Source organism: Cyprinus carpio, chromosome B18 (assembly GCF_018340385.1).
Source record: "Cyprinus carpio isolate SPL01 chromosome B18, ASM1834038v1, whole genome shotgun sequence".
Classification (NCBI taxonomy): domain Eukaryota; kingdom Metazoa; phylum Chordata; class Actinopteri; order Cypriniformes; family Cyprinidae; genus Cyprinus; species Cyprinus carpio.
The window spans coordinates 11,491,906-11,780,263 of record NC_056614.1 but is presented as its reverse complement, the minus strand read 5'-3'; the positions used below and the strand labels follow the sequence as shown (position 1 = coordinate 11,780,263).

General features: G+C 38.3%; 3 protein-coding genes and 1 long non-coding RNA gene across 10 annotated transcripts; all 4 read right to left on the bottom strand.

Moving 5' to 3' along the window:
- Positions 1-55,400: 55,400 nt before the first annotated feature.
- On the bottom strand, positions 55,401-58,886 carry LOC122140395. Of its 2 annotated transcripts, XR_006157047.1 has the most exons (4): positions 57,949-58,886; positions 56,617-57,867; positions 56,402-56,507; positions 55,401-56,293 (listed from the first exon to the last, which is right to left on the bottom strand). It is a non-coding gene; the product is annotated as an uncharacterized LOC122140395 (long non-coding RNA). The 2 variants fall into 2 exon arrangements; XR_006157046.1 differs by having other exon boundaries at positions 56,402-57,867.
- Positions 58,887-67,729: 8,843 nt separating this feature from the next.
- LOC109108687 (galaxin-like) lies at positions 67,730-76,661 on the bottom strand. 5 transcript variants are annotated; one of them, XM_042743823.1, is made up of 12 exons: positions 76,577-76,661; positions 76,439-76,483; positions 74,771-74,798; positions 74,498-74,592; positions 74,232-74,366; positions 73,887-74,060; positions 73,660-73,729; positions 71,951-71,970; positions 71,669-71,757; positions 71,272-71,492; positions 70,593-70,954; positions 67,730-70,495 (listed from the first exon to the last, which is right to left on the bottom strand). In XM_042743823.1, exons 1-12 carry the CDS (start codon positions 76,599-76,601, stop codon positions 70,218-70,220), a joined length of 1,542 nt encoding a protein of 513 aa, XP_042599757.1. In that variant the 5' UTR covers positions 76,602-76,661; the 3' UTR covers positions 67,730-70,217. The 5 variants fall into 5 exon arrangements, with proteins under 5 accessions (XP_042599757.1, XP_042599759.1, XP_042599760.1 ...); XM_042743825.1 differs by having other exon boundaries at positions 73,660-73,726; XM_042743826.1 differs by having other exon boundaries at positions 73,660-73,699; positions 76,577-76,660.
- Positions 76,662-147,422: 70,761 nt separating this feature from the next.
- On the bottom strand, positions 147,423-252,378 carry lekr1 (leucine, glutamate and lysine rich 1). 2 transcript variants are annotated; one of them, XM_042743821.1, is made up of 13 exons: positions 252,140-252,378; positions 248,689-248,771; positions 241,054-241,268; positions 221,702-221,821; positions 214,630-214,793; positions 208,061-208,246; positions 203,420-203,501; positions 179,697-179,762; positions 171,298-171,480; positions 163,142-163,235; positions 161,702-161,866; positions 160,034-160,300; positions 147,423-150,060 (listed from the first exon to the last, which is right to left on the bottom strand). In XM_042743821.1, the coding sequence occupies exons 2-13, from the start codon at positions 248,734-248,736 to the stop codon at positions 149,629-149,631; spliced, it is 2,022 nt and encodes a 673-aa protein (XP_042599755.1). In that variant the 5' UTR covers positions 248,737-248,771; positions 252,140-252,378; the 3' UTR covers positions 147,423-149,628. The 2 variants fall into 2 exon arrangements, with proteins under 2 accessions (XP_042599755.1, XP_042599754.1); XM_042743820.1 differs by lacking the exon at positions 252,140-252,378 and adding an exon at positions 249,420-249,691 and having other exon boundaries at positions 147,424-150,060.
- A 9,535-nt stretch (positions 252,379-261,913) lies between these two features.
- Positions 261,914-286,436, bottom strand: LOC109109143 (protein mono-ADP-ribosyltransferase TIPARP-like). Its single transcript, XM_019122258.2, has 6 exons — positions 286,280-286,436; positions 283,919-284,784; positions 269,046-269,232; positions 268,011-268,198; positions 266,154-266,429; positions 261,914-262,938 (listed from the first exon to the last, which is right to left on the bottom strand). Exons 2-6 carry the CDS (start codon positions 284,758-284,760, stop codon positions 262,491-262,493), a joined length of 1,941 nt encoding a protein of 646 aa, XP_018977803.1. The 5' UTR covers positions 284,761-284,784; positions 286,280-286,436; the 3' UTR covers positions 261,914-262,490.
- Between the last annotated feature and the right edge of the window lie 1,922 nt (positions 286,437-288,358).

Genomic DNA, 288,358 nt, shown 5'->3' with positions numbered 1-288,358 from the left:
TTCTGAATCGATTACTTTCTTCTGTGAAACTAATAAGAGTGATAAACCTCCCCATCCATATTGTGGGAAACTCTCAAAGCCTACATAAGGGGTAAAATTATCTCTTTCACGTCACATAGGAATAAACTGCGCAGAGCTCGGCAGAAGGAGCTGGAGGAAGCTATTGCAGATCTAGATAACCTGCTATCGTCCGCAAATTCACCGGATTTATATAAAGAAAGAAAAAGACTCCAAACTGAACTTGATCTCCTTCTCACTTCTGAAGCTGAACAGCTTCTCCTTCGCTCTCGGGGTTAGTGTACGAACATGGTGACAAAGCTGGATGCCTTTTAACTCATCAGCTGAAGTCAAAAGCAGCATCAAATCAAATTACTCAGATAATCGATGAGTCAGGCTCAATAACTGCTAACCCGGATAGAATAAATGACACTTTTAGATCATTTTTTCCCAACTATATGCATCAGAGTCCTTCACAGATGAAAACCAACTAAATAACTTTTTTGAAAAATTGGACTTAACCAAAGTGTCACCCGAGGACAATCTGAGACTAGACGCCGCTCTTACTATCTCAGAAATTAAAGAAGCAATACACTCAATGAACAGTGGCAAATCCCCAGGCCCCGACGGATACCCGGTCGAGTTCTATAAAAAATTATCTGATCAGTTAGCTCCACTATTACTTGAAATGTTTAACTACTTATTTATTCGAGGCACTCTGCCGCCCACTCTTATGCAAGCTTCCATCTCTCTTCCAAGAAGGGTAAGGACCCACTTAGCTGTGCTTCTTATCAACCAATATCACTCCTCCCGGTAGATATTAAAATACTCGCAAAAATCTTAGCTCGGAGATTGGAATCTGTCATGCCCAAAATCATTTCAGAGAACCAGACGGGATTTATAGGGGGAAGACATTCATACTCCAACATAAGAAGGCTTCTCGGCGTCATCCTCTCTCCATCTTCCTCTAACATCCCAGAGGTAATAATATCTCTTGACGCCGAGAGGGCCTTCGACAGGGTGGAGTGGGCCTACCTCCTCTTTTCCCTGAGACAGTTTGGTTTTAATACTAACTTAATATCATGGATCAGATTACTTTATTCGTCTCCCTACGCCTCAGTGTGCACAAATAACCAACGTTCTATTCCGTTTCCACTTTTTCAGGGAACACGACAGGGGTGCCCGTTATCTCCACTATTATTTGCGCTGGCGATTGAACCATTATCAGCTGCTCTAAAAATAGAGGAGGGACTTGGGGGGATTGAAAGATGGGGCATAGAGCATCGAGTTTTGTTACATGCAGATGATCTGCTTCTTTATGTAAGTAACCCTTTGGCAAGCATCCCACGTATCCTGACTTTATTGAATTTTTTTGGTCGTCTGTCGGGATATAAGCTAAATATCTCTAAAAGTGAATACTTCCCAATAAACCAATTAGCCGTAGCCATATCGCCATCAAATATACCCTTTAAAATTGCCAACACAGGATTTAAATACCTTGGTATTACAATTACACAATCCTTGCAAACAATGCGAGAGCAAAATCTTACTTCATTAACAACGACGGTCAAGTCCGATTTACAAAGATGGAATTACCTTCCGTTGTCCTTAGACGGTAGGATACAAATTATAAAAATGAATGTGTTACCAAGATACTTGTATGTTTTTCAATGTCTTCCCATCTTCCTCCCCAAGTCCTTTTTCACAGCTATAAATGATATTATCTCATCATTCATCTGGGCTGGTAAACGGCCAAGGGCAAGCCGTACACTGCTTTTGTAGGCATAGATCGGCTGGGGGACTGGGTCTACCCAATCTTATTGGCTACTACTGGGCAGCCAATGTGCATAAGATAATATCTTGGATTACTTCCCCTCAGTCTAGTTGGTACCAGAGTGAGTCAGCCTCCTGCTCCTCGTTGCTGCTAGCTTTAACATGTAACACCTTGCCCTTCTCCCCAACAAGCTTCACTTCTAATCCAGTTGTAATTGGAACTCTAAAAATTTGGACGCAAATAAGACACCACTTCGGATGGCTCACCCCCCCTCTAGCAACTCCTATTTGCAACAATCACCTGTTCATTCCAGCAAAGACGGACTCACGATTTTCAGTTTTAGAAAACAAAGGGTTGCGTAGCCTTGAGCTCTACCCCGGGCCCAGGAGTCTGGCCCTAACAGGTAAGTTGGGTATGTAGCCCAGTCCTTTGGCTTTAAGGGATAATGTCACGGACAGCCATCTAACATTCCAGGGGCAAATGGTAGAGTTGGTACTTAGTGTTCGCCATGGTTCTGGCCTGCACTCCCCTCAGCATGGCACTGTGGGTATACTGTTCCCCATAGCGATCCCTAGAGGGCGCAGTTCGAAGTTTGAACGTCTCAGGTTACTTATGTAACTATGGTTCCCTGAGTAGGGAACGAGACACTCTGTCCTCTAGCTTCCTGCCATGCTTTGGACGCAACCTTCAGACGAAGAAGTGGATGACGTGTTCTCCTGGTGCCTATTTAAACTATAGTCGCACCGGTAGTGACATCATGAGCTGTTGCCGACCAATGTGTTGTTGGTGTTTTTCAGACACAGTGCTTCAGACACAGGTCACGACCGTGACATCACCCATAGACTCCTCAAGAGCAGTTTTGAAGCTCAAAGTGTGCAGAGCGGGCCGTCGCCATCTTGGCAGCACGTCACCGCACGACTCTCCTGGATAATCGAAAATGGGCAAAAAGGCGGGAGCTGGTTGCTGAAGCCACACCCACCTAGCACGACGGCATTGTCAGCAGCGGCAATCCACCTGTCACTCACGTGGCCATGCTCTTAATTATGCAGAATTTTAAGGCTAAATATAATTTAAACGGATGAGTTATAAAAAAATTCACCCCCTCACAGTTGTCATGAAGAGCAAAATTAGCTATATAGACCAAAATAATTTTTTGCACCAGGCTGTAAACATGTTTTTTTCTGCTGTAAATTTGGGCATTTTAACATGGGGAGTCTATGGGACTGACTCCCTTTTGCCGTCTGCCTCAAGCAGCCAGTCGATGAATTACAGTTTTAGTCACTTCCTTGTTGGCTTCACGAGAGAGAGCGGGAGGTTGCCGCTCGGTCGCGACGAGGCGTTTCCCCATAGCGATCCTTAGAGGACGTAGTGTCTCGTTCCCTACTCAGGGAACCATGGTTACATAAGTAACCTGAGACGATTTAAGGCATGCTGCCAAAATGACACTTGAGGCTGTATCTCTACAAAACTTTGACATGATGACAACAAACTTTGTGTGTGTTAATGTCACATCACACTGACCACGCCACATGAATTTGGTAACAGTGCCACCTATTGGTCAAGAGTTATAAACCATTAATTAATTATTAATTATGAAATTTACAAAAAAAGCTAATAAAACAAAAATGCTTTTCATTACATTAACCTATTGTAATGAATCTGGACTCAAAATATTCATTGGGTCATGCCGACAACATACATATCAATTGTCATAGTAAGCCGAACTTCCTGTCAGCCATTTTTTGAAGTCCTTGTCAACTATTTGTCCGATTTTCACCAAAATTGAGTCAGATGATCTTCAGACTGTGCTCACAAAAAATTATGGATTTCTGGTCGATAAACGAAACTCTTTTCGTACAGCGCCGCTACAAATTTTAGGCATAGTGCCAAAATGCATCTGAGGCTGTATCTCTGCAAATATTTGACATATTTACACCAAACATTGTGTGTGCCATTGTCACCTCACACTGACCAATTTGGTAACAGCGCCACCTATTGGTCAAAAGTGATGAGCCAATAAATCATATTACTAGTGGTTTTATTTATGATCTTTCAGCCATTTTGACTAAAATCATCTTAAAATGGTTTTAATTACTCATTCCTGCAGTTGGTCTGAAGCTTGCTTTTGTAGTGCTTGGCCCCATAATTGCTGCTTACAGCTATATTTTATTTTTAGTTTTGTTCTGGTATTGGTATATTTTGCATGCTAATGATTGGAATCGATTCCTTGATGTGATTGGTTATTCGATTGTGACGTAGCAAACTGAGGGCTGTTTCAAACCGCATTTACAGCAGTTTCAACCGCAACTACAGTTATAAAGAGAAACTACTCCGCAATGGTGTTGATTCATGGATTGGCACATGGTTTGTCTAAAAGCATATTAAAAACCCATAGACAAATAAACAACATAAAAAACTTTAAATTTTTGAGTCAACATAAATTGACCTAATTTGTTCATCTTGATAGGTATACACCTGCACATCACTGGAAATACATTATAATAGAGCAGTTAAGTCAACTGCAATTACCATTTTATACCAATTTGAAAAATCCCTACATACATACATATAGAGTGCTCCTGTAGCTCAAGTGGTAGAGCATTGCATTAACAAGCGCAGGGTTGGGGGTTCAATTCCCCGGGAACACCTGATAGGTAAAAATTGATAGGCTGAATGCACTGTAAGTCGCTTTGGATAAAAGCGTCTGATAAATGCATAAATTTAATTTAATATATATATTCATATATATATGAAGGTATCAATAAAGTTATTAAATGGCAAAAGTTGCCTTGTAACATGTTATTAGCTGATAAACTGTCACATGACCTCAGGCAGGGAGGGAAACTCGGAGATAAAACAGGTAAGATTAATAGGTCATTAATTGAGATATGGCATACAGAGAGAGTACGGTCCCGCAGACCAGGGTTCACATGCAAAGACCGAGCTGAAAAACAGCAATTCCATAGTGACAGGGTGAAAACTGAACGTGTGTCAGTATTACATGCATGCCTTCCATCTTAAAGGGACAGCATTCCTAATTAAATACCTATCTGTCATTAATGTTAACCAACAAAAGATCTTAAATAAATGTATACATGTTAAGTAAACCTACTGTAATTCGTATCTCTATACTATTTGTCTTATTGTGCTTCTTTTTTAAATATTATATATAATAATAATAATAATAATATTTTTTATAAGTTGCTCCTTTTTCACTACTGTTAAAGGGTATAGTTCACAGAAAAATGAAAATTGTCATCATTTATTCAAGTTTTTCCAAATTCAATCCTTTATCATATTCAATTCAAATTTATCATAAGCTTAATTGATTTGGTCTAAATAGAGAAGAGTTAATGATTATTTTAGTTTGAAGACTACATATAAAATAGCTACCAAAATAAATTTTGGTAACTGCAGTTGGGCTAAAACTAATGACTAAATGTAATGACTAAAAGTTGACAAAAATGCAATGACTTTTCGTCGATTAAAACTAGAGTAAAACTATGAAAGGCTCAAATGACTAAAATACGACTAAGGCTGTTAAGCATTTTTCGTCTCAAGATAAAGACTAAGACTAAATCAAAAATTCCTGCCAAAATTAACACTGCTGAGCATTTGCTTAAGTGAAATTCAGATTTTATAATAAATATTAAAATATATAATTTTTTTATAAATAACGATGTGGCATAGGTAATCTGGTTATTTTCTTTCTTTTTTTTGTTTTCTTTTTTTTTCAGGCTAGTAGAAGTTCTGAATGGCCGGTAACTTAAAAAATTAGTAGCCAAACTGGCTAGTGAATGAAAAAGTTCATTTCGAACCCTGCTGTTGCTAGGGGCTGCGTTTCCCAAAAGCATCATTAGCTTAAGTTGATCATAGCTCCATTGGTTTAAATGGGTCTACGATGTATTTAAGCTTATGATGACTTTGGGAAATGCAGCCCAGAATGCTAAGCTAACTTAGTTGCTAATGTATCTTATAGTTGGCCTGATATCAGAAGATCTACATTAGAAAGAATTCCCAGTCACTAGAATGGTAACCAATTAGCAAGATAAGCTAACACAGCATAGGTTGTGTCATGTGGAATCTGGCCTGCATGGATTAGAGTTGTTGGTTCAACACACCTACAGTATAGATTCTCAATAGGTTGTTTGTCCAACACACCTATAGAATCTCAATAGGACTGTGGTTGTCCTTCTTTGCACCATATTTTGTAGGTAATAACCACTGCATACCAGGAATACCTCCTAAGACTTGCCATTTTGGAGATTATCTGATTTAGTTGTCTAACCTAGTAAAAAAAAAAAAAAAAGTTGTCTAACCTAGTGGTTTCCAGAATTTATGCACATTTTGGTGTTTCCATCCAGTGTTTTTTTTATGCGATAATCCAAAATGCGCATAAAAATAGGTGGATGAAAACATAGCTATAGATGGCCTGAAGGTTAGTAAATTAACAGCACTTTTAAATTTTATGGTGAACCATCACTTCATTCTCACTCTCGAGTAGATTGTGCCATATGCCAAGTTTACCAGCTAAAATGAAATCTGTGCAGATTTAAACTGATTTTATCTATGACATAGTGATTTCATAGTGTATTTACTTTAAATATTTATACTATACAGAAACACTTTATGCTGCTGTTTCAAAAACATGTGGGAAATTCAAGAAAACCCCCATTGATGTTACACAGAATGCTAGGCATGTGGTTGCCAACTTTATTTTCAAAACAAAATTCCCTGTGAGATCAGCTATGATGATCTGAGCAATAATATGAGAGTATTGTGAAAGGAGAAAAAAAGAATGGTCTCCTTCCCACAACTTCCGCCCTTTCTTTTGATATTTTGTTGTATAGAATTTAATTACAATGATCAACTTAGATGTAATGTTTAATGTAAAAAGTTATAAAAAAAGCTAAATAAAGAACACCTGTGCACAATTGTGGTGTGTCCCCAGGGAGGTGGAGGGGTTTAGGTGGGGTTGTGTTTTTCTGTATATAATATAGCGTGACAATATGTGCCACTTCCTGAGGACATCATATGACATCAAAGTATCACAAGAGCTATAGAGAGCAGAGCAGATGGCTCCAAGCTTTCGATTCACTCTCGTGATACTCTGATGTCATACAATGATCAATCGGCACAGTGCAAACAACCAACACCTGGTTATTTTAGGCAATTAAGAAATCCTCTGCAGAACGTGTCCCCGGGAAGTGGCACATCTGGTCACCTTAATATAACATCTCTCTACAGACCCTTGAAGGCTTGTACAGGATAAAATAAAAGGAATAAAACAGAGGAAAATCCTGGAAGAGGAGCCTGAAAGACACATGAGGCTTAACCTCTTAAAAGCATACATCAGGTCTTTAGTGACCCAGGACATCATTCACTACTCTCTCCCTCTTTCATTTTTTAAAGTTAGACGTAAACTTCCTTAATATTCCTCAATCTATTCATTATAAACAATATAACAAGAAAAAATAAATAATACAATGGGGTAAGTCTCTAGGTTACATATGGAACCATGGTTCCACGAAGTGAATGAGACGCTACGTCCAACTCTTTGGGAACGCCACCTGTGAGACCACATTCTAAAGCATGTGTGAAATCAGTCCAACAGAAAAATTAGATGTCATGATCGGGGTTACGTGAGTAATCAGGAAGCATAAAGGCGCATCCGGCAAGCTCACATGTTAGCTTCTGCAGAAGCGAGCACTTGCAGGGACTCGTTCCCTTCAGGGAACCATGGTTTTAGATGTAACCTAGAGACGTTCCCCTTCAAGAACTCAAATGCTTTGGAAACGAGAATACCCACTGTGCCATATGAGCAAGTCTCTGTCTGGTGTGTATCTGGCGAGCACATCAAGACGAGAGAACTTGGGACCCTGGGGTAGATGTCAGGTCCAGGCTCTAGAAATGGAAGAATGTGTGTGGAGAGGACCAGCCTGACTCAGCACAAACATCTTGAAGTGCCATGCCCACTGATGAGGCCTTGGAGGCCACCACACCCCTAGTCAAGTGCGCTGTGATCCCTATATGTGACTGGAGGCCAGAGGACTCATAGGCCAGTTTGATGGTCTCAACCACCCACCAACTCAGGGTTTGCTTGGTCGCTGGAACCCCTTTCTTAAGTGGACCAAAGCAAACTAATAACTGATCTGCCTTGCGCCACTGGGCAGCTCTGTGAACCTGGCATGTCACCTAAGATCCTCCACAACTTCTACAGTTGTGTAGTTGAGAGCGTCTTGACCAGCTGCATCACTGCGTGGTATGGCAGCACTACTGTAAGGGACCGCAAACGTCTGCAAAGAGTTGTGAAGACTGCTGAGAAGATCATCAGGACTCCACTGCCCTCTCTACAGGCCATTTACCACTGCAGAGTCCACAGAAGAGCTGCATCCATCATTAAAGACCCCATCCACCCCCAACACAGACTGTTCACACTCTTACCCTCAGGATGGAGGTATAGGAGTGTAAACTGCAGGACTTCCAGACTAAGAAACTCCTTCTTCCCCTCAGCTATTAGACTCTTAAACAGGTAGCTAGCTAGTGGACTTATCTATCTCAGAAAACAATTGGTTCAAATTATTTCATCTCATTCAACATTTGTAATGTTATTGCTGTTATTACTACCATTGTATATTTGTTAATATTACTTATGTAGCCTCATCTCAATTTGCACATTTGTTACTGTTACTGCTGCTATTGTTATCATGTAGTTGCACTCAATTTGCATATTACTGCACTATTGTTTTTTGCACATATGTTATTACTGTACATTCGCATATATAGATATCATATACATAGTCTATAATTCTATTTTTCACATTGTATATTCCTACTCTATCCTGCCATATATAGACAGAGCTGGGTAGATTACTTATTAATTGTAATCAGTTACTGATTACAGATTACATGACAAAATTTGTAGTCAGTAATATAATCCCTTAGATTACACATTTTTGGTAACGTAATCTGATTACTTTTGGATTACATTTAGATTACATTTGTGCTAACCCTTATTTGATATCACATATATTGAATTAGTCTAATCTTGTACTATTTTGACCTATACAAAGAAAAAATATATTCCACAAAATATATTTAATTCACCAACAAGAGCCACAATAACTTCTTTTTCAAGTGCAATGTATGGACAGTTAATACTTACAAAATACTAACACTAATGTACCTTGCTGTTAGTGTTTGCTCGTAACACTAAATAAAACAAAATCACATCTAATGATTTTAAAGGATATTTACTCATAATTAAGTAAATTTAGAAAACAGCTACATTACAAAAACCAATATTGAAAAACATAAAATTCACAGCATTATCACTGCCAGGTCAAATATTGAATATATTAAAGACTATAACTAAGTTAAATATTTCATCTCAAAACACTTGAAGTGCATAAGGTAGTAACAATGACGAAAAATCAACATTTCAAAAAATATATTAAAGAACATATTAAAGGCTATGTTCCCCTCCATTTTCCATTATCTTGTTGCTAATTTCTTCTGAGCACGATTCTGACACCCCTCCCCTTCTCCGCCGGAAAACCTCGAAGAATCACGAATGGATATATGTGGCAGGTTCAACAGGAAAAAATATACATGTTAAAAAAAAGGAAATTTAGGAGAATCAATGAATTGTGAACAACTTATTACCATTGTGTAAATAAAATGTAATCATGTAATCCATAAAAAGGTAACTGTAGTCTGATTACGAGTATTTTAAAAAGTAGTTTACTCTAATTACAAGTACTTGAGTTTTGGAATCTGATTACGTAATCCAGATTACATGTAATCCGTTACTACCCAGCTCTGTATATAGATATACATAGTCTTTATTATACATAGTCTACGATATACATAGTCTATACTTCTATTTTCATGGTCTACATTCCTACTACTGCAGCATAGTTTTTATTATTATGTTTCTTACATTGTATGTGTGTATAGTTTGTATAGTATACAGTTTGTGTATGTGTGTGTGTAGTTTAGTCTTGGCATTCATTGTGGACAGCAAAGTAAGAATTTTATTGCTCAGGGAATCTTGTTTTCCTCACTGAGTATATGACAATAAACGCTTTGAATCCGTAAGCGTCCAGTGTTCACACTGAACAGAGCAGATTGAATCTTTCCTGGCCTGCTTCCTGGAAGGGAGGAGGACAAAAGGCTTGGAGTATAATGGGACCCAGTGAGGAAGTGGGCACTTTAGGGACATACCCGTGTCTTGGGTAAAGAAATGCCCTAGTCATGCCCGGGGCGAACTGTAGACACGATACAGTGAGCGCCTGAAGGTCCCCTATCCTCTTCAGGTAGGATATAGCGAAGTGTGAGGAGCTTGTTAGAGATATCTTCAATGGGTTCAAAGGGAGCTTTGCACAGAGCCTCCAGAACCACTGCCAGGTCCCATGAGGGCACCTTGGTGCACTGTACTGGCCTCAGCCTCTGGGTGCCATGTAGGAAACGTGTAACTAACATTGGGGTGTTTCCCCAATGACTGATACCCTGAAAGTAAGTAGTAAAGTAGCAAAAGTGAAAGGTTTCCACTTCAAGGTGTTCAGTTTCCTCATGGCGAGAGCTCTGGACTGGAATATGGTCTCAACAACCATAGAGTCTCAGAGTTCATATCACCAAAGATGGCGGTAATGAACAAATTTAGTTTGTGATCTAGTCAGAAGAAGATCGTGACTCGTCAGCAGTGTTGGGCAAGTTACTCTGAAAATGTAATCAAATTACTGATCACTCCTTTTAAAAGTAATCACGTTACTGTTCTGATTACTTTATTTTAAAAAAATAACACAATCCTGATAAATATTTGTTATTAAAGCATCAACATTCACAGAACATTGTTATTTTTAACTAAAGCAAGCGGCTGCTGCGTGCATGGTTTGGGATGGCAGAATATCAGCAAAGAGCACTGCATTTATAATCTCTAAAATACATCTCAGTTCATTGCAATCTGACAACTCTCTGTTACAACTCAATAAATATATGCATAATGAATCTTTCATAATGTTTACAATTCGTGTGTTATAATGAGAGGATTCATGAGCACACAAATTTCAGCACTGAATTGCTCAATGCTGCAAACACGTTTCTAAATAGAAACTTGTACCTGCTATGCTTGTACCTGTTAATCATTTATATTTTATATTAGTTCATGTTCTTTTGTGCAATTGATGAATATCAATTTATTTGTTTTAGATATTTATGTTTAGATATTTCTATTTTGCGGGAGTCCCGTGAATCATTTTATTCACTCACATCCCGCACACACACAAGTGTCTACTCGCCCATCTTGTCCCGTGCCACACTCAACAGTGTGTGTGCAACATCCTTTTTACAATCTCTAGATTATAAAACACTGCATTCTGTCAGCAATGTAACGCAGCAGTAACATACAGAGACCTCGGCTTGTAATACTCTATTTACTATTTTGAAAATTATAACGCGTTAAATTTCTCCGTGTGACGAGTGGGGCGGGGCCGATAGCCATGGGAACGGAGCGAGGCCGGTGGAGTGATTGGGAAATGAGCGACACCTGCTCCACTCACCGGTCTCGAGTCCCACGGAGGAGATTGGGAGGATACAAAAGACGACAGTGAAGGACGAGAGAGGAAAAGGCCTGGGTTTTATTTTGTGGTTTGGTTTTTGTTTGTGCGCGGCAGTCGCCCGTGAGGGTCTGTCGCGCTGTTATGGGTTTATTTTGTCATTAAAGTTTTATTTGAATGTTCGCCAGTTCCCGCCTCCTTCTTCCCGTGATTGTGAAGTTTTTATATTATTACACTGGTGCCGAAACCCGGGATGAAGGAGGGAAAAGCTGCCGAAGATCCCTCGCCACTGGGGTGAATCCGTGGTGCCATGGAGCAGGGCGTAGCAGTCTGGCGCCGTGGACGCTCGAGGCGGTGGGCTGGAGTGAGTTTCCGGGGACGGACGAACTCGCTGCCGGCTGCCCGTGATGTGGAGGGGCGGCTGTCGTCGGTGAGGGAGCGGAGGAGTCGGCGCCGTTCGCCAAGGGGGCCGGAGCCTGCTGCCATCCCATGGTATGAGGAGGAGCAGGGAACGGGGGACTCCTGCTGGCTGCCCAAAACCGGAGGAGCCGCCGCCGTCCACCGGGCAGCGGAGGAGTGTCGTGCCATCCACCGAGGGCTGTCCAGTGCCACCGCCAGGCACCGCGGAGTTGTTCACACAGCTGGTGGAGGGCCGAGCGGCAGCGTGTCTGTGAACCGGAATTTTTTTTTTCTCCTCTCTCCCCTCTCTCGTCTCCCGTCGCTCCTCATCCTTCCATCTCCTTTTCTCTCGCCTCGTCCGTCTGACCCACACCCACCCTCACCCACCCACAACGATCCCCCCGGAGGGGGGGGGGGGGGGGGTGCGGGAGTAGAGCGCAGTCTCGTGGGTACCCCCCGGCCTGCGAGGGGCGATGGGGGTATGTGACGAGTGGGGCGGGGCCGAGAGCCGTGGGAACGGAGCGAGGCCGGTGGAGTGATTGGGAAATGAGCGACACCTGCTCGACTCACCGGTCTCAAGTCCCACGGAGGAGATTGGGAGGATACAAAAGAGGAGCGACGACAGTGAAGGACGAGAGAGGAAAAGGCCTGGGTTTTATTTTGTGGTTTGGTTTTTGTTTGTGCTGTCGCGCTGTTTTGGGTTTATTTTGTCATTAAAGTTTTATTTGAATGTTCGCCGGTTCCCGCCTCCTTCTTCCCGTGATTGTGAAGTTTTTATATTATTACACTCCATTACTAAAAAAGCAATCAAATTACAGTAACGCGTTACTAAGTTATGCATTACTGGCCAACATTGCTCGTCAGAACTAGAACCTTCAGTCTATGGTCAGAACCGGTCAGAACGCAAAATGAATGTAGCTTTTGGTCGCACTACATTGCTACTTGCTGGAAAAAGTAGTTAGCTACAGTAAAAGCTTCACTGGTTTAAAAGTAGCGTTGCTACTGTAAAGCTACTGAAAAATGTAGTTAAGCTAGTAACATTGCTACTTGTAGATACATTAGGTGGCCATCCAAAACGTTGGTTCTACCGCCGCTCGTACAGCCGCCGCGGCGTCTGCAAAGTGCATTTGCAGCTTTTGACCGCTGAGTGGCGCTTTAATCACAATTTTTTTAAACAAACACATCAAAGCACATTTTCGCAAATAGACGTCAGCTTTGCCTCACCGAAGTGTTATATTTGACTGCAGTCGGGGAAAATGAAAGAAAAAAATATTTAATATTCACAGATGAAAGTTTAGTCCTTATGAAGATATGTGCGTTTCTTAGAACGAATTCAAGCAGGATAAATCTCAAGCCTATGAGCCTGTGCTTATATTTTATCTACACCATATTTTAGATTAGACACATTTAAATAGTGTGCAGTATTATTTATATAATATGAATTATGTGTTATATTATTAAAAAGAAAATGTGGTTTACTTTGCATCGGAGCATTAAAAGTGGTAGCCTATTGTGAGCTAGGCTTGCGTGTTTTATAAATTATTTTTCTTTATTTTAGTAAAACGTGAGGCACTGTATAATTTCGCTCCCATTATTTAGGCCTAATTAAAACAAGAAACGAATAAATTAAACCTGCACGATTTAACTAAATCATTGAAACTCTAAAGAATGGATGGATTAATAAAACGTCCTCACTTATCAACAAAGTGCACACGATGTAAAAAAAGAGCTTCATTAATTGACAACTTCAGTGATATTAAATGGAGTCTTCTTTATTTGCGTTCATATAATTTAAGTAAAAATAAATAAATAAAATAAATAAATTGCAGCCACATTTAAATGCAGGTTTGTATAATATTCCGTAAAATATCAGTGCAAGATTTGCTCTGCGCGCATGATGCTGAGTGCACGTGCAGCATTTATTCTTATTTGTCTACATATTTTATCTTCATTACAAATCTTGTTTGGTTTTATTTTGGATAATTGCACATAAAAAAATTATTTACTTTGTAATGCCTATGCAAAATGTGAATTGTTATTAATATTCAAGTGTTTGTGCAAAAATTATTAATGCATGCAAGACAGGGAGGCGCCTTCTCGATCACGTGATTTTTTTCCTAATAATGAATTAACTGAAAATTGTGGCGTCTCACATACATGATAAATATATCTACGAGGAATTGCGCGTTAATGCATGTTGCACGTAGAGTGTGCTTTTAAGAGCTAAACAGATATTAGGCTTTCCGTGGTTAAATATTTTGAGATAAAATTTAAAAAAATTGACATTACGATTAAGCCTAATCTTAATTAAAAGTTTGATTTAAGAAAAATAACCATTTTATTTTAGTGTTTTGCAACTAGTAAGAATTTCACTATAGCCCTTTAAGTTTTACCATTACGTGGGAAAATATTTTAAAACATGTCTAAATACGCTCACTCCAGTGAACTGTAAATCAGAACATTCTTCATGGTCATGTCCGGTGTGGTGTGTTTTGTATAGTAATTCCGGCGCACAATCCCCAACCTTTTTTAGGAAAAGCATGTTCTTGAGCGTTTATGGAATATATTAAGGTTTCCTTGGAACTTTGAAATAGTTAGTGTTTTAATGATGTATGTCAATTGAAACTATATTTAAGGGGTTTTGGATCAACCACACCTTCTGGATGGATATTTTTTTGAATAACATCATAGTACAAATGAGCAGAACTATCTAAAACATCTAGTAACTGAAATATAAACATAAAATCTTGACAATTTTACTGTGTGGAATTTGCTTTGCAATCTATAATAATGACCCTCTAACGACATCTTTATTTAATATATATAGGATGATATATGAGTTAAATAGTTTTTTGTAAAAATTTTGACGTGGTCATTTCCGTATACGCATGTGATTGCATTTGCAGATAAATAAGGGTCAAACAGCCGAGTTCAGAACGAGTGGACCATTTGCCGTGACATTTAGCACGTAAATCTTCTGCGCATGCAGTCTCATGCAATACGCGCATTGAAGTTCAGTAGCCTACATTTTTGGGAAACTGCAGGATCATGGCGGACCGACTCATAACCTTTTAACGTAGAGACGCGCTTTTAGAGCCTAAGATAGGGCGTAGGCTAGCATAGAATCGTGGAAAACCGTGCTTCAGAAACAGATAGAGCCTAAGTGAATCGCAAACTTAATTGCATTTTTCGAAAATAGACAAGAAAATCTATTTCACGACCCAGTAAAAATATTGAGATAAAAAAAAAAACAAGTGGCTATTATCGTAGAGCCCTAATCCGAATAAAAAGTGTGAGTGTGGAAAAATAAACCATTTTTTTTAGCTGTTTCGCCAACTGTGTGGACCCACATTGTCTCCTAATATTTCACACACAAATGTCTGCGTATGACACATGTTGAAATAGAGCCTGCCTAAAAACGTGAACAGGACAGAACATAAGTCAGGAAAAGGCATTTTTGGTCATTCAGTAGTGTTAAATGTGTGTACATCTTGAGAGCGGCGCTACAATGAATTACAATACTTTTTTAGGAAAGCTACTTAAATAATTAACAAATTACGACGTGAACACGGGTAAAAAAAAACCCCTAGCTACATTTAAAGCTTGAAAAACCACGGCACAAAAAAAAAGCAGTTGATCCAGACAAATTGTTTTTTAATTATAGATATTTCTGACTGTGGGCAAGGAGTGGATTTTTTAAACTAGATAAAAATAGAAAAAACTGATTTTTTTAGTTTTTGATTTGCGTAGATGCAAATTTTGTAGAACGGGAGCGTCGTGATGATAAAATTCCCCCATCCTTTTATTTTGCTTTTATTTAAATGAGTTAAGCAAATGCCTGGGTGTGACAATACATTAATATTTTATAACTTTTTGTCCCAGCTAAAAGATGATTTTGGGGGGGGGTGGGGGGGGGGACATATATCTTTACAAAGACAACAAGTATAAACCCAAATGCAGTTAGAATCCATAACGATGTACAATTCACGCTAGCGGGCCAACGAGCCCATAACTGTGCTATAACCCTCTCCGGACATATTTGAGCAATTCTGCGAGATAATAGCAGCGCAGTGAAGTGGAGTTTGGTGCGTCTCATTAAGAATGGGGGGGGGCGTGTCGGAAATCAAATGTTTTAACAAAGTTTGATAGCGACACATAACTCGCTCCAGCCCAGGCTAGTTCTCAAGGAGTTTGTCTTCCAGTTCTAAAGGAGTTTATTTTCGGGTTAAAGCATGATTTAAACAGATACAGCACATTCACACGTAATCGCTGTTGCAATAATGCATTCAAACAAATGATTATTAAATGCTCGGAGCGCGGAGGGAAATTGTTGCTGCTCCACCCCGCTCACATAGGCCTACTGTACTGCCGAGTGAGAGAGATGTTTCGCCCTATATGAACAAGGCCGTCCGGTGTAGACACGGTTAGATAGTGTCTGCTATATTTATAAATAATAGCTCTTAACGCCGAGTGGATGGTTAGATGCATGATGGGCTAGTATTAAAAAAATAACATATTGTTATATTAAAACTTGGTTTGAACAATTTCTTTGTCATTTGAATATTGACAGTAGGGTGGCAAAAAAAAAAAATTGATTTAAATTGTAAATCGGATTTTTTTTTTTGTTGTTGTGAAAAAAATCTGGGATTTTTTTAGGCCATAGGCCTATCGCCCAGACCTAACGCAACATTTATTTATTTATTTATTTTTTAAGTTAAGGCAACTTCCTCTGAAAATAAGTTTTAATAACTAATAAACTTTATTGCGCTATACAGTAGTCAACATTTGAAGTGGATCAATCCTTTCTTTAAAGTTGTCCTAAAACCTGTTCTGCAAGTTTGAAACCCTCATCCATATGAAATAGCAAGAAATTCACACCTTTATCTCGACCCCCACAAGCTATACAGAACTACCCCAACCCCCTCCAGCTGAACTGAACTCGGTCTGTTTGTTGGCTGTGAGGAACGGTGTGTTGTCATGTTACTGGGTTGAAACATGCCTGCACTCACATCAGCCGTGCTCTTTTTATTCATTATTTTCTCGCAGCCCATATTATTATTTTCACTAGACCAAAATAATAACAAATTATCAATTGATAATTAATCATTATTTTTTGCCAAAATCATTGTTATTTGTGAACGTAGGCGTTTTTGGAAGGCTTTAAGACCAAGCGGAATCCTCTGCGGCTGCTCCAGCTTCACAGCGCGCGGGACTCGCACAAACTGACCCAACATTTGGCAAGGCAGGAAAACATTCAGTCTGCCTGAAGGAAGACTTACTTCATTGTAAGTTAATGCTGTTAAATAGAGAGTAAAAAAAAAAAAAAAAAAAACCCTAGGCTATTCTTAAACTTGGAGCTCATTATATTGAAGTACAAATCCAAACACCAGAAGCAACCTACACTCTCTAAGTGTTCTTTCATTGAAAAGTATGCATTTTATTTATTTATTCACAGGCTATATGGTTGAAATAGTAATATTTTAGTTGAAAACGTTAAGTCCCATTGTTTAAAAAACTGCATCAAATGTTTCATAGACCTTCAGTTTTTTCATGCTTTAAAATCCCATGCCATTTGTTATTTCACTGTATTTTCAACTCCTAAATTACTACCCCAATTCTATAATGGTAAAAATTATCCAGAACGATGGTATTTTGTATGACATTATTTATTTTTATTTTAAGAATAGGCTAATTGTAGTCTACATAAATGGATGAATCAAAACGAATATAACCTTTTAACTGCAGGCAGATATAGGCCTATATTATTGTATATTACAAATATTTGGATCGTCCCTTATTTTATTAAAGAATAAATACTTATTTTTCTTCAAGAATAAACATTATAAATAAATAATTAAAGAAAGAACCTCTATTAGCCCTTATTTGTCGGTTGTAGGAGATATGCGAGCGATTCATAGATTTAAAAAAGAAAAAAGTGGGTGCTTGGTTCCAGAAAACGAATACAGCTCGTAAAAAATGCTATGATGAAAAAGTCATGCTAACTTATTAATTCATAGAAATAATTTAAGCAATTAAAACATTTTTTATACTAGATTAGACTTGAATTTCGATACTAAAGTCCCTCAAATATTAAACTGACTTTAAAATCTCAAGGAGTTTATAAGTTGAAACGGTAAAATGTCACAGTGCATGTTAAATAGCCTAAATGAACTTGTATCTTGTATAGTATCCGATGACTTGATTGCATGTTAGCATAAAACTAACAATATAATTGGATTTTTTTTTTAAATGATCAATTCCGATATAAAATGTGACAGCAACCTTTATATCAAGCATTTTGAAATCGTCCACAGCTGAGCATCGCAGGAGGCAGATCTGAAGTTATATTTGTTTGTTCACGAAGTGAATGTGATGCACAAAGTCATTTTTAGATGCAATGGAAAAATAAAGCTGGATAAAAACATACACGAAAACACGCTAAAAAATAAAGTTTGTGAGAGTTGCATTTTATTACATTCAGAAATAATAACGGCAGGCCTAATAATGCTATAGACTAATGTACCAACAGGACATTTTTAGTTCCCTTCACTTTACAACAAATCCTTTAAATTAAAAAAAATGATCAGAACAGAACAAGAATTACAAATATATAATTCTAATGGATAAATATAATTGCAGCAGGCTATATAATAATATAGGCTTATAAACAACAACAAAAAATAATAATAATTAAAAATAATTTAAAGCGATACATAAGGTTGGGCTTATCTCTCTCAGTCGGGATAAATCCAAACATGTTGCCCATTTGAAGCTAAACTCTTATTCATTAGGTAAAATAGGCTTTGGATTTCACACGTGTTTCTGTATCGACTGGAAAAAAAATCATAATTAGCAAAATTATGCCAAAGTGGCCCGCTGCTCGCGCCGCATATGGCTCGGTGAACGACTGCTGTTTCCAATGAATATGTGCGCGCGAGGCACCAGCGCGATCAAAGTCACAATTCACAATTAGGCTATTGGTCACACAGTAAAGGCATAATTCAAAAATGCAAAGTGTTAGCAGGTTGAAAAATCAAGAATAAGAATTATTTGTAAATGCTGGACCGTTCTCATTTCACTCTGCAAATGGAACCTGAAGATTATTATTATTATTATTATTATTTAACCAAGAATTAACTGAAATGAAAACATTTTAATCCGTATATACAGTACAGGTCAAAAGTTTGGAAACATTACTATTTTTAATGTTTTTGAAAGAAGTCTCTTCTGCTTATCAAGCCTGCATTTATTTGATCAAAAATACAGAAAAAAAAAACAGTAATATTGTGAAATATTATTACAACTTAAAATAATAGTTTTCTATTTTAATATACTTAAAAAAATAAAATAATTTATTCCTGTGATGCAAAGCTGAATTTTCAGCATCATTACTCCAGCCTTCAGTGTCACATGTAACATCCAGTCTATCACATGATCATTTAGAAATCATTCTAATATTCTGATTTATTATGAGTGTTGGAAACAGTTCTGCTGTCTAATATATGTGCTGAATAAAAGGTTAAAAAGAACTGCATTTATCCAAAATAAAAATAAAAATTCTAATAATATATATTCTAATAATATATTTTCTTTACTAACAGTTTTTATCAATTTAACACATCCTTGCTGAATAAAAGTATTGATTTTATTCAAAAAAAGAAAAAAAAATTACTGACCCCAAATTACTGACCAGTAGTGTATATTGTTATTACAAAATATTTATATTTTAAAAACATTGCTTCTTTTTTTTTCTTTTTTTTCTTTTTATTCATCAAAGTATCCTAAAAAAGTATCACATGTTCTGAAAGAATATTAAGCCGCAGAACTGTTTCCAACTTTGATAATGAATCATCATATTAGAATGATTTCTAAAGGATCATGTGATAATGATCCTAAAAATTCAGCTTTGCATCACAGAAATAAATGATAATTTAAAGTATAATAAATTTAAAAACAATTATTTTAAATTGTAATAATATATCACAATATTACATTTTTTTTCTGTATTTTTGATCAAATAAATGCAGGCTTGATGAGCAGAAGAAACTTCTTTCAATAACATTAAAAATAGTAATGTTTCCAAACTTTTAACCTATATAGTTTCTTCTGCTCATCAAGCCTGCATTAATTTTTATTTTTTTTTTAGATATCAAATAGATTTTAATAACTTTTTACCACCATGGTCTGGCAAAATGTGTGAAATCATCTGACTGACGATGAAGCCACTTATCAAGTCCCACTTTGTAGAAATGTATTTTCACATGAAAAAATAAAAACAAAAAACAATGTTCTGTTCATCTAAGTAAAAAACTAAATTAACTGATTTGAATCAATAAAACAGGAAAACATTCAATGGAGTGATATCTTTATGAAAATTGTAAAATATGAACCTACTTTGCACATCATTTACTAGCAGACGCTAACATTTCACAATGACTCCACTTTGACAGAATGAAGTTTAGTGCTGTTTGGAATGAAAATCTGAACTGTTCTAAATATTTCTCATCTTAGACACAGTCTGAACAAATGAGACATATTGTAAATATCATGCTGGCTTCAGGTTTGCAACCAATTATCAGCTGCATTTCAGAAGGACCATTTTTATCTCCTGTTTTTCAGAGCTGGCCAGATTTGCAGACATTCCAAGCAATTTCAAGCAGTCTCCACCCAACAAAACCTTATAAACAAAATTCACCCAAATCCCCAGGTAGTACTGAAGATGAAAGAAAACCAGTAACAGATGTATAACACTCAGATGAATAAGATTTGGGAATCCTTTCAGGCTAGCATTTAACAAGAACTCAGTGGAAACTACGAAAGTCCATTAAAATAAGTGAGCTGATGTACATCAAAGTGCATCCTAAGCTTAGAGTTTTTACGGGGAACAAAACAAACAACAACAAAAAAAACCTTCCAATGTTCATGCCTCATGTATCTGACTTTATCAGGTGTCACCCAAATGGGAAACAATTAAAATTAAGCTGTCGCTAAATAACAGAACACAAGGTCTTCAAAGACACAAATTGGAACATTAAAACAAAAACTGCATTTTGCATGACTTACTTGGTGTCTTCTTAATAAAATCTCAGAAAAGCAGGTTCAAATTTTGAGATGACTGCCTTGAGGTATGCAGTTCTCCTCCTGCAGCAGTTATAGAATGGTAAATTTTGATGAAATAATCAAGAAAAATATCAAGAAAAACTGGGAGGAGAGAAGAGAGAATCCGCAGAAAGGGGCGTGAGAGAACTAAGGAGCTATATAGGCCCTGCCCTACATTTAGATGGTTGCTTATGCACTGTTTGTGAATCACATGAGAATCACAAACAAACAAGTAAATAAATAATCTGAACTAAACCAAAAAAAAGCTATTTCCACCAAAAGCTGGTCTGAACCCTTTCCTTGATATCCAAAAACATGCTAAGAATCCATATAAAAATATATATTCATTAAGACATATTTAATATCAAGTACTCTTAGTAATGACATACAATACACAGAAACACCTTTGATCATTGTAAGGTCTGTATCACTACACTGTAAACAATCCAACTTACATTTTGTATTACAAACTCAGTTTTTAAAGGGGTCATATGATGCAATTTCAAATTTTCCTTTCTCTTTGGAGTGTTACAAGCTCTTGGTGCATAAAAAAGATCTGTAAAGTTACAAAGACTAAAGTCTCAAATCCAAAGAGATATTCTTTGTAGAAGTTAAGACTCGACCACACCCTCCTAAAATAGCTCATTCTAACATGCCCCCACATCTCCACGTCACTATGTGGGAAGATTTGCATAACGCGGGCCCAGATGTTCACGCAAAGAAAGAAGGTGTACCTTTTATTCTCGTTGTAGTATTGTTATTGGTGCCGCTGCCATGTCGTATAGACGCTGTGTGTTTCATTGTGAAAGCAAATCTACTTTATTTGGGCTTCCAAAAGAGGACGATATCCGCTTCGTCATGCCTGGAGCTGATCCGTGCTGGTCGCTGAGGAAATACATCAACTTTGCACTGTGGATCACCGAATCGGCTTTCACCGTGGATGAAGCGGAGTCCAGCCCGGGGTTGTCACATGTGGTTGCCACAATGCCCAAGGTATACTCCTTCATAGAATCTGCCTGCCGCGCTGTTCTCAAGCCGCCCGCCTCTGCTCACTCAAGCTGGCCTCCACTCACTCTAGGCCTCCGGCCTCCGCTCACTCAAGGCCGCGGTAGCGTATCAGACCCGAACCAGACAAATTAAAGATTCGATCGTGAGCATGGTTGAAACATGAGGAGCCTAATTCCACAGAAAGGCAACAGGATGTTGTAAATCAACTCCTAGCACCACAGTCTGAAGCAAGATATCCAACCAACTCTTTCAGAGAACAGCTTTCAACATTAACACTATTAGAACAATAATTGACAATTTCAATTTTAAAAAGAGATTGTCAAATTTGGGGCAAGTAATCAAGATTGATGGTCAAAGAGATGCACAGCATGACCATCACATGTAAACCCATGAGAGTAAACAAGATCGTTGGATTGACTTCCCCCACCTAGCAGAACCAGACTGAAATTCCTAAGGGGACCTTTTAACCTCTGGTCTCCACACAAAAAAATCCTTATGTCATAGAATAGCACAGGAAGTGTCTTTCATAGATGTAATTGCACCAAGATGAACACAAAAAGACTTCTAAAGGAATATCAGTCCATTGTTTAACTGCATATCATTTATAAATGGAGTTAACATCACAACACCCCGAGCAAAGACAATATCTAATTGGTCAAGACAACATTTGAGGTGTGGCCAAAAGGCCAGTTTAAATACTTAGGACACCATCAAATTTGGCTTTTAGCCTGCTTTTAGCTTTTGCTTTTAGTCATGCTTTGTCATCACTTGTAGCATTCTTCGAGCACCGTTCCAGCGTGCTTCGGCCTGCATGCCTGCTGCTACTTAGCCACGATGAGAAGAAACACCACCTAGTCTCGTCAAACTTTACTTCTGTTCTTTTACTTTAGTTTCTTTTCTTTTCCGTTTGAGAGGTTCGTGTTCTGAGTTAAGTTTTGTAACGCCATGTCTCCGAGTCTGACCTCGAGTGCCCGTTCAACTTCAACCAGCCCACAACTCCGCAACGTCAGCCAACGCTCAACCACGGGCTTCCCAAGACGTCACTTCAACGACTACTGAACTTCCAGCCAATCAGCAACCTCGGGAAACCCCCTTTTCAACGACAACAAAGGGAACCCCGTTACACAGGCAACGCAAGTAACCTCCAGACTCACATCTGTACTGGTGTATCTAATATAATTTTAACTTCATTGAGGAACTCAATGCGAGGGTTAATTAAGTGACTGATGGTTGTTCATGTCTATGGAATATCACGTACTGCTGTAAACTTGGGATTTCACATTTTCATTCTCTTAAACTCATTCTTTCCTAACGTTCTATCTTCCTGCACATTGTGTGAATGTGTGAGTGCGTGTGCTTATGTGTTAGATTAGTTTATATGTCTTAGATTTATCTAATAAAGGCTCATTCATATTGAAAAGAGAAGTATCTTGTGTTTTGTGCTTACAAGTTAATGTCTTAAACTGCCAATCTTGTTACTGTGCTAATTAACAGTGTTTTCACTATACTTTGGATATTAATATCCAGTGCAGATTTGATGTTAAACGGCTCGTTCAGTGAATCGCTGGCCATCTCAGTGATCAGCCATGAAACAGTGATTCTGTTCAAATTCCCTTTAAAATCTTAAATGATTCCCTTTGAGCTAAATTGACCTGTTTCCCTTACAAGAACGCGAAACTAATTTGTTTGGCCTTCCAAAAGGAGACACGACTAGAAATCATGCTTATATCACGTTTATGATGGGTTTTATGTCTCATCGCTCCGGCCAGACAAGGCATCACAATATGTTATGGGACGTAACATTTCCGTCACACGCTTGAGGTATTTGGCTAATCACAATGGACTGAATGGCTGGCCAATCACAGCACACCTCGCTTTTCAGAGCGATGAGCCTTGTGACAATCGACGCGTTTCAGAAGGTGGGGCATAGAGGAGAAACAATAATGTACAGTATGTGGGAAATAATGTTTTTTAACCTTAAACCGCATAAACATTTCATTACACCAAATACACAAAATAATGTTCTTTTTAGCAACATCATATGACCCCTTTAAAGTTTATTCAACTATTTAACATTAAAGTTGAGATGACACAGAAAAGTAAGTAAAATAGAAATTTAGACCAATTTGTTTGACCAAATAAATATTTTAAGTTGGAACAACTAACAACTTTAGGTTTGTTATTAGTATTGTCCACAAAGGCTGATGAGCATGCGCAGTTCGATCCCTTTTTTGTGTATACAACGCCATTTTCATTTTTCCCACTTCATTTTCAAGTGGCGACCGTTTATTCCGTCATTGTGATCGCTCTGGTAAGTGTCATTCTATGTGTATCAATTCAAGATATGATTTAAATTAAATTTGTTTATATGCGATTCTGTACAACATAGGTGGCGGCAAGTTAGTCAGTTCAATTTTCCCGCTTGGTCTTATGAGTTGCCTCAGGTCAGACGACGCCTATTTTTTTTCTGACCGACAGTGTAATCGCTCCGGTAGGTGCTGTTCTACATATAATATTTACCATAAGACTTGAATTATGTTTGTTCAGAATATGTGCTTTTGTACACCATATTTCCTTTCGAGTTGCCTCAGGTGGCGCCCATTTAACGATAGTCGGTCATTGTTATCACTCCGGTAAGTGGTGGATCTTTGTGTATCAATTTAAGACGTGATTTGAATAAAATTTGTTCACAATATGCACTTATTTACAACGTAGGTGGCTTCAAGTGAGTTAAATTTTCCCCGAGTTGGTCAGACGGTGCCTTTTTTTGTTCCGACAGTGCAACTTAAAATTAGTAAGTTAATAAGGTCCTTTTTCTTACATTACACATTGTGCCACTACCAGAGAAGAAACCGCCTACTACCCTGCCTCTACACCGATTGCATCTGCTCCTTTAAAACCACTGGAGCGTTGAAGTCTCACCTTTCGAAATCATACCTGATTACTCCAAATGATGTTTTATTAACAAGTTTCAGGAGGAGCACGATCAGATAATCAACCAATTTGGCACAGGTGCAACTCGTTTAGCTAACCATCTTAACTAGCATAATATGTGTATATAAATGCAGTCTACTTACCTCTGTCCTGTGACAATTTTGCGGCATCCCTCCTCCACCCCAACTCCTGATCTATTTATATCCCACATTAGGGACAGGGAGTTCTTTGGGTTCAGACTATATTCCGTGCTCGGAGACCTCCCCCAGGACAGCACGCCAAAATATGCTTACTATTTGCTAACAGATTAGTTGTAAGGGTGAACTCGTGAAAACATATTAGGAGCCATTTAAAAAAAAAAAAATCATGAAACTGTAAAGTGCCCTTTTAGCCAGTGTGATTTTAAAACAAATCTGATTTCTTCATTAAGTGGTTACAGAAGTCGAAAACATTGCAGCTTTTCCATTACAGACTTTCGAGCAAATATTGTTATTCAAGATGTAGAACCAAAAGATTGTGAGCCACAAACTGCCCAGTTATCTCCTGGAGACAGCCATCCTCATGAAACTGACAGGTACCCTCTTGGAGGGGAAAGTAGTTCTATGCCTTATCTTGATGAGGCAAAAGAATCTGAGTTAGAATTGGTGGATTATCTAACACTTGAAAGGAAAATGGTCTCTTTGTTGCTATGCACACACTTTTATCGCCAATGCAATGAATTTTATATTGCTTGTGATAGATATGAAGGACAGATAGGAAAGACTTAGGCCAATAATTTTTTTGACTGCACCTGTTGTTATTGTTGCACATTAATTTGGACTTGAATTTTGTATTAATTTTTACTTGTTGTTGTTGTTGTTGTTGTTGTTGTTAATTTTTACCTGTTGTTATTGTTGCACATTAATTTGGACTTGAATTTTGTATTAATTTTTACTTGAAGCTTTCCTCATTTAATCAATTATATAGAAGTTTTAACTTTTGCAACTCAAAGCTGGCAAATAAGCTCTTAACTTGAACAGGCATTTTTTGTAATTGTATTTTATAATTTATTTATTTTCTAAATGAAATGAGTTGATTTGGTTTGATTTAAATTTTCTGTTCTACAAAGAAATAATTTTGATGCAATAAAAAGGTTGTGGTTCTGTCCGTTTAAAGATTGTTTTTTGAGGACCAATGCTGTTGTACTGAGTAGCATTTAATAAATGAATTCACTCATATTGGATTGACAGTTCTCTGCTGAACTTAAAACAGAGAATTTCTAAATTATAAAAACTCCATATTTCTAGTCAACTAAACACAAAATTGGAAGTTTAACTAAAAGTTCTCTTAACTTAATATATTATGTTGATTAAACATGCACAAGTTTGTACAACTAATTTAAGTTGAGTAAACTCAAAAATCTGCTGAAGCTGGTTGCCTAAAAATTTTAAGTTTGCTCAACTTTTGGATTTTTACAGTGTATGCTGGCACAATAAATGGTCCTTCGATGACCAACGCACATCATGGTCAACTTCAGGGGCGATTCTAGGATTTTCAGATTTTCATTTTAGGTGGGCTCAGCTAGGGCTGTGACAGTGGCAGATTTTTACCACTTTTTTTTTTTAATGGGACCAACTACCGCCGGTGATGCGGTGTTGCTGTTTGATAGCATAGTTTGTGTAGACCAACAAACAAAAAACAAATGTTTGCACTGAAATCATCTGAATAACAAAATGTGCAGTAAGTGTAGTGCTTTGATTAGATTGCGTGTCACACACTGTAGTCAAATGTTCATGGCTCACTTCAAATTCAAACAGCAACCCCAGGTCCTCCTTGAACAGAGCAGGAAAGAGCAGAATAACTGCTTCCAACTGTAACCTCATTATATAATATAACATGGTGGGTCCGTGTATCTTTTGGTCATTTGATTTTTAATTTAATATTAAGTGTAGAAAATGAGAAAACGGCTCCTTTTTCGTTTTTTCATTTTTTTGCGAAAAACAAGATTTCGGCTTAATTTTTCGTTTTTCGTTCGGGGGTAGAAAAATGAATTATCAGCTTGAATATTCGCTTTCTACATGTGGGCAGAAGTTAAACGCCCCTTTCTGGTCAGCCAAAGATCAAACTGTGCTGTCATCGGTTCTTCTGCAGTTCTGCGTGGCAGAATACTAGTCCTCTGCTGCTGCAGTTGTAGGGATTCTTAACCCGTTTTATTGCAACTACATTTCATCTTTTTTTCATCAAACAACCAGACTAATGAATGGCTAGACACAACCCGTACCGTGGCAGATCCTAGACAAGGCTTTCTTCTGTGTATATCAATTAATGCTCAATATTAATTAAATAAACTGCTTTGCACTGCTGCATATTTCCTGTGCACTTCAGTACTGTTCTGCACTTGACAGTAGTCGTGTAGTCACATATGGTGAATGAGGTAAATCACTTATCGTACTTTTGGTGTTTTCCAAAAAGTAACATATTCTCAGGGCCCTATTTTAACGATCTAAATGCAAAGTGTAAAGCGCATGGCGCAGGTGCACTGAGGGTGTGTCCAAATCCACGTTTGCTATTTTAATGACGGAAAAACGGTCCGTGCGCCAGGGTGCATTTTTGGAATGCGTAATGGGCGTAACGTTCAATAAACCAATCAGAGTGTCATCTCCCATTCCCTTTAAGAGCGAGATGCGCTTACGCCATGGCGGATCACTATTTACATGGGGGAATTTGCTGAACCTTTCTCAAGCAAAGAAACCGATCTGCTCGTGCGCGAAGTTAAAGCGCGCAAGCAGATCATCTACGGGACAAGCAGGAATCCACCAAAGCTTCCCGAGGTGAAGAAGGCGTGGGATGAAGTAGCAGTGATTGTGTCCTCGTCTTCTGGCATCAGAAGAACGGCTTTACAATTCCGAAAAAGGTACAATGATGTCAGGAGACGGGGAAAACAAAACCTTGCTGCTAATAAAAAACAGCAGGTGGCCATGGGAGGAGGGCCACCTACAGCCACCCCAGACCTAACGCCAGCGGAGGACCTCTCTGCCGCTGCCCTCAGTGCTGAAAGCATTGAGATGTTTGGGGGCTTTGAGGTGAATATAATAGGCTGAATTGCAAATAGGTAGCCTAATTCTTATACACGCAATGACTATCCATCATTACATTTTTATATTTATGTAGCCTACACAATAACATTCTTTTACACTGTAATCCTTTTGTTTTTAATATTTGGCATGTTTGTGTGATGCGCATCCCTGTGTAATAAGTGTAATATATATATATATATATATATGAATGTATGTACAAACCAGATTCCAAAAAAGTTGGGACACTGTACAAATTGTGAGTAAAAAAGAATGGAATAATTTACAAATCTCATTATCTTATATTTTGTTCACAATAGAATATAGATAAAATATCAAATGTTTTAAAATGTCATGCCAAATATTGGCTCATTTTGGATTTCATGAGAGCTACACATTCCAAAAAAGTTGGGACAGGTAGCAATAAGAGGCCAGAAAAGTTAAATGTACATATAATGAACAGCTGGAGGACCAATTTGCAACTTATTAGGTCAATTGGCAACATGATTGGGTATAAAAAGAGCCTCTTAGAGTGGCAGTGTCTCTCAGAAGTCAAGATGGGCAGAGGATCACCAATTCCCCCAATGCTGCGGCGAAAAATAGTGGAGTTTCTCAGAGAAAAATTGCAAAGAGTTTGAAGTTATCATCATCTACAGTGCATAAAATCTTCCAAAGATTCAGAGAATCTGGAACAATCTCTGTGCGTAAGGGTCAAGGCCGAAAAACCATACTGGATGCCCGTGATCTTCAGGCCCTTAGATGGCACTGCATCACATACAGGAATGCTACTGTAATGGAAATCACAACATGGGCTCAGGAATACTTCCAGAAAACATTGTCGGCGAACACAATCCACCGTGCCATTTGCCGTTGCCAGCTAAAACTCTATAGGTCAAAAAAGAAGCCATATCTAAACATGGTCCAGAAGCGCAGACATTTTCTCTGGGCCAAGGCTCATTTAAAATGGACTGTGGCAAAGTGGAAAACTGTTCTGTGGTCAGACAAATGAAAATTTAAAGTTCTTTTTGGAAAACTGGGACGCCATGTCATCCGGACTAAAGAGGACAAGGACAACCCAAGTTGTTATCAGCGCTCAGTTCAGAAACCTGCATCTCTGATGGTATTGGGGTTGCATGAGAGTGTGTGTGGCATGGGCAGCTTGCACATCTGGAAAGGCACCATCAATGCTGAAAGGTATATCCAAGTTCTAGAGCAACATATGCTCCCATCCAGACGTCGTCTCTTTCAGGGAAGACCTTGCATTTTCCAACATGACAATGCCAGACCACATACTGCATCAATTATAACATCATGGCTGCGTAGAAGAAGGATCCGGGTACTGAAATGGCCAGCCTGCAGTCCAGATATTTCACCCATAGAAAACATTTGACGCATCATAAAGAGGAAGATGCGACAAAGAAGACCTAAGACAGTTGAACAACTAGAAGCCTGTATTAGACAAGAATGGGACAACATTCCTATTCCTAAACTTGAGCAACTTGTCTCCTTAGTCCCCAGACGTTTGCAGACTGTTATAAAAAGAAGAGGGGATGCTACACAGTGGTAAACATGGCCTTGTCCCAACTCTTTTGAGATGTGTTGATGCCATGAAATTTAAAATCAACTAATTTTTCCCTTAAAATGATACATTTTCTCAGTTTAAACATTTGATATGACATCTATGTTGTATTCTGAATAAAATATTGAAATTTGAAACTTCCACATCATTGCATTCTGTTTTTATTCACAATTTGTACAGTGTCCCAACTTTTTTGGAATCGGGTTTGTATGTACAGGTCCTTCTCAAAAAATTAGCATATTGTGAAAAAGTTCATTATTTTCCATAATGAAATGATAAAAATTAAACTTTCATATATTTTAGATTCATTGCACACCAACTGAAATATTTCAGGTCTTTTATTGTTTTAATAATGATGATTTTTGGCATACAGCTCATGAAAACCCAAAATTCCTATCTCAAAAAATTTGCATATCATGAAAAGGTTCTCTAAACGAGCTATTAACCTAATCATCTGAATCAACTAATTAACTCTAAACACCTGCAAAAGATTCCTGAGGCTTTTAAAAACTCCCAGCCTGGTTCATTACTCAAAACCACAATCATGGGTAAGACTGCCGACCTGACTGCTGTCCAGAAGGCCATCATTGACACCCTCAAGCGAGAGGGTAAGACACAGAAAGAAATTTCTGAACGAATAGGCTGTTCCCAGAGTGCTGTATCAAGGCACCTCAGTGGGAAGTCTGTGGGAAGGAAAAAAGTGTGGCAAAAAACGCTGCACAACGAGAAGAGGTGACCGAACCCTGAGGAAGATTGTGGAGAAGGACCGATTCCAGACCTTGGGGGACCTGCGGAAGCAGTGGACTGAGTCTGGAGTAATTCAAATTCAAATTCAAATTTATTTATAAAGCACTGAATAAAACAACAAAGTTGACCATAGTGCTGTACGAGCAATAAAACAATGAACAAAGAAAAAAATCGACAAATAAAAGAAAATGCATACAAGTCTAAATAGGTACTGTAAACATCATAAAACAGTCAAAAAACATATATTATAAAAAAAAAAAAATAAATGACACTAGCACCCTTCACACTTATCTTGATTGAACGCTATCATAAATAAATATGTTTTCAGATGGCTTTTAAACTGACTTAGTGTAGGAAGGTCCCTCATATATAAAGGTAAGCTATTCCATAATTTAGGGGCGGCGACCGCAAATGCGCAATCCCCTCTAGACTTCATCTTAGACCGAGGAACAACAAGACGTTTCTGAGATTGTGATCGTAATGATCTCATTGACTTTTGTTCCTGGATTAGATCAGCAATATAAGATGGGGCTAAACCATGCAGAGATTTAAATACAAATAACAAGATTTTAAAATGAATCCTAAAAATGACAGGCAACCAATGTAATGATTTTAACACCGGAGTGATATGATCGAATTTGCGAGTGCTTGTAAGCAATCTTGCAGGCGCATTCTGGACCATCTGCAGTCTATCTAAAACTTTATTTTGGGCACCATAATATATCGAGTTGCAATAGTCTAACCTCGAAGTGATAAATGCATGAATTATTTTTTTCAAGATCTTTCTGGGATAAAAAAAGGCTTAATTTTGGAAATCATCCTCAATTTAAAAAAACTCGTTCTAACGATTTCATTTATCTGTTTATCAAATTTGAGTGCACTATCACAAATCATCCCCAGATTTAGAAACATCCCAGAGTAGAAACATCCAGAGCCACCGTGCACAGGCGTGTGCTTTTGAACCAGAAACAGCGGCAGAAGCGCCTGACCTGGGCTACAGAGAAGCAGCACTGGACTGTTGCTCAGTGGTCCAAAGTTCTTTTTTCGGATGAAAGCAAATTTTGCATGTCATTCGGAAATCAAGGTGCCAGAGTCTGGAGGAAGACTGGGGAGAAGGAAATGCCAAAATGCCTGAAGTCCAGTGTCAAGTATCCACAGTCAGTGATGGTCTGGGGTGCCATGTCAGCTGCTGGTGTTGGTCCACTGTGTTTTATCAAGGGCAGGGTCAATGCAGCTAGCTATCAGGAGATTTTGGAGCACTTCATGCTTCCATCTGCTGAAAAGCTTTATGGAGATGAAGATTTCGTTTTTCAGCACGACCTGGCACCTGCTCACAGTGCCCAAAACCACTGGTAAATGGTTTACTGACCATGGTATTACTGTTCTCAATTGGCCTGCCAACTCTCCTAACCTGAACCCAATAGAGAATCTTTGGGATATTGTGAAGAGAAAGTTTGAGAGACGCAAGACCCAACACTCTGGATGAGCTTAAGGCCGCTATCGAAGCATCCTGGGCCTCCATAACACCTCAGCAGTGCCACAGGCTGATTGCCTCCATGCCACGCTGCATTGAAGCAGTCATTTCTGCAAAAGGATTCCCGACCAAGTATTGAGTGCATAACTGAACATAATTATTTGAAGGTTGACTTATTTTTGTATTAAAAACACTTTTCTTTTTATTGTCGGAGGAAATATGCTAATTTTTTGAGATTTTGGGTTTTCATGAGCTGTATGCCAAAATCATCAGTATTAAAACAATAAAAGACCTGAAATATTTCAGTTGGTGTGCAATGAATCTAAAATATATGAAAGTTTAATTTTTATCATTACATTATGGAAAATAATGAACTTTTTCACAATATGCTAATTTTTGGAGAAGGACCTGTGTGTGTGTATATATATATGTGTGTATACAGGTGCTGGTCATATAATTAGAATATCATCAAAAAGTTGATTTATTTCACTAATTCCATTCAAAAAGTGAAACTTGTATATTATATTCATTCATTACACACAGACTGATATATTTCAAATGTTTATTTCTTTTAATTTTGATGATTATAACTGACGACTAAGAAAAATCCCAAATTCAGTATCTCAGAAAATAAGAATATTACTTTAGACCAATACAAAGAAAGGATTTTTAGAAATCTTGGCCAACTGAAAAGTATGAACATGAAAAGTATGAGCATGTATAGCACTCAATACTTAGTTGGGGCTAATTTTGTCTGAATTACTGCAGCAATGCGGCGTGGTATGAAGTCAATCAGTCTGTGGCACTGCTCAGGTGTTATGAGAGCCCAGGTTGCTCTGATAGTGGCCTTCAGCTCTTCTGCATTCTTGGGTCTGGGCATATCGCATCTTCCTCTTCACAATACCCCATAGATTTTCTATGGGGTTAAGGTCAGGCGAGTGTGCTGGCCAATTAAGAACAGGGATACCACGGTCCTTAAACCAGGTACTGGTAGTTTTGGCACTGTGTGCAGGTGCCAAGTCCTTTTGGAAAATGAAATCTGCATCTTCATAAAGTTGGTCAGAAGCAGGAAGCATGAAGTGCTCTAAAACTTTCTGGTATACGGCTGTGTTGACCTTTGACCTCAGAAAACACAGTGGACCAACACCAGCAGATGACATGGCACCCTAAACCATCACTGACTGTGGAAACTTTACACTGGGCCTCAAGCAACATGGATTGTGTGCCTCTCCTCTCTTCACAGATGCAGATATTATAACAATCTATATTATAACAAAATAGCCCCCCTAAAAATGGCCTAGCGACGCCCATGGTCAACTTTATGCAGCAATGAAAATGCATTACTGTTAATAATGATTCTTCTGAGGTCAGTTTAATTTGTTAAATCTCTGTTTGGTTTCCTTTCTATTTAATCAGTGCCACATAAAATAAACCACAAGAATTTTAAAAAGGCAAAAGAGCTTTCCGGAGTGCTTCTGGAAACATTTCACAGGATTTGTCTGTTCTCCATCCTCCTTATAATAACCATCTGTTGGCCTTCACAATACAGAGCCTAGCTTCAGTGGGAATGCTCACAATTAGATCTCAGCCAACCTCAACAGGATGAATACATTTCCAAAAAAAAGCAAGAACAGCAAACACCCAAATGAAAAGTGTATTATGGAAAATATTTAGACCTTGGCCAAATGGACTATATCATCTTTATTGTTTGTGCTCAAATGGGTGGAACAGCTTTCTTTATTAAGACAGATTTTAACATTCAGACACACTCTATACATGCGCCATGTCCATTGCTTGATCATCACATGGTCTCCTCTTTACTTTTTTTTACAATAAAACACAATCTTTACAATCTTTAGTTATTCACTAGCGGAGACAATTTCACTATAGTCTTCCAGCTAGTCAAGCAAAATCCTCATTAACTATGGTTACGCGATTGAGTCTGAGCAAATCAACTAAAACCAAAACAAACCACTGGCTTGTAAAAATCAAGAATACCAGGGATGGTAAAATGGTTAAAATGATTGAAAAACAGGCTCAGCTGTCACATTTATATTCATATGTTTCAGTAAAACTACCCCCCTGTCTTCACTGGATGTGAGTGGTCCGACGCAACACGACAAAAGACAACAAAACCCATTATAATCAAGTGATTCTGTCTATACTGAATATGATGTGGTACAATGTGATGCAACACGAAAATCCCCAAAAGTATACTGATGCTGCATTCTATTTCTGATGTACTCCAAGCACTTGTGCTGCTTCTGATTTAAAGGAGAAAATTATCACTTTGGCTGCATTTACACTGCAGGTATTGATGCCCAATTCTAATTTGTTGACTATATATATATATATATATATATATATATATATATATATATATATATATATATATATATATATATATATATATATGTAACAAATTAGCTCAAAGTTAGATAATAAAACGCAGATCATTTTGATACCAAGGACAACATATGTCGAAGATCTTAAAGAAGAGATTCAATCATATACCTGAGTATAAGCATTGAGAGGCTAACTAATATAAATAAAGAATGGTAACTAGGCTACTACCATAGTAAAACATACAAACAATACATGTATATACCAGATACATTTGTAACCGATTAATTATAGTCTAAATGAATAAAATGTGTGTGTGTGTGTGTGTGTGTGTGTGTGTGTGTGGTGAGAATGTGAGTTGGCTGCTCTGCCAGGCCCATTAGGTGTCTGGCATCGAGGGCTATCTAGTTATCTCGGAATGTGTTTGAAGTTGGATGGGGAGACCTTAAAGAAGGTCTGCTCAGTATCTTCCAGATAATGGGCGTAAACCTTGCCATTAAGCACTCATATAAATGTATACTATGGGGCCAGATTCTGTAATTTATGTGCAAATGTCAAAAGGCTAAAGGAATCCCTACAACATAAAGCCCAAATGATCGTACATGATCCTAAGCAGATGATACATATATACATATATATACATATATATATATATATATATATTATATATATATATATATGTATTATATATAATAATAATAATAATAATAATAATAATAATAATAATAATAATAATTAACAACTTTACATCTTCTTTTAAAAGTGACCCATATCTGATTATCAGCATTTACACTACACACAACCCAAGTCAGACGTACTGACCTGGAAAATCTCCATTGCTCCATTAAATAGAGTTATGTGATCGTGGTCTACCTGAGTTAACGTCATCCATCACCGCCGCTTGTTCAGTGATGTACGACTCACATTAACAGGGGTGTATTCGATCTGTCAACTTGCAGGGCAGATGCAAATGCACATATCTGATTCATGTTAGATTTATTTCCACATATGAATGAGACCTGAAAGCAATCTGAGAGTACTGTAATATAATGTAATTTATTTAAAAAAAAAATAAATATATATATATATATATATATAGTATATATATATATATTATATATATATATATATATAAATAAATAAATAAATAATCATATACTTTGTTTATAGGAGAAAGTGGTGTAAATACTTGACAATTGAAGGTAAAGGGTTATTATACCTGGTGGTGAGATGCAAAATAAGCGTGTCATTAAATGAACTGTTTGATGACATTCAGATTTTATTTATTTATTTTTCATTCATTCATTTATTTATTGGTTTTAACCAGTTAATTTTCAGGTTATTCATTTGTGCAATTGTTTTTTTTTGTTTTTGTTTTTTTGTCAACATGTATGACTAACAAATGTTGGATGGGTGAGCAATGGGGAGGGGGTTTGATAAAACATTAATATTTCTAAAATTGATTGTAGTGCTTTGTCAAATTAAGACAAAAAGAATAAAAAATGTCAATAAAACAGAAACTTGGATTTATTTATGTTTCTTCTTCTAACTGTTGCATTATGAATTGCGGTGTGTTATATGTGTCATTGTAAATGCCAATAAATGTGTCTTAAATGATCACGTAATACGTTGGTGTGTTATCCTTAACTGAAGGTAATTTCAGTTTTTCTAGTGATAGGGTATCTATATGAGCTGTTTAAGTCATAACATTGAAATAAAATAAAACTAATTAAATTTATAAAATAATCATATGATGGGAACCCATAAAAGGTTCTGTAAACAAAATCTCACACTAGCCACCCAACCAAAGTTGGCAGCTGTGGATATCACTTTAAGTGCCGTTGCCACTGCAAACATTTGAGTGTGCTGTCTGGTTGCTGCAAGAGTTTAAAATGTTAAACTTTGGGTAAAAAAACAGCACTTATGACTATCACTTTTTATCCAGCCATCCATGTGTTTGTACCTTTGAAGTGCATGTTTGTAGGGGAAGCACACAAAGGGTCCTTCTATGAAAAGTCATTCTAGTTTTGGGAGATTTTATTATTCATCTATGTTGCCCTATAGAAGTTCAATATATTGATTGACACTCTAACTTTTTTTTTTTTTTAGGTGAATTATCCCTTTAAATATATTTAAGCCCCACTGAACAGTTAAATGTTAACATTTACATGGTAACTTTACAAAGAACTATCCATTGAATTAACATTTGTGAAAATATGCTATTTCAAATACCAAATTAAATTAAATGTAGTCAAACCCTATAAGTGTGTGATTAAAATGTTTAAACTAGCTGAAAGTCTAAACTATGTTTAAAGATAGCCGTAAGTTATGGTAAGCTTGTATATCTCAATAAAAGATGAGTCACTCACATGCTAGACATGAGAGGGGTATACTTGTTTATGGGCATTAGGGAGGATGTTAAAAGTTGAAATTTACTCTAGTTTTCATAAGATAGGGGAAGGTCTGTACTTTTTTTTCTCCTTATAATGTGCATGAACCTTTGTGTAAGGCATACCAATTTCACATACAAAAGACACTGAAGCAATCAAAACATATTATGCTGGTTTCAGGTGTGATCTATGCTGTCTATGAACTATGAAGTCAGTGTGCACAGTTATAATGTTCCCATGTATTCTGCAACATTTTAAACCAACAAATTAGACTCCTTGTAAACCTAAGAATATATTCTGTATATATTATATATATATATATATATATATATATATATATATATATATATATATATATATATATATATATATATATATATATATATTTATATATATATATTTATATATATATATATATATTTATATTATATATATTACTTCACTTCTTATATATATATATATATATATATATATATATATATATATATATATATATATATATATATATATATATATATATATATATATATAGTTTGTTGTTAATTTTTGATGACATTTATCGAAGGGGGATTAATTAGGAATGTATACTGTGGTGTGTCAAAAATGTAGGCTGACTTGTTTGATCTTAAACTATCAGGAAACTGTATGATCTTCAACTATTGGGAATGTAAACAGTCACACAATAGTTTTAGGATGATATCATATCAAGAGGCAGATTTGGGCAGAAAAACATTTTCATTGCAATTATTTCCATTGCCGTGCTGGACATTTTAAGTAATAGATAAAACACCCACACACACTCGGAAGATGACTGAAATGTTTGGAATTTCTGAATGGACAACATGAAAATTTTAAAGGGCAACTACTGAATTGTGTATGCAGTGTACAGTATAATAACTGCATAAGATAACAGAACAATTGACATGGCAAAAAAAAAAAAAAAATATTGCCAATAGATATAGACAACAGGTATTTGAAAATTGGTAATGAGGCCACATTTCTAACAGAAGTTGGTAATTTGTTCCATAGGCTAGGACCAGCAACAGCGAAGGTTCGGTCAACTCTGGAATGGATCCTCAATCTAAGAAAAGAGAGGAGACCAAGATTACTGGATCTTAGTGACCTATTTGATTTGTGAATGGAGATTTCTTCAGAAAGATATGATGGTGCTTGATTACGAAGAGATTTAAAAACAAAAGTTAAAATTTTAAAAACAATTCTTAATTTGATTGGTAACCAGTTTAGGGAAATAAGAATGGGCGAAATGTGACCAAACTGCCTGCCTGTCAGCATCCTTGCAGAAGAATTTGAACAGAATTCCCCAAGAGCAGGTTAGATCTTAATTGAATGGTTTTCTCGTATATATATAAAAATAATAATAATAATAATAATTCACACAACGATACAGAAGCATCAGGAAAAATGTTGATAGAGGGACTAAGCAGAAACAGAGAAGAGGATCTTAGGTCTGTGTAAACTGTCACCAATAAATTCAGATAAATATTTTAACTTAATGGACTTAACAGCTCTCTGATAGACATTTAAGGAATCCCTCCACATTTCAGATGAGACCTGTAACTTATCCTTGCACCATTTTTGCTCTGCTCCTCTGCAAGCCTTTCTGGGTAAACAAGTTGAATCATTAAGCCATGGCTGCGGTTTAATAACGATACGTTTGGGTTTTAACAGCAATATGATTCAAAGTAGAAAACCATTTTTTGATTAAAACAATTAAAAAGACAATTCAGGCAATGGCGGGTCAGTTACAGCATAAGAGGCAGCAAATCACTTCACTGAGTGGAGAAATAACGATTCAAATGAGTCACTGAAGGTGTAGCAACTACTGGATTGAGGAAAAAAGTACCGATCTGTGGTCAGAAAAACAAATGTTTTCAATGTCTGAATTTTTAAATCCATGTTAAAAGAACCAAGTCCAACATGTTACCATGAGCATGAGTAGGCCCTTGCACCTACTGCAAAAAATAAATTAAAAATTAAAATGAATCAATGAGATTTTTAAATTCAGTTACTAGGGGTTGTAAGGATCCACCCGCCAGCCCAAAAAGCTGAATCCAGCTGCCTGGTCAAAGGTTTAATGCATATTCTGTCTTTTATTTGCGCTTCTGAATTTATCAGGATTTAGTTTGAATTTTAGTCTAGCTCCGTGTTTAATCTGACTCCAATTTCACGTGATAATTAAATTTGGGCAATATTTCTATCAAAAGCTGATCACAGATATCGATTGTTTATTAATTTAGATATTTGAGTATTCTGAAAATCCCATACTTTCAATTATTCGTTCACTGCAGACCCGGTATCGCTTTAGAAGTAACATTTCGCCCGATTGAATGCTCTTCCCGGACACAAACTCGTCAGTCTGATCTTAAACATTGGATGCAGGGTAAATATCTACCTTTAAGTCGGTCGTGCCCTGCTTACTCGTACAAAAAGCATAGTTTTTATATATTTACGAAAACTGCAACTTATTTAAGACAGTGATAGTCAGAAATCGAAATGGGCTCAATTGATGTGCCCCATGCTCCATCTATTAAACCTTTCGTATGAACAATCCTGAACACAGAATTGAGGTAATACCTTCGCTTTAATCTACTAGTAATACTGAATTAAGAATAATGCAGAATAAATCAAATAAAACAATTTATTATCAGTCAGGTAAAATTGTATCATGCCAATTACATAATGAAAATAATTAGAAGCCAATTTAGAAAGGATAGTGTAATTGTAAATCACATTGTAGTTGTGTTGCAACTTTGCTCCTGCACAAAGACACTGTAGCCATATTGGGAACGGCCAAGTGATTCATGCAGGAGGCACACAAATTTAACATAATCACACATGTAACAGTTATCCTAATTTAAGACACATGGTCTAAAATGCATAGCAAAGCACTCAGGTGTTTTAGAGAATAAACTTTACTAGCCAATGTGTACATGTAGTAGCACAAACAACTATACAATGTGCTCTGTAGGCACAATGTGTTTAACACAATTACATAATAGTATACCTGACTTCAGGAAGATACATAGTATGGAGCATATGAAATACACTCCACACTACGGGCTTTCTGGCTACAGAAATCGCGCAGTAGTGTTTTGTCACTTCCCTTAAATACTCAGGCCAGATAACAAAGAAATCTTCAAATCAGTTGTAAAAACATAAAAGACCTTTTGTTTTTTTAGGTTCCCGTGATCACATCAGGGTCACACCTGGCTTCTCAAAGACCCCTAAAGGGGGACACACCCCCTTCACAGCAGAACACAATTCTACAAAAGTTTTCAATATTTCTCATAATACAAGTGACTACTTTGAAATTGAGACCATTTTACCAATCGCACAAAGACCTTTAAAATGATACCAAACATGAAAAGTTTACAATCATGAATCCTGAAGATATAGTAAATGTTTTATGTGAGCGTAACAACTTTTAGTTGCCTGGACCATGTGCCCTGAGGGGAAGGATGGGTGAAGGTACCAAAAAACAAATGGTCTTTCTTCCAGATCTTCCTATCTGTTTGTTTGGCTCCACGAGGAGATCAAAGCCCATTGTTTTGGTGCATCTGCATTTGCATTGCGAGAGTTCCTGAAAGTCTGGCTTCACACAAAGAATTCATTTCATAAGGAAATAATTTCACTCCTTACAGGGTTTAGTACTATAACTGTAGATTTTTGAGCTTCTTTTTTTCAGTGAATATTTATTAATATTATTTTAAAGGAAACATCTGAGGGAGAGAAAATAAGATCAGAAAATGATGCTGACCTGGCCAGTCATTGACAGATCTGCTCATATTTGTACTGAACAATATTTAGAGACCTATATTTACTTTGTTTAATTGTATGCTCCACTGAATGACTGACTATAACATATTGATTAATTTTGGTCACATAACTTGTTTATTTACAGTTTATTTTTAATTGGCATCAAATCTTGTCCTAAAATGGTAATCAATCAATCAAACTCATGTAAATATGCCATGCTTGGCAACTAGAATGAGAGGATTTGTAAATCACATGTAAATCTCTCAATGATTTTACATTCCATATTTTGTTTTTCTTAATCTAATCACAAACAGTGTAAGTTTTAGAGAGTTCAGACTTGTGTAAAGTAATCACTGTGAAATATTAAAACATCATTAAACATATTGTAAATGCCATGACAGATGCAGATTATGTGCCACCATTGCAGCGTAAAAATCACTTTTGCTGAAGTTCATAAAATTTTGTTGGCAAAAGTCTGTTGTATGTTGATTGATTGATTGATTGATTGATTGATTTGTAGCAAATTAGCTCAAAAGGGAAATGTATATAAATACTTACAATTAATTATGATTAATTACAATTATTTATATCAGCTGCCAGTAGTAACTGTAGCAGAATTAAATTGCCATCAACTAATCTGTTCGCCCAGAGAACATTCAGTATAAGTTCATATCAACTCTACAGAAAATATCTTTCCTACAGTATTAAATGCATTGGGCATATAGCTAGATCAGAATTTTAAAGGGACATTATTCACAAGCAGTGACCGAATCATAAACTCATGTAATTTGTGCACAAAATTATCTGACTTTGCTGCAGCCTGGAATTGAACTGCTGGTTTCGTCTGGTCAGAGGAGAACTGGCCCCCCGACTTTTCCCAGGTTTTTTTCTCCATTCTGTCACAGATGGAGTTTTGGTTCCTTGCTGCTGTCGCTTCTGGCTTGCTTAGTTGGGGACACTTCATTTACAGCGATATCATTGACTTGATTGCAAATTATTGCACAGATACTATTTAAACTGAACTGAGCTGCATGATGACAACACTGAAAACAATGATGAACTGCCTTTAACTGTCATTTTGCGTTATTGACACACTGTTTTCCTAATTAATGTTGTTCAGTTGCTTTGACGCAATCTTTTTTGTTTAAAGCGCTATATAAATAAAGGTGACTTGACTTGACAAAAGTTTTATTAGCTATGCACTGACACACATACAGTGGGGCTCGAAAGTTTGGGCACCCCTTGCAGAATCTGTGGAAATGTGAATAATTTTTTAAAAAAATAAGAGAGATCATACTAAATGCATGTTATTTTTTATTTAGTACTGTCCTGAGTAAGACATTGTACATAAAAGATGTTTACATTTAGTCCACAAGACAAAAAAATTGCTGAAATTATTAAAATAACCCCATTCAAAAGTTTGGGAACCCTTGGTTCTTAATACTGTGTGTGGTTACCTGGATAATCCACGGCTGTCTTTCTGTTTTGTGTTGGTTGTGCATGGGTCCCTTGTTTGTTCTGAACAGTTAAATTGAGAACTGTTCTTCAGAAAAATCTTTAAGGTCCTGCAGATTCTTCAGTTTTCCAGCATCTTTGCACATTTGAACCCTTTCCATCAGTGACTGTATGATTTTGAGATACATCTTTTTACACTGAGGACAATTGAGGCACTCAAACACAACTATTAAAAAAGGTTTAAACTGGGGGGTGAAAACTTTTGGAATTTGAAGATCAAGGTAAATTGTACATAATTTGTGTTCCAGGAAACATACAAGTATCTTCTGTTGCTTACGAAGGGCAGAACTAAATGGAAAAAAATATATATATTTCAACAAAATAAGAAAAATTTGGACATCTTCATCGTGTTCAAAAGTTTTCACCCCCCAACTCTTAATGCATCTAGTTTCCTTCTGGAGCATCAGCGAATGTTTGAACGAATTGGGGGGGGGGGGGTGTAGGGGGTTATGACCCTTTGCCTAACAGCATGGTTCGAATGGCTGTGGCAGCTTATACTCTGATTAAATTACAAACACATATGGCTTTCTATGAGGAGGTGGTGTACACCAAAGTGTGCATCGTTAAATGAGCATTAATTTAGTAGGAGACACAATATAGGTGGGATTACATTAACTAGTAATTCACTCTTAAAGCATGCATAAAACTAAATACAGTGCAAGAGACACTATACAAGACTAGTTAAAATCATACACACAGTGTCCTGGGATATCTTTTTTTATCCGTAGAAAGGTTTGTTTATGTGTGAAAAGGAGGAAAGTTCTGACTGACTGACTGACTGATTGACTGATTGATTGATTGATTGGTTGATTGGTTGGTTGGTTGGATGGATGGATTCAATAAAAATTGGAAATATAAAAGACTACACTGATACGTTTGATTTACAACCTGATCTCATAAAAATACGTACCTCTGTGCACTTTTTGTGCAACACCGTTTTTACGTACCTTACTGCATGTTTTGCCGCAGTTTCAAAGAGAAATGTCCACTGAATGGCGCTAAAACACTGGTTCAATTCGTGAACCCTGGCACATTTTTATTATGTTGATATAGGTACTTATTGCTGTGTTTTTATTATGTTGCTTCTGGTACGTATTGTGGCGGTTCAGAATTCAAATATACAGGGACTGTTGCTAAAAATTTATGCTCTATCGTGTTGGAAATATGACCTACACCAAACCCAACCTTAAACCTACCGGATAGTATATATATAAAAAGCATTTGTTGATGCAACCACGTCATTTGAACTTCCTTATATGCAGATTTGAGCTGCTTTGTCAAACCATGGTTACACAGGATTTGAACTGGAGCTCCTCACCTATCAAGTATGTCTCCGTACTCCGTGAGCTACCGAACAAACCTACCGTCTATGAAAACCAATAGATATGAAGCTGGATATGTGCGATGCGAACGTTCAAAAGCATCAGTTTTGAAATCTCCCAGCATATTAATATTGTTTTGATGTCATAACATGGTATTCTTCAAGTAATTGTGCAAAATTACGCTTTATTAATCGAAACTTGTGTGAAAAGGAATAAAAGGTTTCAGAGTTTTACTGCCTCTAGTGTTCATTTATTTTGGAAACTACAGTGATTTGTATTTATTGGTACGTATTTAGTGTCTCGCTAAAAAGTGCACCCAGGTACATTTATGCTATGAGACCAGGTAGTTGATTTAAGTATAACTAGATAAATTCTTCCAACTATAGATATTTGTGCTTTACTGGATTAGTGGAACACACACACACACACCCTGTTCACTAAGTGGAATAATGTGCCTTTTTGCTTAAAATAATTTGCACCGGATTAAGTGTTTTGATACATGACATTTCATGAGGCATGGTGTCTCAAATCTATATATTTTTATCCCAAATGTCTGGATTCTCAGACTATAGCAGCTGCATCCTGTTAGTTCTGTCTGTACAGTAGATTAGTGGAACACACACACACCCTGTTCGCTAAGTGGAAAAAATTTTCTTTTTGCATCTGTTTGCTATTTGCTTAAATTTTTTTTGCACCAGATTAGGTGTTTTGATATTTCATGAGGCATGGCATCTCAAATCAATATATTTTTGTCCCAAATGTCTGGATTCTCAGACTATAGCAGCTGCCTCCTGTAAAGTCTGTCTGTACAGTAGACTAATGACTGTGTCTGCTTGTTAAAGCAACTTTTCCATCAGCAATTCGATTGCTGGAGCATGTTCAAAACGTCTCTGACATGTTTCCAGACTACGGATGGGAGACGACATACTTAAGTTGTTCGGGGTCAATGGAAGTTTAAGTACTAGGCACAAAGATCCATTATTGTTCTTGTATCCTCTTTCTCCAGTTTTTCCTGACTGCAGCTGTCTGCAATTCCTACTCTCCAGGCTCTTCCAGAATATGTTCCAACTGTATATTTGATCCAACTATAACATTTAATTTTACCTTTATATCAGCTGTGATATGCACCATTGTCTAATGTTAATGAGAAACCAAATATTATAATAATTCGCTATAAGGAACCACAAATGTCATTTTTTTTTTCAGTCAGTCATTTTAAATTGCATTTTCAGTCTCTCTGAAAAGCCTGTGTGGTTTGTTTAAAAATGAATCCACAGTAGAGTAAAGGAAACAAACAAACAGTATTTGTTAAGATCATTTTGGAAGTGAGTGAAAATATATATTCATCATTAATAAAGTAAGGAAAGATCTAGGGCGGCCTATCTGATAAAGTGAATTTAACCTTGAAATTAAAAAAAAAAAAAGAAAAGAAAAAAAAAAACATTGGTTGTGAACACAGAGGGCAACAAGGAAGCTGACTGGCCAATGCCATGTCATACTCATGTCTGATAGAGGCAAGTGTGTCTGATTATCAGCGTGCAGAGGTTCTTTGTTCGCGACATGCATACACGGCTCCTACCCAAGTTGGTGCTGCTTGTAAAACCACTGGAAAAAGATTGCTAAATGGATTCATTTGCACGCTTTCATTCATTCATTCAAATACACCTGGGAAAAGCCACAATGTGTTGTTCATCTTTGAAACATTACTGGTAGGACAAAGATTCTAGATTTCTCTAGTAACCACAGACTAGGGTGACCAAACGTGCCATTTTCCCAGGACACGTCATGGCCAGGATTTCTATATTGCCTAAAATATCCACGTTTTGGCTTTGTTTGCGCTGCTCAGACCAATTGTTTTGACCAATCGTTTTGACCGTTCTCTGTAGATCCCACCTTCTCACGCAGCACGATTGGCCAATTATGTACAATGTCTGCATGTTATTGGTCAAACAATCATTACCTTCATTAAGTATGAAATCAGGAAACCAAAGCCAAAACCTAGATATTTTAGGCAATATAGAAATCCTGGCCAGGATGTGTCATGGCACGTTTGGTCACCCTACCACAGACTGTTTATGAGAACGCTATGTTGACTTGCAAATTGTTTGTATTGTAAGCGGTTTAGCATTTAATGTGCTAATAAACCATGTGCAGTAACAGCATTTGATTTAGCATTGCTGTTGAATCGCTATATGTTCTTAGATAAGTGATTTGTGAGTATACTAGCAAGTTTGTAGTCAATATCCTTATAAGTACTTGATTATATATCACTTATGTGTGTTGCCTTTGCTCATTTAATTATACAGGAAACACAAACCATATATAAATATAAGTTATTAAGCTAAACAGATCTGATTGAAGCACTGAATTTATGCAAAGAAGATCAAGTTACTATTTGAAGGATCTTCAAATAAATTGCATCAGTATTCAAGAATCAGCTATATTGAGTTATTCAGTGCACCCTTTATTGTTGAATGAAGCCTGTCAAGTTTGGGCCGACATTAAAGGGGTCATATGACGTTGCTAAAAAGAACATTATTTTGTGTATTGGGTGTAATGCAATCTGTTTATGCAGTTTTAGGTTCAAAAAACGTTCAAAAAACACATTATTTTCCACATAATGTACATTATTGTTGCTCCTCTATGCCCCGCCTTCTTACAAAGCTCATCGTTCTGAAAAGTGAGGTGTACGCTAATTGACCAGCTATCCAGTGTGTTGTGATTGGCCAAATTCCTCAAGTATGTGACGGAAATGTTATGCCCCTTACCAAAAAGACAAAAAAAATAAAACCCATTATAAACGAGGCATTTGTTGCATCCAGTGGGGACATAATTACTGAGTATAAAGACTTATACTGTCTTTTTACGCGTTGCGTTGTGTATTGCACTGCGTAAACATTAAACCATGTCTGGAGAAACAACAAACAACAAGCACTACTCTACACTGCTCAAAACTCGTGTTTGAATCATCGCGTTTGAATCATCAGTGGCAAATCCTTGCAAAGTTGGAACTGCCCCACTTTATAGAAACAGACACCGGCATTGTAGGCTACTCTCACAGGAAACAGTCCTCCGCAAAATGCACTGCACAAATCTGAATGTTTGGGTTGAACTGTTTCGGAACAGTATTGTAAATACAACTTAACCACTGATTTCTAGTTGAGTCCTCTTTTGGAAGTCCAAACAAAGTAGTTTCGCTTTCACAACGAAACACACAGCGTCTCCACAACATGGTGGCAGTGGCAACAGCGAGAATAAAAGTTACGCCGCCTCTCTTTGCGTGAACATATGGGCGGCGTTATGCAAATCTTCCCACATCGTGATGTAGACTTGTGGGGGCATGTTAGAATGACCCATTTTAGGTAGGAGTGGTTGACTCTTAACTTTTATAAAGAATATCTCTTTGGATTTGAGACTTTAGTCTTTGAAACTTTACAGATCTTCTTTATGAACCAAGAGCTTGTAAAACTCCAAAGAGAAAGAAAAATTGAAATTGCATCATATGAACCCTTTAAGGCTGAGAATCCTGAAATAACTTGACAGTGTTCCACTGTCTGGAGCTCTTTTCTAATGTTACCCCATAACTACAACAGACATGAGCAGCACAACATAATTAAAGTCAACAGAACCCATAATAATCAGTGATTAGGTCTACACAGGATTTTAAAGATCATTATTGTAACAGAATATGTTGACATGCTTTAATGTAAAAAAAATACCGTATATTATTGTAGTTACTCTTTGCCCCGCCTCTCTCAAATAAGTTATTTTCTACAAAGCCCCTCCTTCCAACAAGCACAGTCTGCTCTAATTGGCCAGCTGACCCAGTGCATTGTGATTGGCCGAACACCACAAGCACACGTCAGAAATGTAACGTCCCTTTTCCATAATTGCAAGCTTCAGCTTTCAACATAAATGTAAAGACAGTAAATAATGTCCTTAGTTTTACCATCAGTTTAAACCCGAAAGGGGAACAGTCGCATGACAGACACAGTGATGATTCTTGTATGTATTTGCAGTACACAAGCCATGATTAAGAAAGCTTACTCCAGTGTAATGTGACCCTGTAATGTCACTGTACTGTACTGACTATACTGTAATGTGACGTCTCCCTGACATGGCTGCATCAACACTACTGTGGTTCCCGAAACCATGCCTACTTTCTTTGCATGAACATTTGGGCGGCATTACGCAAATATTTCCACATCGTGACATAGACATGTGGGGGCATGTTTGAATGAAGCCGGTCTGGATCAGCCTTCTCTTTTAGATAGAATAAATCCTTTTGTGGGAGACTTTGAGCTTTGTAACTCTGCAGATCTTATACAGTACATGCACAAATAGCTAAATAACACACTAAAGAAAAGGAAAAATAGAAATCGCATCATATGACCCCTTTAACATGATAATTAATAGATGGCTGACTTTTCCATTTGTTGACATGACATGATTAGATTCAGATGGTAAGTATCATACATTATGTTGGGTATCCATATCAGAGATAATCATCATGTTTAGAATGGAACCATCATATTTAAAAACATGATATTAGTCATATCATATAATGAAATATAATTTGTTTTTACTAGTGAAAATCTATATTCAATTATTATAGGATCTCCTTCAAAGCTTTCAGAATCTTTATTTTTTTAAATTTTTTCTGTATTTCAAAATACATATTTTTATATTAAATTTTTTTTCTGACAGTATATTTATTGAACAAAAATGTATTATTTTATATAAACAACAACAACAAAAAACATTATTTTAGCTGAAATATTTGTATCAATACTGTGTGCCTCTTGCCATCTCATATATTTATAAGATTTTTAAACAAAATAAATGACTTGTATGATTTTTTTTTCACACAAAATCTGTTGCTCTATTAATGTTCAATACAAACTGTAAGGAATTTGATTAAACTGATTCAAAATTGATAGTTTACACTTGATCAACTATTTGTCCAGGGAAACATTAAAATCAGCATATCTTAATTTTGATATTTATAATTTTCCCTTGGCCAAAGGTACGTGCTAATGATATTTTATTAATTTTGAGCTAGTTAACAAGATCTGGGCATGAGGTTTGCTTTATAAACGCATAACACAAGACATTGCTTCTTTAAAATTAAACAATAATTTATTATTTGCTAGGTTTCTGAAACATGAAACTCTGACTAAAATCACACACACACACACACACACACACACACATACAGTTGAGAGGATGAGAGTTACTGAGTTTGAATGAATTCCCAAAAGTCTAATAGTTGCTACTAGTTCTAAAATGGCACCCCAAGAAAATCACAAATTCAGAGATTTGGCTTATCTTTACCACTTAAGAAGATTTAGAACCAGTTTTCACGAGAGAAGAGACCTTGTTTACTTGTATTTTGGTGTCAGAAGTGTTCATGACTTTAGGTTTTAAGGAAGGCAATTAGGGACATCCCACAGAGCGGTGTTCCAATCAGATATTACTGCAGGTGGGGCCACAACTCATACCGTTCCTCTTTGTGCATAAATTAACCTAATGCTCTGTCTGTCACGTGGGGAACATCCTTGTGAGATTTTGTTAAAGCGGTCATATGATGCGATTTAAATTTTTCCTTTTACTTTGGAGTGTAACAAGCTCTTGGTGCATAAAGAAGAGTGTTTAAAGTTGCAAAGACTAAAGTCTCAAATCCAAAAAGATATTCTTTATCAAAGTTAAGACTCTGCCACGCCCCCCTAAAATGGCTCATTCAAACACGCCCCCACATATCTACGTCACTGTGGAAATATTTGCGTAATGCCGCCCAAATGTTCATGCAAAGAAAGAAGGTGTGGTTTCAGTAACCGCAGTTAGTGTTGAAGCAGCCATGTCAGGGAGATGCTGTATGTATCTAGGCGAAAGCAAAAGCACTTTATTTGGCCTTCCGAAAATAGATGCATTTAGGAAGCTTTAAGATTACTTACAACAGAACAGCAACAAATTTATAGACAACCGTTTCGTGAACCTAGGAGAGGAGGTAATTCTGACTTTGCTATGACAGTCTAGCACTTCTGAATCAGCTACTGTAAGTATTTGCTATTAACTGTTCAAATGCGGAGTTTTGTGCGTCTTGTGTTTGTATATGTGTTTGTGTGTGTGTGTGTGTGTGTGTGTGTGTGTGAGAGAGAGAGAGAGAGAGAGAGAGAGAGAGAGAGAGAGACAGGGTCACACAGTGGAGTCAGCTGTCTTAACCATCCGTGGCTTGTGTACTGCAAACACATAGCTTCATCACTATATCCGTCACGCGACTCTGTTCCCCTTTCGGCCTTGAACTTATGGTAAAACTAATGACATTATTAACTGTCTTTACATTTATTTTGAAAGATGAAGCTCGCGATTATGGAAAGGGGTGTTACATTTCCAAAGAGTTCTTGTGGTGTTCGGCCAATCACAATGCACTGGGTCAGTTGGTTAATCAGAGCAGACTGAGCTTGTCAGAAGGAGGGACTTTGTAGAAAATGACGCGTTTGAGAGAGGCAGGGCATAGAGGACTTACAATAATGTACAGTATTTGAAAAATAATGTCTTTTTTTGAACATTAAATCATGTCAACATATTCTGTTACACCAAATACACAAAAATATGATCATTAAAAAAGCATAATATGACCCCTTTAATAACTTCTATAAAGTGTTGTAATATGAATACTTTACAGAATACCAACGTTTCATTCAAACCAATGTTCTGCCAATAAAATAATCATTCATTTTGACACCAAACTCCTTATATCTAGCATACCAGTAGCATCAGTTATTATCTTTGTCTACAAAAGGGGTATAAAAACATACAGTATACTAAACCTCACTGGTTATGTAAAACACATTAAGCATATAAAAAGGCATATAACGCATTATTCTTGAATATGGTTGCCCTAATGGCAATACTCTAAATGATTGTCCTTCAAGAATCATCTATGCAAGTTTTTGTGTTTCTTTGTCTTCAAAGAAAGAGTGTGCATTTTGAAATGTGTAGAGGACATGTTCCAGAGGTTAAGAAAGTGAGCTGCATGAGTCCTGTGGGTCGTCAGGCTGATGAGCGTCTGTGTCTTTCCTGTTGCTTCTATTATCAATTTACAGTGCCTTGTAAAAGTATTCATACCCCTTCATTTTTTTACACATTTTATTATGTTGATGCTTTTTGATAAACTTCTTTAAATTACTTTTTTTCACATCAATTTACACTCCATATACCATACTGACAAAGCAAAAACAGAACTGCCACAACTTCGTAAATTAAAAATAAAAAAACTGAAATAAGTACATAGCATAAGTATTCATACCCCTAACTAAACATTTAGCTGAAGCACCTTTACAGTCTCAAGTCTTTTTTTATTTGATGCAACAAGCTTTGCTCATCAGCATTTGGCAATTATCTGCCATTCTCCTCCTCATCTCTTTACCTCTCAAGCTCTGTCAGGTTGGATGGGGGCAGATACATATTTTCAGGTTTCTCCAGAAATATTTGATTGGGTTCAAGCTCAGGCTGTGGCTGGGCCACTCAATGACATTTACAGAGTTATCTATAAGCCACTCTTGCTGTGTGCTTAGAGTCACTGTCCTGTTGGAAGATGAACCTTCTGCCCAGTCTGAGCTTTTGAATGCTCTGGACTGGGTTGTCATCAAAGCTATCTCTATATTTTGCTGTACTGAGCGTTCCTTCTACTCTGACGAGTCCCTCAGTCCCTCCCACTGAAAGACAGCCCCACAGCATGAGGCTGCTATCAGCACACTTTACTTTTGAGATGGTACTCTGCAGGTGATGAGCAGGGCTGGTTTCCTTCAAACATGGTGCTTAGAATTGAGGCTCATCAGACCAGATAATCTTGTTTGTCTGAGGGTCCTTTAGGTGCTTTTTTGTAAATTCCAAGCGTGTTTTCATGTGTCTTAACTGAAGAGAGGATTGAGTTTGGCCACACTGCCATAAAGACTGGATCGGAGACTGTGAGTGTTGGAGTGATGTTTGTCCTTCTGTAGATTTCTCCTATCTCCACATATGGTCATGGAGCTCAACTAGAGTGACCATCAGGTTCTTGGTCACCACAATAACCAAAGCCCTTCTCCATCAGTTGCTCAGTTTGGCCAGCTCTAGGAAGAGTCCTGGTTGCTTTAAACTTCTTCCATTAAGGGTAACAGAGACTACATGACCCTTCTGTGACCCTTCAATGAAGCAGAATTTTATTTTTTTCTGAACTCTTCCACAGATGTGTGGCTTGACGCTAACATGTTTCTGAGCTCTACAGGCAGTTATTTTGACCTCAGTGCTTGGTTTTTGTTCTGATGCATTATCAGCTGTTAGACCTTTTATTAAGATGTGTGTGCCGTCCCAATCATACCCATTCAATTGAATTTGCCACAGGTTAACTTTACTTGAAAGGTAGGAACATCTACAAGCAAAATGAATGCTTCTGAGCTAAATTTCAACTGTCCAAGATAAGGGTATGACTACTTATGCAATTGAATCATTTTAGTTTTTTTACATTAAATTTTCTTTTCAAATTTTTTTTATTTTTTTTTTGCTTTACAATTATGGTGTATGGAATGTAGATTGTTATGGGGGAAAAAACTAATTTAAAGCAGTTTAACATAAGGCAGCAACAAAACAAAGCATGAAAAAAAAGAAAGGGTATGAATACATTCGCAAGGCACTGTATGCGTAGCTGGTCACAGAGGTAACACTGACCATCTGTTGCTTGAATATTTCCAGACAAAAAATTCTAAGAACCCTCTCAAATAACTTATATTTAACTATAAACATCACCTCAAAGAAAACTTCCAGGGCCCGTATTCTTAAAGATTCTAAGAATCCGCTCAGAGAGCTCCTAATTTAGTTTAAACATTTCTACGTAGGAGTCTTAGTTTAAAAGCAATTCAGGACCAATCTGAGAGCAACTCTGAGTGAGGAAAAGGCAAAAACTTTCATCTTTGGTGAGGAGGCATGGCTGACCCCGTTGCTAAGTATGACACAGTCTTTGGAAGACTGTGATTGGCTGGTTGTCTCTCTCTCTCTCTCTCCTCTCTCTCTCTCTCTCTCTCTCTCTCTCTCTCTCTCTCTCACACACACACACACATTTCTATATATATATATATATATATATATATATATATATATATATATATATATATATATATATATATATATATATATATATATAGATAGATAGATAGATAGATAGATATAGGCTACTTTTTTTATTTACCATGCTGTTAATGTTGTACTTAAAGCTATTTGATAGGAAACAAACAGTGACACAATGAGGTTCTGAAAGTGCTGTGATTGTTTGTGTGATTACTTTGTTTGTAGAAAGTTATGACAGACCAAAATCATCACTGCTGCAAAGCATTTTTCCAGTTGCCAAATATGTTAATGTACAGCAGCCATTTTCACACAGCAGTAGAATACGCTTCTCAGTCCGGAGAGACCGGGGAGTGTTGTAACATGGGGTTAGTTGTAACACTGTCAGTTTGACCAATCAGAAACAACCTATGGTGATTTCATCCATATCATACACTCCCATCTCCATTTTGAGCTAACAGGAGAAGTGGCGTGTGTCTGTCACCAAAAAAGTGAATTTTATCAAAAAAAAAAATATTTTCAAATAAAAAATAACATTTTCCAACAATACAATTTTAATCCAGATTTCATACACTTAAATTTTTACAAAAAAATGACTTATCTTAATTAGCAATTTCTCTAGTTTAATTTGATGCTAGACATTAATGCTAACTTCAAACCCCCATGCTAAAAGAGTTAGCTGTGTAATGGTTGTTTGGGGTGGGGCTAGTTGTAACAGTTCATTAAAAATGTTAGGAACACCGGAAAAAGGGCAAAAAAGAGACTGGTGTCTGGGAAGGGACAAAAGAAGAAAAAGAAAACAAGCAAAAAGCCCAAGTCCAATGACCAAGAGTGTTCTGATTCATTTCATGATGAGAATTTCTGCATTATGTGCATGGAACACTTTAGAAATAGGTCAAAAGAAGTGTGGATCAAGTGTGCTTCTTGTCAGTTCTGGGCCCACGAAGCCTGCACCCCAAGAACAGCCAGCTACATCTGACACAACTGAGTGACAGACTCAACCCTTATGAGACACTATACACATACTCACACTGACACACAAAGCAATTTGTTATAGCGTTAAGTTTAAAGTCCCATAAGAAATGCACTAGGGTTGGGTACCGAAAACCTATGTAACCGGTATGAACTGAACCAAATCAGAACGCAGATTTCGGTGCCTCATTTCGGTGCCTCTTAAATGCTTGAGCGATCGATTGAAATATTTGTCCTGGTTCTCCGAAATGTATGCAAGAAGCATGGGTGTCACTAGGCTTTTTAGCGGGGCTATAGCTCCATAAACTGCACACAAATTCGCGATTGCCTCAGAGTCAGTCCGCTTAAATTTCATATGAAAACGGCGGTAGACCTGTCTCCCCCCCCGTCTTCAAAATGAATATTTGGAAATGTAAACTTAGATTTCCTACTGACACACTACAGCAAAATATATAAATAACTGGCTTAAAACACTTTTTTGGGGGGGTGAAAATACTAATGACTTTTGCACAGTACTGTTCTTTACAAATGACATTGTTGCTACTTTATAAAAAATGACATACATTCTCCTTTCACACACATACAGTATATTTTTGCTTTCACACACTTACATTCTCCTTTCACATACATACATTTCTTCTTTCACACACATACATTCTGCTTTCACATACATATATTTCTACCTTTTTTTCTTTCTTTGGTATCCGTTCCTGTTTTAGTAGAAAGTCACTCTCAGACCAGGAAATACATGTGCAAGACTTGCTCTTGCTCTTCCTCACAATTTTACAATGATGCTATTCAAAGTCACCTTGTTTTCTTTTCAAGTACATATTTTAAGTTTTTAACTTTAACATATCATTATGTGACCCACGTGTTCTACAGATCTGTTTACAAGTGTCATGATACTGATTTTGATCATATTGACAGGGCTCAACACTAAGGACATTTTCTACAGGCCCGGTTTGGCCAATGGTTTAAATTTCTTACTTGCCCTGTGTGCCTTCCCACAATCAATCAGTAAATCAATAAATAAGACTTATAGTTTTCATTGTTGATTGTAACATTGTATTGTAATAAATGATAATCATTTTGCACAAATAGGTACAATAGTTCAAAGATAAAACTGAAATGAACCATGCTTTTTCAGGTCTTTCAGGTACGTCTAACTCTGTTCCAGTTAAGGATGCACTGATCAGGATTTTTTGTGACCGATTCAAATTGCCGATTTTATTTATTTCTTTCTGATTCTGATGAAAATGCAAATTCAATCTCTGACAGCAGGTGGCACTTATAGAACACTAGCAGCGTTTCTGGGTTATCAAGAGGGTCTGGCTGCTGACATAGGCCCTGTCCCAAATGGGGCACTTCATGTGGACTTTCGGTCTTGTGGACTTAAATTGCGCATGCTCGCCGAGTCTACGAGTCCGTAGGCCGTCCCATTCAGCATTTTAATGCTCTGAAGTGTGCTCAGCAGCGCCCCTTTGTACCCTTGAAGCGGTCTTCTGCGAAGCCCGCATAGATGCAGGCTCCGCACACTTTAACTACCCAGGAATCCTTGTGAAATGCCAATCAGACAACGGATGGGAGGAGATTTCGCCAAAGAGCAATTGATGACATGGCTGAGAAGAAAATATTTAAGTGTAGGTATCATTACGGTTTTTATGACCTGGGTGTACATTTTACCAGTTGTTCCTTACCCACAGTTTATACAAACATTATGGTCATCGACCAGTGGTTGATATCTCAAACATAATGTGATCGTATTATTCAACTCGCTATTATGATTCATTAAAGAAATAGAACCGAATGTCAGGGGTTTACTGAGTCATATGTAAACCTAGTATTTATATTTAAACCTGTAAATTCATCTGAAACTCACGCACATGTTTATTATGTGTTAAAATTGTAATCTTAGTTCAAATGGAACATTATGTATTATTACAACTGTATACATTATTTAAATAAGCATGTATATATTGTCTAACGCACAGGTGGCATAAGCAAAAGCAGGCTGTGTAGTTGACATGGAGATAATATTTGGCAAAAGAAAAGAAACCTGTTCTCGTTGCTAAATATTATAATATTTGTATAAGATATTTGTGATATTTATCTAATAAAGGGGCTGGTGAGATGACCTTTCAGTTTATTCGGCTCTGTATATGATTTCTCTGCACAGCAAGCCATCTCGAAAAACACAAGGGTAAAAACAACAACAACAATAGGCAGCATATTCCCCAAACCTGCAGCTCCTGTCAATAAACAACCAGACCGTTATTTCCGGCGTGACGATCGAGTCTGTCCCAAAAATACCTCTCAATGCGCCCTCGTGGACTCGCGCCAAGGGCCCTATAGGTCTGCACTACATGACGTCACCGAAGTATGGACTCTGAGGAAGTCTGCAAGTCCGGAGTGTGCCATTTGGGACAGGCCATTGGGTGAGTGGAGCTCCACTCAAGAGCGGAAATACATCACCTCCACTAGCGACGCGTCCACCATGTTGGTCTGGGCAAACTTTTAAAACAGCTATTCTTTTTCATTTATTTTGTTAAAGCTTGTGATTTGTATTATTTATTAATTGTTATATACACATGTATAAACTGTGCTTTGCATATAATGTCTCCCTTTTTGTACGTAATGCTTATAATTTCTGCATTTTTATCTTTGGTACTTTTACCTTGGCATTAATAATAATAATAATAAACTAAGCTGGCTGCACTGTAGGTGACTGCACCTAGAGAGTTTGGCTTTCTGTACATTTGATAGTGTCTCTTTGAATATCTTTTACAATTCACTACACCTGTTTAGTATCAAAACACAATTATGACAGCACATTAAGTCACACAATTCAGACAATAAATGAACATCTTTAACTGTCAAAAGTTTCATGTTAGGAAAGAGAGTGAGATTACCCACAAAAAACAAGAGGGGGCAATTATTGAACTCACTATCAAGCCAGCTGAAGTGTGCCTCCTGTTGAAAATGCTCTTGGCTGACAATGCTGTTAAATCTCTGGCATGTCAGAGCCAGCCTGAGGATTGCAGAGCAGCCATCTTCTAGAACTACGAAGACAAGGATACTCTGGAGAATGTCATCTGCCAACTGTATATGAAACATGATTTACAAGTAATATACAGTCAAGTCAAGCCATTTTCATCAACATTAAAGTGATTATTAACACATGCCTGCAAAATGTCAGTGGTCACTGCACCATCCTGTGAAACCCTTGCGATCTTTGCTGGGAGTGTAGTTACCTTCAAAAAGTCAAACATAAACAAACAGATTGTTTAGGAAACAGCTGCATATTTATTATGCTACTTAAGAAAGCATGCTACTTTCACTACTTTTAACCAAAATATTACCAAAGTGTTGTGTCTCCTTTTCCTAGGGACATGAAAGACAGGTGGCAGACTTCCTTCCCCCATCTTCCTGCCTTCCTGTGTAAAATGTGCAAATCTTCGACCATGTCTGTAATTGACATTGACCAAATATGTTCATCATGCTTTCCCACTTCTACTTCCACTACTACTACAGTAGTATCTATTAAGTGTACTACTTTTCATTTCACAAACCGTACCCCTCAATCTCAAGGTTCTCCAGCAAAACCTTGCACCACCAGCTCCTCAAATATGGCATGTCATACTGAACATAAGAACAGTTATAAGGTAAATCAAAACAATTAACAAACTTTTTTTTTTTTTTTTAACACCAAGACTGTACAGTACTTATAATGGTGAAATCAAATGCTGCCTCCATAGTTATGTACCAGGCATACTGTAAAAGCAGAAAGTCTGTTATTTTGCCATGTCTGTGTATGAGCAAAAGTTCACAAAGATGAATTAAAATGAGGTGCTCCTGGGCATAATGGACATGGTGTGGACACAATGGATGTTGTGTAGACATCAGTAAACATCCTGAAAATGAGCTTGGCAACTCACCATAACCATGAATACTCCACAGTCAATCCCAAAATGTTGTAGGGGTAGTCCCTATTTGAAGAAAGAACACCCATTATGAAGAATTTACAATGACTGTCAACCTTATACATGTATTTCTTGTATATTTTCATTGTACTGTAAATGATCATTACTTCAACACCGAGGCCTGACTGTTCTTCCCATGGCCTAGGAATGAGCTTTTGTGCAACAGCCCTGATAAAAATCAAGACAGTGTTACGAGGAATATTTACAATTTAAATACACAGTATAATTCAGCTGTGGAACACAAACAATGCAGAACAATCAGTGTGTGGATGAACATGAAATTCCAACAATGCTTACATCCTCAGAACGTGAGGAGGTACTATAACTATGCAGAGTTTTCCTAAGCAGCCTTGACAAGTCAGGGGAAAGTGACTGCCAAAAGAAGGTGCAATAATGTGGGCAAGTCAGGGGAACATGACTGCCAAAATAGATCATCCTGTTGTAACCTCAAGATGTCTCGGTAGGGCTTGTGGCCAAAGCCTTGTTCCCGCTGTGCATACAGTGAATGCCCTTGTGTCCACAGGGGGAATATAAGTGCATCTTTCTCTGTGGAGTTGACCTTAAAGAAAGGATGTTATGTTGTCAATTCAAATCAGTTTATTTATTGCTGTACAAATGGGTAGGTACTTACAGGAAGACTGCCTAAAGGGTCACAATTCAAGGGTGGGAGCCATGTTGGGGGGGATGTAGAGGCCCATATTAAACATATTTTTCCCCTACACAAAGACAGCTGACTTACTTTCTTCATTGAACTACACAGAAAATATAGTCCCACTAAAATATAGACGTATACATACCTGTAGCTTGACTACCTCCTTCACAAGCCTCAGACAGATATTTCCTACCTGTGCATATGATTGAATTCATTTTTTTACTGTATTTACAAACAAAACATATTGAATGCTTTCACAAAATCTTTCACCTACCATTGAGTCCATTTGCCTGTTTAGACCTAAAGATAACAGGTTCTCCCTGGTCAAACATGTAGGACCATCCTTAATAATAATTTCATGGGAAGGCCTACCCTTGTCCAGAACATAGCTGACCTACAAGCAACACAAAGCCAAAAAGAAATGTAGCATTAAAAAAAAAAAAAAAAAAAAAAAAAAAACTTGCAATCCACAGGCAAAATAAGCAAAATCCTTTAATTACTTCAACGGCAGAAATGGGTGTCTTTCAAATAAGCTTTGCATTCATGTACCAATTGTTCCTGGAGGGGATGATCTCCTCCAGCTGCCCACAATGTTCTGCAGGGCCTGAGGTTGCTGATGACAGTAAGTGCCATCAGCACTTACTGTCATCAGCACAATGCTGCCCACAATGGTGTTTTAAACTCATATGCATAATGCTCACCATGTGTTAGTGCTATATCAGTGGGTGGTCGTGCAGCTGTGCTTTCAGTTGACCTTTTGTCACGTCCGGGATACAAGGAGACACAGTGAGAGATCCAAATGCGAGTACGTCTTTATTTAGGGGCAATCCAAAGAATAAACAGTCCAGGCAGGGGTCAAAACCAAAAATATCCAAAACAAACAAGAACACCAGGCTAGACACGACTCGAGACGGACGAGAATAAACAAGGACTCCGTGACACATACTAAGACAGACCGGTATAAAATACACAGGGACATGACAAACGCTAAGGAGGAATTGACTGTGTGCAATGATTACTAATCAGTGACAGCTGAGTGCACTGAGACAGGGATCGTGGGTAATGTAGTTCATCAAGTGACAGACACCGTGGGGAAGGAGGACATCTAGTGGTTACCCAGGGAACACAACCCAGACACTGTGACATAACCCCCCCCTCTACGGAGTGGCTACCAGACACTCCAAGACATCAGGGACAGGAAGTGGAGAAACAAAAAAACAAAAAAACAAAAAAAAAAAACAACAACAACCAACCAGAGACCAGGAGGGAGGTGGACTGGTGGAGGTAGAACAGGGGGAGGGATGGAGGGTCAGGCCCATGTAGGGGAACAGGGACAGGAAGCGATGGCTCCACCGGTAGCCAAGGTGGATCAGTCAGTTTAGGGGACCAGGGTGGACCCGAAAGTTCAGGTTGTGTAGACGGCCAGGGAAGAACCCGCCATTTGAGTGGCCAGGACGGATCCTGCCACTCCGGGGCCCCTGTGGAGACGTGAAGGTGCTCTGGATGGCCTGTGGAGACGTGAAGATGCTCTGGACAGCCTGTGGAGACGTGAAGGTGCTCTGGACGGCCTGTGGAGATGTGAAGGTGCTCTGGACGGCCTGTGGGGACGTGAAGTGCCTCGGCTTCGAGCACCATCTCGGGCACCGCATCGGACACCGCCTCGGCCTTGGGCACCGCATCGGACACCGCCTCAGCCTCCAGCACAGCATCGGACACCGCCTCGGCATCGGGCACCGCCTCGGCCTCCGGAACCGCATCGGGCACCGCCTCGGCATCGGGCACCGCCTCGGCCTCCGGACCCGCCTCGGGCACCACCTCGGCCTCCGGAACAGCATCGGGCACCGCCTCGGCATCGGGCACCGCCTCGGCATCGGGCACCGCCTCGGCATCGGGCACCGCCTCGGCCTCGGGCAGCGCCTCGGCCTCGGGCAGCGCCTCGGCCTCCGGAACCATCTCGGGCACCGCCTCGGCCTCCGGAACAGCATCGGCCACCGCCTCGGCATCGGGCACCACCTCAGCATCCGGAACAGCATCGGGCACCGCCTCGGCCTCCGGAACAGCATCGGGCACCGCCTCGGCCTCCGGAACCGCATCGGGCACCACCTCGGCATCCGGAACGGCATCTGGCACCGCCTCGACCTCCGGGCCCGCATCGGGCACTGCCTCGGGAACGGCCTCAGGAACGGCCTCGGCTTCAAGAACCGCCTCGGGCACCGTATCGGCCTCTGCCTCAGGCGCCGCCTCCGGGACGGCAGCGGGCTGCTCGGGAACCTCCTCCGGGCCGGCAGCGGGCTGCTCGGGAACGGCCTCCGGGACGGCAGTGGACTGCTCGGAAACGGCCTCCGGGACGGCAGCGGGCTGCTCGGGATCGTCCGCCGGGCTTTGAGGAATGGTAGACGCCTGTCCCCTCCTCCTCCACCCTCTATGATGGCGAGTCGGTGGCACCTTGTCTGGAGACTCAGGCGTTGAGTCGGCCATCTTGTCTGGCGACACAGGTGCAGATTTGGCCATCTTGTGCTGTGGCGCTGGGCTGGCGGCCATCTTGTGCTGTGGCGCTGGGCTTGTGGCCATCTTGTGCTGTGGCGCTGGGCTGGCGGCCATCTTGTGCTGTGGCGCTGGGCTGGCGGCCATCTTGTGCTGTGGCGCTGGGCTGGCGGCCCTCTTGTGCTGTGGCGCTGGCTCCGCAGCCGGGACGTGAACACTCCTGGGAATCTCTAAGATCTGGTTCAACATGGAAAAGTAATCCAACAATGTCTCCGCGGCCCTCTTGGGCATTGGCGCTGGGCTGGCGACCGTCTGGCCTCGTGGCGCTGAGCTGGTGACCACCCTGTGCTGTGGCGCTGGGCTGGCGTCCATCTTGCCTCGTGGTGCTGGCCCTGCGGCCATCATGGGCAGTGGCGCCACCATGGCGGACGGAGAGGGCAAAAGAAGCGCAGGTGGCTCTGATCTGTCACACACGAGCCCAGGGTCGAAGGGGGGCCATGGTTGAGAGCGATGTTGAACCTCCTCTCGACCACTCCCTCCTCGGCGACCTCCCCTGGTTCCCCGGAAGACCACCAGGCGAGTTCCCTCAAAACGGCTCCTCTCCCGCTCTGTGGCTGGGGAGGAGACGTGAGCAGACATACCGCTGGATTTCAAGTAGACGGAGTCCTTCTGTCACGTCCGGGATACAAGGAGACACAGTGAGAGATCCAAATGCGAGTACGTCTTTATTTAGGGGCAATCCAAAGAATAAACAGTCCAGGCAGGGGTCAAAACCAAACATATCCAAAACAAACAAACAAGAACACCAGGCTAGACACGACTCGAGACGGACGAGAATAAACAAGGACTCCGTGACACATACTAAGACAGACCGGTATAAATACACAGGGACATGACAAACGCTAATGAGGAATTGACTGTGTGCAATGATTACTAATCAGTGACAGCTGAGTTGCAATGAGGAGACAGGGATCGTGGGTAATGTGGTTCATTAAGTGACAGACACCGTGGGGAAGGAGGACATCTAGTGGTTACCCAGGGAACACAACCCAGACACTGTGACACCTTTGCTCAGCTGGATTGAGTTCAGGTCCTTAAGTTTTTGAGAACGACAGCATGATTTTATGAATTAAACTACTAGAATATGCATTACAGTTAAGTTTTTAAACTTTTGACAGAACATGAATAATTACGTCACATGGGTCAAGTTTAATTACATGATACTAATACTTTGTTTTATCATTAATGTTAAAGCAATTTACTTGTAGCTAAAGGTGTCTGGGCTATCACAGTTGTGCTTTGTTGTTTTGATAGATCTGATTGCTGGGCTGGGGACACGAAGATATGAACATAGCAAAACTAGAACAAAACTATGTCTGTGTACTGACGTTATGTAAATTCAACACAGAAAAGTACTGCATCATTCACCCAAGACAGCTTGTCCCGAAGCAGACAAGGTGATGGTGCTCAGAAGTTCCAATCGGCGTCCAGAGTTTAACTGCCTCTCCAGAAGTGCTCTATTTGTGGAGGTGTTATGACGATGGATAACACTTCTCATAAGAAATACATGGGTTGATGGAACCATGTTGTTGAAGAAGTATAGTTACTTTTAAGGATTTTGGCAAAGAACTGCTCGGCAACTTGGATATTTAACCACCCTTTTAGCTCAGGGACAAGTTCATGTAAGACATATTGCTCAGAAGATCCAGTGACCGGATGAGCATTTTCCTCCCCACAGTGCACCCTTTCATGTAGCCATGGCAGTGACCCCTGCAATTTTCCATCCCTGGCTGCCTTCACAGTCTCTTCTGTGGGTTCAGGCAGTCTGCCCTTGTAAGGCTGGAAAGGCAGTGAATAATGAACCCGCAAATTGGTGTGTGTCACCAGACCTATTGCAAAATCATAAACACAGACATTTGGGAACTGCTTCCAGGAGAGTATAAGGTCTGCAAAGTCCCTGGGACTTTCAGCACGTAGATTAAATTTGATGCTGTATACAATGCCATGTGGACAAAGTATTACAGACCATCCACCTGAGATTAAAGATTCAATAGATTGTCAAGTGTGTAACATACAAAAACTTAATACCATGGTTTACAGAACAACACTTCAACTTACCAGATGCACCCCATATGCTTTGGAAGAACTTGTCATATATTTGTCTGCTCTTCATGTTCTCCTTCAGTCTTGTTATGAGTTCAAGGTGGGAGCCCTTAGTGTCGATACTGCAGGCTCTGCACAATTTTCTCACAACTCCAACCTGATAACATTTATAACAAACAGTAAACGGACCATTTACTGGACACTTTCTTACCCCTCAAACCTAGAGAGCTTCATCGACTTCAACACCAGAGAACTTCACCTTTTTCTGGCCAGCTCATCAATCAGATGGTCCTCAGTAACACTGCTCAGCTGTGCTTAAGCTGAAAAGGGGCATGTTCTCACTTTTTTGAACTCTGTGTTAAGAACAGTGCCACTTTGACGCGTTTCACCCCCAATCCAGGGTGCCCATTGTTCATAGCTTGGACTGACAGTGAAGGGGTTGTCTGCACTGCCTACAAAAAGTGATGCAATATTTGCAATCCAAATTGTTTACAAAATGTAGAATATGATGAAATATAGTGTTCACCATAACTTACTTTGAAAAAAACTACTGTAAACACAGTAAAAAATAAAAAATAATAGTAATCACAATGTCACTTACCTGCCAGTTTGAAACTCCCTTTCCTGTGTAGATCCATGACTACCACAGGTGGGTAAAATCCACAATTGACACAAGAGTAAGTGTACTCTGTGTCAGTCAAAGCCTCAAAGTGGCAATAGGCATGAAATACGACATCCATGGATGGGAACTTCTCTCCTCTTAACCCCTCCAATGAATCCACAACTCTTGATACAGACACATGGTTCTAAAGTGTGAAGCAAACACAAATACGCCTGACAATAGACATTGACAGATCATGTTCTTGTTGCTTAATGATGAAAACTTCAAAATAACAAAAACAAACAAACGAATAAAAACTAAATGTAATGTTCATGTACATATAGCCCATAGTTAAGTAATCTTAAAGATTAGAAAAGATTAATACTCACGGTAACATTTTCTCTGAGAAACACAAAGTTCAAGGGTAAGAAAAATGTGGTAATCAAAGTTGTGAAGGCCATCTTTCTGCTCCTGGTACCTATACACCATGTTGCACTGTGGACATATCCTATGGTATGTAGAAATGTCTGTAAAACACAAATCACATTGATGTCAACCCATCACAATACTAGCCATCACTGATCATGACTGCTTATTACATTAGTCATATTTCTATGACTTACTGTCTATCAAGCCCATCATGCTGAGAATCCTTGCTTTCTTTGTAACTAGTACAGCCTCTGCAAGTGCAGGATGTCCAGTGCATAACTGGCATGTTGTCTCAAGAGGAAAGAATTTCTTTGGGTATTCCATCTTCATTCTCGATGTTGTAACTTCTTTATGTAGCGCTTCTGGAATTTTCTTCTCTTTGAAAATGTACTGCACACTTCTCTTCATACCAGTGGTGTTCAGAAGACTACAAGCATATCAGATCTTTGTTTTGTGCACACCTCACACTAAAAGGTCTCTCTTTGTTTTTAAAAAAAACCACATTGACACATTTATATGTGTACAAAAGGACAAAATGTCTGTGGCTTTGTGCAGGGACAATGCCAGGTGTTCCTTTGGGTGTTATAGGTGACGATTATCCTCCCAAGTTGGCAAAAAATATGAATGTCAGACTTGTGGATCGACAAGCATATATGTGATGGAGACCCACCAAAGTCCACAGGCACACAAAGAGGAACATGCACTGCACAAGTAGCCTTTTGCCTCTTCACACAATTAGCTGTCTTTGCCTCTCCAAAAAAATTGAATGCCATCATATCCCTCAGAGTATCTTCTCTGAGAAATGCCTCTGCAGCAGTCTCCTTACAGTAGTTTACAGATCGAATGTGAGAGCACAAACTGTAGCTTAATCCACTCCACTGAGCCAACAACTGATACTGCACACATTCCTCTAGCTCACATCTGATTTGGTGTATTTTTCCCCATGTTTTTCTCTGGACATGGACTGGCACAGAAAACCCATGTCCAGATTTTTGCAAAGCAAATATGCCATTTCTCTCATCGACAGTAACACTCTGCACATGACAGGCCTGAGTGATGTCATGAGACAAATCTGAATGTTTCCTCAAGAGGTGTGTGTTATAATTCTTCTTGAAGAGACTAAGATGGCAATGGGGACACCTGACAGATTTCCCATTAACCTCTGCTGCACCCTGCGCTGGTTGCCGTGCATACAAGTGGTCTTGCTCCACTGATGGAGTGGCACGAGGCAAGACAGGCTCCACTGATGGGATGGCACAAGGCAGGACAGGCTCCACTGATGGGGTGGCACCAGGCAGGACAGGCTCCACTGATGGGGTGGCACGAGGCAAGACAGGCTCCACTGATGGGGTGGCACCAGGCAGGACAGGCTCCACTGATGGGGTGGCACGAGGCAAGACAGGCTCCACTGATGGGGTGGCACCAGGCAGGACAGGCTCCACTGATGGGGTGGCACAAGGCAAGACAGGCTCCACTGATGGGATGGCACGAGGCAAGACAGGCTCCACTGATAGGGTGGCACGAGGTAAGACATGCTCCACTGATGGGGTGGCACGAGGAAAGACAGGTTCCACTGATGAGGTGGCACGAGGCAGGATAGGCTCCACTGATGGGATGGCACAAGGCGAGACAGGCTCCATTGATGGGGTAGCACGAAGCAAGACAGGCTCCACTGATGGGGTGGCTCAAGGCAAGACAGGATCCACTGATGGGATGGCTCGATGCAAGACAGGCTCCGTAAACTGTGAAGTCAGTTGTTTATAGCATAAGACCAAATGCTTTTCCATGTCCACTCTCCTTATAACGGTTTGTGAACAATAGGGGCAGTGGTAATGCCCCGCAGCATGGCATGGTAATCTGTCAATGTAAAATGATTTTGTTTTTTAGGGTAGCAACATACATTTAAAATGTAAAGAGTGCTCCATCCTCCATGCAATTCCTATACCTGGAAGTGAGTGAAAAATTAAATGTGAAAACAACCTCCTCGTATGACTTTTTAATGTTATACAATAAACGCTAAACGCATGCACATACAAAATGATAGTGTCCTTTCATTATTCACTACGTTATTTTAACACAAGCCAACAAAACATGTTCCGAATATGCTAGCCATCATGCAACATCAGCTAACATTGCTCACCAGAAATGTAAATTCCATCGTGTTTTTTAACCCTTTTGTGCGTAATTTCACCCAAGCCCTGTGCGTTCTGCTTGCACTGCACGTTATGACAGCGTCAGTTCGCCATTTTTGCGATGATAAGATAAAATTACCTGAGATAAGAACTCATAACGACACCATATTGATCAATTTAAGTGGAGGTGACGTATTTCCTGTTAGGGAGTGGAGCTCCACTCACCCACGTTCTGCAGCCAGACCCTTCTCTGGGTTATTGCTGTACAGTGCTGCACTAATTAACACTCCTTTAATATGTATATAATGACTTTAAGAGGAAAAAGAAAATGCCATTGAAACTTTTCTGAAGTCAGTCAGTTCTCATCAGAAATACATCCATATTCACCCACACCCCGATTCCATAATTATTCTCATTTATTAGGTCATGCAGTATTCTTTCAGTATTTCAATGAATTTGTTCTGTCTGGTACAGTATTTTCTCAGCTTGCGCGACTATTCTCTCTCTTTTGTCTTAAAGATAATATATATAACCTGCCTGCGCTGTTTTTAACCTGGTTGTTTTTGATTACTGTCAGTTTAAATGCCGGCATTTGCCAGATATTAAAAAACAAACAAAACAATCTAAAAAATAAATAAACCACGATGAGTCCAAATCTTGAGTTATGGAAATGACATAAAGAAATCGCTGTCCTTAACTTGCAACCTCCCACTTTATTCACTTCCTAAATTAAGTGAGAAAAAAATAAATAAAAAATCCATAGACGCTTATAATACTTATATCTGGCAACAGGACTGAGACTGAGTCCGCGTCCTCAATCACAACTCGCTCAAGGGACGAGGCCATGTAACCTTTTCACGATAATAATAATTATTTATTCATTTAATTAATTATTTTTTAAAACTCACATAGCTTGCTGAAATACTTCTGCGGCCCCTCATCTACCTCAGCCATGCTTATCAGGACCTGTCCTGGTGACCCTGATTGCACCAAACCTGCCTTCCGTTTCCATTATACGCCTACTGTTTCCACTATACTCCTTCCGTTTCCACTAATTCTCTTACACATACATACATTCTTCTCTTACGTACACATATTTCCTTTAGACATACATACATTCTATATGTTAGCGTGTCTCTAATAATATCAGTCACACACATGATCACTGCACAATCTAATGTGTAGTGTCTTATTAACTCACTGTCATGCATTGTGTGCAAATATGCATTTCTTCTCCCTCTTTATGTTTCGTTGATTTTCTCCACTGCAAAAGTCCACTGCAAAAGTCCTCGTCAGTACTCCTAACCATTTTCTCCTAGCTCTTTTTAAGGTTAAGATGCTTTCTGAATTACTTTTTTCTTTACTAGGATCTTTTCTTTAATTTTAAGAGGAAACACCCACATTTCGAAGAATTTTCTTAGAATTTTGGGTCCCAGTTTATATTGTGTCCCTAATATCTGTGTACTTACACAGTAACTGGATGTGTACATAGTATGTAACCACAGTGTAAGTACACAAAGTATCTACAGCTCTAATGCAACAACCCACTGAATGGTATGTGTAAGTACAAATGTGTAACAGGACATTGGTAACAACACTAAAAAGTACAAATGTGTAACAAGACTAACAGCACTTTTTGGTAAAGAAAGTGCTACACTTTATATTAGATTTACCATGTGATGTTACACAACAGATGCCAGTAAGTTAGGTTTTAAATATAAATTGTGGTTGGTGTCCAGAATGTTACACGTTATATTAAGTGGACAGTTCCTGAGGAGTTACCATGTAAGTACACTTGTATTACAGTGGTGCACCAACTCCAACTCGAGATCCAACTCATCTCTAAAGTTTACAAGATTACATCAGCGCTTCAACAAATCATAAGTAGTGTCACTAAGTAATGGTTTATGGTCTCGCCACTTGCACTATATACACACATACATGTAGGCTACTTGTTTGTTGAATTTACGGCACAAGATTGTGTATTGCATTTAATTGTACTAATTCCTGCAGGTTCTGTGCTTATAATGTGGGAAATTAATGCAAACATTTCAGTACGAAAGACATTAGGGACAGTTGATGGAATGTATCTGCACGTTTTTAAGTCTTGCAATTTCAAATGTTCAAGATGTTTTAAACCATTCAAGAGGAATAAACAGCTAAAGAGTACTCAGTTTACTCCCTTTACCCGATAACAGAGGTTCCTTGCATTTATCCCCTTTTCACACACAAAATATTGTGAGTGATATTAAATTATTCTGAATGTAATTTGTAACTTGCTTTATTATAAAATACTGACAAAATAGTAATTTTGCTACTGAGCATTTTATTTAGAAACAACATATTTCATATACAATCACAAATGGTAATATACATTTTTTAAGTTCCATATCTGCAATACCATGATACAACATGAATGAGTACACTTTCTTCGCACAACAGTTCACATGAAAGGTTGAAGTGTTCATAGCTGTATATAGTTAAGACATGGAAATCAGTGGCTCTGAAGTCACTACATGTATTAGATAGACAGACAGATTAGATAGATAAAATTTCCTCTTTACACAGTATTATGTGTTTTTCTCTAAATTCTGTCATAAATTTAGAATAAATGTTAGTGCAAATGTATGAAATAATGCTTAAAAATGTATATAAATGTTTGTATGCTGGGCATATGCATGGTTAATGAATGAAAATCACTGTTTGGCAAGTGGCAACCAAACCTATAAATCTGACATTCATGAAAATAACTAACAATAATACTAATAAAAAAGCATACTGACTTCAAGCTTATAGTTGAGATGCTGTTTTTGTTGTTGTTAAAATAATACATATATATAGGAATTAACCTTGTCTTCTCAAGATTAAGGATAAAATTGATTAATTGCTTTTGAACTAACAATTACAATTAATTGTTAAAAGCACCTTTGAGCAATAGTATATAAAGGCCCCTGATTCCTGTCAAATTATTAAAACATGGAACAAAAATTTAAATAGACCTGAGATTAAGACAATATCAAAATACAGTACGATTAAAAAATGCTTATTAGGTCATGCAGTGTAATTTAAAATATATAAAATTACGGGCCAGTTTTACTAACAGCTTGTGCCAGCGCAAATTGTTTTGTTGGCGTCAAAATAGTACTGTCAGGATTTACTAAAGACACACAGTGAAGAATTGGCACTGAAAAAGTGTGGACACAATTATATTTACGCCTGACCTTATTGAATATGCATTTGTAGGAGTTTCCCTGTCAGACGCAAAATATATGGGAGGAGAGTAATAAAATGAATAACACAACACGATTTACTAACGTTTGCGCTCGTCAAATTACTGGAATTTGTGCCATTATTTTATGCCCAAAAAAGCATGTCTTAAACTATTTTGTGCTTGAAATGGCTGCAATTGTTGTTGCCAGGAGAAGGCACCGCAGAGAACAGAGAGCACATGGTAGAACGGAGAGGATTTTTTCCACACATATTAATTTATTTAGAATGCCAGAAGAACACATTTTCCGAATATATCATTTGTCAGACTTGGACTTGGCTTCTTTATTTCTATATTCTTTATTTGTGACTACGCAAATTTTGATTGATATGTAAATGAGATGTTGCATCTGTGTTCTTTAATTTGCCATTGTTAGTAAATCACCCACAGAAATTTCCACGCCCATCAGTGCAGTTTATGAATTGCACTCTCGCGCAAATTTAGCCTGTTCAGTAAAACTGGCCCTAAGACTGCACAGCAATTTCGATTTAAAAAGTTTTAAATGTTAAAAGAGAACTCAATATGAAAAAAAAAAAAAATTTTGATTCTAATTTTCACATTTTCATATTTGCTATACAAACCTAAAAACTGATTAAATGTATTCATTCATTACATTTATTCATTTGGCAGATGCTTTTAACCAAATAGCTTAATGGAATAGTTCACCCAGAAATGAAAATTTGCTGTTAATTTACTCACCCTCAGACCATCCAAGATGTAGGTGACATTTACGCTTCAGCAGAATGGTAAAGAAGATTTCCGGTAAATAAGTTTTTTTTTTTTTTTTTTTTTTACTAATTCTTTTTGGTAGTTGAACCAGTTCAACAAATTGGACCGAATCATCCGAAACAGTTGGCAAGTTGAGCAGCACAGATCTACAAGTTAATCAATCAAAAATGTATGGTTAAAGTATGATTTCTCTTTATGTAAAAAGGTTATCACTTAATGTGCTCTAGACATGTAAACCCGTGTTTCTTGCACAGACCGATCAATTCTCAATATATTGTCAAGAGCAATGGGTATTAATTTTTTTTCTTAGAAATACATTTTTTTTTTTTTTTCTTCTCAAAAACGTGCAGCCACTGACTTGCATTTTATGAATCACCAAAAACCATGGTATCAGCTAAAAATCTTCTACTCAGCAAAAAGTCACCTAGATCTTAGATGGACTAAAGGTGAGTAAATTCGCAGCAAATTCTCATTTTTAGGGAGAACTATCCCTTTTGCACACTCCATACAGGGTTCAATCCAATATTAGGTTGAAATATATTAACCAACGAGGCAAAATTCACAGATACACAACATGTGATGCCTCTGCCATAATGCTGCTCACATTAGAGACTTCAGAAAGTTGCCTTAAGGGGACAAAAGTTCTTAGCTTTTAAATATTGTGGCCATTCACATACTAGAGTCATTTAGCATTAATGATAAAATAATATTAGGATAAAAAATTATCCTCAGGACAGAAATGTTAATACAACCAGCATGCTTTGGAAATGATGGGAAATAGACCTCAATCCATGTGTCTATCCCTTCTTTTGGTAACATACAGAATATAACATATAAATGTCAGATGTTAGGTCAACAGGATGAGAGAGAAGCTTGTACTTCCCATTGTGTTTTTCCTCCCAAAGGTAGGTTTTGCCGTTGTCTGTGGCAGGAGAGTTGCAGTGATCCAGGGACACATGAAGCCAAGGGTCTTTGATGTCCTTTTCTGATTTTACATTGACCTGCCAAACAACTTTCAAAACAATGTGACGCTGATCATTTTCAAGTGCCACACTCTCCACTTTGCCCAAGAACACTAGAAACACACACACACACAAATGAAGAGATCATTTAGTCTGCTTCCAGAAAATGCTATTTCAGTTTGCACCACAACAAATATTCAAAAACATCACCTGTTTTATTGCACATTTCAGGGATCAGGTCTGTTAGTGGTTTAAGTCTGTATTCTGCAGGAAGGCAGTTAGGCTTTGGTGTTGGTTTGAGACGTTCAGCACAGCAGCTCCACAAGGACGTGTTGTAGTAGTAATGCCCACAGCAATGGTGGTTTGGTTTGGTCTGATAAATTATGGAATTGGTTGAGGAGGAACAGCAAGTTTGATTGTTATTATATTGCAGCAATAGGTTTCCACAGCACTCTGCTTTTCCACTTAAATGGGTTAGGTTGTAGAGATGACCTGAGCAGCATCTCAAGAACTGGTTGTGGTGGTCATAGACTTCTGAACCACAACAAAAATTGCCATTCATCTTGCTGTGGCTAAATAGAAAGAAATTGAAAAGAAAAGTCATTCAACAACCAACGCAGAAACTGCACTGGGCAACCTTTTCAGGATGTTAGTGATTTTAAAATGTCTCGAAGGTTTATCGGGTGGCCTGGATGACTAAGAGACTCCCACTCTAAAGTTACACCAACAAAAAATTAGAATTGTAGATGGCCTATAAGCTGCAAAAATAACTGAGTCCAAGTTTCCACTACATAGTACATAAAGGGTTTGCACTAGCGCAGACTGTTAGTAAGTCTGGCACAACGTTTGCTTTTAAATCATATGAAATCTTTGTAATCTGTGGGCCTACCTGTGTCCGTTACAGCAAATATGCGTGCGAGGATTGAAGGTTTGTCCTCCACAGCAGTGCTCGCCAAGACGAGGACGGATCGACATTTGGCAAGTAGTGTTTGCTGGAGTATATATAACACCTCCAACACACTCAGACTGCTCAGGCACATTGAGATGAAGAATTCCATTACAGCACAGCACATTGTCATCTGACAGAGTGTAAGCATCTACGCCACAGCACTGAAAGAAACGGATATACATGGTACTGTACAATAATTTATGCAGAGTTTTTGAATACTGTATTTCTCCAAATACTTTATAAGCACATTTTACAGAAAATCAGTGTTCAGATTAATCTCCAATTTATTTTGAATTTTTATTTCTGCAGAACTAAGCTTCAGGTCAAAAGGCAATACCTTAGTAAGTGCTGATGCCTTCTTGTACAGATTCCCTAAGCAACAAATGTTTTCCTGGGGATTGAAGGGCATTGTCCGACACTTCAGTTCTAGAACAGAAGAGTGTGAGATTATTGCAACAATAACTATACAATCATCATAACTTCCAACAATGATGAGAGGTTAGGCAAGTATGAACTGAACAGACTATCAATAGATACTGAAACTGAAAACAGATCATTATGCGATCAAAGAGAGGTTTGTAAAAATATTAATTCACAATGAGAATGCCAAGTGCTTTACCTGAGGTTTTGGGGAGTGTGCTTCAGATTTCCAGTCACACATAAAAACAAACACAGAAAAACTGTTATAAAATAGACCTGTAAAATTATATTTACAGTAGTCAACTTGAAACAGATACTGTTGACAACATTCCTGCACACAAACACATGCATGTATTTATATATGTATACAGTTAGGTCCATATATATTCGGACACAGGTACCATTTTTATTATTTTACCTGCTGACCAAAACATATTTAAGTTACAGTTATATAATAAATATGAGCTTAAAGACACACTCTTTAATTTGCTTTAATTTGAGGGTATTCTCATCACAATTGTAGGAAAGGTTAAGGAATTACAGCTTTTTAATATGTACCTCCCCCCTTTTTTAAGGGACCATAAGTTACTGGACAGTTGACTCAAAAGCCATTTCAAGGACAGATGTGGGATATTCCTTTGTTATTTCTACATCAATTAAGCAGGTAAAAGGTCTGGATTTGATTCTAAGTGTGCCATTTTCATTTGGAAGCTGTTGCTGTGAACCCACATCATGCAGTCAAAGGCGCTCTCCATGCAGATGAAACAGACAATTGTTAGGCTTAAAAAACAAAACAAATCCATCAGAGATATAGCAGGGACATTCTGAGTGGCCAAATCAACAGTTTGGTACATTTTGAGAAAAAAAAAAGAATGCACTGGTGAGCAACTGGCCCCTGGATGTCCACAGGGGACAACAGTGGTGGATGATCAGATGATCCTCTCCATGGTAAAGAAAAACCCTTTCACAATATCCAGCCAAGTGAAGAACACTCTCCAGGAGGTAAGTGTATTACTGTGAAAGTCTACAATCAAGAGAAGACTTCACAAGAACCAGGGATCGCGGAAGCAGTGGGGCCACCCAGGCCTGGCCCCGGGTAACTTTTGAGGTCTGGTACAAATTAAAACCCACAAAGTATTGGGATTTTTCTGAGTGAAGTTTATAGTCCGGATATAGCTGATGTTACGCCAGCCGCATTCAAAATGAGAAACTGACCCAAAAACTCATTACGCTTCAAATAAAGATTTACGCCTATATGATGTTGTCATGGGAACATCCCAGCTGAAGATAATGAGGAAATTTTGTCGCTCCTTTTGCCAAGTGCATTCCTAACGACTATTTAATGGCACGCATGTGCCCTGCTCACTCCAAAGTCCCCACTCCAAGGGGGTAGGGATGATCACTTCCATTTGGAATTTGCCCCGGGAACCGTTCGGTACCGATACTAGTACCGGCACATCCTTACATGCCAGGCAATGTCACGGTCCTCATTTTTAGAGAATTCATAATGATTATATTTATTTGTCAAATTGCATTTGAGAAATCAAATGAAAGTGGGGGAACTGTGTATAAAAATGCTTGTAATTCCTAAGCATTTTATGTTATATTTTTGTTCAAACCCTTCAATTAAATCTTAAATTCTGTTCCGGTGGCATACAGAGCCGAAATTATAAAAATTGTGTCAGTCTCCAAATATATATGGACCTGACTGTATATTTATATTTAGTCATTTAACAGACACTTTTATCCAAAGCGACTTACAAATGAGGACAATCGAAGCAATTAAAATCATATGTATATTATTTTAAAATGTATAGTCACTAAGAAAGAAATCTGTGAATAAATATAGCTGTTACTTATGTTACTTAATACTCTTGGAAGTATTTTGTATCTGTCTGTTTGACTCACCGAGTGGGAGGAGAGCCTAGCTGGAATTCTTTCTTTTTAGCTGTGAGAATAGGATTCAGATTAGAACCTACTAAAATAAACAGATATATTACTGTGTGACTAAAACCCATGAAAGAAAACAGTTGGTACATGATGTGTTTTCTCCACTGTTAAGCCACTTGCACCACATTTCTTTAATTATTAATTGTTTATCTAATAATCACTGTAAGAGCTGTATACACACACACCTGTTGCTTTTGGACAGCAAGTTTCATTTTTAGGCTTTACTTCTAGTGTAAGGTTAGTACAGCAGCAGTGGGTTGTCATGTCATATGTTTCCTTGCCACAACAAGAATGATCTTCCTTCCGTTGAAATATGTTGTTGCCACCACAACACAAATGAGTCGTTGTCACGTACATGTCTGTAAATGAGTGTAAGAGAAATCTCAAAGACAATCTCAAAGAAGTCTTCCTCAATCTAATGGTATAAAGATCAATCAACCTCAACAAAAAAATTTAAGAATGCAAAAATGTGTCAAATCTGAACAATGCGCCTGTCAAGGTGTTCAAGTTGGATGAAGTGAATCATCTACCTTTGCCACAGCATTTTACATGAGTGCTGCTTTGAGTCAGAATATTCCCTTTACAGCAAATCTCATTAAGGGGATTGTAAGCTACAGAACCACAGCAGTCAGCCACCAATTGGCTTAATCCTGGAGTTATATAACCTGCAACACATTGAAATACAAACAAAACGTGTTTAATGTGCTTGTATATGTCCTAAACTCATTATAAATCACATTCTCTACTTATAGTGACTCAGCAACCACAAAATTACAGCTGCAGGAGTCTCTCCTACCATTACAACAGGAACTTTCTGAGATATTGTAAGACACGTTCCCACAATGGTGCAAATGATTGCTTCCTTCCATCTGTCCACTGAAACCTGCTTTGCTGTTGACATCAAGACAGATCACTCTTATTTTACTCTTACCAAATCATTGTTATTATACTGTACATTTAAGTGATCTATGATAAAATGCATATGTAAAAATAATAATAATAATAATAAATTTTCTTATGAAACTGTGTTTTAAGACTCAGAGTTAAGGCTCTATGTAAGGTCACTCACTGGCTCCCTCTGTCATGATGGCAAATTCCTGAGAAAAAAAGACATGATTCATTATGAAATGTAGTATCTAGTCTCATTTGGGTAGACAACTCTGAATGCTAAAAATTAAAGTCAACATGAATATAACATTGATTTAATGCAAGTTCCTGATCTTGTTGCAAACAAATGTATCAATTCAAGCTATTTGTAATCTCAAATTAAAGTGCAATAACGTCTTCTTCCTTTTTTGCTGAGGCTATTATGATAAATGGGCTGTAAAAGGGCACATAATTATAGTTTTTAACCTCTCCACTCACAACTGGTTCTGGTTTGTAACACCAAAGTATTCCAGGAATACACAAAAAAATCTCTCCCTATAATCTAAGTAAGAAAAAAAAACAGGATGCTTTTTATGTTAACATCAAAGGTTCAGGATGAAAATGTTGGAAGATAATATTTTGAATAAAATGTCACACATTTTTTTTTCATCCATACAGTGGAAGTCAGTGGGGTACAAAACAACATTGGACACCACTGACTTTCATTGAATGGACAAAATATATTATTTTGTTTTCCAGAGAAGTGCATCATACAGCTTTGTAATGACTTGACGGTGAGTAAACGATGAGAAGACATTTTAACGGTATTATCCCTTTAACCTAGAACCATGTTGTGCAAAGTTTATTTGTATTCACTCCCCTTATGCCATTCAATGCATTTTAATCTATGTATGTTGGCGCATCCTCTAAAAGCGCCGTTTTTGCAGAGTGCGCATGTGCACAAATACCTAAAAGAACCCCGGAGTATGACGTAAGATGGAAGCCGCGGTGAATCAAGGACGTTTTGTTATTTTACTTGTAATATTTTTAAAACAGATCTGTATTTGTTAGACGATATCAATAGTATATTTATTTCGATCAGTTAAGGGTTTCTGGTTCAGCTAAGTATTGCTACATATTAAAAGTAACTATTTGAATGTTATTTCCGCGATTGGCACTCAATACAACAAACAAAACAATGTGGTAACGAACTAAGATACAAAAAAACCTGAACCGTCTGAAAAAGGAAACAAACAATAGCTCTGCCCAGCCTCATACAGCATCAACAAAACAAACAAACAAAATATATAATAATAAAAATAAAACAACGGAATTCATCACAAAACTCCCAGTATCCCAAGTCATACTGCAGAACTCCTAAATCACGTCAAGCGCTACGCTACCACGCTCAGCACTGTCCCTCGCCGCCCAGTCAAAGCAGTATCCAGTCTCGGTGGGTGTGCAACGGTGCTTTGCTCTAACATTTCCTTAATTAGTGGCTCTCTGAATTTGTTAAGTATCATACGCATTTTGTATACTTTTGGCTTTGCGCTCTGCGGCCTCGTCACGCAACAACCCGTAAAATACAGTGCACGGGCACGGCTCGTGACCACACTCAAGCGCGAGCTCGTTGAAGATGAAGTCGAAACGTCTCCGCCTCCATCCAGAAAAAAAAAAAAGATTTCCCATCTGCTTTACAGTCAGTCACTTCAGTGGTTGCTCATGTATTATTTAGATTAATTAGACTCACTTAATAATCAATTTAAAATCAGCTCTTATAAATGACTAGGCTAAATGAATAAAATAAAACTAGTAATTGTAATTGCATGCCATCCTGTCTAAAGAATAATTATAGTGTTCCCTTACTTACCTTGTGCAGAGGATGTGGCAAAAATGTACAAGATTGTCACTACAACTGCAATAAAAAAATACAAAGTTATACTTTTAAAAATATATTTTTTTTCATCCATCAAATGTAATGCAGAACTTTAAAATTGTGTTGTCATACATGCAGTTGGTGTGTAGCTCTCCATTGTGTCCCTGTTCAATAAAATTTAATATCACAAGACAGTGGGATCAGAATTTATGTACTCCAAAACAGAAATTTTGCTCCGCCTCTGCAGGCTGCAGTAAGGAAGGACCACAGATTGTGATGCCCAAAAGCACATAAAGGAAGTAACAAGTATGGACATGATATTAATGATTAAATTCATATTTCATTTGGCTGTTTGACACTACTATTTCATCAGTGCATAGGGTTGATTAGTGAACTACACAGTTTTCTGAAATCCATAATACCACACTTCAGTAATATTAGATTAGAATGTTAATGTTAGATTATAAGACATGGTTCCCAGTCCTGTTTTTTAAGTCGTAGAGATCCAGTTTCACTTAAGAAGCACTGCAGTGTGGTTCAGCATCTACAAACAGTGGCTAGATTTCTTTACTGGAAAAGGGCAGATGATGTTTAGATAAAAAAAAACAAAAAACTTTGTAGTTTTACTGAAATAAAATCTGTATTACGCAATAGATGGCACAACTTGAGCACAGATGTTTGTGTTCAGATAATATATATATGAACTAGTCAACATTTGAAGTGGATCAAAAAAGCCTAAGACAGACCACATTTTGTTTTAGGTTTTAGGACAACTTTGATGAAAGGTTTTGATCCACTTCAAATGTTGACTAGTGTATACATAGGTGTGTGTGTGTGTGTGTGTGTGTGTACGTACGCTGTCCAATGATTAATCATGATTAATCGCATTCCAAAAGAAAAATTTTTCTTTACATAATATATGTGTGTGTACTGTGTATTAATATACACACATTTATGTATACATTTAAAAAAAAAAATGTTACATGTTGTATACGTTATGTATATATGTTATATGTTATGTTATATGTTAAACATATGTTATGTTTATGTATTAAACGTGTTTATATATAATATAAATTATATGAATATAAATTTTGCATAACATAAATATTTAAATATTTTCTAAATATATATTGTATGTGTGTATTTATACATACATATTAAATATACACAGTACACACAAACACACACATATATTTTGTAAGCAATAACCTTTATTTTGGATATGATTAATCATTTGGCAGCACTATATATATATATATATGTGGGCTTGAGGCAGTGACGCACCATCAGTCAGTTTTCAGTGAATGTCGAGCTGGCACTGAGCCAGTGTTTTTGTGTTCTTTATGGTTAGTTCTAACTGGACAGGATGGTGACTTCTTGGCTGGAGAACTGCGGAGCCCTTCTGTGAAAAAGATCACTGATCGGATGTTCAGATTAGTGAAGCAATGGTTAAAAACAAATAATGGAAGTGACAAAAGGAAGCAAATGACAAAGTCAAGAGGGCACACAGAAGGCTCTTGTGATTTTTCAACTTCATCTCAATTGTGATGATGGCACCTACTTGAATGCAGAGAAATTCCCTCTCATGTAGGTCCAGAAAAATGAATGTGCTATTGCCCTTTGACTGTAGCCTTTGGGGTGTATTCAATCAATTATTTTTGGCCCAGATGCAGATTACATGAGGCTAAACCTTTATTGGCTATGTTATTGCTAGTTCTTTGATGTATTTTGTGTGTCTGTTGTCAATAAACTTTTGATGATTTAAAGAAGTCATTGCAGAGTCTTGCATCAGCAGCCTTTGTGGATATTATTATAGGGATAATAGGAAAAATCTATGACGGTTTGTGCCAAACAGACACATTGGTGAAACTATCTAACTAAACTATTGGTGAAACCGTCTTTTTGAAGTTTTTTTTTTTTTTTTTTTTTGTCCATAGAAACTAATTATTTGAGATAGATAGATAGATAGATAGATAGATAGATAGATAGATAGATAGATAGATAGATAGATAGATAGATAGATAGATGGATGCTTAGCTCTTATGGAAAGGAAAAGGAAGGAAAGGAAATTACATGTCCAATTCTCGGAGTTTATGTTCTTAATTTATCCCATCCAAGTGCACACACACAGCAGTGAGTATTAAGCAAACACACACACACACACACACACACACACACACACACCATGAACACACATCCGGAGCAGCTGGCAGACATTTTTGCTGGGGCGCCCGGGGAAGAGAGCACTAGTCATTCACTTCCCCCACCTACAGACACTCAAACCCATGACCTCTGAGTGACAAGTCCGACTCTATGTAAATAAAAATAAATACTCAAATAAATACTACACAAGCTAAGATTTTCTACAAGAGAAGGTGACCTTCCAGACATAAGCACTATGGTAGCAGAGCTGCATTTATATTGTGGATTTTAAAAAAGTTGTTACTTTATTGTCATGCCTTTGGTCTGATCAGCAGGTTGTTGTTGTTTTTTGACAGTTCGCCATGTGCTCGTTGTCTTCGTGGTTTCCATCCCCATTATTATCTTATTAACTACTTTAGCTGCCGTTACAGCAGTAACTTGTTAATTCCTTAATTCTCCCTCTTTTTAAGTTCCCCTCGTGCGTATTCTGGTGTCTGACTGTTGTGGTGTGAACATGCTACACTTTGTTTGTGAACTGCTTCCAGTTTCATTTCACTAGACTTCTGTTCCCTAGTTCCTGCCCTGGCATTACCAGAACTGTGCTTTGTGGCTTCTCCGCTCCTGCCCTCCTCCGCACACTCAAGGAACTCCACCCTGATGTTGCGTCAGTACTGACGCTTGGAATCTGAGCTGTTTTCTCTCTACTCTGACGTTGTCGGCACTGATGCTGGAACTGTGGGTGGTGATCTCCTACGCCTTACCCTCTCTGCCTTGTGGAGTGACTGGAGGCTTGTTTGGACTGTACCCCTCATCCTTCTAATCTCTGACCTAAATTATGGCTTCTGGCCATCAGCCCCAGCTGAGTTTTGTTTTCAAATTTGGGATTAACCTGCAAATTGAATCAGTGTTTTTCCCTGACATTAATATGTTAAGCAGTTTTATAGTTACATGGGGTCTGCTGGTCATATAAAAGCATTTTGGTTGGCTTAAATAGGTTTTATTTATCTTTGCACTGATATGGCAGTCATTTTGGTCTATGGACCATACAGTGTATAGATCAAGTGCAACAAACAGCTCTATGTGGAGTGTTAAGTGCTACAATGCTTATGAATTACTTACAGTTTCACACTATTCTGAAAAAAAAGAACTGTTCTTGATAATTTTATGTTGGTCAGATTTTCTGGTCTAAGTTCTTGGCCAATTAAAGGTGCAACAGAGCCCAGACCTTTTGCTGTTAGTTGAAGGTCTGAGTGAGTAACTGGCACATAGTCATGTGGATGCAGCATCAGGCAAAAGTTTTAAGTTAAGGATGCCTTTTTCAGCCTTAAAGTAGTATTCAGCTGGCAATGTGATCTCAACATGTCTGCCTTCCACCTGGCAATTCACTCTGTGTAAAATAAAACTTTTCTTAAAATTCTGATATGATGTTGTGAAGTAGGCTACATTTGCACATTTTGATTAAGTTCAATATTTATTAGGTGCATCATAATGCTTTATATCTGTATACATGGATCCTAACCCATTGACCCATCATTAGCTACAATATTAGATATTCTTTGACATGTGACATGACATACAGCCAAGTATGGTGACCCATACTCAGAATTTGTGCTCTGCATTTAACCCATCCAAAGTGAACACACACCCGGAGCAGTGGGCAGCTATTTATGCTGCAGCGCCTGGGGAGCAGTTAGGGGTTCAGTGCCTTGCTCAAGGGCACCTCAGTCGTGGTATTGCCAGCCTGAAACTCGAACCCACAACCTTAGAGTAGGAGTCAAACTCTCTAACCATTAGGCCACAACTTTCTTTGACGTGAAGTACTGATGTGTAAAGCCAGCATACAACCATGTATGACTCATGCCCTCTCATTGTCCTGTCAACACTTTATAATTACAAGTTATTGTGTCATTCACCTCTGAATATAAACATGACTAAAACTTTAGGGAAATCCGACAGAGAAAGCAACTGATATTGCATTAGGATCATGCTTGGGATAATAGCAGATTGTCCTCCTCCCATTTCTTTTACATCAGCATGCCTGTATTCATCACCCTAGAAAATGCAACTCCCAGGGCAGTACTTGAGTCATTATACTGGCCCTAGCTATTAGAAGCATTGCCATAAAATACTCAAAAAGAAAAACAATGCTTTGAGTTTCCTAGTAAAAAAAAAAAAAAAAAAAAAAAACCTTCCAGTATGCCAAACCAATTTTTGGGGTAATATTAAATAGCCATTATAATAGAATATAATGCAGTAATCAAAACTCTGAAATAACATGTTGAACACAAAACCCAGATATATTTTTCAATCAGCATTTTTAAACTTATCTAGCAATAATCTAGAATTTTCAGAAATTAAATTTTCTCTAAAGGGGCAATATTTGCCTTATTAAACCTTCCTCGACATGTAGTTTATTAGTTAGCTCTAACCAATCAGAATGCTAAGTTAAATTAGCTGCTAATGTAGCATGTAGTTAGCCTGATAGCTGAAGAGAGACATAAGAGAAAATGGCCACTGATTAAAATGTTAGCCAATTACAATGCTAAGATATCATACCATAGGCCAACAAACAAAGGCACAGTCAACTTCATCAGAGGAGTAGTGAAAAAAGCTATATTTAAAATGGTCCACAAATAAAACGTTGGATAACAAATGGGACATTGGAATCTGCATTAAACAAGAAATCTGTAAACACAGAGACATAAAATGATTTTTTTTACAATGTAATTACATCTATAGAAGCCAACATTTCACTGTCTTCCATCTTCTCAGATAACTTCAGGATAACACGTCAATGATATATACTTTGATGATATGTAAAAGCATTTAAAAATAGCATAATTTATGACTAATTTAAAACTTTTGCATTTAGGTGATTTGTCAGTTGTTGTTTTTTTTATTTATTTATTTTTTTTTTTTGACAATTTAGGACAAGTGGATTCAGTATTATCCATTAAATTCATAGACACCAAGGTCATGATTTTCTGACAAAGGTTTTAAAGGGGTCATATGATGCGATTTCAGTTTTTCCTTATCCTTTCTTTGGAGTGTTACAAGTTCTTGGTGCATAAAGAAGATCTGTAAAGTTGCAAAGACTAAAGTCTCAAATCCAAAGAGATATTCTTTATAAATGTTGAGTCAACCACACCCACCTAAAATGGCTCGTTTCAACACTGTTCCAGAACAGTCCAACCCAAATATTCTGATGTGTGCTGCACATTTTATGGAGGATGAGGATGAGGATGGAGTAGCCTGCAATGCATCTGTGGCACAACGGCTGTTTCTACAAAGATAAGCAGTTCAAACTTTGCAAGGACAGTCTGTCGCTTCTGACTCAGCCTGTAAGTACGTTTTCTTATATTAAAGGAATTTGCCAATGATGATTCAAATGTGAGTTTTGAGCAGTAGAGTAGACTTGTTGTTTGTTGTTTCTCATATCACAAATGCAGACATGGTTTTATGTTTACACAGCGAGATGCGCAACACGTAAAAAGACAGTATAAGTCATTATAATCAGTAATTATGTCCCCACTGGATGCAACAAATGCCTAGTTTGTAATGGGTTTTATTTGTTTTGTCCCGTCTAGTGATGTCCCGATTGCGAACGAATCTTTCTATTTAACCGGATCTTCTTAGTGAACCGGTCGAACCAGTTCACCAAATCTATCTGAATCGTTTGAAACGGTTCGCGTCTCCAGTACACACTAATCCAAGATATTCAGTTTATAAACGTGCATTCCTTACATTCCTTAATAAACCAGTATCCCGAGTTATCCAGTTACATTTAACAGTACATTGACTGAACTGCTAAAAGAAAGAGATGATGGGATGTGCACGAGCAGAGCAGCTGGACTCAGTCTCATGTTGCTGGCCTGGGAGACGGCATCACAGTATGTTAATGGGCATAACATTTCTTGAGGCATTGGGGTAAATTTTAGCCGTGGCTGTTTTTCAAAAGTACATAAAAGATTTAAAATAAAACATTCAAGTCTCCCAGTCATTGAATTTTACTAAAATGATGCAGGGGAAGTTGTGGCCTAAGGGTTAGAGAGTTTGACTCCTAACCTTAAGGTTGTGGGTTCGAGTCTCGGGCTGGCAATACCACTACTGAGGTGCCCCTGAGCAAGGCACCGAACCCCCAACTGCTCCCCGGGCGCCGCAGCATAAATGGCTGCCCACTGCTCCGGGTGTGTGTTCACGGTGTGTTTTCACTGCTGTGTGTGTGCACTTTGAATGGGTTAAATGCAGAGAAAGAATTCTGAGTATGGGTCACCATACTTGGCTGTATGTCACATCACTTTATTTACAATTCAGTGTTGTTAAAAATTGTTTAGATAAAACCAGATCATTTATACCTATACGTGCCAGCAGGTAAAATTTGCCCTCTATATAATGCATGTCATTTTCTTGCTGCTTATGTTTTAACATTGTACATTTCTTTGCATCACCTTTCACTCACTGATTTAGCGGTTATCAGTTTCTTAAATTAAGTCAAAATGACTAAAAAAAGGTGATTTATGGAAGGCAGGTATTAGAAACACTAAATGCCATGAGTGATGGAGAGTCTGATGCATCCTGGGTCAGCTCAGCATCTGACGGCTCATCTGACAGTGATCCAGATATCATATTTACATGTTTTAGCCTAATGTTACTCTAATTGGTCAAACTTTTTAATTATTTCAATTTTGTCTTGTCATATTGTTTATTGTTCGCTACTGTGTTGCTATTCTAGTCTGGCTGTTTGCTGTAGAAAAAAATAAATAAAATCCGATCTAGGCTATATGAATAAAACAATTTTATGATTACCCAAAGTTTAATGGTGTTGTTCTCTTATTGAAATTATAAATGATATAACTAATTTTTTTTTAAATATTTAGGTGAAGCTGTGCTCTTGAATTTGTCATTGCATCATCCTATGCAGTGTGGTGAATTATTATCGCTCCTTATTTTCTATAGGCTTTTTTAGTCATTTAAATTGCATGGGTTATCTTAATATATTGATTAATGACATTGTATAATAATATTACACCACCCAAATATTCAGGCTACTACCTTCTATTTTATGTTGTCAGTGCAGGCTTTATTTTTTATTTTATTTTTATTTTTTAGCTTAGGCTACTGACCATTATGGATTAGTGTAGACTGCATTAAAAAGTCTTGAACAAAAAACAAAAGGATTAAAATATAGTTGATGACTAGACTTAATCATTTCATGACTCTAGACACTTCTTTGTGAAGACAGTGGCATAATACAGTGAAATAATTTGTTCTTTAGCCATATAAATACAGTTGTAATGTGCGTGGGTAAAATTTACCCGCTGGCGGTTTTAGGTATACAGCGACCTCTGGCGGTTCTAGTGTTAAACCGCATAAATACATTGCATTACACCACTAGAAAAAGAGAAACCTAATAATTGCTACAGCACAATCAAATTAAATCAGTTGAAAAAAAAAGTAATCGGCATCAACAAAATCGATCTTTGCATTGCAGAGATGGCACAGAGGTAGTATAGCGTGTCAGCAAGTCCATAAACCTACATCACAGAATACCCAGATTCTGATTATCTGTAAGAAAACACACAGGCATGACTCAAATGTTGAAGTGTAGTCTAGTGGTTTTGATATTGACATTTTTATAGCATCAGTGTCATCAATGATGCAGTGTCTTGTTCCCTTCTCAGGGAACCGGGTTAAATACGCAATCTGAGAATTTCCCTTTTGAATGGAACTCAACGCTGCATCATGGCGTTGATGCTATAAAAAAATGTCAAAACCACTAGACAGAGGAAGAATGCCTGCCAAACAAAGCTCTGTAACATTGGCACAGGCAATTGTTGAATGCAGACAACATTGGATCAACCTTAAAGGACCTGGGATCCTGGGGCTGAATCCATTTACAGACTGTAAATTCTGAATGTGTGTGAAGAGGACCAGCCTGCACTTTTAGATAGAGCCTTGGAAGATGCTATACTCCCAGTGGAGTGGGCACTGACTCCTAGGGGTGAAGACATTCCACAGACTTCATAGGACAGAGAGATAGCATCGGTAATTCAATGTGAAAGGTGCTGCTTGGTGACCACATTACCTCTGTTGCGATCTACAAAAAAGACCAAAACCTGGGATGATTTACACCACTAAGTGGCCTAAGTGGATGGGACGGGACATAAAAGGTGAAACCTTTGATGCTCTGGAGATTCTTAAGTTGGAGGAAAGAAGGCTTACAAGATGATCAGCTGGCAGGCTGCAGAAAGCAGGTGCAGATGAGCATTAGCTGCTTCCAGCACTGTCTGCTTATGTTTTCTCTTCCGCGATCACTATTATGACTCAGAGGAAGCTTGTTCGATATTTATGTCAGTCATATTACGCATTAATAAACTGTCTCTTCTGATGATTAAATTCCATTCCACTTCCACATACTATTCTGTACACAACAAACCCACAGAAATGTTTCTACACATGAAACATGAAGCTAATAATTATATTATATATAATAATTTTATTTTATGTGTGATTTTCATGAGATTTGGGGCATTTTCATAACAATAAAGGATTTTTACACAAGAAATGCTAAGCTGGTGCAGCGATTAACAGCTTATAAAAGGCTATAAGTAGCATGTTTACTAACATTAGCATCAAGCTACATAACAGTTTCTGAGATAAATATATGTTTTTATTCAAAATTCACTTTAAAGAAATTCTAAGATTTTTCTGAGATTAATATACATTTTTACTTTAAACAAGTGAATTTTGAGCAATAGTATATTATGCACCATTGCACAAACATGACAATGGATCATGCTGCAGACAGTCATGAATATGCTGAGAACTGTCTGTATTGTTTTGTAGTTTTTTACACTAAAAAAAAAAAACAGCAGCCACAGATGTGCATTGTATGAATCGCCAAGATCAAAGGTTTCACCTAGTCTTCTTAACTGTTCTACTGAAGAAAAAAAGCCATCTGCATCTCGAATGGCTTGAGGGTGAGTAAATTAACAACAAATTTTTATTTTTTTGGTAAACTGTCCCTTTAACCCAAATGTACCCCAAAATATACAAAAAGCTGCTCAGAGTGTGTGCAGTTCTTAGTGTGTTCCAGATCTCATCAGGAGGGAGTGCTTAAAAGCTCAACACTTGATCCCTGAATGGGGCAGTGGGAACTTTAGGCACATAGCTGGGCCAGGGCCTCAAGACAACATGAGAGTCTGTCGGTCTGAACTCCAATCACACTCTGCTTACAGAGTGTCCTTGTAGGTCCCCAACCCTCTTGATGGAAATAAACGCAGTCAGGAGGGCCCATCTTCAAAGAGAGAGGCACTTGACTGACTGTAAGGGCTTAGTTGGAACTCTCAGTAGGACTTGTAAGAGCAGAGAGATGCTCCAACGAGGGTATAAGTTACGGTCTTGGGGGATTTAACCTTTTCACACCTTTGAGAAACAATTAGGTCTTACTTTCTGAGAAGCAAGTCTGGGTGAACCAGTGAGGTGCAACCAGCAAGACTTGTTCTCCTTCCCTGACCTTGCACAGCACTTGTGTGATCAGGCTCACTGGGGAGAACGCATACTTGTGCAGACCCCTGGGGCAGCTGTGTGCCAAGATATCCATGACAAGCAGAGCGTCGGTCAAGGAATACCATAGAGGGCAGTGGGAAGACTCCTGCAAAGTATACAGATCTACCCGTGCTTCGCTGAATTGACTGCAAATCACCTTGACCACGATGGAGTCTCCACTCTCCACGGAGTGTGACCTATCACATAAGCAAGTCCTCTGTGTGATTAAGGTCACCCAGGACAGTGATTTTTGTCATTTATCTATTTTTGTAATGTTTTTTTTTTTTTTGGTAACTTATGTTCCCACTTTCTAATTAGTCTAGGGGAATTCAGGAATACATAAAGTGAAAGGAAAGTGGGCCCTGTCCCAAATGGCACACTTCATGTGGACTTTCGGTCTCGTGGACTTAAATTGCGCGTGCTCGCCGAGTCTAGGAGTCCATAGGCCGTCCCATTCAACATTTTAACGCTCTGAAGTGTGCTCAGCAAACGCCCCCTTTGTACCCTTGAAGCGGTCTTCCACGAAGCCCACATAGATGCAGGCTCCGCACACTTTAACTACCCAGGAATCCTTGCGAAATGCCAATCAGACAACGGATGGGAGGAGATTTCGCTAAAGAGCAATTGATGACATGGCTGAGAAGAAAATATTTAAGTGTACAGTAGGTATCATTACGGTTTTTATGACCTAGGTGTACATTTTACCAGTTGTTACCTACAGTTTATACAAACATTATAGTCATCGACCAGTGGTTGATATCTCAAACATAATAGCGCGTTGAATAATACGATCGCATTATGATTCATAAAATAAATAGAACCGAATATCAGGGCTGTACTGAGTCATATGTAAACCTAGTATTTATATTTAAACCTGTAAATTCATCTGAAACTCACGCACATGTTTATTATGTGTTAAAATTGTAATCTTAGTTCAAATGAAACATTATGTATTATTACAACTGTATACATTATTTAAATAAGCATGTATATAGTGTCTAATGCCAAGGTGGCATAAGCAAAAGCAGGCTGTGTAGTTGACATGGAGATAATATTTGGCAAAAGAAAAGAAACCTGTTCTTGATGCTAAATATTATAATATTTGTATAAGATATTAGTGATATTTATCTAATAATGGGCCTGATGAGATGACCTTTCAGTTTATTCGGTTCCGTATATGATTTCTCTGCATGGCAAGCCATCTCACAAACACAATGGTAAAAACAACAACAACAACAACAACAATAGGCAGCATATTCCCTGAACCTGCAGCTCCTGTCAAAAAACAACCAGACCGTTATTTCCGGCATGACGATCGAATCTGTCCCAAAAATACCTCTCAATGTGCCCTCGTGGACTCGCGCCAAGGGCCCTATAGGTCTGCACTACATGACGTCACCGAAGTGTGGACTCTGAGGAAGTCCACAAGTCCAGAGTGTGCCATTTGGAACAGGGCCATGGAGCCTCTTTAATCCCAGTCCCAGCCCTAAAGAACACTGCCAATCACTAAAGCAGGGATCTCCAATTCTGCTCCTGGAGAGCTACCATCCTGCAGACTTCAGTTTCAACCCTGCTCCAGCACACCTGTCTGTAATTATCAAGTAGCCCTGAACACCTTGATTAGCTGGTTCAGGTGTGTTTGATTGGGGTTGTATCTAAAAATCAGCAGGACAGTAGCTCTCCAGGAGAAGGGTTGGAGACCCCTGCACTAAAGGATCCACTTTAATTTGATTTATTACATGCAGGAGTAACAGGAACAAAGCAAAAAGGCTTCAGGAGGGGGCATAGCCAAAATAACAAACAAAACAGTGGCTTACTCCATTTTTAAGTCTAACTTACCTAACACAGGGAAAATAAATAACAAAAAGACAATATACTTCCTTAACTACCCAACTTACCCCAAATCAGGAGAAAAAGAGTTAACAAGAAATGGCACCCTCCTCCCTACAAACTATAAAGTAAACAACCAATATTGAATGAAGGACTATAAAAGCATCAGCAATATTGAGTTTAACTATCTAGGTTGGACCAAAGCAACAGTACACTAACTGAAACTCTAACACAGATTTGGTATGAAGCATCAACTAGCAAATAACAAAAACCACAACACTTGTCTGGGGCTGCAGAGAAGGTCCATGTGGGGAGCAGGAGATGGCTCAAACTTTCTCCTTTCCTCTCTCCCCCAGCTGTGCTTTCTTGATGGCTTTTATAGCTGGTTTCCTCTCTGGAGCCAGTGAATGAGTTGGTTGGTCATCAGCAAATGAGTATCAGGTGCCAGTAATCAGCTCCTATTAGAACAGCAGCACAGGAGAGAAGAGACGACTGAGAACACACAAAAACTCTTGACTGGCCCCAGAACAGTACAAACTATGTCACAGGACATAACATAACACTTTATTTTGATGGTCCCTTTTGAACATTCTGTTGACATTGCACCTACATGTCCACTAACTCTCATTAGAGTATAAGAAAACTGTTTGCTTAATATCTGCTTACTCTTTATTGTGATGATCTCCAAACAGACATTCTACTGACTAGAAATAACTTTTCTAGAAGTTAACTATTCTAACTCTAACCCTACCAGTCTACTAATGACATACTAACATGAGAGTTAGTAGACATGTAGTTGTAGCATTACTTATAGTCAACATAATGTGTTAAAGGGACCAATTATGATCACCTTATCATGTATTAATCATGTATCATTTTGGTATATAAAAACAAAGACTCACACTATTTTCATAGCTGGAGGGAGTTGTGAGCATCACCTGAAAAACAGCTTGAAAACAAATGCTGGGCTTGCTCTGTCTGACTCCACATGCCATACCATAAGGGTTGTTGTGGGTAGATATGTACTGTTCAGAACTATAAACTGAACTGTATTAATGCACATCTTTAATGACCTAACTTTGACAGAATGCAATCTTATTCTGTTTGCAATTTTTTTTTAAAAAAAAGAAAGGAACTATTACCTGAGGCACCAAGGCACACCCTTTTAAGTGATTCTGGATATTTCTCATCTCATGTACAGTTTGGACAAATGAGTCATAAATGCTTTTCTGGCTCAGTGGAAAATATATAGAGAAATATCCACTCAGAAATATAATGACAATTTTTTCCTCTCTGTTTTCCGGAGTTGGCCAGTAATTTCAGACCTTCCAGGCAAAACTTATTGTACACCCTCAGAAAGTATGTGAGAAAAAAAAAAAAAAAAAAAAAAAAACAGATCTCCACCCAACAAGACCTAGTCCACACAAATGAAGAACAGAAATCCACCCAAATTCCCACACAGTATTCAAGAGGACAGAAAATCAGTAAACAGTTATAGAATACTCAGATAAATACAAAGTTTGGGAATTTGCTTGTGTCCATAATAGCAGATTTGTTCCTAAGGTCCTTGTCATTAGTGGTGCTTGCCAAAGGCAAAGCATCCCTATTACTATTCTGTTTGGGAATCATGGGAAGGTTTGCCACAGATCCACAAAAGGGGCGTCAAATTGTGCGGCTTATTGAGGAGAGGTGAGCTATGACTTTTATAAGCAATCAGGCATACGTTGATTGTACAGCGGGCGATAAATCGGCTGAAAAATCCCATAGAATTTGCATCATGGCTAAATTTGACAGCTCCTAGTGCCGAATTTTGTAGAAACATGTGGGTCACCATATTTGAAGAAGTGGCAAGCTGTGTGAGAACATAGCCCGCAATGGGGTACAAATTGTACTATGGTGATGGACGGCCCAAAACAGCATCATAAATCAATTTATAAATACAATAGTAATAAACAAAGTAAATTTTGAACTAAAAATAACTAACCTATACATTTGGGTGGGCTCATTTTACTCAGGCAAACAATCAGTCTCTCAGGATCACTGTGAAGCTTTCAAGTCACGCCCTAGCATCCATTTAGAGCACCCTAGCAACTGATCCCTTTGACTGCCATTGTAAAAGCCCAGTTCACAGTGTCATAAAGAAATGGGGGTGGGCTTGTTTCACTCAGGGAAGCAAACAGCCAATCATGAATCACTATCGACACTTCCTAGCCACACCCTAACAACCGCTATCAAGCACCCTAGCAACTCAAACCTTAACAGGCATATCTTCAAATCTGAACATCATAGAGACATGGGGGTTGATTTATATCATTCATACTGGCAAGCAGCCTTTGGAGTATCATCACTGCCAACTGCCATGTCACTCCCTAGCAACTAAACAGAGTAACCTAGCAACCATTTAGCAAGACCTTTATCTGTGCACCAGAACATCATAGAAACATGAGAGTTGGTTCTTTTGACTCGTGCTAGCAAACAAAACTCACAACATGCTACACATGCTAGCAGTGAATAGCTACATGCTAATAGTGATTAGCTAAGTGCTAAAACATGCAAAAATTATAGGTAATTGCTAAAATATGATTAAAAATATCAAACTCTGCTAGCATTATGCTAACAATATGCTATATAACGCTAGCATTGCTTAGCTAAGTGGTGAAACATGTTAAGAACATGTTAAAAACATGCTAACAAATGCTAGGATCCCATACCTTAGTGCTAAGACATAAAAATAGCACATTAGCTGTATCCGAAATCGCTCTCTTATTCACTCATTCCCTTATATATAGTGTATGGTAGCTGAGTCCACTATATTAGAAAGGAGTGAACAAAATGAAGTGAACGGATTCGGAAACTGACGTATACGCTGTGTGTCAGAGAACTGGAGCTGTCGCAAAAATATTTTTGTCACATATGTAGTTTTATATTACACCTTATTTTAGAAAATAATATAAATAGCAATAACACTCAAAATGACTTCATATTGTAATTATACATACCTCTGCATCAGCTTTGTGGTTTCATCGATGGTATATTATAAATTTATTTTGTAATGCTCATGTTCATTTTAAAATTCAAATTAAATACTATTAAAATATCGACAACAAAAATAAAAACACATTAACACGTTTCTCTTTTTATGTATTTATTATTTTTAGTATCTTGAAACTCTCCTGAGCAGCGTTTTGCACTCAGATTAGATAATGGTGGTACAGCGCTTTCAGGAGACTTAATTTTACATCAGAATAAATGCGCTACCTAGAGATGACTAATGAACATTTTTAAATCATCTACCAAATTATGTTTTTTTTTTTTTGAAATTAACAATGATGCCACCTCAGGAAATTATACAAATATTAAACTGAGTTAATGTCTACATAATATATTTGAATATAAATAATGCATTAAATAAATTTTAAAGCAGAAATAATAAAGATGTAAATAACATCTCTCATTCAAACCCACTTGCTCCCGCTATCTCTTCCAGCTCGTCGGTTCTCTGCATTGGATTGTGGGAAATAGTGCTTCAGCGAGTGTACATCGGTTGTACACTCGAAATAAGAATGCATTGTGGGTAAAAAGTAGTGAACGAATGTAGGGAATGAAGTCAATCACTCAGAATTCGGACAGCACTACAAAATGGCTGACACCCGATATAGTGCACTATTTATTGTAGTGGACAGGAAGCGGTTTCAGACACAGCTATTAACTATATTAGCGTAATGGAAAACATATTAGCATCTTGTTAAAAACATATTAAATGACATGTTAATAGTGTTATCCATGTTAGCATCTTGTTAAAAACATGAAAGCATCATCTTAACAACATGCTAATCATGCTAACTACATACTAAGCATGATGGCATATTGCTAGCATAATGATAACACAATTAGCATGTTGTTAACACGATGCTAAAGCAATTAGGGTTACTATTAGTGCCTAGTGCCGTGTAAGAAAATACATATCTAGTTGTTCCTACTGTTATCCGGCTAGCATTAAACAAGAGCTCAGTCAATTTATCTGGAAATAATGAAGGGTCGTCCAGCAAATTTTAAACCCACTAAACTTTTAAGACACAGGGTGTAAGTGTATACAGTTTGCTACTCTCTCCTTTCACTGACTGTTTATTAAATGTATTTACTTATGCTTTGGTTGAAATAGGCATAACTTGAAGATCGAATCAGAAAGACAAACTCTAAATATTATAACATCAACATGCTGTAAGAGCTGCAATAGAAATGCAATGGATATTTATATTTTCATACAACTCCCAATGGTTAGACATTTTCAGGCTTCTAATATTCAGTAAGATTTTAGTTAGTCAGCTTTTAATTAATGGGATTTATGAACATTTGCAGTGTAGGTGTGTAAAATGAGTGATCTAATGTACACCCAAGTATATCCAAAGGACCGAGTCTAAGAGTGATAGAAAGAGAGAGAAATGATCGCATTGGAGGTGGAGTGTAAGGATTTTATATTACAATGCTTAATTCATTCACCAATTATTTTACTGAAATTAATGCATGTGTCTTTTTAAAAAAAATTTTACAGTGTATATATATATATATATATATTTGTGTGTGTTTGTGGGGTGGGGGGGCTTTCAGAAAGGTTTCTTACAGAAAAACATGCAATGTTCATGCTGCATAATCTGACTTCATCAGAAGCTGTCCAAGCAGAACACATTTAACATTAATCTGTTGCTAAATAGCACAAGACAAGGACTTCAAAGACATAAGGTGAAAAATTCATACAAAAATTGTATTCTGCAAGACTTACTTGAATAAGCCTGGTGTCTCCTTAATGAAGTCTCTGAAATGCAGGCTATGATTTTGTGATGCCTTATGATATACAGTTCTTCTTCTGCAGTAGATACAAAGACTGGCCAATATTGTCAAATTCATCTAGAAAAACTAGGAGAGGGGAGGGAATACGGAGAAAAAAGCGCAAGAGTTCTAAGGAGCTATGCAAGCCCTGCCCTACATTAAGATGGCTGTTTACACACTGTTTGCGAACTTCATGGGATTCACAAGGCAACTTTCTATAAATCTTATTCTCTCTTTTAGTTTTCTGAATGGTCCCTTGTTCTGGTTTCTTTCAAGAAAATCCCAAATAATTAATTTACATTATTATGGCTGACGAGTACAGCATAAGCCTCACATTGGCCTTCAGTCGGGCCAAGTTCTAAGATAAATAGGAATGCACCAATGTTACAATTCAATAATACGATTCAAGATAAAGTGATGACACATATTAAAATTCTGTATTATATTGTTAATGTACTGTACTGTTTTAATAAAAAAAAATTAAATACAAAAAAAAATCTATCCTTTTAAATGCTACAGGTGAGTTTAGACATCACAATGTTGTATTAGTATGAAAAACATTTATTTTGAGGTTCGCTAAATATTACAATTTTATTAGAATTTTAAAAGATTTATGTTAAAATGAGTGTTTGATGATGGACAAGGTACAGTAATCTGAAACTGTGCATTCACAGTTAGTAAACAGCATAGCTGTGTGCCAGGATCAGTTTGGCTGAATCGCATTATTCCAAAGGACTGCTACAGTATGTGTATCTGGGTGTTTTCCCAGCACAGGACCAAGAACAGTAACTTAGCGTGCCTGTGTACCTGAGCTAGCATACCCTTATAAGCTTTATATATGACCTAAACTTGAGCTAGATTTGGCTAAATTTGTTTCTTAAGGCATAAGTTTATCATTAGCAAAGATGTGATGTCACGTAGTAAGCCAAAAGACAAGAAAGATGATTTTTGGCAGTAGAATGATGCAGTTACACATTACAATATTTCCCACCAAGAGCTTGTCTGAACCCTTAGCTTGAAATCCACACTCTCAGAAAAAAAGGTACAAAAGTTGTCACTGGGGCGGTACCTTTTCAAAAGGCACACCTTTGTACCTAAAGAGTCCATATTGGTACCTTAAAGGTACATATTAGTACCTAAAGTGTACATATTAGTACCTAAAAGGTACAAAAGTGTACCTTTTGAAAAGGTAACACCCCATTGACAGCTTTTGTACCTTTTTTCTGAGAGTGCAGGAACATGTCACTCTATTAGGGTATGGTACAGTACCTTTTTTCGATACTTTACTCTCTGTGTAATAACAAAAACATTTATTTCAATGAAAAAAAAAAGTCCAAACCTCTTAATTTCAAATGTTTTATTTATTCAGTTATAAATATTACACACTAGACAAACTGTCTCTACAACCTGATGGCTGTCACAAAAAAAAAATATATATATATATAAACAATAAAAACATAAACATTAAGTTCAATAAACCATTTTTTTTTACTGAAATCAAAGCAAACTAATCTAGCAATTCTTTTTGAGAAAAGTCAACATGCCGACTCTCTCAGGTAAGAGCCGCGCCTGCTGCACACTCACTGTGTCCCCTGCTGTTGAGAACACCCACTCTGAGGGTGTAGAAGAGACCTGGATACAGAGATACATTTTTGCCAAGCTGGTCAGCATTGACATTTGGTCCCTCTTCTGCCACCACCACAGGATAGGATACACTGAGCTTAGGACTGCCGGGAAGCTCCTGTACACTTGTACCTCTTTCTTGGCCTTTTCAGAGTGCCCATCTTCAACCTTTCCAGCAGAGCCTGGTCTTCATCTTTAAAGAGCTGTCTTCAAATATAAAAAGGCCTTATGACACTTCGTCAAGCATTATGTGATCAATACAAGTATGTCAGTAATAATGTCCATATCTTACATGTGCTGCTGCTACTGCTGGTTTTTCTGTTTTCTGTAAACCAATGCTCCTCCTCCTCCTGCTCCTCCTCCTGCCGCAGCAGCTCTTCTCCTTTTTCCTCCTGGGTCACTTCTCCACCCTTTAATAAAGCATACACAATAGTAAATAAAAACAATATGTATAGAATAGAACACATAAGTCTACTTTAAAATGTAATTTTTTTTTACATTTTGTGCATTTGGCAGACATTTTTATCCAAAGCGACTTACTGTACAGTGCATTCAGGCTAACATTTTTTTTACCTAACATGTGTTCCGTGGGAATCAAACCCACAACCTTTTGCACTGCTAACACAATGCTCTACCACTAAGCCAAAGGAACACATGAACAAACCATGAACAATGTTTTCACAGTTTTTTTCTCTACACGGGCCCAAACCGCCTCATCCTGAACCTTGATTTTGAATCGAATATCCAGGGCTGTAGCCTCCTCAAGAACCTGTTGAATGTCATAATTTCTTTCATCCTAACAAGATTAAACATTTTAAAAATGTTGATAATGCATTTTAATTTTGAATAAACAAAAGTTTATTTATAAGTGAATGTATGAACTACTAAATGATTATAAATGAGATACACACCGTGTTCCGTGGGGAAAGATCTGTCCAGATCTTCTCCTTGATAGCTCTCTTGAAGGCAGAATCCTCTTCCTCCACCTTCTTCTTGAGTTTGTCCAGGATGGGGATGATCTGCCCTGCAGTGGCACTCTTGTCGGATGACACACAGAGTGTAGAGTTGTAAAGGACCCTCATGGTTTCGATGAAGTCCTCACACTTCCTCATGTCATCAATAGCACGAGAGAGAAAAGAAATGGGGCAAGAGAAAAAAGAAAATGGTTATAAATGCCGTTAGTGGACGGTCAGATTAGTCAGATTAGTTTGATAGATAATATTGAATATATAGTGGGAATTAGGTTTATATTTTATCACTTTAGACAACAGAGAGTGATAGTAAGATAACGATTCAACAGAAAAGCAAAGCTATATGGAGCTACAATCACAAAACACTCAGCAGCACACAGACAGGAACTGGAAAAGTGGCAGTGGTCTTGTGCCACACTGCTCTATACTGTACATCAGCATTCACTGCAACATGGTCAGCTGCTCTCAGCACAACAGCAAAAATAATTATATTTCAGAAAAATATTATGCAAAAGTAAAACCCGATATTACTATATATTGTAAGGAACAATGGTATTTTTCAACCTGGGCCCTATTTTTTCCTGGTTTTAAGGCCCCAGTATATTTCAAAGAAAGTTCGTTTTCGTTCTTCGTTTGGGGGCAAAAAGACGGTATACTGTTTTCAAACATTCCGACACCCCCGTACTCCTGGAGGCAGGGTGTAGATTAATGGAAACATAACTCGCGACGCTCGCACGTATACCGTAGGCAATCTAGGTGTGAGATGGGCACCAATGGTCAGAATATTATAGACAAAAGAATAATGATTAGCAGCAGTTCAGAGTCAAGTATCATCTTTGCAATACAAAAGAACCATAATCAGTTCTTTATGGGAAGTGTGAATATCTCATAGTCTGTAAAACTTTAGCATGATGTGGAAAAAACAAATATTGGAGTCAGTTTGTTACTTTATTTTATTAGTGTTCATTTATTTTATTAAACTGGATAAATTGTTACACCTTTTTATATTGTATGTGGTGTCATGATTTACTTTTGATAAAGACGAAAGGTTATTATTGTATGTTTGTTTGGCATTTCATTTATTGTATACCCTTTAAATTCGCTTATTGAAAGAAAAACAACAACAGCAGCAGTATGGTGTAACATTTATTTGAAACACATGTATTTGGTACTTGCTACCTTATATCATTACACTTTCTTTTCATTCTTTTCATGGCTTTGGAAAACTTGTCTCGGATGTTTCTTAGCATAGCTTTTTGCATAACTTTGGGTCGTCGACACCAAGCTTTGTTGCAATTTCTTTCTAGGAATTAAATGCTTTCTCTGAATCTTTAAAGTCTCTCTGCGAGCGATCATACAGGTGTGGTTATATCTGTGCCAGCTCAGCTATTCAACACCTCAGTGTTTTCATGTTGCTGGTGACTAGGCTGGAGATATTGTTCTCTCTTGCATGACCTCTGTTGAATGAGAAACAAACCGGGGAAAAAAAAAGCAGCACGTCAAAGAAGGTGAAGTTTCAGAACACACCCACTGATTGCGTAATCGCCACGGCCCAATGGAAACTCAAAGGTATTAAGGAGCCAAAATGAACTCCCCCAGAAAGAATGACAAAGAATGACAAAGAAATGAAGTCATATCAGTTCATTCTTCGATTTCAGGCATTTATTTTAGGCATGTGTTTACCTCAATAACTGTAAGTCATTTATTTCTTGACATTATGTTTTAAGTGTTCTTGTCTATGATGTTTGCATACTGCAGTTTATACAGGTTCCCCGTATGGTTTCATACTAAGGTTTTGGACACCTCACAATGTTAACGTTACTATTTGTTTAACATAAATAGCAAGGTACGGAATTTCAATGCAGCCAATGGCTCAAGTGTTATGCTGCCTTCATGTGTTATCGGAAATTTCCTACTTCCCACTTCTGATGTCGTGATTATGCACTCACATCATTCAAAGTTTGACTTGAGAGGGCAGTGTCCAATTCTTGTCCAATTTGTTAACTAGGAAACTAGTATTTTCAATTAACTCTGATAGCACGTGTAGGCAGCATTAACTCACGCTAGTAAAAATTCTACGTTAGCGTCAACCAACTCAGTCAAAATGTTGTTTTCTCCAACAACAATTTATCAAATTAGCTAGGTTAATTAATTACCTGAAGATGTTGAAGTTGTCATTGACGTGTCATTTAAAGGGGTCCTATTATGCTTTTACACTTTTTCAACTTTAGTTAGTCTATAATGTTGCTGCTTGAGCATAAAAAAGATCTGAAAAGTTACAAAGCTTAAAGTCCACTTCAAAAGGAGATTTTATTTAACAGAAATGACTTTTCAAAAACTACAACAAATGACTCCTTTGGACTACAATGCATATCTTCCGGAATTTGTGATATCACAAATACCAATGAATAGGATGAGACCTGGTTGAGCTGCACTAGAGAAGGCAATGAGTGTTATCACTAAGTTGGAGAGACACTAGCTTTCCCAAGGCAGACAAACTTAGAGTGGTTACAATCATCCGTGTTTAAATCACTATCAAATTGATTTGATTTTGACGCAATCTTTACACTGAAACTTGCAGGTGGCTATGGTAAGGGGCATGACATTTCCCGAGCAGGCGCCGAGTGGTCTCAATCACAACACACACTGGCCCAGCTAACCAATCACAGCACATTTCGTATTTCAGAAGGCGGGCCTTCATTTGATGCAGGAACTATTCGAGCCGTTCATGCCAGACTGGAAAGAGAAATGTAGTAAAAATGTAAAATATGTGAAAAATAATGAGTTTTTCAAACAACCTAGTATTAGAGCCTGTTCTAGTACACCCCCAAAACAAAATTTACAAGACTTTGTAAAAGAATAATAGGACCCTTTTAATGTTTTGTCCATGGATTCAACTTCGGCACTGGCTGCAGCTGCTGGAGGGACTTTTTCCATTTTGTGGGAGATCAGGCTACCAAATACAGTACACTCTTGGGTTTTTAAATAAATCTTGTGTTTGATTAGGTGCTTCCTAAGGTTAGATGTGTTGCCATGGCCAGCCTTGCATTTAGTATTACAAATATTGCAAATAGCGTTGTCTGCATCTTGTTTTGTAAATTGTAACCACACTCCGGAACTTTTCCAATTAGCCATCATTTCCCTGCGTGTTGTGTTTGAAGAAGTTGGGGTGACGTAGCATGATCTCTCTCTCTCTCGCTCTTTTTCCATAATGTATGTATGTATGTTCTTGCACCAAGATGTGTTCTCAGGTACCAAAATTTGGCACAGACTGATTTAATGTGAATCAGTACTCTGTAGTATAGACGTAATTCGGTTGGTGCCTTTAATAGTACAGAGTGACGATTCGAACCTAAAAGCTCTTTATCAGACCGGAGTACTCTTAATAATAACATGCAGGCAAATTCAATGGTCCTTTAGTGAACAAATGCATTTTTGTCATGACTCAGGTTTCTCTCGGAGGGATTGGCATGGGAAGGGATTTGGTCTTGGCGGAATAGACCTGCTACGCTGCTACTGCGGCAGAGCAAGCACCAAGACTTGCTACTGCCAATACATCCACAACATGCTGCTGTGAGCATGTAAGAAATATTGCTGCTGCAAATATAACATACATTAAATAATCCCCATATAGCATACATGAATTACTTCGTAGCAGATCTATACAGGTGGAGCTGGGGAAGGTGGAGAGTTTCTGAAGCAAGCTGCGACTGCTACAGCAAGCACTAGTAATATATTTAAATGTTGAGCACCGAGCTCATTGGCTACTGATACAGGAGAGAACCAATCAGCTGTGCCATGTGATAATGATGTCATTAGGTCAGATTGAGTTATACCTATCGGACTGCGACATCTAGAGTTTCATGCCAGAACTCTGTATGTAATGGTAAGTTTGTATTTGTATGCAGCCCTGAAGCATCTTAAAAGAAATATTTACTAAAGAGAAAGAGGATGTTTCATGAAAATGAATGTATCTGTTTATCTTGGTCCTGCTGTGGTCAATCTAATGGGTAAATAGGAAAATCCATTCATTTTTTAACATATTTTGGCACACAAAATGCATTTCAAAAGGCATTAGAGGTTTTCTGAGAGAACTTTCCACAGGGTTTGTCTGTTCTCCATCCCCCTAACAATTTGCATCTGTTGAACTTCAGAATAACAAGCATAAAAATCAAGCATAAGTTCAGTGGAAATGTTCACATTTGGGTCTCAGCAAATCCTCTACAGAATATAAAAATAATTTCCCAAGAATGCAAGCCAGCAACCAACCAACACCCAAATGAACTTGTTTATGTAAAGTCTGTTATGGAAATGATCAGTAACACTTTGCAATAAGGCTCAATTTGTTAATGCATTAAATGCCATGAAGTAACAAAAAACGTCTAAGGTTACGTATGTAACCCTGGTTCCTCGAAGGAACGAGACGCTGCGTCGATGACGCTTTGGGGAAACGCCTATTGCGTGACGTCTCTGAATCACGTGTGTAATCAGTCCAATGGATGGGCGAGACGTCATAGGCGGGTGACGTCATAGACCAGGAAGCATAAAAGCACGAGCGGCGAAGCCGGTATCCAGCCTCAAGGATGAAGCAAGCGCCGGCCAGAGATGCCGGAAGTGTGGCACTGCGACGCAGCGTCTCGTTCCTTCGAGGAACCAGGGTTACATACGTAACCTTAGACGTTCCTCTTCAGGAACTCGAGCTGCGTCGATGACGCTTTGGGGAACGAGAATGCCCACGCCGCCAGACTTACAAATCTCTGCCTAGTGTGGGAAACTGCACAGCTATGGCGAGAGAACAGAAGAGCCTGGAGTGGCTCGCACGTCAAGGCCGTAAAACCTCACAAAGGTCAAGGGTGTGGACCAACCCGCAGCATCCCAGATGTCCTGCATAAAGACACCTGCTAGGAAGGCCTTGGAGGCCGCCACACCTCTGGTGGAGTGAGCCTTGACCCCCAAGGGGGAGGGGAGGCCAGAGGACTCATAAGCCAAGGCAATGGCATCTACTAACCACCGACTGAGGGTCTGTTTAGTAGCTGGAAGACCTCTCTTAGGGGGACCATAGCAAACAAACAACTGGTCCGCCCTTCTCCACAGGGCAGCTCTGTGGACGTATGTGTCCAGTGCTCACACTGGATACATACAATTAAGCTTCTGCTGGTCTGGCTCCCTAAAGGGAGGAGGACTGAAGGCCTGGAGTACGACAGGCCGTGGTGTAGAGGAGGGGACCTTGGGAACATACCCCACTCGAGGGTAAAGAAAAGCTTTGGCCAGACCGGGCGCAAAATCAATGTAGGACGGGGCCACGGAAAGGGCCTGTAGGTCCCCAACTCTCTTGAGAGAAGATATCGCTAGCAAGAAAACAGTCTTTATAGTAAGCAGGCGATCAGAAATCTCCTCAATTGGCTCGAATGGAGAATTACAGAGAACTTCTAGCACCACAGCCATGTCCCACATGGGGACACGGGAACGTACTGGAGGCCTCAGCCACAGCGTACCGCGGAGGAAACGTGTAACTAGGGGGTGTCTGCCCACTGACTGGCCACCGAGAGGGGTGTGGTAGGCCGCAATGGCCGCCACATAGACCTTCAAGGTGGAGTGGGTCAACCCTACGGAGAATCGGGCCTGCAGGAACTCCAGCACTGTACCAATCGGGCAGTTAACTGGGTCGAGCTGGCGGTCTCCGCACCAAGAAGTGAAGAGCTTCCACTTCAAGGCGTACAGTTTCCTCGTTGAGGGAGCTCTGGATTGGAGGATGGTCTCAACAACCTCGGTTGAGAGACCAGAAGCTACGAGTTGTGCCCCCTCAGAGGCCATACCCATAACTTCCACAGCTCCGGGCGGGGATGGACTATAGTGCCCTCCGCCTGTGAGAGGAGATCCCTCCTGACGGGAATCTCCCATGGAGAGCCGTCGAGGAGGGAAATCAGATCCGAGAACCATACTCGACCCGGCCAGAACGGGGCTACCAGTAGCAGCCGGACCCCGTCCCGGCGCACTCTCGCCAGAACTCCCGGGAGCAGAGCGATCGGGGGAAAGGCGTACAGACGAAGCCTCGGCCACGTCTGTACCATGGCATCCAGCCCCAGTGGAGCTGGATGAGTCAGAGAGAACCAGAGGGGACAGTGCGATGTACGAGTCGCAAACAGGCCCACTTGAGCCTGGCCAAAAACTCTCCAAATCTGCTTCACCCCCTTGGTGTGAAGCCGCCATTCCCCAGGCCTCGGCCCCTGCCTCGACAGGATGTCTGCTCCCAAATTGAGATGCCCAGGAATGTGAACCGCTCTCAGCAAGAGAAGTTCGTCCTGGGACCACACAAGGATCTGGTACGCTAGTTTGTACAAATGGCGTGAGCGCAGACCTCCTTGGTGGTTGATGTAAGAGACCACCGCAGTGTTGTCGGTGCGCACCAAACACATGGTGACCTCTTAGGTCTGGGAGAAAATGTTGTAATGCTCGAAGCACAGCCAGCATCTCCAGGCAGTTTATGTGCCATGTCAGATGGCGACCACTCCACAGACCGCGGGCAGGGTGGCCACTCATGACCGCACCCCAGCCAGTGAGGGATGCATCCGTCGCTAGCGTCACGCGGCGACATGGAGCTCCCAGCACCGGGCCCTGAGACAAGAACCAAGGTTTCCTCCACATGTCCAAGGCACGTAGGCAGCGCCGCGTGACCTTGATCATGCGAAGTGGGTTCCCCCTCGGGGAGAACCCCTTGGTCTTGAGCCACCACTGTAGGGGTCTCATGTACAGCAGGCCAATAGGTATCACGTTGGACGCAGCTGCCATCAGACCCAGCAGTCTCTGAAACTGCTTGACAGTGAGTGAAACTCCTAGCAACTGCCACGCGACTGCGGTGAGGATCGACTCGATCCGAGCAGGTGACATACGTGCCTGCATCGTGGTCGAATCCCACACCACGCCCAGATAAGTGGTCCTCTGTAATGGAGAAAGCACACTTTTCTTGGCATTTAGTCTTAACCCCAGCTCTTTCATATGGGCGAGAACGACATCTCGATGCCGAATCGCCTCCTGCTCTGACTGAGCTAAAATCAACCAATCGTCGATATAGTTCAGTATGGGGATGCCGTGGAGTCACAGCGGAACCAGAGCTGCATCCACACACTTTGTGAAAGTGTGGGCTGAGAGTGCAAGGCTGAAGGGAAGAACCCGACATTGGTACGCTTTTCCCCCAAAAGCGAACCTCAGGAACTTCCTGTGATTGGGAAGGATGGAGACATGGAAGTATGCGTCTTTTACATCTATCGTGGCAAACCAGTCCTCTGACCTGATCTGAGACACGACCTGTTTGAGAGTGAGCATCCTGAACTTCAACTGCTTGACTGAGCGGTTTAACAGACGCAGATCTAAAATGGGAATCAACCCTCCATCCTTCTTTGGAACTATGAAGTACCGGCTGTAGAACCCGGACCCTCTGTCGTGAGGAGGGACCATCTCGATGGCCTCCTTCCTCAGGAGAGTGAGCACTTCCTGTTCCATAACCAGAGCCTGCTCGGGGCCCACCAGGGTGGGAGTAATCCCGTTGAACCGAGGCGGAGGAGAACCAAACTGGATTCTGTAGCCTCTTTCTACAGTGTGCAGGACCCATTGAGACACATTTGGCAGTAGTTTCCACGCTGCTAAATGATCTACTAAGGGAATCAGTCTCTCGAGACTGACCTCTGGTGTAATCAGAACAGCTAGTTCGGTGCCCTGTAACGGCGGACCGGCAGGAGACGGCCGAACTAGCTGTTCTCGAGACCTCCGCGGAGGTGGCGAGCCTCTCAGCACCGCTACGTTTCCGGGCGGTAACTGAGAGTGGTGCTCGCGGGAGACCGCTGCGCCCTGTAACTCCGGCAGGGTTGGCAGACCGATCTCCTGAGGGCACTGAGGCGAGACGGACACCGTGTAATGCGGTGTGACCCGCTGCACCACAGAGGGGACTGCCCTCATAAGCCCCGGGCCAGTGGCGTCAGGGCTAATTGGCCGAGGACCTCTTAGCCTTAAGTACGGTCCGCAGATCCGGCTTAGACTTAGAAGCCCCCCGACCGAGAGCGTCGTCTGGACCCACGGCTCCGCCTAACTGGGGGAGCACGTGCGGCAACGCTCTGTTTCTGTGCCTCCCTGTATGAGGAGCTGGTACTCGGTGGAGGCTGCCCCCGCCCGGCAGCCTCCAGATTTAGAGAGCGACGCGTGAGGTACCGCTGGAAGGCCGCCGCCTGCTTACGCGCCTCCTGGTACCTGTCGACGACAGAATTAACAGCGTCGCCGAACAGGCCCGAGGATACAAGCGGGGCGTCCATGAGACAGACCCTGTCCTTTTCTCTCATGTCGGACAGGGTGAGCCACAAATGTCTCTCTGCTGCCACCATTGCTGCCATAGACCACCCAATAGTCTCCTTGGTAGCGCGGAGAGACAAATCAGCGGTCCTCCTGAGCTCCATGATATCCTCAGATCTCACGTGCTCTTGCTCATGTAAATCTTTCAGCAGATCGGCTTGGTACGCCTGTAACACCGCCATGGTGTGCAGACACGCACCAGCCTGACCTGCTGCCGAGTACCCCTTGCCCACCAGCGCTGATGTTGTGACAGTACACACACAGAGCGCTTGCTGAAGACAGAAGGCTGGATACCGGCTTCGCCGCTCGTGCTTTTATGCTTCCTGGTCTATGACGTCACCCGCCTATGACGTCTCGCCCATCCATTGGACTGATTACACACGTGATTCAGAGACGTCACGCTAGAGGCGTTTCCCCAAAGCGTCATCGACGCAGCTCGAGTTCCTGAAGAGGAACAATAAGCATACAGCAATCATTAAAGCTAATAAATATATTAATGTGCACTGTTTAATTACTGTTTCTTCATAATACTGTGTAGTACAGAAATTCATAAAAAAAGATTTTTTTTTTTACTAATTTCTGCAATGAACTTATCATCATCATCATTTGGGTGTTGGTCTGATCTTGTGTTTTTGGGAAACTGAGGACGTGCTGCCAAGCACATAGCTTGTGATCATGTGATGTGTAACAGTGCTGCCTTAGGCAGGGATTGTACCTGGTGGCCCTACAGTTACACTCAATAGCAGAAGAACAACAACAAAAAAAAAAGATACAAAGATACAAAGTACAAATAAACTTGGAGATTCAAGAAAACAAAAACAGACATGAGGATCCAAAAAATACAGCAACCTTAAGTTGAGGACAGGCAAATGGATACACCAAATAAAGTGTCAAGCACAGGTAATATTTGTGCAACAAAAATACTTTTAACCCTTGTGCGCTCCTCATTTGAGAGTCACACTCATGGTCTTCACGGTCGAAAGTGACCGGACACCTGAAATGTAACTTTTATTTTCTTCAGTAAAATCAATCTGATATATTTTTGTTCAATAATATTTTGAGAGATTTTCATGGTTCTAATTAATATTTATGCAATAATTATAATTTTACATACATTTTTCCCATTGAAAATAGTACAAAAAAAAGTTTTTCTAATTTTTTAAAATTATTTTTCAATTAATGCAGTATTTCAGATTAAAACAGAAACTAGGCCTTTAAGATCCAATTTTTGAAGGCAGAATAGCACCTCCTGGTGAGATAAAAAAAAAAGAAAAACCTGTAATTTCATGGCGTAACAACTAGATTCCTGTATAATACTCTGTAGAGAGGCTTGTGAATTCCCTAGTTGTTTTTATACATAATTGTTTACTTTAATTAGGTTGTGGATTTTAATGTATATTAAGGCATTCTCAAAGACTACTTTTTGTCAAGGTTATTATTATTACTACATTCAAATCTGAACACAGAAAACACTTTGTTACACAAAACATTAAAATTATATACAAATGTGACAAAAATTAACATGAATGCTTTATCAGAGCTTAATCCTTCTGGGTCTGATCTGGTTTTAACCTTTTATTTCAGTCTTCTGACTCATTTTGGCTATATGGTTATAGCCATACCAATTCATTTGAGTATGTATAATTCTGTATGTGTGTATCTGGGAATGTGTGTAAGTAAGTGTGTGTGAGTGGATGTATCCTTTTACACTCTTGATGTTTTAGAGTGTAACCCCTTCCTTGCCGTCCACTTTTTTTTTACTGCACTGTAGTCGAATTATTGATTTTATTTTACATAGTTACAGTGCTACAGTCACACCAGTTCATAGGTGTGTATGTGTGTGTACAAGTGTGTGTCCACGCGTGTGAGTTGGTGTGTTGATTTTGCACTCTAGATGTTTTAGAGCTTGACCCCTTCATTGCTGTGCAAATATTTTCTGCATTGTGGGGCATTTGTAGATTGTACACATAAAAATGTCCTGTATTTTAGATTTTTTTCTCAATTCGCATTTATTTTCTATGATCGGTCATTTTTGACCAAAGACCACGAGTGTGACTATTTTTTTTACCACCACTTCGCTTTTTCGAATCATGTCCTTAATTTTTTTTTGTGTGTTCACACACCAAGTGTCATAAAAGTCACCAAGTTTCATACCATTCTGGTGAAGCTACGATTTAAAAAAATTCAAAATGTAAAATTCTCCGATCAGAAATGACCTAAGACCGCACAAGGGTTAATTCAGTATTTTATGTATGGATTACTATAGCACCTTTGTACAAGAGTAAAGTTCAACATAAGCCAATACTTTTCAAAAGAGTGGGGTCTATATTTTTATCAGATTTATTTTGATAAACATGATATAATATACGTACTTCTATGATCTTAGATATTTTTTTTTAAAAGATATTTTACAACAAAATGTACGTTTACATGAAAAGAGTTTTTAGTGTTAGAAAAACGTCTGGAGGGAGGTTGGGAGGGAGTTCAGCTTCCTGACAGACTGATGAATGAAGCTGTCCTCAGTCTGCTGGTCCTGGCCTGGAGACTCGGCAGTCTCCTCCCTGATGGCAGCACACTGAAGTAGCTGTGTGACGGGTTCCGTAAATGTCCTGGAGGGAGACACCAACGATCTTCATTTTGTAGTCCTAATGGCTTACTATACAAATAAGAGTTTAAAAGTTTTGTCAATGACAATTATCAAATGACTTTAAATTTAGATTTTATTTATTTATTTATTTATTTATATTTTTGCTTCAGGTGGTTGCTGGGGTTTCTTATCTCATCACCTTGCAACATATATCTATTTGTTAACTACACATAGTGTACATTCTAGTGTTAAACCGATCAACATAGTAGCTCAGGCGCACACAGACATAGGCCACTGATGTTAAGCCAGTCACTGTGGTAGCCCAGGCACACATAGATAGTAATACATGCGGTTCTCATATGGTATTTCATATATGTTATATGTGCAGCAGCAGTATTTCTTACATGCTCACAGCAGCATGTCTATGGATGTATTGGCAGCAGCATAGCAGATCTATTCCACCAAGACCAAACACGATAAAGCGGTGGTTGATTGTGATTTCACATTCACTGAATCCTGTTCTTGCATCCCCCTGCTTTGCACAAACTCGGCTCTGCATCTCTCTCTCTCTCTCGCACTCTCATTCAGCTCCATCAATGAACTGTGTTCCAATTATATACTTTGGGCCCTATTTTAACAATCTAAATGCAAAGTGTAAAGCGCACGGCGCAGGTGCACTCAAGGCGTGTCCAAATCCACTTTTGCTATTTTAACAATGGAAAAACAGTTGGCGCGTGCAGTCGCATGGTCTAAACGGGTTGTCCCTATTCTCTTAATGAATAATGGGTGTTTTTTGGGCGTAATGTGCAATAAACCAATCAGAGTCTCATCTTCCATTCCCTTTAAGAGCCAGTTGCGCTCTTGCCATGACGGATTTGCTATTTACACGCGGAATTTGGCAAGCGCAAATACAGAACCCGTCTCAGAGATGAAACGGAGCTGCTCGTGTGCGAGCAAATAGATAGCCTAATTCTGATACATGCGATGACTATCCATTACGACATGTAGGCATTTTTATATTTAATTAGCCTACAAAAAATTCTTATGCATTGCAATCCTTTAATTTTTAATATTTGGCATGTTTGTGTGCTGTGCGTCCCTGTGTTTAATAAGCAGCGTGTACGCGAGATGTGGACCTGCCTATACTAACACATTCTTTAAATAACAAAGAAAAAACATTGCGCCAGACTTTAGACCAGGTTTGAGTTGGTCTATGGCGCAGTCTATGCGCCAGAACACACCTCTTTTTTAGACCAGCACGCCCATGGGCGCACAAATGGGCGCAAATGCATTTGCTAATTAAACGACGTGGCGCTGGACGGGAAAATGTGAACGGCGCTGGACTGAAACTAGCAAACACACTTGCGCTGCGCCTTGGATCGCATTGCACCGGGTGTATGATAGGGCCCTTTATGTGTATAGACAGACAGATATTTTTCATATAGCAATGAGAAGCATTAAACACGGATGCGCAGGCAGTTGCCATGGTAGCGAACAATACTTGCTGGTAAACACTTCTTACTGTTACAAAAATGTTACAACGCAATCATGTATTCTGCTGTATTAAAGCTTTAATCAGGATAAAACCGTATATTAGAAGCGAACATAAGCAGTAGCATTTACAAATAACAGTGTATCTAAAAGTATGAAACAACAACAAACAAAGTAACATATCATTCTGAAACATCCTGTAAGAGCCTCTTCACTAATATTCTCTGGGTCTCAATCGAACTCAAATTGTTAAGCAATATCGACGATGCCATTGTTTACAATACAACCGGAGCACATACCACTGAGGTGAGAGGCTTGACTCTTCTGGACTACACTAACGTTAGGTGGTTTAGCGAATCACATCACAAGGAGGGGCTTTGTAAAACCAGGAAATTATCAGAGCCTTCATAGGAGAAGGGACAGAGTGAATAAAGGTAAATTATGCCACAAACTCGACTAGCTTTCTGACTGATTTCAGTCTCTACAGACCTTAAACAGTACATGAATTATGAGCTTCTAGAACTTCTGATTGAAGCTATGTATTCCATAAATTGAACAGAAATAAAAACAGTATACACAACAAAATACATGACAGTTTTTTCTGAGTGTTATTAAGTGCAAACAAGGGTGTAGTTTTGTTTCAACATTTGGGGGGGTTTAAGTGTTAACTGTTTTAGTAGAGTCCCGGGTCATGCTCACTCATAAGGTTTATTTGTTTGTTTGTTTGTTTGCTTATATATTTATTTTTGAGAAATGGTGTTTTGCGCTACCATCTATGCAAAGTTGGTGCAATAAAGTAACATCATAGTTAACAATTACTTGTTTGTTGCCATCTTTTGGAATATCTGAAGGCCATGCACCATAGTTCTTAACTGCAGCATTTGTTATATAATAAGACTAGCCTATTAATCACTACCAGGCCAATAATGACTTTTTTTTTTATTTTAACTAATCAATAAAGCATTTGTTATGAAGAAACAACCACCTGCACATTTAGAACCAATAGCTACAACATGCCACAGTTGTAATATAAAAAAATAAAAATCTATTCTCTTAACATATTATCTAATATAAATTCTACAACAAGTTAGACTAAATTTTACACAATAAATAAACCTATAATAAAGCATGATAAATTCTAGTAAAGGTGATCATGGGTAGTTTAAAAATATTTTAATATCTTATCAGACACACTTTGGGAGCTGACACTTGAAACAGACAGTGGAGGAGGTTTAGATGCTCTAGGTGTGGAAATAAATGTGTCTTTATCATAGCTGAAGGGAACGACAATACGATTGCAGATGAACAAACAAGTGAACATGATACACGAGCATATTCAAACAAAACTCACCATATACTGTATTAGTTCTGTGAAACATAGCAAAACCAATGTTGCTCACCTATCGAGAGCAAAACAAAGCAACCTCAGCGTCTGATCACAGGCCTTCCCACTCCTTGAGTTCTCTCCAGCGCTGGAAAGCTGTTCCGAAATTTACACAGGTCCTACTTCTTGCCTTATCATAAGTCTTCTTTTGTTCCGCAGACATTTATATCCCCCTATCCCCCCCTCAAACTATGCCCCTGAGTGCAAACAATAAGTGCAACCATAATTAAAGTATGCTTTCAATATTTAAAGTGGAGATATCTTTTTTTTTCTTGAAGCACTGAGCACATGAACAGCCAGGCATAAGAACAGCTTTTTTCACTCAGACCATATTCCACCTGAACAATACACAACATTTCAGGACTGTACATCTGTACATAACTTATCAAAACTTTTTTTTATCATATATCTTATCATATTATATTTATCATATATACTGTCACCAGAGGTGGAAAGTAACGAATTACATTTACTTGCGTTACTGTAATTGAGTGGCTTTTTTGTGTACTTCTACTTCTTAAAGTTATTTTTAAAATCTGTAATTTTACTTTTACTTAAGTATATTTTGTTTGAAGTATTCTACTTCGCTACATTTTAAAACACATTAATTACTGAGTAAAAAAAAAAAAAAATCCCTCCCTGAAACTTATGCTGTAAATAATGGGCAGGAGGGCAAACTGGCACTAAAATCACAAGAAAGATGCAGACGGACAAAACAGGCGTTAGTGGTGCAGACACCGCTGAAAACGAAACCCCATCATATTGAACTCGAAGGAAATGAAGTGAACCCTGTGGTGGATTTGAGTGAGACACTCTGTGTAGATTAAGTGGGCTTGTGTGTTTGACGGTTGATCGATTGATTGCTCTGGCCTGAGGGGCACATGTGAGTCTGTATAGAAGTTAGACAGTAAAGAGAACACTGGTTCACGGCATAAGGTCTCATAGTGTGTTTATTGGACATACGCCGAAGACATATAACATCCTGACAAACAGATAGGACACACACAAAACTACAACATGGTGTCAGAAGACGGTTCCAGTGAGTACAGCGAACAGACTGTCCATAAGAACTGAACGTCACGCCAGCGAAGTTTTGCATGCTAAAGGCTAGCGAACATGGAACAGTTCAAGCCGCCAACGCCATTATTATTAACGGGCAATTTAGCAGAAAATTGGCGAAGATGGGAACAACGTTATCTTCTGTACATGACCGCTACGGGAGCGAATACCAAACCAAAGCCAGTCAAAATTGCAATTCTGCTACTCACCATCGGAGAAGAAGCATTAGAAGTGTATAATACACTCACCGTCCATCTTGCCGATCAAGAGAACGAGACGATAGAAGATGTGCTCACAGCATTCCGAGACTACTGTAGTCCACAAAAAAACATTGTATTTGAAAGACATCAGTTCTGGTCACATTCCATGGCAGAAGGAATCACAGTGGATAGATTCGTCACAGAGACAGAAAAGCAAAGACTGTGAGTTTGGCCCGATTGAGAATGACATGCTGAGAGATAAGCTGGTGTTTAGCATAACGAACGCTTCTCTTAAAGAAAGATTACTCCGAGAAAATGATTTGTCGCTGCACAGAGCTTGTGAAATATGCAGAGCAACAGAGTTAGCCAAAACGCAGATACAGGCCATGCAAAGTGCAACAGTTGTTCTAGACTCTCAAGTGAACGCTATAGAAAAGGCAACAGACCAGAAGAAAATAAGCATAAGACGAAAGAGCAACAAGAAAACAACTATGCGAAACTGCAGCAGATGCGGAAAGAGCCATGAGCCTCGCCAATGCCCAGCCTTCGGTGCAGTATGCCACAAGTGTGGTAAGAGTAACCACTTTGCCATGGTATTTCATGCAGTCACTCGCAACGATAACAGAACAAAGACTGTGCACAGCTTAAAAGGTGAAATAGAATCCATGTACATTGGCACTTTAACACAAAGTCAAGTGCAAGAGATAGACCACATGAAAGACAGTATATGGTACACAACAGTTACCATCAGAGGCGTACAGATAAAATTCAAGCTATACACAGGCGCAGAGGTGAATGTGCTACCTGTATCCATAGTCCAGAAGATCCCTGGTCAGGTTAAGCTTCAGCCTACATCAACCGTGTTAGTGGCGTTTGGAGGAATACGATCCTCCCCAACAGGTGGTGTGTCGCTGAAATGCAAAACAGACAAAGTCACAAGGAATTTACAGTTTTATGTGTCCAGTCAAGCAGATATACCGATACTTGGCAGAGCAGCGTGCGAGCAGCTACAGCTGGTGAAAAGGATTGAGGTGCTTGCAGAGAAGTCGGTGACTACCAAAGAGGACCTGGTCAGAATGCATCCATCAGTCTTTACAGGGCTTGGTGAGTTCCCAGGAGTTCATCTTATACACATAGATCAAACAATCACGCCTGTCATTCATGGATGCAGAAACATTCCACTAGCTGTTCGAGATAAGCAAAAAGTGACACTTCAAGAGCTTGTGCACAGAGGGGTCATAACACCTGTAACTGAACCAACAGAATGGGTAAACAGCCTGGTCATCACACAAAAAAAGAATGGGTCACTAAGGATATGTTTGGACCCTCGTGATTTGAACAAAGCCATTAAAAGACAGCACTATTCCATTCCCACACCTGAAGATGTGTGCAGCAATTTGTCGGGGAAGTCTATTTTCACCATTCTTGATGAGAAAAACGGTTACTGGCAAATCAAATTAGATGAACCGTCCTCAATGCTCTGTACTTTTAACACACCCTGTGGAAGATATCGATTTTTGAGATTACCGTTTGGCATCAAGACTGCAAGTGAGGTGTTTCAACAGAAAAACTGTGAGACCAACAACGACATACAGGGAGTCCACATCATTGCAGACGACATGATAATAGCAGCCATGTCACAACAGGAACATGATGACATCCTCGCTAAGGTGATGGAGAGAGCAAAAGCAGCCAACGTGAGATTCAATGGTGATAAGATAAAGTTTAAGGTAAATACCGTGAAATACATGGGGCACATCATCTCACCTGAGGGCCTGCGACCAGATGAGGCAAAGGTAAAGGCGAACACAGACATGCCGCCTCCAAAGGATAAACAAGGTCTCCAACGTCTACTGGGTATGACCAAGTACTTAGCGCAGTACATCCCAAATGAAGCTTCAATCACAGCACCCCTGAGACAGTTGCTGAGGAAGAATGCTGTATTGCAATGGAACCCCCACAATGATGCTGCTTTAGAGAGATAGAAGTCAGCTCTCACACAGGCACCTGTCTTGAGGTTCTACGACCACAAGAAGCCAATAACGATACAGGCAGATTCATCAAAAGATGGCTTGGGAGCATGTCTCTTGCAAGAAGGCCACCCTGTGTGTTATGCATCGTGGGCACTCACTGACACTGAGCAAAGATATGCTCAAATTGAGAAAGAGTTGCTCGCAATACTCTTTGCAGCAAGGAAGTTTCATCAGTACATATACGGCAAGCCAGTGATGGTACAATCAGATCATAAGGCCGTAGAGAACATCATGCAGAAACAACTGTGCAAAGCCCCTGCAAGAAGCCAACAAATTCAAAGACAACAAGATAAATATGATCTGAACATAGCATACACACCAGGCAAGCACATGTATAAAGCTGATACGCTATCACGTGCAACCACAAGCAAAGAGGTTGATGGGGCTGGAGATCTCTATGATGAGAAAGTCGTGCATGGCTTGGAAGCCACTGATCCACAGACTTTGCAGCAATTGAAAGAGGCCACTGCAGCTGACCAAGTCCTGCAGGATCTGTGTGAAAAGGTAAAGTCAGACTGGCCACAGAAACAACGCAGTGTAAACATCAATTTACACAGTTACTGGCCTCTGCGACACAAGATCAGCATACAGAATGACATTGTGATGGTAGGTGACAAGATAGTTATACCTCACACATTAAAAAAAGTAATCCTAGAGAAGCTGCATATAGCTCATCAAGGTGTCCAGAGAACAAAAGCCAAAGCAAGAAAATCCCTCTACTGGCCAGGGATGGCACGGGACATTGAGATGATGGTGGAGAAATGTGGGCCGTGCCAGCAACTCTAGCCGCAACAGCAGAAAGAGACGCTCATCACACACGATGTTCCAGTGCTACCATGGATGAAGGTTGGTGTGGACATTTTTGAGTTGAGAGGCCAGTCTTATCTATTGCTGGTGGACTATTTGTCAAAATATTCTGAGGTCCTTAATCTGTCAGACAAGTCAGCCCACACAGTAATCCTGAAAATGAAATCTGTCTTTGCCAGACACGGTATCCCGAAAGAAATAGTGAGTGACAATGTTCCATTCGCAAGTTATGAAATGACGTCATTTGCAGCATCATGGGACTTCAAGCTCACACATTCCAGCCCAGGATACCCTCAATCAAATGGACTTGCGGAAAGGGAAATAAAGACTGTCAAACATGCACTAAAGAAAGCACTAAAAACTGGCACAGACCCACATCTAGTGCTGCTGTCGCTGAGAAACACACCAGTGACAGGCCTGAATGAATCCCCTGCACAAATGTTAATGGCAAGAGTCCTACGGAGCACAATCCCATGTTCTTGTGCAGTGCTCCAACAGTCGACCCCACAGTTTGTACACAAGAGGCTGGTGGATTTGCAGTCACGAATGAGGTATCAATACAACCATAATGCCAAGACACTACCTGAGCTAGCTCCTGGAACTACAGTATACATGCAGACCAGACATGGATGGAAGCCTGCTGTGGTGGTGCATAGGAGAGAAGAGCCTCGGTCATACACGGTGCAGACACCAGCAGGAAATGCATTCAGGAGAAACAGGCGCCACTTGAGGAAGATACATTCAAGCCTGTTCAACAATGTTGATCCTGACGAACAAGTGGAGGAAGTACCTACTCAGACACCCGGACAAGCTGACCAAACATCTGAGATTGCGCTGGAAAGGTTGGATGAATATCCAGCATGCCACACTAGAAGTGGTAGAACAGTAATCCGGCCAAAGAGATATAATGATTATGTTATGGACATGTAAAAAAAAAAAAAAAAAACTGAGAGAGAGTAGAGGAAGCAAAACAGGTGTCTGTAACATAATTGCAAAAAAAAAGTTATTAATGTTCTAAATGTATGGTATGGTGTTTGGTTAGTCATGCTAAAGTTCAGCTAAAGTCACTGTTATATAGGCTTTAATATGTAAATGAGGAGATCTGAGTTAAGTAAATTTGAATGTAAGAATCATATTTATTTTAATTTTTTTTTTTATTTGGAAAAAGAGGGATGTGGTGGATTTGAGTGAGACACTCTGTGTAGATTAAGTGGGCTTGTGTGTTTGACGGTTGATCAATTGATTGCTCTGGCCTGAGGGGCACATGTGAGTCTGTATAGAAGTTAGACAGTAAAGAGAACACTGGTTCACGGCATAAGGTCTCATAGTGTTTTATTGGACATACGCCAAAGACATAACATCCTGACAAACAGATAGGACACACACAAAACTACAACAAACCGCTGGCCATATTTATGCTTTATTATGCAGCGTAAGCTGAGCTTGCCTAGGGAGACCAAACTAGCAGCTTATAAAATCTCGACAAGACATCAACCCTTCGCAAGCATGTAGAGCAGGGATAGGCAACTCCGGTCCTGGAGGGCCACTATCCTGCAGGGTTTAGCTTCAGCCCTCATAAAAACTCACCTGCCTGTATCTATGTAGTAATCCCGAAAACACTGATTGCCTTGTTCAGGTATGTTTAATTAGGGTTGGAGCTAAACTCTGCAGGACAGTGCCCCTCCAGGACCGAAGTTGCCTATCCCTGATGTAGAGGTAAGCTAAATAATTGCATCGTTGCATTGGTGGTTAAAATGAAGCTTTGACATTTTAGCAAAAGGTTTTGCACAAATTAGCCAAAAAGACAGTGGTGCGGAGTGTGCGATATATATATATAAAAAATTTTTTTTTTTTTTTTTTTTACAACCGGTCAGTAAAAAAGTTAATTAAGAGACCTGCATTTTAGACACCATATTGCCTGTTTTTGCTCTATTTTTACAACAAAAAATAATTCCAAACACAGCCACCAAAGCACATTTTTTCATCTCTGAGCAACATGACAGTGTTTCGTTCCTGGATGAATCAACCGTTTAAATGATTCGGTTCAATCGCAATGACTCACTTATTAACAGTGACTTGCTGAAGACATACTGGCCATTTTAGTTTCACATTTAAAGTATCTTTTGATTTTTTTTTTGTTAAATAATTAATTTCTTATAATTTCTAATGAGTATTCAACATTTTATGTCTTGTATATCAAAACACTATTCATGCATTTGTAACTGCAGGTTAAATGCATTCTTGTCCTGCACTAAACAGTCTGTAAATACATCTAAATGCCACTTCCAATGAAGCTTCTGCATTTCGTCTGCATTGAAAAGATGAGTTTGTTGATACTGATTTGCCTGGTAACAGCCCAAATGTCCTATTATCTAAATAACTGATTCCTTTAATTAAAAACAACTAGGCCTATCCCAGGAACTCAGTTCCTGGAGGGCTGTAGCCCTGCAGAGTTTAGTTCTAACCCTGCTCCAGTACACACATCATGTAGTTTTCAAATAAGCCCAAATGATTAGATTAGCTGGATCAGGTGTGTTTAATTAGGGTTATATCTAAACTGTGCAGCAGGACTGTGGCCCTCCAGGAACTGAGTTTGACACCCTTGGCCTGTTTCATTTTTGCCTCCCTCCCACTGTTAAAATGTAACTAAGTAATTTACTCTGAGTAAATTTTAAATTAGCTACTTTTACTTTAGTAGATTTTTAGACTGGTACTTTTACTTGTATTTAAGTAAAATTTCATTAATGTAATGGTACTTTTACTTGAGTAGAATATTTTTGTACTCTTTCCACCTCTGACTGTCACTGTATTGAAATCGCTTTTGAATGTGCAGTACACAAGCAAGCTGTGTATAGGGAGTGGCAGTCATGGTGACAAATTTGTCAGGTGAATGTCACTTCTTGTTCTCGTAGTCATTATGTGAGTGCGCTCCGGTGCGGCCACCATTTCACGAGTGGGTCTAATCACCGGAGTAGTGATCAGTATGCTCGAATGTCCCAGAGCTTGTGGTTGAGTAAACTTCGCAGCCGCGATTACCGGCATGGACGCAAGGTCGCGTTCCTCCTCTGCGACACCCACAGTGAATAAAGAGACAACAAAGCATAGTCCATAAATTGACTAAGTGACGAACGTGGACCCTTGCAAATTAGCTCAGATTTCAGCGGTTGATTAATGCCCTCGCAAAAAAAGATCTATCAGGACACAGTCTGGCAGATTGGATAAATATGCAAAATCTAAATACTCTTGTACACAGTCCTCGAGCGATCACGTACCCTGCTCAAGGGCTAATAAGCAAGGCTAATAAGTCTTGCAGTGCCCATACCTGGACAATGTCCACATGAAAAGCTGCTGGATCCTTGCGGGCTGAGTATTCTGTTACAGAGTGATCAGGTCGATAGACCAGGGGATCCATATGCAAAGCTTTATTTAAAGACATGGTCAACACAGGCAAGAGTCGGACGATAACAAACAAGTATATAGAGGGCAAGACAGAAGAGTAGTCCATTAACAGGCGTGGGTCGATCGATGGCTAATGTAATCCAAAGGGCGAGGCAAACGGGTAATCCACAGACAGACAATAATCCAAACAATGTGCAAAAATAGTCTGAAATGGCAAGACAACGGGATAATCCAAGACAGGAAAAATAGTTCAGGGCAGGCAGAGAACATGTGAAACTAGAGGACAGGCTAGTGTGCAAACACAGGAAAACAGATTATAGACAAGATTAAGGATAGAACTAGGCAAGACACCAGGGCCGTGCAGAGACCTTTGAAGGGGCAAAGTTTAAAAGGGGCACATGGAACACGGTTTTTAAAGAGGTCATATGACATTGCTAAAAAGAACATTATGTTGTGTATTTGGTGTAATGCAACGTGTCTATGCAGTTTAACCCTCTGGAGTCGTTTAACGCGGATATGTGTTTTGAGGCATTTTCTCCTGATAACCCCGAAAAGAACTTAAATTACACTTTCAGTTTTAATTGTACAGATAAGAGCAATACATCAATCAAATCTGTAAAGGGTCTACTTTTATTTGTATCCACACATAATAACAACAAAACTTTGTGCATTTATAAAATAAAGAAAACAAACAGAGTGCGCTGTCTGCAGCCTTGGTCTGCGGTGATCTCCATTCGGAAACGCGTCATTAAAATGAACTGTAACTCAGTGAATACTCAACACAGAGACATGAGAGATATATCTATAGAAATGTCTACTTGACATGTCTACTTTTAAACTGAGCAAGTGCTACCAAAAACAAATATTCTGTGATGAAGTAATCCATATGAAAACAACGCGATGTCCGTCTTTCACGTCTCCCTTCATTATATCTAATTCGACTGCGACCACGCCCACGCGCAGAGCACGCTATTGTTATTATAAGCGTCCACGTGAAGCTCGCGGTGGGTAACCACCCTCATCAAAGCAAACAAAGAATCCACACTTCACTCCAAGATTAATAAAACATAACTCACCACAACAAGACGATAATAAAAATAAATAATACACCTCAATAAGACCGCTGAGAGGAATAAGATTTGGATTACTTCAGAAAGAAGAACGAAGCGGCTTGACCCAGCAGAGATAAACATAAGTCAAGTCATCTTTATTTATATAGCGCTTTAAACAAAAAAGATTGAGTCAAAGCAACTGAACAACATTAATTAGTAAAAGTGTCAATAATGCAAAATGACAATTAAAGGCAGTTCATCATTGAATTCAGTGATGTCATCATGCAGCTCAGTTCAGTTTAAATGGTATCTGTGCAATAATTTGCAATCAAGTCAACGATATCGCTGTAAATGAAGTGTCCCCAACTAAGCAAGCCAGAGCCGACAGCGGCAAGGAACCAAAACTCCATCAGTGACAGAATGGAGAAAAAAAAACTTGGGAGAAACCAGGCTCAGTTGGGGGGGCCAGTTCTCCTCTGACCAGACGAAACCAGCAGTTCAATTCCAGGCTGCAGCAAAGTCAGATTGTGCAGAAGAATCATCTGTTTCCTGTGGTCTGTCCCGGTGGTCGTCTGAGACAAGGTCTTTACAGGGGATCTGTCTCTGGGGCTCTAGTCCTGGTCTCCGCTGTCTTTCAGGGCTGTAGAGGTCATTTCTAGGTGCTGATCCACAATCTGGTCTGGATACATACTGGATCCGGGTGACTGCAGTGACCCTCTGACTTAGATACAGACTGGATCTGGTGGCTACGGTGACCTCGGAATAAGAGAGAAACAGACTAATATGAGCGTAGATGCCATTCTTCTAATGATGTAGCAAGTACATCGGGTGTTATGTGAAGTGTTTCCGGTTCCGGTTTACCTAATTAATGCAGCCTAAAAATCCTTTAACGGATTTGGATATTAAAAGCTTATTAGTATGTTATGTGTATGCCAGGTTAAAGAGATGGGTCTTTAATCTAGATTTAAACTGCAAGAGTGTGTCTGCCTCCCGAACAATGTTAGGTAGGTTATTCCAGAGTTTGGGCGCTAAATAGGAGCAGGGTCTGCCGCCCGCAGTTGACTTTGATATTCTAGGTATTATCAAATTGCCAGAGTTTTGAGAACGGAGCGGACGTGGAGGACTATAATGTAACAAGAGCTCGTTCAAATACTGAGGTGCTAAACCATTCAGGGCTTTATAAGTAATATGCAAGATTTCAAAATCTATACGATGTTTGATAGGGAGCCAGTGCAGTGTTGACAGGGCCGGGCTAATATGATCATACTTCCTGGTTCTAGTAAGAACTCTAGCTGCTGCATTTTGGACTAACTGGAGTTTGTTTACTAAGCGTGCAGAACAACCACCCAATAGAGCATTACAATAGTCTAACCTTGAGGTCATAAACGCATGGATTAACATTTCTGCATTTGACATTGAGAGCATAGGCCGTAATTTAGATATATTTTTGAGATGGAAAAATGCAGTTTTACAAAGCTAGAAACGTGGCTTTCTAAGGAAAGGTTGCTATCAAATAGCACACCTAAGTTCCTAACTGATGACGAAGAATTGACAGAGCAGCCATCAAGGCTTAGACAGTGTTCTAGGTCATTACATGCAGAGCTTTTATGCCCTATAATTAACACCTCTGTTTTTTCAGAATTTAGCAGTAAGAAATTACTTGTCATCCAGTTTTTTATATATCGACTATGCATTCCGTTAGTTTTTCAAATTGGTATGTTTCGCCGGGCCACGAAGAAATATAGAGCTGAGTATCATCAGTGAAAGCTAACACCGTGTTTCTTGATGATACCTCCCAAGGGTAACATGTAAAGCGTGAAGAGTAACGGCCCTAGTATTGAGCCTTGCGGTACTCCATACTGCACTTGTGATCGATTACCTCTTCATTCACTGCTACGAATTGATGGCGGTCATATAAGTACGATTTAAACCATGCTAATGCACTTCCATTAATGCCAACAAAGTGTTCTAGTCTATGCAAAAGAATAGTGTGGTCAATAGTGTCGAACGCAGCACTAAGATCCAATAAACATCCATAAACATCTTCTTTACTATTAATCTACTTGTATTAGTTTTCAAATAATTTGTACACATTTTACTAGTTACACTTTTTCCAGACTATAATTCCTGACTAAATGTATAATCAGGTGAAACATTATGAAGTTTACATCATCTCAATGTTTCACGATGCCAGGATGTTGTTGTTTTTTTATGTTCTATAACATAGACAGCAATACGATATAAAGGTAATATGAGTTATAATGTTGCTAGCTTAATGTCAGTAAGAATGATTAGACAAAACTTTACTGAGATAGGCTATTCTCTGTTCACGAATATAGCCATATATGTTTATAACTATATATATTGTATAGGCCTTCATACAAAGCATGCTTGTGTTTTCAAGAATGTAACTAAGCATCTGTTCATCAATATCTGCTCTGGTGTAAATAATAATAATAAAAAAAGTCTATCAAGTAAGCTGTAAATAACACTGACAATAAATGTTCTATTCTATGTGGTAATTGTGTTCTTTTTTTTCCCTGTAAATTACTAATAGTATCAGTGACCATCACAATAATGTTAATAATGCAGTTTATTTGCGTAAACAAATCTTCCTGTTTGTTGCTGTCATATGCCTCTAGTTTGTGCTCCGTTACGTTATTTCTCAATCGTCTATTTTTTATTGTTGAAATCTATTTTATACACCATCATTTTCGTTTCTATAACGTGTGAATATATCCTCTATCGTATTCTACAACAAAAACAATCAGAGCGCGTTGTTATCACTAGTTTTATTTTGATTTCCTGAGTCCGCTAGTAGCTTATAGCCCATTAGCATCACCAGCATGGCTGTCGTTAAAAACCCGCGTGCATCGCTAATACTCTATTCACACACATTACAATTGCTTTACTCACTGTTACTTGCTTTAATGGCGGATGTTTGTCTACCTTTGAATGCAGGTGACGACACGTTCGAGCTGCATTCGGTGCTGGAGGCCGTGGAGAAGCAGATTCAGGTCCTGGAGCAGAGGCAGGCCCAGCTGAGAGAGCGGAGAGCGGAGAAACCTTCCGGGCTGACGCTCACAAGTCCAGGGTAAGTATGCAGTGTGCTACTAACAGTCCCACCACCTCCACCCTGTGTGTTTCTCTGCACAGGCCCGGTGCACCCAGTACGCGATCTGCCCAGATGTCCTTCACTCCGGCGCCGGGACACCACGGACCCTGGGTGCATCCGCAGCGGAGGATGCGAGCCAGGCCCTCGGGCGACGACTTCTCCCCCTCCGGTCTTCGAGATCTCCACACGGAACCGCTTCTCTCCCCTCCGCGAGACGGAACGCGACGCTGTGATTGTCGGAGACTCCATCGTCTGACACGTCCGTGCTACGTTAGCTGAAGGTAAAGTGCACACTCACTGTTTCCCTGGTGCTTGTGTTCTCGATGTTTCTGCGCAGATACCCGCGATCCTGAAGGCCGACGAGAGCCCCAGAGCGGTCGTGCTTCACGCCGGGGATAACGACACCACGCAGCGGCAGACGGAGACGCTGAAGAGGGACTTCAGGAGCCTGATCGAGACAGTTCGCAGCACGACGCCCGCGGCGACGATCATCGTGTCAGGACCACTGCCCACGTATCGACGAGGACACGAAAGGTTCAGTAGACTTTTTGCTCTAAATGAATGGTTATTGTCATGGTGTAAAGAAAAGAAACTGCTCTTTGTTAATAATTGGAATCTTTTCTGGGAGTGTCCTAGGCTTTTTCGCGCTGATGGCCTGCACCCCAGCAGAGTCGGAGCAGAACTCCTGTCGGACAACATCTCCAGGACTCTACGCTCCATATGACTAGTAAGCCAATTCTCAAATAACTGCTATGATGGCTTTTGTTCTACCCGCTTAAATGTTAGAAGTACTTGCGCTGTCCAATCTATTAATACTGTGTCTGTTCCCCGAATAATGAGGTCAAAATATAAATTTAATGTAGGATTTAGAAAAAAATCATATCGTGATTAAACCCAGAAAAACATAAAATAAATGAACAAAAACAATTTTTAAAGTTTGGGCTCATAAACATTAGATCACTCACACCCAAAGCAGTTATTGTAAATGAAATGATCACAGATAATAGTTTTGATGTACTCTGCTTGACTGAAACCTGGCTAAAACCAAATGATTATATTGGTCTAAATGAGTCTACTCCACCAAACTACTGTTATAAACATGAGCCCCGTCAGACTGGTCGTGGGGGAGGTGTTGCAACAATATATAGTGATATTCTCAATGTTACCCAGAAAACATGATACAGGTTTAAATCATTTGAAATACTTATGCTTAATGTTACACTGTCAGATATGCAAAAGAAATCTATTGTATCTCTTTCTCTGGCTACTGTGTATAGACCACCAGGGCCATATACAGAATTCCTAAAAGACTTTGGAGATTTCCTCTCAGACCTGTTGGTTACCGCTGATAAAGTGCTAATTTTCGGAGATTTTAACATTCATGTTGATAATACAAATGATGCATTAGGGCTTGCGTTTACTGACTTATTAAACTGTTTTGGAGTAAAGCAAAATGTCACCGGGCCCACTCATCGTTTTAATCATACGCTAGATTTAATTATATCGCATGGAATCGATCTTACTGACATAGATATCGTACCTCAAAGTGATGATGTTACTGATCATTTCCTTGTATCGTGCATTTTGCGTATTGATCGTCCGGGCAGAACTATTGTTCCAGCCACCAAAGAAAGTAAAACAGTATGTCCAGCTATAGACAGGCTCTAAAAACTGCCAGGCCCGAGCATATCCACAAACTCATAGAAAACAACCAAAACAATCCAAGGTTTTTATTTAGCACAGTGGTTAGATTAACAAATGACGTGACGTGACGTGACATTCAGCCAGCCAAGTATGGTGACCCATACTCAGAATTAGTGCTCTGCATTTAACCCATCCGAAGTGCACACACACAGAGCAGTGAACACACACACACACTGTGAACACACACCCGGAGCAGTGGGCAGCCATTTTTATGCTGCGGCGCCCGGGGAGCAGTTGGGGGTTCGATGCCTTGCTCAAGGGCACCTAAGTCATGGTATTGAAGGTGGAGAGAGAACTGTACATGCACTCCCCCCACCCACAATTCCTGCCGGCCCGAGACTCGAACTCACAACCCTTCGATTGGGAGTCCGACTCTCTAACCATTAGGCCACGACTTCCCCCAACCAGACGCCACCCGATCTAAATATTCCCTCACAGTTAAATAGTAATGACTTTTTGAATTTCTTCACTGATAAAATAGATAACATCAGAAATACAATAACAAATGTAGATTCCACAGCATCTAATACTTTAGTTTTATCCATCGCACCCAAAGATAAACTGCAGTGCTTTACAACTATAGGACAGGAAGAGCTAAATAAACTTATCACAGCATCTAAACCAACAACATGTTTATTAGATCCTGTACCCACTAAATTACAGAAAGAGTTGTTACCTGTAGCAGAAAAACCGCTTCTCAATATTATTAACTCGTCGTTATCTTTAGGTCACGTCCCAAAACCATTCAAGCTGGCGGTTATTAAGCCTCTTATTAAGAAACTAGATCCTAGTGATTTGGCAAATTACAGACCCATTTCAAATCTTCCATTTATGTCTAAAATTGTAGAAAAAGTTGTGTCTGCTCAATTGTGCTCCTACCTGCAAAAAAAATGATCTCTATGAAGTATTTCAGTCGGGTTTCAGGCCCCATCATAGCACAGAAACTGCACTTGTTGAAATTACAAATGACTTGCTTCTTGCATCAGACCAAGGCTGCATCTCATTGCTAGTTTTACTTGATCTTAGTGCTGTGTTCGACACCATAGATCACGACATACTCATAGATAGATTACAAAACTATACAGGTATCCAAGGGCAGGATTTAAGATGGTTTAGATCCTACCTGTCCGATTGCTACCACTTTGTTTATCTAAATGGGGAGTCATCTCATTTATCACCAGTAAAATATGGAGTGCCACAAGGATCTGTCCTAGGTCCTCTGCTATTTTCAAAATACATGTTGCCCCTTGGTAATATTATTAGAAAATACAGGATTAGTTTCCACTGTTATGCTGATGATACTCAACTATATATCTCAACAAGACCAGGTGAAACTTCAAAATTATCTAAGCTAACAGAGTGTGTTAAAAATGTAAAAGATTGGATGACCAATAATTTTCTCCTATTAAATTCAGATAAGACAGAGATATTACTTATTGGACCAGAAAACATTACACAGAATCTCATAGATTACAATTTGCAATTAGACGGATGTACTGTTACTTCCTCTACTGTCAAAAATCTGAGTGTTATATTAGACAGTAACTTGTCTTCTGAAAATCAAAATGCAGCGGCTAGAGTCCTTACCAGGTCAAGAAAATATGATCATATTACCCCAATTTTACAGTCTCTGCACTGGCTACCTATTAAGTTCCGTATCAGTTACAAAATATAATTACTTACTTATAAGGCCCTAAATGGCTTAGCTCCTGCGTACCTAACTAGTCTTCTACCACGCTACAATCCATCACGCTCCCTAAGGTCACAAAATGCTGGACTTTTGATAGTACCTAGGATAGCAAAGTCCACTAAAGGAGGTAGAGCTTTTTTGCACTTGGCTCCCAAACTCTGGAATAGCCTTCCTGATAATGTTCGGGGTTCAAACACACTTCCTCTGTTTAAATCTAGATTAAAAACACACCTCTTTGGCCAAGCATTCAAATAATGCATCTCATAATTTTGGACTGCAGTTATATCTGATCAAATGCGCATTATTATTCTTTAGCTTGGGTTTAACTAATGAATTTTACTTGGCTGGAACAGCAGCTACGCTAATTATGTCTCTATTTGTTTCTCTGTTTTGCCACGGGATTTACATCTCGTGGTAACTAGGATTTACACAAGCTCCAGTCTGGATCCAGAACACCTGAGAAGAGATGATGCCAACCCCTCAGAGGACCTCAGATGATGCTAACCCAGAGACAACATACAGAACTACCACATTTTGCTATAAGTTTGATTGCATAATTGCTGTTAATAGTGTTAATCGTCTGTTTGTTTACGTCTTTTATTGATTTTTCTAAACATTTCTGCCATATGCACATAAACTGACAGCCACCACTGATAAGCTACTACTAAATATTGTAGAAACTTAATTTTCTGTAAAGTTGCTTTGCAATGATTTGTATCGTAAAAAGCGCTATACAAATAAACTTGAATTTAATTGAATTGAATTAAACAGCATGCTTACTTTTTTATTTCAGATAAATAATAACCTGTTGCAAAGTGAGCCAATGCAAATAAGCAGCCCACTCAAAAACCTGGAACACAGCTAAGACCAAGCGAGGCACACACTCCCATCTCTTCAAAAAAGTATGTCCCTCAGAGCACATAAACAATATACATTTTGGAAATGCCAGGTATGTGAAGGTCATTTATATATTTCAACATGACACATGAGCCTGCATTTATTTGATTCAAAATACAGAAAGTTGCATTTACTAAAGCAGTAATATTGTGAAATATTTTTGCTATTTAAAATAACTGCTTTCTATTTGAATATATTTTAAAGTTTAATATATTCCTGTGATCAAATCTAAATTTTCAGCATCATTACTCCAGTCTTACTCCAAGTGTAACAGTATACACTATACCATTTAAAAGCTGGGAGTCGGTATATATATATATATATATACTTATTTAGCACACAAGTGATGATAAATACAATAATCATGTCAGAAACGATGCTGTTCTTTCAATTAATGAAAAAAAAATCATCTCTTTTCAAAATTAATAATAATAATAATAACAATAATAATAATAATAATAAATGTTTTTTTGAGTAACAAATCAGAATATTAGAATGATTTCTGAAAGATTGTGTGACTCAAGTAATGATGCTAAAAATTCAGCTTTGATTGTTCCTAGTAAACTGTTTAACTGCACTCGCAAGTGAATCTCAAGTTATTTTGTGGGATAATTAAATATATTCTAAATAAACTACAAACCTAAAAATATATACATTTATTTTGTCCTCACATTCTTTCTTGCAACTCTTCCCTCTCGGTCACTCACCTGCCTGAAAGGCTCATTATGCAGCTCATTATGTGGCTCTTTGTCTTCTCAGGTTTGAATCACACAAATATTCATGATAGTTGACGCCTACTCGCATATGCCCTTTTGAAACAAAAAGTGTCTTAGAAATGTTAAATTAATCTATTGTTTTCTGTGAGTGAGTAAACAAGATGATTTTCACATCATTTTGAAGCAAAAATTCTAGGCTACAAGCTCCAGGTTTGACAGTCTTGTGAAAAAATGTGTTTTATGACCTTATTTCAGTGACTTCAAAATTTTAGTTTTTTACTAACCACGCATAAACGTTGTTTTCTCAAAAACACAATCATGTACATGCATGCTATTTACATATTATTGTAGCCGAGTTTGTACTGATTACAGTGTTATTAGACTTTAGCCATATATCTATTTATGAGCAACTGAAAAAAGCACAAAAGTCAGGGGATGTCAAAATTTCTCCAGGCTCCCAAAACCCCCTAGACCTCAGAGGGTTAAGAAGAATCGCTTTATGTATGCCCCAAATGTAAATGTATATTACATACTTTACTGTTTCTTTTCTCCCACAATATGCACATAAACCATTTTCATGTACTCCAGTAATAAATAGTGATGCAGTCCTGTGTCCAAGTCTCATCCTTGTTATAATGACTTGTTACCTCCTGTTTCTACCAATGTTTCATTTATTATTAACATTTTTTATATTAAATAAATGCCTCCCCTTATCATCTGAATTTCATATTTTTTGCCAAGCCTTTAAAATATTTTCCATAATTATAGTTTTAACTTCACCTTTAACCATTAACATCTACTTTCCTTTTTTAAAGCATCTTTTGCCAATTCATCAGCTGTTTCATTTCCCAATATGCCCATATGTGCTGGTACCCAGCAGAAACCGACTAATACACCTTTTCTTTGTATATGCCATTATAATGTCAGTATTTTACTTAAGTCTTCTCTACATGAATGATGGGTGGACAACAACGTTAACACAGAAGCAGAATCAAAGCATATCACTATTCTGTGTGGTCTTACCTATTCAATCCACATCAATCCTATTCTGATATGACAACAAAAGATGTTGATCCAGGAACGTGTCTTACTTGGCAAAATCACTGCGACCGGCTGGGTTAGGAGGTAGTTTCTGTTGTACTCTGGTACTGATTCACCTTTCGGAACCTCAAAAGGTAAAAAAGGACTTTACATCAGTGAAAAACATTTTAAAATTAGGTTTAAAGAGAATTGCTCTGGCTTTGTGAAGATGAAATTTACCCAGACAAAGAAGCAATAAAGTTTAATCAAAATTAATATAATTTGAATGAATATCTCTTAGAAAATTAGAAAAATAATAGTTTAAAAATAATAATCTGCAGCAATATGTTAAAACTAAGAAATTACAATGTGTTCATTTCTGACCAAAAAGATTAAAGTAAGGACAATGGTAATACAAATGTGAAATCAATTTTTCTTCAGTATTACAAAAGGAGCACAAAGGAGATATATTCTCAAAGAATCCACTCAAAAACATACATTATAAGAGTATCTATAATTTTAAAATGGAGTTCTCTTATTTTACTTGAGATATAATATACTTGTAAGGGGAAACCCATAAATTATTAATTTAAACAACTCAAAAAACATACTCAATTTGGAGCATACTTTAGAACGATTTCTTTTATCTGAAAGAAGAGCATTTCTAATGAAAAAAAAACTTGTCTAAAATATGAACACTAATTAAAGGTATAGGACTGTGATCATTTAAACATGCATATTTTAAGCATGCACTAATTATTGATTTCAAGCTAAATTGAATACTTTTAACCTTTTACTTTTAAACTCAATTACTGAAAGTGCCACCCACTCCATTTCTTTTTTTTTCATTACAGCTAGTACTTTTTTCTTTTTCTTTTTTTATTCCAGATAATACATGTGTGGGGGGAGAAATAGCTTGTTTGTAAAAAATTTGAGAGTTCGATAGGAAATTTTTAATTTATAACTACAACACAATAATAATTTAAGTGTCGCACATGGTCCAAGAAATCGAAGGAGAGATTCAAATTATAGCAGTCAAAGCTTTAATATACAAAACATTCAGGAGCACAATCTCAAAGACAGACGTTCACAACTGAGAACCGAGGTGGGTATATATACACACAGACCAAAAAAGGAACTAAATGAGACATAGGTGTAAATGATAGGTTATAATGGAAACAAACTAGGGCATTATACAAAATCACCCCCTATACCCTTAAATTGGGCACTATTTGAAGGGACAGCTAGTGGTGTCCAAAATCATAAAGCCTGTCTAAATACCCTTGGTTTGTCTTGGGCACTTGAGAGCACATGCACGCAAAAGGAAGTAAGTGCACAAGACTGTCCCAGGTCATAAAACACCAAAGCGCAGTGCCCTCAAAGTGTTATTAAACCCTAAAACTAGGGGTGGCCGGATCGATCTAAATATCGATAGTATCGATGCCAACACTGGTATTGGTATCAGATCGATACAATTGTAATTGAATCGATATTTTAATTTAAATATCTCTCCTCTACGTTCATTATACTTTGCTTGTGTCTTCTACCTCTACAAACGCTGCTTTCACATCCTGTCCCGCTTTGTTACTCCTCCCCTTCCTGCTGCTCTGCTGTGATTCGTTGTTGTGTCGTCACGTGACTCACTGACACAACGCGCCGAGGAGCAGCGAACTGAGTGAGCGAAGCTGATAGCACATTGAATGAGAGATCATGGTGGCCAGGAGGAAGAGAAGCGTTGTGTGGAGCTGTTTTACGGCACTAAATGATAATACTGCAACTTGTGATATGTGTAAAAAGAGCATTCGATACTGTGGCAACACTACAAACCTATACAAACACTTAAAAACAGTGCCTGATAACTAATATTTTTGTGGACTTCAATGCATTAATAAAAAAATATTGCCTAAAGAATTGATCATCCATTCACCTCAGAAATAAAGACATACTGCTCTCCCCTACACAAAAGTATTTTTTTTTAAGTAAAAAGTATCGTATTGTTATCGGTATCGGCAATACTGACCCTATATGTATTTGGTATCGGATCGATACCAAACTTTGCAGTTTCGCCCACCACTACCTAAAACACATTTTTTTAAATGTTAACATATATGAAAAGGTGGCACATCAGTGAAAACAACTTTAGCACTCATTATGTCTATTATTAAGGTAAAAATGGTTATTTTTTGGAGCAGTTTCATTCTTCCGGTTCAAAAAGTAAAGTTGAACCAACCTCACGAAAATTGATGTATTAGAAAAGCGAGTTTATTTAATATTTAATTGTATTGTTTGATCTATTGTATTTGTCTTATGGTTTGTAATTTTTTTTTTTTTTTTTATAAAACAATTAAACTGAACAAAATTATAACACTTTTGTTTTTGCCCCCATTTTTCATGAGCTAAACTCAAAGATCTAAGACTATTTCTATGTACCAAAAAGGCCTATTTCTCTCAAATATTGTTCACAAATCTATCTAAATCTGCGTTAGTGAGCGCTTCTCCTTTGCTGAGATAATCCATCCACCTCACCGGTGTGGCATATCAAGATGCTGATTAGACAGCATGATTATAGCACAGGTGTGCCTTAGGCTGGCCACAATAAAAGGCCACTCTAAAATGTGCAGTTTTATCACACATCACAATGCCACAGATGTCGCAAATTTTAAGGGAGGGTGCAATTGACATGCTGACTGCAGGAATGTCCACCAGAGCTGTCGCCCATGAATTGTATGTTTATTTCTCTACCATAAGCCATCTCCAAAGGCGTTTCAGAGAATTTGGCAGTACATCCAACTGGTCTCACAACCACAGACCACGTGTAACCACACCAGCACAGGACCTCCACATCCAGCATCTTCAGCTCCAAGATCTTCTGAGACCAGCCACTCAGACAGCTGCTGCAACAATCGGTTTGCATAACCAAAGAATTTCTGCACAAACTGTCAGAAACCGTCTCAGGGAAGCTCATCTGCATGTTCGTCGTCCTCATCTGGGTCTCAACCTGACTGCAGTTCGTCGTCGTAACCGACTTGAGTGGGCAAATGCTCACATTCGATGACATCTGGCACTTTGGAGAGGTGTTCTCTTCACGGATGTATCCCGGTTTTCACTGTACAGGGCAGATGACAGACAGCATGTATGGCGTCGTGTGGATGAGTGGTTTGCTGATGTCAGTGTTGTGGATCGAGTGGTCCATGGTTGTGGGGTTATGGTATGGGCAGGGGTATGTTATGGACAATGAACACAGGTGCATTTTATTGATGGCATTTTGAATGCATAGAGATATTGTGGCGAGATCCTGAGGCCCACTGTTGTGCCATTCATCCACGACCATCACCTCATGTTGCAGCATGATTATGCACGGCCCCATGTTGCAAGAATCTGTACACAATTCTTGAAAGCTGAAAACATCCCAGTTCTTGCATGGCCAACATACTCACCGGACATGTCACCCATTGAGCATGTTTGGGATGCTCTGGATCAGCGTATACGACATCGTGTTCCAGTTCCTGCCAATATCCAGCAATTTCACACAGCCATTGAAGAAGAGTGGACCAACCTTTAATAGGCCACCACCAACAACCTGATCAACTCTATGCAAAGGAGATGTGTTGCACTGTGTGAGGCAAATGGTGGTCACACCAGATACTTACTGGTTTTCTGACCCCCATCAGGCATCTAGATGTGATGAAGACGACTTGCTGAAGTTCAAACAGAGCATCAGAATGGGGAAGAAAGGGGATTTAAGTGATGGTTGTTGGTGCCAGACGGGCTGGTCTGAGTATTTCAAAAACTCCTTATCTACTGGGATTTTCACGCACAACCATCTCTAGGGTTTACAGAGAATGGTCCGAAAAAGAGAAAATATCCAGTGAGCGGCAGTTGTGTGGATGAAAATGCCTTGTTGATATCAGAGGTCAGAGGAGAATGGGCAGACTGGTTAGAGATGATAGAAAGGCAACAGTAACTCAAATAACCACTCGTTACAACCGAGGTATGCAGAATACCATCTCTGAATGCACAAAATGTCGGACCCTGAAGCAGATGGGCTACAGCAGCAGAAGACCACACCAGGTACCGCTCCTGTCAGCTAAGAACAGGAAACGGCGGCTTCAGTTCACACAGGCTCACCAAAATTGGACAATAGAAGATTGGATAAACGTTGCCTGGTCTGATGAGTCTCGATTTCTGCTGCAACATTCAGATGGTAGGTTCAGAATTTGGCGTAAAGAACATGAAAGCATGGATCCATCCTGCCTTATCTCAACGGTTGAGGCTGCTGGTGGTGGTGTAATGGTGCTGGGGATATTTTCTTGGCACACTTTGGACCCCTTAGTACCAGTTGAGCATTGTTTAAACACCACAGCCTACCTGAGTATTGTTGCTGACCATGTCCATCCCTTTATGACTACAGTGTACCCATCTTCTGATTGCTACTTCCAGCAGGATAATGCACCATGTCACAAAGCTCAAATCATCTCAGACTAGTAGTAGTAGTAGTAGTATACTTTATTGTCCTCGAGAGGAAAATTGTTTTGGACTACAAAAATTGCTGCATGACCTACATACAATCTACATACAATAGACAAGTAAAAAAATAAAATAAAAATAAAACAAACAATATAAAAGATAAAATAGAAAGAAAACCTTAAGATAAACATCTGTTAAACAGGCACACAGATTCTGGTACAAAGGAGTTCTTGTATCGATTTAGCTTACACCTCAGGACTCTGTATCTTCTGCCAGAGGGAAGCAGTTCATATTGTGAGTTTAAAAAATGTCTCTGATCGCCAATGATCCTTTCCACCTGGATAAGCATGCTCGTAAAGTAGACTTAAAATGGCTGTGTAGTCTGAATATTTAAAAACATAATTCTGTGAATGCCAGTTTTAGCATTCATTTGTGAAAAATGTAAAAAGAATAGGTGAACTGACACAGCCTTGAGGAACACCAGTACCACTACTCTTTAGCTGTGAAATGCAACCATTTACTTTTACACATTGGGCTCTATCTGTTAAAAAAGAATAATACCATTTGGTAATAAGTGGGTTAACACACAGCTGCTTCATTTTCTCCATTAAAAGTTGAGGTTGGATAGTGTTAAAAGCAGAGCTAAAATCAATAAACAGTAGCCGGGCGTAAGCTTTAGGACTCTCTAAATGTTTCAAAATCAAGTGCATGATGCTATTAATAGCATCCTCAGTTCCTCTCCCTTGCCTATATGCAAACTGTAAGGGGTCTAATTTGTCCACAACTCCTGCTTTTAACATAGACACAACACATTTTTCAAAACATTTCATAATCACAGATGTCAGGGCTACAGGCCTGAAATCATTATTTTCCAGTGGTCTAGCAATCTTAGGAACAGGTATAATTAGTGATTTTTTCCACAAGCTGGGAACAATGCCAGAGTCCAAAGATTGTTGGAATATAGGGTGCCACACTGGAGTCAGCTCATCTGCGCAGTTCTTAATAACATAGGAGGAAATTCTGTCAGGTCCGGCTGATTTCTTAGGGCAAATATGTTTAAAATGAAAATTAATCTGCATCGGATCAATCAATAACTTATCATTGATGGTACCCCAAGAGTACTCCATGGCACTACTGGAGTTATGCCCACTCTTCTCAAATCTTAAATAAAAGTCATTTAAATCATTTGCCATCTGTAAGTCATCAAGGGTTGAAACAGCTTTCCTAATAGACTGCATGTTAGTTATGGATTTGATGGAGTCCCACAACTGCTTAGGGTTGGACATTTATAGTTTGTCCTCCAGGAATTCCTTATGTTTTTTCCTTGCATCCCTTAATAGACCATTCAACTCTTTCCGGATTTTGCTTACTCCAGGTCTGTCATGATTATAAAAAGCACATTTCTTCCTGTTAATACAGTCTTTTATCTCCTTTGTAATGTAAGGTTTATTGTTGGCATATGTAATCACAGTCTTTTTGGGAATCACATTATCAGTACAAAATTTAATATAGTCCGTAGTAACCACAATAGTTTCCTCAATATCCTCACTCTGAAAGGCTTCCCAATCCGTACAAAGAAAACAGCCTTTTAAGGCTTCAACGCTTGGTTTCTTGAACATGACAATGTAAGGTCCACGCACTTGGCCCAAGGAAGGTATCCAGTGCTGGCTGAAGGTTTCTTGCGTGTTCGGTCTTTTCAGTGTGCAAAGTTATTCAATTTAAATTCAGTTCTAATCTGACTCCATTTTATGATCTAATCTGACTCCATTTTAGTATCTAATCTGACTCCATTTTAGTATGACCTCGAATTTAGGTTGAAAGGCAAATTGGTTGTTTGTCTGTCTCTAATTATTATTATTCTCATATTTGATTATTCTATTTATTCTTTAATATTATTGTACTCATTCATTCGGGTGCTCATGTCACTCAAAGATATCGTTTTGGCCTTAGCGTGTCTTACGGTCACATTCTCGTCAGTCTTGGTTATTAGACAGAGGTAATTGGCTAATACTTTAGATGGCCGCTCCTATGCTTGCTCATTCTAAAAGTACTTTTAATTACCCCCCATAGATTTGTACACACTTCTAGTCAGAGGTCAAGACCACTACTATAGATATAAGCCGACCAACATTACTTTCCCTGATAGTAGTTTTGGTATGGTCATGCCATGGTTTCCCCATGTACACTTAGCTAGAGTAATATTACAGTAAACAGAGGTTAGGCTCAACCTATTTAGGTTGGTCGAACAACATCCAGTTGACCTAAACTGAAATTCCCTATAAGCCATTACAATCTAAGTGCACTTGAACTAATACCAAGTGTTAGCCAGATCTCTAAAGATACAATTGGTGTGCCCTATGCTCCATCAACTGAATTTTAGTCCGTTACTAACCTGACGCAGGAAATGAGTCAATAATTTCATAGTAAAACAGAATATAATCAAATGTAAAAATTTATTATCAGTCAGGTAAATATGTATTATGCCAGTTCAAGTTGTCAAATCAATACAAGACATCAAATTCTCAAGGATAAATCTAAGAGTAAAGAATACATACCTAACTTCCAGAAAATACATAGTATGGAGTGCAGAGACAGACACCACACTACGGGCTTTCTGGCAACAGAATCACCCTGATCCTCTTGCAACATTCCTTTAAGTACCTCAGACCAAGACAAATATCCCCCGAGATGGAGACAGGAACTAACAGTTGGAATTTGCATTGAGCCAGGTCCCAGACCTGGGTGGCTCAATGGGAACAGAAGGTAATTTACATGGAAGACCCTGGGAAAGGGCACTCCCATTACAGTAAGCAAAATATCTCTTAACTCTTAGGATCTGTATTACCTTTTAGTCTACTTCCTGTTAAACTGAGACATTGTACCATTCGCCCTGAGACAATTCAAATGACACCAAACATGACTGTAAATATTACTTGCATTCGTGTACAACATAATACTATTGACCATTCTGAGTGAACCAAATGGAGGGAGGATGAGTGATAGGAAGGAAGGGGATGAGAAGGAATTGTTGCATATGTGAGAGAGGCATTTCCTGCACCTCCACTCTGTGGGGTGTCTCGAAGATGCCCGTGTATGTCTGTATTGTCTGTTTCTCGGGAGATCAAGAAACTGTTGCCTATGTGAAAGAGGCGTTTCCTGCATTTCCTCTCAGTGAGAAGTGGGAACAGATGTCTGTATGCTAATGCACTGTGTGTCTATTGTAGGTCTCAGAAGATCAAAGTGTCTGAGGTTCTGTAATTCTTACAACAATGAGTGCACTTTACTCAAATGCCCTCCACAGTCACCAGAACTCAGTCCAATAGAGCAACTTTGGGATGTGGTGGAACAGGAGATTCGCATCATGGATGTGCAGCCGACAAATCTGCAGCAACTGCGTGATGCTATCTAATCAATATGGACCAAAATCTCTGAGGAATGTTTCCAACACCTTGAATCTATGCCATGAAGAATTAAGGAAGTTCTGAAGGCAAAAGGGGGTCCAACCCGGTACTAGCATGGTGTACACAATAAAGTGGCCAGTGAGTGTGTGTACACACACACATATACATATAAATAATTTAGATATCATGAATTAAAATTTCTCATATCGTCATATGTCATCTCATATGTCAATGAGTGTTTGAGATGAGATGAGAGACGACTACAATTTAATTATTAAGTCAGTTAGCTAAATCAAAATGGATTTCACATTGCATGACAGTTACAGTACACCTGCAAATATGTTAATTAATAGCTGCAACAGTCATACAAGTATATATAGGTGCATCTCAATAAATTAGAATGTTGTGGAAAAGTTAATTTCAGTAATTCAACTCAAATTGTGAAACTTGTGTATTAAATAAATTCAATGCACACAGACTGAAGTAGTTTAAGTCTTTGGTTCTTTTAATTGTGATGATTTTGGCTCACATTTAACAAAAATCCACCAATTCACTATCTCAACATATTAGAATACTTCATAAGACGAATAAAAAAAAAACATTTTTGGTGAATTGTTGGCCTTCTAGAAAGTATGTTAATTTACTGTACATGTACTCAATGCTTGGCAGGGGCCCCTTTGCTTTAATTACTGCCTCAGTTCAGCGTGGCATGAAGGTGATCAGTGTCACGACATGCACACAAATAGGTAGATCCAATCGCAGTGTTTTATTAGGGTAATCCAGAATCATAAATCAGCCAGGCAAAGGTCAAAATCCAGGTGAGCAGTCCAAAAACAAGAAAAATAAACAATGGCAAGGAAACACGAAATACCGGGAGACATTAAACAAGGACAGGTGCAAACAATGTAAGTGGGAACAGCTGATTACAATGAACAGTGATGAGTACAGACAAGGCTTGTGGGAAATGTAGTTCCTAAGGTGGGGTGACGATATAGGGAAGTGAGACCTCTAGCGGACACCCAGGGATACACAAACCAGACACTGTGACAATCAGTTTGGGGCACTGCTGAGGTGGTATGGAAGCCCAGGTTTCTTTGACAGTGCCCTTCAGCTCATCTGCATTTTTTGGTCTCTTATTTCTCATTTTCCTCTTGACAATACCCCATAGATTCTCTACGGGGTTCAGGTCTGGTGAGGTTGCTGGCCAGTCAAGCACACCAACACCATGGTCATTTAAGCAACAGGCCCAAGCCCGAGAACCTGACCCAGGAGGGGGGCCAACCCACTGTCTGTTTGTCTCAAAAGCTGTCCACTCCCAGATCCTCCAGTGGGGACACTCCTCTCGTCTCACTTGTCATCCTGGTACTTCTCGCACTCTTAAGTTCCTCCAAAGACGATTTTGGTGGCCAACTATCAAGGAGGATGTGACAACATTTGTAAACGAATGTCGCACATGCAACTAAAGTAAAATCTCTCACCGTTCTCCTGAGGGGCTATTGCACCCTCTCTCCATACTTCATAGACCTTGGTCCCATCTTTCCATGGATTTTATCACTGGACTTCTGCTATCATGAGGCAACACTACTATCATGGTCATAGTTGATAGATTCTCCAAGGCTGCCCAAATTATTCCTTTGCCCAAACTACCCACTGCTGAAGAAACTGCTGAATTGGTTATAAACCATGTGTTTCGAGTCTTTGGCATTGTACAAGACATCATCTCTGATCGAGGACCCCAGTTTTCCTCCCAATTCTGGCGGGCTTTTTGTCAATCTCTGGTGGCTACAGTGATTCTATCTTCTGGGTTCAACCCGGAGTCCAATGGACAAACAGAGAGGCTTAACCAAGATCTTGAGACTACACTGAGGTTTATGGCAGCTAACAATCCTTCCTCTTGGTCTTCGTTCATCATGTGGGCAGAATACGCGCACAATGCCCTTTGCTCCTCTGCTACAGGCATGTCCCCTTTCGAGTACCAGTTCGTGTACACCCCTCAACTATTCCCTGAGCAAGAAGTGGAGGTTGCAGTTCCCTCTGCTCAACAGTTTGTTAAATGCTGCTGCCAGACATGGAAAAAGGCCCGACTCAAGCTCCTTAAGGCCTCTCAGCAGTAACAGCACCAGGCTAATCGCAGACGCAGACCTGCCCCCACTCTGCGCCCTGGCCAAAGAGTCTGGCTCTCCACTAAGAACATTCCCTTGCGGGTGGAGTCCCGCAAACTTTCCCAGAGATTCATTGGCCCCTTCAAGATTGCCAGGAACGTTAACCCAGTTACTTATTATTTTTATACTTGCCTAAGTCTTTGAAGATAAATCACACTTTTCATGTCTCCCTGTTAAAACCTGTTTTGTCTTTTCTTGCGACAGGTAAACCTCCTCCTCCTCGTATCATCAGTGGCCAGCCAGCTTACACAGTCCACAGAATACTGGATGTCTGTCGAGTACGTGCAGTATCTTGTGGACTGGGAAGGCTATGGCGCTGAGGAGCACTCCTGGGTTCCTACCAAGGACATCTTGGACCCCAAACTAGTTCAAGAATTTCACGCTCACAAGCCCAGTTGTCCTGGAGGGAACGTCAGGAGCCATTCCTAGAGGAAGGGGTCCTGTCAGAGTTTTTGTTTTGTAATGTTTTATTTTGGCTACTAGAGGTCCCTCTGGTACCCTCACGTCAATCAGTGCTATTGTTTTCACATGTGCCTCATTCTGGGCTGTGTATTTAAGCTGACCACTTCCTTTGTATCTTTGCTTGGTTATTGTTGTTCCTGAGCAAGTTACTGCTCTAGTTCCAAGAACTATACTTTAAAAGCCTTTTAAACTTTAAAATACTTTTTGGATTGTTTTCCTGTGATTATTTTTGCTGTCTTTTCCCTGAGTTTTTGTTTTGGAGACTATTTTGCTCCTTTTTGATCCTTTTTGGACTGAAGATTTTTCTGTTTTGGGACTTTTCTTTAACCCTCTGGAGTCTATTCACGTGTATTTGCGTGTTGAGGCATTTTCTCCTGATAACCCCAAAAAGAACTTAAATTACACTTTCAGTTTTGATTGTACAGATAAGAGCAATACATCAATCGAATCTGTAAAGGGTCTACTTTTATTTGTATAAACACATATAATAACAACAACAAAACTTTTTTACAAAATAAAGAAAACAAACAATGTTGCGCTGTCTGCAGCCTTGGTCTGCGGCGATCTTCTTTTAGAAACGTGTCTTTAAAATGAACTGTAACTCAGCAAATACTCAACAAAGAGACATGAGAGAGATATCTATAGAAAGCTTGACATGTCTACTTTTAAACTAAGCAAGTGCTACTGAAAACAAATATTCTGTGATAAAGTAATCCATATGAAAACAACGCGATGTCCGTCTTTCACATCTCCCTTCATTATATCTAATGCGACCAAGCCCATGCGCCGAATGAGCTATTGACATTAAAATGTTCCATGTGAAGCTCTCGGCGTGTAAACACCCATACCACAGAAAAAGCAAGTCTGTTCTTCAAGTTTATTTTTTTTTTAATTTTACTGTTTGCTTCGCACTGAGAAGAATAAGACATAATTCACCCCAAGAAGATGCACTGATGATTACCTCAGGATTTGAGTTTTGGATTTCCTCAAAAAGAAAAAAATAGAATGAAGCGCTTTATCCAGCAGAGATCATAAACATGAGTAAGTCTTCAACATTACACAATGCAAGTCAATACCAGTTTGCCAAAGCAGTAATATTGTGAAATATTTTTAATATTTAAAATAACTGCTTTCTATTTGAAAATATTTTACAATTTTATTTATTCCTGTGATCAAAGCTAAATTTTAACTCCAGTCTTACTCCAAGTGTAACAATATACACTATACCATTCAAAAGCTTGGAGTCAGTATATATAGAAATTAAAACTTATTTAGCACACACATGATGATAAATAAAAACCATTTACTACAAATAAACTACAAACATAAAAATATATACATTTATTTTGTCCTCACATTCTTTCTTGTAACTCTTCCCTCTCAGTCACACACCTGGCTAAAAGGCTCATTATGCGGGCCTTTGTCTTCTCAGGTGTAAATCACACAAATATTCATGATAGTTGACGCCTACTCGCATATGCCCTTTTGAAACAAAAAAGTGTCTTAGAAAATTTAAATCAACCTATTGTTTTCTGTGAGTGAGTAAACAAGATGATTTTCACATCATTTTGAAGCAAAAATTCTAGGCTACATGCTCCAGGTTTGACAGTCTTGTGAACAAATGTTCTGTATGTGTTTTATGACCTTATTTCAGTGACTTAAAAGTTTTAGTTTTTCACTAACCACGCATAAATGTTTTCTCAAAAAAACAATCATGTAAATACATGCTATTTACATATTATTGTATCCCAGTTTGTATTGAATACATTGTTTTCAGACTTTAGCCATGTATATGTTTATAAGCAACTGAAAAAAGCACAAAAGTCAGGGCAAGTCAAAACTTATCCAGGCCCCCAAAACCCCCTTAGACCTCAGAGGGTTAAGGTTCAAAAAACACTTTATTTTCCACATAATGTACATCATCCTCTATGCCCCGCCTTTCTGAAACACGTTGATTTTTACAAAGCTCATCATTCTGAAAAGCGAGGTGTATGCTGATTGGAAAACTCATTAAAAAAATCGAAAACTCATTACAAATGAGGCATTTATTGCATCCAGTGGGGACATAATTACTGATTATAATGAATTATACAGTGTTTTTATGTGTATTGCGCCACGTAAACATAAAACCATGTCTGCATTTGTGATCAGAGAAATGACAAACAACAAGTGCTACTCTACACTGCTCAAAACTCACGTTTGCATAATCATTGGCAAATTCTTTAAATATAAAACATGTACTTACAGGCTGAGTCAGAAGTGCCAGACTGTCCTTGCAAAGTTGGAACTGCCTCACTTTATAGAACAGCCTTTGAGCACAGACCCATTGTAGGCTAGTCTGCAGGTTCAGGAAACAGTAAAAAAATGCGTCACAGTGAGAAACAGCCTGTGGCTTAGAGAATTCGTCGAATGGCGGATTCGACGAAGGACACATGTGACGATCCCGGGCTGGACTCCGCTCTGTCCACGGTGTAAGTCGATTCTGCGATCCACAGCGCAAAGTTAATGTATTTCCTCAGCGACCATTATGGATCAGCTCTATGCATGACAAATGGATATCGTCCTCTTTTGGAAGGCCAAACAAAGTAGTTTCACTTTCACAATGAAACACAGCGTTTCCACAACAGAATAAAAGTTACGCCTTCTTTCTTGCATGAACATTTGGGCGGTGTTATGCAAATCTTCCCACACAGTGACGTAGACGTGGGGGCATGTTTAAACGAGAAGTTTTAGGATGGTGTGGACAAGTCTTAACATTTATAAAGAATATCTCTTTCGATTTGAGACTTTAGTCTTTGCAAATTTACAGAACTTCTTTATTACCAAGAGCTAGTAACACTCCAAAGAGAAAGGAAAAATTGAAATAGCATCATATGACCCCTTTAATAGGGCTGTGCTCCTTGCTGATAATGTGTATCGAAATGGATGCTTCTGTATTGATACTTAATTTTTAAATTTTTTAACATTTAATTTTAATAAAATGTAAATTCATCCCCCGCACTTTATTCAGACAGATTTTTTTTCAATGTAGAGGTTTCTAGATTTAAATCTAGATTTAAAATAAAAGAAACCGTACCAACCCTCTATGCATGAACTAGCATTTTATTCATATCCAAAATAAGGAGATGTGAACATCAGGAGCGCTGAATACTCTCATGCAGTGCATGAGAATGTTTCATTCATACTCGAAGCCAGAGGGCAATCTCGTGCAGAAAGTCCAAAACAGACTACATAATTTAGTGCAGTAAATCCCTAATATGGATGGACAAACGCATCCAGCTATCGCTGTAGCTGAGTTGAATAAAAAGCAGAAACATTTTTACTGATGAAACGTGAAGACAATAAACACACAACTGTAAAATTGGTTTATGTATGTTTTTCAAGTTATCTCCAGGTAATAAATAAATAAACTATATAAAAAAATGCAGTACTGATTGACATATCATGTATTATAGAAACTATAAAATATATGTCCTGCTTAATTCTGTGATAAAAATGGGAGAAAATTGTCCGTAGTAGCCTTTATAAACCAATCATAAAATTGTCATTAGGAAAATATTGAACAAAAATAAGGCTACACACAGCAATATAAACAACAGCCGAACATGCTCTCTTCACGCCGTTCTTGTAAAATAATAATAATTAATTAATAATATAATTATTTAATAACATAATTATACAAGCACACTGCTCCGCTGAGAACTCCATTTACCGGCAGCCATGGATGTTAATCCTGGATGAGATCGTCAGGTGAAAGGTCATCATGTGGATCATTTTATATTTAGGGCTAAATTATTTTTCATTCATTTTACTAATAGTTAGATTGGGCAGGCCTTCACAAAAGGGTGTTTAATTAAAATAAATAAATAAATAAATAAATAAATAAATAAATAAATAAAGGTCTTGAAAAGGGCACTTTGGGCATCAAGGGGAAAAGGGGCAGGTGCTCAAGCATCCACCGTACCCCCTCTGCATGTGCCTGCAAGACACTGAATGGCTCCATAAAGTAGCCATTGCTAAGCAGAGATAAACGCTACCAATACTCTGCCCTGAATGATGGTTTGGGCCTCGTATTTATAGTTTGTGTGATTGGTTGCAGGTGAGAGTGTAATCAGTGAAGTGGAATATGGGAAATGTAGTGCGGGGTGACATGTAACAGTCTGTTTAGTGTGAGAGACAACATAATACGAAGGCGACCTCTGGTGGCGAGCAGACGGAACCCCACAGACGGTTTCGTGACATTACCAATAAGTTGGACAAATTGGACGAATAAAGTTTTTCACAGCTTTATAACCCATCAGGGCAAGATCTGCAACCTAAAAAAGCAAGCTACCCAAGCAGCTAAAATGTATGTGGCTGCCCTTAAAAGCGACACCTATCTATTAAAATAGGCTTTCTGTTTGTAAAACACATATCAGAAAGACACACTATGTCAAAGAGTGTGAATTTAGCTGAATATCAAGATATTTATCTTGGTAATCTTATATTTTAGAATAAATGGCAATTCTAAACAGCAAGGATAAATACAGGTACAGCCACATTACTGTACCCTCGGGGTTTTGGCAGATGAGTGAATGTGTGGGCGAGTGGTAGAACAATAACACTATTGAAATCTCAACCTTATTGCAGCACTGTTCTGTTATTCTTTCGTTTATGGAATGTGAGTAAATTAAAATGACTAATGAGTATATGTTATTCAAATTATGTTTGCACAGGTCAAGTCCTCTGTACAGTAGGCCACAAGAGACACATTCAGTTTCTCTGACATTTATTGGCAGATGCATTAGAACTACTGACGCATATTTGGCTAGACACAGAGACTACAGGAAGAAAAAAAGCTGTGCCTTGAGACGTTCACAGGAGTGATGCCAAATGTTTGATCTTATCTACACTCCAATTTTTAATTTTTTAATAATCTCTATTCCTGGAACCACAAATAATAAACACAGAAAGAAAAAAAATATGCTTCACAGTACCACAGATAGCAAACAACTCCAAAATGTCTTTTAAGGAATTCTTTTCTGGAAAACATCTGCTGTGAACATCTGTTAAACATCTCAATTTTCTTAAACATCTCAAAAATGCTGTCTGAGGTGCAGTTCTGTCATTTGTTCACACACTTTCCACAAGGCTATGGTTTTGACAGAGAACAACCTAAGCCTATACTAAGTGTTGCTTCACTTAAAAGTCAAATCAGTGCTGCATGCACTTTTACAAGTTGTTTGAACTGGAATGTGTGTTGGCAGTGTGTGTACACAAAAAAACCATAAAAATAAAAACCAAACCAGTGTTTTTTTATCTACTAAAATTTTACCCCTTTCTCAAATCGAGCCGATCTCAGATGCCTGTCTGTGTGACATCACAAAAACAGACCCCTCCCATGATAGTATGATTGACAGTGGCATTTCAGCACAGACTGGACTGACGTCTTACCTTAGATCCGCCCTGAGTGAGCGCACCGCCTCAGTGCCTTTCTTCCCGGAGGTGCACGAGGAGCTCACCATGGCATGGATCTTTTACTGCCGGGAACCGATCTGCTGGTTCCTCCTCCCTTACCACCCTTGACGGTGGTGCAGCTAGGGGGTATATGGGGTCCCCCCCGGTGGAGCGGTCGGTTGCGAAGCAGTTGTGTCCTAATACCAGCAGGGTGAACTGTGCCTCCTCTCCCGAGTCTGTAGGTACTCGTCTGGTCTGTCCAGCAATGCTTATACGGCCTGTGGAGAAGCTGCCGCCTTACACACTACGTCGTTACTGCAGGTTCATCAGGCCGACATGATGTAGAGAGTGACCGACTGAAAGGGAACATTGATTATGTATGTAACCCTTACGGAGGGAACAGAGACATCATGTTCCGTCGCCACGGCTGCTATACCACCACTGAGCGGCCGGGTCACCGGCTCGTCTTCTCAGTGAAAACCTGGTATGCGTTGCACCTGCTGCCTTTTTGTGCTCACACTGTGATCAGCAGCAGCTGGATGCAATAATCGCATGCCAATGTGCATTGGCTCGTTTAGTTTATACTCAAAGTAGATTGGTTTCTCTAAACGAGATCCCAATTCGTCGGTCACTGACGAGACGTCTCTGTTCCCTCCTTCAGGGAACGAGGGTTACATATGTAACAGAGACGTTCCACTGCCACTGTATCATGTTCAGGTTCACTTCAATTATCTTCTTTGGTGTCTTCATCATTGTCACTTCCAGTGTTCTTGTTTGTTACTGTATTTTTTCTGTTAATAATCATCCTCTGTGCATTTAAACCCTAAGTAATCTTCTTGTCATTATCCAAGTACCCAGGTTTTGAGACGCAATTGTTAAAGGTCAATAAAAAAGCTGCTTACTGATGCAGGCTAGAGTATGTCTCCATTGTAATTGTTTGTTGGCAGTTGCTTGTGATTTCACACTGAGATACACACAGCTTTTCATGTGAATGCAAAACTGCCTCTACACATGAGAGCTTGCAAGATTTAATGCAAATGCCCTTTTTATACACTACATGAAAAATCCAACCTAGTCCCATCTGTGATTCCCTCCTAAATGTTTTCCATTGTGGAATTCCAAATATTTCTGGCATCTTCTGGTGTGTAAGTGTTTATTTATGCCTGGAATGTCCTGTGGAAGTAATCCAAAGAAAAATGTCTGGCCAAATTTGGCTCCAACAATTCTATACTAAAACCCTAAGACTCAATGGGAAAAGTAGTCAGCCTGTTTTTCAGATGCCTAATTAATTTTCCTTTCAGTGACTCAAGACACAACATTCTGCCATTTGAGGGAAATCAGCCATGCTCTAATAAATTTGTTTAGGTGGGTGTGACTGCTGCACACTCAATATATGAGTAAAATCTGAGTAATTTGCACGTTTCTCCCTTTTTTTTTTTAAACAGACCTTCCTGAAAATTATCATCTGGATTCACAAACACTTCGTAGACCGATTTGATAGTTAAACATGTGTATGTTAATGGATTTCAATCATTCATAAACAGTGTTGGGCAGTAACGCATTACTGTAATTTGATTACTTTTTTAGTAACGGAGTAATTTAACGCGTTATAATTTTCAAAATAGTAATTAGAGTATAGTTACAAGCCGAGGTCTCTATACATTACTGCCGTGTTACATTGCTGACAGAATGCAGTGTTTTATAATCTAGAGATTGTAAAAAGGAAGTAACACAGATACTGTCGAGTCAAGTGCCAGTGGATAAGAGACCTGCTCCCACGAGACCTGACTGCAAGCGGGTAGACACTCGTGTGTGTGAGAATAAAATGATTCACGGGACTATAAATGCAGTGCTCTTTGCTGTCATTCTGCCAAACCATGCACGCAGCAGCCGCTTGCTTTAGTTAAAAATACAGTGAAAACAGTGTTCTGTGAATGTTGATGCTTTAATAACAAATATTTATCAGGAGCGTGTATACTGGGATTTCATAAATTTCATGGAGCAAAAAATTATGTAACTAGTAACGTAACTAATAACTAATTACTTTTGAAATAAAGTAATCAGAACAGTAACGTGATTACTTTTAAAAGGAGAAATCAGTAATCAGTAATTTGATAACATTTCCAGAGTAACTTGCCCAACACTGTTCATAAATAGGAAGCTTGTGCCCGCTCATTCACAATTAGCATCCCGGCCTATTACAACTACATAAATTACGTGTCCAGGAACGCAGTTGAATATTCTGGTCTACTTTCTCAGGTTTGGCTCCAGTATATTGCATAAATGCAAAAAAAAAACCTAATAGGTCATATGCCTAACAATAAATATTCAATAACATGTGTCCACCAATGAGTTTTTAGCCAGCTGAAAAAATGTCAGACGCTCTGCTTAAAATGACCAGCTGGTGGCGCTTGAAAACGCTTTGGTGGCACAGCGTTTTTCCAGCTGAGATGCTTTGGTTGCTATGATTGGAATATACACTGTGGCATTGTATTGCTAGTATCTCTTTTTTTTTTTTTTAGAATTTGACTAAATATAAAAAGCAGTAACCAGTAATATTGACTTCTCCATTGTTGAAGGCAGTCATTGTACAAGTAGGATGGGTGGTCGGTATTTGTCCCGCCCCCTCCTCCATTGATTGGATGGCTGGGTAAATAATGAAAGTGATGAGCGCTGCATTTTACAGTTATCAACTCAGCTACAGTGTCAGTAGTATATTTTCTTATGTACAATATGAACATTTTCACAGATTTAAAAGTTTATGTCAGAACGGCTTTATGAACGATTTACACAAAAATTTGTTCTGCTCGTGTTTCATGAATGAGGCCTAGTGTGTGTGATGTGAATTTCGTCATCAGGTTAGTACCACCCATTTTTTGTAACCACATGTACTTTGAATTTGAATTGAACTGAATTTGTTTTGCTATAATCAGTTGTTCCAGAAGGTGGCAACACTGGCCCGGGCCATATACAGGTTTATTTATAAAAAAAAAAAAAAAAAATATATATATATATATATATATATATATATATATTGTAATAAAAAAAATAACTCTTTCGCTGCAAGCCCCCAGATATCAACTAAAAAATGGCAGGCCCCACCTGTTCTCAGTAAGATGTGTCAGGTACCCGCTGTGATAGCAGCAACATTCCCAAATGTTTAAAGAACAAGCGGGAACCCAGTGTGCCTATAGTTTTCTCTATTTCTGTTTTGTCACGTGATAAAAAGTTTAAGGCATTCTTAAGGTGTATGGTTGACCCATCTAATCTGCGTCCTATTATGCATCAAACTAAGATTGCTGTGGGGACAAAAAGTAATGCCATCAAGTTTTTAAACATTCGCTCACTAAAAAATTAATAATTTCTGATCAGTGACTTAATCACCACAAACAACTTGGATTTTATGTTTTTAAATGAAACAGCTAGAAGACAGCTGCAGTGCAACAGTCCTCAATGAAGCAGCCCCTCCTAACTTTACTTTCATGAGTGTCTGCAGGACTGTTAGGAGAGGTGGTGTAGCTGCTCTATTTAAAGATGTCTATCAATGCAAGCAAATGTCATTTGGTCAGTACTTGTCTTTTGAATATCTAGGGATTGTGCTGAAAGGTGCTCCACGCATCCTATTTATCATTATTTACAGGCCTCCAAAATACTCTCCAGCTTTTATTGAAGAGTTTATAGAAATGCTATCAATGATTTCCTCAGAGTTTGACTGTTTTGCTATTGCAGGGGATTTTAATATTCACATAGATAATGCAGAAATCAATACTACACAAATTATAACTGTTTTAAACACTTTTGACCTGTTTCAGCATGTGCATGGACCCACACACAATCATGGAATACTCTAGATTCACTCATCATTAAGGGTCTAAACATCTCATCTATTGTTATTAAGGACGTAGTGCTATCTGATCACTTCTGTATTTTCTTTGATATATTGGTCTCTGCTAACACTAGATAGATCTTTCTCTGTCAGAAAAAGATGCATTAATGAGAACACTAGTGTGCTATTTATGAAGGCTATATCTTTAACACCCAGTATTTCTGCAGACTCTGTTAATCTTCTCCTTTACTCCTTTAACTCAAAAGTTAAGTGTGTTATTGATGATATTGCTCCTGCAAAAGTCAGTAAGAAGACTGGCAGACAAGAAGAACCCTGGAGAAAATCAACAGCAGTACAGAGTATGAAAAGACTATGCAGAAAAGCTGAGTGGATGTGGCGAAACACAAAACTTGAAATTCATTATAGCATCTATAAAGACAGCCTTCGTGCTTTCAATGGGGATCTAGCCAAAGCTTGACAAACATTCTGAAACCTTATAAACAGTAACTTAAATAATACTCGCACACTTCTTGCTACTGTTGATGATAAAATGATATTTTATACATTTCCTACTGTAAATACATCAAAACTTAATTTTTGATTAGTAGTATGCACAGCTAAGAACTTAATTTAGACAACTTTAATGGAAATTTTCTCAATTTTTAGATTTTTTTTTGCACCCTCAGATTCCAGATTTTCAAATAGTTGTATCTCGGCCAAATATTGTCCTATCCTAACAAACCATACACCAGGGTTACATATAATGTAGCAGTGCTGCTTTGTTTACAGCAGTAACCAAGGAAACACTGTATCATTGCTGTTCCATAAGCACCACCTGCTGTCAGAGAGTGAATTTGCATTCTCATTCAGCCTGTCTGTTGTATTTGTTTCATGATATTTTTTTGAAGCAGAATTCCACAAAGCTAAGGTCAAACCATTCAGTTTTTGCTATAACAACAGCTGAACAAATTTATGATTGAAATAAACCATGTTTCAAGATTTTCAGGTATTCCGATACATAAGGAGCAACAACCTGTTAAACAACATACAATCATACATAACATACAATCGGCCCCACGACTGGATTACAGTAAACAGCAACGCAAGCCTGCATATGAGGACTGTGTGAGTAAATAAGAACATTAGTCACCCAGAGAGGTGGACAGTTGCGAGCCAGAGCCCAGCCAACTGGCAGTCAACAAAAACTGCACCAGTGTTCTCAGTGTCACTCAAAACAAGACGAAAGTCATGGCATTACAGGCCAGAAGTTAAGAGCAGCAACAACATATTGGTGCATAAACAACATACATTTAGCTCAATGAGCGGAACACAGTACCCACACATTGAGGACGTACTTTATATGAAGTGCAGTGTGAGTAAATAAAAACAATGCCATCCACTCAGTGAGGCAAACAGCCGCCAACTGGAGCCCATAATCCTTATGAAAAACATATAGTGTGCAATGGATATATCTGTTCAAATTATTAAGTACAGAAAGTCAGTGAATAGCCCTTCAACAACACACTGGTGTAAGCGGTATCATAGCATACCTGACCATATGATAGTCGAAACAACTCGCTTAGGATGGACATGGCAACAAGGCCTCTCAGCCATCTCATTTCAGCTCATCTGTTTTGTTTCACAAACAGAGCATGCGGTGCAAAGAAAGGCATCGCAAAGCTGTGTTTGTGGTTTTTCTCTCAAAATGGCCACTGCTCCTCATATAGTGTAAGAGAACAGACTATATATGGCAGCAATAAAATAAGTACATTGTATATACTTACGGATTAAAATGAAATGTTGAAGAATAATAATTTTCCATCTTATTTTTATTTGATGGGGTTGATTTAGTAAATGCTTTCTACAGACATCTCTCCGAACTCCAAGCAGGCAAAATCAGTCAAAAGGGCTCGTAGACCTGCTTGCATCACGTGAGTTGGTGATGACTTGGTGAGACTTCTCTGCAGAAGAGAGGCTATTCTGTAAATAGCCTCTCTTAAGCAACACTGTCAGCGGTGAGGCCATTTTCAGCTTCAGCTTATGACTTTTTGGGGAGGTGGGAGGAGATTCCGGGACCTGAGCCTTCATGATTAGCAGCCCGAGTCTTAGGGCCTTTGTTTGCTGGAGGGTAGCCAAACTTGTGTAGCACAACATCTGCGTGGGACAACCCTTTACAGACAGGCTGCGAATATTCATTCCAAAGGCTAGACATGGGGGTTTAACCTCCATTGCTCGGGGCGGAAAGGAAAAGAAGTACAGACAGCTTCTCCATCGTAATAAAAAAGATGTCATGCTCACAGAATGCTTTGGGAAATGGCAATCCTGGCACCATCCAATGGAAAGCATGCCTTCTTCTGTGAGCGAGAGTAGGCTTCATAGCTTCATAAAGGAGAAAGATTATGAAGTTATATGGAGCTTGGTGCTGCCTTTACAGTGGCTGAGCCCTCAAGCCAGAAAGGAACGCCAGCGCCAGAGATTGACTGTCACAGCAAAGTGGAGTTTGAACACCCCGTCCCCCAGCTGAACTTGAAGATTTTTGTTGGTGTTGCACCTAAGTCAGAAATGTCTGTTATTGCCTGAAGCACAGGGCTCCACCCCAGTAGTCTGAAAAGTACCTGTCAAATGCAAGCTTGTCATGTTTCGTCACCTTTTTTTATTTTTTATTTTTTAGTATTTTGGATGTTAAGTGAAAAATAAATGTAACTGCCAGCTCAACCTGTTTCTCCACTGGCACCTTTTTTTTGTATTTTGTACTTTTGGTGAAAAATAAAAGTAGCAAAGTTGAATACTATTTTTATTCAACTCAAGTAAAAGTACCACAATTTAATTATATATAAGAAAGTAGAAAAAAGTACTTATGTACTGTAACAAAAAATATTTGTAATTAGCTACTTACCACCTTTCCCTTGGTGTTGCTATCATTTCAACTATATGGTAACCTCTGACCTAGAAATACACAAAGTACACAATGTAGGGGACTTTCTAGTGCAAATCAAAGTTTGTCCCGTCTGCCCCTCACCATAGTGATGCTTTTGCACAAGTCATTCACTGAAGTGACTCTCTCTTTGCTGATTTTGGGCAGGGTGGGTGTTGGCAGTGATGATCCATGCCAGGATGTCGAACTTCTACTCATACTACAAGAATTCCACTCAGACAAACGCTGCCTGGTGCCCTGAGTGGACAAAGAGCTGTGGTTGCGTGTCTGAGGATGGCTGGGAGGGCTGGGATTGAGTCTGGGGAAAGGGAGATCCGGGTTTTTCACTGTAGGTCTGACTCTGGAGAGCTGGGTGTGTGTCTGGGTGTCATTTGGTTTTGTTTTGGAGTGTTTGAGTTCCAGTAGTTGATCTTTGGTCAGGGTCAGTGCTGCAATCAGTTCTTCCCTCTCTTCACACTCACGCCTAACTGTCTCTTCAAGAAAGGACTTCTACATGACAAAGAGAGGGAAAAAGTAATGTAGAGACAGAATGAGACAATATTATTACATCATATCTCTCACAAACCAATACAACCCTAACATACAACAACTGGACAATATCTCCTCATCAAACTCCCCACAGGGAGATCATGGATGAGCAAAACCTCCTGTCACCATGACAGTTTCTCTAAAAGCCTCCATAATGGCCACACTAACTGAACATTTACACTTTGTACATTTAATTATATAACAAATATACAGTATATACAACTAAATAAGATTCACAAAAAGTAGCTACAGAGGCTTTAAACGTATAAAAGGCCTTTACCCTAGTTTACAATAAGTCTGTAATCCATTCTGATGTTTTTGACATGAAAGATAATTTTTACCATGTGAAAGTGGGATGGTGAGAAACTTCAATTGGAAAGAATCTAGAGCAGCTGGAATATGACGTGAGCACAAGGGAAATCACACGTGCCTGCGAAAACTCACATGGTCGAGGAATAGCCCAGGATTTTCAGAAATAAGCTCTGGGAATTTCCGTATTTACGTCACAGATGTATTTAAGATTGAGGCTGTGACCAGCATTTGACTTCATGGTTTCACCAGCTATCTTTAGGTATAACAGTGTCATCTAGTGGTCATAATGACATACTGCAGTATGCAAATGGTTTCAGCACTACTTGGACTCCAACCTAACCTCAAGTTTAGAATTATGAATTGCATGTATTTATAAAGGCACTCATGATTGCTTCATTCTAATGGGCTGACAGATGTTCTAAGTGGTCAATATCAAATTATTAAATATTTAAAAGTAGTTACAGGTTTGTAGTAGGGTTATTAAATCAGCTAAAACAAACAAAATATTTGTTAATTAAAATAAAGCTACAATTAAAATGTAAATATTAGATCAAAAACGTTAACATTGAGAAATATTGCATTGGGAAATAAATGAGAAAATAATGTTACTACTTAGTAATTAATTAATAAAAATGACAAAACATATAAGACAAAAAACATATTACTAAGTAAATAAACTAAATTTAAAATAAATGAAAATATAAAAAATCAAAATATTCATAAGCTCTCGGATTTCATCAAAAATATCTCAATTTGTGTTCGGAAAATGAACAAAATTCTTCAGGTTTGGAACGACATGAGGGTGAGTAATTAATGACAACATTTTCATTTTTGGGTGAACTATCCCTTTAATGCGGCAAGGTATAACGGGTTGAAGACTGTAACACATTCGAAGGCATGCATTGCCTTCAATTTTCATTTTTGTTACGCTCTCATATTGACCCCTTCTTTCTGGGTCAGCATAACTCTATGGCCAACATTGCAACATGTAAATGTGGGTGCAATTTCTGATGTATGATGCTTGTCAAAGTTTGAGTGGGCATATTACATCAAAAATTCTATTTATAACAAAAATGAGTTGTAATGATTTTGGTAAGTACATATTTACTGAAACCATGACTATTTTATTTATTTTTTAATTAAGATGATATATATATATATATATATATATATATATATATATATATATATATATATATATATATATATATATATAATATTTGTGATGGGGTTATGGATTAAAATGAAATGTTGAAAAATAATAATTTTCCATCTTAATTTTATGGGGTTGAATAGTTAAGCTTGACAGTACCCTCCCTCACTATAATACGCCTCAATATGAATGAAAACTATAATAATAATAATACTAACCATTTTTTGCACCACTATTAAAGAGAGCTGAATTATGTAATTTATGGTAAATTATGTCACATATGTGTGGAGACTAGTATTATATATGGGCATAGATTTATTAGTGTGACGGGGCTGAGTTCAGAATGAAGGCCATAACTTTAAAGTTATGATTTTCATAAAATATCTTGCATTTTTTAGAAAAAAAATTTTCACAATAAAAAGGAACACAAATAAATGCTTACATTATTGCCAACAATCATAGAAGCTATGATTTTTAAGCTATGAGTACAAACGCAGTGAAGTGCCTCAGGGACATGACAAAATGCTTGGTTTAAGATAGATATAAGACATTATTTCATGCTAAAAATTATTAAAATTCAATATATACAGTGCCTTGCGAAAGTATTCATACCCCTTCACAATTTTTTGTTGCTGCCTTATGTTAAATTGCTTTAAATTACTTTTATTCCACATCAATCTACACCCCATACACCATAATGGTAAAGCAAAAAAAAAAAAAAGGTTTTTAACGTCTTTGAAAATTTTTAAAAAATAAAACACGAATTATTCCATTGCATAAGTATTCATACCCTTCTCTGGGACAGTTGAAATTTAGCCCATGAGCATTCATATTGCTTGTAGATGTTACAACCTTTCAAGTGAAGTTATCCTGTGGCAAATTCAACTGAATGGGTATGATTTGGAAAGGCACACACACCTTAATTAAAGGTCAAACAGATGATAATGCATATCTGAGCAAAAACCAAGCCCCGAGGTCAAAATAACTGCCTGTAGAGCTCAAAAATAGGTTTGTGTCAAGTAACACATCTGGGGAAGAGTTCAGAAAAGCATTTTGCTTCACTGAAGGTTTACAGCTGGGTTCGTCAACCATAACTCCTTCCAGGACAGCCAGAAACCTAGGAGTTGTGATGGATGATCAGTTCCTGTCAGAGCAAGCCACCCAACTTCTTGTCCAAGCTCTTGTTCTCTCCAGACTGGACTATTGTAATGCTCTCCTGGCGGGCCTTCCTGCATGTACTATCAAGCTTCTACAACTGATCCAGAATGCAGCAGCGAGGATTGTCTTCAATGAGCCAAAAACAGCTCATGTTACTCCTCTCCTCATCAGTTACACTGGCTACCAGTAGCCGCTCGCATTAAATTCAAGGTACTGATGCTTGCCTACAAGACGACCACTGGCACGGCGCCAACATACCTAAGCTCATTAGTTCAATCTTATGCGCCCTCCAGAAGTTTGCGCTCTGCAAGTGAACGACGCCTTGTGGTGCCATCCCAAAGAGGTTCAAAATCACTCTCACAGACTTTTTTCTGGACTGCGCCCAGCTGGTGGAATGACCTCCCGATCTCAATTCGAACAGCTGAGTCTTTACTCATTTTCAAACAACATCTAAAGACTCATCTTTTTCGCCTGCACTTAACCAACTAATACTAGTACTTACCTTTTCTTTTTCTTGTCTATCATATTCATTTCATTTCATATCATTCAAAAAAAAAAAAAAAAAAAACCTGGCTACGTGTTCTGTACTAGACTAACTGAGACTTGTCATAGCACTTGTATACCGTTGTTGTTCTCTTGTTGATCTGATTGTTTCTACTGTTCTCATTTGTAAGTCGCTTTGGATAAAAGCATCTGCTAAATGATTAAATGTAAATGTAAAAATGTTTACTGTCCTCGTAGTCTCTCTTACCCTTAATGGAAGAAGTTTGAAACAACCAGGACTCTTCATAGAGCTGGCCTCCTGGCCAAACTGAGCAACTGATGGAGAAGGGCTTTGGTTTGGACTGAGGGACTCATCAGAGTAGAAGAAACAGTCAGTGCACCAAAATATAGAGACAGCCTTAATGAAAACCCAGTCGAGAGCATTCAGAACCTCAGACTGGGCAGAAGGTTCACCTTCCAGCAGGACAATGACCCTAAACACACAGCAAGAGTGGCTTATAGACAATTTTGTGAATGTCCTTGAGTGACCCAGCCAGAGCCTGAGATTGAATCCAGTCAAATATTTCTGGAGAAACCTGAAAATGAATGAGTCAATATAACCCCAAAAAACTGACAGAGCTTGAGAGGTAAAGAGATGAGGAGAAGGATGGCAGATAATTGCCAAATGCTGATGAGCAAAGCTTGTCTCATCAAACAAAAAAGACTTGAGGCTGTAAAGGTGCTTCAGCAAAATATTTAGCTAAGGGTATGAATACTTATGCAATGTACGTATTTCAGGTTTTTTTATTTTAATAAATTTACGAAATTGTGACAATTCTGTTTTTGCTTTGTCAGTATGGTATATGGAGTGTAGATTGATGTGGGAAAAAAGTAATTTAAAGCGGTTTAACAAAAGTCAGCAACATAAAACGTGAGGAAAAAACTGAGGGGGTGTGAATACTTTGGCAAGACACTGTGTATATATTATTATTATTATTATTATTATTATTAATTAATTTACTTTTATCTAAATGCACCTGAAGTGCAAATCTGCTTGCTGTCACAGCCACATTACCATCTCAGTGTGCATTCTTTTTCAGTAATTAAATGGTCTGTTGTCAATTATTTCCTACTTAAACTTGCATAAAAAAGAAAAAACTTTTTTTTTTTAATTTGACAGTTAAAATATTAAAGTTTATTATAATGCTAGAATGCTATAAATGTGGGTGGTAATCCCAGTTTGGACTGTAGCTCACATGTAAGCAGCACTAATCGAAAAACATACACCCAATTTTATCCCAGCACACATACCCACACACCAGCCATGCAAGCAGCTCATCCACCCACGCATACACTCTGATGCACAGACTCGCTTGGTTAACAAGGCATACACTCTCTAACAGAACTGGAGAGACTAGAGTGTGTGTGTCAGTAAAGGTCAAATACTATACGTTCATCAGACACAGTGACCTTTGCCTTACTCCTCTCCTTGTCTGACATATGAAGCCGCAGAGAGTTTATATAACAGCATCTGACCACAGTGAGGCAGAGTGAGCAAAGCCCCAGTGCAGCTCTCTCAGGAGAAATGAAGAATGATGGCCCATAAGGGCTTTGCAGTGACAACCACACAAACATTTTCTGTTCAATAAATCTGACTGAATCAAAACAGTTTAAGCAGTTTAGAGCTTCAGTGTGGGCTCTGAATTTCATGTAGATTACCATTTAAATGTAGATTTCATGACAATAAAGTTTGTAATAATTCCCAACGGCTCACTCCTGTTAGCCATTTCCTAATTTGTGGCAGATATCATCTTTTTAAAAAGTGGTCTTTTTTAATAATACGGCAAAACTACATTAAATGAATTAGAAATGATAGTAGACCTGTCACAAAAAAATATTCTATTTCAAACAAATGTTGTTTCTATCCATCAAAAGAAGTGACAGAAAAGACATGTTTCCAACAAACATAATAAGCAGCGCAATTGTTTTCAACATTGATAATAATGTTTCTTGAGCACCAGTTCAACATATTAGAATGATTCCTGCAGAATCACGTGACACTGAAGATGGCAATAGTGGCTGCTGAAAAATCAGTTTTGTATAACATTTAAACAGAACTCAGGTATATTAAAGGGGTCATGACATGTTTTTATTATTATTATTATTTTAATATGTTCGTTGGGTTTGACTTATACTGTTAATTTTTTATTTATATATTTTTTTTTGTAAAATAAATAAATATGTGGGAACATTTATTTTTGTTTTAATTTTGATGATTAGAGCTTACAGCTCATGAGTCAAAAATCCAGTATCTCAAAATATTAGAATATTTCCGAAGATCAATCAAAAAGGATAAGTTCTTTAAAGTATGTTTGTTTATGCACTCAATACTTGGCCGGGGCACCTTTAGCACAAACTCCAGCATCAGTGAGGTGTATCACGGAAGTGATCAGCCTGTGGCACTGCTGAGGCACTACTGAGCCTTCAGCTCGTCTGTATTGTTGGAACAACTGTTTCTCATCTTTCTCTTGAAAATATCCCATAGATTTATATGGGGTTCAGATCAGGCATGTTGCCTGGCCAATCAAGCACAGTAATATCATGGTCAGCAAACCACTTGGAAGTGGTTTTGGCACTGTGGGCAGGTGCTAAAGTCCTACTGGAAAAGGAAATCAGCATCTCCATAAAGCTTGTCAGCAGATGGAAGCATAAAGTGCTCCAAAATCTCCTGGTAGATGGCTGCATTGACTTTGCACTTGATAAAACACAATGAACCAACACCAGCAGACGTCACGGCACCCCAAATCATCACTGACTTTGTAAACTTCACACTGGACTTCAAGCAGCTTGGATTCTGTGCCTCTCCAGTCTTCCTCCAGACTCCAGACCTTGATTTCCAAATGAAATGCTAAATTTACTTTTATCTGAAAAGAGGACTTTGGATCACTGAGCAACAGTCCAGTTCTTTTTCTCTTTAGCCCAGGTAGGTTGCTTCTGACATTGTTTCTGTTTCAGAAGTGGCTTGGTAGCCATTTTCCTGAAGATGTCTGAGCGTGGTGACTTTTGATGCACTGACTCAGCTTCAGTCCACTCCTTGTGAAGCATTTTAGACCAGCTTTTGCATCAAGACTGCATATATGATGTCTTAAAATACTGTCTAGGTAGGCAGCACATTTAATTTAGGAGGAGTGCTATAGTCTTTCCCACTTGCTCTTGAACCTGCAGCCTCATAAATCCTCATAAATATCAACTACAGTCTGAAAATATCTCACATGCCTCTGAAGAGAGCAGGCACAGTTCAAAGACAAGATGAAAAGACAGAGAGAAAAAGAGAGCGCAAGAGGGGGAGAAAGAGAAAAGAACATCAAGAAGGTGCTTCATATGAAAGGTGAAGCGTTAAATGCCCTTAGGTATCGATTTTATATCACAGTCAGATCTTAGATAGCTTTAATGGATTCTTAAAATGCAGCGAAATCTTTCCCACAAAAGAAAGCCATTTGCTTTGAAAGTGGGGAGGGAGATGAGAGCGGGAGAGACGCTGCGCTCTGGGGCCGGCATAAAAGAATATGTCAGCTGTGAAATGCACGTCACGGCACCTTGAACTAGATGAACTGGTGAGACATAGAGGAGAGAGAGAAAGAGAAAGAGAGGAGCGGGCCGAGGAAGGTGGGGGTGGATGACGGACTGAGGGGCAGAGGAAAGGGCTTTTGGAGTGGGAGAACATGAGAGAGAGAAATGACAAGAGTGTCGTGACTGAAACCACAGACTGCCCCCTGGAGACACAGGCATGCGTGTCAACAGAGTACTGCCCCAAATACTCGCTCTCTGACTAGAATGATTCACTCATCTCTCCCACACTCTCACGCAGGCACATGTCACCTCTGCTGTTTCTTATTTTGGTTCTGGATATGTATTCTTGTTCTCTTCTCTGACATGGGTAAGGTCTGTGTGCCAGTCATTTCAGCTGTTAATATGAATCCTGATGTTGGTCACGATTGCTGATGTCTCACCTCTGCATGCTTTAGTAGTGAGCTACTAGACTGTCAGTCGAAATCTTTGCTTGCTTAATTTTTGCACTTGTGATATAAATGACAGGTTTATCAGCTGTCTCAGCACATCAGTTTTTGACCACTGTCATGGTTTTGTTAGTATGACCCTTTGTTATTAGCCTTCATTACCAATCATCTGCTTTGTGCAAGCAGTTTTGAATTGTCAGAGCTCTTGTACTTTACTTTTTTTACCTCTAGAGGTCAGTAAAAAGCCATTTAAAACCAGATCAATATAACCACATCAACTGTGGTTAAATTTAGCCTAGTTTATCAAATACAAATCCTAATATCTCAACTTCAAAAACACACAATCATGCCCAACTATTAAACACATTAAATAATAAAAATTTCAAGACTCACACTATATACAGTGCGGTGAAAAGTTTTTTCCCGATTCCTGTTTTATTTTATTTTTATTTTACATATTTGTCACAGTTAAAAGATTCAGATCATCAAACTAATTTTAATATTACACAGAAATAAGTAAAGATAAATACAAAATGCTGTTTTTTAAATTAGGTTTTTATTTATTAAGGAAAAAAAAGTTGTACAAACCTACCTGGCCCTATGTGAAAAATTAATTGCCCCCTCCTGTTAAATCATGAAAGAACTGTGATTGAACACATTATTTTAGAAAGCTGAGTTAAACTAGCCACACTCAGGCCTGATTACTGCCAGACCTACTGAATCAAGAAATCACTTAAATAGGACCTGTCTGACAAAGTGAAGCATGCTTAAATAGCAACACATCATGATGCGATCTAAAGAAATTCAAGAACTGATGAGAAACAAAATAGTTGACATCAGTCTGGTTATAAAAACCATTTCTAAGACTTTGGGACTCCAGCGAACCATGGTCAGAGCCATTATCCACAAATGGAGAAAACTTGGAACAGTGGTGAACCGTCCCAGGAGTGGCCGGCCTACCAAAATTACTCCAAGAGTGCAACAACGACTCATCCAGGAGGTCATAAAAGAACCCAGAACAGCATCTAAAGAACTGCAGGCCTCACTTCCCTCAATTAAGGTCAGTGTTAATGATTCAACAATAAGAAATGGACTGGGTAAAAATGGCATCCATGGGAGAGTTCCAATGCTAAAGCCATTGCTGACCAAAAAGAACACAAAGGCTCGTCTCACATTTGCCAAAAAAAAAATTCTTGATTATCCCCAAAACTTTTGGGCAAATATTCTGTGAACTGATGAGACAAAAGTTGAACTTTTTGAAAGGCGTGTGTCCCGTTTCATCTGGCGTAAAATCAACACAGCATTTCATAAAAAGAACATCATACCAACAGTCAAACATGGTGGTGGTAGTGTGATGGTCTGGGACTGCTTTGCAGCTTCAGGACCTGGGTGTCTTGCCATAATTGATGGAACCATGAATTCTGCACTCTATCAGAAAATCCCAGAGGAGAATGTCCGGCCGTCAGTGTGTGACCTCAAGCTCAAGCGCACTTGGGTTATGCAGCAGGAAAATGATCCCAAAGACACCAGCAAGCCCACCTCCGAATGGCTCAAGAAAAACAAAATTAAGGTTTTGGAGTGCCCAAGTCAAAGTCCGGACTTAAATCCAATTGAGATGCTGTGGCATGACCTTAAACAGTCCTTTCATGCTTGAAAACCGTCCAATGTGACTGAATTAAAACAATTCTGCAAAGAAGAGTGGGCAAAAATTCCTCCACAGTGATGTGAAAGACTCATTGCCAGTTATCGCAAATGCTTGATTGCAGTTGTTGCTGCAAAGGGTGGCACAACCAGTTATTAGATTTAGGGGGCAATTACTTTTTCACGCATGGCCAGGCAGGTTTGGACAGCTTTTTTCCCTTAATAAATTATTTCTTTATTTCAAAACTGCATTTTGTATTTACTCTGGTTATCCTTATGTAATAAAATTTGTTTGATCTGAATCTTTTAAGTGTGACAAATATGCAAAAAAAAAAAAAAATGGAAAGGGGCAAAAACCTAAAGTAAAAGTAATTTATAAATATACTATACACTTCAGGGTTTAATATATATATATATTATGATACAGAAAATGTTTGTTAAAAATATACACTACTTTTTTGAAAAGTTTTTAAGTTTAAGTGATTAGTAAGATTTTTTTAAAGTCTCTCATGATCAGCAAGGCTGCATTTATTAGATCAAAATACAATACAAACAGTTAGTATTGCGAAATATTAATACAAATTTAAAATAACCATTTCTGTCTGAATATATTTTAAAATATATTTTATTCTTGTGATTGCAATCTTTGTAATCTAACCTTATGTGTATATATATATATATATATATATATATATATATATATATATATATATATATATATATATATATATATATATATATATATATATATCTTTATTTGCTAAATAAAAAAAAAATAAAAAAAATCTTACTAACCCCAGTCATACATTCAACTAACTAAAATTAACATTTCACAATTTATTGTATTTTTTTTTTCTTTCTGTGACAGGTTTTCCCTTTTACAGATAACCCCTAATATATTTTTTCTTAAATTTGAACTCTGGTATGACATTTAACTGAAATTAGCACTCCCAACAAGCATTAGTAAATGTATACCCACACTAAAGACTATATACATGAACACTGTGGTGTCTCTAGCAGCTAGTTCTTCCTATAAAGTGCTAAGAAACTGTATAAATGTGCAGTCAATTAAATTCATTTCTGGACTGACAGGCTATGGCCCATTTGTGTGTCAGTAACCCTTCTAAAACTCCCACCTGTAAATGAACGGAGGGGGAAATATGTGCTTCACCTCTTCCTGTAGGGTGGCCCTCTCTTCTTTGAGCTGCTGTATGTTACTCTGAGCCTGGTTCAACTCCTGTGTCTTCTGCTGCAGCTCCTGCAGGGCCGACTGCAGCTGTGCCTCTCCTGTCCTCCGCTCTTCCAGGAGCTGATGCTGCCTCTGGGAGGCGCTCTCACCAAACTGCTTCATCTCTTCCTCCTGCTCTTTAATGCGCTCCTGCAGCACTGCCAACTCCTCATGGAGCTCCTGCACGGCTGAATGAATGAGAGCAGGAATCTAGAGCAAAAGAGAGAAGGAGAGATAGACAGACATGCGAATATAGTTTGGAAAAAAAAAGAAAAGCACACACACAGACACCAAAAAACCCTTTTGTGCTGATGACTATGACTATCTTTAAAAATCTAATAAATTATTATTATAATTGTTTTATTGAACAATGACACATTTAATTAATTGACAATTACAGTGAAAAAATTGATAACATTAGAAAATAGTTCTATTTTAAATAATTCTGTTCTTTTGAGCCTTCTTTTCTCAAAGAATCCTGAAAAAAAAATTATCTGTTTCCACAAAAAATATTAAGCAGCAGAAGCTGTTTTTAACAATGATTATAATAAGAACCACTATTAATAACTATTAATAAGAACCACTATTAATAATAATTAATTTCCGAAAGAATCATTTGACACTGAAGAATAGAGTAATGGTACAGATTTTACCATCACAGGAATAAATTACATTTTAAATTATATTCAAACAGAAAACATGACAATTTTATAATTGTAATAATATTTCACAATATTAGAGTTTTAATGTATTTTTTCATCAAATAAATGCAACCATAGTGAGAATAAGAAATTTATTTCAAAAACATTAAAAAACTGTAATTATTCCACCTTTTGACCCCTAGTGTATATATACAGTAGATAAAGATATTTTGGCATCACATCAACTTGCCCTTAACCCCTTTGCTCCCAAATCTACTCCCCATTCCGGCCATGCCCAGCAACCCCTCGTCTGTGGCATGCAGGCAGACAAAACCTCTCAACATCACTTCTGGACCAGTAGACCTGCCTCCATGAATCTTCCTCGGGCCAAACTCACACGCACACACTGGGTATCAGGCTCCACCGGACAGACAGTAATCAGACATCATTTATGGGCATGAACAAAGGAGAGGTGTGAGCCAAAAACCAAACACTCTCAGAGAGAGACATGGAAACAGACACAGGGGGCTCTATGTGTGTGTGTGTGTGTGTGTGTGAGGGCTGGGGGGCCTGTAGTGCTGTAAGATGAATAATGGACTAAATCTAATTATGTCAGTCAATGACAACTTATCTCTGACTATTGATAATTCTTCTTGTTTTAATGTAAAAAGAAACTAAATATAGATATGATATATTTTCCTTTGTGGTTTAATAATTTATGCATCAGAGGGTTAATTAATTAGTTCGGTGGGAAACTGAGAGCGATTCGAGTCTCATGTTCGAGCTCCCCAAGAAAGTCAAACATGTTTGTCTTTACATTAGGATTATATGAAATATTAGGATTATATGAAAATATGAAAATAATGCCCTGATCCAGGCATTAACAATATTTAAAAGCAAAACTGCTTCGCTACTCTGATGAGCAGCAGTCCATGATCAAGACATGTAGATGTCACATGGTCATTTGTACCTTGTTTTGTAGTTGCTGTTTTTCACTCTGGTATTTGTTAAACAGCTCCTGGTTTTTTTGTCTTTGGATGTCCAGTTCAATGTCAGCTTCTCTTCTTAACTCCATCTCTTGCTGTTTCAGCTGTTTGTCTTGCTCAGCCTGTTTCTGCTGGAGAAAAGCCTCCATCTGTATGCACACAAATATAGGTTAAATAAGGGCTGAGATCAAATAAAGTAAAAAAAAAAAACAAATCTACTGACAATCAAATTATTATTTGTGCACTTAAACAATAAACTGACATTCCGTCTATTGAGGAAAAGAACAGTGGTATATATATATATATATATATACATACATACACACACACACATGCACACACACACAATACTAAAATAATACTGCAAAATAGTCACAAAAGAAAAACAATAAAAACAAAAGAGGACACCATAATACATAACCAAATAGAAAGCCCCATGCAAATCCCCTGAACACCTGCACACTTGCATCACACTTGCCGCTATTCACGTTGAATGAATTTTCCTGCATAACAATATCAATGTGTCATTGAAAAATTACACAGTAAAACAGCTAACAGGACAAAACTGCTATGAGATACATTCATCTCTTTTCATTTTGGTTCATTTAGGCCTTGTGTTGAAGGAAAAAGCAAATAAAGCTGTTTGTGCAGTCTTTCTGTGACTGCATGCTGTCATATCAAAGACTGGGATTTTTCACCAACTGTGTGTTGTGAAATATTGAACTGTCAGCAGTTGAATAAAATGGTTAGAGCAATTACAAACAACAAAGAAGGGGATGGTGGCATGCCATGTATTTTAAGTCGGGCATGACCAAGGCCACCATGTTTTTCATAGAGACCAGAGTGCAGACAGAGTGCGTGTGAGAGAACACAGCAGGGTTTGTGTCAGTGTGTGTCGTGGTGAGAGAGAGAGAGAGAGAGCATCTAATTGTGTGATGAAGAGAGAATTTGTGTTTGTGTGTGTGTTTGACCGTAAGAGACCACTTCCACCTAGACTTGGATGCATGTCTGCGTTAACAGCAGGAAACCGGCGGGTCTTAAATATAATTTGCACTAAATCAAACGGCATTCCTCTTAATACTAGCATGCTGAGGGCAGACCTCAGCCCACAAAAAATATAAATGAATGTATTTCAAATAATAAAAACAAAAAAAGAACTACTTCAGACAGAAGGGAAAGAAAGAAAATGTGCTGCTGGTTCTCTGGGATAGCGACGCTATGAGCCGAATAGAAACACTATATTTCAAATTTAATAAATCAAACAGAAAATTTAAAAAATTTGGCCCAAAAGGCATGAAAATCACTGCATTAGATAACAAAATATCAAAACAAGTAAAAATCGAATCATTATGAGAGACAATTTGCATTTTCATTTTCATCTCACATCAATTTAAAAGGGTTTTATTTGTATTTTGTGACATCACCTTTGAACTCTGCTCCACTGCAGCTTTCAGCCTCGTTCTAAAGCTCTCCTCCAGTTTCTCCAATTCTCCCACATGAGTTCTCTTCAGCTCCTCCCTATGAAAAGAATGTCTACAGTAAATACACCAACAGAAGATTATATAAGTCAACTCAACATATTGGACAATATAAATGCATAAGTGAATGCTTTAACATCATTGAGCAAATTATCAAACGTAATGTAAAAGGTAAGCATCATTATCAAAATCTTGACTCATGGTGTCATACCTGCCAGGACACAAGTTTTCTAAAACCACTATATGATTGATCTGTTCGATATTACAGATAACACAGAGGGGAAATATCAGGCCACTGGGACATACTGTAAGGTTTCTTAACTGTACATTTCAAAGAGTCACAGTGACACATTTACTGACACATTTATGAGCAAGAATATTTTATGATCCAGTTGTTATGGTAACATAATTGTTATTTTTGTTAATTGTCATGTCATAAAACATTCTTATTTAAAACTATGACTAATGTCAGTCTGCAGCCTCAGGGCTTAAGAGAAATTACAAAGGAAATGAGAAGGGGCCCTGAAACATGGTCAACAAAGTAAGACAGTAATAAGTAATTCCCAAGAACTATTAATCCTAGCTGAAGACATATACAAATACACCATTCATAGTAAACATAAGCTTTCAAGTACAGTAGGTGGCAGACCGAAAAATGTTTTGGTAAATTGTTATCTATTATTTTTGATAGACATATTTTTAATCAGTGAGAAGAGATAATCAAATATACTACTAAAATATAATACTACTATGCAAATGTTTGGGGTTATTAAGATTTTATTTTAAAGCAAGTTATATTTTTATTTCAAATCAAAAGTAACAATAGAGACTTTTACATTCTGAATGATTTCATTATGAAATGCTGTTCTTTTGAACTTTCTATTCATCAAAGAATCCTGCAAAAATAAATAAATAAATAAATACAAATCACAGTTTCCACAAAAATATCAAGCAGCACAATTGTTTTTGGCACTGATAATATCCAATAATGTTTCTTGAGCAGCAAATCAGCATATTAGAATGATTTCTGAAGTCTGGAGAAATGACTGCTGAAAATTCAGCTTTTAAAATAGAAAACAATTATTTTAAATAATAATTATATATATTTTTTATTTTTATTTTCTCTCTTACTGACCCCGAACTTTATGAATAAAATGTAAGAGAAAAAAGTATTTGTTTTAAAGATACATTCTCTAAATAATTAATATGCATACGTGCAGTAGACACGGCTAACAGACAAACCTTCCAAGGGTGTTCTCTCTTCTTGTTTGTCATCAGGTTTAAACTGTGATTATGGTTTGACTCATCAAATCCTACTTCTTGTTGTCGAGATCTAAACAAAAGCCTTTGAAAAGCTTTTCTGCTATTAGCCGAGACAGACAGCGAGGATATGAAAAATGCTGGTGACTAGACAGACAGACAGCTTGGCAGAAATTCCATTTTTACTGCACATTCCTCTGTGGCTCAAACATTCCTCCCATGAGACATAAACTGTGACTTCGTAGACACACTACTTCCATCACAGATCTGTGAAGACTGAGACACTCACAAAAACAAATAAACAAACAGCTCAGGAGAAACATCAAAGTCCAAACAGACCGACTGAATCAGATCGCCAACTACCAGCATTCCTTCATCCACCTATCCTGACCTAACCTCTCCTAGTTAAAATATGTGTCTTGAATAAGATATTCAGAATATTTTAGACCTTAAATGAGCATAACATGCTAAAATTAACTTAGATACAGCCTAGTATGTGTTAATGGAGGTAGCTGTAATTCCCCTGAGATAGAGGAAGTCACACAGAGAGGAAAACAGAGTGAGTGAGCAAAAGATTCCAGGCATATTCTTTTTTTTTCCACCCGAAGAGAGAGGGAACATTTCATCTAGCCGGTCTAGGGGTTAACGTGCCGTGAGGTGGCATACTATTAATGTTAGAGAGGTTGGGGACTGACAGACACGCAGCTCTCTGACAACAGTTATATGATGGTCCTATAATCGGGATGTCTAGAGGAAGTGGCTCAGAAATACAAGTGTTAAACAAACCCAGTCTGGAATGTCCACACTTCACTGAACTTGTGTAATCAAATCAATGGGAAATTATCAGAGTGGCAGATAGAAAGCAAATGCTCTGAAAATGGAAGAAGTTGGAGGGGAGGAGAAAAAACACATGCCATAAAAGTTCTGAGGGAAGTCTAGGTGTAACTAGGATTTTCAACAAAGCTTTGAGGTTGAGGTCACAGATACTAAATATGTAACCACTCACAGGTATGAGACTGAATGGGGAAAAAAATAAAATAAACAGGATAAAAAAGTGGCATAGTTATGAAAAATGACGTGATTGTATCATATTTTTGTATCATATCTTGTCATATCAGAATTTTACAGTATATTGCAAAAACTGGTTGAAATCATTCAGTGCTCTACTCTTAATAAAACATATTTGATAATTGACAAATTTGATAATATTTTCATACAACAAAAAGAACACAAATACAATGAAACAATATACAATACATAATGAATGAAGTAAACAAATGTTTGAATGAAGTGCAGAAGAACATAGAGAACAATAATAAAGAATCAAAACATTTTCCACCAATCTAGCTTTTATATACACTAACATGGTTTAGTCCAGATTAGTATTTTTTTGTTGTTGTTGTTGTTTGTTTGTTTGTTTTGTTTTCCATGGTAAATATGAACACTTGAATGGCCATTTAAACACATTTTGTTCAAACCAATGTGAAAAATTATACAAAATTTCTATGCACCATAAATATTGTAAATATTTAACGGTTGATGGAAAAGAAGCTAAAACGGGTAAACCCAAGGTAACTATACTGTACATGTTAATTATTATTGCAATATATATTACAGAACACTGGCAAAAATTAAAAAAAAAAATCACTAAATTAAATAACTAAGCTAAATAAAATAACTAACTAAATAAAAAGTACAATAAAATAAAATAAAAATGATCTCGCAGTGTTACTTTATATCTCTCAATTGCAACAATTACTTTTTAAAACAATGTCTTAAATGACTTAATTACTTTTTACTCTGAGGTTGAAACTAAGATGTAGAAAATGTAGGAAAAAAAGAGAACTTGCTGCTTCCAAATTATGTACAACTCTTTGTTCCTAAACTATTACAGCTTTGTCATTTAATTTTTTAACCTGTTAATACTTCTTCATAAATACAGTTAGTGTATCACAGTTTTTGACAGCTGACTTTCTTCATTATATCAAAACTTTATTCTATGTTCCAACAACTGTAACACTGAAAAATACTGTATTTCCTATTTTTAAATATCTGCCTGTCTGTGTGGAAGTTAATGCATAAGTTTTACACATTATTTCAAGTCCATTTATGTGTCTGTCTGTACCTCCAGACAACCTTGGGTCATTTCACTCAGACAGACTGTTTAAGATTAGACTCAGTGTCAACACACACTGTACACCATCTCTTCATTACAGTATGTCTTTCTAAATTATTCCACCTTCACTCATCTCCCTCTATCTTTTCTTTTGCCTCATAATCTCCATCAGAAGATTTCAAAATGATATTTCTGTCAGTCAAAATGAGTCTGTTGTCATTGGCATCTCTTTACCAATTAATGACAGCAATTCCCTGCAGCCAATAAACGCAGTGACAAATGAAGCCTGCTAATGACAATCACATACAAGCTGAAATTTTATGCATATACTGAATATTGATCTAAATTATATTAAATAATTAGTCTCCTGACTGACATACTGTAAACATTCCCAAACATTCATGTCTGTGGCATGTAAACATTCACAAAAATACAAAGAACTAAACATGTTAGTGTAGTGAGGTAAGGTTGTTTACAATCATCTGTCTAATGATTAGATTGAATTTGGACACAAAATAGTAGTTAGATGAAGTAATTTTACAGTTGTTTATTCAGTCAAGGTAACATATTAAATATGAAATAATCTTTAAATGGATAACCTTAAAATTAACATAAATACATTTGATCATATGTGTTTCTGACTAATTCTGGATTTGATTTGAGTGTTCTGATTACAAAATATTTTGGGTCCTGTTTACACGTACATTTATCACAGTCTGCTTGTGATCATCTGAGGCAAATGTCAATATCAGGAGTAAACAGACCACTCTGCTACTCAATTTTTTTTTCTCAGATTTCTGAGTCTCTTATGCTCACCAAGAGTGCACTTATTTGACAAAAATACAGTAAAAACAGTTCGTTTTAAATATGTTATGAAATTGTAATAAGCATGTAAATATGTAATTTTCTGAAATAATCTTATAGCTAAAAAGGTTTCTAATTTTAATATATTTTAAAATTAGATTTTTCTCCTGTGATGGCAAAAAACTTTTTTCAGCAGAAATTACAGTTTACAGTGTCACGTGAAACTTCAAAAATCATTCTAATATGCTAATTTGGTGCTTTAAGAAACCTCTATCATTATCAATGCTGAAAACAGTTGATCTGCTTAATATATATTTTTTTGTGAAAAATATGCATTTTTTTCAGGATTCTTTGAAATCTTTTGAAACAATATAAAAGTCTTTATGTAACTTTTGATAAATTCAATGAAATTTATTTAAAAACAATTCAAATTCAAAAAAAGAAAGACAAAGTATGGCAGTAAGTACAAATAGCTTACACTAACTAAAAACATCAGTATTTTCTTTGCACTAAATGTAAATAGTAGTTAGATGCTTAAAAGAGTGTTGTAGATACTATTAATACTTATGCTATAAATACTGTTTGCACACTGGCATATTGTAGTACATTGTAAATAACATATTCAGTGTGTATGATTATATATTAAAATCATAAATAGATCTATAATTACCACCCCAACACCCTAACCATACTGAACCACCTGATCAGTAGTGGTCCTCTAAAGTTCAGGAAGAGTAAGGCTATATGCTCGGCTGTATGCATACTAATCAGTAATTAGGTATACTTTCAGCTTTCAGTTGCAGGTCTCTTAACTGCCCATTAGCTGCTTTCTTTCTTTAATTATTTTTTTAAACACGGGTTTAAAACTTTGTCTCTAAAATAACCTAAAGTAATGTTTCCTTTCTCAGTCTTTGAACTGTTTTTTGTTTGCTGGTGTGAAGGGGGTGTCAGGGGTTCAGTGACTGTGGTTGTATGACCCTGAGCCGTGCTTGTGGGAGACCAAAAGTAGCTCCCTTAGTGAAGTGTTATTCTCTCTAACTCTCTCTGTCTATAAAAAAAAAAACATCAACAGTGTCATTGTGATCCGGGTGGATGCATGAAAGAGGGGTTTGTTCTTATTATGCAGTGCTTATGCAAAGGCTGAAGCAGCAGTTGTTTGGTGGGCAGGGATTCTAGAGGGTTGGGGGACAAAATGTTCTCTGTAGAGCAAAACGGGTCAGAATCTTTCCTGCTTTAGCCAATAGAAATGCACAAGCCAGGACTGTGATAACTGGCAAAGCGTGGTTACTGCAGGACGCTGTTATTCTATGCCTGTGAATGTGTGTGAGAATACAAATCACTTGCCTTTTAGTGTGCTTGCTCAGCATCTGTCCCTCTGAAGTAGAACAGCATGCTCAGTACAAGCACACGGTCAGGACATTCTGTTAACTTCTTTGCAATTCTTCAGTGTGTTTATTCATTGTTTGAACGTACAGTCCCCTCTACTGATTTATTTATTTTTTTATTATTTTTTTGAAGAAACATTTACTCAATACTACTAAAAAAAAAAAAAACGGCCTCCATCTAAAACCTGCTGGTGTTGCTCTTGGAAAGTGATATTTTAGAAGATTGATTGATTGATTGATTTAATCTCACATTTATAAATAATTGTTTTATCTCTGTAGTATTTTTTTTTCCATCAGTTTATGTACAATCTAAAGGAAAGCTGTAATGATTATGCCTGTCTATATCTAGAGTCGCTTTTTACTGCTAGTATTCATTATTATTACTGCTTCTGAAGGCAAGCTGGATTTCCCCCTCTTGCCTTTAACAATCTAATCAAGCTCTGTTTTTGGGCTGAGTCTGACATCCTTATTTCTTAAAGGATGACAGCTTAAATGCTCATTTCCATCTCATTACTCAAACACCTGCGACCTCTGACTCCTCCTCACCTGCAGCACAAGTAAGAGCCTGCCTAACAAAGCTCATGTCTGAAAATCGGTTTGACTGCTCAATGACTAGACCACTACATTTTTAGAAAATCAAGTGTTAGCCTCAGGCTGAAATGAAAGGTGTTGAATAGCACTTGACCAAATGACCATTTGACAACTAAAGGAACATTTCTGAGAAATAGTCTTTGCTGTAATATACAACAACTTCACTCAAAATAATACTGAGTAGATGACACAGCATGTTGTAGTTGTAAAAAGAGACCAACAAGGAGATAACTAATCGTTCTGAGCAGTGACCAATGAGCTGGCTAGTCATTTTCTTGGCAATATCTGACCTGGATAATTGCCTGATCTCATGACGAAAACTTACCTGTGGGAACTTTTTTTTTTGCAAGACACAAAATACATAGCGCCATGTACATTACATGACATATTCAATGTGAAATGCCCACAAAGTAGAGCTAAAAGAGTGTTTGTTTGTTTGTTTTTCCCCCAGAACAGATCAATGTACATATGGTACGTTTTATGTGATGCTAGTTTTGTACGTGTCACCGCAGTTCTAACTTGAAATGTCCATTGAGTGGCACTATAATTATAATGCTCCATGACATTTTAAAATAAGATCTGCACTACACCTAAACCTAGTCAAAACTAAATGTGACTTAAAAATGCAATCGCACGCATGCCGTTTTAGCTTGTTTTTCGATCTTTCATCTTTCGGTTCTTTCATCGGGAGTCATGTTTTTTACAGGATTCGAACCCAAGGATTTCACATTCTAAGTCCAATTCTGTGCCGGCTAAGCTATACAGAGCAAGCTTGTTATATCCAGAATACAGAAACATATGGAGCTGTAATCATAACTGTACGAAAATTATTACAAGTGCTCAATGCTTTACCGTCTCTAGTGTTCATTTCAGTTGGAAACTGCAAAGATATGTACTTATTGGTAGGCATTTTGCATCTCACGAAAAAGTTCCCACAGGCACACAGGGCAGTGGAATAAATAAAGAATGCAATTTCTAAAGAAGCATTTAAAAAAAAATAAAATAAAAGTCCAATTTTACAGGGCATTTTTATAATGGCATGTTATGTGTTAGAAGCTGCAAAAGGTGCAAGACGCAAGTTCCATGTCAGTCTAGTTCATGTTTACACAGAAATCAATGGAAAAGCAGTGTGGTGGAATGCAAACACATGTTCGTATTAGCATTTAGTGTTCTAAACAAATTTTTTAAAGTTGAAAATTTTTAATTCAAGTGCCACAGTTTGGAATGCACGAGACACGATCGTAACAGTCAAACATATCTGTCTAAGGCATACTTACATAGAAAAAAACTATGGAAAAGCAGCATGGTGGAATGCAAAAATGCATTCTGGGTTATTCAAACAGAACCCTTTTTTGGGTGTGTTCCACTGTGATGCTTTTCCATTTTTTGTTTCTATGTAAACTTACTCTAGATGGACGTGTTGTGTCTGACTGTTGTGCTCTCACATCTTCTGCAGCATCTCACACATGACACAGTGTTCTAAAAATGTGGTGCTCAAGTTAAAATAAGTTCAACTTTTAAAAACGTACTGTAGGTCTCCAGACCATGCATTTTTCCCCCATTCAATTTTTCACGCAAAAACACATCTATGTGAACCAGCCCCTTCATGCCTAAGAACACTCCTTAATCCTGGTAATATCCCAAAAACACACAGCTTTAGTTGAAGCACAGCTTCTGCATAACAGCTTTTGGTGGTTTGTTTTACCACTGCAAATGAAGACAGATAGAGAGGAAACAGGTTCGCTAGCAGTGAGTCATACCCTACAGGTCCCAACATGCCGACAGACTATTTAGAGGAGCAGGTGGGATGGAGGGATGCAACAGAAAAAGAAAAAAGCTTTACAGCTGTAGTGGGCCGAATACACATGTATTTGTGTAAAGCAAGCAACACTATTTATTCTCTCCTGCTGTGGAGTGTGACTAGTGAGTGTGTTTGTCTAACAGACCTCTCCTGGAGTAAAGTGGATCGGGTTACTCGTAGGTCCTTCATCTCGCCCTCTGCCCATTCTAGTCTCCGGGTCACCTCCTCCTCTTTCTGTTGCCACGCCGACAGCTGCTCCTGCATGGACTTGCATCGTTGTTGACATGACAACCAGTTCTCCTCCTTCTCCCTCAGGTCTCGGGATAGCCTTTAGGGGAAAGCGTGAACACACACTGACTCACGACAAATGCAACTATTTACACCCACATGAAAGCTAGATATCTGCACACATCTGCGCACACACAAAATAAATAGCTCTGTTCCGAAACCAAGAGTGCTGCCTCAATGCATACTGCCTACATACACCCTACCCTGCTGAAAAGATCAGCATATGTTGTGTTTTGGATGATGACATGCTGGTTGTCTTAGCAGATTTCTTCTTTTCTTAACATTCACAGTTGATTCCAATAGAGTTGGCATTAGCGCAATGTTGCTATGCAAAAACAAAACGTGAGTACAAACAAATATTGGGTTAACAGTTGTGGTGTTTTTTTCAGGATTCTTCAATGAATAGAAAGTTTAAACAGTATTTATTATTAATAATAATAATAATAATAATTGCTAATTATTAATAAAGCAGCAAATTAGTAGTTTATTGAGGCAGAAGTTATAGTTATTGGTTTGTTAATAGTGAGAATTGGACCTTAAATTAAAGTGTTAACTGAAGTTTACATACTCAATATATTTCAATAAACAATAATATACACAATATACTGTACAATATTGACAGTTTCTCTTTTTATATAAGGAGAATAGTTACAAAATACATAAAAGCTGAATCAACTGAAGCTGAATCAATCTCTGAGATTGAAATGAAAGATTCAATGACTGGTTTATTACAATAGTCACTTGTTCCCTTATCAAAAGCTACTCTCGATGCTGCGCTCAATAGCGCTAATGGGAACATTCTTTGTTCGACCGGTTGTGAAGCACGTGTGTCAAACCCGCCAAGAATTGGCTTAAATAACCTCGGTAGGTGACGTCACATATTACACACACATGAAGGTTATAAATAGACGTGACACGGAAACACCCTCAGGTTTCTTTGTCTTCAAGGACCGCATTGTGTGTGTGTGTTAGAACGGGCAAATAAGTAAAAAAATAAATAAATAAAACACTGCGTTGCAGTAAAATATTAAAAGAAAAAAGAGAAAAAAAGAGAATGACAGAATCAAATAAGAGATGCGTGCCTCCGTGTCAGAGGCTCATTTCGGAGGATGATCCTCACAGATTCTGTTTTGAGTGTTTGGGGGAAGAGCATGCTGCCCTCGGGCTCGAGGGAGAATGCGAGCAGTGTGATCTGTTATCTATAAAAGTGCTTCGCCTTCCAGCCTTTTTGGCGATGCCTTCAACACTGTCACCACTAGATTTCGGGAGGCGAAACGCTATGAGGAAGCGTTTTTGAGGTACCTCCCCCACCCAGTCCTGACCAAGTTCGGTTTCTCTAAGGTGAGAAGCCCAGAAGGAGAGTGTGGCAAGTCGTGCCCTCCACCCGCGTAAAGTTCCAACAGAGAGACCTGTGGAGCATCATCTCCGGCAAAAAGAATTCCTGAGGCTGGCGTGCCCAGGACCGTGGGGGTGTGGCCCCTCCGGGAGGGGCGCGTAAAGTTCCAACAGAGAATAAAGACTCCTTCCTGGCACCCTCAAGGGCCCGTTGTTTTATCTCCGCCACAACTAAATTTTCGGGGAGCAGCGGCCTCCAGCGAAATGTTAAATGCTCAGTTGCCTCCTGCCACGTTTCAGGACACCGAACATCTAACATCCCCCCAACAAAAGTGTCAAAATTAGTGCCCCTTTCGGAGAAGCTGGCAGCGTGGAAACTACTGCCAAATATCTCCCCATGGGTAGAAAGGACTGTAGTGAAAGGCTACAGGATTCAGTTTGCGTATCGTCCTCCGCGTTTCAACGTCATGGTCTCCACTTCCGTGAAACCGGAACGAGCGCATTTGTTGACACAGGAATTGCAAACTCTACTGGACAAAGGGGCCATAGAACATGTTCCCCTGCCAGACAGACAGTCAGGCTATTACAGCCGGTATTTTCTTGTTCCCAAGAAAGATGGAGGGTTACGTCCAATTTTAGATCTTCGCGGGTTGAACCGAAACCTCAGAACATACAAGTTCAAAATGCTGACAATCAAGATGATTGTGTCTCAGATCCAGTCAGGCGATTGGTTCGTGACTATCGATCTCAAGGACGTGTATTTTCACATCAAGATCTTGCCACAACACAGGAAGTTCCTGAGGTTCGCTTTCGGGGGTGAAGCTTACCAGTATTGGGTTCTTCCGTTCAGCCTAGTCTTGTCACCCTGCACATACAAGAAATGCATGGATGCAGCTCTAGGGCATCTGCATTTTAAACTATATAGATGACTGGCTGATTCTGGCTCAGTCTCAGGAGCTAGCAATTCGACATCTGGATGTCGTTCTAGCTCATCTCGAATCTCTGGGGTTGAGACTCAACACCAAGAAAAGCGTTCTCTCACCTGCTCAGAGGACAACGTATTTGGGGGTGGTATGGGACTTGATCACAATGCGGGCACAGCTGTCTCCTGCACGTGTCGAATCCATTCTAAACACCCTAAAGAACATCAAGCTAGGCCAGAAAGTCACTGTTCATCACTTTCAGAAAGTTTTAGGTCTCATGGCAGCTGCATCCATGGTGATACCTTTGGGCCTCCTGCACATGAGATCGTTTCATTTGTGGCTCAGAGCCAGGGGATTTCATCCAAGGGCCAATCCCCAGAGGCAAATAAGGGTTACGCGCTAGGGGCTTCGTACCCTATCTATGTGTTTCAGACCCCGGTTTCTGATTTTGGGTCCCACTCTAGGTCTGTGTTGTCTTCGCAAGATGCTAACGACAGATGGTTCCCTCAAGGGCTGGGGAGCGGTCTTGAATTTCATGAAGTTCCTGTCCCTCAGGGTGATTTTAAATTCCAGAAAGACAAATATGGGAGCAGACTTGCTGTCCAGACAAGCTTTGACACACGGGGAATGGAAACTCCACCCCGAAATTGTGGTGAGTCAAATCTGGGAAAGATTTTATGAAGCAGAGGTGGACCTCTTTGCTACACAGGAGACGGCACAATGTCCCCTCTACTTCTCTCTGACTCATCCATCTCCCCTGGGTCTGGACGCGATGGCCCATACGTGGCCCAGACTGTGTCTTTATGCCTTTCCTCTGATTGCTCTGTTCCCAGGAGTCCTGGCCAAGGTCCGTCGACAGGGGTCTCGCCTCTTACTGATAGCGCCCCGTTGGCCGACCAGAGTCTGGTTCTCAGATCTAATTTCCCTCCTCGACGGCTCGCCCTGGGCGATTCCGATCAGAAGAGATCTTCTCTCTCAGACGCAGGGGACAGTATTTCATCCCCGGCCCGAGCTCTGGAACCTTCACGTCTGACAGGCTTCTGACTCTAAAGTTTTTCTTATGGCATTTACCTCTCTAAAGAGAATTGGGGATTTACAGGCTTTGTCAGTCCTGCCATCCTGCTTAGATTTTGCCCCTGGGCGAGTCAAAGCTATTTTGCATCCTCACCCTAATTATCTTCCGAAAGTGCCTTTCTCGACCATACGTACATCCGGTCATTCTCAAAGCCTTCTGTCCTCCGCCATTTACAACACTAAAGCAGGAAAGTTTTCACTTACTGTGTCCAGTATGTGCTCTTCAGATTTACGTCCACCGCACTAGCCAGTGGCGTAAGCAACTTTTCATATGCCATGGGGGCCGCAACCGGGGGGCGGCTGCCACCAGGCAAACAATTTCACATTGGGTGAGGGATGTTATTGCCCTAGCCTACGAGCCTCTAGGAGTTAGGGCCCATTCAACCGGGGGGTTGCATCTTCAATGACTTTAGCAAGAGGTGCGCCCTTGCAGCAAGTGTGTGATGCGGCAGGTTGGTCCTCTCCGCACACATTTGTCAGATTCTATAGCTTGGATGTCCATGCTACTCCGGGCTTGCATGTCCTTGAGTCGACATCCCAGAGTCATGTCTGAGACCTCTTCGATGTTTGTGCGCACAAACTACACAACCCTGGGGGTCCAGACACTTACAGTGCGGCAGCATTGGTATTCTCGTTCCCATTAGCACTGTTGAGCGCAGCATCGAGAGTAGCTTTTGATAAGGGAACGTCTCAGGTTACTTGACTGTAACCCTGTTCCCTGAAAAAGCGGGAACGAGATGCTGCACCTCAATGCCGCACGTGTCCGGACGTCCTTTCAGACAAATATTAACCTGAGGGTGTTTCCGTGTCTATTTATAACCTTCAGGTGCGTGTAATATGTGACGTCACCTACCAAAGTTATTTAAGCCAATTCTTGGCGTGTTTGACACACGTGCTTCACAAGAAGGTTCTCATTAGCACTATTGAGCGCAGCATCTCGTTCCTGCTTTTTCAGGGAACAGGGTTACAGTCAAGTAACCCGAGATGTTTCACTTGTAAATTCATCTGTGTTCTGAATGAATTAGTTGAAATAAAAAGATTCAGTGAATTAATCATAAAGACACTCAGTCACTTATTGCCACCTAGTAATAAAACAATTTAACCAGAATCAGAAGTCACTTAGTTGATTATAAATGTTAGTGGGGGGGGGGTGCATTGTCTATAGTCAGTAATGTATGAAGCACAGTTCACACATTAGTCACTTTCAAACCCAGCAGGTTTGATAATAATAACACAATGAACAACTGAACCCAATGCAAAATATGCAAGGAGAATGTTTCGCTCTCACATAAATTCCAGATTGCATATATTCTTAGTGAAACAGCTGGATTTTGTCTGTAAAAAAAAAATCACTGAACTATGGCAAATATGACCGTACCTTTACTCTAACCTCTTAGCCACCAGGATGAATTTAAAAAAGTAATTATTCAGGTGGAATACAATGTTAAAACTATAAGTTATTAGCATTTCATAGGAATACTGCCATGGTTGCACTTTTTTCAGTCATCCAATTTGGTAGGTGGTGCTGTCACGAAACAACTAGGGTCCTAGAAATGTGGTTCTAAGATTGCAGAACTGCAGGATTATACCATTGTCCGTAGGCACATGGACAATAAGACGAAGTTGAGGTTCAAAGTTCTTCACACTTAACAAAGAGCGGGGTTGAAAAAAGACTTCCTTTACCTGCTGAACAAGATTTCCTGGAGAAACCATTCCATTACTATTTCTCTCCCTTTATCTCTTTCTGCCTATCTGTTCCCTACAGGACAGAAGTAGGAAGTTCCCAAACACTGAAGATCTTATCCGTTAGCCCCCAGCCTCCTCTCCCCCAATTGAGGAAGACACTTTAGGAAAAGGTGTGATAATGGCACACTTCCCATGAGGAACAGTTATCGCTTAAAGATCAGGCAGTTTCCTTCATAAGACAGAACAGCAGAAGATCTTTTTCGGCTCTTCTAAGAGGAACCAGGCAGAGAAAAACAAAAGAGGGTGGTATGGCCTTAGATCTGAGCTAATGTCCATAAGTCTGACAAAGATAAGCACCATCCCACAGGCACACTCACATCTGTGGATTTTTTGTATGCTTGAATGTTGTGGAGAAAACATTTTCCCAAAGTACACACTGGCTGCTTTGGAATGCCTAAACAATAAATGAAATGCTGAAGTTAAACATATGTTCACTATAAAGTTAAATACAAAATGAAAGTAATGTGGGGAGCACATGGGCTTCTCTGTGGGCTTTGCAGAGTCGAGGAGTCACTCTTTCATACTGTAATTTTTAAGTATGGAAGAGCGAGAACCGTGGTTAAAGATGACAGGGGTCGGATTTAAAATAGATTCAGTCTGATATCTGTCATCGGAATAAATCATTAGCGCATGTGACATATGACTTCTGCTTTGCAGATATCATGGCCTCTTTTGGGATGGTGAAAATGAAAGGAGCTTTGAAAACCGAGATGTGAAGTGTGTGTTTGTGTGTGTGTGTGTGTGTGTGTGTGTGTGTGTGTGTGTGTGTGTGTGTGTGTGTGAGGTGCGGAAGTTCTGAAACCCAAAGCCCCGTGAGTGGGAAGTGCTTCCATCTGCCATCACAGAGCTTCACACAAAGCTTAAGACTGCTGACACATTACAGAATTTAATATCTATACAATATCACTCCGTCTGAAGCAGAGCTGTGATACATGGAGAGAGGGGGAGGGCGTAAGACCTCAGAGCGCAGAACATCACTCACATACGTGCTACTTTCTAAGCTCAAAGGCATCGGGTTCTCTTTCACCTTTCTCTCATCTCTGTCTTCTGTCCTTTATCCTCCTTTTGTAGCACTAGTCAATTTCCACATACAAGGTACAAAGCCCGAAACTGACTGCAAACTTCAAACTTTTATTTCCTGATCATTTTATTTGCAGGTTGCCATTTTTGCAGCCTTATTACAAAAATTACCCAATTATTTTGTTTTTAAAAATGTATTTGTAAAGGCATTTATAGTGTTACAAAATATTCCTATTTCAAGTGAATGTTGTTCTTTTGAACTTTCAATGAACTTTCTTTGTGTGTGTGTGTGTGTGTGTGTGTGTATATATATATATATATATATATATATATATATATATATATATATATATATATATATATATATATATATATGTGTGTGTGTGTGTGTGTGTGTGTGTGTGTGTGTGTGTGTGTGTGTGTGTGCCTACCTAACCATATTTTGGGGGCAAATTTGTACCCAAAAGTGAGCTAAACCTGACAAAATCTCCAAAAAACCTCCCTTTGGGGACGTCCTCATTTGTAAAACTGGTATAAAAATAAAGTAAATAAAGTTTTTTTTAAATTGTAAAAAAATAAAAAATGTTTTCTGTAAGGGGTAGGTTTAGGGTTGGTGTAGGGTGATATAAAATACAGTTTGTACAGTATAAAAACCATTATGCCTATGCAATGTCCCTATTTAGATAGCTAAGTAAACGTGTGTGTGTGTGTCCACAAAAATGTGAAACATTGTACGTTTTCAGAATTTATAACAAGAAATGTTTAATGTCTTAATAATAAGACATCTTTCTTGAGCACCACATTAGCATTAGAATGATTTCTGAAGAAAATTTTTAAAGGAATGATTTCTGTTTGCTGAAAATTTTGATTTGCCATCATAAATTACATTTTAAAATAAATTAAAGCAGAAAAAATATTTAAAATGGTAAAAAGCTATTTTAAATGTTTACTTATAAAAATTTAAAATAAATATTTTTACTGTATTTTTGAGCAAATAAATGTAGTCTTGGATAATATAAGAGATGCTTTTCAAACCTTAAAACATCTTACTTACCAAACTTTTGAATGAATGAGGCATTTATATAGTGCTTTCATTGTGTATTGCTTTACACCCAAAGCACTTTACAATCATATGGATGAGAGGAGGGGTCTCTTCAACCACCACCAAATTAATAAATAACATTTATAAAATTGTAAAATAGAGAAAAAAAGGAGAATCGGTAGGGGCTAGATAGTTTGGGACAGCGTTTGCAGCTACTCATAAACTCATATTTAAAAAAAAAAAAAAGGATTTTTATTTTTATTTTTACCTAATGAGATTTAACTTCTTAATGTCTTCTATCCATGCTGTAGAAACAGTCCTAATGATGATATTTTTAAAGACATGCTTAATCCCTTGGAGTGGGGTCTCTTTGCCCTCTGTGAAAAGCTTTCTTGCTTTTATTTTCAACCTTTCTTTATCAGCATGCCATCCTTCTTCAGACTGGTGAGCAATTGTGACAAACAGCACACAGCACTCCAAACCACATCCAGGAATGTGCATCAATCCACTGAGACTTACAGATGACTGACAGACACTAAAAATTCTGTCTATGCCACACATAAACACACAGACAAACACATGAACACACCCTAGTCAAACAAATACACAATAGTTCATGGTTGTGCACAGTTTTGTGGACCATGACATCAATCAAAACACACAAAATGTGACCAAAGAAGTTCGACATGCCTCTATTTATAACTTCTTGGTCCATGTGAGCTCAGTATTTGTGTAAATCTGCAAAACTACTGTTTTTCTCCTCTCAGAGGAAAATTATATTTGCCAGTGTTGCTTAGTCATTGTATCTTTATTTACTTCAACTTTGTCTCTGATGTCTCACAAATAAAGAAAATGCTTAAAAATAGAATTAGAATTAGCTGGAAACATATAAAACTTGGAAAACGACTATTATAGCTAACATTACTTTGTTTTTTAAATTAATAATTCATTTATAAAAATACTTTTTAAATATTGATATTTTATAAATAATTTATTGTATTATTTAGTTTAGAGTTCAGACTGAAATCTCTGCTTTTGGTTGCAGACTTTAATATCTTGACATATATCTGATCAACTGTGTTGTGAGATATTTGTGATTTTTCTTTCGTATTGTACCTCTCAGTGGTGGCCGTCTGTTCACTCCACAACATTTGCAGATCCTCCTTCTCCACTGACTTTATTCTGCAAGACAACAAAGACATGTTTTTATTTAAAGCAGCGGCCGCTAACATCTGTTCCCTCTTTCCTCTATTGCCTGTGAGCGCGAGAGATACTGAAAAAATTCCCCTTCTCCAAAAAAGTCACCCAAGCATGTCCCTCTGGCATCTGCTTCTAACACCAGCAACTCAGCGCGAGCAGCTAAACAATGACGTGTAAATGAGTGTAGCCCAGGGCACGTCCACATGTGAAGCTAACAGGTACCATCGAGGGTATAATGGGTGTTGAAATCTCACTGAGTGAGAGGGAGAAGGTGAAAAAGAAAGAAAGCAGGTGGAAAAGAGATGGAAACACAATCTGACATACAGCTGTTAAGTGTTAAGTTTTTTTTGTAATATCCCTCTGTAGTTTGAGCAATAATGTGAAACTTGGTTAGCGAGCACAGAAGTGACAAGAGTGAATGTGGGAGTCTAATAAAACACATAAATAAAACTATAGTGGCGCCAAGTGATATTATGTTATTATGATGAGTGCCGGTGAGGAAGAACTAATCTCTGGATTTGGCAGAGTTTGTGGCTTCAATTACTTGAACAGTATTCACACGTTTCCACTAATCCACAAGTATTTAATGCACTACCATTTACAGAGATGTTTTGTCCATGTAATTCTATTATTGCTCAGATCCACTTATTTATTTTTATTCAGATTTACCCAAACCTAAAGATGTCAGATAGACGGCCCGTTCATGTCATAACAGAATCATCTGCAAAGTGGACCAAACTCTGTTGCCGCAAGTCAAAGTCTGGCTAAGCGAGACTATTGATATGCTAACAGGGGGCTTTTGTGTGCCTGTGTGTGTATGAGCGTGCTTTCGTTTAATGCGTGCCAGACAGTGTTTACATGTGTGTCTATCACTCTGTCAGTGCTTCAACTCATTAATTCACCATGACGTTCTCAAATTCTGCATGCTGCATGTCTAGCTATTGTGTCATGCAACATCCAAACATTTGCTGCACATGTACATGCCTGTTTTCCTTTCGTGGTGGAGACTTACCATTGAATTTTATTATTTTTTTAAATATTATATTATATTATATTATATTATATTATATTATATTATATCCGTGTGCTCCCTCCATTTTTTGTTTCCATTTTTTTTAATCATTTCTATGGATGCCTTCACCCGCCCCGAATACCTCCTCCTCCTGCTGGAGCAAGGGGAAAGATCGCTCGAGGGCCACACCAGACTGTTCCTGGTCCTTGACAACCCGGACAACGCTTTGTGCATTCTATGATGCCGGCCTAAACTCGGCATACAGAGCGCCATCATCAGAGGAAGGCCCTCAAGCAAGTTTCGCTGCCTTTGTGGAGTGGACACTGGCGAGACATGGATCCCCGTGCCACTCCAGACCCAGAGCCCAGCCCACCATCTCCCTGCTGTGCAGAGCATCAGCCCAAGCCCACCGCTGACAGAGAGCCAGACCCCACCACGACCAACAAGCCATCGCCAGAGAGAGCGAACAGACCTTAGGATCACTGCGGAGCCGGAGGAAGTGACGTCAGTCCAGGTGCGAGAGCCGGCTACAGAGCCTGCCACGAGAAAGAGAGCCATGGATGGTGTGAGTGTTGAGAGGAGCTCCGCCCCCTGCACCGTGGCTGAGGGTGAGCTGTGTATGGCGCAGTGATAGTGCCACACCAAAGAGGAGAGGGCTCCCATTCCTAAGTTCTGGCCTGAAAGCCCGGAGGCTCACAAATGCCTGCCCTCACACCCGCTCCTGCCTCCTCCTCCGCTGTCATCTGGCAGCCCCTCTGCTCACCCTCAGCCCACCATATTTGCGGTGTGAGCTCCGCGGGACTGCCATCCTCCAGCGTCGCCGTGGTCGGAGAATCCGTCACCTCCGCCTACAGCCTCCGAGGTCTGGACTCTGCCTCGGCCCATTGACCCGTCGGCTCCACCATGGCTCCTAGCTCCCTCCTCCCTGCTCCGCCGCCGTTGGTCGGCCCCCTGGAGTCGGCAACCATTCCTCCGCCATGGCTTCTCCCTTTGTGGCTCCACTGTGGGTCGTCGTCATGACAGTGGCCTGGGTCCTGCTGTGCTCCTCTTGCTCCGGGCCCCTCCTGTCTCCTCGCTCCTTTGTCACCTCCCTGGTCTCTGTCTGCCTGCCCCATCCAGGGTGCCCTCCCACCTCCCGAGCCTACGCCTTAGTTCCTTATGTCACTATTGATGAGTATTGTACAATTCTTTGAATAATATCGGTCTTTAAATGCAAGATACTTAAAGTGTACTTAAAGTATACTTGCAATAATTCCACTTTAACAATGAAATATACTTCAGTATATGTTTTGTTGGACTTCAGCACTACATCCACAAAATTAAAGTGCACAAACAAAATGAACTGTTCCAATTTAGCAGACTTCAGGTATACCAGTTTAGTATACTGATAGTATAATTGCAGGTTATTTTTAGTACGTACATAAATATGTAAGTATATTGTTAGTATACTTAGCATAAAATAAATGTATTTCAAATACATTTTAGTATATTTATTATTTACTAGTGTAAAAATACTTTCACTTTGTTGGCATATTAAAGAGACATATTTGAGGAGAAAAACAAAAGTATTTTCAACCATGTTTTTAGGAACAAAATGTTATATAAATCAGGCAAATATGAACAGCCCCCTCTGTTTTATTCTGTGATTCAACAAAGTTTTATTGTTGTTGCTGTTTTTATTCATTTATTTACCAAACATTTGGTATATATAAGTGCTACTGAAGTGGAAATTTGACTCGGTGCATGATAAAAAAAAAAAAAAAAAAGACTATTTTGAGAAAACGATTGCAACTGGACTCTACAGACTCAATAGATAAAGTGTAATAAAATTATCAATTAAATGTGTATTTTATGTTTTCATTCAAATAGTCTGAAGGAAGACAAGTTACAGAGGCAAAATAGCCCAACTCTCAACAATGACCATAGCAAAAAAAAAAACAAAAAAACTTTTTTTGGCTAAACTGTCTTGCCTTCAAATTACTGATTTTAGCTTTACACTGTTTATAAGCTTACTAAGACAAAATTTTATAAATTGTATAGAACTCTGCCATTATCAGCCTTTACATGAAAATAATCATCAGTATTGGTGTGTGTTGGTGCATTACTTGTCCCTGCAGTGAAGGTAAAATCTGGCCCACTCACACCCACACTCAACCCAGATAACTTCACACACAGGCTCCTCAGACAAATTCTCCCTCTGGCTCTCAGACTGACCTTCCTGTCGATCAGGACATAAGCACAGACCTTGCATGTCTTAGCCTGGTTTCTAATAAACGGAAACTCTCCTCTCCTCTTTCTTCTTTTCTTGCCCTCTGCAAAACATCTACACCAGCCGAGGCTCCTGGGGCCTAATGTTAAGCACAACATAGCAGAAAAATCCCTGCATTGCTAAGCTGAATAGCAATCAGTCTCTCGCTCTCCGTCTCATTCCCTCATTCTCTAGTTTCTCCAATTATCTCTCAAGGTCAGCACGGTATAGATTCCCTGCGGGTGTCGTCTGTCAACTGTTAAACCTTCTGCATCCAACCCCATCCCAGCCCCCCCCGCCCTCAACCCACCCCAACTCACAAATATTTTTCACTCTCTCACGCTAACGCTCCCCATCCTGCACCATCGGCTCCCTCGATGTCAGTCTGGAGAGAATCAGGGGAGAACGTGTCTCCCAGTGGAGTAGGTATCTGCCGGTGTTTAGAGGATTGATGAGTCTTATGGTGGTTTGGTGAAGACCTTTCTTCCTTTGTTTATTATGGCTGCCTGAAGGTTTCGTTGAGCTCTGTGACACACTACTATCTGACAGCGGGTTAAGATAACCTTTTATTTCCCCTGGATCTCTGTGACACTAGAGATAAGAGTGAGGGGGAGAGGAAAAGGGAATGAGAGAGAAAGAGAAAGCGATTATGGGATTAACATGTTAAAGATGGATGTCTGTGTTTGGATGAAAACATGACGGCTGTCAGGTCAAGTGGACCTGAAAACAAGAACGCAATCTGTAACCCTCACATGCTCACTAGACATCTGACTCTTACCAAAGTATGGATCAGAATTAAAGGAAATAAACGTCATTTTTGCTTATACTTAGAGTAGATTTGATCAAACCCTATTGAACTTTGGCATACACCATTTGTGAATGATATGAATGATCCCCCTAATCATGCAGCTTGTTGAGGAAAGATGTGCTATTAATGTATATTTCGTGACTGAAAAAATGTAAAAAATAAAATAAAAAAATAAAAAAACAACATTAATTTTGAAAAATAATTCAGAACTGATACAGATTTAAATAAAAAAAAACAAACCAAACAAATAGTTTCAGTTCCAATTCAGAATTTAAGGCAAAGAAATATATATATAATAATAAATAAATTAATTAATAAATTAATTGATTAAATAAAATGAAACAGAGTAAGCAAATAGACCAGATACATACAGATATGTGTAAGGGGAAATTACAGAAATTAAGACCTTAATAAATATTACTGAATTTGTGTATTGCATTTTATTTTACAGATATAAAATGCAATTTACATATTATACATACACACACACACACACACATATATATATATATATATATATATATATATATATATATATATATATATATATATATATATATATATATATACATACATACATATATATATACATACATATATATATATATATATATATATATATATATATATATATATATATATATATATATATCTATATATATATACATACACATATATGAAAGTGAAAGTGAAAGTGAAAGTACATATATATATATATATTTACATATATATATATATATATATATATATATATATATATATAAAATACACCCAAAAACTGCTATACAGATGCCAACTGAAGTAAAGTAATATGATCTTATTATAAAGTGTTACCCAGTCTTACAAGAAAGAAGCCCTGAGTGAGTCTACAAAACATATCATTTAAATTTTTCATTCACAAATTCCAAAAAAAAAAAAAAGTTGTCACACTTTATTTTAAGGTTCAGTTCTTGCTATTAACAAACCAATAACTACAACTTTTGCCTCATAATTTGCTGCTTATTAATAGTTAGAAAGGTAGTTGGTAAATTTGGGTATTGGGTAGGATTAGGGATGTAGAATATGGCCATGCAGAATATGCGCTTTATAAGCACCAATAAACAGTCAATATGTTAATAACAGACATGGACCCTATACTGTTACTGAAAAAAAGTATTTTCAAAGCAAATAAAAATTATGATTATTTAAAATAAATAAATAAAACAAATACAAATTGCATAAAATAAATAAAAATTACTACTGTATCCAGAACAAAATAGCAACACCCTATTTGAGTCTCATTAATGGGGAACAAATGGAGGAGGAATCTGTGGCAGGTGAGAGACTCTATTTCTTAGACAGTACTATGGTGTTCCTCATGTGCGCTTTAGGCCCGAGGGGCATCATGACACATGTAAGGCCAGGTATCATGTGTGTTTTTTAGTTTGTTTAGGAGGAAAAAATGTGAAAAATGTGTGACAACTGAACTACAGGAGTTTAGTACTTTAGTTGAGAAGGTCCAGTGAAACCTTTTGCATATCAGGATTTTTCTTAGCTATATACTGTACTTTAAAACTTCATATCTCACAGGGTCCAGGTCATTTACAAAAGTGTTCATCCTCTTTATCTCTTTCAGTCTTGCTCTTTTCCACTCTCTCTCCCTGCAGGTCGATCACATTGGTTTTGTCACCCCATGTGGATTTTAAATAGCCCCTAACTATTTCTGACATGTATCAGCGTAGCCAGGGAAACAAACCGGCTCGGCAGATGTGTGATATGCGTGTCTGAAATAGGGTTAGAGGTTGTGTGGTTGTCTTGGGAACACACGCTGCATACAAACACTGCTCTTTCTTCCCTGATATGGAGATATCAAAGCTTTGGCACACACATCTGAACACACGTCATGCTGTTTCAGAAAAGCCGAAGCACAATCTAATTCATAAGGTCTAAAGTTCCCTCCTGAAAAAAAAAAAAGTCATTGGAGTGTCTTTACTGAGAAAGTTGAATAATTCAGGTGTTATTCTTGGCTTGTTTGCTTGTTATAACTTAGATTATGGTGAAGGGTTTGATAAGAAAAAAAATGGAGAGTCTTTCATCTTTTACTCACCCTTATAGTGTTCCAAAGAAGATATTTTGAAGAACGGTTTTGTCCATATCAAAAAAGCCAAATGGGTCCAAAATAACATCTGAACCCACTGACGTTCAATTTATGGACAAAACAATTGTTGTGTTCCACAAAACAAAGTCAGTCATATAGGTTTGCAATGACATGAAGGTGAATAAGTAATCTCAGAATTGTCATTTTGGGTGAACTATCCTGATGACAATTTGCATTAAAGGGGTCATATGATGCTGCTAAAAAGAACATTATTTGGTGTATTTGGTGTAATGCAATATGTTTATGCGGTTTAAGTTTAAAAAAACACATTATTTTCCTTATAATGTACATTATTGTTTCTCCTCTATGCCCCGCCTTTCTGAAACGCGTCAATATTTACAAAGCTCATCGTTCTGAAAAAGTGAGGTGTGCTATGATTGGCTAGCTATCCAGTGTGTTGTGATTGGCCGAATGCCTCAAGTATGTGATGGAAATTATATGCCCCTTAACATACTATGCCGTCGCCCAGGCCAGCAGCACGAGACTCAGTCCAGCTGCTCTTCTCGTGCACATCCCATCATCGGTTCTATTATAGCAGTTCAATCAATGTACTATTAGGAGTAACTGAATAATTCAGGATATTGGTTTATTTCGCATCAAAGGGAGTGTAATAACTTAAGTAAATTGTGGATAAGTGCGTACTGGAGACGCGAACCGTTTGATTTGGTGAACTGGTTTGACCAGTTCACTAAGAAGATCCATTTTTTGCAATCCGGACATCACCTGACAATACAAAACCAATCAAATCCATTACAAACGAGGCATTTGTTGCATCCAGTGGGGACATAATTACTGATTATAATGACTTATACTGTCTTTTTATGCATTGCGTTGCGTATCGCGCTACATGTACGTAAACATAAAACCATGCCTGCATTAGTGATGTGAGAAACAACATACAACAAGCCTACTCTATTGCTGAAAACTCGCATTTGAATCATCATTGGCAAATTATTTAAACCTCTGGAGTCTAAGGGTATTTTTGGGGCCTGGAGAAGTTTTGTCATGACCTGACATTTGTGCTTTTTTCAGTTTCTTATAAATATCTAAATGGCTAAAGTCTAATCTCACTGTAATCAGCACAAACTGGGCTATAATAATATGTGAGCAGCATGTATGTACATGATTGTGTTTTTGAGAAAAAAATGTTATGCGTGGTTAGTGAAAAACTAAAAGTGTAAAATCACTTGAATAAGGCCATAAAACACATACAGAACATTGGTTCCTGGGACTTTCGAGAACTGGAGCTTGTAGCCTAGAATTTTTCTATCTAAATTATGTGAAAATCATCTTGTTTACTCACTCACAGAAAACAATATATTGATTTAAATTTTCTAAGACAATTTTTGTTGGTAAAAGTCATATGCGAGTAGGCGTCAACTATCATGAATATCATTGTGATTCACACCTGAGAAGACAAAGACCCACATAATAAACTGCATAATATGCCTTTCAGGCAGGTGAGTGACCGAGAGGGATGAGTTACAACAAAGAATGTGAGGACAATATAAATGTATATAATTTTATGTTTGTAGTTTATTTAGAATATATTTAATTATCCCACAACATAATTTAATATTCACTTGTGAGTGCAGTCAAACAGTTTATTAGGAACAATCAAAGCTGACTTTCGAACTGAATTTTTTTGCATCATTACTCCAGTCACACAATCCTTCAGAAATCCTTTAAACAATCTTAATCTACAAAAAAAACATTTATTGTTATTATTATCATTATTATTATTATTATTATTATTATTAATGTTGAAAAGAGCAGAGAATATTTTTTTTCAGTTTTTTTAGGGGGGATAAATTGAAAGAACAGCATAGTAAAATGTTTACACGTTATGTGAAAACTAGTACAGGTATATAAATAAATAAAAAGAGACTTACTCATGTTTATGATCACTTGAAGAACAGTCTCGCTGCGTTATCTTCTGTTGTGTGGGCGTATTCAAGCCGCGCGCTTCAGTGAAACATTATCATCTCAAAAGCACGTTCAGCGCGGGGGCGTAGTCGCATTAGAAGATAATGAAGGGAGACGTGAAAAACGGACATCACGTTGTTTTCATATGGATTACTTTATCACAGAATATTTGTTTTCGGCAACACTTGTTTAGTTTAAAAGGGGACATGTCAGGCTTTCTATAGATATATCTCTCATGTCTCTTCGTTGAGTATTCACTGAGTTACAGTTCATTTTAATGATGCATTTGTAAATGAAGATCAGCACAGACAAAGGCTGCAGAGAGCACTCCTTGTTTGTTATCTTTATTTTATAAGTGCACAAAGTTTTGTTGTTATTATGTCTGTATACAAAAAAAAGTAGACCCTTTACAGATTCGATTGATGTATTGCTCTTATCTGTTTGATCAAAACTGAAAGTGTAATTTAAGTTCTTTTCGGGGTTATCAGGAGAAAATGCCTCAAAATGCGTTAATCCACTTCAGAGGGTTAAATATAAAAAATATATATACTTACAGGCTGTGAGTCAGAAGCACCAGACTGTCCTTGCAAAGTTTGAACTGCCCAACTTTATAGAAACAGCCGTTGTGCCACAGACATATTGCAGGCTACTTGTTCAGGAAACAGTCCTCATCCTCCATAAAATGAACAGTACACATCTGAATATTTTGGTTGGACTGTTCTGGAACAGTGTTACAACTTAGATACAACTTAACCACTGATTTCTAGTCGTGTCCTCTTTTGGAAGGCCAAACAAAGTAGTTTCGCTTTCACAACAAAACACACAGCGACTCCACAACATGGCAGCGGCGGCAACAGATAGAATTAAAGTTACGCCGCCTTTCTTTGCGTGAACATTTGGGTGCCATTATGCAAATCTTCCCACATAGTGACCTAAAGTTGTGGGGGCGTGTTAGAACGAGCTGTTTTAGGGGGGTGTGGTTGACTCTTAACTTTTATAAAGAATATCTCTTTGGATTTGTGACTTTAGTCTTTACGACTTTACAGATCTTCTTCATGCACCAAAAGCTTGTAACACTCCAAAGAGAAAGCACCCAGACCTGTGAAATCTCCACGTGTGGTCTCTGGATGGGACGCGGAGGTACTAGGTTGTCTACCGCCAGTGGTAGTAAACACCATCACTTCAGCTAGAGCGCCCTCTACAAGACATGCTTATGCGCTGAAGTGGAACCTGTTTGTCGATTGGTGTTCTTACCGGTGGGAAGACCCCCGAAGATGCTTGATCACGGTCGTGCTCTCCTTTCTGTAAGAAGGGTTGGAGCGAAGGCTGTCTCCCTCCACCACCAAAGTGTATGTCGCCACTATTGCTACGCATCATGATGCAGTGAACGGCAAGTCTGTGGGGAAACACGACCTGATCATTAGGTTCCTTAGGGGCGCGTGGAGACTGAATCCTCTGCGCCCCCACCTGGTACCTTCATGGGATCTCCCCTTGGTCCTGATGGCCGGAGCCCTTCAAACCCCTGCAGTCAGTAGAGCTTAAGTTTCTATCACTAAAGACATTGCTCCTCACTGCACTCCAGGCACTGGGTGCACTGGGACCTGCAGGCATTTTTGGTCGATGATACGTGCCTGGAATTCAGACTGGCCGACTCTCACGTTGTCCTGAGACCCCGGCCCAGATATGTGCCCAACCACTCCCTTCAGGGACCAGGTGGTGAACTTGCAAGCACTCTCCCAGGAGGAGTCAGACCTAGCCATTGCTCTGCTATGTCCCGTTCATGCTTTGCGCATTTACGCGGACCGCACGCAGAGCTTCAGGATCTCAGACCAGCTCTTTGTCTACTTTAGAGGACAACAGAAAGGAAAGGCTGTCTCCAAACAAAGACTTGCCCACTGTATAGTGGAGGCTATAGTCTTAGCATACCAGGCCCAATGTCGGAGTGAGAGCACACTCCATGAGAGGTGTAGAGCTGCTGGCTGGGCGACACCTAACACATTTGCAAGATTGTATAATCTCTGTGTAGAGCCTGTGTCCTCTCATCTACTTGCCTCAGATGGTCAATGACACCGGACGCGCTCGGTGTCGATCACGCTTGCCACATCATTCCCCTTAACGAACTGGATACGTGCGTTTAAGTGCTTATCAGTTCAGTTTGCCTTTTAGTGAACTCTGTTGAAATTCCTCCCACACCTGCGGTGGTCAGGCATGGCGGCGCGCCAGATGCCAGGTCCAGCACTTGTGTGTATGCCCAAGATCTCACCCCAGGCTGGTTGAGCCTACCACAAGGACTTTCCATATTTAGCACTGCCCTGAGGCCAGCCCATATGTGTAAACTTCACATAATACCTCCTAATTGCAGAATGTGGCTTCTATAGAGTTCCCCTACTAGGGTATGCTTTCCCAGTGTTATCCAATATCCCACTGTATGGAACAGCAGTGGCGGACACCTCTGCCTAAGCCCTGTCCTATCTTCTGTTGGGGACTTGCCGGCTTTCGCAGGGTACTGGAGAGGGTCAGCAATAGTGACATTTTCATAGGGATCCCAATTCGTCAGTCACTGCTAACATAAAGTCGAACGTGACTGACAGAAAGGGAACGTCTCGGTTGCGTATGTAAACCCCCCTTCCCTGAAGGTCCCTGAAGGATGGAACAAAGAAGTTAAGTCCCATCGCCACAGTTGCTGTTCCACCGCTGGTATGGCCGAGGCACACGGTCTCGGCTCCAAAGCGAAAAACAGAATGTGCAACTGCACACGCTCTCTTTATATACTGCTAACGTAACGTCGAACGTGACTGACAGAAAGGGAACGTCTCAGTTGTGTATGTAAACCCCCCTTCCCTGAAGGTCCCTGAAGGAGGGAACAAAGATGTTAAGTCCCATCACCACAGTTGCTGTTCCACCGCTGTACGACCGAGGCACACGGTCTCGGCTCCAAAGTGAAAAACTGAATGTGCAACTGCACACGCTCTCTTTATATACGGGGCGGGGTGCAAGATGCAAAGCTCAAACCAGCTGCAATGCTTCAAAACAAGGGCTACCTAACCAGCATATGTTGGTTTTTTCAACAGGGTCCAAAATTACTTTTTAGAACATTTGTGTCTACCCTGTGCGTTTTTACAGAAATTAACCCTCTGGAGTCGATTAACGCATATACGCGTTTTGGGGTATTTTCTCCTGATAACCCTGAAAAGAACTTAAATTACACTTTCAGTTTTGATCGTACAGATAAGAGCAATACATCAATCAAATCTGTAAAGGGTCTACTTTTTTTTGTATACAGACATAATAACAACAAAACTTTGTGCACTTATAAAATAAAGATAACAAACAAGGTGTGCTGTCTGCAGCCTTTGTCTGCGCTGATCTTCAGTATTCAAATGCGTCATTAAAATGAACTGTAACTCAGTGAATACTTAACAAAGAGACATGAGAGAGATATCTATTGAAAGCCTGACATGTCTACTTTTAAACAAGTGCTGCCGAAAACAAATATTCTGTGATAAAGTAATCCATATGAAAACAATGCGATGTCTGTTTTCACGTCTCCCTTCATTATCTTCTAATGTGACCACGCCCCCGCTCCGAGCGCGCCTTTCAGATTCAAATGTTTCACTGAAGCGCGCGGCTTTTGAATACGCCCACACAACAGAAGACAACGCAGCGAGACTGTTCTTCAAGTTTTTTTTTTATTTTACTGTTTGCTTCGCGATGAGAGGAATAAGACATAATTCGCCCCAAAAAGATGTGATGTGGTTGAGGATTTGAGATTTGGATTTCCTCAGAAAAAAAGAATGAAGCAGTTTATCCAGCAGAGATCATAAACATGAGTAAGTCTCTTTTTATTTATTTATATACTTGTACTAGTTTTCACATAACGAGTAAACATTTTACTAGTTAGACTTTTTCCAAAGACTTTTTCCAAACTATAATTCCTGACTAAATGTATAATCAAGTGAAATATTATGAAGTTTCAATAACAATATACACTACTATACCATTCAAAAGCTTGATGTAAATAATATAAATGTACCAATAAATGTAACTGTAACAAATTAAACAATGCTGTTCTTTCAATTTATCCCCCCTAAAAAACCTGAAAAAAACATTCTCAGCTCTTTTCAACATTAATAATAATAATAATAATAATAATAATGATAATAATAATAACAATAAATGTTTTTTTTTTTTGTAGAAAATAAGATTGCTAAAAGGATTTCTGAAGGATTGTGTGACTGGAGTAATGATGCAAGAAATTCAGTTTGAAAGTCAGCTTTGATTGTTCCTAATAAAACTGTTTAACTGCACTCACAAGTGAATATTAAATTATGTTGTGGGATAATTAAATCTATTCTAAATAAACTACAAACATAAAATTATATACATTTATTTTGTCCTCACATTCTTTCTTGTAACTCATCCCTCTCAGTGACACAGCTGACTGAATGGCTCATTATGCAGCTCATTATGCAGGCCTTTGTCTTCTCAGGTGTGAATTCATGATAGTTGACGCCTACTCGCATATGACTTTTACCAACAAAAAGTGTCTTAGAAAATTTAAATCAATATATTGTTTTCTGTAAGTGAGTAAACAAGATGATTTTCACATCATTTAGAAGAAAAAAAAATTCTAGGCTACAAGCTCCAGTTCTCAAAAGTCCTGTGAACCAATTTTCTGTATGTGTTTTATTGCCTTATTCAAGTGATTTAACGTTTTTCACTAACCACGCATAAATTTTTTTTTCTCAAAAACACAATAATGTACATATATGCTGCTCACATATTATTATAGCCCAGTTTGTGCTGATTACAGTGAGATTAGACTTTAGCCATTTAGATATTTATAAGAAACTGAAAAAAGCACAAATGTCAGGGCATGACAAAACTTCTCCAGGCCCCAAAAATACCCTTAGACTCCAGAGGGTTAAGCCTTACGGTTGCATCACATCTGTTTATCAACCTAGCAAAGGACATTAGTGTAGAAGGCAGGAAGGGCCAGCACACGATGGGTCCCTTTCTATGCACACATACTGTACACAGCTGTCAATGCCAGAGCGGCCCTGACAGCTACCACTGCTCTCCCACTGTCATATCACATACACTGTCCTGCCATGGATCATTTTGACAGCTCTCATCAACAGAGAAATAGACAGAGGCTCCTTCACTCACAAAAGGGAAAAATAATCTGGAAAAACAAAAGTTGGGACAGAATATAAAAGGAGTATTAGCTAATGTTGAGTCAGTTTGTGTAATGTGATGAACCTCAGAGGAGGGAGGTGTACAGAGTGCAAACAACACCTCAAACTCAACAAATATGTTTCTTCCTCACACGCTGCCAGGTCACAGAGCTCGCAAGTCTTCGCTCCTCCTGTACCTCCAGGAAAAAAAATAAACTCCCTTCATAAGGAGATACATATCCTCATTGCTTTGGTTATATAAATACTGTTTGGTGTGGACGGTAGTGCATTGGCATGCAAATGTAATACAAAACGGTTTCTCTCAGACTGGGAGAAAGATGGATGGCTGTTATCCAACTGAGCAAATCATAAAATGCTCCTCTTTCTCCTTCCCCACACACATCATTTTAGAAGGGAGGAGAGTGTGTTATATAGATAATGGTGTTGTATAGGGCTGTAATGTGAGCTGTGCTGAGATGTTTGGATGTAGTGTGTATGATGAAGAGCTATCAGAAGTAGAACACTGAATCCTGGGTAAATCAGGATAAAATACAGCGTCAGAGTACTTCAACTGGAATGTGTCAGCTGTGTGTGTGTGTCAATCCAAATAATTTTTTATCACAAATATTGCATTTAGTAAAGAAACACATTCTTAAAGGATTAGTTCACTCCAGAAGTAACATTTCCTAATAATTTACTAGGGGTGCTATGATTGATTGGCTACCGATCACTTTCGGCTGATAATCGGGTTGGGATGTTTGATCGGCGGTCTCTAAAAAGGACAATCTTAAAAAAAAGTGAGAGGTCTCTGTCCAACGCGGGTGAAATAATTATGATTCTGAAGGTGAGGTACTCAAAAATAAATAAAAATTTATATACTTTTTAACCACAAATGCTCATCTTGCACTTGCTCTGCGATGCACTCGTATCACGTTATCATGTTGGAAAGGTCACACATGACATAAGGGGAAGTACCAACCCAGTGTTTACAAAGCGAACTTCAAACGCCCCTTAAAAAAAAAAAAAAACAACAACAATGTCGGACGATTTTGAAGTTGGAGGAAAAAAATTTGTTTTTCGGCCCAACTCTACCTTCCACTATATCACACATGACTTTTCCAACTTGAATCCGAGAAGTCATGGATACGCATCACAGAGCTAGTGCAAGATGAACATTTGTGATTAAAAATACATAATTTTTTTTTTAGAAATTCACCAATTGTTACACTGCATAAGGCCCTTATTCCTTGGCTAGGATTGTGTAGAGCCCTTTGAAGCTGCATTTGAACTGCAATTTGGACCTTCAACCCGTTAGAAATCCACTATATGAAACAAAATCCTAGAACATTTTCCTCAAAAAACTTAATTTCTTTTCGACTGATGAAAGAAAGACATGAACATCTTGGATGACACGGGGGTAGGGCTGTGAATCTTTGGGTAGACAGCGTTTCGATTCGATTCACGATTCATAGGTTTTCAATTCGATTCTGCATTCTTTAAGTGCAGTCACGAGATTATTTAAATGCTTCCCCTAAATTTTTTAAATGCTTAGTCAAGGGGCAAATTATACAGCAGCATTTATGGTTACAGAACCATAGGTTAGAGAGAAAAATCACTTTTGTCCATTGTTAGATGTTAGTTTAATGATGCTATGACATGGCATACGAAAAAGTTTATGTAAGTCAAGATTTTAAAAAAGATTTTTTAAATAATTTCAGAAGTAACAGAAATGTCAAATACAATAATTTTATGTATGTATTTATTATTATAATTATTATGCTTTTTTTTTTTTTACAAGCAATTCTTTTCTTATCTATTACTTTGAATTTGCTAAAAGAAATGAAATACACTGCTGGACAATAATCAATTATCTGTAATCTATAATGTTTTTCCTAATCGCAATTTTATGATTGTTTTTTATACTACAAACAATTATTTCAATTTTCTGCACAGAATAAGGTAGAAAATATACTTTATAGTTTCTGTACTGTGATAAATTGTCAATTTGCACTGCATCATTCATAAATTTTATTTATGTATTGTGTATATTGTCTTAATGTTTCATCAGTTCATTCTGCTTTTTATTCAAATTAGCTGCAGATATAGCCTGGCACATCTTAAGTTCTATGAGCGCGAGATCAATTCTCTTTCAGTGTGAAAACTCTGTATATATATATATATATATATATATATATATATATATATATATATATATATATATATATATATATATTATATATCACAGAACTTATATATATATATATATATATATATATATATATATATAGGTCAGTGGCCTTTGGCTTGGTATTGTTGGCAGAATTTTGCACTCGGCGAAAACTAATTGAGGAACCCTGCTTTAGACACTTACATTTTTGCTCCATCCATGCAATAAATACGCAGCTTTCAACTGCTCAGGTAATGTCGTCGGTATTGAAAAACTACAGAAAAGTAAAACTACTTCACTTTAGCATAACTGGCCACGAATGCTAAGGAGAGATAAGATCACACAACAGCTGTTCAAAAAAATGTGTCAGTGAAACGAATGGAGCACAAGCACAATCCTGTGATAGTCACAGGCGGTTAGTGGAGCGAGTGAAGGAGAAATGCGAGGCACAGACACTATTCTAGGTCCCCATTAATTCATGCTTGTAGTAATTTAATGTGTATATATTTTGAAAGCATTGAATCACTATAGAAATCGCGATTAATTCGATTCTTAGCGTTTTAAAATGATTACTGCCTGAAATCGGTGATTCACGATTCAAAAAACATGTTTCAAGATCGATGCATATTCATTGTCAGGGTTTGTAACTAAAGCATCGATAAAACGAGTGACTCGTTACACCTCTACATGGGGGTGAGTAAATTGTCAGGAAAGTTTCATTTTGGAGTGAACTAAGCCTTTAAAGAAACAGACAACTGTATCCAATATTTCTGTGCTATCATTTTTATGTTAAATCACTCCCTTTGGAAAGTGTTCAATGTTGCAACAGTTGCAATGTTTTAGAAGTCAGACAGCAGGGCAGCTTCCTTGGTTTTTGGAACGTAGAGTTGTATATAGTCTATTTGTAATAAGTGAAAATAGCGATAGATGCTATTTACTTTAGGTGTAACAGCAAAAAAATGTATTCTTATTTTCAAAGGCTACTTTCACACTGTCAGCATTTGGGTTTGACAACCTTGTTTACTTACAGGTCTGAATTTTGAAATGTCCCTTAAATCATCTTGAATACTGTCTGTATGAATGTGCGTTCATCACATCTAAATTAACAGTCTACAGCTTTTATACCTTAGTAAAGAGCGAGCATTTAAGTTGTACACAGATCAGAAAAGTGTATGGAGTAGCTCTTGTTGTGGACAGTTACTGGATCTAAACCTTCAGACAAACAGCTCATATTTGTTTCTGCAAATTACTGAAACCACACACGACAATCTGTGTAGACAGACATATATATGCATAGCAGAGTGCCTCTCTTACACTATATAACGTGACAGATAACAAACTAGTTGTCTAGTACGGTTTTGTTCACACAGCAGGACCTTGCTGTATATGAGTCCTGAAAATGTACAGGTGTGAGTTTGATTAATGCGGTTGTCACTCCAATAAATAACCGCAATCTGCATGAATGCCACTATATTAACCATTCTCAACATTCTCAGAGGTTGGGTTTCAAATATAATTCATTTAAAATAATGGTGCATCATATAAAGTTATCCAGAGACACAGATGTCAATGATAATTCCCTTGTGATGTTTTTACTGGCTACTGTATACAGGCCACCTTGGCACCATACAGAATTTATTAAAGTTAGTTGTGACTGCAGATTAGTCTTAATTGCTGGTGATTTTAATATCCATGTTAATAATGAAAAAGATGCATGGGATCAGCATTTATAGACATTCTGAACTCTATTGGGGATAGACAACACGTGTCAGGTCCTACTCATTGTCGAATACATACTCTAGATTTAATACTGTCACATGGAATTGCTGTTAATGGTGTTGAAATTCTGTAGCAGAGTGATGATATCTCTGATCATTATCTAGTCTCGTGTATACTCCATATAGCTAAAGCTGCAAATTCAATTCCTTGTTAAAAATATGGTAGAGCCATAACTTCTACCACAAAAGGCTGCTTTGCAAAATAATCTTCCTGACTTATCTCAATTCCTCATCATATCCAATACCTCAGAACAACTTGATGATGTAACAAAAACTATGGCTCTCTTTTCTAGCACTTTAGATACGGTTGCTCCTTTACGCTTAAGGAAGATTAAGGAAAACAGTCAGACACCGTGGTATAATGAGCATACTCGCGCCCTAAAGAGAAAAGCCCGGAAAATGGAGCGCAGCTGGAGGAAAACAAAGCTAGAGGTATTTTGTGTTGCATGGTGGGAAAGTATTCTCTTATAGAAAAGCCTTAAAAAATTCTAGATCTGATTAATTTCTGTCTCTAATTTTTCTGTCTCTTCAACTCCAAGTATTTATTCAATACAGTGCCTAAATTAACAAAAACATAACATGTACAGTAATAACAGGTGCAGACATTTCCCAAAAGCACAGTAGTAATGATTTTATGAACTACTTTACTTCCAAGATCGATACTATTAAAGATTAAATTGTACCCATGCAGCCGTCAACTACAGTATTGCATCACTGTAGTAAGGAAGAATTATATGAACTTGTTAAATCATCTAAACCAACAACATGCATGTTAGACCCTTTTCCATCTAAGCTACTAAAAGAGAAATAATAGATATAATATTGCTTCCAGAAATAATAGATCCTCTTCTGAATATTATTAATTTGTCACTGTCATTAGGATATGTCCCAAAAGCCTTCAAGCTGGCTGCCATTAAGCCTCTCATTAAAAACCACAACTTGACCCCGACAAATTAGTTAATTACAGATGTATCTTGAATCTCCCTTTTCTGTCAAAGATACTAGAAAAGGTAGTATCATCACAACTATGTTCCTTTTTAGAGAACAATTATATCTGTGAGGAATTCCAGTCAGGATGTGGACAGTATCATAGTTCTGAGGCTGCTCTCATCAGAAAAAATGAGATGATAAATGACCTGCTCTTATCATCCGATGGTGGTTGTATCTCTCTATTAGTGCTACTGGATCTTAGCACCACATTTGACATTATCGGCCGCAACATTCTTTTGAATAGACTAGAAAATTATGTTGGCATTAGAGGTAGTGCATTGGTATGGTTCAAATTGTACTTATCTGACTGCCATCAATTCGTGGCAGTGAATGAAGAGGTATCATACCAATCACAAGTGCAGTATGGGGTACCTCAAGGCTCAGTACTAGGACCATTACTTTTCACATTCTGCATATTACCCTTGAGAGATATTATTAGGAAACATGGTATTAGCTTTTACTGTTATGCTGATAATACTCGGCTTTATATATCTTCGTGGTCCAACGAAACATACCATACCATTTTTTTTAGTTGATATAAAAAAAACTGGATGACTAGTAATTTCTTAATTATAGGACCAAAAACATCCACATGTAATGACCTAGAAAACTGTCTAATACTTGATGGCTGCTCTGTCAATTCTTCATCATCAGTTAGGAACCTAGGTGTGCTATTTGATAGCAATCTTTCCTTCAAAAACTACGTTTCTAGCATTTGTAAAACCACATTTTTCCATCTCAAAAATATATCTAAATTATGACCTATGCTCCAAATGGCAAATGCAGAAATGTTAATTCATGTGTACATGACCAAAAGGTTAAATTATTGTAATGCTCTATTGGGTGATTGCTCTGAACGCTTAATAAATAAACTCCAGCTGGTTCAAAATGCAGCAGTTAGAGTTCTTACTATAACCAAGAAGTACAACCATATTAGCTGGTTCTGTCAACACTGCACTGGCTCCCTATTAAACATTGTATACATTTTAAAATCTTGCTAATTACCTATAAAGCCCTGAATGGTTTAGCACCTCAGTATTTAAGCGTGCTCTTATTGTATTGTAGCCCTTCACGTCCGCTATGATCTCAAAACTCTGGCCATTTGAGAATACCTAGAATATCAAAATCAACTGCGGTTGGCAAATACTTTTCTTATTTATCTCCCAAACTCTGGAACAATCTACCTAATGCTGTTCGGGAGGCATACACACTCTGTCAATTTAAATCTAGATTAAAAACCCATCTCTTTAACCTGGCTTACACATAATACATTTCTATTATTCAGATACGTTAATGGATTGTTAGGCTGCATTAATTAGGTTAACCGGAACTGAGAAAACTTCCCATAAAACAAAATGTACTTGTTACATCTATGCTAATATTAGTCCGTTTCTTTCTTATTCAGAGGTCACCGTAGCCAACAGATCCAGTCTGTATCTAGATCAGATGGTGCATCAGCACCTAGAGATAGCCTTGACAGCCCCGATTGTCAGCGGTAACCAGGAATACTAGATGAGCCCCAGAGACAGATCTCCTCCTAAGACCTCATCATCTAGACGGCCATCGGGACAAGACCACAGGAACCAGATGCCTCTGCACAATCTGACTTTGTTGCTAGAATTAAACTGCGAGAATGGCACACTATTTTGACTCACTATTTCCCTTTTTAATACTGTAAAGCTGCTTTGACACAATCTGCATTGTAAAAAGCGCTATATAAATAACGTTGACTTTACTTGACTTGACTCAAATACCTAAGTGTAAATAGTGTTAAATGCTGTTTATATATAGTCCAAATTAGTGGAGTACTAAGAAATTGTACTTAAGTTAAAGTATTGCTACTTAAGGAATAATTTACTTGAGTACAAGTAAATGTACTGTAAAATAATATTACTCAAGTAAGAGTAAAAAAGTAGTTTGCTGAAAAACTACTCAAGTTACTGCGTTACAAAGTAGTTTAGTATTATTTTTCTATTTTTTACCCAAAATGAGACGATGTGAGCATTATGGAGCAGGGTGACCCTAACCCTAACACCCATGTACTGTAATGTATGTTTCACAAGTGAGACCCAGGAAATCCCTTATATGGACAAATGCATCAGATATCACTACAGCTGAATAACATGCAGATAGAGACGCTCTGGCTGATGAAACGTGGAAGACAATAAACACCCCACTGCAATACAACGCTAATTGACATAGCTTGTATCACAGTAAAGATTATTATAAATAATATTTTCTGTCTCACTGTGATAAGAAGCAACATGGAACCACAGAAGCAAAACATATCATCAAACACGACTGATGTTATATAGTGATTTTGGAGCAAAACATGATATCATTCTCATAAATTGTCAAGTTTGACGGTATGTTAAGCAAACAAACTGCTTATCCCTGTTGCCAGGAGCAACTGTTTTATAACTAATTTTGAAAAGTACATTCACATATAAGATTATGTGGTTGTTTTTAAGAAGGGCAAAAGCAAATTAGGGTAAGTGAGGGTTTCAAAGAAAAGAAAGGGTTTAAAATAGTGTGAATTGCAATGTGCCAGTAAAAAATAACGTGGAATATGAGTAAGGTTGGGCATTGTTTGAATTTGTATGATTCTGATTCTTGTCATTTCCCAATTTTAAGTCCAATAAGGTAATAATAATAATAATAATAATAAATAAATAAATGAAAAATCTTATATATCATTCACATTTATTCTAACTCTTATTGCAAAATATTTCCTTATTAGCTGAATACTATGAATAAAAATCAACAGGCTAAAGAACACTTACACAAGGAGGTGTGTGCAGCAGAGAAAACACAGAAAAAAAAATTTACTTGTCTAATTGACAGGATTTATTTTTTCTTATGTATTTTAATTGGATAGGAAATCAAATACACATTTGCATTCTATAATATTTCTTTCTTTTTTTTCCTAATGACAATATTAGGATTGGTTTAAACAAACACATAATAAGGCAGAATAGATTTTATACTGTATGTTAATGTTATGTCAATTAGCACTGAATTATTCATATATTATATTTATTACCTCGAAATGACCTGAAATTATATTTTTTAGCTACAGCAATAGTGGGATGCCTTTATCCATATTAGGACATTTATCCATATATTTCCTGCAACTCATAAGTTATTACTTCTACTAGGCCATTTTGGACTTTCTGTGCGAGAGCACCCTCCGGCCTCGAGTATGAATGAAACATGCACTGCATGAGAGTGTTTAGCGCTCTTTAATGTCCATATCGTTTTAAATGCATCTGATTGACATGGTTGATCTATCAAGCCAGATGCACGTAAAATGCACATACTCTTATTTCAATGTTGTTGTAAATGTTGAGGTTATTTTAGCTTCATACATTTAGTTTAACTGTACTGTTAAGGAGTGTGATTTTTACCATTCAACTGAACTATGTGCATGTATTTTGGATTACATTGTTCTTGCTCCATCCATGCAATAATTGCATCCTTCTATCAACCGAGTGTAATATCGATGGACCATTTCAGGAGCTGACAAAATTACGATTTAAAATCAGAGCATAGCTCACATTCACTAAAATACTGAAACGCTAATGATGCTGATTCAAAATGACAACGCAGGTGATTGACAGTCAAAGTATAGCACAGTTTGAACGTCCCACCCCCGCAGCTGAACATGAAGTTTTGATTGGTTTGTACCCGAGTCAGACCTGTCTGTTATTGGCTGAAGTGCAGGGCTCCACCCTGGCTCGCTCTTCTCCATCGGTGCCTACATTGGCTATTTTTTTTTTTTTTTTTGTACTTTGTACTTTTGGTGAAAAATAAATGTAGCAAAGTTTAATACTTTAGTTTTATTCTACTCATGTAAAAGTACCACAATTTAATTATACTCAAGAAAGTAGAAAAAATGTGAAAATGTATTCAAGTAGCGTACTGTAATGAAAGTATTTGTAATTAGTTACTTTCCACCTCTAGTGCAAATATCGGAAGACATTATTTGCACTCCAGTGTATTGTAATGCATTACAAAATAGTTTTCAATAGCAAAATATTCAGTGTATATTTATTAAAGTCATAAATGGATGTAACCTTACTTGTCCCTATCTCTAAAGGTCACCGTTACACTGGCTACGTTTACATGCACCCAAATAATCCGTTTGTAATTGGATTGACGGCTCAATCGGATTGAAAAAAACTTCATATAAACACCTTAATCGAGCCGATTAATGAAATTTCGATCGGATTGAAGGGGGTGGTTTATTCCTCTTCTAATACGATTGAGCGTGCATGTAAACACTCAATCGGATTGAACCACGAAACTGCGCATGTGCAATGACGCAGAAATAACGTAATGACGTATGAGGCACGGAACAAGCGGCTCTTCCTTTTGAATAAAGTGTTGCGTGTCCTGTCATTATAAAACTCTCCTTTCACTCGGCAACTGTGAAGTGGAGCAGGACAACCTTGTTTTGGATACTCGTCCACAGGCAACCCATTTTGGGTGCGGGGCTTTTTTTTCTTGCGTGATAAATATGAGCAGCACAGCACAGCGGTTTATGTGTATATTTATCCATAAACTGGTAAATATTAATTCTGCTGTTAAAAACAAATAAACCGTGTAGGAAAAAATAGATAAAGAGCAAACATTGAGAAACTCTATATTATCTATGTCACTTTCACTTTTCACTTTTCACTATTTGAGCAGTGTGCGCATGTCAAAAAATCTATTCCGATTTGAAACTTGTGACATATAAACGCGCACATCAACCCGGTCACTTTATTTAGCGTTCATGTAAACACTACCATCAGATTCATCAATCGTAATGAATTCAGACTGATTGAACCAAAAAGTGTGCATGTAAACGAAGCCACTGCTAACTTAAACCTTATTAAACCAGTAAATGTCCTCAAAGATACAGGAAGTGAGCCACGATTTTAAGTGTGGTAACAATATGAGCTGCAGGCATCCAGTTGGTGGCCAGCCAATCGGATCAATGTGAGGACACCACATCCAGTTTCAAATATAAGCCTATTAAATAACTTTTAGGCACATTATTCCCAATATTATACATCAGTTAGGCACTTTATTTCCACTTTTTGCATATTTTCTTTATTTTTAATTTAATATAAACACCTCTCCAAGCTGATAAGCAACAGGAATATGGCAAAGAATTAGAATGGAAAAAGGTGGATATAAACACCTTTGGGTCTGTGATGTCAAAAACTAAAAATATACTGTCTGTAATTATCATAAATGGCCTTTGCTAAAAAGACAAGCTATTTGCACTTAGTGTAAATACACAGCCCATTTTATAGTTTACAGACACTGTAATTTTACTGTATATTTGAAACAGGAACATGTCTAAATGTGAATGTGTTGATAGTGTAGATTATTCAAAAATAACTTACTCCAGGAGTTTCTTTACATGCTCTTGTTCATGCATGCTGTTCTGGAGATCTATTTTCAGAGTCCTCACCTCCTCCCTCAGGTCTGTAAAAACATCAAGAACAAAAAAATGGTCAAGTACCCTGCTAAAAGACAAAAACAGTACTCCATATACCCTTTACAGGCTACAGTGTTGGTCAGGTGACTAAAATATGCTTCAGGAAACGAATGTTGAAAGATATCTGCACCACAATAAATCTAACTTGGTTCAACATCTACTGCTGGCAAAAGTAAAAAACAGATTTTTGTTTCACTGTCTCTTGTCACTTGCTATAAATGCTCATCTGGGTTTCTTCCCTCATTCATCTGTTTCCTCCTGTGCCAATAAATGTAATTCTCTCTCTTTCACTCTCTCTCCCTTGCTGCTTTGTATCTCTCTTGAAGCACTGAAGCATAATCTGGTGCCTATCGGTTGCCAGCAGCAATAATTGAGGGTGAACTCTACACCCAAACACAGGCCAGTGAAAGCATTCTCATTCATCATCTCAGTTCGGTGACATCCGATGCAGCATTCAGGAGATTGTATTCATTCGGCCCTGCTCTCATTATCGTGAAGAGGGCAGAGAGACAGAGGAAAAACGGCCAAGAATTTGAAACAGGAGACATTTTAAAAGACAAGAGGGAGGAGAGGATGACAGGAAACTGTAGGAGTCAGACCAGCCACAGATTTAGAGTTGTGCTACTGCAGTCACCCAACATGCAGGACATCTAACCCACAAATCTTCATCTGGTTTTGTATGATGACAGCATTGAGTATCTTCAGTGGCCTCAAAACGTATTCAGACATTTCAAATATATGTCATTTAATTATACAACAAACCTAAGAGGCATCTACAACCAAAATATGTTAGAGCTTTTCTCAGAATTAATCCCACGTTTAATCATATTTGCAGTTATTTTTAACTAGCTGGTGTCAAGGTGATTTGTAGTGGCTGTATGAAATCAGTTCCTCTCAAACCCACACAGGACACTGTGAACATGTTCCACTAACATTTAACAACCAGAATGTGGACAAATACCTTCCATACAGTCATGGAAACCTGGAAAGAGCATGTGGGACCAATGTATTTTTCAGGCCTAAAAATGTTATGGGAGTAAATACATCTGAACAATCATGGAAATATATTTTTGTAGTTCTGCTCTAAAATATTTCATCAGCAGCATATTGTTTTTTTTTTTTTTTTTTAGAGCTTACAGTACTTGGAGTTAAACTATTATTATTTTAATTATTAATTAATTAATTTATTTATTTATTTTGAGGCAGATCATTGTAAATAAATCGGTCAAACGGGTTCACAAAATGGCCTCAATGATTATAGAATCAACCAGGATTAAAATAACGGCGACACTTAACAATAAGGTCTCATTTGTTAATATTAATTAATGCATTAACTAACATGAACTAACAATGATCAATATATTTTTACCTGCTGGTGGAATGACCTGCCCAACTCAATCCAAACAGTTTTAGCCATCTTCAAGAACCATCTAAAAGCGCATCTCTTCCATCTACACTTCACGCTCTATCACTAGAACTCTGTATTATATTTCTATTCTATCTACGTGTTTTCTTTTTAATTATTATAAAAATAAAAATAACTTGACATTGACTTGACTTTTTGAACTTAATATTAACTAAGATTAATAAATGCTATATAAATATTGTTCGTGTTAACTAACATAGTTCATTATTTCTAGCAAATGAAACCTTATTGTAAAGTATTACCAAACTAACTTCTATATTCAAAAAAATCTATATTCATATGACTGAAGGGGCCAAAAGTCATGAAAATTCACTGTTTAAAAGTTGGGAATATATATAGTATTTATATTTATTATATTGTGATATGTCTTGCTTGGAAATTTTGCTTGCTTGTGCATTTTTTAAGTAATTTAATGAAATGCTGCATTTTAATTGTGATTTAAGCACCCTTGATTTAATCTCACTTAAAATAGAAATACTATTTGAAATGAATTATACTCAAGAAATGTCAATTCATCATGTGAAAATGACTAAAAATGGCTTGCCAAAAATCTAGAAAATATAATTAAAATAAATAAATACGTTTTTTTTGTTGTTGTTGTTTTTTACGATTTTCAAATTGACTACAGTATATTTGAGCTATATTTAGTTACGGTTATGACTGTCAATGGTTATTAATAATGCATGGATAAGCAGCTCTTTTCAGGTGCCTTAAACTATCTATATATGAACATATAACAAGAGATAAAATCAACCAATTTGCATGAAGAATTACTGACATTTACAAAGGTATCAATGTAACAAGCAAGAACACACTGCCACACGTGTAGCAGCAGTCAGGAGACGCACACCGGTCCCACCAGTGTTTAAACAGATGGAGTCGATGAGAGGCTGCCCTTTACTGCCACGGACCAGAGCAAGTCGTTCTGACCTCTCTCTGTGTCTCTCCTACTCTCTTAGTGATTAGCATCATAAACAACAGGACAAAAAATACCCAAGAGAAATCCAGAGACTTCAGACATCCAGAGAGACATTATTTGTAAGACGCTGGTCTAATTTTGAAGCACATCTCCTGAGGAAAAAACACCACAGAAAGCACAACAATGTCTTTACCGAATGAAGAGACAATAATTAGGAGGTTGCATCATCTCTATGAAAACAGCAGCTGCAGAAAGAGAGATAGAGGGTGTAAAAACACATTAAATTAAGGGAAACAAATGTGTTTGTTTCTAAAGGAACTGGGGGCCAAGCCATAAACACCTGAAACCACAGTCCAGAGGAAGCAGTCATTCTGTTCTCAAACTGTTTGTGCTGGCAAGCGGGTCCGCTAACTCACAACAGGATGTATTCCAGAACAGCATAAAGGCTGGCGGGATCGTTTCACTACGCGGCCGGTCCAGAGGGCTTTTATTCAGAGGAAAAAATGGGCTGTTTTGTTCTGTCTGTTTGTTGGTGAGTTGGCTATCTGGCTGGCTCTGAGAAGCTGAGGTGACGTCGTGCTTTTTCTGGTGAAAGTGCTCTCTATTGCGCTGCCCGTGTCAGTCTGACATTTTCTCGAGGGGGGTAAAAGAGTGCCTAGGAGGAGAGCTTCGTCTCTTCAGCAGCATACTGATAATTGCTTTCTGGTCACTGTAACATGACCAGGATAAATAGAGAGCAAGGTATAAATGTATTCGCTGTTTGTTTTGCTCCCTTTTTTGCTTTCTTTTGCCTCACATGGCAAGGAAAAATCTATCCACTTCATTTATGAGTCTAGGGCAATGAGTACTTCTCCAAGAACAATTGTTATGCTCTTTCATAGTTCAGGAGACTTAATGGAGTTTTTAGCTGCACATCATTTATATATCAATTTTGTCTGTTTCTCAAAATTCCTGAGAAGAAAAAAAAATGAAAATAGATAAAAATTACAAATTTTAACACAATACAGAAGCTAAAAATGAATGGTAATGGCTCAGATCATTTGGTCCGGAATGAACTAGGTGAGAAATGTTCAAAAAGTTTTGACACACTTACCAAAAACCTTGGGATCAGAAAATGCCATTTCTTTTGATCTTTCTATTCATATAAGAATCCTCCAAAATATTAAGCAGGTCCAAATCTTGAAAATAACAAACCTACTTTTTTTTTTTTTTTTATAATAATAAACTACTAATTTGCTGCTTCTTAATAGTTAGTAAGGTAGTTGTTAAGTTTATGTATTGGTTAGGATTAGGGATGTAGAATATGGCCATGCAGAACATGTTGCTTTATAAGTACTTATAGACAGCCAATATGTTAATAACAGGCATGCTAATAAGCAAATAGTCACAAGTGAGAATACATATACTAAAGTGTTACCAAGAAATTGTCACTGAGTTCAGAATCAGCATATTAGAATGAGTTCTGAAGGGATCATGTGATACCAGCAGCCACTGAAAATTCATCTTTGCCATCACAGGAATAAATTATATTTTAAAATACATTAGAATAGAACTAAACAGTTCTTTTAAATTGTAATAATACCTCACAGTATTAGTATTTTTACAATTTTACTGTTATTACTGTTTATGCCACAATAGATAGATAGATAGATAGATAGATAGATAGATAGATAGATAGATAGATAGATAGATAGATAGATAGATAGACAGAAAGACACAGACCCCAAACTTTTCAACAATAGCAAATCTTTTCAAATCTGAGCATAGGCCGCTCACAGTGGAAAAGGGGTTGTTAGTTTGCTGACAAGGGTAACATTTCACAAGTGTTAACTGCACCACTGAGAGTTTCAGAGGCTCCATAAAGAAATAGGCAGGGGTTGAGACTCTTACCCCTAAACACCTGCCAAACACAAACATCACAATACACAAACACTCAACACCACACAAACACACACTGACAAGAACTGAAAAAGCAAGTGAAACACATCACTGGCATGTCTGGATACAGACGAGGTGTGAGCCTGCAACTCTAAAACACCTGTCCAGCATAGACACGTACACACACCAGATGTACATTGATGTCCATGGATGACACAAACATGAAAAAGAGGAAAAAATATTATTTTTATTACTATTGTAATTCTGCTTGGTGCTGCTAATGGAAAAAAATTACACACTTCACCTTTAAACTGTATACACACCCTGTATGAGAATCTGGGCTTCTTGGTTTTGGTTCTGCAGTAGTTTCTGGGTCTGGACCTGGTTTTCCAACTGCAGGATCTGTTCTTCTGCTGCATCAAGACATGACTTCATGTTTGGCACCTCCACCTGCAGCCTCTTCAGCTCCACCTGTAAGCTGACCACTTGCTGCTTCAGACGAGCACACTCTAAAAAAGAATACATTTGTGAAAGTGGTCAGAGAGAGAGGAATCTGCATTTTTTGCTTGTTGTGTGTCTGTGTGTGTGTTTTTTATAGTTTGTTTGTGGTGGCAGTGTTGTGCACTGATGTCAACCACATGTTTTAATGTGCACTGCAGTATTTCAGAGAATAATTCAAAATGCAAAACAAATTCTTGAGAAAAGTTAATAATGATAAAAACAAGATGCCCAAGTGTAAAATAATTTGACCTGCTGGAAAGACAATGAGTTCACTGAGGTGCAGGGTAATCCAGTCAGCATGGTTCCCACCCTCTAAAGCAGACTGTATAATGACACAGTAAACAGGCATTTGCATGGATGCTGGTAGGCTAGTTTCAGACTATTTGGGGCAGAGCTTAAGTACATAAACACAGTGGGCTAAAATGTATAGAAGCCACAGTTAAAAACATTACTATTATTTGTAGTACTTTAATTATAAAGTGTCGATACATAGGCCACAAATATCAAAAATATTTTTTGAGAGTAAATGTATTTACTATGTTACAAAATATGTTTTATTTAAAATAAATGTTGCTCCTTTAAAGGGGTCATATGATGCGATTTCAGTTTTTCCTTTCTCTGTGGAGTGTTACAAGCTCTTGGTGCATAAAGAAGATCTGTAAAGTTGCAAAGACTAAAGTCTCAAATCCAAAGAGATATTCTTTATAAAAGCAAACAACAAACCAACCCCACCTAAAACGGCTCGTTCTAACACGCCCCCACATATCTACGTCACTATGTGGGTAGATTTGCATAACGCTGCCCAGATGTTCACACAAAGAAAGAAGGGGTACTTTTTATTCTCGTTGTAGTATTGTTGTTGCCGCCGCCGCTATGTCATATAGACGCTGTGTGTTTCGTTGTGAAAGCAAAACTACTTTGTTTGGCCTTCCAAAAGAGGACGATATCCGCTTTGTCATGCCTGGAGCTGATCCACGCTGGTCGCTGAGGAAATACATCAACTTTGCACTGTGGATCGCTGTCACATGTGGTTGTCGCAAGCCCGCCAGATGGTCCTTCGTAGAATCCGCCGACCGCGCCGTTCTCAAGTCCGCCCGCCTCTGCTCACTCATGCCGGCCTCCTCTCTCTCTAGGCCGCAGCTCACTCTAGGCCTCCGGCTTTCTGTTTCACTGAGAAAGCGAAACTACTTTGTTTGGCCTTCCAAAGGAACACGTGACTAGAAATCATGTTTATATCATTTATAATGGGTTTTAATGTTTATGTCTTGTCGCTCCGGCCGGACGGGGCATCACAATATGTAAAGGGGGTGTAACATGTCACACGCTTGAAGTATTCAGCCAATCACAATGCACTGGATAGCTGGCCAATCACAGCACACCTCGCTTTTCAGACCGATAAGCTTTGTAAAAATGGATGCGTTTCAGAAAGGCGGGGCATAGAGGAGAAACAATTATGTACAGTATGTGGAAAATAATGTTTTTTTAACCTTAAACCACATAAACACATTTCATTACACCAAATACACAAAATAATGTTCTTTTTAGCAGCATCATATAGCAGCTGACATATACTTGCAAAGTTGCTTATAGTCAGTATGTTGTATGTTGTGGACCCATCATAAAACAGTGTTAGAAGATATTAAGCAGGCGGTCTACTAATATTCTAATGACTGCTAGTTGACGTAGTTGCAAAGTTACTTACTTTTAGTAGAATGTCTAAAGTGGACTATCAAAACAAAGTGTTACCAAATAGATCACTGTTATAACAAAAATATTAATCAGCACAATTGTTATGAACAGTGGAAACTTTTTAACAGTAAATCCAAGAAAATGTATTGTATGGTATATTTGTTTAAAAAGTTTGATATACTGTATATGTTTGGATATATATTTTGTGATGCCTGATAAACTGAAGCTTGACGATCACAGAACTTTCCAACAGGAAAGACGAATGCAATCAATATATTAAGGGTGAAGTGCCCTAATACATTTTGCGGCCACTGTATCACAGATAAAAGTGTGATTTGATCTGATTTACCTCAGATACATTATCATACCATCATTTTAAATACTGTTTTTATGAGGATATTGTGAATCCTTAAAGATCCATCCACATAAAGTGACTCAAGACTGAAACACATAAGAAATCAATCACCCAAGAAGGTAAAATGCGTAACTCTGAAAAATCTCACACAAGAGATTGTGCATGGCATAACAAATATAACAACAAAGTAAATTCTCTGATGGGTGAGAAAATACCAGAGAACTTTTAACAACAGCAGCGGGTGCAGTAATTCACATCAACAATGCAGACCAATGAAGTGCTTGAACATAAACAGAGCAGAACACAGAGAGAGAGAGAAAAACAGAGAGAGGTTGAGCCTCTGCCTGCTGACTGATGTACTTCGGGTCATAGGGCGGTTACCATCAGCTCTGTTGCATTTGGTCCCAGACCTGCTGTCTCATGCACATAAACACACATTCAAACACATTCAAACCCTACCTGTCTCTCTCAGATGACTAAGCACCTGAACAGCAGCTGCTAGTGCTGACCCAGCGTGGGTTAGGGTTCAATGAATGCTTTGGATAAAACTCGTTAACATACTACTGCATAATGTGTGTGTGTGTGTGTGTGTAGGGGGTGCAATATAAAGCCCTGCCCTGTGTAAGTGTCTGAACTTGCTTTTGGTTTTCCCGGGCCGTATGACCAGCAGGGACACATCCATACCAAAGACTACCAAATACTGCTTGTACAGTTTTGAAAATGAAAGTATTATTTACCTTGGTAAATTTAAGTAAGAGTTCCTTGGGTTGCTATCTGGCACCAAACTGTAACCAAATACGTAAGACTGAAAGGGAGATCAAATGTAAAAGTTTAAGATTTGGTCATTGATCGAGCACCAATCTGAAGATTCAATGTCAGTGTAGTATGTGCACAAGTTAATCTTGTTAAGTCTGACACATACGTATGTGTATGTATATGTATATTATCATCCCAATCTTATATATGTATATATACTATTTCCCAATCTATCATCCCAAAAATTGCCTGATACTTTAAAGAATCCATGCTATCCTTCATACAGTCAAGATTTCGACTTAGCATCCCCATAACAAGACTGGTCCACCTCCATGTTTGACCATGGAGATGGTGCTCTTCAGCTCATAAGCTTTGCCTTTTTGCAAACATACCACTGATTCATTGGTCCAAAAAGTTCAAGTTTGGTCTTAATACACCATAAAACATCCTTCTAAAACTGCACAGGTCTCTCCAAATTCATTTAAGCATATTCACTTCGACATTTTATGTTCTTCTTGGTCAAGAGTGCCGTTTGGCAACGTATCGTGCCATTAAGGATGATAGTGATCCCTGACCAGTTAATGATACTAGTTAGTGTTAAATACAATACTTTTACTATTTCTTGACATCAAAATGAATTTGAATTTGTTTTTGTTAAAAAAAAAAGAAGTAAAAACATGCTCATCATTGCAGCGATGTATTCAAGTTGTAGTATCTATGAATGGCACTTTTAATGTATTTTTTAATAAATCAATAAATCAGACCAAAAAAAAAATAATAATAACGTAATGCCATCGACCCATATGTTGCTTAAATGTGATTACAGCTTCAACTGCTTCCTCTGAATATTATATTTTTATAACATCCCCAACAACTTTACCAAAATCTAATTTACTCTTAGTATGAGCTAATGATTAGCATGAAGCTTGCAGCAGTGGACAACAACATATACAGATCTATTCATCTTTTTTCAGACTGTCTTCCTCTGTTTCTCTCACTTTTTATACCTTTCTGCTCTCATCTCATCTCCCCCTCATGTCTCATAATAACCGTGGAAAGCAGACAGACAGGTAGCAGTGCATAATTGTTGCACCCACACCCATATCGGTTTGGCCCTTACCCACGCACACACATACATTTCTGCACATAAACAAGCAGAACCTACATGCACAAACAGCCTCAAGAGCGCGTTCTGTCAAACCGACTTAAGTGGACAGCATATATACAAAAATATGTATGCGTTACACATGTATGCTGAAAGACAGGTAGGGGAGGCAGGAAAAGCAAAGCCTAAACACTCCTTATAAACAAAATACCTGTCCGTTGGTTCAAAGGATTCTAGCCTTTTGTACTCATTCACCTCTCAATGACACACACACGCACACACTTGCTGGAATTTGGTAGCTTTATGGAACGTGCAAAAGGCAGAAGGAAGGCGGTTCCAAACGTTTGTGGTGAGGAGGCACACACCCCAGGGGTGAGCGGGAGGTTAACTCCCCCTACGGCACCCAAATCATCTGCAAAACTATGTTGAGCGACACACAACAAGTATGCATGTGTTAGTATCGGTGCATGAAGTGATTTGCATGTCGATGTATGAACCGAACAAACGCCTTTAAACATGCAAAACCTCTCTAAACACATATGCACAAACATGCAAGTCACAACAGAGCCGGTGTGTAAAAAACTGAAAAATTCGGATACTTGCACACACTGCAACACTCTGTTCTTTCTCTTAAGGTGTGGCCATATTACATTTTGGTGAAATTTCACAGGCAAAAAGGTCTAGTGATGCATGAAGTACAGCTCATACAGAATTCACTTTCAAACCAAGCAGCTTTGCCTTAGTTAATGCAATGACTTTGCATGATCAAATTGAACGTGAGCAAAATCTGCATGGGGATCTTTTTCACCCTCACGCAAAATTCCAGATCCCATGGATTTGTGTTACAATGACTGGATTTTGTTTGCAAAATTTCACCAAGCAATGGTAAATGTAGTTGTACATAGACCTGCACATATTAATTAATAGTCTGACAGTGGTTATTTATTCTAATTGCAGTAACCACGATAATTTTGCAGTATTTTTTTTTTTCATTCAAATGAAGAAATTTAAGCATGTAGCAAATGTGCATTGTAGTGTCCCATTTTGTGTTTGAAGATAAGTATTTTTCAGAACAACATATTAGTCTGGTTATAATGACACAAACCAAAGATTTAAAACTATATTGCTTATATTATAATCAACAAAGCCATCTACACTAAAACGGCCAGTGTAGTTATGCATCATACTGTACATCCACACAGACAACACATTTTTGTGTGACACGCTGAAGTGGCTGTGTACCTCAACACCCCAAATCTGCAAAGTCAGCCGCTTAGAATGATGAAAAGTTTAAAATAATAATAATAATAATAATAAATAATACAAAACTACATTTAATGCAAAACTTCTTCCATCTGTGTAAGAGTGATTGAAACTGCTCTGGTTACATTACTGACATAGTACATAATGCTCAAAACCGAGCGCTGACTTCAGTGTAAAAACAAGCCATTTTGAAATATTTCATGAAAAATGTACAGAATTATACTTTTTATTGGCAATATGGCTTTTTTATTTCTTCTTTTATTGTTGGATGCACCAGCTGACAGTCTGAAAAAAAAAATACTTTTCTTATTTGCATCCCATAATGCAGAAGAATGTAAACATTAGTATAAGATCTTGAATGCTAAATTAAGCTTTGTTGAAATTGTATTTAAAGAATAAATAATACAGCATACATGGAAAACTAAAAATGTAATTTTTATTTATATTTAATTTTATTATATGTACCTCCACAGTTTGAGAATGACAGAAATCAGAATATGCCTTACCCTAACCTTAAGCCTAACCCTTCTCCTGTCTCTGACATTTAACTTCAAACACACATTTAGTTATTTGTACATGTGAAGAAAGAAACTCATTATTAAGTTCAGAATCAGTTTGATGGGATGTTTCGACAATGCACACTAGCATTTAAAAGGTTGGGATATATTAATATATATTTTTATAAATAAAAGTATAAAGGCCTTTTTTTTTCTTTTTTTTCCTATAAAGGGTTTTAGAATCCTCGTGAATTTAAGATACTTAACCCACAAGACTACCAACACCACACACATGACGATGGGGTATATATCAGCCCTGCCATCCACTGACATTTTCCTCTCTTCCAGCACTTATAGTATATGTCTCACATCCTCTATTATCATTATACTGCAATTATCTCAGCACAATGGGTACAGTGTGCCCTACATCTCATAGTCACCGACACGCACCCACAGAGGCCGAGGGAGAATGTGTTCCTATTTTAATTTTAGACCATGACAAGATATATTATGATTGTCATCCTCAGTGTGTAGCAGTGAGCTCTGTGCACGAGGCTCAGATTCTGCCTGAACACGTGTGTAATACACATGCACATACACACATGTACTATAAGCTGTAACAGATGTACAAATCAGATAGGAGCAAATGTTTTCTGAAGCAAGACAGAATTCACAGGACAAAAGCAGTGGTTTTGTGTGCATATGTATGTGCGTGTGTGTAATTACCTGCATCAGCACTGATGCAACTCTGCTGTATCAGTGCTTTGCTGTTCTCCCAGGTCTCCAGGAAGTGAGTAAACTGGTTCTTAACAGTCGTCATCTCCGCTTGAGACGAATGCAACAGTGCCAAAGCCTCCCTGAGAAGCCACTGCTGCTGCACAAACCTTGATCTGATGCACACACAGACACAAAACGAATTATTCAAAGATTCTGATTTAGAACTGAAGAATACTACACTGCTTTACTGCAAGGAGACAGTACTTTCTCAAGAAAATGCCAATTATGAGAGAAAAAATGAGATGAGACGAGATGAGAAGGAAAGAGAAAAGATCACTACATGAAATGTTTGTTTGATTTTTTTTTTTAAAGAGGAAAAGAGATGAAAAGAAAACAGAAATAAGAAGAGAAGACACTACATTAAACGTTCAAGTTGAAAGATGAGAAAGAAGAGAGACATGAAAGATGAGAGAAGAACAGAGATGAAACATCTGAGAAATATTTGAACAGAAGAGACTAGATGAGATTCAAGAATAAAAGATGAGGAAAAAAATTACTACAATAAATGCTTCATTTGATTTTAAAGAGAAGAGACGAGATGAGAAGAAGAGACATGAAATCTTTGAGAAATGTTTGAGTTTTTTTAAAAAGAAGTTACAAGACGAGATGAGACAACAAGAGTAGTTAAGAGATTACATAACATGTTGGTTCATTTTGATGAGAACAGACTAGATGAGGCAAGAAAAAGAGAAAACATGAGAAGACATTAAATTATTGAGTTCCGTTTGAAGAAACGAGATGAGATGAAGAAAAGAAAAGAAAAAAAGGAAAGAAAAAAAGTAGAGAAACAAAGTGAAGAGACAAGATGAGGTGAATTGAAATTGAAATTCATTCAATGTACAATCTTAATTTTATCCACGAGAAACAAGTCAGTTGTGATTTGTCTTTAATACAGGAATGAATAAGAATAATCAGCAATGATTTAAAAAAAAAAAGGTGAAATCACTGTTTAATCAACACTAAATCACTGACTTTTTGGATATCTTGGTTTTGAACCATGAAAATTGAATGTCAAGTCCCTGAACACAAATCTCTAAATATTCAGGCACACAGACATAAGCCTAGATAAATAAATGTTACACTTTATGTGTGGGTGGGATATTTTTTACTCCTGTTCATTTTAAGCTGTGTCTCATTTGTTATGAGTTCACATTTTCATATAATCCTTGAGGAGGTTTAAGGTAAACACATTTGGTAAGCAGCTGTTTATACAGTATACTCTAGTGTTGAGATGGACAGGATTAGATGAACATGCTCCTGCTGGACCCTCATTTAGAACTCCGTCAATATTCTATGGGACAGTCAGTGTCTCTCGTAGTTTCTGGCTGAGCGTCAGCACTGTCAGTGTTTAGACGGGTGATTTAATGAGGTTTATATATTTGAAGTTCTGTGTCAGTTCAGCTGTACTGCTGCCCTACATCACGCCCCTTCCATTCCCACCAGCATTACATCATCATCATGAGACAGAGGCAGATAAGAGCTGCCAGAAGTCTCTATGTGGATAAACAGGACGCCAAATCCACACACACACACACATGCAAGAAATCTCTACAGCAATCACACACCAACCACATGCGTATCCATCCCCCCATCACAGCCTGTCACCACGTAAACAAACATACACAAGCACACACTCATCCACTTGTATAGAAGTCATGGTAACGGGTAAACATGGCAGTGTTAGAGTGAGACATGGAGACAGAAAGACAGTAAAAGAGGCAGAGAAAGACAGTGGGAGAGAACCATGGGAATTAATTTTTCATAACAAGGGAACAACACTGGGTAGGAAAAATGGCAATTGTCAGAAGAGAGGAGACTAAATGATGAAAAGAGAATTACTGTAAAAAGGCTAAATGAGAAAGACAAGACAGGAAGGGATGGAATTGGAATTAGATGAGATGAGAGACAAATAGGAAACGAAACAAGATAAGTTAGGAGATGAAACAAGAGAAGAGGAGATGAGAGGAGACAAGCTGTCTAGATGAAATAGGAGGAGAAAAGATTAAATGTAAGAAAAACTATGGTATGCAAGGAAATTGGAAATGGGAGGTGAAGACGTGGTGAAATGAGACGAGACTAAGCATGGTCACAAAAGAAGAGGAGAAGAAACAAGACGAAAGGAGACAAGATGATAGGAAAACGCTGAGAAGAGACAAGCTGAGATGAGAAAAGACAATATGAGAAATTAACAGAAAAAGAAAAGCCGAGAAAGGGAGTTTAAATGAGAGGAAAGGAGACAAAAAGATAGGCGAGAAAACTAGGCTAGACAAGATGAAAAGAGAAGAAAAGACATGATGCAAGGAAACTGGAAATGGGAGGTGAAGACACGAGGTGAAATGAGATGAGTTGAGACTAAACATGGTCACAAAAGAAGAGGAGAAGAAACAAGAGGAAAGGAGACAAGATGATAGAAAAAGAATGAGGAGAAGCTGAGAAGGCAAGAGAATAGACGAGTTGAGATGAGAAGAGATGAAAAGGAGAGGAAAGGAAACAAGGCTAGACAACAAGATGAAATAAGAGAAGAAAAGACAAGATGCGATGAAATTGGATGTATATGAAGAGTTGGGGAAATTAAACAAAATGAGATGAGATTAGACTACAAGACAGAGAGGAGAAGAGAATGGATTAGATGAGGTGAGATGAGATGAGATGAGGAGATGGGAGGTGAAGACAAGAGGTGAAATGAGATGAGACTAAACATGGTCTCAAAAGAAGAGGAGAACAAGTGGAAAAGAAGACAAAATGATAGCAAAAGAGACCAGACGAGAACCCTCACCAATAAACCGGACAGACCAGTACTACCTACAGCTGTGTGTGTTTTCTGGAAGTACATCTGGCTGTGTCAGTTAAACTGGACTGACCCCATTCAGACTGACCCCTCATGCTTTCTGTGTTTTTTCCCCACTCCTCTCCTCTTTTTCTTTCTCATTTCGCCCTCAGTGTTTGAAGTGTTTCTGAAGTGTGTCTGGACAGCACATGGTCTCTTTTTGATGTGTGCGTCTGGCCAGCTGTTAACCTGCTTTCACCCGGCTTCTCAGCATTCTTAGCCTGTCCGGTTTCAAATCTATGACTTCATAACTGTTATAAATCACCTCCCATATCATCATCATCATAATCATCATTAACATTATCAGCATTCTGGTGCTCTTCGCTTTGCCTAGGGGTGTTCATGGATCAAACAGTTTATGCTTCCTGTCTCATTGGCTGTCCTTCCCCATCTCTTTCTGTGAACCGCTGGGGCGTAGTCTATAATCAGGCTATAAACCTTTTGACCGAACAGACTGCTAGACCTCACGCTACAGTGAGCTCGCACTACACACGCACATGTCCCATATGTGAAGCACGCACACTTCACTCCAGAAAATAAATATGCACACACACAAGACATGAAAAGGGAACTTTAAAGAGACGTTAACATCACGGCTTGGAGGGGTTAAGGAGGGAAGACATCTAAGAATCGCACTATTTCATTTTTTCTTTGCTCTGATGACTGAGGCAGTTCAAAGATGTGAAATCTACTTCATATCTTTGTGAAGTAGAGAACAAAGAGAGCGTACTTCAGCGCTTATTTTACTGACTTTCAGGGAAAGGCTTCTTCACAACTACATTTTCTATTTTCTGATGAAAATATGTGTAATGATTTTCAATACAAAATTCGACTCGCAGTGTTAATGTGTACGACTGTCACAATATCAGATTTCAGTACATATTTTGACTATATATACAGGAAACGTTAAAAAATATTATCAGTCAAATTTACTTTGTTTTCTCTTATTTGGCCAATGAATCCACTCAAAATATGTTTGTAAAGAGAGAGTTCGCAAACATAACTTAAGAAAGGAAATGTTAATTGGGGTCTAAAACCCTGTCTTTTTTATGGAATTAACACATTGATGAGCTAACTGCGGATTGAGTGTCTCACTTTTGCCTGTCATCTCTTCTCACATGAGTTTTGCTGCTCCCCAATTTATTTTATTTTTTGCATAATGATGCATTTAAAAATTAATGGCCAAACTCATGTTTACAAAAGTTTACATTGTTGTTGCAGATGAAATATAACATTAATAACATTATTATTTTATTTTACCAGGTTAAATGATGATTATTAGTAACTTAAACCCCTTTATCTAAACCTCTCTACTTAACCATCGGTCACGCACATCCAACATGTTAGTACTTTTTTTACCACCTTTTATTCATGTTTTTAGTTCTGAACCAAATCCTTTGCCGAAGCGCAATGGGTTGTTGACAATATTAGCTTTTAGAATGTGCACAGATCCACACTTCGAAAATCTCCTGGAAACAGTACGCCATCTGGGGACTTTTGGCATACACTTTTCAACATATTATGCTTTGGGACACACATACTATTTAGGATGCATAGTATGCACATTGGGATGCAGGGTGTGTCTTCGTCCCTTTTTTTCTGTTTTATAATGGGTGGCAACCATCGTTAAAGAAGACACATTATGCCCCTTTTTTGACAATATGTAATATAAGTCTCAGGTGTTCCCAGAATGGTTCTGTGAAGTTTTAGCTCAAAATACTTTAAAAAAGCTCCTCATTCTACAGGTGATGATATATGATACAATAATTATCTTTGAAACCGAATGAATCGCCTGGTAAGACCTTGTGGTCATGAGGGTGCGACATTGCGTGTCTTTATGTGCTTGTGTGTGAAGCCAGGCCCAGAAAGCATATTTTCATGGGAGAGAAAAAAATAAAAACATTGTACCTTTGTTTTGGCAATTTTGAAATCAGTTTTTGAAATCTCTCAGTCATAATTGCTGAGAAATTTTAAAAACCTGCACAGGTGTCAGCCATCAGCTGAAATAGTCAATTGGGACAAAGAGAAAATTAGAAATGGATTTTCAACTCATACCAGAATAAAAAACCAAACCAAAAATATACACACAAACAATAACACAAAAAATCAAATACACATACAAAAATAACAATAACCACAAATAAATGTTTGCCACACATTCCTTTACTTAAATACAGTCCCCCGACACACACATTTCCTGGAAGCACTTCGCAGTATGATGCCATCACGCCTTAATGTGTGCCACTCACACAGACGGTTGGAGAAGATGAAAATGCCTGTCAGAAAGCTCATGACTGCATTATCACTTGCCAGTCAACCGAGACCTCTCTCCTTTCTGTCGTTCATGACAGCTTCTCTCACAGCATCTGATTATTAACTGTTTACATTTCAAACAACAGATATCAGCAGGAGGACCAAGCCTAAAAAAAAAAATAAAAGTGTATAGCATGGGAAAAATGTATAGAAAATCCATTATGCTGAAAATGGATACTGAAAATTTAGCTTTGCCATCACAAGAATAAATAAATTTTTAAAATATAACAGATATTTTAAATTGTAATAATATTACACAATATTACTCTTTTTTACTGTAGTTTTGATCACATGCAGCTTGTTCACTCCGTTTGTTAGTTTGTTTATTTATTTAGTCACTTATTAAAAGTATATAATATTACTGTATAATACACACTATTACTAGCAGTATGTTTAATACTTTTAAATGTTTATCAAAGTTTATTAAAATTATATTCTTTATAAAAGAAGACCTATAATGTTCCTTTTTTACAATATGTAATATACATCTCAGGTGTCCCCAGAATGTGTCTGTTTTAGCTCAAAATACCCCACAGATGATTTATTATATCGTTTTGAAAATCCTATTTTGAGTGGAAGCAGAAACAAGCTGTTTTTGTGCACGTCTCTTTAAATGCAAATGAGCTGCTGCTCCCCGCCCCCTTTTCCAAAATAGGGCTGTGCCTTTACAGCTCCCTCCTCAGATACTCTGCTAAGAAAAACATCTATTTGGTTTTGATTATCATGTCTATTAAACTGAAATCATGCATTTTAAACCATATTAGTTATGCTTTTCATAATGCGTCTGTCACATGGCATGTGAGTACTAAACTAAGTTCTCTTTCATATCTTATTGCGCTTAACACATGAGTTACAAAAACATTTGGTTATGTGTAGGTAAACAGCTGGGAAAGAAATTGCATGTTTATATTAGATCTGTGAGGCAGCTGAGTAAAATACAGTAAATAAATCAACAAATCCACTGCACTCTTGTCTCCTCTGAGGCTGGGACACTAAGAAGTGTTCTGTGCTCGTCAGTGCAGCCCAAGACAGAAAAGTTAGCATGCTTCGCTTGAACTTTCGCCATGGCATTAGAACTGGTACACCGCTGTCACTTGCAAAAACACAGTGGAGTCACCGTAGGTGGACACTTGCAGATTAAGGGGCCAGATCTGAACAGCTTGTTTTTTCACAAGCTTGCAGAGAATGGCTTACCGTGGCTTACTTGGGTTGTTCTTTTTCACTTTTCTGAATTGGTAGATGCACCGGGGACACAATTACAGCACATAAACACGAGTAAAGGTCAGATTTACATGATATGTCACCTTTAATGCTTTTAGTAATTGTCTTTTATGTGTATTTTTTAAATGTGTTTAGTATTATGAACACTATTTTACCATACCAATAAAACATGTTAATCCTGCTTCTGAAAGCCTGACCTGACTAGGGGAGCAATGTCAGTCAATTAATTTGATTTGCAATTAGACTAGTGTATGATTTAAACTACTGCTTTAGTCAAGTAATCTGACTAATAGAAGAAATTCAATGGTCAGGCTTTCCTGAAAAAACATCAAACGATTTTGAGATTTTGTATTTTTTTTCATGTAGTTAATACCAGTATACAGCTACACAGAAATCTATTCTGCTCAAATCAATGTACGCAATGTTCTCTTTTAGTTCTTCTTCCCTTTTCACCATTTTTTTTTCTCACACTTGTGCCTGCAAACACCCACAAGTGTACTCACACACGCACACAGTTGTTTCCCATCTGCAGAGCTCTTCCTGTCGTGCCGTGGCTGAGGTGGCTACTGCAGACACTCCACACACGCACTCACGACCCAATGAGATCTGCTGCGCTTGTTCTTTTGTCTCTCTTGCACCATTGTTCCCTCATTTCCTTACCTAAGGTGCAGGCGGCAAGTGCGCTCATTTTCCAGCTCTGTAATTGCTGTTTTTTTCTCCGCCTTCACGCTTTCCATCTCACGCGTGACCACGCACAGCTGCAGGTCAAGGGCCCTCGTGCTGGAAAAGAGACATGGAATGAGATATACACAGAAAGCAGCAATGGCACAATAATTATTACGTTGAGTTTTTTATATGGAACAATATTGTTTGTGTGGAAACATTTCACATGTCGATTTTCCAAATATAAAAAGTCTTTCTTTTTCTTTCAATAAAAGTTCAATGGCAGGAGAGCGGCCCAGCCACAGAGCAGGAGGGTTGCATTACGTGCTGTGTGTGTGGAGTGTGTGAGACTAAATGAGAGACAGACTTCTATAGGGCAGATATACGGTCTGCAGAGTATTATGGGCTTTTGTGGATCTCACAAAGACAAGGTCACTATAGCAACGGAAGAGTACACACCAAGGCTGACTAAATCCCTGGCACGAAGGGGTTTATCGAACCTGAGGCAATAGCTGATGTATCAGTGTGATATCACTGGGAGCGTAATTGTCTGTCATTGTGTTTGCGTGTGCCCATTTCAATGCCTATTTCAGGCTCATGTTTGTGTAAGACAGAACGAGAGCGAGAGAGAGAGTGTGTGAGTGCTATTGTTTGTGTTTGTGCTGGTAAAATACATGGGTTTGAATAAATTTAGACCTAAAGAAGATACCCAGCTGCAGATTCTTGGGTTCTTGTGGTGAAGTCATGAATTTCATTCACACCATCTGTATGTATGTGTGAGAAATCAGAATGCATGAAGATTTATAAATTTCAATGAATTAGTTTCCAGTAGCTGAACTCAGAAATGGCCCGAGTGTTTGTGGACACACTTTGAATTTGTTTGCGTTTGGACATATTCTGGTGCTTGCTGGTGTAGGACAGCCATAGAATCGCATTTTGTGATCTTACAATAATGTATTTCAGTTAACAGAAAATGGAAAATGCTTAGGAAACTCATTTATTTGAAAGAAATTCATTTCTTTTCTAATTAAATTGATGTGTGCTTCAAACTTCTATGGTCTCAAATGGAATTGTCATTCAATGTGTGCTTCAATGCTGTTCTTTATAAAGCATAACGCAACCTGGCTGCTGAGTTGATTCTGCACTCAGAGTTCTATATTTTGCCTGAGAACAAGTTGTTCATGCATAAATGAATAACTGCATAACTGCAAAACATTTAATTGATTCAGTTTTCTATAAAATGTCCCAAGGAAATGTATTACTGAAGTTTCAGCTGGAAAACAGAGTAGCAGATATGTTGTTGTAACAATATTTTTGCTAAATTAGATTTAAATATATATATATATATATATATATATGTATATATATATATATATATATATATATATATATATATATATATATATATATATATATATATATATATTAAAATAAAATACAATTATTTTAAATTGAAATTTTTCATATTGTGTGTAATTGCAGCCTTGGTGAGCACAAAAGACTCAAAAGACTTTTTTATTTTTTTTTAAATCCTTAAAAATCTTTCCTACAAGCATTAAAAAAAAAAAAAATCTAATACATTATATATGTATGGATGGATATACACAATAAAAATAAAAAGATTCCTTTTGTCTTGACCACTTAAAAGACATAAAAGATGATGAAGGAAACCGATATTATGTCACCAATACCATAACGAGATACCAAAAAAAGATTGAAAATAGAAGAAAATCCACACACATACATACACACACACACAAAAACAAACAAACAAACCAGGTTAAAATCTCAGCAGACGTTCACTTACAACAAAATCCTGAAAAACAAATACACACGGCACAGCTGTGCTCTTCTAATGAATATACTCTATTGTTTGGATAATGTTAAAAGAGCTCTATTGCCAGATCAGTTTATGGGGTGTATGGGGAATGTAAGTGTATAAGGGGCAAAAACTGCTTCCAGATCAACATTCTTAGTTTGACATTTCTGATATACGCCTCTTTTGAGCTTAAGTGTTTGCTCATACTGTAAAAAAAAGGACTTCAAAAACCCCACAAAGGAAACGAAAGATGAAGTTCTTTTGACTCTTTATTATCCCTTAACAAATCTCAGAGCCACAGCTGAACACAGAGATGCAAGAGTGAGAATGTACTGTTCTCACTTCTGTTGTGAGACGATCCAGCCATGCTGAAATATGGCGCAGCCACAGATGGCTTCGGAATGCACTGTACCCAGTACTGTCTGTGAAATTACACACGCTACAATCTTGTAAGGACACAAGAGACCTGTTCCAGAATCTTCATCACTTATTTAACGGCACTGAGAAAGCAGTACGAACATTATATTCATCTTCAGATGCCTCTGTTATTTCCTTTATACATTCCCACCATCCACACAGGTAAATACCAAGGCTTATGGGTATTCAGAAGGCTTCAGATGCTCATTACCGCAGAAATGAGCAGATTACAGAGTATTTCATCAGAACATAAATCCATACGTTAAGCTTTAGCGCAGACTGTCGTGATACAGAGGGTTCTGATGCATTGTGGGTAAACACAGCAGATGTTGGCACTATTGTCTCAAAGCAAGGCATAAAGAGACACAGTTGCAGAACTAGCGATGTCTGGCTCATTACCTCACTTGTTACTCAATCAGAATTAGAGCAGAGCCTCAGAATGGCTACAGACATTCAGCTGCCTACGGAATGTGTGTGTGTGTGTGTGTCTGTGTGTACCAAGAGATACGAGAGAGTCGTGATAATGGGCTGCAAATCCCAGACTAAAGACGACTCTGCTGTTCTCTCATCTACAGGACTGTGTGTGAGTGTAGGAGGCTGAAAAAATCGTGATAACAGCGAGCAACTGGCTGTGCTTGCAAGCATGTGCGTGAGTGAGCCAGGGAACCGACCTGCTCTTTCTATTAACGTGTGACTGAGTGGGAGGCCGAGTGTGCGTGTGCTTCCGTACATTTATCTGTGTGACTGCATGCAACGGTGAATCACTATAACGATTTTGTGCTAGTTATAGACATTTATGGTACTGTGTCACTGGCTTTGTTCCAATACCTAGTGAGTCATTTGGTGTCTACGGCCTACATAGGCTGAAATGGAACCTCATAAGCAAGTGATTTGAAACTATACATAAGCAATGACTTTGATCTCCTCACATGAAGCATACAGATTTTTCAATGCAGCATATTTCTACGGGAACAACATGATAATCTAATAAGCATAAAAATGCATAACACTAGTTAAGTTTTTTTTTTACGAATGGAAACTAAAAAAACTACTATAAAATCTGGTGTATATTTTTTCTGAAATATAATAACGCATTATCACAGTTGATGGAAAACACTTCTTACTGATATAAATGTATTATGCTTAAATGTTTGAAAATATGACAACTGTTTGTAATTAAGTTTTTGGATGCTGAGGTTGGGGTCCCAGGAGAGGATGGGAAATTGTGTTTTTGCAAACATAAATATGCATTTAAAAATAATAATGATAATGTTAATCCAATTTATTCAATAAATAATAACAATACATTTAAATAATTATTTATATTAAATAATTATTTAAATGAAAAGGAAACAGCTGCAAGACAATAATTCACTGTACAAACCATGTTAATTTCTTTCTGCAAGAGACATTTTTGGGTCCAACCAGCTGTTGAGTTAAATTTTTACATTAAATTTATTACCCAAAAGTTGGGTTAGTCCATATTTGACCCAAAGATGGGCTGAAACAGCCCAGTATTTTTAGACCTAAAATATGGTCATGCAGAATAAGGTATTAACATATGTTTCATAGGAACTAATAAACAGTCAATATGCTAGTAATATGCATGCTAAAAAGCAACTAGTTAGTGAGAATTGGTCCTTAAAATAAAGTGTTACCAGTCATATGCTATTTGCATTTTACTATTTGCATGTAGCATAGTTTGTTCGCTGCCATCCCCCATCAGTACAATCTTGTGACTCATATTTGACCAGATATGAAGCATAAGTATGCCAGATTTATAATTTGAACCAGAGCAGGATAATAACTTGGCAGTGGTAATGTAAGCAAATGCCATGTGTTTGTCACATAAAGAACGATTAAATGAAAAGTCATAATTTCATTGCCTAATTAAATTAGACAAGGACGTAATATATAAAATCAATACCAGTGAATCGGGTACACATCTGGATAACCTATGTGTTGTCGCACTGTGGTCAACATTTGTCTATTCTCCCAACACATCCAGCCTTATTTTGCCAGCCATTGTGATCAAAAGAAGAAATATCACACACCCTCTAACAAAAAACCAATTATGCAACGATTAACAAGTACGATACAGCATCATGCCAACAAAATGTGCCGGTTCCGCTTCTTTCAACATGCCGGAAGACCCAGTGGGCTTCTCACCCCTCTGTTGAACAGCTCTGCGATTGAACGTGAGGTTTTGATCAGCAGTGTGAAGCTGGGGAGCATTAGAGTAATGAACACAGAACAGAGACGTGACTCATGGCCGCATTCCCGATCAGTCGAGAAGCTCAAAGAGCTCATTCTAAATCACCATCGTACTGAAAGAACCAGGCTACTGGGAAGCAGCTATGTGGAATATTCTGGATCACTTCTCAAACGTTTGGAAATACAAAAAGGGTTGCTTTAATCATTGCAAAGACAAACAAAACCTATCCTAATTAACTGAACTGACATGTATGGTCTGGCTAATTTTATTACTCGGCGCTGATGAGCAAATGAAGCGGTAATGTGAAAACAAGAATAGAAGTAGCACGCAAATTTCAAAGGGCAATAGTGTCAAAAAAGACTGTGTGTGTATGTATAAAACAGAGAAACAGCCTGTCCTTCCCATCCTAAAGCATTTCCTTGATTATAATCATTGCTATGGCATCATTCATGGAAACCAAACATCATAAAACACAAACAAGATGAGATGCATACAAACACTGAGGTGAGACACTCAACAACACACACTTGCACACTCGGTCTTGAATGAGCTCACAAAAAGTCTGGCTGAAATATGAAAATAATATGCATCATTGTGACACTGTCCTTTCCTGCAAACCCACAATGGGAGGCTTTCAGTTTTTATTATTTATTCTTTTTTGCCATTTACTCCTCTGTTGCCGCTGCCATTGTCATTGCAACTGTTGAGGAGAATGTTCAATGTGTGCCTGAAGCTAAATGTGTGGCCTACTCATGTTTTCCCAGACTTCCTTATACAAGCAAGACACATAAAAGTATATCAGATACATCTTATGTGCAGGTGGATAAATGAGACCTCTGGGTTTGCATACACAAAATATCTCTCACGTTCCTATAGACATGAGTACGCACACGTACGCAAAAGGCCTGGGGTTGGAGGTGATGAGGGAAGAAAGGAAATATATAGCTCAGGTTTCAGCTCCATCGCTTTCCATAAGGACACAATATACAGTACACCTGTTTGATATATGAATGCAGAAATAAAGTAGGAACAAAAGAAAAGAAAAAAACTAAGAACGGAAGAAAGAACATGCTCTAATCTGCTAGTCTGGTCCCTTTGGTTTGCAAATATATCCTGAATGAAAGGTTGAAAGGTCAAAAGAAAGAATTAACAAATGAAAGGTTGAAATGTCGAAACAATAAAAGAACAAATGAAAGGTTGAAAGGTCAAAAGAAAGAAAGAAAGAAAGAAAGAAAGAAAGAAAGAAAGAAAGAAAGAAAGAAAGAAAGAAAGAAAGAACATGTTCTGGTCTGCGAGACTGGTTCCTTTGATTTGGAAATATATCCTTTATGAATATTCCATGTGAGACGAGTGAAATAGTATATTTGCATAATTTGTGCTGACTCAGACCCACAGCCGAGAGGATAATGGCCAGCCGTTCACTGTTTGCTTGGTTGCTAGCAGTAACAACAGGCCAAGGATGTATCTAAATTATTGTAATCTAATCATCACTCCAAAAGGTTTCTTTGTTTCAGTTCAATCCAAACATGCTTTAGCGTTGCTTTATAGCATGAGTCTTATGTGTAAATATACAGTGAGACCACTGAGACTAAAATGGTTCTATTTTGCATTTTTTTCTCATTTTAAAACAAATTATCAGCATGACAATTTGAATAAAAAATAGTAACATTTGAAAAATCAACATGAGTGTGTAAAATGCTTTAATAACTACAGCAATCGAGTGGCATGAGCTCTACTACAAGGCTTGAAATTGCAACCATTTTGGTTGCATATGCTCCCGAAATTTAATCTGTGCGAATAATATATTTGGGAGCATTTGTGCGAGTGCATATAATTGTTGTCGTGCAACCTGTTTTCATCTCTCTAAAAACGTTCAGAGTATGTGCCTTCTGAGCATTGATACGGTGACCTGTCTGCCGTTCTATGAAACGTTAGGCTACATAACCAATTAAACTTCATCTTTACATTCTTAAATTTACTGTAGATTTTAGATTGGTTAATATTAGCTGTCAATCACCCAGTCACTGCTTTCCGCTGTCAGGTGACAGCGAGCTAACTACCGCAGGGAATGTAAAGGGCTGAAGAAGAGAGAAAATTTAATAAAAAGAAACACTGACAGATTTCTTTTGTGAACCACCTAAAGTTACAAATAATGGTGCTGGTGATAGCAATCATGTGGTGAATGTTGATCCACCAGCCAAATAGAAGGCGTACAGTTTTCGGAAATTAAAAACGAAAACTGTACGCGATTGACCCGATTGCAAGTGAGTCATTGCGATCGGGTCAATCGCAATGACTCACTTATTAACAGTGACTTGCTGCCACCCTCTGGTGGTTTTAATTTCACATTTAAAGTTTCAAATATTTCAAATATCAGTAGTCAACATTTTATGTTTACAATATTAAAATTGGCCGATAATTGCAATTTATTCAACTTTGGGATGATTGATCGGTGGTCTCTAAAAAGGCCGATCTCATAAGGCCGATCTCAAGCCGATGACACGCCTGCCGTGAGAGGTTTGGCTTAACATGCAGCGGCACCGTCTCAGTCTCTGTCCGGTGCGGGTGAAATAATAAAAATGATCTACAAGATGCACAATTCACACATCAAGTGTCACTAACAAAAAAAATAATTTGAAAATGTTTCTGTGAGACATAATTTCACAAAGAGCCTGAATGAATCACCGCACGCTCTCTTTCTCTCTCAAAATACAAATGGCTTCATATCTCATATATATATGTGAGCTGCATACTGCACAGTCGACACAGGAATTGTCACTTGCACTATCGAGGCAGTGTCGCATCATCACTAAAGTATATAAATTGCATTTTTTATTTTTTATTCTTGCCAGTGTTTAAACCATTCAACACTTGTGCACTTTCCTGAAGAACATGCGCTCATGCACACTTGCAGCGCACACACATAATAATGCCAGATTCACATGACTCTGTTTGCAGTGGTATGTGGTGCGTATTTTTCCGCACTCATGTTAATGGATAGAAACATTCACACTGCAAACACGGTTGCGGTCTGGCAGTGCGTTTAGGAGAGGTGCAGAGATTGTTTCCACACCAAGTCTATTTTGCTGTGCTGCACGAGCTGAATTAAAGTAACAGTGCATTGTTTGCAGTAAATATGAACATCCATTGACACAAAAATGTAGTAATTACACCATAAATGCATATAATTAAAGTCTACTGTGTTTCACAGCCAACACATAGGCTATGGTTTTTTGGCTAGGTTTAAAGGAAAAGAGCAATTTTAGATAAACAAGGCAATCATTTTAAAGTTATTAAAGTTCTTAATTAAAGTTATTTATGAACCGCAGGATTGCTTGTAATAAACATTTAAATGCAAAAGAAAAAGGCAGTGGAGATGACTGTTTCTGTAAATGGTAAGTTTTAGTTTAGAATGTTTGTGATAACGTAAGAAAAGTAGTTTAAATGTTTTGCTTTAGCCACTTAATATATAAATCTAAAAGTAAATGCAAAGGTAAAAAACACTGAATGATTGATGAAAGATTGTATTACTGTACTGTGTAAAAAAAAAGAATCACAATGTTGAAATCGTTTTAAGTAACAATGTTTGGATTTAAAATCAAAATAATGGATAAATGTTGTGTTTGTGGAAACAGCCATGGATCAGGAGCAGACTCATGGACTACATACGCACTCCAAATGGAGTATGTGTGAACCTCAAATACAGCTCCAACTATGGTAAAAATAAAAATACAGTGCATGATCAAACATTTATGAGATAAATATATATTTTTGAAAAAAGGCCACCTCCACCCCTCAAATGAAAAAAATAAAAATAAAAAATCCTCTCACAAGAGTCACCAAAGAGTGGAATTAATTTTCAAAAATGAAATTAAGGCCCTGAATAAATGTCTAAAAATCTGGATTGGATCATCACTATAAATAATTCTACATGATAAAAGAAGGCTTTAAAAAGATCGGTATCGGTGATCGGATTGGCAGATACTGCTTTCTGTGATCGGACTCAAAAATCCTGATCGGAGAACCACTAAAAATATTATTTATACATGTGTATCTGCAGGTTAAATGCATTCATGTCCTGCATTAATCAGTGTGTAAATACCATTTCAGATGCAGCTTCTGTGTTTCCTCTGCATTGCAAAGATGAATTTTGTTTATTGATACTTTCATTTGCTTGATAACAGGCCAAATGTCTTGTTATAACTGACCAATTAAATATAAGAATTTGACTAATGCACACTTTTGGATTGTGAATAAAAATGGCTTTAAGGTAAAAATTACCATAAAAGGTAAAAATCTATTTAAACTTATTGGAAAAGATCAATTTCTATCACTGCTGTGAACTGACCACCACACAGAATATGAAGAATCTAAAAAAAAAAAATAGGAGTCAGCTGTCCACTGTAGTACTCAAGATATCAGCACAGTAACACAGTCAAATTATTGTTATTGATAAAATCCCAGAAAATAGAGATATAAACACACACCATCATAACACCACCCCTAGCTGCCAGCTGTTCCGTGCAATTGGCAGAGCTGAATGTAAAATCTAACACCACATACACCATCCTAACCCTCGCCAAGGAAGAGCTTAACTTTAGGTTGTTTACAAAAGAAATCTGTCAGTGTTCTTTTCATTTTCTCTCTTCTTCTTTTATCTTGCGGTAGTTAACAGAAAGCAGTGACTGAGTGATTGACAGCTAATATTAACCAATCTAAAATCTGCATTAAAGTTAAGAATGTAAGGATAAAATCTGTTAATTTATCATTTGTAGTTGTGATGCTCCTAAATTTTTGGTGAGTGCTCCTAAATTTTTGCTGGTGCACCTAACAAAAGAAACATTTTTTGAAGTTGGGAGCACCAGTGCTACCAAGTAAAAAAGATAATTTCGAGCCCTGCACTAGCGTGTGAACGATCTCCAGTATGATCTGAGATGATGAAAAGAGCATCTTAGGCTTCAATGAAAGAAGAACATCTGACCATCTGTCAGAGTCACATGATCACAGATTTATTGATTTGATTATTGACCTAGAGATATTTCTTCATTATTACATACCTGTTTGAAATTTCTTGACATCCGGTTGGTTTCCAGGTTTAAATGAAAAACATATTCACTGTACATTTACAGATATGATTGCACACACACATACACACACACACACAACAGGCATTCACATTTCCACATGTGCGTGCTGATCTGTCTGTCACCACCTTTACTGTGGACCAATTAAACTGTCGAGTCCAAGTATGAAGATAGATATGATGCATGATGGCATGCTGAACTACACACATACAAAAACAGCACAAATTAACTGAGTTTTGATAATACATGCAGGTGTTAAAAAGTGTTGGTAAGTGTGCTTCAGCCACTACATTAAATGTCTGAAGAAGGGATGAATGAGCATAGAAAAAAAAAAGAAAAAAAACATGGTATTACCTTAATACTTAAGTTAGCGCCAAATCAGCTGTACATACAGATTCAGTTCAATTAAGAATAAAATAGTTTAGAACCCATGGAAATCAGAAAATGCCAAATACATCAGAATACATCAGAAAATGCCAAAGTCAATCAGACAACAGCTTATATATATATCATATATATATTTATTTTTTTTTTTTTCACTACCGGACTGCTAAAATCTCTAGGTTGAATGTATGTAATCAAAAATAGAATAAACCTCTAAAAGATTTTACGATTGAAAATAAAAGTTTTCTATTCGAACATATTTCCCGTATTGACCCGAATATAAGACAATGTTTCTTTTGATTTTTTTGGAAATACAACTGAAAAAACACAGTCGTCTTATATTCAGGGTCTATACTTTGATATGTCAAGTAATACAACCACATGAAACGAGTGTGCCATGAAATATGTAATGTAATGTGTGTTGTAAAGACCGCGAGTGAAAACAAAAGAAAAATAAAAGCTTATAGCGGCATGAGTTGTGACTGTCATGTTAGCGTGATGGGAACTAACTTCCTCTGTAAGTGATTTTAAAACATAAGCCAGTACAGATTTGAAGACTACAATAAGATTTCACTTCTACTGTTAAAATTTTTTGGTAGGCTACTATGAGATGGATAGACTAAATGTTATAGGCCTATAATTCAGATGGGCTACCTGTTATTTTTATGGTACATCTAAAAGTGTACATTTTTAAATGAGATTGTTGGAACATTTTACCAGTATTTACCATTAGGGATATGCCGGTATCAAATTTTCATGTTGCAATTAATTGCTAATGCTTTTATCAGGGTATACGGTATAATCACGGTATTGAAATTTTGTTTCAAAAAAGTGGTCATAATACAGTACAACAGATTTAATAACTTTTTTCTTATAAAAAAAATAACTGAACATTTAAATACAATAAAACAATACAGAAAAATATATAAAGTTAAAAGTTTTACACAGATTAAAGTGCAAAAGAACTATAAAGACCAATAGACACCACTTTACAATAAGACCTCATTAGTTAACCTTAGTTAATGCATTAACATTCACAATGAGCAATAGCTACATTTGCTACAGAAGTTATTCATCTTTGTTAAAAAATACAAGTCTTCATGTTAGCTCATTAAATAACACAGTTGCAACTTTCGATTTTAACAATGTGTTCTTAAATATTGGAATACCTATGATTAATGAATGTTCAGAAGAATTTTTCATTGGCAGTTTGTTAGCTAATGAATTAACTAATGTTAACTACTGAAGCCCTAATGTAAAGTGTAAACAAACAATAAAGAATTAAAACACTTTCAAACAATATCTAGGGCATGTTGTAGTCCAGATTAAAAAGTTTGAAAATTAATAGCCTGTTAAGTCTAAATATTTAAGTATTTGGCGCTGTGATGAACACCATAGCAAATCCACAAATCTGAATGGCTATTTAAATACATTTTAGAAAGTAGCGCAGCTGCTTTATTTATGGAGTTTCCAGGTTGCATTTTCTGCAGTTTAGCGCCATCTGCTTTCAGAGAGTGAATGTGCTTTCATTCAGCACGTCTCTCACGTGTTCCCCATGTGCTTCTCATGCGTGCTTGTTTACATCAGGGCGGCGTCTTTCAAGCAGCATACAGCTGATTTGCCTTTTGACCAGTTGATGGGAAAAGTATTCTTAAAATGCATTCCAAATTCAGAATAATTTGTAATATATAATTATTCATGGTATTTAGAAGTGCCCACGATAACAATAGCATGCATATTCATTACCGTGATACATCGCATTACCGAATACCGGCACATGTCTATTTAAAATACGAAAATATGCAATATGAAAATAATTTAAGAAGAAATGTATATATTTTTTCTAAGTAAAACAAGATTTGGTTTTCAAAAAGGCATTTTCCAAAAGGTACATCTGGAAAAAGGGGGGTCGTCTTATAATCAGGGTCTTCTTATATTCGAGTCAATATGGTAAACAATAGTAATTAAAAAAAAAAAAAATGGCATTTTCAGCAGTGATTACTCCAGCATTCAGTGTCACATAATACTTCAGAAATCATTGTAATATGCTGATTTGGTGGCCAATTTTTTTTTTTTTTTTTTTGTGGAAACTGGTATATATATATATATTCAGTACTGTGCAAAAGTCTTAGGCCATTAGTGTTTAAAAAAAAAATGGTTTTAAGTTAGTTATTTCTATCTTTTGCTGTATTGTTTCATATCAGTTTACATTTCCAAACACTCCTTTTACCATTAATTGTAATAATCCAGTGAGATTTCTGTAAGAACAACAGCCAGTGCTCCACACAGAGATCTGATCTCACCATCATCCAGTCTGTCTATGATTACATGAAGAAACAGAACAAACTGAGACAGACTAAATCCAGAAAAACTGTGACAACGTCTCCAAGATGCTTGAAGAAACCTTCCTGCAATGATGCCTGAAAACTATGTGCAATTGCACCAGACAAAAGCTGATTTAAACAAAAAGGCTGCTCACACCAAGTGTTGATTTGATTTAGTTAATTGAAGTTAATTGATAAAGGAAAGATATTTATGACATCATTTTTGAAAGCATCCTCACTTTACAGCATGTTTACACAAGTGACTAAAACTTTTAACAGTACTGTAGCTTTGCAGGAAGGTTTCTTCAAGCATCTTGGAGACGTTGCCACAGTTCTTCTGGATTTAGTCTCAGTTTCTTCACGTAATCACAGAAGGATTGGATGAGATCAGATCTCTGTATGGAGCACTGGCTGCTGTCAGACTCCTTGAACAAACAAAAATATCATTGGATTATTACAATTTATGGCAAAAGGAGTGTTAAATAAGTTCAATGCACACAGACTGAAGTAGTTTAAGTCTTTGGTTCTTCTAATTGTGATGATTTTGGCTCACATTTAGCAAAAACCCACCAACATTCTAATTTATTGAGATGCACCTGTATATATATTAGGATTGTATGATGAATAGAAAAGTAAAAAATTACAAAATAAAATAAAATAAAATACATTTATAAAGCATTTTTTTTAACCGTAGTGTATTTCTTTTTTATATAATAATAAAAAATAAAAAAGCTAGCTTGGGTTATTAACAGAATATAATAGCAAAGTATATATAATTAATAATAATTAAATAATAATTAAAATAAATGAATAAAATAATAGAATGATAATTAATTAATTAAAAGACTGGTCTCTTTACAGTGTTTATGTGTTTCAGAGTAATTATTACTGTAGTGCAGAGACTCGGTAGTGTGATTTTCATAATCACAACATGAAAAACCAAAGGCTATTTATCCCCTTTTCCATTTCTAAAAGATGCTTTGCATTTTTAGCTTATAAGCTGTAAATAAATCATAATGCAGCACATCAAAGGAAAGCGTTTAGGGCAGTTCTGTGTTGAAGTGGCATGACACAGGCCTGATTTGAATCTCTAATCATTCCATTGACTCAGTCAGAGCCTCTTCTGACAATCAAGAACACCATCACAAACAGCCAAAAGAGTCTGATTTACATTCTACATGCTCCCTTTTTAAACCTGCAGGTCCCCTGTAGGGCCCCAGACAGACTTGAACTAGATGAATCTCTTCTGTAAACCCAGACCTCATCAGTCTTCATCCATAAATCCAATCCCATCATGCATCATTTGATCTTTTGACCCTGTCAATCACATAAATCTGACATGGATACTGATGCCCTGTGGGCGTGTTGGGGACTCGTGAGTGGGCTTTAACCTCTTTCAAAACTACATTAATGATACCATGCTGATGGGGTCTTACTTAAGCCCTACAGGGAGACCCAGGGGGTCATTTAAATTCACACACTCGCACAACTAGAAGAACCACTTATCAATAATGAAAGAAACCGTTGTGTGACCTCCATCTGAACTCACACAGACAGAAAACAGGAACTGCTCCACTGCTCACTGGCTTAGCGACCACATACAAAGCATCTGAGATAACATAATAATAAAAACCTACTAAGTGAATTCTAAATAAACACTCCAACTTAAAAAAAAAAAAAAAACAAGTATATAGTTGCTACCTTAAATGTTTTATAATCAAATTTATTTGATGAGTTAAATTAAAGGAAAATGTTGACTTGACTTACTGATCAAATAATCTTTTACAGCGTAGATTATTTTAATAATAATATTAACTGAAAAACCCACATGTGAAGATTGTAGGATGATTTTTGAAGAGCAGGTACCACAGCTGGCCTGTCGATGTCCATTAGTTAAGGTGAGAACAAAGCTAAGCACAGCTCGGCCCTTTCAACATTAATATCTCAAAACTAATTGAAGCTGTCAGACATAATTTCACAAAAACAAAAGCATTTGTCATCACTGAGAGCCCTTGCAAACAGGCATTAGCAAGTAAATAATCTACCATCGAGTAAAGCATGTTCACACCTTGATATGACAAGGAGAAAACAGCATCTGAATAAGTAAGCGTTCGATTCATGTGAGTTTGTGAAACATTAAAATCTTTTTATATTTCAGATCCTAATTAGAATGTGTAAGTATGTGTTTTTGGTGTAGTTGCTGGGCAGAAAAGCATATGGAGAAACATAGCACCCTTATATACTGCCCTCTTCCACTTCCTGCGCCAACCACACACAAAAAGCGTGTCTTTGTGCTTGCGTGCTATACGTGCAAATGCGCATTTCATGGTGGCTGTGACACATATGCAATCAAACAGAGATGCAAATACATTAACCCTCACACTGACAGAGGTGTAGCCATGCTCACAGGCTCCCCGCAGATACAGAGCGTTTGGTAAACATGCGTGCAAGACATACCAAGGTATCAAGCTCTCAACAGCTGAGTGTTGCACTATGAGGAAGTGAAAAACCACCAAAGCCAGTACAGTGCTGTCAGCCCGATAAATCTACATCATTGCGAAAGCCACACACGCACACATACACACATAAAGATGCATGCATATGCTTGACGACAACAGTGTAAAAATGATGCACTTCAAATTTAACATAATTTTGTTTGGTTGAAAGGTCCCTGTATAGCTGTAACTCTAAAATATGTATTAGAATTCCATTTTAATCATATACCAGCTGATGCTTTCTTTTTTTCTTTTTTTCAAAGGAACCCTGCCTGCACCATTCTCACACCCTTGTCACGGATGTTGTTGCCCACTAAACTATCTACATCTACCACATGCCCTCTCTCCCACGACCCATTTACTGCCATCTCACATCTGCCTCTTCCTTTTCTCTAGCTTTGAGTTTTGCTTTGTGTCACCTCAGAGGGTTCACTAGCAGGTCACAAAACCAAAGTCAAACTGAAAGTCCCAACTAGGCCTAGAGCTGATTAAAACAAAAATGTTTTGTCACTGGAATATTAAGCTGTGACCCATTTTATCACACCTTTATTTAAAGGAGTAATTCACCCAAAAATAAAAATTCTGTCATTAATTACTCACCCTAGTGTCATTCCAAACCCGTAAGGCATTTGTTCATCTTCGTAACACAAATTATGATATTTTAGATGAAATCCAAGAGCTTTCTGACCCTCTATAGACAGCAACCAAACTACCACGTGCAAGTCCCAGAGAAGTAGCAAGGACTTCTGTAAAATAGTCCATGTGACATCAGTGGTTCAACCTTAATTTTATGAAACTACAAGAATACTTTTTGTGCGCAAAGAAAACAAAAAGAAAGACTTTATTTAACAATTTCTTCACTTCTGTGTCAGTCTTCGACGCATGTTCACGAGAGATGTGGTAAATTGTGGTACTCTCATGAACACACGTCGAAGACTGACACAGAAATGAAGCAATCGTTGTTTTGTAGCTTCATAAAATTAAGGCTGAATAACTGATGTCACATGAACTATTTTAACAATGTCCTTGAAAGTGGTAGTTGCCTTGCTGTCTATGGAGTGTCAGAAAGCTCTCGAATTTCATCCAAAACATCTTTTCAAAACCCTTGAGCAAATATTTTCATAAGGTCCCTAAACAATAAGAAAAATATAGATGACGAGTCAGATTAAAGAAGCCAGTGCCTTGGTTTTGTGATTGGCTCATCTTGCAACAGATGTGCTAATCAGTCTGAATCCAACTACTTTTAAAATTGTGCAGAGTGAACCCAGCATTACCTGCTGAGATATCAACACTTTTAGTCTCATCAGAATCAAAATTAGTTTGAAATGATTTGAAATTATCATCCGTGAGTCAGCTGGTTTTAAGTGACCACTCAGTTTGTCAAAATAAAGGCCCCGTGACTGGTGGAATGTAAAATAATAGGTGAACAATTTAGTTATAATAAATATAAGCTAAACTAAATAAGAATGATTCTGTAATAAAATAAAATAAAATAGTATTAAAAATTATTTTTAAATCTACATTATTTTTATTTTTTTGGCAACACTACTTTTCACACAGTTCTTCAGAAATCATTCTGAAGGTAATCAAGAAACCTATTATTATCCCTGCTGAAAATAGGTGTGCTGCTTATTAATATTTTTGTGAAAACAGGATTTTCTGATGAATAGAAAGCTCTAAAGAACGGCATTCATTTGAAATATTTTTAACATTATAAATGTCTTTGCTGTATTAATTTATATATATATCTTATATATATATATATATATATATATATATATATATATATACATACATCACTATCCTGTTCAAAAACATCTTCAACATCCCCTCCTAGAAAATGCAACTGCCATTTAAAATGGACTAACAAAAAGCAGAGAAGTGATTTTGAGTCTTCATTTCAGAAGTCCACCACATGCCACTAGCAAACACACAACCCAAACACACACGCGTATGCCCGCTGCTCTGTCGTGTCGGGTCTGGAATGTGTTGGGTATGAATGAATCAGTTGGGGCCGATCTAGAAGCACGACTGCTGTGCTGTTTGGTTTTTCTCGTGAGCTTACACGGACAACACAACCTGCTATAATTATCAGCAACAGCGGGAGAGAGAGCTGAAATAGGATCCACAATCACACACTCGCTTTGCACCTCTCTCCTCATTCTTTGAATTTCTGTCTGTGCTAAGCTGCAGAGGCGTAGGTGTTGAGAGGTTTATTTCTGATTGCTGTGGTGGTATAATTATGCCTGGCATTCACGTCAGCTGGAAGAGAAGACGTACGCATGCACGTCTCTCCCATAGTGACTCACGAGAGAAACCAGAGCTAAGGAGCTCAGGGAATGAGGAACTATTCAAATATACACAAACAGATATACATAAAGTAATCACACTCACACGTGTATTCATACACATCAGGGGCCTGGATTCCCCCGGGCCAGTGATGAGAGGGCCCTACTAAGGTCCTGCAGGGCAGGGATTCCCAAACATTTACTTGAAGTTTCGGTATGAAATTTTCCATAAATATTTTAATAATTAAACATAACATTTGAATGTTCTATAAAAATAACAATAGTTCTCTAAATTTTTTACGACCTCATCACAACAATAAAAAAAAAAAATTAATAATATAATAAAAAAAAACATTTGATGCAACAAAATTAGCTTTAAAATATAAAAGAAACATCAAGGTGTAGTTGGTATTATTTTCCTAACTTTACTGATACCAGGGTTCCACAAAACTCTGATTTCTATAATTGGAAAAGTCACTGAAATGTATACAATCTTAAAAATATCATGAAAATTTGTATAATGAATCATACATTTTTTTTCTAGTCAAAGTCTAAAATATTTTATTGGGTCAAAATGACTGACAAATGGCTATTTCTGTATAATGACAAATTACTTCAAAAGTCATGTAAATTAATTTGTGGCTAAGAATGTAAACCCTGAAGAACATGTTAATGAAACTTCATGTCAGGTTAGGTTTAGGAAATTACGTAAAAAAAAAATATATATATGTTTATAATTATATTATTTATTTTAATGTATACTTATTTTAATATATTGCCCTTTACGTAAGAAGCTGTGTCATTACAGCAGAAGTACCAGAAATAACTCAGCGTACTTGAGGAGCCTTTCTCAACTGTCTTAGACAATGTGGGGCCTTGGAGCTAAAAAGTTTGAAAACCACTGCTCTAGGGTATATCCCAGAGAAGCCCACCTATAAAAACATTGTCTTGGACCCATTTTACTCCATTCTGTATACAAAGTTCTGTGTCTACAAACTGACACACCAATATATGCTTGTAAACCTGTTGACTAGTATATTAAAATTAGTTTTTTAGTCAGAACCTGACTCCCTAACTAGTTTGACTGGATAGGATGATGTGTGAATCCACACTGTAGCACCATAAATGCTCTAGGATAGCGGTATGTGGATGCTGTATGAAGTGAAAGACTGAATGTATGTTATGCAGTGGGTGTAAGATGTTCTACATCAGTGAATTCATATATTTTGGCCTGTCAGTGCTTAACCGCTTTGCAGCGGGTGACAGAAAGAGCACAGAGAGGAGCAAGAGGAAAATAGGTGGTATAAAATCATAGTTCCTCTGCAGAACTGACAGGTTATACATTTTTAAGGGGAAGATGGCATTTGATGTAAAAAGTCTCTCTATTTGCCGTAAGTTTCTTTGATGGTTTACTGCAGTGGATTTTTACACTTTCTGAAGAAAATGTTAGAGGTGACTGGCTGCCAGTCCAAAACCTGCTATGATGCTGGAGTGCCATGGGAGAAAATTGTAAGATTATCTCTCTATACAAAGAATGTAAACATACTACTTTGAGGATTCAGCACTAGACGGCTCATGCACCAGATGAATGCTGTATCCCATCAATATGGGATTCACCTAAATGAATCTCAGGCACCAGGGATGCAGTATGTGTGCAACACATAGGCCTAATACTGATGTGAAAGTGAAAGTGAAAGTCGTGACATTTGCCAAGTATGGTAACCCATACTCGGAATTGGTGCTCTGCATTTAACCCATCCAAGTGCACACACACAGCAGTGAGAAATGAACACACCGTGAACACACACCCGGAGGAGTGGGCAGCTATATCCAGCGCCCGGGGAGCAACGGGGGGTTTTATTAGTGCCTTGCTCAAGGGCACTTCGGTCCCCACCCACTGACAACTCCTGCCAGCACGGAGTTGTCGGTGGGTGGGGAGTGAATGAACAGCGCTCTCTCCCACCCTCAATACCCATGGCTGAAGTGCCTGTAAGTAGACTGTAAGTTTACTGTTAGTAGAGAGCACCAATGAAAAACCAGAACAAACCTGAAAATCACATTTATGTTCATGTAAAGCTGATGATACATGGGGCAACTTTTTGAGCAAATCTGTCTGTCAGCTTTTTTTGAGCATGTCGCTTGGGCACTTTCCCATTGAGAATAGGTAACAAATTTCTATCTGGATATTTTAGATCGGTCGTAGGCCCTGTTCCTCACCTGGTTGCCCATTGACAGCAACATTGCTCAAAAAGTTGCCCAGTGTATCATCAGCCTTATAGAGTAATGAGATATGTGCAGTCATGGAGCTGTGACTGAGACTCACGTTTCTTCCTGCTGAAGCACAGATGCTTTCAGCTCCTCCAGATGAGTGTAGACTTCTTGGAGCTCCTCTCTCAGGGTTCTCTCTCTCTCCCCACTTCCTCTCTCCTGCTCCAGCTCTTTCTCGACTTCCCGCAAATGCTCCTGCAGGCGCTGGAACTCATGGAGGATCAAATAACTTACGCCACAGTAACGACAGGCCTTCTCAGAATGATCCATCTGAACACAAACACAAATATAAACACAGTCAACGTATCACAAATAGTCACAAATCTGTCTACCCTTGTAACCAATCCATCTACCCATCTACCAATCTATCTATCTATCTATCTATCTATCTATAGATCTATCTATCTGTCCATCCGTCTAACCATCATCCATCTATTCATCATTCATCTACCCATTTATTCATCCATCTACCCACCTACCTACCCTCACATTCGCTTAGCGCTCTACACATCTATCTCCCCATCCATCCATCCATCCATCTATCTATCCATACATCCATCCATCCATCTATCAGTACATCCATACATCCATCCGTCATCTATCTATCTATCTATCTATTCATCATTCATCTACCCATTTATCCATCCATCTACCCACACATCCGCTTAGCGCTCTACACATCTACCACATACCGACCTGTCATCCATCTACCATTGATCTATCCACCCATCCATTTACTCATCTACCTATCTACCCATTTATCTACCCAGCTATCTACCTATCTATCCATCTATCACCCAACTATCTACCCATCTGTCACAAACCTAGCAACACCACTGCACACACACCCAAAACTGCCAGAAGTCCAGAGAGCGAAAATTAGTCATTGCTTACATTTCAAAGACCTTATTTGCGCTATCATATAAGTCAGCTCTATACATCGTTGCACTTCACTGAATCCAGTGGCAGCTTTATAATGAACTTCTGAGAATGCCAAACAACCCAGCCTTGCAACTCCTCCCTGGACTGAAAGAGATCTGTCATTGCAAATGCCACACCAAAGCACACTAAACCTTGATCTGAACAGCACAATGCTGGCAATGTGTTACCCTTTCATTTATGTTTGTGACTACAAGCAACAATTAACAGAAGAGACACAGCAGACACAGCAGTTTCATTTTTTGTGTCCTCAGTTTCTCTTACACTTACTGTAAGAGATCATGTGTTCATGATGGCCGGGCATGCAGCTGTGCGTCAGTCATTTTACTGTAAAGATATACGGTCTGCGACTCTTTCTGATTATAGTGCTTGTGAAAAGAGAAGTGATAGAGATGTTCTTGCTGAGCGGAGAAACCAAAAGATTTATTTGCATTTGTATCGTTCCATCTTTCACCAGTTCACTCTGTGTTTATTTTCAGGTTGGCTGTTGTGCTGATCAGCTCATAGACTCATAAATAAGTCATTTTTTTAAACCTCTCTCACTTTTTCTTTAATCAATCATACGGTGATCATGGATGGATTTTTCACATACACACAAATGCAGCACTAGGCTTTATGAGTTTGACCTCGTCTCAGTTAAAGCCTGTCTGTGATCCTGCTTACCTAACTGTCTAAACACACACACGCAATCCTCTGCCTCCCGGAGAAATGCGAACATTTGCACGAAATCTGAACGCCCTGATCCCCCCGCTCTCTCTCCCTCACGCATTCAGAGACAGGCACGCATGCATAGGCTTAAACACACACGCACATGCTGGCCTCAGGGGAGGATGTCTGCCACCAGTAGGAACGTGTTCCCATGACAGTGATGGCCCTCGGGGAGGCCTTTCCCCCTGGCACTGACACATCCACTTAGCACTCAAACACACTTATGCATACACACTGCCCTCCTTACACACATGCTTACACACATACCTAGTACCGAGCTGGATGGATACTTCAAGACACGAAAGGGCCTGTTTCTACATCCCTTCTCAGGGGAAAAATACAAAAGTTCACTTTGTATAACCTTCAGTGAATAAAAGAAAAATCACACTTTCAGATTCAGAAAGTGTTTGACTGACAGGTCATGTCGGTCACATGTTTTTAAAAGTCAAATGAAAGACGCAGTGTGTAATTTCTGTGCTATTAGCAAAATTGCAAAAATAATGACTTCAGATAGGTCCTCTATTTCCATTGTCTGACAAACACAGGCAGTCTCAAGTCATGCCACTGTTGCTGTAATTGCTAAAACAAATAGACTGCAGTTCTTTTTAATGCTGCTAGTTGTGCAGAAATTACACACTTCCCATTTAAGGTCATTTCGAAGCCAAAATAAGCCTATTTTATGTCTTTTTAATCGATATGATGGCCCTTACCACAATTCCCTAGGACAAGATGAATTAAACATATGACTCATAGCAGGGGGGCTGAAAATAACAGCAGAGGTCTTATCAAGGAAAGAGGCATAATTAATTTAAATGGAACCTTTCTGCCTTCATCAAGCATCACCAGTTATCGTCTCATGCACACCGGGTAGGAAAGAGCAGTTTACGTGCCATGGTCTTCAAAAACAGACCCCTAATCTGTTTTTTCGACTCTCCCCTCCCCTCTTCTCATCTGCCTCCATCAAATCCTGTGTCAGAAATGGGTCAGTGTTACAGGCACGCAACATACCCCGAGTACCTCCACAAATTACCACACCCCCCTTAACCGTTACACAAAGCAACATGTTATAAATTTCCTCTGATAAATCTGTATTTAAATCATTTGGGACACAAAGATATTTGACCAAAGACAGAACTACACCTGCATGTGTACTTTAAGTAACAATATAACACACACATACATACATATATATATATATATATATATATATATATATATATATATATATATATATATATATATATATATATATATATATATATATATATATATATATATATATATATAAATGTTATGCAGTATTAAAAGGAAATTGCACACAAAAAAAAAAAAAAAAACATTTGATCCTTTGTGATATGCAAGTCTGTTTGACTTTTGTGTCATTCCAAACCTCTGTTGTATTTTTTTTATTGAATACAAAAGGAGAAACAGAAATAAATTAGTTGTTGTTCACTGTGATGGGAAGATTTTTAGTAAATAATCCTTTTAAATCTCTCGCTTCATCCCATAAAGCTCTTTTATAGTTTCAAGACTTGGATGAACTGGGTTTATTATTATTATTATTATTATTATTATTATTATTATTATTATTATTATTATTATTGTTGTTGTTGTTGTTGTTGTTGTTGTCTTTTTGGAATTTGACTATGAAATGTCATTTTATTTAAATAGCATCATTATATGTGACCCTGGACTACAAAACCAGTCACAAGGAGCAAGGATATATTTGTAGCAATAGCCAACAATACATTGTATGGGTCAAAATTATACATTTTTCTTTTATGCCAAAAAGCATTAGGATATTAAGTAAAGATCATGTTACATGAAGGTATTTTGTAAATTTCTTACCATAAAGATATCAAAACTTAATTTTTGATTAGTAATATGCATTGCTAAGAACTTCATTTGGACAGCTTTCAAGGTCATATATATATATATATATATATATATATATATATTAAATAGGGATTAAATTAGTGTGTGTGTGTGTGTGTGTGTGTGTGTGTGTGTGTGTGTGTGTGTGTATATATGTGTGTACAGTATATAAATATATATATATATATATATATATATATATATATATATATATATATATATATATATATATATATACATATACCAATCACAAGGCTACGAATGTTATATTGCATTTATACAACAGTTCTTTTTTCTAAATGAAATGCCATTGACTGTTTACTGATGCTTCTGTGGAACAAATTCATATATATATATATATATATATATATATATATATATATATATATATATATATATATATATATATATATATATATACATAGACTGCAGTTAGAACAGAGTTTAACTTTAAATACTTTTTGTCATCCTAACAAGAATCAGAATAAGGACATCAAATATTGGGGACAATTTGGCCATTTGTTATTGTCTATGGTAGTTATGGCTCTGTAAGTAAATAATAAAAATTTGGGGGTGAACAACCCTGTTAAGACTCCAGAATCCAGAACAACTGGCTCCAGAGTCATTTTCTTTGTTTTTGATCTTCTCTCATCTCCTACTACCCATTAAATAGTCACAGACACTGCTGATCAAGTAAGCAGCTAAGGAATTTCTCCTTGATTTTTCCCTAATTTCCCTAAATTATGTTTCCGAGCAAGTGTGTGATTGGAGCACGAGAGGACGGTTCGTGACTGCAGCATTGTGGATTTTCAGGGAGATAAAGACCCCCCGTGGTGCTCACTGTACCATAAGCCGATGCTGAGATTCTCATCTGGACCCACAGTGCCAACACATTACATGACAGCAGGATGGCCGTTGACAGGGAAATGGGGGAGGTGTAGACTAGGTCTTGGGGCAGGGAGGGGGCAGACAATGGCCTTCAGCAGTCATGGGTGAATTTGACGCCTGGATGAGTTCTCCCAATTCCCTCCTTCCTCTTCCGCCTTCACGCACACTTCCTCGCGTGGAGGGAGAAGAAGGGCAGTGGCTGAGAAGAATCACCTTTGACCGCATGTTGATCTACAGCCCAACGCACACAGAGACTGACAAGCTGGGAGCATTGTTCTCTATTGTTCTTATGAAAGAAAAATAATAAGAACAATTCTTTTTCTGCTATGGCTTTTTTCATTCAAGCTTTGAGTTTTAGCCATGAAACTATACTTTCGATTAAAATATATATTATTTCATAATGATAATAATTATATATTATTATACAGTATTACATATTTTCCTCTTTGTAACAAAACAGAGGTCACTGTATCCCTCACAGTGTCATATATATTTAAGTCAATGTATAAAAATGAATCTGCATTAATTTTGTGTACCATTCAAACGTTTGTGATCAGGCTTTTTTTTAATGATTTTATAATAGTTCCCTTTTGCTCACCTAGGCTTCATGTATTTGGTTGAAAACACAGTAAAAACAGTAATATTGTGAAATATTATTACAATTTAAAATAACTGATTTCTATTTTATATTTACATACATTTTAAAATGCAGTTTATTCTTGCAATGCACTCAGTGTCACGTGATCTTTTGGAAATCATTCCAATGTGGATTTATTGCTCAACACACATTTCTTATTATTATCACACACTTGAGCTGTTTAATACACTGTTGTAAAATTATAAATGTCTTTATGTCACTTTTGATCAATTTAATGTGTCTTTGCTGAATAAAAGTACTAACAGCTTGACTGACTCCAAACTTTTGAATGGTAGTGTGTATGCATGACGTATAACTTAATGAACAAGCAAATCTCTAGAAATATAATTAAGAAATATATAAAATGATTTTCCAGATACTGGGGAAACAATTACCATAAAGGGTTTGAGACTTGACTTTAATCAGAGACTTGTGAAAAGTCTGAGCCCGTCTCTACTTGAAATGCTTCCTCTAATAAAAACATTTAAACTTGCGTTTTCATGGCTTAACATGAGTAATAGTTCACGTATGTTTCACCATATGGAGCTCTGGATGGAAAACAAAAATCTTTAGACATCCTCAATAAACCTCTGAAGGCAAATTTTCCACTAAGGTAAAAGTGGAAGATCATTCTTGCCGTTTAAACCACATGCTTTATACTGCAGTTCCTGATTAAGTTACCAGCTATTCACATGTTATTGTCACACCAAAGCCAAAATATACTTGCATTTTGCACTAGATGAGTGTTTGTTTTTAACCCAGCCTAATATGCACAGGTGAGAGATGAGAGAAGGTGTTGTTTGTGCACAGAGGGTGAGCAGCGGGGGGAGCTGAGGATACTATCATCCCATTAAACAGGCAACACATGCCACCATTATCCCCCCATGTCTCCCAAGGTAGAAAAAATGTGGCTGTTTTTTGTCCAATTCATTATTTAGAGAGCAGCAGAGCTAGAGAGAGGCACCAGAGTGAGACTCAGTAGGATCTCCATCACATCTCTTGTCACACTGGAGCCACTTGCCACGCTAACATCAAAAATAAATAAAGGAAAGGCTGAAAATCCTAAAACAGGCAGATGTGAGTTAAAGCCAGGGAGGAAAAAACAAGAAGGGAAGTGAATCAGAATTTATTAATAAAAGAGAAGTTAGAGTATGTGTATATGTGTTTATTAAATGTCAACTGCACTTTATTATTTTTGATTGACATCTGAGACAAAAATTATTTGTGTGAAAAACACTTTTAAGAGGCTTATAAAAATAGCTAAATTAATTGTTCATAGCCAAAGGATAATAATAGGCGTTCTTGACCTTGTGTTTACCCTGTGAGTGGCACGCCATGAATCTGACACGGAACACAATACTAAAAAGGAGTTCATTTAAATGGGATCCTCCCTATGTAAAGACGTTTCATAAAGCAAGGGCATCTTAGGGCAAAATGTGCACATGACTTAATCCAAAAAAAAGGGTCGGTGAGCGTAGTTTGGTATCTCACTGACTTGAGTTTCAGTTCCTTTGTTGAATCAGAGAGTAAAAATATTCTTATGCATATAAATAGCTGATGTTCCCGGTAAACTAGTCTCGCATAGTCAGACCTTCAGACTGACGGCTGAAGGTCTGGAATTCATGGTTTCATTTGCCAAGGCCCGCCCATGAGGCCGTTTGACTGACATATCAAACAACCAATCACAATTTGTTCATTCAGCGTCACGTTTCGGGGTGTGGAAATGTCTCCACAATAACAGACCGGTGTGTAAAACTCTCGGACATATTTTAAAGATTCTATGCCACGAACTTTAAATATTTCACATACTTTTGAGAATCCAGCGTTTAGTTGATCCTGATAAGTGCTCATCACAGTTGTAAACACTACAGCTTTCTTCTTTCGTGAGGGGGTTTGGTGTGACAGCATCTTTATTTCCAGACGGAACGTTAAAGAACGCTACACACACGTCTCCCGGAAATCCTGTATAATTCAACCAATCCAATGACGACTTTGAAACTCCTGAAATGTTTCCACTTTTGTGTTCCATATGCATCAGACGTTCAGCCAACGGTCGGTGCGCATGACGTCTGAGGCTGAGACTACCGGTCTTAAATATGCGGTATAACACTTTAAATAAAAAAGGCATTCTCTGCATTACTTTTAAAGAAATAAATCATTTGGCATTTCAGAAATACTGATCTGATGTATTTCAACGCTTTCCCATATTGTCACCCTAGCAAACTTTTATATGTTAAATAGCAAAATAAAAAAAGGTAAACTGGTTTAACAAGTAGGCTGGTTTTTGGTGTTGAGAGAGAAAAATGCAGGTGGAAAAAAAGGCAAATGTAGAAACTCTAAATGTTTTTACTACACAAAGTAGGATTTGATAATATACCTCCTCTGAATGACCCAGTGCAACATGACCTCTTTAGGACACAGAGGCACCTGATAAATCAGACAGAATGAATGCAGATCTTCTCATATCTCTTGCCAACTGCCCCTGAGCATAACGGATCACAAAGGATCAAACTTCCCTCTCTATCATGCAGAGATGTGAAGTGTATGTAATTATAATGGAATACAATACCAACAAAACTGAGAACCTATGCAATTACATCTGCACAGCAGGGGTGTAAAATCTGTGAAATTAATGTTGTTTACCTGCTGTATTTCCAGGGGTAGGGGGTATGAAGGGATGTGTATCTCCATTTCGTCTTTATCAGCTGTCTCTCTAGGTGTCTCCTCTGTAGGACACAAGAAAAATGCTAGTTTTAATGAATTTTACTGACAGCGATACTAAGATACAACCCATCACATATCAGAATTATTGTAGTTAACTAAAACAATTAAAAAGGAAACTCATATAATATAATATGAACGTTAAATTAAATAAATAAAAAACGTATTTTAATTCATCTTAAGTTAGCTGTTAAGGCAACATTCCGCATTTTAATTCAGCTCAACGTGATTTACTAAAATATAACTGAAATAACAATTAATAAAAACTATACAGACATAACAAATAAAATGAAAACGTCAAATAACGTTATACAACTAAACACTATTTCAAAGTAGTATATACTATTAAATAATATTTAGCATAACAGTATCACAATGATCCTAAAATGGCATTGTCTCACATAAGCTAATATAACCAGAGCAATAATATTATTTCTTCTTATTCCATGACACTTTTGCCTTTCAATGAAACAGATTTAGGAGTCCCACTGAGTTTCATTTTAAATCCTTTCGCTATTAGCAGAATAGCAAAAGTGTAAGCTAGCTTGAACACAAGAACCTACATGTTTGGTGGCATGTCTGAAAGCTTTCAACATTTTATTGAAAACACTCGGATTTAAAATGTATAATTACATATAAAAGTCTTTACATACCCATTATTTTGTAACAAAACGAGTCGTTAAATCAATGCCCGTGAAAAGCGCGCCTTAGGGTGAAACTTAAGCGTTACGCAGTAACCATGACGACAACGCGCGTTTCTACGCAAACATCGTAAAGAATAGAACGCTCTTTGAACTGTTTGAACTGGCTGAGTGAGTATTCTCAGAGCGAATGCGCATGATTCATTTACCCAACCCACAAACTGACGTAACAGCTTTTATTTAAGGATCCTCCTTACATATTGTCGTGCCGATGTTTCGCTTCCTTGACAGTATGGGTTAATAAACTCTAGGTTGCGTGGCGTTTGATCGTAAATCTTGTCTAAATATGCAGATGAGCTCAACTGCTCTGTGTGCGTCTCTTCGTGATGGCTGATCCGCATTTACAGCAGAATACAGAGGCTGTGTGTGATAAAAATAAAAACAAGTGGGCTTTGAGGGGATTTTTGAGAGAAAATCCTCGAAACCCCGTCCTTATGTGTCTCTCTACGCTAAACCCTAGAAGACACGCAACGTCCGGGCAGAGCTCTTTCTGCTCGTAATGCGTATCTTTGGATTCTATCCTTTCAAGATTGAATAATAAACAATGCTGTTAATAATAATAATATTATATTTAGAATATTAAACAGTATTGGCACACTGCTTGCTTATTAATCGGTTGATGTGTTAATCCAACAGAGAGAGCGACCCCTGTTTAATGGCAGTGTGCCCTGGGGGGCTGAGTTCATCCAGGCACGCTATGTGTGTGGGGAAGTGTGTAATGTAAATAGAACCTTGCAGAAAGGACGAGTCACTGAATGAGTGTGTTTGCGTGCGTGAGGATATGACTATGAGAGTGTGATCCTTTGTGCGTGCCGTGGCGTAAATTTGGTATTTTCCGTGAAAGGACGGAAAGAATGTGTGGAGTCTAGAATAAAAAATAAAAAATGAAAATGGTTTAGGAGCCTAATTTGTAAAATGCATGTATTTTCGTAGAGGTGTTATTTGACTTTTTGTTCTGCTGTTACTTATTTAGGCTGTTTATGGTATTATGAATGCTGTTTTAGAATTGTGTATTTCAGTAAAGGCTGTATGTGGAAACAAATAACAATCCTCAAAGAGCCTATTTATTGCATAAAGGAAAATATGCCCTACTATATATAACAGACCGAGTAAACAACGTAATAAAATGTTATGACAAATAAATAGCCTATAACACAGAAATGCACACATATATACAAAAAGAATCATAGCATGTTTCTTGTTTGTTTGTTTTTTAATCATAGATTAAATATTTAAGCAGTATATAGGCTGTGATTCATTAATGTGGAAGAAAAATAAATTTTATTGATTTTGCATTAATTTATTCATATGCTTAAGGAACATTGTGTAATGCCTGCTTTACTTAGAACTGCTTTGAGGTCAGAATGAGATATGGTTTGAGGCATAGACTGTGGTTTGAGGCCTAAAGAATAAGATGTATGGGTGACAAGGGGTTCGTGCAGGCCTAAGTTGGGCTCAACAACTGGGAGACCCAAAGACGCCTGTCTGTGACCTAGAAGGTCACCATGTCCCTAAATATGAGGGCTCGAGTCTTAGATGTATGATATGGTGGAATGTGTTTTTGACTTTCTTACAATGTGTGGAAAAGTACAGTTGTTAGGAGATGTAACCTTGAAGGGGAAGAGATATAAAGGTGAAAGAAACCCTCCCTTCTTTGTCGCACTCTGCAGCAACTTGTGTTTCTGTATGACTGTCTGACCTTTCTTGCAAGAAATAAGACCTTTGAAAAAGACAATTGAGCGAGTTTGTCTCTTATGCGGTGTCATTTTTATTTTGCCACAACAGTTAACAGCACAGCTCCTGTAAACAGTTTTGCTAGTACTATGCTATTTTATGCAAAAAAGAAGAATTTTTTTAACAAACATATAGTCTAGTTAAATTATATATAGGCCTACTTTATTCTGAAAGAAAGCTTAAAATTCTAGACAGTTAATGGAATATTCCTGTGCACATATACTAAATAAATTTTTCATTTTTAATGTGTGTGTGTGTGTTTGTGTAGTATTTGTAAGTGTAAATAAATAGTGTTTATATAACCCCCAAAAAAATAAATAACACATGCCAGCTGTCCATAGGGTTAAATAATTAATCTATGAATGTGTGTCAAAATGTGTGCCATATGTTTAATTGTATATCAGTGCGCGCTATTTTCTCAGATAACATTTTATTTTGTTGTTTACTCATTCTGTTATTTATTAGGGCATGTTTTCCTTTGTGCAATAAATAGGCTTGCTGAGGTTTGTTATTTGTTTCCACATAGAACTGTTCAGCCTCGCGCTCAGTCCTGGGGGATTTGTGCCTCCCAGGGAACCTAAACACCAAATGGTCTTTTCGTGCTGTCTGCACGCAAACGTGTGTTAACCCAATCTCGCAAATCAATTAAAGCTGATGGCCAGTGTGTCGCTTTCCATATCAGTGGCGTGACTGCTGTTCACTTATTGTCCCAGTTCCGTGAGAGAGTGCCATAAAGTATAAGTCACCTGACGTTGGCTGGGCAGCCTTAAGCAAGCAGCCTATTATTGGAAATAAACCCACATTTAAAGAGAACTGAGAAGTGGGGTGAGCGTTATGTAGCCCGTAATACATTAAACGAGACAGGGATATGACCTTACATTCATTTACTTTCATAACACGACGGTTATTGGCTAAGAATAGGCGATAGGCTTACGTACATTTTGAAGGAGACAGCTGAACTCGTGCGTGTCTGTGTGTTTAAAGATGGAGGAAGGGAGATTTAAAAGAGCCCCTGTGAATAGATTTGCATGAGAAACGCAGAGGCGACTCGGCTCCTCTCACGGCAGCGCGTTGTGTTACACATTTAAGCGGCGGATGTCGTGACAATCCCCGCCGTATCAGTTCAAATAACCGCTGTGACTTACTGAGCGCAGTCACGCATCAAGCACAAGGGGGAGTGGCATCAGCCACAGCGTCACAACTGCCGTAAATCCTTCCTGTTCTTCACCATAAAGAAAACAACTGGTGCAAAATGTGGGCTGCATTATGTTAAGTGTTGAATTTAAAGAATACATATTATTTATAACCATTTTATTGTCTGTGAATGAATGTATGACTATATATTTTTTTATTTTATTTAATATTTTTTAATATTAATTATACATTTCATAGAGTTTTTATGCATTTATATATTTAAACTCAAAATAATAACTAAAGGCAGTAACAATTTGAACAATATTCAGGAAACAGTTTACAATAAGGTTTCATTAGTTAACATTAGTTAAATACTTTAGTTAACATGAACTAAGAATAAACAATAGTTAATATTCATTTCAGCGTTTACTAATGCATTATTAAAATCAAAAGTTGTGTTTGTTAACATTAGTTTATGCACTGTGAACTAACATGAACTAACAATGAACAAATGTATTTGTATTAATTAATGTAAACAAAGATTATATTATTAAATAAAAAAAAATGCATATTTTCTTTCTCTTTTAATTCTCTATATCAACCACATCTCTCAGTTAACTCCTCTGAGAGGAAAACTTCAGATTTGTGGTGGGTGTTCGAAGCTTGACTGGATTAGCAATATGTTCCTTTTTATAATGTTATTGAACACACTCAAATGAACCAAGGGGCCTCTAGGGTGACAAAACACTGGTAACAGTTTTCATTGAAGGCACACAATACCTTATTTAAACCCTTAAGCAAGAGGTTTGGACAATCTTTGGACAACTTCCAAGATATAGATAGATAGATAGATAGATAGATAGATAGATAGATAGATAGATAGATAGATAGATAGATAGATAGATATACATCTATATATATATATATATATATATATATATATATATATATATACATATAGATATGAACACACACACACACTGATTTTATGTATGTGTATATAGATATAGTGTATTATATATTTATATATATATATATATATATATATATTTGCATGTTCACGAATTTCCTATATGAAGCCCAGTTTGTGAAACCTTGACGTAATGTAATGTCTAAAACGTTTAAATATGATAGTAATAAAAAAGAAATGTTACATATTTTCTTTTTCTTTTGCATTTGATATCAGTATGGTACAAGATTATCCAATTTAACTCAATGAGAAAAATGAGATAGGTCAAGAGTAATCTAAAAGTAATAAAAAATCTGTCTGATTATATATTACCTAAAATGTGTAATGTCATATAATTTGGAATCAGTAAATTTTCAAGTAATCTACCCAGCTCTGTTTGTGTGAATGTTTGTTTATATATATATATGAAGAGTTCAGATGCAAAACCCTCTAAAAGCCATCTGAAAATTTCCTTTAAAATTAGCATTTTATTTGGCTGCTGTGTTTATGTTCAGTAAATTCACTTTAATGTCATTGAATAGTTTCTTCTCATTGCCATTAAAGTGAAATAACTTAAACACAGGAGCTTGATAAAAATGCTAATTTCAGAAGAAAATTTCAGATGGCTTTTAGAGGGTTTTGCATCTGAACTCTTCGTATATATATATATATATAACAATGCGGATATATATATATATATATATATATATATATATATATATTTTTTTTATTATTATTATTTATTCATTTATTCCCCAGATTTAAATGAAATTCTTTTCAGTGTGGTCTCTAACTTCTGGAACACATTCATTCATTCATTCATTGTCTGAAAAAGATGTGTGATTAAAGAAAGAAAGAAAGAAAGAAAGAAAGAAAGAAAGAAAGAAAGAAAGAAAGAAAGAAAGAAAGAAAGAAAGAAAGAAAGAAAGAAAGAAAGAAAGAAAGAAAGAATAAGTGTATATGTATCTGGAAGTTCTTAGTTTTAAATCACATTAAGGAAGAATCAGTGCATAATTGCAAGCACGTCACTGACCCTAATAACTGACCCCGGAGACAATATACACATCAGAGCTGTAGTTCATGCTGAGTTGCATAATTAAAAAAGATTAAAGAACAGGTTTGGACTCAACATGGTGACCTTAGATAAACTTTAATGCATCATGTCAAAGAATGGATTAAAATTTCATTGTTAATCATCAACAGAGTGTGCCTGGAGTAGATAAACCATGGAAAGATCTAAGCAATGAGGTTTTCTTGTCAGCACATTATCCTCTGCCCCGCCAGAACAATCGATCTCAACTGACATGTAACAGGCAACATTAATAGGCTATTTCCACTTGAAATTGTTAACCCCTAACCATTCTAAACCCTGCTATGTTTCACACTGTTCATATTTTGGGTGTTCAGGTATCAAAATTTCACTGTACAGTTGGGTCAATGTTCTTATTTGCATATTAATGAAGTCAGTAACGTTAAATGAATGCATGCTGGCACACAACCTGTTTAAATAACCAAAGTAAGCACTATTTAGTATATGATTGGTTGTCTTTTGCTACACAACTCACTGTAATAATTTTAGCACCACATTTAGTGTTAGCACATCAAAAGCATCATATCTCTTAACACTCTTTTGTAGCAGTATTTTCATAATATTTCAGGATTGAATCATATACTTACCCTTTTTTTAAGTCACAAATGTGAAACATTGCTTTACCCAGGATTAAAGTGGCCGCAGCACATGTTTTAAAAAGACAGGACTTGTATTATCTTGTTCATATGTCTGAACGTAGTCGTAGTCGTAATTTTCTGGTTGCTTAAAATGAAGACAAGCTATAGCTAAAATCGGTCCAACAATAACTAACCCAGTCCAGTCATTACTCTAGTTATTCCATTACCTGAAATCTCTTTACATAATCACACCCTAAACCATTCATCAGGTTTTCGAAAGAGCTCCAAGGCAGACCTGCCACTATCTCCTTCTCCCTCAACTGCGACTGTTTTAGTGGGCCATTCTCCAGCCAGTTCTCCCAAATCTGATCTGTATCAGCACCTCTCTGTTGGGTTATCTCCACCAGACCACCCCTGAGGTAAGCAGGAAAGAGGAAAAACAGTCTTCTAGCCCTGAAAGAAAGAGATTCCTCTGTGAGAAGGCAAACACTCTCAGCGACAATAGCTCCTTCATTGGAATGGCTATTGTGTGGATGTTTACTACTAAGCTCTGTGAGAGACCGTTGGGAAAGACTGTTCTGGAAAGAATCTAATCAAGCAGTTTAATGGGGGAAAGGGGGGAATTAAATAGACTGACTGAAGCTGACAGTAAGGAAGTGGTAGTGTGCGTCCGCTTGATTAGAATCTTCCAAGTTAAGTGTGGCATAATTGTGCAATGCATAATGATAAGGCAGGTTTCAGTTTGCTCCTCAATATAACATAACTGACTGATAATATCAGGACATGTGAAGGTTTGTGAACACCATGTGTAACAGGTGACCAGAACGATGATTGTTTCTGTGGAACAGGTTATCTTTGTGAACGTTAAGGAGTTGGCATTGAACATAATTTGTTTAGATTAATATTTCACAAGGTTCTTTGCATGTCATTTTTTCATTTATCAAGGTTCAGCGTCACTGCAATGAATAAGCTCACATGTGACCCTGGACCCCAAAACCAGTCATAGCTTGGGTATATTTGTAGCAATAGCCATACAATACTTTGTATGGGTCAAAATTATCAAATTTTCATTTATGCCAAAAATCATTAGGATATTAAGTAAAGATCATGTTCCATGAAAATATTTAGAAATTTTCTACTGTAAATATATCAAAACTTAGTTTTTGATTACAAATATGCATTGCTAAGAATTTCATTTGGACAACGTTAAATGCAATTTTCTCAATATACACACACACATATATATGTGTGTGTGTGTGTGTGATGTATGATTTGTTAGGATAGGACAAAATTTGGCTGAGATACAGCTATTTGAACATCTGAAATCTAAGGGGGGATATATATATATATATATATATATATATATATATATATACACCCCCTTAGATTTCAGATGTTCAAATAGCTGTATCTCAGCCAAATTTTGTCTTATCCTAACAAATCATACATCAATACATCAAAGCTTATTTATTCAGCTTTCAAATGATGTATAAATATAAATTTTGAAAAATAGACCCTGATGACTGGTTTTGTGGACTAGGGTCACATATGCATTACTGTAAACATTCAAGTCAACATGGAAGCCTTAGAGTGAAAGCTGTGACAATTTGAATTTACTTCTTATTTTAAACTTTACCTCACATGAAATTTTTATTTTGTACTCCGAGGGGGGAAAACAAGCTTCCATGTGACACTGCATGTGACCTATGAAGTGGTGGTTCAGTTGTTTTTGTTGATTATGATTAGGTTGTTGTTGGGCATGGTTGAATTTGAACTCCAGTTTCTAATTAGGAACTGGTTTCGAGCCCAAAGCCTCCACTTCACGCGAACATAAAACACTGAATTAATCATGTCTGGTCAACATCAACTGACTACATCAACCAAACAAGAATGGGTAATATCAAACAGTATGAACATAAAAAAAAAAATTGCCTTTATATTTGTATGCAACACATTTGTTTTACTTCATAATGAGTGGCAGGGTCACACGGTTCTGAAATAAACCCATTGTTTAAGACACAAACCAGTATCTGTAATTAAAGCACTGCTGGAAACACTGCTTGAGATTCCAGCCAACGGCAGTAAAATGGCAGCTCAGCATAAGGACATGAATGTGAGGGGAATTTTAAGTTCTCAGCCTTTTCTCTCCAAGGTGGGTGATGAGAGGCTTCTTCTGCTTTAATTCAACATGAAGAACTATTCAGTCCTCTCGCATAAAAGCGTACTCACGTATACACACACACACACTTACATGGAATTCCGGTGACGCAGGTAGTGTGAGACTATGTGCCCTCCCTGTTGCCGTGACAACCTGCCTGGGCTTGTTCTGTGCGAGTGGAATGAGCAGCACTGTGGTGTCGGATCATATGAGTGGAGGGAGCCAGTGTTTGTTCTTTGTCACCTGTTACCTCCTCGCTGATCCCACTGTCGTGCCCCCACACTTGGATCATCTCGCACGTGCCGAGTAGGTGACGTTTGGTGCTTTACATAGTTGAATGACACAAATGCATGTTTTTTAATTCTCTATATCAACCACATCTCTCAGTTAACTCCTCTGAGAGGAAAACTCCAGATTTGTGATGGGTGTCCTGGCCTGGTTTGGCCTCCATGTTCGAAGCTTCATTGGATTAGCAATAGGTTCCTTTTTATAATGTTATTGAACACAGTCAAATGCACCAAGGGGCCTCTAGGGTGACAAAAATCTGCTATTGTCCAAACCTCTTGCTTAAGGGTTTATATAAGTATTGTGTGCCTTCAATGAAAACTGTTACCAGTGACTAAGACTCAGGAATGTTTGAAGATTGAGATCCCTCAGGTTAGGGGAAGTTACAGTTGTAAGCAACACCCAGGCAGGCTAACACTTGACACGATGGCATGCATTCTGTACAACACAGGCCTGGAATCCAGCTGGGCTTTTGAACGTTAGCTTAGCTTACAGGCTTTCATAGGAACTTACATTTAAGATACAACAATGTGGAACAGCTGGTTCAAAGGAGACATACAGTCAAAAGTTTGAATACCGTTGACGGGATTTAAATGTCTTATGGCTGTTTGTTCTGAAGGCTTTTGTTTAAATGATTCAAATTAGTTCTGTAATCAAAAGTTTTGCCTTTACAAATGGATGAGTTGGAACAGATAGTGAAGGAAATGCCGCCAACATGTGTCAAGCATACATGAGAACTACTTTAAGATGATTCAAAAAGCATCCCAGGTGGCTTCCTCATATAGTTGCCTGATAAGTGTACAAAGCTGTTGTCAAGGCAAGAGTGGCAATACTTAAAACAAGTTTTTTGTTATATATATATATATATATATATATATATATATATATATATATATATATATATATATATAAAATTTCTTATTCCTTTTTTTTGGTGAATTCAAATGTCTTGGTTAAACTTGCAATCTTATGAAGTTTCCATGTTACATGTTTTGATTAAACATATTTTATTGCAATTTCTATACTTCCATATATGTTGCTGCATAGTTTTCATGAGTTTACTATTACGTGAAAATTTGAGTTATAAATAAAAACAAATTAGACCATGTGTCCATACACATGACTGTATGTATGTGTATGTGGGTGGGGGAGTCTGGAATGGCTCTAAAGATTGGTTCTATTTGTATTAACCCAGATGTGCATGCCCAAATTATTTATTTTGTGTTTATTTAGTGTGTCAGTAGACATGTGTTTTCATGTGTCATTTTACTTTATACTTCATGTTAATCAGGTACATCCTGCACAGTGTAAACATTCAAGTGCACACGTCAGAGTCCTGTGAATCAAACTGGTGGCATGTTGATCAGCCCTGATTCTTGTGATAACCAGAAACCGTGAAACAACAGTCAACTCTACTCTACAATTATATCTGCAGAGATCATTTCCTTTACGAGAGATGCACCAAGTTCTTTCACCCTAATGAAGTTTCTCACTGACCCTGCCCTCTCTGTGTCTATCATTTTTTTTCTCTCTCAGTCTATCGCTCTCTTTTTCCAAAGTGGTTATATGGGCGGGAGGGATGAGTGTTATGCACATACTGCCGGGGCGTATGCATTCCTGTAGGGCGCTCAGCATCCTGTTCCTTTTGTCTCCACCTCCAGGACCAGTTTCAAGCTGTGCGGCACGTACGCTGCCCCTAGCTTCACACCTCCCCCCTCTTTTTTACCCTTCCTATGGGCATCCAGCATATTCCAGAACCTCCCATTGCTCCAGTCAGGAAATGGTACCAGGGGGCTTGCTACAACCAACAACTCTGCCCAACCATGAACCAAGTGTTCATGACTATTTACAGGCAGTTTTATTGTTTCCTTGTCTTTTAATTTGGCATGTTTAGTGCATCAGACGGAAGGAAAAGGCAAATAACATGAAAGGACAATAGAGACACAGTAAAAGACTCTCAGAATAAATCTGTAATTTCTTTCGTGATCATAAAAGCATTTAGCATTTTTAGTCTCTAGATGTAGGCATGTATGATTGCAGTTGTGTTCAAATCCATCAGGCATTAAGCACAGACTGATATATCTCCTGCCTCCTCACATTTGCTCAACCTGTATATACTAGCAATGATCCTCACTCATCCACCTCCTTCCTGTTCTCCATTCTCCCCACAGTCCTTGCCTTTCCTCTCACCCTAATCCTCCATATGGAGAAAACAGAGAACTACACATTTCTGTCACGAGAGGTTGAAACAGTCTGAAATAATAATCATTTATGCACTGACAGTAGTAATCATGTTTTAGGACACCTAGCCTACTGAGTAAGCAATTCATTCTCATGTCTTCCACAACACCCAAGATTTACTGCTCAAGCATGAGTGAGTGAGCTATCGGCATAAAGCAGGGAAATGGAAGCAGACCTCTGGAGTTAGAGGAACTTGATAACCTGTTGGCCTCTAGATAGAGCCGCTATATATTCTTCAGTCCAATTCAGCTTCCTATCAAGTTTCTGCCCTGCAAATAAGTCCATTCCTGGATAGCCTTGGCCCTAACCTCCCTGATCCCCTATCCACTGCCTGACCTGCTCTAAAATCCAATTAAAGAAACAGACAATGACAGATAGACGGTTCAAAAAAAAAAAAAAAAAAAGAAAAGTGAAAGAACGGCTTGATTGCTCTGTCAAACTGCCAAGCCCTTATAGAAATCCAAAATACTCTTTCCCCACAAGAAGAAAAGAGATAAAACACAGAGGAAAAGGGCACTAGATAAAAGAAAATGAGATGGCAAGATGAATTGGAAGCGTGCAAAGAAGAAAATCCAGGAGGAAAATCCTGAGCCATGCATAGAACACTTGCTGTTAGAGACCCCTTCTTTAGGGCAGAAAGCAGAGGTCTTGTGGAGCAGGGCTGCTTTTAAGGTCACGCTAAGTTCAGGGCACAATCTCCTTCCCATATTTGGTCCGCCCCTGTTGCTCTTAAGGGCTTATGGTAGAAATTTGAAATGATGAAAAAAGTAAGCTGGAATGTTCATTGGTTGCAGCTGGGCGTCATTGGAGCAATATGGAACTGGGTTGAGCAGGAAGTACGGGGATTCAAGCATCATGGAGCTCTATGAGCTCTTTTTGGCTCTCCTCAAGCCTAACCCTCCTCTAAGAAGCAAACAAGAAATCAAATATTTGAATCAACATAAGAAGTCAAATATCTGAAATCACGCACATTCTTTGCCTGTCTCTTCCAAACACACCTTGAACAAATATGTCTCTCTCCAATGCGAGATTTATCAGTCATTTAGCAATCTTGTGACTAGGAATTACTGTAGGGAGTGCAGCTGCTTCATGTCATCCAGGTGATGTCTGGCAAGTAATTCAAAGTTGTCCCCAAGGGCTCACATCTTTGATTGCGGCTCTCTGTGGCCTTTAGAAACACAAGATGGCACAGGCGTTGGGGGAAGCATGCAGAAAGAGAACTGATAGTGGGTAAAGAGGAAGGGTAAGTTTCTCCTTTTTAGGGTCAAATGCCAGCAGGTTGTAACCAGTGACTTCCCTCAAGGGGAGACCCTTCTTGTCATCTCCCCGCTGACTGTCCTTTGCCTTTCCCTGCAACCTCGGTTGTTCCAGCCCCCGGGATGCAAAGCGATAGGAACTGTAAAAATTCCACAAGGGCAGACAGGAAGACAAACTGCACCTGGCTTTTGCACAGGTTCCAGAGCTGTTTGTGAAGCAATCTAGACACTTTATATTTTGGTAAAGTTCTGGATATCTGTCAGGGACTATCCCACATTGTGACTCAGCCTTAGTATTGAAAATTACTTATCACAACATAAGGTCAAAGAAGTGTAAAGTTCAGGCTGAGAAACAAAAGGAAAGATTGAGGGTTGGAATAGGGGTTGGGTACTGTGTTATCAGGCATATAGGCGGAGACTTCGAGGGACCTGTTGTATCCTACACTGGCCGGCTCCAGGGTGCGGAGGGTGTTCCCTCGCTGTCTCCTTTCTCTTTCTGGTACTCTGGGATTCATTAAGCATGGAGCTTAGGAACCCAGAGGACTCTGGAGAGAAAGGGCAAGAGAGGGAATCGTGTGGGTTAAGAGAGCAAGAGAAAGATTTTTCATTCTGAGAACACGCTTAAAGATTAATCACATCTAACTCCAGGGTTGGTTGATAAGAGTGAACCATTCTGTAACAAGCAAATCCCTGCCATCAAATTTTAGCATTTTAGCAGTGTCTGACTTAAATCCATTTCACTCTCTGAATGTCATGAGATGCCTTCTTTGTTGTATCATCAACTAGATGTATCTAGATACTCTAGGATCAGCCTCTGTTCCTGTCATCATGTTTTCATTTTCATGGTGGCACCACCCATGTAACAATGTCGTGTGAATTGTTAGATAACCACAGGGTATGATTAAAAAGGTCAGAGGCAAATGGGGTCAAAGATGAACAGTAACTGTAATGTCGCATTACTACACTTTACTTTATACAAACTTAACTTATACAAATTTAAACCAACTTAACATCAGCCACATTCTCTTTAAATTGTTTTTATTTACTTGTTACATTGACTAACATAAATAAACAATTTATTTATGAACAAAAGGCACACAGTTCAATTATAAACAAGGAGAACATATTTACAACTTCGAACAAATAGCAAGTATGGAACGCGAATGGCAGCAATGGAAACAGTGAATTTTTGGGAAAAACTAATAAGAATGTGAAGCTGCTGCAACAGCCTCGAGTCCGAGTGGCAAGCCATTGACGTGCCTTTTACTAATGTGGGTTCCAATCCATGGTCATGGAAGCCACAGCAGAGACACTCATCCACACACATGATTCACAAACTAAACTGTCCAGCACAGAGGAGGGACGCCACACATACACACAATCCCCATTTGTATTCACAGGGGCATGAGAAGACGCGCACTGAAAGGTCACACAGAAACCCTCACACATAATTGAGGGTGGGAACCATATACGAACATATCCCATATGGTCCATGAGTCCCTTTCGGATTGCTGGCACACAACTAATCCAGTCTTTTTTCAAACTGGCCGAATGTGCGCACAGGTCTCTTGTGCAGGAATCCAGATGTGCAGTGATCTTCAAATAGCCACTGTATTGCCCACCTCTTCATACTGAATGATGAAGTAAGGATAACTCTGATCATCGCTGAAGATGACAAAGATCTGTGGGTCCATCCAGTTGTCCACACAGGAGTCAAATAAGTCGCTGCAGGCGTCTCTTGGATTCAGGGGAGGTGGTCGGCGCATGGAAGAGTTGCCCACTGTGAACTTGCCCGTCAAGACTTTGGCCAGAAACATGTAGTGCACACCGCGGGGAGAGCGCTTGGAGAAGTTGTGAGAATAGACAGCCTTGCGTGCAAAGTAGCTGCCTTGGCCGAACATGGTGGCGTGCTTGCCGCACACACGTGGGTCGAAGTTGTGCTTACAGATGCCCTCCACCACATCCTGGGACGTGCCGTGGAACAGGTGGCGTTCGTTCAGCATGCAGTCCATCTCTGACATGTGCCGTGACATGTATTCTTTCTTCCTGTAAAGAGAAGTAGAAACATACATTTCAATTAACATGGTAAAAGGCAAAAATAATAGTACTGGCAGTATTTACTAAAGCCGCAAAGTGAAACATTAGCGCTGAAAAGGCGTGGACATTTTTATGCCTGACCTTATTGAATATGCATTTGTAGGAGTTTCACTTTCAGATGCAAAATTTATGGGAGGAGAGTATTAAAATGATTCACGCAACATGATTTACTATCGTTTGCGCTACTGAAATAACTGAATTAACTTAACGCCATTTCTTAACGCCCAAAATAAGCAAGTCTTAAACCAGGCGGTAATTTGCTCTACTCTTGGTAGATTGTGCTGGTCATTATGGAAATGATCTGGCTGCGTCTGTGTTCTTTAATGTGCTCATTGACATTAAATCACCTGTAGAGTTTTCCCCTCCCATTGGTGCTTTTATGGAATTGCGTTCTAACGGTAATTTGCAGAGTTAAGTAAATCTGGCCCTAAGACTGTGTGAGACAACCAGGATTCAAACCAGCTGGGCAGTAACTTTGTTAGGAACTGCAACACAATGCATGGTTTTCATTGTATTATAAGAGCAATAATTTTATGCAAGTAGATGAAAAATTAAAAACCATCCATAAACCATCAATACAGAAAACATCTGTCACAACCTTCCAAAGAATTAAATATAGTAACCTATGCTTATCTAGTATACCTTCATGTGATTTACAGAGGCTAGGGATTACAATTCTAGTTGATACTGATAAGCTGGTAGTTATCTTCATGTTATGGCCAATAATCAATAAATTGCCAATATTAAAATTAGATTATATCTTGTCTAAAGAAATAAAAAAATGATACACTAAAACCTATTGAAATTAATAGTTTTACACTGGTCTTTGTTTTACAACCTCACATCTAATAAATCTTCTCAATTCAGCCACTACTGTCTGGCAGGTGTGGGGGAAAAAGTTCATTTTGAACCCTGATGCCAACAATTACTGTATGCAAACTTCTAGGACTAAAATAAAACAAACTCTGTTGTGTCAGAGCACACCAGCTGTACTTGCACAAAAACAAGACAACAAGACAAACTCTGGAGCGCTCAGCCTGTCATCTGGTCAAATGGAAACAGAGAAGTGAGAGGGTGCAGAAAGGGTGAGTGAACAGATGAGCGCCAGAGACCTGAGTGAACCCAGTCAGCAACAGGGCTCCATTAGCCTTGAGTCTGTGCCTCTATTGTTGTGGGTAGAGGGGACGCAAGGTCAGCCTGGCTGAGAGAAACTCTCTGATCAGTGGAGTACTCAGTGTGACATAGCCTGGCCCTGAATGACCTCAAGTGACCTTACGGCCATTGACAAGGCCCAGTTGTCACAATCATCGACTGACACACTCACGCGCACATTGCCGAAGAGCAGAGACTCCAAATGCGTCAGTAACGCCATCACTCATGTTGTTTCAGCTTCTCCTTTCATCTCCTTTAAGCTCTTTTACACCAAGCTACTCTGCCATCATTTTGTTCTTTCTTTTACTGATGAAAACAAATCCTCTTTCATGCTTACCCAGTGACATTCTCTCTCTCTCGCTCGTTGGCCAACACCCTGGAAACACTCAGAACTACTGTACAAAAGATCTTCACCTGCACAAGCATATGAACACACCAACCTTTATTCCCTCAGCTCTCTTTCCCAGGATACTACAATAAGTGCTTGCAAGGGGATGAACTAATCGCTGGATTTGCCAAATGTTGTGAGGTTCACTGCATTGAATCTTTGAATGATATTAAAGAGTTCTGTTTGAGACACGTAGTAGCATGTAAATAAGAAACTATATATATATATATATATATATATATAGTATCTTATTTACATGCTACTACGTGTCTCAAACAGAACTCTTTAATATCATTCAAATTGTTAAACATTAACTTTAACAATTATAACAGATTTTACAGAATTTGGTAATATATTATTTTATTATAATTTCTAAAGCCTGTCTAAAATTATGCAAATATTCAATTTTATTCTATAGTAGTTATTGCCACCAATACCAGTCAAATTTCACAGTTCACTGTAGCAATTTTAGTACTAAAGCAAAAACTATTGGAATTATTTTACGAGTCGAAAAACTAAAAGGCTGTAACAGGTTTTTTTGTTGTTGTTGTTTTAGTAATGACTTTTGACAACACTATTCTATTCACACCTATTTTTAACAGAAAGAACCAGTTCCGCAGATCATTTAGTGAAAAATTGTTCATCACTCTCATAGTCAGTAGAATAAAAGGATTCGCTATGAACTTAATACACAGTACATACTTTCCAGAAAATATTAATAATTTGATTTGGCTTCAGTACAATGACTAGGCTATATTAAAACTATTACTTCATTTTTAGAAACAACATGTTGTCTATATTATCATGCTTAATATTTTCTCAGACAGTATAGATGGCTCAGTCTTTACACATTTAAATGTGTTATAAGCTGCCTTCATATTTTAAGAAAGGGGGTTCATAGTATTTAAGGGTCCTTGGCATAAAAAAGTTATGCCAAGGACGACTATGCTAGACTACCAAAATTTTATATACCTAAACTGTCACCACATTATGCTGTCTACTGTGTGTTCGTAAACAGCAATCACTACAGCAATGGAATTACTAGACACACATGGAAATATCCAAGGATTAGCTAATCAGTCGCATGCTTAAGATAGCAGTGAAGAGACACGCACGCACAAACACACCTCACGAGTCAGCAGCAATAACTCTATCTTACTGACTCATCCCTTTTCTGTAACCTATCGTCCACGGATAATTGACACGAAATGTCTTTTTAAAATACACCAAGGCCCCAACACTAGCACCCTTTCCTCTCTCATTCACTTCCTCTGTACATGCTCCACATTTCACACACTGAGAAGTTCACCTCGTGAACCTACCACAAAAAAAACATCTGTTTCCGACCAACAAAACTTAGTAAGAACCGTTAACGCGGTTGACATCTAGTAGCTTGAAAGCCAACATCAAAGCCTCAGAGTCGTGTTCAGGGGTGCGGCTAAATACTCACTTTACAGACGTTTATGAAACACAGATCTGTCCTGATAACCTTTTATTGTCTGTCTTCAACCAGTTTGTAATGTAAATGTGTTTACTAAACACTGCTTTGGCCCCAGATAAATAGTCTAAACAACTTTGAATAGCACAAATGATCTAGACATTGTTTGAGAATCTCCTACCACACCTTTTGTACTTCTCCCAGAGGAAGGGGTTTTGGACACGGAGGATCTTCAGGATGCGGAACTTGGTCTCAGAGACGGTTTTGTGGAAGAGGCTGTAGACGGTCCGGTAGCTGCGGTCATCCCGGGAGACGGGCACCTGCAGGTAGTCCTGACTGGTGTTCATGGGTAACCAAGTCTCAGGGTACACTTTGGAAGGACCGCTCGATGTTGGAGAAAGAGGCTGGTTTCCAGAACTTTCCAGGGAGGAGAGAAATGCTGAGGAAAGGCCACCAAGAGTCCTAAAGAAGAGAGGAAAACATGTAATCATGAGATTAAATGATGAAATACATAGAAATGAATGAATAAAAAATCATTTTAAAAACATTAATGGTCTTTTTTGTTGTTGTTGTCGTGGTACAGAAATTGGTATTGAGAATCGTGAAATTTCAGAAATTTCTTCTTAACTTATGGTACTTGTGACTTTATGAGTCTGGAGGTCATGGTTAAATGGAGGTCAGGGTTCAGTCCTGTGACTAAACATTGCAATGGATTTCTAGAAGGTAAAGGTTATACCTCAAATCAGTGTGACTACCTTATGAGTCATCTTTTAACTTTTATCTTGCTTTTAACTTCTACTTTCCTTTCTCAACTAGACAGCTAGTGCTGGAACTGCAGCAATTCCTTTACCATATATTTTGAGAGGCAATGAGGAAAAGAAAATGAAAAGAAACTAGGGCAATCATTTTGAAGAGATAAGCAAACACTTTCTGGAAAGCAACTGTTAAGGGACTGTTTGTTAAGAGTGTCTGTGTGTGAATGAAAAGGTGATTTATGCCGCTTGCTGAACATGAACTCAGCTGGTGCAGGCAGCGGTTCGGCCAAATAGTCAATTACACTAATGAGTTCCACCCCTGTGTTCAGGACAATGTGTTCCTGACGCTGCAGGACCCTTTAAATGGGTGGACCAGCATTGCAATGGCCTCTACCTGACAACAGAAGCAGACTGATGGCAATAAGTGAACAATCCCTACTCGTCTTGCAACTTGCAAGTATGAACGCGATAAGATGAATAGCAAGTCTAATATAAACATTAGTAGTAGAAAAAGTGTTGGTGACTTCAATTTATTTTCCCAAATCAGTTCAAACTGCCTGTTTCAGTAAATCAGTTTAAATTGACTGAAATTCAACCTATAAAAATGTTTATACATATTGTGATACATTATATTGTCAAAAGGCTAAAATAATATATCGTCCAGTCCTGATTCTGATCCATTAATCCCGGGGGGTGACAGCTAAAGCTAGACACTATTGAGGAAAAAAAATTTATACATAAAAATGGCTCAGAAAACATTAGACTCTCTTACACAGGTCCGGAACCTATTTAACCATCATCCCTTCTCCTCTACCTTTTTACCTCTATTGCATTATTTTTTTTTCTTTATCCCTGTAAATAAGCACACATCATATTTCAGTTGACAACAGATATAACAGAGATTTCTCTCCTTATGAAAAATTATGATAGAGTAGCCTAGGCTGCAGTCCATGTTCTAGCTCAAGGCGAGTAGGAATACTATATTTCAGGAAAGTGATTTGAAGGCACAAACAGTACTTGAAGCAATTAAAATAAGATACACGCTTTAAACCCCTCACTGATGGGAATACTGCAAAGTCTGATATGTTCATGGCGAGCAGTGAACCGCTTGCGAGTTATCTTGGGGTTTCAGAACGCATCCAGAGAAAACAATGCTGTAAGTGGCTCTTTTTAAGGTGTTTTGAGGAACAAACCTATGTTGTTACGGAATATTCAGTGTGAAATCAGTGGTGTCTAACAAAAGTTTTAGGACACTTTATGAGTGCTGAAGGTAAACAAGGATACTTACTGGAGGTAAGGCGTAAGCATGATGGAGGACCTGAACAGCGGCCGTTTTTTGATCTGCCGGCGGAAACCGAAAACAGCATTTTGCTGGAAGCCCTCGCGAATGTTCAGGATGTACTGATTCTGCAGTGTGATGAAACGGACCTCCTTTAGTCCTCGGCCACTAGCCTCCTCAATCAACCGAACCACCGGCTGTGAAATGGAGAAAGAGAGAGGAAATGAGTGCGACAGAGAAAGAGAGAACAACAGAACACTTAAATGTGCTCCAACTCCCACTCAATTCATCCGGAGCACTGGTCAGAATGTATCCATCATAGGAGATTTTCAGAGGAAATAAAAAGCTTTGTTTTCAAAGGAACGCTTATGCAATGTTCTGATTTCAGGCGCTTGTGAGTAGAACAGGACGTCTTCTCCGCTGTGCAAGCCAGATCGACTTGAGACCCAATACACAACGCAATCACGCGTACATTCTTTCAGCCAACCAAATACACACACACACACAAAAACATACACTAACTCTGAGAACTGAAAACCTGCTATTTATGTCCGCAATCTTAAAAAATCTTCCAAGAACAGGTTTAGGTTTTATTTCCATTCTAAAATCCAAAAAGCTTGAGGTTGGCATGATCTTTTGATGTTTGGAAAAAGTCTCTCATGCTTACCAAGTCGATATTTATTTGAACAAAAACAGTAAAAAAAAAACACATTAATTTTGTAAAATATTACAATTAAAAAAATCTGTTTTCTATTTTAATCAATTGTATGATGTATTTTATTCCTGTGATGACAAAACTGAATTTTCAGCAGCCATTACTCCGGTTTTCAGAAATCATTCTAATATGCTGATTTGGTGCTCAAGAAATATTTCTTCTTATCATCAGTGTTAAAAACAGTTGGATTGGTAAGGATCCTTTGATAAATAGAAGGTTTAAAAAAATCAGCATTTTTAATTTAAAACAGAAATCTAATGTAAAATTCTAATTGTCTGAAAGGAATTATAAAAGAAAGGGAAAGAAGGGATCCGACTGGTGTTTCTCACCTCTGAATATTCCCTCCAGCCAAAGTTATCTCTACAGTAGTACTTCCACACAGTCAGGGAGTTAGGGGTGGGGCTTGTGTTTGTGGGCGTGGCTGTGGTGCTGGAAGGCGTGGACAGACGCCTGACGAGGTCAAACTCCAGGTCACAAACTTGCATGGTACTGAAGTCCAACGTAAACACTCGACCGCTGTGCGTGAAACAAAAGTAAACAGATGTAAACACAAAATCCCAAACACATGCACATGACAGTCACTTACACAGAATAAAAACAGTTGGTTCAGTTCCCGACAGCTAATAATCTGTCTTTGAGCCACAACATCAATAAATGTCCTAGGCCTTTGAAGAAAAACAATGCCTTACACCTAATTTAATTTCCACAAAATTCCTTGGGCTTATTAGAAAACTCTCCCTTGGTCTTTTTGGTCTTGAAAAACCCAATGAGGGGCGAGATTGTCCTCCAGACAGAGGGGGATGGAATGGTGACCCCCTGACTGCCCCCTGCGTTCAGACCCCGGCTTTTTAGGTCACCCTCCAGGGGTGGCGGCTTGCTAATAATGGCCTCATCGATCACACTCACTCTCCAACACAAAGGGGATTTGAGGTTAAAGGTGAAATGTCTGGGCAAAAGTGGTTCAAATAATGCCCAACCCACATGCAGACCCAAAATTCTACCGGTGGAAAAATAAGAGGCCTATATGGGCCCTTTTTAATGGTCAAATCATATAAAACATTTACAAACACATACACTCAAAATACTTCTGCTCAAAGATGGTCACACACAAATCATAAACCATCCACTATTAATGCTCATTTGGGTTCCTGAGGGGCCAAATATGAAACTGCACAAAAAATTACATGAAAATATGACATCGAGGAGTGCAAGAAGAGATAAAAAGGAGCAATAAACTTAAAAATAATTATCCTCCCCTGAAACACACCTATAAAGGTCAAAGACCCAGACAACTGCTGTGTACTAGACCAAAACTGCCCGACACACTCAAAATCAACACACCAGAAAGTTTTGAGAGCTAATCTCAGAAGCACACCAGAAGGACACAGAGCTCTGACAGGATGGGTGGACTGGGGCCTGAAAGAAACACTCACAAGCAAACGTGGCAGACAGAAGCGATGTAGACTAAACACTGTAAGTCCAGAGAACAGCAGAGAGAAGATCTCAACAACCTCACAAATACATACACACAAAATACAATAAACAGCAAGAGGCCACTTGTGAGCAATATCAAGCCTCCAAAACATGAATATAGTAGACAAAACATGAGAACATTGATCAAAAACAATCTATGTTGCAATTGAATTGAAAAAAGAAAATAAAGCACAATAAAATGCTTTGATGATCTCAATCCTTTTTATAGACTTTATTTAAATGGTATCCAGAATGAGGACAGTTAAAAATTTGATGGTATTTTGGTTTGTATCTTACCAACAAGTTAAAATCACTGCCCCCTAGGCCTGGGCGATAAAACGGTATCGATATTTATCGAAGGTACACTTTTTTCGATAACGATATAAAAAATGTTCGATATAGCACACGATATAGGCACATGCTATGATTGACCCAGACAGCACACACAAACTGCCTGTGATGAGGAGATTGTGAATAAAAAATAAATATTAGTTGAATTTAAAATAAACATTTGCGTTTGAATGCAAAAATAGTACAATCAAATGTTAGGTGTGCATCAGGGAGCGTCATCAGTGGCGCACGAGATGCAATGATGATGATGTAAGTGACGTTTTTGCATTTTAATGTTTTGTAAGTCTACTCTAGCCCACGAGATGCGCAGTTGCTGCATTATTGATTCAAAATATTAGAGAAATAGTAGCTCAATTCATAGAAGATCTTGATTAGGTTAAAACCGTTACCAAGCCATTCACACAGAACACAAACTCAGCACATTTTTTAGATGGACAAATATGACTGCAGCACTCACGTCTTACACAAGGGATGTATAGAAAGCCATGCAAAGTTAAAACAGTTTAAAATTTTCGCAAATACGTTACGAATTTGTGGAGGTTTATTCCTTTTCACTGCGTCTGTTTTGAAAGGTAATCTGTGTGATGGGCGATTCGGCTCTTTATTTTAAGCAATGCATAAATACATTAGGCTGTTTTGTTCATAATTGTTTATGCAATTTACGAAATTATATTTGATTTATATGAGTAAATTTGGACGTAATGAACGTTTTTTTATAGACAGTTATTTCCTTGCGTTGACAATTTAATGCACTGCATTATTTTCCTCATTGCGCCCTCCTGTGGCCTATTTAATCTGCATATAAAAGATTAGAAATTATATTTTTTTTTTCATTTTTATTTTGTGGTTGACTATTTGTCTCAATAAATTGGGTTAATTTATGCAGTGGTTAAATTTAAACATGTTTTTTCTATTGCTCTTTGTTTTAAAAAAGGTTATAAAAAATGCCAATAATTATCTAAACAGAACATTTTTTAGCTATATCGACCAGCCCTACTGTTCGACCCCCCCCCCCCAATAAAAATTTGGTTTTCATTATGCCATTACAACGATGAGAATGTTTTTTTAGTGGTAATGAGAATGTATGACAATGTGCTTATTCATCATGAAAATAATGTCGCCATACAAAAATCTATGACCAGGATATTTCTCAGTGACAACCATCATTTTAAAAGGTTTGAGAAAAAAGATTCTGAGAGAATGAAGTGCAGCACATAAGCTGCCAAAACTGTCATCATCATAGTCATAGAAGATGGCAAAGAACAGATAGAATAAGCAAATGAGGGTTATTCATCTTCCCTTACTCACGCTCACATAATGTCTTCTATCTTTGAAATCATGCCAACAGACACCAAATCTGATCTAAAAAATGCATGACAAACAAAACCAGTCCTAGACTTCACATGCACGCATGCGTGTGTAAGAGAGAGAGGGAGAAAGACAGAGAGACAGAGAGAGGGAGGGAGGAAGATGCTTATCATTGCTGTGTTAACTGACCTACTGAATAGAGTCAGCCCAAAACACACGTATGCATAAACCAGCCTTTCACACACAAAATGTGGTCTCCATGAGTTTCTCTCACACACAGTGATGTGTAAGAGGGCATATCCCAGCAGTCCTTTCCAAAATTAAACCCATTGTGTAAACAAGTTAAAGGGTTACTTCATCCAAGAATTAAGACTCTGTCATCAATTACTCAACCTCATGTTGTTCCAAACCCATATGACTTTAATTCCTTATTCATAGAAAGAGATACAGAAGAATGAAAATAGAAATCTCTGATTTACAAACGAATCACTCTTTTGAGTCAGATTGTTGTTAGTGAATCGATTCAGCTATTTCACAACAGTGTTATAGTTAACTAAAACTATTAACCATTGTCTTCATTCATTGAAATAAATATCAAATGAAAAAAAAAAGCTGAATTACTACTATTACTTAAATAAAAATTAATGATAGCTAAATGGAAATGTTTAAAAAATATGTATATATAATAAAATTACTCAAATTTAAATTAACATAAAAAATGTGTATATAAAATAAAAGCTAATTCAAAACATTAAAAATTGCTACAATATGATACAAACGATACTAGTTCACAAGACTGGTTGAAACTGACTGACAAATTGAGTCACAGTGGTTAACAGCTCACCCGAGTGGAAGATTATCAGTGATTAATAAAATATTTGAGTGTTTTTAACACAATCATGACTGGCTTCAGAATACTTGATATATAGCACACAAGTCACATGAACTAATTTCAAGGCATTTTATGGTGTTTATTTTTCGGTCCTTATTCACTTCATTAAAATTTGTCATTTAAAATGTCACTGAAGGCAGCAAGTCAGGTTTGGAACAACTCATAGGGTGAGTAAATGATGACAGAAATTCAGGCTCTGAAATCATCCCAAAACCTTCAGCATCTACCAGAACGGTCCCTACTCTCTTTTTCATAGCGAAAGACACACATTGTGTCCTCTCAACTGGAACACCATGGGCTTCAATCATACACACCCAGAATCACTCTAAAGCAGCATGTTCAGGACAGCCTGTCTTTTACAGACAGTTCCGGGCACAAACACACATTTTGCCCTAGCAAGCGGCTTCTGGCTCAGCCAACAAAAACCAACAGAGAGACCGGCTCCCCATGCTGGAGACCAGAACACAGCCGTTTCAGCACTTCCATTAGGTCATCGGAGCCAAGGCACCAGAAAATACCAGTCTAGCAGCCACACTTGAACATAATGTCCTTCAGAACACTAAAAAGCACACTAAATCCAGAATTACTCAAACACCCAGTTGCAGTTGGACAAAATGTAGATTGTTTGTGAAATCTCACGTCTGGAAAACATTCATTATCTCAAGGGGGCAAGTAAACACGGGGAGAATAAAATCGTCAGCTCTGGAAAAAATGGAGAAATTGAAACAAACAACTTTGTCTCCAACAAGTGTTGTCACCAACAAGAAGTGCAAAACATCTGAATCAATGATGCAAATCCCTCTCTTGAATGCAAAAGACAACAACAACATTATCAGATTCCCTGGAATCTATGTACAAAATGTCCGCCCTGACAAATAAAAACGCTGTCCCTTGCACAACTAATTTTCAGAAATCCACAGATGCAATACTTAAGATAGGGCTGAGCTTTAGTTTCTTAGCAGAAATGAGCCACTCATGAGTTTCACAACCCAAATATCCTTCTGCAGGAGTCACTCTGTAGCTAGTTTTGCTCCGGGGTGTTGCTGACTCATGCCAAGTCATCTGCGCTCAATACAGCAGCAGAGACACGCTCGACAGTCCCAGCATTTCTCCTCAGGGCTCGTGACCGAGAAGACCGGTGTGGACACCGCACTTTCGTTCCACCTGCCCTTCTGCATCTAAATCAGTAGCAGACAAAGGCCATTACCAAGAACGATAGCTATCATTTCCCAGAGTGAAAACACAACAACAAAACAAACGAGAGAAAACTGGTTTAGGTAAGTGAAGAGGCTCTTTATAATGACAGAAAGAAAGAGGGAGAGTTTGCAGTCCGTTTCTTTCTGTTCTTTCTCTCTGCAACACTCGTTCTTTGTCCAGAACTCTCTGCTTGTACAATGAGGTACAATGAGGAAAGAACAGGGCATTCTGGGATTAAGAAAGAATGGGTGTTTACAGAAGTGATTGCACTGGGAAGTAATAAATAAGCATCTCAGAACGACCAGAGCTCTCTCGATACTACATTTGTGCGCAATGTCATTTATGATGTAATTTCTCCGACGTGATTGGGTCAGTGGTGGGACGTAATTTGGCTTGGGTTTCATAACACGGTGCACTTTAACACGAACACATGCACATTTGCATAGTGCTCAGCTACCCTTTTCTTTTAGATGTGCATCAAGGTATGTGACACCTAGCACGCAGTGTTTCACTGCAGCACACACACACACACATTCGCGCCGGCTTTCCTGACAGACTAGGTTTCACTGCAGCTCACCCACACACAATTTTCATTTTCACACAAGTGCCTGCTTCTTTTTCCAAGCATGGCACCCTGAGCTCAAGTTGGCCACCTGTGCACCGGGTAACCATGGTGACCATTGTCCGTCAGGGCACCTGACGGACCGAATAATAGCATGGTGATAACAATAGAAGTCCCAGTGCCCCCTTACCGTGCCTCACAGACAAAGCGCGGTCACCCCATACCGAGGACCCCGAGATGGCTTCAATCCTTTTGGCCTCTTCCCTCTCTCCACTGCTAAAAATAACCTTCCGGCCATTAAATTAAGTGCAAAGACTGATTCTCTCTGCGCTCATCAGCACAACCTACTTATGAAGCCACAGGCTTTTCTAGTCCACATCCGGACACACGCAATTCTGAAAGCAAAGAGCTGTATGAGAGTGGACATAAAGATTAATAAATGCAATCAAGGCTGGGCAATATGACGGTATATATATATCGTTACTGCAGAATAAATTGTGTATCGTTAGAGATTTGGCTATATCGTGTATTCTGCGTTATGCAAACATATCTGTGTAACATAGTACTACTGCAGTTGTATACACCTTTGAGTGGTAAGGAAACATACATGAATGAGAAAATAAAGAGTAGGACGCACTGGATAGTTATTAAGCACAATAAGTAGTGAAAAAGAACTCAATCCGCAGCATGCAATCGCGACAACAGATCTCTTTCATGTTTTATTGTGCTTGAATAGTCAAATACGCACACAATTATGTCAAAATGCGTATTCACGTAAACACAGCCAGTTATGTGTTAAACAAACATAAACAGCTGGGTGAAAACCAGTTGTGCATCATTATATTGGATCTGTGTAGTTGGTCTTAAAGGGACAGCAGTCTAATTTAGCTGCTGCTGTCTGTCATTATTAAAGTTAATCACTCACTGCACTTAAAAAGAATTTTGAAAAATAATAAGTTCATGTTAGATTGATACAGTAAAGACTATGCGGTCTTTTATTTATACATTTTATTTAAATTCTGTAATATTTCTTACTACATGTTAAATAAGCCTAGCCTACTGTCGCATAAGAGCAATATGTGAATGGGCCGATAATAAGAAAAATGAAGAGTGTAATTAAAGCCAATAAAGGGTGTTGATGGAAACTGAGAGAAGGAGAGGAAGAGGGGAGCGGTTGATAAGCCAGTTTCACCTCTCTTTATCTCTCTCGCTACCTGTGAGGTGGAGTCAAGGGGGAATAACCTGTTCTGCTCTTCCTTGTAAGCCCTGCTAAAGCGCTGCATCACTTTGATGTCCCCCTGACCCAATCATGAGACAGTGTTCATCGTCACGGTGACCATGACCTGTAACAGCCTGATGATTCACCAGTGTCAGGCGTTGAGATCAGCCAGTGCACACACACACACACACACACACACACACACCCTCATTTGACTCGACTCGGTGAGATGTAAAAAGATTGAGGACAAGGTGTATTTAAAAACACTATCCAGTAACATTAAATTACCTTGAATAACCTGAAAAGTAAATTGTTATATGAAAGGCACTGTTTAGTGATAAAAGATTAAATTAAAGCATTGACTGAAGCCTGAAAAACTACATTTAACCAATGCAGGAGTTTAGTGGCAATGGTTGACTTTACAGAGAAAACTGATTATCAACTGCTATGTGCGTTTATATAAAGTGCTTTCTGACATACTTCAGAATGCAATACCACATGAAACAGATCACAAAACTGTTTGTGTTAATGTACTTACTAAGAGTATATTTCAAGCCTTAGTTTCACAATTTAAAACCCATATACACAACCACATTTAAATGAAGTTTGAAATCCCCTAAACTATTCCTCTGTATGCTTACAGAGTCACTCCACACAATCTAAACCAGTGATCAGCAAAGCAACATTTCGGATTCTTTCACCTGTAAACAAGAAACATGGATGCCAAAAGTTTGGAGTTGGCTATTTTTAAATAAATATTATTTAAATGTTGAATACTGTATATTATCATAATGGTCACACTTTATTTTAAGGTCTAATTCTCACCATTAACAAACCATTAACTACATCATTTGTCTCAATAAACTCCTAATTCGCTGCTTATTAATTAGTTAGTAAGGTTGTTATTAAGCTTAGGGACGCAGAACATGGTCATGCAGAATATGTGCTTTATAAATACTAATAAACAGCCAATATGTTAATAATAGGCATGCTAATGAACATCTAGTTAATAGTGAGAATTTGTCCCTATACTAAAGTGTTACCATCATAATATACTTTAATGATATACTTTAACATATTACTAAATAAATACTGCATTCTCCTTCTCTCAAACATAATTTATATATTTCTACTAGAAAACAGGGTTGGGAGGGACTACGAGTCAAAATATAAACATCTGTTAATGATTCAGAACTAAAAAGAGAGTGATGTCACTACATTAACAACTAGTTTAATTTAGTACTCGAAAAGTTAATTTGAAAAATCTGTTGTAACATCTTAATTTTTTTGAGCATATAGTTTACTGTACAATACAGTTTGCAACTTCTGTAAATAATTAAACTCAGTGTGTACAGAATTAAAGTCGTGATGAAACGGAAATGGAAAGAAGTGTTTTCTTCAGTATTGTAACATACATCCGAGTGAAAGAGATTATTAAAAAAGAAAAATATGTAGGGCAGAGACTCTATCCATTGGTTGTTGATAAAAAAATCGAAATCGTCAGAACTCTACGAAATCAGCATAGCAAATTTTCAAATAGTCACTATCTTTATAAATAAACCACAGATAAGTCCACAAGAACAGACAAGAACGCATATTGAGAAATGGATATTGTCTGTGTGAAAATTACATTGTTATATATGTTTTTGTTTTTTGCACACTCTGATGTAAATAATCCCAACACTCATGGACAGCAGAGCGGAACGAGTGAAGGAGAAGTTTATCCCCTTGTATCACGCAAAATTGACGATTCTAGTCAACCAATCAACATTCAAAGTTTAGCTCCACCCTTTTGGTACCCTTTGCTGTGCTAGGTACCCCAACGGAAGGGTACCAAAAAAGTGGTACGGTACGTTATTTTGGTACCATTCACAACTTCTGACAATGGAAACGGACATAGTTGCATACTATACCATACTGTACTGAACCGTACTACTCAGTGGAAACGGGCCATAACATGCATGTATAAAACAGATATAGTGAATTTTCATTTCATGCAGTGTTTCATTTTAAAAATCTGCAGTCACCATTTAAATTTTCCAGAGCTTTTCAACTGTATAATTCTTATATGTCTGTAAATAAACAAACTCTGTGTGTACAGTTCAAAATTATGAACTGAGAACAGGGGCGACAAGCATATTCAGCAGCAGTGTGTATGCAGCCAAAGTGAATTCTGATTTTTGACCTTATTTTAACTTGCCCAGTTTAGGCCATTCTCTTGTTATCCAGCACTTCTGCAAATCAGGGGAACTCGAGCCCAGCTGGCAAACTAAAACACTATACAGTTCTGCTTTTCTGAAAGGTAAATCGTGGTTCTGCTGATTTCACCAGCTTTAAACACACACACACACAAGGGTCAAAGCTAAGGGAGGGAGGTGGCTAAAATAGCGAGTGAAGAAAGAGAACGCATGAAGTGTGAAGGATTAGCAGCCCTTAAAAACCTTGTGCGCCACTGAGCATGCCCAAACCCAAGGTCTGCGTCTGGACTGGCATGTTCCACATACAACCACTTCTAAAATACACGCTCCAATGATTAGCCTTTAACCCGGCAACCCCGTGCCCCCCTGGCACACATGCTCCGAACGCCAGTAAAAAGGCACCTCTGTGCCAGCTGTGGTTTGCGGTGTCAGACGGTCGGCTGGGGAAACAAAGCAGACCAAATCCGAGAGGAAAGAGAGACATTTAATATTTCTACGCTCTATTGCCCTTCATTTCAAAGCAGCAAAGTACAGTACGATCTTCTTACCTACTTAATCCCATATACACAAAACAACTCACTTTTATATGCTCAGCTTCAGCAGCCCGCATGCCAGCATTATTCATAGCCAGCACGAGCGTCACAGTCTGAGAAGAATTAAACAAACACACACACTCACGTATGCACCTGATCACACACTACAAACCCTGAGATAAGGCAGTCACCTCTGCGGGTGGTAAACTCACCAATGAGACACATTCAGCAAACAGATACTTAGAAAACAATCACACAATGACACGCAGGGCAGCTGCAGAAGTCGTATCAATAACACAATAACACCTTTTAAGGTTATATGCTATATAGTTATATATTTACACACGCAAGCTGACAAAGCCTCTGACTGTGATGCTATTAAAGGGATAGTTCACACAAGAAATTAAAATTCTGTCATCATTTACTCACCTTCAGACAAAGAACACAGACAAAGATATTTTGAAGAATGTTTCGCCCATACAATGAAAGCCAATGGGACTCCACTGGCTTTCATTGTAGGGACACAAAAAACACAGACATTTTTAGAATGTCTTTTCAGTGTTCCACAGAATAAAGAATAGTACATGATGAAAGAGCAAACCTCATTGGTTCTTTCAGAAGTGCAAACGTTTGCGTGATGCAAGAACAAACCTCATTGGTTCTCATCGGTCAAGAAAGCGCATTCAAGCTTCCAAATGCCAAATATGCTCTATGTATGAAAATTGATCAGTGTTTATATGTAGATAAACGTATAAATAAAATCATATAAAGCAAAAGTGTCTCTTCAGAAGATTAAACCACTCGATTTTTATGGATTTCTTTTACAATCCCTTTATAACTTTTTGAAGCATATAAGAATTGGTGTAATTGACTTTCACTGGAGGGACGGAAATCAAAACACAAAAGTCTGACATGGGTGAGTAAATGACAGAATCTTCATTTTCAAGTGAACTTTCCCTTTAAATGAATAACAGCATTGGTTGAAGTTTAAACCAGGTGACTTTTGGATAATTCATAGCTTACACTGGCTTATGAGTAAGCATTTTTATCCAACACTGCACTGACTTATGTCACCGTACAGCAGCCAAGAAAATCTATCAACAGATGACTGATTCCCATCACAAATATGTCCAACATTTGAGCAGTTGAGCAGCACAATCCTACCAAAATATATTGCTCCCAAAAATAATCAATGTAGCTGTCTACGCTATCGTTTTATTGCGTTACGGAAGAATGTACCTGTCACTAAACTAAAATAATCAAGTACAGATGTTCAAGCTTCCATTACGCTGATCCAAAAACAAGAGCTATCATTTAGTAATAAGGTGATATCTACACGGAAACTTGGCTGTAATAAAGTCTCTGACTGGCAGCTGATTATAAAGTGCAAAGGGCTTTCCATTCTTCCTCTTCAAGAAATTTAAGGGAATAAATCAACCTCAATCAACACTCTTGACTTCTCGTTTTTTGTTTCCATTCAGGGAGGACGCACTGATGGCTAAGTAAACTGATGGCTCTTGTTTTCCTCTTGCTCTCTGTAAAAGTAGAAAAAGTCTCCAAAAAGTCTCAGGATGTTCTGGAGGCCACAGACTGATGGGACGTGCGTTACTGAGGACCATGCGGGATTAGGACTGAACTGTTTGTTCAAACAATCAAGCCACTATTTGGATCTTTCTTTTTGTCCCTCCCAGCAAGAGAGGAACACATAAACATATTTAGCTGCAAATTTTGGCAGATTTGTTTATGTTAGAAAGCACATTTGAAAGAGTGAGAACATTTGCCCATTATGATCTGACTCACACAAAAGTTAAAAAAAAAAAAAAAAACTCTGATAACTGAATGAAATTGAGAAAAATACCTGTTAAAAAATACTGTTACTGTGTTAAACTTATATATAACATGGTAATAACACTGTATTCTAACATTAATACTGTCCTTTAGAAAAAGTACTATAAGAGCACTAAGATATAGAGATAGGGCTAGTTTTACAAAACAGGGCAAATAAGCACAATTCCAAAACAGCGCCCATGGGAGGGGAAATTTCTGCGGGTGATTTACTAACATTGCACAAATTAAAGAACACAGACGCAACATCTCATTTACATATCGACCAAGTGATATACCAAGGGCAGCACAAATTAGCGTAGTCGCAAATAACGAATAAAGAAATAAAGAAGCCACAGTATGTTGAAAAAAAACGGAGGCCAAAAATTAAGGTTTGCTAGATGTTTTGATAGACCTTGTATTGCGTGACTTGAATATTTGAATATTCTCCTCCCATAACTTTTGTGTCTAAAAGAGAAACTCCTACAAATTCATAAGGTCAGGGGCAAAAATATCTGTATATGCCTTTTTAGCGCTAATTCATCACTGCACGTCTTAAGTAAAAGCTGACAGTACTATTTTAACGCCAAAAGACGGTTTGTGCTGGGGCAAGCTGTTAGTAAAACTGGCCCATAGTATCATGGGAATACTATCAAATATACATCAGGTACTTCCAAGAATACCATGATACAGTCAGATACTTACCATCATGGAACCAAAATTCATGTATCATGGTATTTGCAAGGTACTTCAAGAATATCATGGCGGTATCATAGTACAAATATACAAAATAGAAAAGAAAAAAACATGGTGGTGCCACGGTTCGTTTTCGCAAAGTGCATATTCTTTTACATGCTACATATCCAAAGGCACAGTATGTTATAACCATTTTTATAAGTGTAAGAGAGAAAGAATGCAGGAAGAACAAATTTTATGAGTCAAACTGACGTTGAAGTGTGAAAAGTCAAGAGACCTCACCCATGTGAATAATTTCATGGCACGTCTAAGGCGTTATCTCCTTTCTCACATACGCAGGCACACATACACGCAAACACACATGCAAACACCTTGGTTTCAGGTCACTGTGCCCTTGGTGCACAGTGAGATTGTGTGACAAACACAATCATCTCACCCTCAGCTGCTCCCATGGAGACCAAATCTTCAGGCTCAAGGGTCATGGCACACATTGCGGCACAATGAAACAAAAATGAAAGGCTATTTGTGCACCTGCACATCCATTTCTTAGGATATATACAAGAATGAAGAAAACTTCTGCTCCTGGGGATTACTGCAAGCCAATGTAAACAGCCTGACCAGTGATCCTGTGACTTGGCATTCAAAAATACAGTGGCCCTGGGGTATTGGGACACTTTGGTCGCGTTAATAATGATTTGCATTGCACTAAAAACAAAATGTCAAATCGAGATCTCAGAAGCAATTTTTGGACGTTTCACTTTGTTTGCCAACAAGAAAGTCTCCAAATACCATATCTTAATTCTAAACTGTATAACTATTGATTTACCATTTATAGCCCTTGTCTTTTTCAGAATCGTTTTACTTTAAAAGTCCTTGACTGCTTTTTTCTTAAAAATAAAAGCCAATAAGGTCAATATTGTGTCATTGCATTTAAAAATAAAGCATTTGGACACCTCAATCAACAAAATGTCAAACCAAGATCTAATAAGTGATTTTTGGACATGTTTGTATTTTGTTTGACAACCACAAAGTGTCTAAATACTGTATCTTAATTCTGAACAATATATTTATTGACTTACCATTTAAAATCCTTGTTTTAAACTGCAAAAGCCCCTGTCTTGCCTACTATTTTTCTTTAAAATGCCAATACAGTATGTTTGATATTGTGTCTTCTTGGCATTCAAAAGCATTTGGACATTTAGTGAACAAAACTAAATTACAAACCAAAGTCTCTGACTGGCAGCAAGATCTAAGAAGTGATTTGACAAGCAGAAGTGTCTAAATAGTCTATCTTAATTCTAAATTGTTAGTATTGATTTATCATTTAAAACCTTTGTAATTTTCTTAAATGTTTCACTTGAAAAGTCCTTTCCATTTTTCTTTAAAATAAAATATACTAAGGTTGTTGTTTTTTTTTAATCTAAAGCAATGACAGTCAAACATTTTTATGTGTGGCTAAAATATCCAAATTTGTTCTGGGGCAATTATACACAGCGTCTGTCACTCACACCCTCTCATTTCTGCTCTGAAATGGCCTGTAACATTACACAATGTCTTCTTCAAGAGAAAAAAATAAATAAAAATCCTCCACGCAAACAAAAAAGATGGGGGGTCAGCAGTTAAGGGTGTGGTTTACAGGCTCTGTGGGTCTCACTTTACCCCTGAACTTCCAAAGTCAGCAGGAGGTTAATGGTCAGCTTTAGCTATTAACATTAAACAGGTCACTGCTAGCCACAGTTCTGAGAGCACATGGGCTAAACGGGCCAACAGAGACAGTTACGTGGCCATTCTGTTTATTAAACTCTGTAGACAAAGACCCCTTAAATAGCTGGCTATCCCGCGGGAGAATTTCCATGACAAATCGACAATGCTATCTTCAAGAAGGAAGCAGCCAGGAGCTGTGTCATGGTTAGCATTAAAAATCACTGTCTCTTTTGCTTTGTCATGACCAAGTGCACTTCCTTTAGCAAACCACTTTTGCATACAGATCAGGCTTGGGAACCTTAACAAGACTCCCACAAACAAAAGGACCCTTTTGTTTAGACAAAAAAAAAAAATCCCACTGGGTCAAAGCAACCATGATTTCAGCCCCGGGATAAAAATTATGGCAATGAAGTGTGTGATTGGTATGTCTAAGGACGTTTGTGTTGGAGTGTGTGCAAATGATCAATAAAATAAAAAAAATAAAAAATAAAAAAGGGGGAATTAACAGAGACTTGATGTGTGCATGCATTAAAGCGAGTGTGGGTGGGTGAATGTGTGCATAATTACGTGTGTCTCTAAAGCTCATTTATTTGCGTGTTTGAGAGCAAGTCTGCGTGTGAGCTCTTCTCTGTCTGTGCGACGAGTGCGTGTGACCGCCTGAGCGCAAGCCGCAATGAGTGGGAGCGTGCACGTGTAATGTGTGTGCGCTTGACCGAACTAAGCAGAGGCGGGTCGAGCAAGTTCACGGCTCACAGCTGTCAGTACGCTTCCACATGTCAGGCCAGCCAGCGGAAGGCTTATGGGAAAGAAACAATCTCTTAGTCACATATACCTCATCCACAACACACACGCTCCTACATACTGTACAAGGCAACTTCCTGTCACGTACTGCACTCTTTCACTTTAACTAGGTATCTACTTCAATATCCCTCACTGAAAAACAACAGCCTAAGCTGGTTTGCAGGTCCCTCTGGTGGTTTTGGCCACTTTTTTAGCAGGTCTGGCTTACCAGCTAAACCAGATAAGACCAGTCAACCAAACTTGATTAGGCTGTTTTTTTTTTTTGCTTAAGTAGGGAATCATACCAGTCCCTCCCTTGCACCAATTTGTCTGTTTTCTCACTGAACTGCAAGCTTAGCTTCGCTGTACGTGTCCTTATTGAGTAAAGCATAAATGACAGAAGTTGCTCAAGAGGTTTCAAGGAAAAGCGACATTAACCCAGAGGGCAAAGCCAGAAGCACTTACTTAAACTTAAGTCTGACATGTTCGTTGTCAGGGTTGCAATAAAGCCTTTCCAGTTGTTCTTGAGAGTCATCCGATATGCCCTGCCAGGTCTGCGTATCTGCTCTGTGGATTTGCCAGTGGTAAGGTAAAACGGTGTGATGCTGGGCACAGTCACTGCCATAGACGCAAACGCCCTGGAGGAAATCCACACAGATCGATACAGCGTCCCCTTGATGCGTGTGATACTGGAGCTGGGTCAGGAGTTCAAACACTAGATCCAAAGAGGCCTCCTCGCTTTTATCTTGAAAGATCTCGCCCTCTTTGATGGCGAGGCAATTTGCACCCTGCAAAGTCTCAGTGGTGTAGATGTCATTTATCTTCAACCCCGAAACGTCAGAGGAGGGCGCCGCCTCGTCGCGCTCCTGAGGCTGGAAGCGACGCTCGTTCGCGTCTATTGACACCTGCTGAATATCCGTCACCTTCTGTTCCCCCGCGAGCTCACTCCCGGCAACAACCGGGTCCGTGGTCTCCTCCTCATCCTCCTCCTTCAGGCACACCTGACTAATCCTCGCCTGCTTCTCCACGGCGGCGGTGCATATATTCCGCTGAGGTCGAGCCGGGTTACGTGGAACAAACACTCCGTCCCCTGACACGAGAGCGTCTGAGTTTAATAATGTGCTTAAAATAGGGTCCTCTAAAGCACGTAAGCATTTTGTATCCAATTTTCTCTGTGAGTGTTTCTTTTTGAAGTAGGGCTTCACTAACGGGATCTTGTCGGCGAGTCCCATCTGCTGCTCGGTGAACTCTCCGGTCCCCATGGGCAGACCTAAAGCTGGAACAGTGGTGTCAACTGCCTCCTGCATGGTGCAAAAATGTCTCCAGGACACCTATTTGCAAAAACAGAGCATATTCAGTTTATTCATGTATATATGGTGTGTGCTGAGGGGTGGGGGGATGGGGGGAAAACAAAACGGATGGCGGTTCTAAAGTATGCAGTGTTTTATTAATTTATGCAAATTATCACTTAGGTTATATCACACATTTGTCTGGACAGCGTGGCTAAACGGCGCGAAAAAAAGTCGCGTTCACCGAAAGATGTTACTATAGCAACAGTACGCCGCTCAGGCGCTTCCTATTAAGATAAGATATCTGACATCACATGATCAAAACATTAGCACTGCCATTACAATCACTTTACTATAGATTTAAAGGTTTAGTAAATGTTTAGTTTTTTTTTTATTAGGCACGTCTTAAAGTTAGTTAGTAGGTCGTACGTGATTAGAATTAAAGACAGCCTCACTGAATAATTCGCACACTGTCTACAGTGTTTACTCTTCTAATTTAGTCCGCTCGTATTCTATACTGTGTATACCGCGTTGTCTCGGAGTGTACGAACGTTCAAAACGACAAACTGAAACGACCATTAAATCGCATTAGGCTTGATAATGTGCGCTATTAGATCACTGCTTGATGGGCATTACTAGGTGATCAATACTTTTAACTGGGCGTGAGGTGAAACCTTTCCTTTCTCGAGATGAGAGAGGAGGTGGCATTAGAGAAACAGAAAGTTTCATTCAAGACCCTCCTCCCCCAAAAAAAAAAAAAAAAAAAGTTTAGTAGGCTATTATCATAACAACATCGTTCCTACGCGTTTAACACGTAACAATCATTTCTGTCATTGTCATCGCTTCACGTGTTTTCGACATTTCAACAAGCATTTCTTTAATCATAATTAAACAAAAGTGAACGAAAATGTGAAATGAACTTACCAAATCAGGTTATAAATTGAGATTAATACGATTTATAGAATTTATAGAATTCAAAGTTTTCTTTTTTAGCGTTGACTTTTCTTTTACTGCGTATAAACACCAACCACAAGCGCAATTGTGATTTAACGCACCCAAGATCATAAACAAATACGTTATATATATATATAAAAAAGCAATGTTCGTCTTGATTTATCCTTTGCGAAGGAATAGCACCGTTTAATTCGGCGCTCCTCGCTATATAAATCAGTCAAACGCAAGCCAAACGATCTCTTGGGAGGATTTTGATGGCTTGATCTAAGTTAGATACATGGAGTTGGGAGCGTACGTGCCGTGCCAGTAGCTGCTCGTTCTAGTTCGCACGTACTGCCTGCGTTAAAGCGATCGCTGCCCGCTGCGGCGCCTGGCCCCCGTTCTTCTACAAACACACCACTAAGCTACATTACATCCAAATATACCGCTACATAAAGATCGGGTTCAGTAGAGCGATTTATTAGAATCCGATTGCAGCTTTTTCCCGTACGCAATGCAGAAACAGCGCTCCGTTTTTTTCCCAATGGATTAGGCTCGGTTAAACGCTATATATATATATATTCCGGATCCTTTCCAAATGTACCTGTAAATCTTCCCGACTCCTTTGATGCTACTGTCGAAGCCAGTAGCCCGTCCCGGGGAATCCGCACTCCGCTCTCATACAGGACACAGACAAAGCGTTCATCCACAGAGCTAAGCGTTCACGTCCGTCTCCAGGAGCTTCTGAGCGGACCGCAGCTGTTGCAGAACACAAGCGCGATAAGACTCTCTCATCCAATCACAGCGCCGTGTGGAGCGTGAAGGGGCGGGGCTTCGGCTTCTGCTGGAGCGGAGGGGGGAAAATCAGGAAGTTGTCCGATGCGTGCATGTGTTTTGACTCACCTCGCTAGTTTGCGTATGCTAGAAATCACCAGGTGTTGTAATTATATGGCATAAGCTGGTTTCGCATAATAAAAATCCATCAAAATATTTAATTATGGAAAGGTGACCGGTCAAATGGCACACATATCCAACAAAAGAAGTGGGTTTCAGAGGGGCAGTTTTAAGGAATGTGGTCATGGGAGTGTTAGGAAAATTATTAGTCATCAGTTTAAAAGACCGAATAAGCACGTTACTAACTGATTTGTTTAAGAGCGACTTGTGGTTTAGGAAACCAGATTGTACACTGGACATCAAATGGCGACCCAATATAGGCTATTACCATAGGCTAATAATTGTTTTTCATAAAAAATAACAATGTCACTAAACCCCTAAAACTCCAAGGAGCGCAATGTGATGTAAGCTGAAAAGATAAACTGACACTTTTGTAAATGCATAAACCCGAACAAACACTAAGACGAATATTCTGTAATATTTTACACACTTTAGTAATAACAGTTTAATACATAGGCTAATTACGAGTAACTAACCCTAAAACAAACTCTAGATATGCTGTTAATTAATATTACGGAATACTTATTTGTATTGTTGCACTATAACAAGGGTACCTTAAAGTAAAGTGTAACTAAATAATGAGTTGTGATCTACCAGTTGGAAATTCCTGCCATAGATCACTGTGTGACGTGTGACTGAAATGAGGTGAAAGGTTATTCGTTCCACTAAACTGTTTTCACAGAAACTGTACACCTTCAGTCAAACTGCAAATGAATTCTGGAGCAACCACCCCACACAGTTTAGGACAGTAAGTAAATAAACACCAGACCATAGTACGAGTGTAGGCCCGTCAGACAGAGGATGTCATCAGACAGACAGAAAATGTCGTCATTCCATTTAAAAACATATTCTCTTCACTGCAAAAATATATCTGCCATTGAAAGGAGTGAAAAGACACAAATGTTTAATTACATGGCTACGCCTCTGTGGCCGAGTTCACATTGTACCTCGCCCAAAACACGTTCTGTATCTTGTGTATAGACATGTCGGTGCGAGCCCTCCCTCACAGCGGAATCTACAGTGAAATGGAGTGACGTCTGTGCGTTCCCATGGCTCTGCCCCTGACTGGAGCAGCTCGGTTCTTTACACTCTTAATAATCGTCATTTTCCCTCTTGGGTTTTAAAAAGCTGTTAACCTGACATAAAAAGCTGACAACTCAATATTTATTACACATTGCAACAAATATTTATAATGATGGAAACAATGCATATTAAAAGTTTTATAATAACATAATCACACCACATAGACTGGAATATCTTCAATGTCTTTATGTTTAATGATCGACTTAGCTAATTATACTTAATTACTACATATTAAAATTATTATTTTGAGACTAAAATCTACTTTGTGTGCCACTGAACTTTCTGAAGTAGGTCATCTGTGACTGATGTGTTTATTTGCTCAAACACGGTAAATATAGAAATTAAAGGAATTATCTTGCAATTAGCGGATAGTGGATTTTGAACTACGTGAAGTGTGGTGCCTAGTTCCCATTTTGCATTGTATTGCAATGCATTATCATGCAGTTTCTATGTGGACATGCACTGGACAGATGTGTTTGACCAGTGCGATTAAGTCTTGCAATTTTGCAGTGTCATGACACAATGTTGTAAAAAATGCAGTGCTTAAGTTATAAGAAGTTTAGCTTTTAAAAACTTGTCTCTAGATCTTGTTTTGTTTTTTGTTTTTTCACTATACCCTGCATTTTGTGTTTTTAATTCATGCTAA

Excerpts from the sequence above, each read along its gene's own strand:
- LOC109108687 (XM_042743823.1), bottom strand. The coding sequence starts at position 76,601 with ATGGAGAGCTACACACCAACTGCAT. Across the intron at positions 71,493-71,668 it reads AGGCATCAGCACTTACTAAG|TGCTGTGGCGTAGATGCTTA; the intron begins GTATTGCCTTTT and ends CGTTTCTTTCAG. Across the intron at positions 70,955-71,271 it reads ATTTGCTGTAACGGACACAG|CCACAGCAAGATGAATGGCA; the intron begins GTAGGCCCACAG and ends CTTTCTATTTAG.
- LOC109109143 (XM_019122258.2), bottom strand. The coding sequence starts at position 284,760 with ATGCAGGAGGCAGTTGACACCACTGTTCCAGCTTTAGGTCTGCCCATG. Across the intron at positions 268,199-269,045 it reads GCTGGAGGGAATATTCAGAG|CCGGTGGTTCGGTTGATTGA; the intron begins GTGAGAAACACC and ends TCCATTTCACAG. Across the intron at positions 262,939-266,153 it reads CTCTGGGAGAAGTACAAAAG|GAAGAAAGAATACATGTCAC; the intron begins GTGTGGTAGGAG and ends TTCTCTTTACAG.
- lekr1 (XM_042743820.1), bottom strand. Across the intron at positions 221,822-241,053 it reads GTGCTTCAGCAGGAAGAAAC|CACGAGGGCCCTTGACCTGC; the intron begins GTGAGTCTCAGT and ends TCTCTTTTCCAG. Across the intron at positions 150,061-160,033 it reads GGGCCACCCTACAGGAAGAG|AAGTCCTTTCTTGAAGAGAC; the intron begins GTGAAGCACATA and ends TTTGTCATGTAG.